Genomic DNA, 288,358 nt, shown 5'->3' with positions numbered 1-288,358 from the left:
GTTTTCTAGTCATTACCTGCATGATCATGCATCACTCATAGGCTTATCTGCAGTGGTTTACTTAATACATTTACACAAACCTGGATACATTTAGAGAAAATATAAAATTTCCATATTTACCTGTCTTCAAATATATATTATGAGCAGATTTAAAACAGATAAAATTTATTAATCACATATATTTATTTTTATAATGCAATAAGAAAAGATATTTAGAAAATAAAGAATAAAGTAATTATGGTCTTCCATAGGACTGTCAGCAACATCTGTGTACTTGGATGAAATAAATTCTATAAAGTAAACTTCTATGAGATGGGCATTCAGTGCTTGCAAGATTAAAATTCTTTGTTAAGAATTTTCTTTTAAAAACTTCAATGATCCTATTTTATGTTAATTTATCAACTTTTTCTTTATTAACATATTTAGTATTATAAAACTGACTTGGTCTCTTATACAAAATCCTCTTTAAAATGTTTTTTTAAATTACATTTATACTTTTCAAAACTGAAAGCATAATAACTAAATGTAATTTGAAACCTCATCATGGTTGGAGAAAGACTGAAATATCTGAGCTAGATTAAAAACTAAGAATATCATGTCTTTACTGCCTACCATTCAGAAACCCTGGATCTCAATGGCACTATAATATCCAGAAAAAATTTACAGTAAAGTTGCCAAAATCATTTGAAAATTATAAAGTATTTTAAGATTTACTAGTGTACATATTCTATAATTAAAATGATTTAATATGCATAAGCATAGGACTTATAAAAATGCATAACTTCTACAAGCCTCTGTAATAACCCTTAAAAACTAGAATATGCATATACATTTAAATATCTGCTTTACTTAAAATTTTCTAATCTATATTACTGATGGGACTTTTTAGATTTTGAAATTCAGGCAGTCAAGGAAATTATTGTACATTGAGTGGTCAGTTTCCATCTATAGTCAACTCGTTATCTCATAGTATAAGATATTTTCAGAAGAAAATGTACAAACTATATACAATCAAGAAAAGATATTAGGTATGTAAATTATTAAACTGAAAAAGCAATCAGAAATTGTGAAGCTCTTAGCTTAACAAGAATCAAGAATTACAGCACTTTAGTACTGTTATAACTGCTGATAAATATGTTCTGCATGCCATAATCAAAAGAGATTTATCTTATTTTACAGAGTATTACTCTTTAAAAGCTATTCAGCTGTCACCTGGGGAGATGGGAAAAATCAACATTCCAGCTCTAATGTTAAGGCTTAAAACAGTCCATGAATGTAAAGCAAATCCAAACCCAGCTCTTGAAATGCAAACTTTATAGAAAGTCTTCTGAAGAGGTGGGGAAGAATGAGATACATCTCATCTATATCCTAATCAGGTTTTTCTATAAAAATTTAGCATCTTTTCCTCTCAAATTTCTGCTATGTAAAGCAGTCCATAAGTCTCTCATCACAAGCCTTTTATTACTTTTATTCCATTATTCACGGTCACGGTCCTCCCATTGTTCATCGATTTGCTCGAGCAGGCCCAGTAACGTCTCTATCATGAGACTTGTTACTGTGTTTGGCATATCGAATACATCATGGGTAGCTTGCCAGGCTCTGCCGTGAGGGCGAGATACCTTCCTTTCTCAGCCACTTCTTTCTTTTTTCCTTCATTTCATCACTTTCTGCTTCTACCACACCACTGTACATATCAGCAAAACAGGTATCATAGCTAATCTATAAAGGTCTTCCTTTAATGTTCATAGTATTATTTGCAGTCACAGATGGTTTGACTTCTGATTTTTTACTAACTGAAAATTAAGTGCTTTGGAAAATAATTTTGGAATGGTTGATCATGATTTTTTTCCATAGTTTTATCTGAGGAGATTTTTTTGTCAATTTCTAATAAATTAGTGTTATAATAATAAAAAACTGGTTAAAAATCACATCTGATATATGTATATATGCATATATATTTATCTTTACTTAGATAGTAGAAATACCTGTGTGACCTTTTATAGTATGATCATGTAATTCTTCTTTTTTTGTGGGGGGGGGCCGCGTCACACCTGGCGATGCACAGGGGTTACTCCTGGCTCTGCCCTCAGGAATTACTCCTAGTGTGCTTGGGGGACCATATGGGATGCTGGGAATCGAACACAGGTAGGCTGTGGGCAAGGCAAACACCCTACTCACTGTGCTATCACTCCAGCCCCGGATCATGTCATTCTTACCATGTTCAAATTCCATTCGTAGAGATTCATTCACATCAATACAAAATTATTTCAATTATTTTTTAAATGTTTTTTGTTTGTTTTTGTTTGGAGACCACACACAGTTGTGCTCAGGGCTTACTCCTGGCTTTGTGTTCAAGGATTACTCCTGACAGGCTCAGGGGACCATCTGGGGTGCCAGGGATTGAACCCACGTCTTCTGTATGCAAGACAAGTGTCCTATCCACTGTATTATCTCTTTGGCCCCTCTAGCCTATATTTTAATAATATTTATATGAAGATTTTAAAAAGTAGAGGAGTAAACATGGTCAAAGTGATGGTATTTTTCCATTAGTATACAAAGAACTGAAGTCACCTAACATTTAGTTTTTATAATCAACATTTCCACTAGTTTTTTTTTTTGTTTTTGGTTGTTTGATTATTTATTTGTTTGTTTTGGAGTCACATCCAGCTGTGCTCAGAGCTTACTCCTGGCTCTGTGCTCAGGGATCACTCCTGGCAGGGCTCAGGAAATCATATGTGATGCCAGGGATAGAACCCAGGTAAGCCACATACAAGGCAATTACCCTGCTGCTATTATCATTCCAGCCCCTCCAACACAGTTTTGATATTTAAAATATTCTAAAAAGGCGGTATAAACTTTACTTAGCTCAATTTAACAGCTGTATACAGGGTATCTCTTATACATATAAAAAAGTTAAAGATGATTTTCACTGTACTGCCCTTATCTTCAAGCTAACTTTTAACATAGGAGGACAATACCCCTTTGATATTAGTATCACTGTTATCACTGTATGACTGTCGTCCCATTGTTCATTGATTTGCTCAAGTGGGCCCCAGTAATGTCTCCATTCACCCCAGTCCTGAGATTTTTAGCAGTCTTTCCTTATTTGTCCTTCCCAATGCTGCCCTATTGGAGGCCCTTTCAGGGCCAGGGGAATGAAGCCCATTTCAGTTACTGTTTTTGCCAAATCGAATACGCCACAGGGAGCTCGCCAGACTCTGCCGTGCAGGACTACGTTAGTAGTGATTGTAGTATCATGGAATTAGATCTTCCCATGGAACAAAAATACATTAATAAAATAAATCAGAGCTTGTCCTACATGACTTGGATTTGGCTGGAGCAACAGTACAGTGGGTAGGGCGTTTGCTTTGCATGCGGTCGACCTGGGTTCAATTCTTCCATCTCTCTCTCTCGGAGAGCCCGGCAAGCTACTGAGAGTATCCCACCCACTCGGCAAAGTCTGGCAAGCTGCCGGTGGCATATTCAATATGCCAAAAACACTAACAACAGGTCTCACAATAAAGACATTACTGGTGCCCACCCGAGCAAATCGAACAACGGGAGGAACAGTGCTACAGTGCTACAGAAAGAGATATGTTGGACCTCGCCTTCTCATAGGATTCTTCCAAACACTATAGTTCCTTCGACAGGCGGTAGTGCAGACATACTAGAATCTCCAAAACAATCTCACTTGTTAACAGAAGTTTCCCTCAGTGTCACATGTTTCTTTAAAAGGTAAATTTTTCATGTCACGTAGATTCATTATTCAAAGATGCTTGCAGTTAGATAGTATCAGTCATTTTTGGAAAGCAATTCTAAAATAATCTCTTGCCCAAGCCAAGTCCATGGCCCAAATATATGTGGCATGAACCTTCAATCACTGCATAAAAGCCAAACATACATTTAACAAGGGAACGACATTATTACTCATGACTAGGTATAACATATTACCATATAAAATCAGGAAAGATAAAAATCTTATATTGCACAAAGTAAATACCCCATCTTACTCTTACTATTCCATTAAAAAGTTAAGAATCTGAAAATATCTCACAGATTTCTTAGGATGAAAACTTTATCTTAAGAGGGAAAGTGACATAATATTATGTCTTCCAGGAGATAAACAATCAAAAGATTAAGAAGATTTTCATCATCAAAATTTAGTTTTGATTAATGCTCTTTTTTTGATAAACTTGAATTTCACATTAATGATGGATTTATATAAAATATATGAAAATTTAATTATATATTAATTTAAAGACATTTTGCTTTTAATGCATGTGTTCTTTGACATTGTATTTATTTTAAGATTTTAGAATATATTTGAAAATCTGTTTTTGTTTACCTTGAAATTGGCGTTAATTCAAAACACTGTATCTTAGAATAAACAAAATTACTGGGAAAACTTTTTAATTATCAAGGATTGCAACACACTACTAAAGGAATAATTTTATCTTTTAATGAATAACTGAAAATACAAAGTGTTTTTGTTTGATAATGATACCAAATCACCTCCACTTTATTATAATTTCACATTTTTCTATTTAAAGAAAAATTTCTAAGCAGATTCAAAAATAGCCTTCTTGCTCAAATTTTAGAAGTAGTTAATCTGAGTATAAGATCTTCTTTAAATCATTAAAGAAGATTTTGATTTAGTTAACTTAAAAGGAAAAATCGTACAGAAGAACTTCACTACCTTTGTACATAATACGTTCTAAAGAATTACAAAGGTATTAAAGAAAAATTATTGACAAAGAAACATGAAAGATAGTTCTTAAATGCAATTACAGATGTGGTTTCTACTTTCAGTTGTTTAATTAAAAATGCAAATCATCAACACAATGTCCTGTGAGTATCAAATTACAAAGTAGCAGAATTGGGCTGGAGTCAGTAGAGAGAGTTGGGCGTTTGCCTTGCATGTGGCCAATGCAGCTTCAATCCCTCGCTTTCCATGTAGGTGGACCCAGCACAGCCAGAAGAGATACCTGAGCACAGAGCTAGGAGTAAGCCCTGAGCATAGTGCAATGTGGCCCAAAAACAACAACAAAGTTTTAAAAAGAAGCAGCAGAATTACTGAAAATCTCCTTAGTAAAACTTTTCCTTATCCCTCTTCTTCCTTAATCAGTAAGCTCTAGCTATCTTTATCATAGTAATTCCACTTTGATTGAGAGCATAAATTATAATTCAAATAATAAACAGAACAACTGAGAGGTGACTTTGAAGTGTTCTTTAAAATAGTAAAAGGACATCCCTACTTCCAGAGTCAATTTAGTTTGCAGCATTCTCCATTTCATTAGCCCTTGTCAAAAGGAGAATTATCTTCATTCCAAAATAAAATATCATTGCAAAGAAAAATTCCACAAACATGAGAATATTCATTTTCATATATCTAATTCAAATGTATATTTAGGCATTGTTTTATGCCTCAACTTTGAAGATGAATAGCCTGTGTTCTGTGTTAAATGAGCGATATTGATGTGAACATGCCAACACCAATTTTAACATAGGTGTAGATAGTCATCTTTAAAACAGTCTTAGAAACTGTTCTAGAAAGGCCAAATGCCATTTATCTTTTTTAAAATTATAGTAGATGAATAAAGCTAAATCACAATGATGGATAAACAACACAACTTCAAGATTTTACCTAACTTGAAATATTCTCTCCTGATGCTTATAACAAAATACATTTAGTCATTTATAGAATGAAATTATGTACTTGGAGAGAAATTGCTTCTGTTAAATTTTCATTTAAGTACATCTTCAACTCAGAGAAAAGCTTGCATATAATTAATTTTATTATCTCATTTTTCATACAAATATCTAACTTTTACTCTCTTCAGAATTTCTTCCGAATAATGTGATCAGTGATTGTACTGTTTTCTTTAACTGTACAAGCTTTATTGCTACATTATTTTTGTCTTCAAAATAAATTTGCGTAAAACTGTGGTCTTCAGATATTCTATAATAAAATCAATGTCACTATTTTCCCAAAAAATGTGTATCTGAATGAGATTTTTATCTGTGTGACTGATATGAGCATTGTTAAATATAATTTGTTTCAATATTCATTGGAATTTTATTTTGAAGCAATACCTTCAAAAGTATCTTTTAACCAATACTGAATTTCATGAACAGCTTCCTATGAAAGGCACTTTAAATGTTTCTGTAATGCTTAAAAAATAAGCTATAATGTGCACAAATGGTTGTTATCAAAATTTTAATTTTCTTTAATGTGTATTTCTTTCCCTGTCATATATGTAAATATATTCAAAAATTGTATTCAAATACTTATACTATGCAAAAATATCATTTTCCTTCTAATAGTTATGAATTTTGAAATAATTCTCAGTTTGGGGACACCTTCAAAAGAAAAGAAAATCAAAATGTAAAATGGAAGTTTATTTTTGGTAAGCACAATGCTAGAGCATTTCTAATACACATGAAAACTAGTTATACTTGGTTTTAAAGCATTGTATATTACTTTATTTCTGGTCTGTTATTAGTCACTTTGTTAACTTTTTCTTATATTGTGTCATTGAAAACTTGAATATAGAATATAAATGTCTTTGGACATTATTTTAAAACTATACTAATATTGTATACATTGCAAACTTTGGTAGTTTAATTTTTAATTTTAAAGGAAGAATTATTAATTAATAGTCTGTCTCCAAAACTGTTATACCTTCTCTAATTACCTTATATTTTTTGAAAAAAATCAGAGTAGACCATTACTTCAAAACATAAAATATGCCTCATTAATATTGAGGAAAAGACAAAAAAGGTAGCACAAAGAAATTTAACATTAAAACTATTGATCTCATTTATAAAAACTATTGACATGTGACATTACTTGCCAATAATAAAGGTAAGGTAAAGGTCCTCCCGTTGATCGTCGATTTGCTCGAGCGGACCCAGTAACGTCTCCATTGGAGACTTTGTTGTTACTGTGTCTGGCATATCGAATACTCTCGGTAGCTTGCCGGGCTCTCCAAGAGGGGCGGAGGAATCGAACTCGGGTCGGCCATGTTGGCCGCTTGTAAGGCGAACGCCCTACCGCTGTGCTATCGCTCCAGCCCACTTGCCAATAATGTGAAACTAAAATACATTTAAGAAATAAAGTCTAATAAAAATGAATACACTAATATTTGTTAAAATATATGACAAATAAAAATTTAACATATTAAAAATAGAAATTTATTTTTTAAATTGTATTAATAAATCAAGTGGTCATAATTATTAAGATGATCATACTTCTAGATCTTTTTATTTTTAAGACACATGTAACCAAAGGATTTACCAAAAATCATTGAATATTGAAGTTTTTAGAAATGTTTGAGCACTTTGTGTGAGCCAAGCCTATCGATGATGATTAGATTTTTCTTCTATTATTACACCTAAAACCACTATAAGATGTAGATAAAACAGTAGAAATAGAGTCAGTCCTTCAGCATAATTTTATGTAATAACATTCTGCAAACTTAAATATTTAAAAATATTGTGCCTACCTATTAATTTTAAAAATGTCATATGATTCTTAAATGCTTATAATGTTCCAAGGATATTGCCTTCTCTTTTCAATTGTATTTTGAAAATCACTTTATGTTTTATAGTTCCATTTAGCTTCATTAGCATATAACTTTTAAATTCTCAAAAAAGTTGAAGCCAGAAGCATAACATAGTGACAATAAATTATTTCTGAATTTACTTTTCTTTTATATAACGATGATCAGATATTCCATAAAGTTTGCTGCAAAAAACCAAACTCTTTATCTTTCTCGCGGATGGAAATGTAGAAATAAAATCCTCCACTGGACTTAATTTTTTCAGAACAATGGCCATATATATTTATAGTCATTTTTCACTGTTTAAAATTCTTAAAATTTTACCAAAAGAGATATTTAAAACTAAAATGAAAAAATCATTAAATTTTCACATAACTTCCTTATTTTTCAATAGTATAGAAAAATGATTAAGGAAACAAAGCATTACTTTTTCTCATTTTATAATATTGCTCACTTTATTACAACAGAGTTAACTATAGTTTAATATAAAGAACAACTAAGCAACTAAAGTCACTTTTTTACAGTATTGAACAGATACCATGAGAACACAATTAAAATTATAAGAAGTCACATCTGTTTGATGGTCCAAAATTATTTGAATCCCAAATATACTAAAATAAACATATGCATAAAATAGCTTATTGATTTATTTAAATACATTTATTCATGATTCATTTATTAAACTGTTTACTGAAACTATCATGTAATAATATTCAGTTCTAAGAACTTAGAATACAGGGTGACCAATACAAGCAAATGTCCCTGTCTCATAGAATTGACCTCTGAGTGTAAAGACACTCACATAGAGTGACATATGCTGTGCAAATGATTAGATTAATATTACATAGCATGACTGTGGTTTCTTTATATTAAGTGGTAAGGAAATCATCTCTGACAATATGACACTTCAACTGTTAGTGAAAAGCATTAAATCATAAGACGATCTAAGAAAAGAGTATTCCAAGCTGAAGGAACAGTTAGAGTTTTGAAATGTTTGGAGCTATAGAGAACTTTGCTCAGTACACAAATGGACCAGATCTTGGATGGGTTCAAGGAACACATATGAGGATACTAGAATAATCTAAGCAAAAAATGTGGCTTTTGTTAAAGTGGAAGTAGTGATAATTGAGAGCTGTTGATGGATTTGAGTTATGTTTCAAAAATTTTCAAATAAATTGTGAATAATAGGAAGAAAAATCAAAGAAACATTGTATATTTGGGAAATAACAGGCTGGGTCAGAGGCAGAGAAGAAGCATGTTTGAAATTTGGTTTTAGTCATTAAATGCCTGAGATGTCTAATAATTAATCAAATGGAGACATCAATATGAGACTTCTAAAGTGCAATAATGTGGGCTGGAGAGATCGTACAATGGGTTGGGGCTTGTCTTGCCTATGGCCTACCCATATTCAGTCCCCAGCACCCCATATGGTCCCCTGAGCATGACCAGAAATGACCCCTGATCTCGAGAGAGCAAGGAGTAAACCCTGAGAACAGCCAGGTGTGGCCCCAAACCAAAAATGAATAAATAAGAAATAAAGTGCAATAACAGATTCCAGAATGTCAACATTTGTAACTCAATGGTTTATATAGAATCATGTATCACTTAGTGACTGTCAAAACAGATAGCCTATTTTATGGTGGCCCCAGTGTGCAATTCCATAACCCTAAGCTATACCATATAGGTTTATGAATTATATTCTATGACTTTTACACCATGAAATTTTGAGACACATTTCTCAGAATGTATGCCCACCATTAAACAATACCTGACTGACAATATATGTTAAAGTCTTCATCATCTAGGAAAATGCTGTAAGATTGAGAAGTAGGGCTTTATTGAGGAGTCTGAGACATTTCAATACTTAGATATTAGGCAGAGAATTAGAAGTAACAGAATTAAAGGAGGAGTAAAATGAAATGAAATTGGTACACTCTTAAACATTTTTAAGAAATTAAGATGAGAACAAAGAAATAGTCTTAGACATAGCAACATGGAGGTTACTGATAACCTTAATAAAAGCAGTCTCAAAGTAGTGAAGTCAATGACTTACTAGTATGTTTTAAGACAATATTTTAGGGGAAAAACGTATTGTCAGTATCTGTAAATTACTACAAGGAACACAAGATAAATGGGCAGTAACTGGATGTATACTGGGTACTCAATAATTTTTGAGGGTGTATGTGTACCAGAGATAGGATCCTATAGCACTCTTGCATTCTGAGAATGATCTGGTAGAAGGGGGGAAAGTGATTATACAAGAGATAATAAGTAACAAAAATGCCTTGGGAAGTAGAAGGCTTAGGATTCATAGCATAAGTAGGAAGATGGTTTTTGATAGAAACGGGTGCAGAACTGCAGTGGAAGGGTAGGTGGTGTGTATATTACGCAGATAGGTAGGTAGATTTGTGATAGCAAGATAAGGATAGTGTTCTGGGAATAATTTTATTGTACGAAATAGAAACATAGGAAGTGGGAACAAAGAGAGAAGTGTCAGTATTTGCAAAGGAGAAGTGAATGTGTACGTGTGTTTGTATACATAGCACAGTCAATGGGTATTTATGTATATGTAATATACCTTAGGAAAAAGACTTTTTTGTGTAAAATATTATGAAGCCATTTTTACTAAATATTTTCGAGACCTCTTATTTGGAAGACTGGAACTGAACTCTGTACTTTCCAAAGACTCTGATGACAGAATACTCTTTTTTTTATATTTATAATGTAGAGATTAAGCGAGTACTTCCCAATGCCATAAGCACTTCCCACATTGTTATTTTTGTCTATTACAGTATACTAATCAGAAACTTCATGTATCTTTTCTGTTACAAAATATATGAGAATTAAAGATAGCTTAGTCCTGAAAAAAGTGTATTGTTTACTTAAGCTGTTGGGTTTTTTCCCAAGGAAGCTTTTGAGCTCCCACGTGAATTTTGAAAAAGGAGAGAGTCTACTCAGTCAAACAATACTTTTATTGTTTTGTTTTCATATGAAAACTATCAGTACCAGCTGTCATTTAGTTGAAACAACATGGGCAATATTGTTGGTTTGTTCACTGTTTTCCCAACTTAATAGGAAAGATATATGCTTATCTTTTGTAAGTTTTTAATTATAGTTGGAGTTTTATTTACAAGTGGGTATATGTAATTCAATGTGTCGAGATTTCTAGACATATATTCATTATTTGGATTTGATGTAAAATTAGCTTTTGAATAATGATATATAATTTTCTCCTTTTGCTACTTAAGCATAGCCAAAATGCAAAGATATTTGTGTACATATAAATATTTGATTAAACACAGAATACTTAAATGGTCAAGTTAAATTTTAAGTGGTTGATGACAGTTACAGTGGATTCAAAATAAAAGAAGTTATTCAAAACTTTGCAACACATATCCTGGATAGGTTTATTAGTTTAAGTCTTAACTGCTGCATTTAGACAAGATACCTAAATAATGATCCTAGAATGAGATATTTAATCCATTATAGAGCGATATTTAACTAAAGAAAACTTGAGCTGAGAACATTTTTCCTTCCTCTAAGTATGAATGATTTTCAAATGTATGTTTACAGCCTGTCATAAGGTTATATGTCATTAAGTACTTTTATTAATAGATTCAATATCATGTCCATATATTCTTGCAATGTGGGAAAATATCCGTGACAATAAGGAATTGCTATACTGTCTTCTCAACCCACACTTCGATACTGCATCATTATTTAGAGCTTCACTATAAGCCTTCCACTCAGGTTCACAGTCTATGTTCTACTTTTGGCTTAACAATATGCAGTAAATACATTAAAGGATGTTGACAATTGAACTGTAGTCCTACTCACTCTAACAGGGCAGTTGTCCAGACTTACTCAAAGGTCTTGAAGATGGTATTGTTTTCATCTTAGAAAAATCTACTGTAATATTATGAAGTTCCATGTAAACTTTAATGTGCTGGCATGCTTACAAATTAATAGTGTTATAGAATGCTCGGCTCTCAGTGAGGGATTGTTTGTGGTGAATTGCATTACACATGTCATCTATTTGCTGAAAGAATATGGTGTTTAGCAAAACTACCTGCTGAGCAACATAATAAGATTTTTGTACAAAGTACAAATTACTAATTACTGTATTTTATTTTTCTATGATTTCCTAAGAGGTATTATCAGGGTCTTACAGATGGGGTAAGCCTGTTTATTAAAATATCTATTAGCAAATAAAAGTTACAGTTCTGGTGGTTGAACGTGTGACTCTTTTGTATGGTTGCAGAGTTGTTCTTTAGATGTTCATTTGATATGTTATCTGGACACAAAATCACAACTGTAATTTTTGATAATGACAAATAATCTTCAACATATAAGATCACATAAATCTTTATGATTGGTACACGTTATAGTGATTTTATATTGGCAAATACCAGAATGGAAATAAATTGTTCTTTGTAGAGATAATATACAAAAATATGGTAATTTTTATATTCTTTTAAAAGTTGCTTAGAAGATAATGCATTCAAAATATGAGTCAGGAACTAGGGAGATATCCCACAGGGATGGGATCCATAACTAACACACAGAGGCACTGGGTTTAACCTGCAACACTGAATGGTTCCCTGAGGATCCCCAGGGACAAGGGTCTGCACTATGGCTCCAGTGCTGTGGATAACCCTTGACCTCTCAGCACTGCTTGGGAAATCCCCCCAAATATACTAAATTAATCAGGATAGAATTTTATTTGCCATATCTATTATTCTACAACTATCACTTTCAAAGCCAAAATAAAATTAAAACTAGTAAGTACCTACACATGGAAAGTATCATGCTAAGCGAAATGAGTCAGAAAGAGAGGGATATAATAGAAAGATTGCATTCATCTGGGGAACATAAAGTAACAAAATAGGAGACTAACATCCAAGAGTGGCTGGGATTAGTACCAGGAGGTTTGCTCCATGGCTTGGAGGCCAGACACACATGCTAGGGGAAAAGGGAGCTCAGATAGAGAAGGGAGCACCAAATAAAGGATGTTGGGAGGATCCTCCCAGGATGGGAGAAGCATGCTGAAAGTAGACTACAGACCAAACATGATTGCCACTCAATGCCTCTTTTGCAAACCACAACACCCAAAAGGAGAGAGAGAACCAAAGGGAATGGGGGGAATGGGGGGTGGGAGGGATACTGGGATCCGTGGTGGTGGGAAATGGGCACTGGTGGAAAGATGGGTATTTGATCATTGTATAATTGAAACCCAAGCACAGAAATTTGTAATTCTACAACTGTACCTCATGCTGTCTCACTAATAAAAATTTTTTTAAAAAATAAATAAAAAATAAACAAATAAAAGTCCTGGAAAGGAAAAAAAAAACTAGTAAGTACCTGAAATTTTGTTCATTTAAATGTTATCTGAAGTAGTTTTCAGAAAATCATATTCTACTCATAAAGCCTCTTAAAATCTTACTAAGGACCAGAAAATAGTACAGCAAGTAGGGCATTTTCCTTGCCTGTGGGCAAACCAGATTTCGTCTCTGGTATCATATATGATTCTCTAAGGCCCTCCAGGAGTGATCACTGAGCACCACTGGAATTGGCCCCAAAACAAAATCAAAACCAAAACAATCTTAATAAAATGAAGATAGCCAAAGTAATTTAATTCAAGTAGAACATTTTGTTTTGTTTTTGTTGGCCACACCCAGTAGTGTTCAGGGCTTACTTCTGGCTCTGAACTTAGGGATCACTCCTGATGGGTTCAGGGGACTATATGGGGTGCCAGGGATTGAATTTAGGTACATTCTGTTGAAGGCAAGTACCTTATCCAATGTACCATCTCTCTGGTCCCAAGAGGAACACTTTTTTTTTTCTTTTTTGGGTTGCACCCAGCGATGCACAGGGTTTAGTCCTGGTACTCATCACATCAATGACATTAAAATAATTAGTAATCTTTTTGTATAATAAGTATGCATGGGAGGGTGCACAGAGATAATATAGGAGGCAAGACTTGCCTTGCATGCAGCCACTACACTGGGGCCGTTTAAATCCCAGCACTACAGAGTTCCCTGAGTATCACCAGGAGTGATCTGTGAGCATGGTGCCAGAAATAGCCCCTGAACACCACTGGGTGTGAGCTCCTCCAACAAAAAAGTAACCCTCCTCCTCAAATTATGTATTTGTCTAAATTTACTGAAAAATTATTCAACCTGTCCATTATATTTTCAGTTTTCACCAAACATGTGCTAGGCACAAATTAAAAACCAAAGAGGCAGAAGAACACATACTCATTAAAAGGTTCTGAAAAGCAGTATTTTGGAGAATTAAAAAAAAAAAGTCAAATTCTGCCAGAGAGATAACACAAGAGATAAGGCACTTGCCTTGCCTGGGGCTGTGGTTCAAATGCCTACACCACATATGATCCCCTGATCGGCTAGGGCTCACTTCTGACTGCTGCTGGGTATAATCTCCAAAACAAGGTAAAGGTAAAGGCCCTCCCGTTGATCGTCGATTTGCTCGAGCGGGCCCAGTAACGTCTCCATTGGAGACTTTGTTGTTACTGTGTCTGGCATATCGAATACTCTCGGTAGCTTGCCGGGTTCTCCGAGAGGGGCGGAGGAATCGAACTCGGGTCGGCCATGTTGGCCATGTGTAAGGCAAACACCCTTCCCGCTGTGCTATTGCTCCAGCCCCAAAACAAGAAAGAAGTCAAATCTGTCAATGAGCAAAGCAACTTCTGTTGTCCTGGAAAAAGCACAACAACTGAATAGAAGGGTTTTATTAATGATTAAATAATTTAATTTGATGTCCACCAGCACAGACTGACCAATAGCTCCCAAAAGAAGGAGCAGGGTTTTTTTTTTTCTTTTTTCCCTCCAGCTGAGGAAAAGTGATATAACAGCTTCAAAGTAGGTTTTTCAAGGATCTTGTGTGTAGTTGAGGAACATAAAAAGATACATTGCAGGTAGAGAAAAATGACAGGAAAATATCATTACTATGGCAATAGCACAGCAGGTAAGGCATTTGCCTTGCACGCAGCCGACCTGGCCAACCCAGGTTCGATTCCTCTGCCCCTCTCAGAGAGCCCGGCAAGCTACTGAGAGTATCTCGCACACACAGCAAAGCCTGGCAAGCTACCTGTGATGTACTCGAAATGCCAAAAACAGTAACAAGTGTCACAATGGAGACGTTACTGGTGCCCGCTCAAGCAAATCAATGAACAACGGGAGGACAGTGACAGTGACAGTGACAGTAATGAAAGTAAAGGATGCTAGAGTGAAAATGTGTTCTGCTGCCCAGTTGTTTACCAGCCAGCCAGGGACCTGGGGTCCTTATCAGTATAATATTGTTCTTAAGGTTCTGCTTTTAGCCCCGTCAGAGCGGACATAATGTTTCTAGGGAGCTTCTCTCAGGTAGAGGTGGATACATATCCAAACTACAAGCCTCAGGCCAGTCCTTTTTTTTTCTTTTTTAACTTTCCTTAACACTCCCATCTTTATCAAAATGAGTTACAGTGCAGACAGAGACGAATAATCCACACCTCTGTAAATGCATTGAGTCGCAAATTAAAGAACCACCACATTTAGGGACTGGATTGATTTCATTAATATATGGCTGGAGCGATAGCCCAGAGGGTAGTGCATTTGCCTTGCACACGGCAGACCTGGCCAACCCAGGTTCGATTCCTCCGTCCCTCTCAGAGAGCCCAGCAAGAGTATCTCGCCTGCACAGCAAAGCCTGGCAAGGTGCCTGTGACACATTCAATATGCCAAACACAGTAACAACAAAGCCTCCAATGGAGACATTACTGGGCCCGCCTGAGCAAATCAATGAACAATGGGAGGACAGTGCTACATAGTGCTAAACATTTTATGAATAAATGAAGACAAAGGATTATTTACCAAGCACCACCTGTGCGGCAAACATATTTATTTATCAACCATCACCAGCTCCCCCCATGCTCAACCACTTGAAAAGAGCGTTTTGGAAGATGAGAAGCAGAAGCCCTAAGAAAGGTGCAATGATTTCTGGTCAAATGAAGAAAAGTATTTTTTCACACTCCATTTTGAGGACATTGATTGTCTGTTCTTTTGGCTATACAACAATGGAGATTTGGCTTGGGTTTCATTGCCTTTTCGCCTTCAAACAATTTAACAGCCTATAACCACATTTTTTTCATTGAAAACCCCCACAGTAATTCAACATAGAAAGTATCCTGCAATAATATACATGCAATCCTTCCAGCCATCATATAGTATATAATTCCTTCTGGTCTCTTTTTTTCTCCAATCTTCCTAATCCATTTAATATTCAAGTAGTAGGATGGTAAAAGGTAGTTAGGAAGTGTAAAAAAAAATCATACTCATGGGTAAGAAGCAAACAAGCAAATTCTCTCTAAGGAAAGTTTTAAGTTGCGATAGCCACAGGGGTGAGGAGGATGATTCTACAAGATATTGGAATCACTGGTAATATACAGAGAGGCTCACGTGTCTAAATAATCTCAGTCCCTGAATCACTTATGACTGTCACTATTGAAAGCCTGTTGAGTCCATGGGGCTAAAAAGACAGTGCAGCGGTTAAGGTGCTTGCCTTAGTGCTTTGGATTCCCACCAGGAAAGCTGAGCTCAGCAGTGTGAAGGGAGGGAGGGAGGAAGGGAGGGAGGGAGGGAGGGAGGGAGGAAGAAAGGAAGGAAGAGGAGGGGGAAAAGGGAGGACAGAGGCAGAGAAAAGGGAATGAGGGAGGAATGGAGGGAGGGAAAAAGGAAGGGAGGGAAGAAAGGAAGGAGGGAGGGAAAAGGGAGTGACAGAGGGAAGGAAAAAGGAAGAGAGGGAGGGAAAAGGGAGGACAGAGGGAGAGAAAAAGCAAGGGAGGGAGGGAGGGAAGTGAGGAAGGGAGGGGAAAAGGAGGGAAGGAGGGGAAAAGGAAGGGAGTGGGGAGGGACAGAGGGAGAGAAAAAGGAGGGAGAGAGGAAGGAATGGAGGGAAGGAAGGAAGGAAGGAAGGAAGGAAGGAAGGAAGGAAGGAAGGAAGGAAGGAAGAGAAAGGGGGGGAGAAAGAGAGTGGGAGGGAGAAAGAGAGAGAGGGAGAAAGGAAGGGGTAATTTCAGAAGGTGGCTTATTCTAAACCATCAGGCCTCTTCTGACCCCGTGCCGACTTGATCTGGGCACCGTAATCCCGGATAATTTCTACGGGGAAATCCCTCCCGATAGAGAACGCTGAGAAGTCAAGTGCAGGCACAAGACCTTTACTTTAAAAAAAAAAAAAAAGCGTCCTGCTTCTCACAAACGCCTGTCTCCCCTGCCCGCCTGGGCGAACAGTTTCCCACGGCCAGCGCCCAGCGGCGAGGCCGGGCACCCACCGGGAACCCCTCGCAGCGCTGAGCGAGCCACGGCCGCTCGGCCGGCGCCAGTGACGCGACGGAAGCGCCTCCCAGGAGGCGCGGAGGGCGCCGTGGGGCGGGCCAGGCCGCGCGTGCGCCGTGAGCACGCACACACCCTCGGGGGCGTGGCTCCCGCCCCGGAAGCGCCCGCCGTTGCCTAGGGGACGCCGCCGCGCCCGCGCGCCTGCCCAGCCCCCAGCGCGCCCCCAGCCGCCCGCTGGTCCCGGCCGCTCTGCTGCTCCTCGGGGTCTGGCATCGCTCTCGGCGCTGGGAGCAGGGCCGCGGCTTCCCCGCGCTTCCAGCTTCGGCGAGTGCGTCCGCTTCTGCCCCTCACCCGCTCCTGGGCCGCCAGATTGACCACGAAGACCAGGTATCCTACCCGCCCCGCCCCCCTTCCCCCATCCCCAACTTCTGTTCTCTTGCAGCCCTCCTTCCTGCTTTGTAGAATTGCTTTTTTTGCAATATTTTTCCTCTATCTCGGGATGCGCGCCTTAGTTGTTTCGGTGGGAGGAGGGAGGTTAGGATAAGTGGGGCTTACATGGTATTAGGTACCCGAGAAAACTCAGCCAACTGTTTTTAGGCAAACCGTTCTGTGGCCTTTGTTCGGGGTCTGCTGCTGTTTGGGGGCTTTCTTTTTGATGGGTGTGTGGGACCAAGTCAGTGCTGGTTGGAGGGCTCGCTGGGGATGGGAGATGTGTGCGGAAAGTAGATGAAGGACCGAGCGTGATGGCATCTCAGTATCTGTATTGCAAACCATGATGCCCAAAAGTAAGGAGGGAGTAAGAAGGAAAGTGCCTGCCACAAGAGGCAGGAGTTGGCATGTGGTAGGGGTGGAGGGGTGGATGCTGCAGGGGGCATTGGTGGTGGAAAATGCGCACTGACGGAGGGAAGGATGTTGGATCATTGTATGACTGAAACTCAGTCGTGAAAGCTTTGTAACTATCTCACGGTGATCCATTAAAAATTAAAAATGAAAAAAAAATCAGTGTGTTGGGAAATAAAATTGAAAGCACATAATCAAAAATTGAAAACGGAATGAAAATGTTAATACCCCAGTAGAGATGTGCAAAGATTCACACTGCAATCACTTTTGAAGTCCACAAAATGTGGTTCATGGTGTTTTCTTCCTCCAGGTTGCTCTCGAAGCAGCCAAGAGTAACATCCTAATTCTTCTGGACTTCTCTGGCAGCATGTTGACTCTTCCCTTCGGATGTGTTTTCTGAGATAACAGCCCGAAAAGATTTGATTGGCTGGTGTTCACAGAGAGGTGGACAGTTAAAAAAAAAGAACCTCCAAAGGTAGATTGAAACCAGATTGTGAAAAACTTTTAAAAGCTGTTCATGCAAGGATGGGCTTTAACCTGAAAACCAGTAGTTCTGTACAGCAAATATATGTCAAAAATACTTTATCTTTTTTTAAGTAGAGGAGTCTTCTTCTCATCTTCAGAAATATTAATGCAACCGCTGATCTAATGTGCTGACTGGATTAATAATTTTCATTGCCGGTGCAGGAAGTTACAGAAGACCTCAATTCTATCTGCCACTGGGCACACAAGTATAAACAAATGAATGTCCTAAAGTGTTACTTTTTTACTTTATTTTTAATTAGTGAAAAGTAAACTTAAAAGAACATCATTGCTAAGAAATGAAAGCTGTGTAGGCAATTTGATAATTGTTTACGAAGCAATTGAATGAAATAAATATAAGTTAAACATTTAGGACTGATTTCTCTTTTAAATTATTTGTCCCAAATATTTCATTTATACTCATTAACTGATAATCCATATAAGAATAGAATCACACAAGACAAATATTCAAATATCAGATGCTTTTGACAGCTCATGCTTTGTAGTTGATGTCCAGAGTGAGATGTGAGTAGTTATTATGATTTTTTAATCAGTTCAAAATAGCATGGAAATGGAAAGAAACAAAAGTTTTTCGTTCAGTGTATGTAGTAAATAAAAAATCAGCACAGTGAATAGTAATGTTTGTTTTGAATTAAAATGCCTATGTCAGTTGGCTAAATTATAAAAGTTTGTACCGATACCAAGCCCTCAGCTTCAAGAATCTTAGATGGAAACGAGGAAAACTCAATGAAATGTGATTCACGTTTAGAGAACTTTGAATATGTTGCTTTGAAGGGGAATGGAAAATGATTGGAACAGAGGTGGGTTGTGATTCCTGTTGATGCGTCTCTTTGGCAATCAGAGTCTGTGAGAGGTGATATCTCTTCTCCCGCCACCAAGTAATATTGTTGGGATTGATCTACATAGAGTTCTTTTGGAAAGTGACATGTGGAGATTAGAATTCCAGATTTCTTAGTATTTTAGAAGAATATGATTAGCCATAAAGTTACCTCATAGTCAGTGTATGTTAGCAGTTTTAGTTGACTTCAGAATTCTTTTGTGTTCCGATTGCCGATAATAGTTTCCTAAGTTTGTATTAGATTCCTTTTTCAAGAAAGAAAGTGAGAGAGAATTAATTAGTAGATAAATGAACACCTCATGGACAAGTTAGTAAAGTTGTACAGTACTCAAGAAAATAAAATTAAAACCTGAGATCATAGTTAACTAAAGTTACTTTAAAGTAATACAAAACAGGATGCTTCAGGAAAATTACATTTTAAGGAAACACTTAATTCTGTGTATATGCATCTAATGTATAATCTTCATCCCAAATGAATTTGTGGTGATTTAAAAATGTATATGTAAGAATAAAGGGAAAATAATGGAAAAATATATCAAGATTCTTTGTTTCCTTTGTTAGAAATCCCAAATTAAACTGGATATGATCAAGCAAACAGATATTGAATTTGTGTTTCATATTACTGCAAAATATAGCAGCTGACTTTAGCAAAATGTTTAATCAATGACTGAAATGATATAACCAAAATTTCATTTTTTTTTCTATTTTCCCTCCTAAACTTTATAAATTTCAGCATCATGCCCTACCTAAAAACTGCATTGCCCATATAATGTTTCAGATTTTTAAGGGGAGAAAAATGCATTCTATATCAGGTATTTTCAAGTATTACAAAAGAAGGAAAGACTTAATATTATACCGAGTTTTACCATATATTCTCCTTAAATATTTTAAACTCTAAGAAATCGTGTTTATTTTGAGGGCGTTATTTTCACATTGCGAGGGATTACTAGCTGTCAGTCACTTAAGGCTCCTTTCTGGTAAATCAGCTTATGTGGTGTTTACTAAGAGCAAAGTTATATTGACATGATTTCATAATACTGTGTGTCTATTTTTGAAATACATATGCTCATATTTTCCAACTTTGAGATTCCTATATCTTTTTATCTAACTTTTAGCTCATTTGTGAATATTTGAATTGCATTATGGGATTGCTAGACAGACTTTCAGGCTTGCTTGGTCTGAAGAAGAAGGAAGTTCATGTTTTGTGCCTTGGACTGGACAATAGTGGCAAAACAACAATCATTAACAAACTTAAGCCTTCAAATGTAAGTATCTTTGTTAGATGTTTCATGTATTTTCAGAAAATATGTAAAGTTATCATGCTGTTTAAAAGTCGTATGATCATGTCTGAAAGCTTATTAGTTTTTTAGAAGAATTAAGTATCAGTAAGCTATAATTTTCAGTGTTCTTTATGCATATAGATAAATATTTTTAAGCTGAAATAATATTCTCAGGTGTCTTTTTTTTTTAAAAGATCCTTCACATATTTCTAAAAGATCTTCATGAATATACTAGGGTTTGTGTTAGGGTTTTTTTGGGGGGACATAGTGTTGCCTTCTTTTTGTTTCCTCCTTTACAGGAGTGAAAGGTGAATCCTGAAAGCTATAATTAGTTTTCTCAAAGAGTGTGGTGCATCTCAGTAATAGTGAGTAATTTATGTGGTAAATATATGAACACTTAAAAAACTGAAAAACAGATGCCAGAGAGATAGCACAGTGGGCAGAGCCTTTGCCTCGAATGCAGCCAACCCAGAATCTATCCCTGGCACCCCATATGGTCCCCTGAGCCTGCCAAAAGTGAACCTTACTGCAGAGCCAGAAGTAAGCCCTGAGCATCACCACATGTGTTCCAAAAACCAAACCAAAACAATAACGACAATAATAACCAAAAAAAAAAACCCCTAAACTCTATATCAAACTAGCACGTTCGAAACATGATACAAATTTAGATTGAATATCTAAAGAAAATGTACATAATTATGGACAGAATAATATAGATATGCCTTTTCCTGTCATGTAAGTAAGTTCAGAAGAGGTATTCCAGTGCTGCATGGGCATGAGAAACACGTTCTGTCTTCCGGCTCTGCCATCATTAGTGCCTGGGTTTTGTCCTCAAGATCTCCACAGGGCCATGCTGGTTAATTATCACACCTATGTTCTGTTTCACAGGAAGGAGAAAAGATCAGGGCCAAAGCCGTCTTACTGATAAGTCCTCTATAAAGAACTTAGCCACCAGCCTCATCTAATGACACTTAGACCTCACTGGCTATCCCTATCTGTAAATAATATGGCTGACTTTTTCTTTCAAGGAAGGGCATAAAATAATTTGCTGCTTACAAAAATAAGAGGGAATCCTATATATATATATGACAGGAAGAATAGACACTGGTTTAGATGAATTTTAGAATTGTGATGTGAAGTACATTTTATTTATCACTGTATCACTGTCATCCTGTTGTTCATCGATTTCCTCAAGCAGGCACCAGTAACATCGCCTTGGTCCTAGCCCTAAGATTTTAGAAAGTGCCACATTTGAGGCTCTTTGAGGGTCAGGAGAATGAGACCCATCATTGTTACTGGTTTTTGGCATACTGAACATGCCACGGGGAGTTTGCCAGACTCTGCCGTGCGGGCAGGATACTTTTGGTAGCCTTCCAGGTTCTCCAGACTAAGAACTAGATAATAAGAGCTGGGTTTTATAGTCTGAGTCTCTGGGTTTTGGCCGTTGATGGGATTACACGGCGCGGGGTGGGGGGGGGGGGGAGCAGTTGGTAGGCGTAACGCCTACATACTGGAAAATGGAGGATCTGGGTGGAGGAGGCCCAGTCCCGATCCGAGCAGGCCTGGAGATCTAAGCCCCAGGTCCCGCACACCTGGGTTCCTCTGGCGGTTCCTTCATGTGTGAGGCTCGTCCGAACGTGTGGAGAGTAGTCTTAAGCGTGGCTGTGGCTGGAACTGGAGGTCTTCAGCTGCTGGGCTCTCCTTGGGGCGGGGAGGAAACTCAACCTACCCTTCTCCAAGGGGACCTGGTGAGGACAGCCAGGCGTGGGGGCAGGAGACATTTTATTTAAGTAAAAAAAAAATAAAGTAGGGCAGTAGCAATAATACAGCAGGTAGACACTTGCCTTGCAGGCAGATGAGTCAGGTTCAATACCCAGCATCCCATATGGTTGCGGGCAAGCACCAGTAACTCCCACCAAGCATCACCGGTTGTGGGCCCCAAAATAAAAACAGAACCAAAAAAGTAGTCAGAAATATTGTAGAAATCAGTGACAGAGATCACACAAGGTAGTATACAAATTGTTGGAAATGGTTCTCCTAAACATGGGAACTAAAGGTGAACTTTACTGTGCCTAAATTGTGCTTCACTTTGGGCTGATTGAAAACCACTACTGCTCCACTTCAGTTTGCAACAGGCTCAGTTTCACTGCTGTTCAGTTAGAGATTGCCCTTCCTTATTTTCTGTCATTATTCTCTTCTAGATGGATGAGTTTCCAATATAAAAATAATTACATTGCCGGTGTATTTTTAGGTGGGAATTAGTTTGAGGCAGCTGGCATAAGAAGCTGAAAGTGGATTTGAGAGGTAATTTAAGTGTTTTATGGGGCTTCTCAGGTGAATTGGGAATAGACTGAGATACACAAGCTGAAATCAGGCAGAGATAAAAAAATCATAGTAACAGCTTTATGGAAAAGGTTGGTATTGGAGGGCATGACTTAGAGTAGTGGCCAGAGAGGATACTAAAGCTTTTGAGAAATCTCCCTGGTGGAAGGAGAGCTCAAAGGGCCGGGCACATACTGTGTAGGCACAAGGATCCCTTTTTCGCCCCCAGCATCAAATGGTCCCCAGAGCACTGCCAAGAATGAATCTCTGAGCACTGCCAGGTGTTGACCACAAGACCAAAGAGTAGGGAAAGGATTTATCCACACTAATTTCCATCTTCTTGGGGAAAGATCCTGCTCTTCTAGGTTTACTGAATGGCTAGGAACAAACAAGCCCCCTCTCCTCCATTCTCTCCTTTTCCCTCTCTCTATTTTCTCCCTTTCCTCTTTCCTGATCCCTCTCCCCTCACCTGCTTATTACATTCACTCTCAATTCTGAAAGAGATCCATTCTACAGACAAAGTGAAAAAGTCATTTTCTTCCCATGGAGAGGAATGCTTTGCAGAGTGGAGGTAAAGAAACTAGAAGTGTCATTATTATGAACGTTTATATGGAAACATGAGAAAAGAGATTATTTTCTCATTAAGGAGAAGCAATAAGAACAGCTTGAAAAAACAATGTTCAATGTAGTTTATCTCCTCGTTTAAGTGATCATAAAAAAATGTCTTTATCAGTCCCAAGAGGATGGCGGAGTATCCGCCCTACTTGGCAAAGGACTAGTATTGAATTAAGAGAAAAAAAAGGATATGTTTTAAAAGTAGAACCATACCCTAGTGTACCTCAACCTATAATCAGTTCAGTAGATCGACTACCAGGTCAACTGGCTGATAAGAAAAACTCATACTAGTGGCCAGCTGCCTTCTCCAGGGAAAGCTATCAGCAACAAGTAAGAAAGATTATGAAGGTGTATCTTTAGATAATCCCTTTTCAAAGGTGATTTTTTTTTTGGTAATAATTGTCTCAAATAAGTGCAAAAGATTTGGGCCAGAACCACTCTTAGTAGCCCCCAGAGGGACCAGTCCAGTCAATTCTTACCATACTCAAATTGGCAAACATAACATTCAAAGAGCAAAATAGAAATTATAGTTAAAATCTCTTCTGTTATCTCCAACAAACACCATGTACTTCTGTCCCAAGATATGGGCACTACTACATAGCTACAGTCTTCTTAGATATGGATGGGAATAGATTTCTTCCCTATACAGTATTGGTCTTTTAAAAGACTCTAGCTCTCTCTTTTTCTTTTAACTTAGTCCTATAAAATAATTAAAAAGCAATTTAGGCAGGTACAGAAAGTCTTAAAACTACTGATTAAGTGATATAAATAATCTTTAACACTTCATGAACAAGTTTCTACTCAGAGAATTGTGAAATGGGACAGCAAGCAAGAAGTTTATTTTGGATAAAATATAATGAATCACTATCACTATCACTATCCTCCTGTTGTTCATTGATTTGCTTGAGCGGGCCCAGTAACATCTCCATTGTGACAGTTGTTACTGTGTTTGGCATATCACATACTTCACGGGTAGCTTGCCAGGCTTTGCTGTGAGGGCGGGATACTCTCGGTAGCTTGCTAGGCTCTCTGAGAGGGGCGGAGGAATCGAACCCGGCTCAGCTGGGCTGGCTGCGCGCAAGGCAAATGCCCTACCCGCAGTGCTGTCACTCCATAAGGAGTTGAAAAAAGATGCCTGATTAGCGGGGCCTCATGGTTAGCCTTTGGGGTGAGAAGAACATGTGTTGGCTTGGCCTTTGGGAATTAGCTGACTGATGTACTGCCTTTCTGGTCACTTATAAAAATGGATCATTTATAAGGACACAGTTATCTAAAGGTTCGGTTTACTAATGTGGCAGCCTAGATGAGAGAGACTCAATCTGAGGACTAGAAAGTATTTTTGACATTAGCTATGATTTTTTTCATAATTATCTGTCATTTCTAGGGATTTAGGGGAAGAATGGAAGTATTTTCATCATCTTGAAATATTCTAATATCTTCATCAGTCAACCTACTGACCCTAATTAGACAACACCAAACTAGTCAGGGAAAGCCTGTCGGGTGGGGGATGGGGAACCGTCAACACAGCCAGTAACTCTGGCTTTTTTTGTGTATTGCTTTCCAATCTTCTTGTTTCTCTGTTAACTTTAGTGAATTAGGAACCACAAGCTAATACAAGGCTGTTTGAAGTGACTTTCCTAATTCTTGAAGCTATTTCCTGAGCCCTTATCTTTAGATCACTGTTTTTCAGCTGGGTGCCCAAAATATTCCAAAGGCCCACTAGTGAAAACCACATAAAGGGGATCACGACCTGAGATGATAGGAGGCAAACTGATAAGACAGGGTAGCAGCAGTACGAAGCAGGTCAGAAGGGGCCCCTGGTTAGAAAAAGGTCGAGAAGCTTTGCTCTAGATGTCCAGCCTGTCTCAAAGCACTTGCTCTTAGATTCTGAGAGCAGAATAAATTGCTTAATTTTCCCCTTACATTTGGAGATAAGAGCCTGGAGACTGCTTGAAATGGAGCATCTTAAGCTCCCCAAACCTGTCAGATATTCATACTTTCTGCCTCCCCACCTTTAAAACCAGTAAGTCTCGGGGCTGGAGCAATAGCACAGAGCGTATGGCACTTGCCTTGCACGCGACCAACCTGGGTTTGATTCGCAGCATCCCATATGGTCCCCTGAGCACCACCAGGAGTAATTCTTGAGTGGAGAGCCAGGAGTAACCTCTGTGCATTGCCAGATGTGACCCAAAAAGCAAAAAAAACCCAATAAGTCTTTTAGAAACATATTTAGCAATTAGAGTCTGTATTCATAATTCAATTATTATTTCCACGATTTTTAATTATTTTTGTAATTCTGTTACTATTAATCACATTATGAAAAATTACAGTGTTCTAGCAGGAAAGGTCTTGTAAAAAATGTTGCCGATTTTATTTAATCGTAATCATATTTTTTGTAAATAATCAGTTTCTTAATGAATAGATACTTCCTAGTCCAAAACTGGTTTTTAATTCTAAATTCTCTTCATGTTTCTGTGGTGTTAATATACTGTGGTGATTGATATTTTTGATTGAGGGAAGTGTTTAATTTGATCACTCCTTTCATTGATTTATTCTTAGTTCTCATTTCCTTTGAGAGGCACTTTATAAACTCCTTTCATTTAATTCCTATTTCCCATCATTCATGTTCTCATTCTTTCACGTTATCCAATTTTTATCATCTTGACCTTTGAAACAATCTGAAATTATCCTTCTTATTTAGTAAATAATTGCATAGTCAGTTTTTCCATAAATTTAAATTTTATTGAAGTACAACTGTTGTATTATTCATTTCAGTATTCACCTAGAATAATAAATCAATAAATGAAAATAGTTAAATACATTTTTGATGAATGAACTGATAGGCAATTTATTTTCTTTTTGGGGTGGGGAGTTATGATTAATTATACTAAGGATATCATTTTTTAACTGACTTATTGAAACTAACCGAAAGAATGTCTCAGAAATCTCATTCTGTTCAATTTTGTATTGATCCATCTTCAGGCTGTTTTAGCCTATTTCAATTAGATAACAATTTCCACTCTATTCTCTATGTAGTTTAGGGAATGAGCAGATATGTTTGTTTCTGGATTGAGAAGAGGAAAATTTATGTTCCGCCTACATTTCTGCGTCATATATTTTGTTTGATTTTGATTCATTTGTGTAGTTTCTTTTTCCTAATTATTTTAGATTATAGCTTGAGAATTGAGGGGAAATAAAGTTGATTAATTATTTCCTATTAAGTGAAATAGCAAGTTTGTAATAGGGAGCTTTGCTTTGGAAAAGAAGAGTTTGTGGAGAAGCTAGTGATTGTGGGGAAGCTAAGTAAATGTTTTAGTTATAATTCAGTGAAAAAAGCCAACTATTTAAAAAAAATTTTTCTTTAGTCACCATGAAATTACAAAGTTATTGATGAGTGGATTTCAGGCATAAGATGTTTCAACATGGATCTCTTTGCCAGTGTCCACTTCCCTCCCCTCTGGCCCCTCTCCACCCACATTTGCCTTCCACCCACCAGTCAGCTACTACTGAGAGGCCAAAAGCCAACTATCTTAAGTATATTTTTGGTGATTTTTTAAAAAATTTTAGCTTCCATACTCTTTATTGATATGACTTTAATGCCATCAAATGATTTTTGCACACTTAATACATGAAAACCCTACAAATGAAAACAGTGATAGACTTTGCAACACAAAATTGGGAATTTAGAATTTACATATTCTAAAATGTATGGTACAGGGAAATAACCCAGAGATATGAGGGAAGAATTTGGCAGAAAATAAATGCTGTCTAGAAAATGAAAAGAACAGTTTTTTTGTTTCATTTTGTTTTTGCTTTGGCGGGGAAGGGGTGGGGGGTGTCACACCTGGCATTGCTCAGTGGTTACTCCTGGCTCTGTACTCAGGACTTACTCCAGCAGTGCTCAAGGGACCATATGAGATGCTGGTTAATGAACCCGGTCAGCCAAGTCCTGGGCAAGGGCCCTACCCACTGTACTATCTCTGCTGCTCCTTTTTTGTTTTGTTTTGGGGCCACCTGTGGCAGTGCTCTGGGATTACTCTTGACTCTGAACTCAGGGATCACTCCTGACGAGGCTCAGGCAACCATATGGGGTACCAAGGATTGAACCTGTGCAAGGCAAGTGCCCTGTATGCTCTGCTATTTCTCTGACCTCAAGAACAATTTTTTCTTGAATGCTAAATTCATAATAAAATTGAAGCTAGATTGAAAAAGAAGAAGGAGAAAGAAAATTGGAAAGAGGAAGCCAAGGGCAGCTATGGAGTGTGTGGGGTTGCACCTTCCATTATTAGCACATTACTATTAAGGTTCTCAAGCTCCAGTGACTTCTCAGGGTCTCTGCCCATTTGACCATAAAATTCCTAGCAGCAGACTGTCAGTGAGCTTAATGAATGGTGTAAATAATTTCAGCACTTTTATTTTTATGTAAAAACAAGATGAACTGACAGGGGATTTTTTTTTAATATATGTGTTTTTTGTAATATGAAAAAAACTGGGGATAAGGAACAAATCAATAAGCATACTTATTATAATCAATTTATAAGCACACATTATAAACAAATTATAAGCATACTTATAATATTAACAAACATTTGTTGAGCATTCTACAATGGACCAGACATTTGATGGAGTATTTGTATCCATTAATGCATTTAATTCTTATAACTTCATGAGGTAAAGTTAATACTACATCTCACTGTTCAGAAAGCTATGGCCTAGAGAAGTGATGAGGAATTTAAACCATTAGAAACTGTTTAGGAATAGTTACAGTAACTCACAGAGGAAATAGAAGGCTTTTGAGCTAAGTGAGATAAACTAACAAAGCTTAAGAATGGTTATATAAAAATGTAAAAGAATCAAGAATAACTCTTGGGTGCCTGATCAAAAAAAAATCAGTGGTTTTCTTACCCAAAGGGAGGAATGGTCTTAACATAAAGTGCTAGAGGCACCTGTGAGTGTCTGTTTAAAGCATTTTAATTTTAATTTGGGGCTTGTCAACAGGTCTTCTTTTATACTCTTGGCCTCTTGAAGTCTCTTTGTCACACAGAATTCCACACCATGGCCTTTAAGATGCCACTTCTCTTTTTTATATACAAGATTTCCCCCACACACCCTTAAATACACTACAGACACACATACCGTCTACTTTCCCTTTGTACCCTGGGGTTCCTTCTTACCTTGGGGTCATTGTACTGGTTAATTCTTGAATAGAATATTCTTTATCAACATCTTATAGTTTTTTTTCAATTCACCCCTGAATTATCTGTCAGCCTCTGAAAAGATTTCATGTTTCTTACTAGCCGTTTTCCATCCTTCTGCCTCCTGACCCCAGTCACCTTTCATTTTGCTTATCACTACCTGAAATTGTATTAATTTGTTCCTTGTTTATTCTTTACCTCTTCTATGTTCTAAATTTGTGAGCACAGGGAACATGCATACTCACATCTAGACATTTAAATTAGTGCCTAGCACATGTAAACTCAGTAAATATATAAAAGACTAGAAAATCCTATATGTGAACTTACGGTGACTTATCAAACTACCTTAAGTTCATGATACCTTGAGCAAGCCCCAAAATGGGAACCAAGGCATACGTATCACGTATATCTATAACCACTAAATCTTAACGATGTGAATTCAATGAGATGCCTTAAAGTTTCATAAAGGATTTGGATTATTATTTTATTGTATTTTATTTTATTGTTATTGTTATTTTATTGAATGCTATTATCTCTCTACTGTCAGATTTTACAGTAGGAAAATTTAGGTACTCTTTTCTTTTAACCTGAGGAAATACTCATGTTTGGTAATGGCAAATTTTTATACTTTGTCTTTTCTCCTAAAGGCTCAATCTCAGGATATAGTTCCAACAATAGGATTCAGCATAGAAAAATTCAAATCTTCCAGGTAATTTAATATATTTGTTACTAAGAATTTGTGATTGAAAAATGATTGTATTAGGTCTATTTATTCACTACTCCTATTCTTAAAAAAAAAATTTTTTTTCAGAGGGCCCTGGGCATTAAAATATTTGTAAAACTACTACTGCTGGATTATTTTTCAGATTTTAGAGCTGAGACAAACTGATAATCTCACTAAAAAGCATCGTTTTATATGCTATTTATTACAAAAGTAAATTACATTCAATCCATTTATTTCATGATGCAAATTTATAAAATTTTTGAAAAAAGGGCTTGTTTCTTATTATATATTCAAGGGTAGTTTCTCTTAACAATTTTAAAATTTAGTAAAAATTTAATTTAGTAGCTTATAACATAATCATGTCTTTTGTAGTTTGTCTTTTACAGTGTTTGACATGTCAGGACAAGGAAGATACAGAAATCTCTGGGAACATTATTATAAGTAAGTATGCTTGTGAATGTTGTATAACTAGATGGTTATATCAGTTATATTTTGCAGCAGCTCCGAAGCTTAACTAAGGGGGCCAGCGGTTACTCTTGGCAGTTACTGGCCAACTATATTGGCCAACTATATTAGCAATTCAATATGACAGCCTGAAAATGCAGTTCTGGTGCCAGGGGCCAATAGGACCACACCCTGTGTTCTCAAAGTCTTCAAGGCTATATCCGGTGGTGCTCAAAAAGCCATGCGGTGCTGGGGATCAAAGCCGGGTTAGGTGTGTGCAAGACATGCACTCGAACCTTTACACTCTCTCCCCAGTTCAGTGATTATTCTATAATATCAGATATGGATGCAAATTACTTGCATTTGTTTGCACTTTAATTTGTCATATAGGTAAGGCATATTTCCTATTTTTTAAAAAATGGACAGTAATGATTCACGCTATTATTCAAATGTTCCAGATCCTTCATGTTCCCTCTCTTTTTAATATCCTGTTCTATCCTGCTACTTTGCAGTTTTAGATTATATACTCATACTTTATGAATTAGCACAAAAGTCACCCATTCTCCATAGCGTCATTGTTCTGTCCCTTGTGGTCTTAGTACTTCATTAACACCTCTATAATAGTAGTTATTGCCATCTTAAAGTCATGTGGTTAGAGGTGAAAACACTGTGAAACCCTATTATAAACAACTTTGTAAATCATGGTATCTAAATAAAAATGAAAGGGACCACAGTGATAGTAAAGCGGGTAGGGTGCCTTGCACGCAGCTGCTGACCTGGTTTCAATCTTCCGCATCCCATATGGTCCCCCAAGCACCACCAGGAGTAATGCCTGATTGCAGAGCCAGAAGCAACCCCTGAGCATTGCCAGGTGTCACCTGAAAAGACCAAAAAGTAAAATAAATTAAAATTAAATTATAAAGAAAGTCATATAGTTCCTTCTTTTGGGGCCACACCCGGCAGTAAACTATTGTTCCTGTCCTTATAAAATTTTTTTAAAAGTAGTTTTCTAGTATCTGTTAAAATGGAAAGAGTTCATGCCCATGTTCATTTTAATTTTTCAAAAAGTGTCCTATGACTAAAACTAGTAGACAAAGATCACTTAATCACTTAATCCCCATTATTCATCGATTTACTCGAGCGGGTGCCAGTAACGTCTCCATTCATCCCGGTTGCGTGCTAGCGTAGCCCAATGGTATCTGTTCGTTCTAGGAACATGCAGAGTCTCAAACCGATCATTCAGGGTCTTGACGAAGAAGTCTGACCATCTTGTAGGTGGGCGTCCACGTGATCTTTTGATGTCCCGTGGAATCCAATCAGTAATGGCTCTAGTTCAGCGGTTGTCTGTAAACCTTATTACGTGTCCAGCCCATTTGATTTTTGATGTCTTGGCAAATGAGACAGTGTCTCTGATTCTTGAGCGTTGACGAAGATCAGAACTCCAGATTCTATCTCTCATTTGAGTGAATCGTGATGTTCCAAGCATAGCTCTTTCGATTCCTCTTTGAGAGACCTGAATAGCGTTCTCATAGACAAAGATATGTACAAAATATTTTGAACATCGTATACAATGATATATCGCATTTTTATTATATAACAATATTCTTCATATCAATATGTGCTTGGTATAGAGAGAGAAAACAAAATTATGGCAAGTATAATTCACACCATTCATAAAAAAATTCTGGAATGGCATAGTTATAAGGGAAGTTTACTCTTATCGTTTATTTGGTTTGGTAATCCTTATCATGTTTCATTCTGTAGAGCTCTTAAATGTCATAGTAAGATGTTGGGGCTGAGAGATGTAGAGTGTAGAGTGCCAGTCTGGGCTAAGTCCCTGGCACCACACTGTTCAGAGAGCGAGCGGTGGCTATAGGCCTGGAGGTTCCCATGCACTGCCGGTCACCCCTGTGTTCTCCAGCACCACATACCCAAACAACACCATCCCTTGGACTCTGGCATTGAAACCCCTCCCTGGTTAGCCAAGGATCACAGGGAGTGACCTGCAGGCCCAATCAGCACCACTTGGAAGGCCCCCTAAATTTAAAAATGTAAAATAAATGATACATGAAAATATTTTTAAATTATTTCTCATAAATACCACTAACAATTAATTGCCATTGTTGTTATGTCTCTTTAAAAACATACAATTTACTCTTCATAAAGGAGAAAAGGGTCTTCTACATTATGAATCAAATATAATTTTTTTTTTTCTGTTTTGGGTCACATCCGGCAATACACAGGGGTTATTCCTAGCTCATGCACTCAAGAATTACTCCTGATGGTGCTCAGGGGACCATATAGGATGCTGGGAATCGAACTCAGTTCTGCTACATGCAAGGCAGACGCCCTACCCACTGTGCTATCGCTCCAGCCCCCATATATAATTTTTTTATCTTGCCCTTTCAGCTGATCTTCTATGTAAAGGTCACTGTCACTGTCCTCCCATTGTTCACTGATTTGCTCGAGCGGGCCCAGTAATGTCTCCATTGGAGACTTTGTTGTTACTGTGTTTGGCATATTTAATACATCACGGGTAGCTTGCCAGGCTCTGCAGTGCGGGCGAGATACTCTTGGTAGCTTGCTGGGCTCTCCAAGATGGGTAGAGGAATCGAACTCGGGTCGGCCATGTTGGCTGCATGCAAGGCAAACGCCCTACCACTGTGCTATCACTCCAGCCCATGTAAAGTAAATGAGGAAAAATTTACAAAGCATATAACAATAGCATCTGCCTATTATTTTTATAACTGTAATGAAATTTGTTTAATCATTTCTATGTCTTTGTAAATAAGGTCTAGTCTCAGTCTTTGAAGGTTATAAACAGTCCTTCAGATAATGTCTTGCCACATTATAAATTGTCAGATTTCATGTTTTTTTAAAGTAAATTCCAGAAATGAAATTACTGGCTCCAAGGTGATGGTACTTTTTTAAAGACCTTGGTAGATACTTCCAGTAATACCAGTTTCTTTATTGTCTAGTAATGTATGAGTGTGATGACCAACATTGTTTTGGGGGGGGGTCTCTTGAGTGGTGCTCAGGAGGCCCAGGGAACCCCCCCCCCACACACCCTGCACCCAGCCCATGCACTACTCTGCTAATTGAGCAGGTGGTTCAGTGTGAGGATCTAAGGATGTGATGCTAATTGGGCACAGTGCCAGGGATGCCCTGCCATCCCAGCTTTGCAGGGGGGCTTCCAGGCCACACCTAGTGGTACTCAGAGGTCTCCAAGACTAAAACCAGAGATAGCGGGGAGACTTCATGGTGGTTTGACCAAGCATCAGCCCCGACTCCTGCATGTGCCAGTCAATGGCCTCCTCTCTGTACTGTCTCTCACGCCCTATATTCAGTATTTTATGTTAGGAAAATGATACTATAATGTTGTTTTATTCTTCTACTCAGGTGGTTATTGATAGTGAATGTCAACATCTTAGTTTATGCCTTGGATCAGTGGTTCACCAAAAGAAAGTGCAGATATCCAGTAAATATGTGAAAACAGTGAACTTCACTAGTTATTAATGAAATACAAAGTAAAATAATATGCTCTTTGAATGTTAAAATTCAAGAAAAATGGTAATAACTATATTAAGAAAGGAATGGGGGAAGTGCTGGTAGAAATCTATGAATATTGAAGAGCAACATGACAGTGGGAGACAGGGCAGTAGTACAGTGGGAAGGGTGTTTACCATACCAGGTTCAATTCCTGGCATCCCATATTGTCCCCTGAGCACTGCCAGGAGTAGTTATGGAATATAGTATCAGGAGTAACCCCTGAGCATCGCCGATGTGGCCCAGAAACCAAAAAATAAAGGGAAAAAAACAGTATGAGAATTTATGTAAAATTTTAAAATTGTTTATGTTGTGTAGAAACTTGATTCCTAAGAGAAATTTTGTTTTGTTTAGTTTGGGGGCCTCACCCAGCAGCGCTCAGGGCTTACTCCTGGCTTTGCTCTCAGGAATTTCCTGGCAATGCTCAGGGGACCGTATGGTATGCTAGCAGTTGAGCCGGCAAGCACCCTCCCTGCTATACTATCTCTCCAACCCTGAGAGAATTCTTTTTCAGTTGGTCAGGGTTTGCACACCCAATGCCTCACACACGCAAGACATATAAGAACACATCTTAAAGGGTCAAGGAGATCACTCGAGTAGGTAGCTCAAACATGGGTAGGCCCAGAAGTCATTCCGTAGCCCCACATGTCCCCCAACATCTAAGAGCACTTCTAAAAGTGTCAAGAAAATGATTCGAGGTGTGGTAGTTCACGGCAAGTAGTGAGGAGGCCCAAAATGTATCCCCCAGCTCCACATTCCCCTCCAGTGTCCTGGAGTGTGCCCACCCCTAAAATTACTGTGAAGTGTGACCCAGGTGGCCACCGTACTCCTCACTCGAGTGCAAACTGTCAGGCTCGTAGTGGCCCCAGGACACTGAGGACTGCTGAAGAGGCCCCTATTTAAAACTTTTTTTTTTCTTTTTGGGTCACATCCAGCGATGCACAGGGGTTACTCCTGGCTCTTCACTCAGGAATTACTCCTGGCAGTGCTCGGGGGACCATATGGGATGCTGGGAATCAAACCCGGGTTGACTGTGTGCAAGGCAAACGCCCTACCTCCTGTGCTATCGCTTCAGCCCTTAAGTGCCAAGAAATATTTAAAGTGTAGTTAGAAGGTTGTTTATCCCCATTTCATAATAATGAAAACTAGAAATAATCTAATAGTCTCCCAACAGTAGAATTTCAACACAATAGCTGATGACACTTCCAAGGAATGGAATACTTTATAGACATTCAAGGAAAGGTACCGAGAGAATCAGGCATGTTGAAGTGCTTCTGTGAGCTTATAGTGAGTCTTTAAGCCAGCTTTAAAAAAATCAAACAGAGCAAAATTAAAGTCATTTGCAAGTTTATTTCAGGAAACTTTGTGGAATGGATTTACGTATGCTTTTGTGTCTACTCTGTGCTTTTCTCGCTTATGGTATGTTAGCAAATATTTGAAAAATGCTAGTATAGACCTATGATATTTCATTTAAAATTGTTTTAAACTGTCCTATAAACAAAATATGTTAGAAGAGCAGAATATAAACAGCGAGATTCTATTTACACACAGATGTAATATTCATATGTTGATGAGCACGAAGGTGTCAAAATTGATTCTTTAGAAAATAATGGCAGTGATTTCATCTGTATGTGGGTATTGGCATAATAAAATTACAAAATTATTTTAGCATTTACCCAAATTTCAAAAAATTAACGTACATGAGCTATCACTAGTGACTAGTATATTAATCACTCGTATAAACCTGTAAGAAACAGCACCAAAACCTGCAATAATAAATGGATATAGGGCATAAGTAAATAATACTCTTAGTTAGGAGATATATGTTGACAGTAAAAATGGACATATGTAAAGTTTATCTTTTAATTTTCTTATATAGAGAAGGACAAGCCATTATCTTCGTCATTGATAGTAGTGATAGATTAAGAATGGTTGTGGCCAAAGAAGAACTTGATACTCTTCTGAATCACCCAGGTATGTGCGTGATCTTTCATTCCATGGCATGAATCATCGAACCTTTGTTGTTTTTTGGGGTTTTTTTTTTGTTTGTTAGTTTTTTTGCTCTTTTAACAAAAAGTGTTGTTCCCACTATATAGCTAGCTTTTATTTAATTTTTTTATTTTAAACTACTAATTATGAAAAATGTATAAAATTACAAATATGTAGTTTTCTTTTACCTTCAATGTTTTAACATTTTTAACTCCTCTCACCTTTATTTGCCCCCAGAATACTTGGTTTAAACATACAGTTGAGATTAAACATACAGTTTACAAATACATTCATATAATTATTCTCCTTGTCAAAAAAACAGAACTTTTCATTGCCCCAGAAAGATTTCTGCTTTGTCTAATAACAGTGTTTCTCCAAGTGGGTGAAATTGCACCATTCTAGAGGGGAGTTGCCTCTCGTGCAATTAGGGGGCACTTTTCTGATTGTTCACATAAAGAAGATGGTTTTCAGGACGGGGTGCCAAGGGATTTTTTATTTTCTGATAAGGGGAAAATAGGCCAAGTAAGTTTGGGAACTTCTGAGATGCCAACTTTCTCATGTTCAGAGTATGTGTTGTAAACATCAAATAGTTGTGCTTGCTTTATTATACATCCTGATGTTCTCAGCTCCAGGATAAATTCTAGTTATACTAAATTTTTAAATAGAAATATTACACCAGTGATTTTCAACTGCTAGTCTATGAGCTGGTGTTTGCATTTTGGCAGACCAAAATGATTGAAAACCACTGGGGCTTATTAACTGCTGGGACTGGTTCAGTCCACAGATGAAAAGAGCTTGAAAACCACTGATTATTATCAGAGCAATAGCAAAACTCACTGGGAATTAAAAAACAATCATGGAGGGGGGGCAGAATAAAACCTTTCTAACTCTTAACAGCAACAACAACAAATTTTAAAAGAAATGATTGACAAATGCAGCTGCCTAAAAGTTTTGTGGTTGGAAATAAACCCAGAGCAGGCAAGCAGGAGAAAGTACTTATAGTCCACATCTCAACTACAGGACTTACCTCCTCCTTAATATGTTCCTGCAATTCAGTAAGAAAATTGAAATTGAACAGGAGGCTGGACTAGAACTCAAGAAAGCTATGTGGGGCCTGGTGCTCCCCCACCAGCATCTCAAGAAATCCGAAGCCCTGGAGACCCCTGAGCACCTCCAAGGTGTGGCTCTCAAGGCCTCCAGCACCACTAAACTAAGCCCCCCCAGGACTAGTCTAAGTATTATCAGGCCAGAATCCCCAGCTGCATATCAAAAGAAGTGGCCCCAGACCCCTGAATGCAGTTGGGTGTAAAATCCCTATTTAAAAATGAACTACTTGGTAGGAAAATGGGGAGTGGAAATGACGCAGTAGTTTATTTTAAAAAGGAAATGAAAATGCCTTTTGAGTTCATGAAGTTTGACCTTCCTTTTTTACCTATCACCTAACGCACAGGTTCCCAAGTTTATTTTCAGTCTACCCTGGAAACCTTCCATCTGTGAAAACAGAAAACGAACCCCCAGGCACCTGGAACTACCCCCCACCCCTCTGGATAGTTCCTGCAGGGGGGAGAGACCATTTCGCCCACTTTGGGGAAAGATTAAAAACCGAGCATGTAGGAAAGATAAAACATAATATAATGCTCTTTTGGCAAGGGCAGGGGTAGGAAAAAAAATCATTCGTGCACACTGTTATTGAAGTGTGAAAATTGATCCAGTTTTTCAGGAAAGGCAGTTTGGCAATCACTTTCTATGAGAATAGCAATTTCCATATCTGTTGACCCAGCAAATCTACTTCTCAGGTTTCTATGTACTGACCATGTATAAAATGTCTTATATGCAAGCTGTTTATTTATTACAGCATGCCCAACAGCACATATATCTTAGCTAGTATTTGTTAAATTATGGTGTTCACTGTTAAAGTACTACTCCACAGCTGTTAAAATAAATGATGAAACCACTCATAATTATGGTGTAGGACTCTTTTTGAAACATGAAATACAAGTGAAAACCAATAGTTGTGTATGGAATAAATAATGTGTTGTTGTTGTTCATTGTTGTTTGTTTGCTTGCTTGGCCACACATGTCGCAATATTCAGGGCTTCTGATGGGGCTTGAGAGACCCTATGCGGTCCAGTGATTAGACCCACAACTGCTGGATGCAAGGCAAGAGCTTTGCCTGCTGTACTATTACTCTGTGCTGTGTATTTGTTGTTTTTGAAACATTGTGAAAAATTTTCTTTAAATATGACATAGAGGGGTTGGAGTGATAGCATAGCGGGTAGGACGTTTGTCTTGCACGTGGCCAACCCAGGTTTGATTCCCAACATCGCATATGATCCCCTGAGCACCACCAGGAGTAATTCCTGAATACAGAGCCAGGAGTAACCCCTGAGCATCGCTGGGTATAATCCAAGAAGGAAAAAAAATGACATAGATACTATACATTGGCAAATGCTGAAAGGAAGGTGGTAAAGAGATCATTTTACTGTATACCATTTGTGTTTTCTGAATTTTGAACTATTCAAATGTATTTACAGATTCAAAACTGAAAAATTTTCCAAAATTGTCACAAGGCAGAAATAGCTTGTTAAACTGTCTAGCTTTATCATAGACAATACTGGGACTAAAACCTAAAGGCAAGACCCAGTTAATCTTCCTTGTACATTAGTTAGCAGTTTATCTCCTTTCTATTGATAGTACAAAGAAGACAGAAAATATTCGACCATTTCATTGCTTCTGCTCAGAAATTTCTTAATGAGACCCCTGCCAGTTTTCATTTTAAACAGAATAGTTATGGTTAGAAATAATTTTTAAAAACTCTCTTCTTGACAGCATATCCTTAAATATAGAGGAATGTGTAATAATAAAAAGATTAGAAAATAATTGTGGTGGATTTCAATTTTAAATAGGGGAAGTATACCCTAAAATCTTGAAGAGTGATGGTAGTTTTTATTTTCTTTTTCAGATATTAAGCACCGCCGAATACCAATCTTATTCTTTGCAAACAAAATGGATCTCAGAGATGCAATGACATCCGTAAAAGTGTCTCAGTTGCTTTGTTTAGAGAACATCAAGGATAAACCATGGCATATTTGGTAAAGCTTTCATTATATTTGAAAACAAATCTTCGAACTTTAGGGGTTTTTATTATTATAAGCTCATTTTGTAATCTAATATCCTATATTACATGATAACATGTAAACCAAAAGCTTCTTGTTCTATAGAATTGTGACATTGCAGTATTCATAGATCTCTTAAAACCTTTCTAAATCTTTTTGGTATGGGGAAAAATGTAAATGAATCTTTAAGAAAATAACTTTGAGATTACGGAGATGGCTTCGAGGCCTGGAGGACAGCCTGACATTCATGAGGCCCCAAATTCAACTTCTGGATACCACAGAGCGTTCCTGAGCACTTGAGGGGTTAGCCCTGGTTCTACTCTCATCCTGCTCTTCCTCTTCTGCCCTCCAGCCCCCCAAAACAACAAAAAATAGGTAGCAACTACTCAGTTTTAATTATGTCATATCAGATCTTCTGCCCACAATCCTTCCTTCAGGAGAAAGGCCTCTCCTGATAACTCTAGAAAATATTACTTTACCTCATGGCCAGTCTCTCCTCTCCCTCTTACTTTGCTTTATTTTTCTGTTGCCATGTAGATTCCTTTACTGTTTTTTATAGTCTGTCTTCCTTACACTAGAGCATTTGTATTGTGAGAGCTGGGTTTGGTTTTGTTACTCTGCAAACGTCTGGAATAGTAAAAATACCTGATACTTAAATGGTACACAATATTTACTTAGATGAGTACAGAGAAACGAAAATATTAATCTACTTGTACATGTTAATATGGTTGAACCCTTAACTAATTTGGGATTATTAAACATTATTTGGAAAAGGTGCTTACTAATATATTTAATTCAGTGTGTGTTTATGCCAAATAATTTCAACAGAGATGATCAGAAGTCTTATGTTACATATTATTATAAGTTCCTTTCTATCTTCCCACTGTCATTGCTATAAGATGCTTCTAGTTTTCCTTTATGAAGAAGGTAAAGGAAGTCTCTGGTGATCCAGGGAGCTCCTCAGGGCCTGCTCTGCGTGTAAAGACCTAGCACCACATGTGTTCCACAGGTACCAGGAATCCACCTGGGCAGAGCTGGCTATGACTTCTCCCCTTCCAAAAGAAAGTGGGTGGGATGCTGTTGTCCATTTTTACTGTTTTTATTTTTAATATATGTAGGGAATTTACCAAATATCTCTGTAAGACTTTACCATAAATTTGACTTCTCTTTGTTTCAAACCGAGTATATCTAAGTTATAATTCATGTTTTATTTCTTCCTTTTATTAATTTTATGACAGATTTTTAAAGCATGTTACCAGTTTTTTTTTAAAAAAAAAAACCCACATTTGTTCTTTCTAGTTTGACAAAAGCTGATGCTTAGCATTACAAAGATTTAAAAATAAATGTATCTAGGGGTCAGAGTAATAGTACAGTAGGCAACATACTTGCCTTGCATATGACCTGGTTGGATCATCCCTGATACCCCATATGGTTCCCCATACACACCTACACACGTACACCCAGAGTGATCTCTGAGCACAGAGCCAGAAGTAAGCCCTGAGCACTGCCAAAAATCAACTAATAAGAATAAAATATCTTTCTTGCCTAACTACAAGTAAATTTACTGAGCAATAAAGAAAAGATTTTAGAGAAGTATAGTCATGAAAATCAAAGAAAAATTTAATGGTTCCTTTTAACCATTGTACTAAGCATAACAGTCTTCTGATTTTCAAAGTCTTATTGCTATATTTTTTCCTGTATGTTCTCTGATTAGACCTTTAATGAAATATATCAGTATGTATATATGTGTATAGATAAGTAAATAGCATGACTATTATGTATATATGTACCTCCCCCACTATCTTGTGAGAGAGATAGATAGACATATGTGTCAGCAGGGAGGATGAAGAAAAATGAAGACCAGAGAGACAACACAGCAAACAAGAGTGCAGGCATTGCATGCAGGACACCCTGGTTCAGACACCTGGCACCCCCCTGGTCCCCTCAGCACTATTAAGAGCAACCCCTGAGCACAGAGCTGCAGATAGTCCCTAAGTACTGTGGATGTGGAAATGAAGGGAATAAGGGAAAGGAAGGAAAGGGAAGGAAAGGGAAGGGAAGGGAGAAATGGTTTACTTAATTGTAAAATAAAATTGTTGTTAATGATAGAGAAGCCAGGCAGTGAAAGAACTTTTGGACAAAAGTCTGTCTGGTATGGACCAGAGGAGATAGTAGAGGGGTTCATTTCCTGGTCTTGCACGCTGCAGCCTCTACTTTAGAACCCAGCATCACTTGCCCACCCAGCTGCTCCTCCAGCACTACTAGGAACAACCACGGAGCACAGTGTGTCAGGGTGTTCCAGGCTACTGAAGCAGGGATATCTAGGGGAAAATTGTAAGCGATGAGGCCCCTGAGGAATAACCAGGGATTCTTCACACAGGGCCTTGTAGGCTCTGTGTGAAGAATTTGGTCTAGAGGCCACGCACACTTGCTGCTGTTCCATGCTTCCTCCTTACTCTTGGCCATTCTTAGGGATCATAGACGATGCTTGGGGTCAGCTGTGTGCCTTATCTCCTATATGCTCTCTCCAGTCCCTGGTAAAAACTGACTTCTATTGTAGGTACAGGTCCGATCATTTACTTGAGAGGAAAGATATAATTCAAACATCTGTGAATTGGGGCTGGAGCGATAGCACAGCGGGTAGGACATTTACCTTGCACACAGCTGACCCAGGTTCCATTCCCAGCATTCCATATGGTCCCCCAAGTACCGCCAGGAGTGACTCCTGAGTGCAGAGCCAGGAGTAACCCCTGAGCATCACTGGGTGTGATCCAAAAAAACCAAAAAAAAAAAAAATCTGTGAATTATCGGGAAAAAGATGCAAGGTTTTTATAGGAAAATTTTCCTCTTTTAATAGGATAATTCTTCTCAAAGGGGGGAAAATTTCATCATTCTATTACATAAGACAGATGATAAAATCAGTATCGTGATTTTTTTTTTTTTTGGCAGGAGTGGGGATATCTCTCAGACAGTGCTTAGGGGTCTGAGGGCCCACTCCTGGTGATTGGTGATACTTAGCCAACCTTGCTGGCAGTTCTGTGCTGGGCCTGGGTATCAGGGACATCCAGGGCCACTGGAGCACTCACTGGAGGTCTCTCGGGCAAAATTTGGCGTTTCTATTTTGCTATGAATAATCATGATTTTCTTCAAATAATTGTATATCTCTTGATCTTTGTTTCTGTCTTTAGAGGCATTATAATTTGTATTCTTAGTCTAATGAAAAATTCCTTAGAAGTAATGTGTTTTGATTAGTCGTATTAACTCTTTTGGGTGATTTAGTATACTCAGTACTTGGGGAGTTCAGTTTGGGAACGCAGCAGTATTCAGAGACTGGCTCTGTATTCAGGAGGGACTCTGACTGTGCTCTGAGAACCACATGCAATGCCAGGTATCAAATTAGGGTTGGCTGAATGCAAGATAAATGTCCTGTCTCTTGTATTATCTCTAAGGTCCTGGCTTAGTACATTTTCCAATCATGCCTCTGCATAATAGAAAAAGAACCCAGACCTTTCAGAAAATATAATAATTTATATTTATAGCCATTTGACTGGCAATAACTAGGTAACATTTTATGGGAAACTCAGTCTGCATCTTTGAAAAAAAGATGGAAAGATGGTTCAAACATGCAGAGTCCTCACTATTGTATTATTTTAATTATTTTAATCCTAGTCAATTATAAAATAATGCCTGATATTTTAATTTACTTTTCTAAGACTGGAAAGATAATAATATAGCCTGGTTTAACTGTTTATGTGTATACATCTATATTTTTTTCCTGTATGTTCTCTGATAAGACCTTTAATGAAATATATCAATATGTATATATTATATGTGCATATATATGTGTATATATGTAATATATATATATATACTTAATTCTCACAGTTATTGTATGAAGTCAGTGGTAATATTCCCCCTGAAGATAGGTTCCTGGCATTGATAAGTAGAAAACTATGATTGAAATCTACTGGAATGTTTTTATTCTGACATTTTATCAAGGTTATAGTGATATGCATACCCCTGTAGATATCTACTTCCTTTATAAAGTTGCATTATCCTCTGGCTAACATAAAATCTAAGTCATGCATTCCTAGTAAATGCTATTGAGTTATTAAGAGTTGGACAGAATAGGTTAGACTAGTAAACTTTTCTACCACTCCACAAATTATTCAGTATATATATTTTCTTAATGTCAGGCTAAATGACATTTCTTAAAAATATTTATTGCTATACTTTTCCAAATATCTTTTAAAATTATCAGTAATTTTGCCATGTCTTCTGAGCTCTCAAACTTTGATTTCCTATTCACTTTCAGTGCTTGACCAGTGTCACTCAGAAGTATTTTGCTAGAATATATTAAATTGCCTTATGGCAATGTTAATGATTAGCCCTTATAATAATATGATCTAATGAAACTATTTCTTATGGTTTATATTTCAGTGCCAGTGATGCCTTAAAAGGAGAAGGATTGCAAGAAGGTGTAGACTGGCTTCAAGGTACATCACAAAATACTGTGCATCTTCAGCCGTAATTTCCTTTCCACTCATATTTTTGTTTTCTTTTTACATTTTTATTTTTATTATATCACTGCCTTTTTCCTTTTGTTTGCATTTATTTCTGCTCACAGAAAAAACAATACAGTAAGTACCTATGTTTATTTCTGTTATGTTTTTCTAAAGGATTTCTTTGCATCATAGACAACTTTAGAAGGTATTTTTAATTTATGGCCACAGACTTCTTTCAAATCTAGAAACAGAAGCACGGTTGTCATTTGTGACACATTTTATACCTTATTAACAAAAAGAAATGGGATTTTTTTGCATCTCTTGTGCCATACCCAGGTGTGCTCAGGAATTTCTCCTGGCTCTGTGCTTAGGGATCACTTCTGGCCACTTGGAGACCACCTGGAGTGCCTGGGATTGAACCCAGGTTAGCCACATGTAAGGCAGATGCCCTACTTGCTGTACTGTTATTCCATCCCTGGGGGGAAAATGTTTTAATGACACATAATCTCTAAAGAATCTTTATTTCATATATTGCTTCAATTTTTTTTTTGGACCCCTCTCAGGGTACCCCAGACCACAGGATGGTCAGGATCCTTTGGGCACATATAACAGCACCGGAAATTAAACTCAGGGACTCATGTTTGCCCAGAGTACTTCCTAAACCATTGATCCGTCTTCTGGCCCATTTCTCCTTGAAGACCCCTAATAATAGAGCTGTTGGGCTAGACTCAGCTCTTGTACTCAGTACCAGGCAAGTGTTTTTAAGCCCTAGATTCCAATACTTGGGGGTTATGACTGTCACATACTGAATATGAGGAAAACTTTGACAACAATAAATGGTTCCTGAATTCATAGTGATCAAAAATTAAATCAAGACCAATTCCATAATAAATCTAACATGTCTCTGACTACGCTGGCCCATGTTGCACTTCTTGGACTAAAAGGGATTGTGATGGCTAGAGAGATAGTACAATGGGCAAGGCACAAGGTACTTGCCTTGCATGTAGCTGACCCAGATTTGATCTCCAGCAACCCATATGGTCTCTGCAGCCCACTTGGAGAGATCCCTGAGTGCAGAGCCAGAAATAAGCCCTGAGTACTGCAGATGTGACCCAAAAACAAAAAATAAAAGGGACTGGAAGTAGAAAGTGTTTTAGAAGCCCTTAAGCCACTGAGCCATCTTTGCTGGCCCCTGTGTTCCCCGTTCTTACATACTGTTTATACAGCTTTTAATACTCATCTAGTATTATAAATTCTGCTATTCTGTTGATGTTTATATTTGCAGTTCTATTTGTTATTCACTTAAGAGCTATCATAAGTTGATACTGTACTGCTGTAATAGGAGATAAAATGTACCATTTACCCCAAGCCAATTCCTGAGCACAGAGCCAGGAATAAGTAAATCTTAAGCACTGCCAAGTGTGCTTTCCCTCCCATACCCACCCCACAAAAAAAAAAAAAAGCACATACAGTAATCCAAAAGAGCAATAGATGTGATTGAAACTGAGTTCCCTAGGCCTTTCTAATTAGATAGAACATCCTGAGTGTCAGGCTAAAATATTTCTAGTTGTGAGTAGAAAGTTAAGGTTCAATTCATTAGGAATCTACCAGCCCTGAACAAAGAACAGTAGCATATTTAAATTCTAGTCATAATTATGTGGCCATAAATTGTAGTTTCTTCCACACTTAACCTTGTAATGCCAGTTATGTCTGACCTTTTTTCCCTCTTATGCATGCTGGCAATAATACAAGGGATAGCATTTGTTGTGGTGGATCTAACAGTAGCCTACTTGCCTGTAGATAAGGAGATAAACTATTACTCTGATTGAAAGTACCGAACATAAATGTGGTTCAACATTCTTATGATTTATTGGTGAAATATGGCTTTGTAGTTAACAGATACATTCTATTCTTTTTCTGTTTTGTATTTATATAGCTAGGATGGCATTTATCATTAAACCTCAAATAACATTTTAGACATCTTTTACAATTTCAGTTAAGTAAAATATAGTTGTAAAATTCTACTAAAAAAGTTTTTTAGCACTAGTATAATTTTCCTGTGAAGCTAACGTGATACTTTATCTCGGTTTTTTTTTTCCCTACCATTAACTTGAAAAGATTAAATTAGTCTAAAAGAACTGGAGTCTTCTTGTTTATCATGCTAGGTAATTTCATAATTCTACAAGAAAAATGAGTTCTAAGTTCAGAAATTTTTCATAATTAGAGTTACAATTTTTAAAACTGGCTAAGTTAGCAATTTTAGATAGATGGATACTTCCATACATACATCTCCTTTATGCTTAATGTTATCTGTTTTGCAAAATGGGTTTTAATCTTTCTAAATCTAGAGTCAGTTAAAATCATTAGAGTGTAAACTACTCACTACTGTGAACAGAGGTTTAGAATGTGGTGAAAAATTGGCCAAAATTACGGGACAAATTCCCACATAAAACAACTTACATGAAAACATTTTAGAAGTGTATATTTTCCACTCTGGCTTATTTTTTATAAGTGCTTACCATTTCTGTCTGTGAAGGTAAAATGGGTGGAACCTCTAGTTAATAATAAAGTAGTTCAAAGCACAGTACTTGCAGAAAATAGTTGGTTGATAGTCATCTGGACTTGAAATTTATAGTTCTTGCCCCCTTTTATTTTTTTAACCTCTTGTAACAATGATGCCACTAGGTGTCAGTAATGACTCAACATCATAGTGATACTTGCCAACTTAATTGTCTACCTAAATTTTTCTCAAACTTTATCTTTGCATCTTACTTTTCAAGTTGTTCTTACTTATTTACTTTGTTACAAATACATCAGTACATTTATAGTTCCATATTATTTCTTTTAACCTTTAGAAAAATTCTCTGCAAGATGAGTAGTAATATCTAGTATCCCCATTTTATTTTAATAGCATGGAATAGTCGTAAAAAGCTCTAGGACTTTTAGGACTTTTAAGTCTCTGTTAACATAAACAGATTTAATTCATTACTAATTAAACAATTCATCTTATACTGTGAAGATAATTTTTCTCATTTTAAAAATTTTGTAATGTTCAAAATCATACTGATATGAAATTAAATATAAGTATAGAGCACAGGAAAGTACTTAATGCTGAGTTGACCTCCTTATCTAAGTGCTCTTATAACAGAGAAAGAAATAAAACTATACATAGCTTTAAAAGTGGGTCTTTTTGTTTTCAGATGGGTTAATGTTCCCTATATAGTTTACAATTTGAAGATTCTGATTGGATTTCTAGATGTCAAGACCTAATTGTATAATAGGTAACAGTAAATATAGGAGATCAGTCTATACATATAACTCTTATTAAGCAAAAGATTTTATGTAAATTTAGCTGTGGAAGATTTTCTGTGCTTATATCTGTTTATTTTGCTTCCAGGATCATGAAATTACTAACATGTTAAAGAAGGACTCTGAATTATTTTGACCTGATTTAATCCTTTGAAATTTCAAGTTGAAAATTTAGAATTAAAAATAACTGGTACATTTTTATACTTTTGTGTGATGATTCCATTTTCTTTAAGAAGGATTGTCACTAATTACCTATGTATTATGGGCTGGAGTGATAGCACAACGGGTAGTGCGTTTGCCTTGCACTCAGCCAACCGAGGTTCAATTCTTCCATCCCTCTTGGAGAGCCCGGCAAGCTACCAAGAATATCCCGCCCGCACAGCAGAGACTGGCAAGCTCCCCGTGGCGTATTCAATATGCTAAAAACAGTAACAACAAGTCTCACAATGTCTGAGATGTTACTGGTACCCGCTTGAGCAAATCAGTGAACAGTGGGAGCACAGTGCTACAGTGCAGTGCTACCGGTGTATTATAGTCTCAAAAAAATGAAGAGACTATGAAGAAACTATAGAAAAGTTATTGCCAAGGCATAAATTGTTTTCTTGTTTTAAAGCTTTCAAAAGCAGTATTTATAAAATAAAATTTCTTATGGAACTAATGGAATGTTTATCTCATCTGCACACACAAAAAAGTTAATGAGACTTCAGGTTTTAATGTGTGAGTTATATAAACTATACATATATATATATGTTCCAATGAAAAATTTGGGGGTTGGGAATGTAGCTTGGTCGTAGAGCACATGCTTTGCATATATGATGTTCTGGGTTTGGTTCCTTATACCACAAGGAAAAAATAGTAGTTATGCAAGATTATTAAACACAGTTACTTCTGCTCATCAAACCTCATTAACAACAAAGGAACTTTTACAATAAAGACTTTAACCTGCAAAGGCAAAAAGAATGGGAGTGAAAATATGGAAATCAAATTTTGGAAGTTGGCTGTATGATGAATGTTGGATGATTTAACAGAACGAAGAAAGCTGGAATTCAGTCTAGTGCCAGGAAAAACTAGAAAGTATCATAATTACAGATTCCTTCCATACAATTTCCTCTATAGTTGGTGAAGATTGAAAATAAGGATGAAGTAGGGCTAAAAAGAGAATGTAGTTATTCCAAAAATGAACTGAATTGTGATGAAGATTGCCAAAATACAGCTGTGTGTGATAGTATTAAACTGAAAATGAGGAGTAACTGGACGTTTTCTAGTGAATATTATGACCCTTTTTTCTTTTTCTATATCTCTCAGAAAACAGTGCCAGTAATTGGGCAAGAGATAGGAAGGTTCATCTTAGAGAAATCAGACCATTCTAGGAGAAAAGACATAAATGGGGTTAACTATAAATCTCCATAGGAAATGGCCTTCTGAGAAGAACTACAATGAAGACCAGATTTGATCAGCCTCATGGACATCTTGAATATCCATTCAGCTTTAGAATATTCACTCAGATAAATACATAGATGGCAAAGGAGCACTAGGTTTTTGAGGACCAAAACATTATGAACATAAAACAGTTTTAAAAAGTATGTTGAATGAAATAGAAACTATTTAGGGAGATCCTAGAATGATAATGAAAGATCCCTTATGGAAAGAAAACTAAGCAAGCATAGGAACTTTGAAAGATTCTATTGGGAAGCATTCAAGAAACTGAAATTGATACACTGTATAATGAGCTTTGTTTATACATGTGGAAGTTGCAGGAATGAATTAGAATTAAGTATATTTTTTTAAAAAATTAAGTAGATGAGGTAGATTTGTGGGTGAGGAGCCATCATTAACTCAAGGACTAACAAAATGTGGAAAGGAAAAGTAAACAGCGAATAACACATGTCTTGGCATATTGATAATGGCATTACTGTGTTAGGAGATTGGGAAAACTATAAAAATTTATGAAGGTTTCTGTGTGAGAAATCAGGCTTAACAATTACATTAAAGGAACTAATAGTTAAAGACATAATAATAAAAAGTATTATTTAGACATAAACAATCCCTAAGTGGGAAGACCTAGTTGCTATAAGGAAAAGAGGAGCTGAAATAAGAGTCTGATAATTTTAGTACAGACATTATAGGATAAATAACTCTGTGTTCAGATAAAAATTAAACAGAAACTTAAATTATAGTCTGAAATTGTGATGTTAAAAAAAAAAGACATGCAACGGATCCTATTAACGTCTTACAGATTTGTCTTGGATTCTCTGTCACTGTCCTCCTGTTGTTCATCGATTTGCTCGAGCAGTCCCAGTAACATCTCCATTGTAACAATTGTTACTGTGTTTGGCATATTGAATACCTCACAGGTAGCTTGCCATGCTTTGCCATGCAGGCGAGATACTCTGGGTAGCTTGCCGGGCTCTCTGAGAGGGGCGGAGGAATCGAACTCGGGTCGGCCATGTTGGCTGCGTGCAAGGCAAATGCCCTACCCGCTGTGCTATGACTCCAGCCCTGTCTTGGGTTACTTTAGAAAATAGATTTTTGCCCTATAGAGACTGATAACTTTTTGTTTGTTTCTTTTTATTATTAGATCAGATCCAGGCTGTGAAGACATGAAAAGATAGTGCTTGGAAACGTCAACAATTTTCACTTCAAGGAGTATATTTGAAGAAAACTAAATATATTTATATTTTTTAAAAGAATTTGTGCATCTAAGAATACTTTATAATCTTCTGTTCGCATTTATGTATTCTGAAGTTTTTTTTTAAGAACATAGAATTTCCCATTTGCTAATCTGACCATTTATTATATAAAAACTAAATTTGTCTTCTGAAGACCGCCAGACTTATCAACTTCTTGATGAAAATCAATATTTGATTGTAATTGTAATATTTAAAAGTCAGAGTTATAAAGGATCTCATTATATCATAATAATTTATCATATATTTTATACATTTTATTTTTTAAATTGCCTTTAAACATTTAGTATCTAAGACTGTACAGGATAATTATGCTTATAAAAAGGAACTTTCAATATTTATAAAGGACTGTGGATAAATAATATATATTAAATTTTCACATATGTGACCATCAATAAAATATTAAATGTACCAGTGTGATTTGTTTATGTCAAAAAGAATAATGCCATTTAAATCAAATATTCATCATCTTACTGTTAAGTACTTGAAAATTATCTGAGGTCAAGTTAGGCTGAATGTATTTACTCAGTGAATGTGTCACTGTCACTGTCCTCCCATTCATCAATTTGCTCGAGCAGGCCCAGTAACATTGTGAGACTTATTGTTGCTGTCTTTAGCGTATCAGATACGTCACGGGTAGCTTGCCAGGCTTTGCCGTGCGGGCGAGAATCTCCCAGTAGCTTGCCAGGCTCTCCAAGAGGGGCAGAGGAATTGAACCTGGGTCGGCCGGCTCAGCTGCGTGCAAGGCAAACACCCTACCCTCTGCACTATTGAAATACATTTAAACCAACAATTTATCCTAAACATTATGACACAAAGTAAATAAGATATATTCCTTATCCTCAGAGAAGTTAAATTTTTCTAATGAGGGAGCATGTGAGAACCTTTCGTTCCTATTTGATATTCATTAGCTGAGTGAAAATACATCTTTAGATTAAGGGGTGTAAGATGTGATGCTTTAATAACTTATTGTACTTCTTGATTCTTCAGAATTCCAGTTTATAATAATACTGTTAAAATGTGTTCCATCAAAATTGTTTTTTTCTAATCATATATACACTGTTACATAAATGTTCTTTAGAAATTTAGATATCTTGGAGTCCACCTTATGCAAATAGTGCTATTTTTCATAAAAGACTACTTATAATTGAGAACTATAATAGAAACATGATGCCAATCTTAAAATATATTGTATATAAGGAATTTATATTATATTACAGTTTCAAACATAAATCTGAAAATAATAACAGGAGATAAGTAGGGTACATTGTAATAAATTCAATAGTGGCATATTTCCCAGAGATTTAGCTCAATTTGAATTAGTTTTAAAACTAGAGTAAAACATCTGTAAACCAGTTTCTTATCTTCCAGAAATCCTTCCAGTTGTTAAGTGGTTTGATTGAATGTTATAAAAAAATATATTCCAGTGTCCAGTGTTTTAGCCAGCTTGCCAGTTTATCATTAATTCTTCTTATGCAGACAGAGTAAGAATCAGAATCAATCTAGGATTTCCTCAAATATGCAAAAGACCAGTGGTAAAAGTACTAAGTGTGACTATATGATTTAACAAAAAAACGTGTGTTGTAACTATTCTAGGAAGGTGAAGAAAGAAATGTTTAAGATAATTATTAATCCTCATTTTCCGGACCAGAGAAATAGTATAATGGGTAAGGTGCTTGCCTCACATGCAGTCAAAGTTCAGTGTCACCTCTGCATATGGTTCCTCCAGCCTCACTTGGAGAGGCTCCCTGAGCACAGAGCCAGGAGTAAATGCTGAACACAGCCAGATTTGGTCCAAGAACAAGCAAAATAATCTAACATAAAAGTAGCAAGTATTCTTGCTTGCTTTTCTTTTCACTTTTTTTTTTCTTTTTGGTCTTGGAGACACATCTTGTTGTTCTCAGGTCTTAGTCCTGGCTCTGCACTTAGGGATCACTCTTGGTAGATCTAAGGGGACCATATGGCCTGCCAGGTATCAAACCTGGGATGAACGTGTGCAGGTCAAGTGCTTTACCCACTGTGCCCTCTCTTCAACCCCTCAATAATCATTTCTTTCACTAGATGGTCATTTTCCTGAGCAAGACATCACACGTATGAAATTTTGTCTCATTTAATCTTCATAGTAATGCTTTGCAGTACGTTCAAATATTTATGCTTTTTATGGAGAAGGAAACAGGTTTAAAAAATTATTTTGTGAAATTCACAGATGTAGTAAATGGACATACTGGGAACCAGAACAGTTTACTTAAAATAGATAAATCAGAGAATATAATATTACAGGTACTAGAAATATGGAGATTTTATGCCATAAGAGAAGCTATAAAGGAACTGACAATTATCACTGGGTAGAGAGAAACATGGAAGGCTCAGAGATGAGGAACTAGTATTTTCTATTTTTGACTTGTTTTAGGGCTTTTAGTACTATCTTGATTTTAAACAATATAAATCACTCGAGGAAGGTAATTTTTAAAATTATGTTAATATTAAATTAGTATTCCACAAACTACAGTAATATATGTCTAATCAAATATTGAGAAGGAAGAGAAATACTGACTTTCCCCCTTTATTTTCATAATCTCCAAGTGCAATTTACAGGCTATGCATATTCCTACTCTTCATTGTCTTAAAGATTTGTGAGAAACCCTAACATGAAACCTTGTAACTATCTCATGGTGATTCAGTAAAATTAAAGAAAAAAAAAGATTTGTGAGAATAAATTGGACCATAGTTGTCTTAGTATGCATATCATTTAGTAATAGGTTTTTTTAAAATTTGGTTAGAAATATGATAGTCTAGTAACAGTAAGGACTGGAGTGGTAGCACAGCGATAGGGCATTTGCCTTGCGCACAACCAGCCCGGCCAAGCCAGGTTTGATTCCTCTCGAAGAGCCTGGCAAGCTACTGAGAATATCTCACCTGCACGGCAAAGCCTGGCAAGCTACCTGTGATATATTCAATATGCCAAACACAGTAACAAGTCTCACGATGGAGATGTTACTGGGCCCGCTCCAGCAAATCGATGAACAGGAGGACAGTGCTACAGTGCTACAGTAACAGTAATAATAATCCTTTGTATAGCTTTTGCTATGTACTAGGTACTTTCAAAGCACTTCATCTATATTAATTTATTTAATCCTAATAACAGTTCTATCAGGTATAAGCTATTATTATCTTCGTTATGTAGAACAGTGGTCAGCATAGTGCATTTTGTTTACTTATGGCCTTAAGTACTAATAATTTAACATTTTTAAAGGGTTATGAGATTGAAATAATCAACAATGAGGGAGCAACATATAAGCCACAGACCACATAGTCAAAAATTATTTTTACCCATCTGGCACTTTATTAATCACTCTACTGTTACAGATGATATCATAGATGATCTTGTTCAGAGGGTGAAAGTAAAGCAAGAAAAGTAATTTGCCTAAGGTCATATTACAAACAAGTGAAGAGCCCTGGATTTTGAGATTAGACAATCTGGCTCCTAAATCTGCTCTCTTAACCTCTACAAGGCTTCTCAAAAAAGCTAAAGATTATCCAAAAATGGGATAAAACATTGATATTTCTTAGATAATTATTTTAAAAATAAAGAAATGCAAGTGACTAAAAAGTGAAACTCTTTATTGCCCAGTAAATTTAATGCCATGGTCTTCCTTGTCTTTAAGTGAGCGGCAACAGCTGAGGCAGATTCTGAAACATCAGCAATGTGATATTTTAAAGGAAAATCTAACAGAACGGTTTTCCCAGGCATTTGGCTTGGACTTCAGATTTTCCAATGATTTTTTTAAACAGTTTTTTTAAGGGCTGATGATAATCTTGATATATATGTGGTAAGACATATTCACTTTGTGGATATGCATTTTAGTGACTACAAATAAAAGTGGTATATACGAACAGTGGAATCCTACACAGTTATAAGAAATAATGAAATCATGCAATTTGCTGCAACATTGATGGAACTGGAAGATACCATGTTAAGTAAGCAGAAAAACAAGGATAAGCAGGATCATATCATTTATATGTGGTATTGAGAGTAACTGTATGAGGAAATGCAGTGGTTTAAAGGGGGATGCCTGGATCACCCTTAGTTCCAAAACAACAGAGGACGTGGATCAAGGTACATTAGTGGTGTTAAGAAATGATAGATCTACCACACTCCAGTCACCATCATGCTCACAGCTGGACTCCACAGGCTCTGGAGAAGCCTCATCAAGGAATGAATCTGTAGAAAAACTCACGTATGTGGGTTTTGTGACTAAAATCTCCAGTCACGTGAAGTTGGGGGTGGGCTACCTTCCCCCATCTCCCTGTTCTTCCAGGAACCTGGCAGTCACGCCTATGAACTTCCTCTAGCACTATATATAAGCTCACTAACTGGCCATCATTCAGAGACTCATCTCGAAGGAGATCAACAAGCTGCAGAGATGCCTCCAGACCCCACACCAGACTGAGTCTTATATCCAGAGCACCCTGGAGTGAGGCGGGTGAGCCCACCACTTCCCCAAACAACCCCAGCAATGGAAAGCCTCTACACTCCAATATCCACCATGCTCAAGGCAGGAGGATTTCACAGGCTCAGGACTTGCCTCATCCAGGAATCAATCTTTTGAAAAACTCAGGTAATCAGGTGTTGTGACCACAATCTTCAGTATCTCACTGAGTCGGGGATGGGCTACCTTCCCCTATTTCCCTGTTCTTCCAGAAGCCTGATGGTCACACCCATGAACTACCTCTGGTGCTATATAAGCTCATTAACTGGTCATGATCCAGAGGCTCATAAGTAAATCTTAAAAGAGATCAACAAGCTGTAGAGATGCTTCTGGACCCCAAAGTTACCATCCAGTTAGAAATTTAATTCCAGCTTTATCACCCCATTCAAAATTTTAGAATTCCTGGAGTGTGTGGCCATATTTGCAAACGCATGACATCTCAAACTCTACACCACCACTCATACACCAGGAGTAGCACACCATACTGGATGGGATGTAAAGTGGAAGACAACCGTTCTCGATTAAGAAAATCTTAACACACAAGACTTAATCTGTAACAGCATATTAGTAATCTCTTATCAAGGGCTTAGTGGCTTCAGGGTGAAATACAACAATCTTCAAACTCTTCTAAGGAAATCTTCTTTGTTCGCTTTTAGCAAACTATTCATAACAATATAAAATAAATTAAGACTTGCTATTGTGGCAAGCTTGTGTGGTGGTTGGTAAAATTGGAAATAATAGTGGTGGGAAGGTGTAATGGTGGTGAAATTGGTATTGGAGTATTGAACTTAATAAACCATCATGAACAACTTTACAAAAATAAAATTAAAAATTAAAAAACAGAAATGATCGATAGGGCTAAATATCCAAACCACAGAGTCAATAACATTGAAATCATGAGAACCAAACTTGAATAACCAAATTTAAGGTGCTTATCAAGACGGCAGGTTGCAGATGGTGGGGTAGGAGAGGGAACCTGGGAACACTGGTGGAGAGATCAGTGGTGGAACATTGTATGTCTAAAATCTAGGAATAACCTTATAAATCATGATGCTTTAATAAAATTGAGGGGGAAAAATCTACACCAAAAAATAGTTTCTTAACTACAAATATTTAACAGTTTGACCTTAATGTTTTAATCTTTACCATTTGACTAGAAGGATAGATCTAGCTTAGAAATCAATTTTATTCTCTCAAAAAAGCGTGTATATTTTTAAATGTGATAAATATTTAAAATTTGTTCATTTAAATATTCTTTTGGAAAAGCTTAATATGATAAACATGTTGAGCTCAATATAATATATGTTAGATATATATATGTATTTGGTGTATGTAGAGAGAGAGAGAGAGAGAGAGAGAGACAGACAGACAGACAGATAGACAGACATATAGACATAACTGTCTGTGCTCAGGACTTCCTCCTTCCTTTGTGGCTAGGGATCCCTCTAGGCAGTGCTCAAGGATCACATGTGGTGCCAGGAAACAAATGGAGTTCAACCATGTGCAAGATAAGAACCTTAACCTCTGTATTCTCTCTCTCTGGCCCAAAAACTAATGGTAAATTTTTGGAATATTGAGGTGTGGTATTAATACCAAATTATAGTAAAACATCACTAAAATTCATGCTTTCTCCAACAAAATGTAATTATTGATGTTAGAATTAAAGTTAATTTACATTCAAGCTCAATCTTAGATTTAGTGGACTGTATGTGTGTATCAAGTGCACCTTTCTCACGATTTCAGTGATCATAGATTCTCCCTAATATACCCACAGGTCTTTGATAAATTAATAGATCTATCTGAGAAGAATACAGATGTGGATATATATACATCTGTCATGGATATGACCAAGTTTTAGTAGCTTTTTTGTTTTGTTTTGGGGGCACACTCAAGTCTTACTCCTGGCTCTGCTCTCAGAGAGTGATCCTGGCAGTGCTCAGGAGACCATATGAGGTGCCAGGGATCAAACCCAGGTTGGCAGCATGCAAGGTCTTACCCACTGTGCTCACCCAGTGTCTTAGTAGCTTTTGTTTATAGTTTGGGTTTATTTGCTTTTGTAATTTAAATGTGATAAATATATCAACTCTTAGCATTTCTGGAAACTTTTTTATAACATTTTTCTTTTTTTTATATGATAGATTGTGTCTCAAATACTGTTCACTAATTTAGTGAATTTATGATCACTTGATCACTTGACTTCCCGTTAATCATTAGTTTGCTCGAGCGGGCACCAGTAACGTCTCCATTTGTCCCTGTCGCGTGCTAATGTAGGCCAATGGTGACTGTTCGCTCTAGGAACACGAAGAGCCTCAAATCGATCCTTCATGAGTTTATAGTGAGTTTATAGAGTTACAAAATATCACTTACCATGTTCCACATTGTAAACTCTACATTCTGTGAATAATTTTAGTCCATTTACTGGTAGAAGAGCATATATTAAGAAAGAGGTAATGTTTTTTTCCCGCCAATTAGTGTGCTTTTCAGATAAGTCTAACCTATGCAGCATTCATCACCAAACTTGCATATGCAGGGAAGAAATGGTTATCAAATTAATCTGACTAAATGGGCCAGCAAGTAGCTCAAAGGGCTAGAGGATTGTTTGGTGTGTGAGGCCTGGATGTAAATCCTAACACCACCCCCTGAGCATACCACAACAGGAGTAGTTTCTAAACACTACTGGTGTTACCCTAAAACCAAAAAAATAAGTAAATAGAAAATTAGGAAAATCCTAAGGCTTCCATTTTCATACTAAATGGGTAGTTGCTTCTTTCAATGAATGAACTGAGTAGTATTCAAGCAGCAACTATGTTTAGGAAGCCTACAATTATATTCCCTTTTAATAGAACAGCAGAATTACTAGCACTGCAAAGATGACCTTCCTTAGATTTAAAGAATATATAGTACTGTATATTTAACTTAATTATTTTTAAGTATCTACCTCAGATACCTTGCCTTCCAGAAGCAAACTGATAAAGAACACATACATTCTAAGCTAAACTTAATAACAATAAAAATCTATAATGCCAAGAGTTTCTTATTCTAAGGAAAACTTGAGAGTATTTTGACTTGTGGAGTAATTTTTTTTTATGTAGGAGTACTGCTATTTATTCAGCCACTGATTAGCTGATTGAATTGGGCGTGAACTCCACCTTATTTTTTTTTCATAATTTTATTTATTTATTTTTCTTCTTATATTTATTGAATCACTGTGGGAAAAGTTACTAAGCTTTCAGGTTTAAGTCTCGGTCATACAATGATCAAACACCTTTCCCTTCACCAGTACTCATTTTTCACCACCAAGAACCCCAATATACCCCCCTCCCACCCCTCCTAATGCCTGTGAGGCAGATGATTTCTACTTAACTCTTCTCTACATTGATTACATTCATTATTTCGACAAAAGATGCACCATTATTGTTTAGAATTTTCCCCCCAACAATCAGAATTGCTGAAAAGGCATTATGAAATACTTTGTTTTCTATAGCTGGTTATGAGAATCATATAATGTCGTGCGGCCATGATAGCAGCCACACGATTTTGGATTTCTGCAAAGAGCCAGATAATTACAAGATTGGTTTCTGTCATAGAAAGATTGCATTCATCTGGGGGATATAAAGTAACAAAATATGAGATTAATACCCAAGAATAGCTGAGATCAGCACCAGGAGGATTACTCCATAATTTAGAGGCCAGCCAGGTATCCTAGAGGAAAGGGCAGTTCAGATAGAGAAGGGAGCACCAAATAAAGTATGTTTGGAGGATCCTCCCAGGAGGGGAGATGCATGTCGAAAGTAGACTATGGACTGAACATGTTTGCCACTCAATGCCTCTTTTGCAGACCACAACACCCAAAAGGAAAGAGAGAACACAGGGGATTGCCCTGCCACAGAGACAGGGGGGATGGGGGGATGGGGGTGGGAGGGATATTATCCATGGTGGTGGAAAATGGGCACTGGTGGAGGGATGGGTATCTGATCATTGTATAATTGAAACCAAAGCACAAAAAATTGTAAATCTACAACTTTAAAAAAAATAAAATAAAATAAAGGGGAAAAAAAAAAAGATTGGTTTCTGTGTGTCTGGTGTTATAGCTGTGCCAGAGAGCCGCTCGTGGTAGGCAACTTGTGACCTCAGTAGGGCGTGAAGGATGAGCCGGTACCACCCCCTTCCCATGAGACTGCAGTTGCCCCGTCACCGCCGGCTCATACCTGGCTTTCCAATAAGCTCTGAGGCGGCAGCCACCTTGTATGCGGTACAGATGCATTTCTGCCAAAAGCCGCTGGGCTTCGAGATTTGTTTCTGAGTCTATGGGGTCATGGCCATTAATCAGCTTGATCAGGAGCCAGAGAGGCCATTTGTAGGCGGCAACTCAGGGTCTCGTTGGGATGGGGAGAAAAGGACCAGCTCCACCCCCATCTGGTGAGGCCCATGTGTCTCGTCACTGCAGACCCAAACCTGACTGTCCAGTAGCCTCTGGAGGATGGTGGTCACCAGGCCGCCAGGGGAAACAGGTCAAGGCATGAAACCTATTCCTACCTGGAGTGGCCCAGCGCCAGTAACCTATTGCAGGAACAGGACGCATTTCTGCCAAAAGCCTTTGGGTTCTAGATTCGTTTCTGAGTCTCTGGCATCATGGCCATTAAGCAGTTCAATCAGGAACCAGAGAGGCCATGCCTCCAATTAAAAATATGGAATGCTTCACGAATTTGCATGTCATCCTTGTGCAGGGGCCGTGCTCATCTTCTCTGTATCATTTCAATTTTAGTATATGTGCTGCCAAAGCAAGCACCTTGTGGAGTATTTTTAACCTCTTGTTTGTCCCATTTAAAATTGTTGTACGAAAAGTCTAAATTTTTATATAAATAGTCTTTTAATCAGCTGCAATCAGAGAAAACTAAGTGAAATTTTAAAGGGTAAGCTGTTTATTAAAACAACAACAACAACAACAACATAAAACAGAACTCGAGCCAGGCAGCTCACTCAAAGAAAGGTTTGGACTGATGACTGCATGCGTGAGACCAAGTGCTCAATCCCTGTTCCTGCACCTCCCTCCACAACCAACCCACCTATCCAAGCATGGGATCACCCAGACTATACAGTCAGGTGAGGTATCACTAGAAATGGCCACTGGGCACACCTCAAATTATTCTTTGTTCTTCCTGCAAATAGTATGTCGTGGGAGAGGCCTTCTTTGACTTGGAAAATAGTAACTTCCATAAAATCATGACTTCGTATTGCCTCAAAGTCTGTGCATCCCTAATTGATACATAGTTCTGTAGTAGTATGTTTATTCCAGTAAGTAGAGCACAGCAATCCACAAAGCTTCTCAACATTATCTTCTGGGTCTACATTTAAAAGCTCGCTGAGAACTGAACTACAGGATGTACTGGCCCAACTCCAAGACTGGCCACTGGGGGGCGCGCACATGAGCTATATCTGAATAAAGTATAAAGGTTTCTTTGGTTTGTTTTTCAAAGTCTAGCATTGAAAGTAGAGGAGTTCCATTGGCCAGTAGGAACTTTAGTCCTTTACCCAGCCACATTGAATGCCTACTTAAACAAACGAACTAAAAGTCTCCACAGACATTAAATAAGAATCAGACTCCTCTTGGAGCCAAGAGATAGCATAGGAGAAAAGACACTTGCCTTGCACAGAACTGATTGAGGTTTGAATTCTGACTCTTGCCTGCTGTCGTCTGGACACTGCTGGGAGTGAGCACAGAGCCAAGGGTGGTCCAGAACACAGAAAAGGAAAATGAATGAGACTCCTGTAACATAATATTCAGAATGTTCAAGATCCTATCCAAAGCTATGAAATGCACAAAAGCTAGGAAAAGAGGATAAAAAAGCAGCTGTTGCCAATTCCATTGACAAGCCACTGGAGTTCTCAAGGATTTTACAATGGCTGTTATAAAGAAACACGCTTGAAGCAAATGGGGAGATAGAAAGTAGTTGAAAAGAATTAGAATATATATGAGGAAAACAAACTAGAACAAACAGTACAAAATAATAAATAAAATATTTTAATACATAAACTATATGATTAATAGATGGTTTTAATAAAAAAACAATGACAAAGGATGAGTTGGTGAACTTAAAGATTAATAGAAAAAATACCATCTGAATAATAGAAAAAATAAGTTTGAATTTAAAATAATTAACTGAGGAGCTAGAAAGTAGAGCATGTAGAGCAGATAGCTTGCCAACCTAGGTTCAATCCCTGTTACCCTATGTGGTCCCCTGATCTCTATCAAAAGTAAGCGCTGAGCACAGAGTCAGGGGTAAGCCAAGGAACTGTCAAGTGTGGTCCAAAATATGGGGAGAAAACATTAACAGAACCTTAAGGATCATGGAGCAAAAACTTGATGTTCATGTTCCAGGAGAAAAAAAAAGTATTTACAGAAATAACACAAAGCTTCCCAAATTTGGCCAAGGGAATTGCCTATAGTCTTAAGAAACACAACGTGAAGGCAATCAGAGAAAATGTACATTACTGCTAGGAAAACAGTGATTCAAAGCACTGCCTACTTATTTTTCATTAGGAATCAGCCCAGAAAAAAACTATACTATCTTTTAAAAATATATCATTTTTAAACTATATCATCTTTTAAAAAGCAAACAATCAATTGAGAATAATATATCCTGGGAAAAAAAAACAGGCAACAATGAGAACTGATCTACAGAACTGAACGTATCACTGCAGGAAGACAAGTGGGTGGGGATGGCATTGGGGAACACCAACCATGGTGGAAAGAAGACTCTCTAGAGGAGGTGATGCTGGGATGCCATATGCATAGTCTTATCTAACAAAATTGTAAATTACGTTGCCTCGAAGGAAAGTTTAAACTAAACTATTTTTTCACTTGGGAACCATACCTAGTGATACTCAGGGGTTACCCTTTGCTCTGTGCTCAGAAATCACCTCTATCAGGGCTCGGGGGACCATACAGGATACCTAGGATTGAACCCATGCAAGGCAAATGCCTTATTTGCTGTACTCTTGCTCTGACCCCTATTTTCAGAGAAAATGGAAATGTTAAGTGAAGGTTAATGTAATTCTGTTTATATAAAGAAATTACTCCTCAACTTTTTACCTATTCCTTCAACTCTTATTCCTTAAAGATGTCAGGATTCTAATCCTAAAGTACTTAGGCTATACTAACTTTTATGTTGCTTTAAAGAATAAGTTTAGACTGACTTTTGCATCTAGTGTGGTAGAATGAGCAATCCTTGTGCAGACAACAACTGTAAAGTCTGGACAAAAGAAACAAAAACTCTGAGGTTTTTGTAAAATTTTTAAGACTGAAGTCCCTTCTTTCTTTTGTTTTTGTTTTTTGGGTTACAGTGATGCATGGGGGTTACTCCTGGCAGTGTTCGAGGGACCATATGGGATGCTGGGAATTGAACCCGGGTCGGCTGCATGCAAGGCAAACTCCCTACACACTGTGCTGTCACTCCAGCCCCAAGACTGAAGTCTCTTGAGAAAGAATTAAAGTAAACATATTTCAGAGGGGAGTTAGAAGGCAACACTGGCATGGGATGAATTTCCCATTTTGAGGCTTCACACTGAGAACAGATCACAATGAATGGCACAGGGGGGCAAAACCCCTAAAGCAAAGCTGCCTGGTTTTGGGCCTGAATGAAAAAAGGGTATGGGACAATGAAAAGCGCTACAGAGAAGAGGAAAGCATGGGTAAGGAGGACATTCAGAGAATGGGGCTCTCAGGCTGTAAATGTAAACTTACCCGTCTCTGACTGAGCCTCAAACTATGAATAAACAAGGCAGACTCAAAACAGCCTCCCGTTAAGGATGAAAATTGAGTGGGATTTGACCTGATGTCTGGAGTGAGCAGTGCCAGGTCTACAATTTTTATCAACAAATTTAGGATACCATAAATAAAAACAATGGCAATATTCCTTGAATTAAAAAGTAGAATCATAGTCTCCACCATCTAATGCTTAACTATCTAAGAGGCGATCCAAAAATACTTGTTTGAAGAATCAGAAAACTATGACTCATTTTCAAAGAAGAAAAAGTGGAGGTCAAAAAAAGGATGAATCAAAAGAAATGATCATAAAAGGACTTGATTGCAACTCTGATAGGTCAAGGAAGTCAAAGAAAGTAAGGCAATAATAAATGAAAATAGAAAAAGAAACTAAATTCAAGAACTTATAATTACAGTAAAGGTAAAGGTAAAGGCCCGTTGATCATCGATTTGCTTGAGCGGGCCCAGTAACATCTCCATTGGAGACTTTGTTGTTACTGTGTTTGGCATATCGAATACGTCACGGGGAGCTTGCCAGGCTCTGCCGTGCAGGCGAGATACTCTCGGTAGCTTGCCAGGCTCTCTGAGAGGGGCGGAGGAATCGAACTCGGGTCGGCCATGTTGGCTGCATGCAAGGCAAACGCCCTACCCCTGTCTGGCATTAAAAATTACTGTTTAGTGCTGGAGACATAGTACAGGGTTAAGGTGCTTGCCTTACATCCTGTGGGCCCAGATTTGTGCTTCCTGCACTGCATACAGTCACCTCAGCACAGCCACATGTCGCTCCTGAGCATAGTTGGTTGTAACCCAAAAACAGAAGAAGATGAGGAGGAGGGAGAGGAGGAGGAGGAGGAAGAGGAGGAGGAGGAGGAGGAGGAGGAGGAAGAAAATATAACCACTGTGTAGGTTTAATAGTAAAATAAAAATTGCAGATGAACTAATAAACTGGAAAACTAATCAATAGAAATGTAATAGAAATTTCTTCATCTGAAGACATATTAATAAAACAACCATCTCGTGACTCTATGGGATAATGTCAAAGTTTTTTCACAGATGTAACCAAAAGTTTCACCGACAGGTGCAGAATAAATTCTTGAATAAACAGGGATCAGAGAGATAGTACAGGGGGTAGGTACTTAGCTTGCGCACAGATGTCGCCAGTTTAATACCAATATCACATATTATTCCTCATACACCTTCAGTAATGATTCTGAGCAGAGTGAGGAGTAAGCCCTGAAACACCTGGGTATGGCTTCAAATGAAAGAGGAAAAAGTATATTCATACATTAATATTAACAAGTTAATATGAATATATTAATATTGATCTGTTAATATTAATGTATTAATATATTTAATGTGTAATATATGTATATTTGTGTATATTAAATTTGATGGTTGGGCGAGAGCGATAGCACAGCGGTAGGGCGTTTTTCTTGCACGCAGCCAACATGGCCGACCCGAGTTCGATTCCTCCACCCCTCTCGGAGAGCCCCGGCAAGCTACGGAGAGTATTCACCCGCCCACACGGCAGAGCCTGGCAAGCTCCCCGTGACGTATTCCATATGCCAAACACAGTAACAACTGAAGTCTCACACTGGAGACGTTACTGGGCCCGCTCAAGAAAATCAACGAACAACGGGAGGACAGTGATTGGACAGTGAAATTTGATGGTTACACCTGGCTGTTCTCAGGGTTTCCTCCTGGTTTTGCTCTCAGGAATCACTACTGGCCAGCTTGAGGGACCATATGTGACACCATCTGGACCACATGCAAGGCTTGTACCTTACCAGCTGTACTATCTCTTCGGCCCACAGCTTATAAAAGCACAGAAAATCCCAAATAATTATACCAAAACAAACAATTAAGAAAAATGTCAAGTATATGTGATACTGTAATTTATAATAGACGTGTGGTCATTCAGCTGGTATATAGCTTGGCCTTTATCCCCAGTTCCTGACACACAGCTCCCCAAACATCTGGAATTTTCAAGGTGTTATGAGTCAAAAGTTGCCTCTTTCTTATTCACCAAATAAAGGGTGTTGGGAGGATCCTCCCAGGATGGGAGAAGCATGCTGAAAGTAGACTATAGACCAAACATGATTGCCCCTCAATGCCTCTCTTGCAAACCACAGGACCCAAAAGGAGACAGAGAGAGAACAAAAGGGAATGCCCTGCCACAGAGGCAGGGTGGGATGGGGGGAATGGGGGGATGGAGTGATGCTGGACCCGTGGTGGTGGAGGATGAGCGCTGGTGGAGGGATGAGTACTTGATCATTGTATAACTGAAACCCAAGCACAAAAATTTGTAAGTCTATAACTGTACCTCATGGTGTTTCACTAATAAAAAAAAACACATTAAAAATAAATAATAAATTTGTTATTTAAAAAAAGGTGCCTCTTGTTATGTTAATGAAATTATGAAATTAACTTATGTGAAACACCTGGATATGGATACTGGGTGCTTAGAAAACCCAACAGATACCAAGGGTAAAACTTCCAGTTCCACCCAGAGGCTTTCAGTGAGGGGATGAAGAGAGGATGAAGAAGGTATGATGGAGCAACTGTCAATGTCCATTAATCATGGATAAGTACTGAAGCCTCCATAGAGACGAAAAAGCAGAGGTTCAGAGAGCTACTAGGTAGGTGAAAGATGTTATAATTTGGGGGAAATGAAACATTTGGAGAGGGCCTGGAAGCTCTGTGCCTTCCCTCATATGATGTGCTATGCATTTCTTCCACCTGGCTGTCCTAAATTTTAACCTTTGTAATAAATCAGTCATGTTGGAGCCAAGAGATCCCCAGCACCATATACAGTCCCTGAGGCACCACCACGTATGACACGAGCATATCCCCACCACCAACAAAATAATTCCTGTACAAATGGATTTCCTGAGTTCTGTGTGCACATATATCTAGCACATTGAGCTGCAAGAGAGATGCTGGGACATCTCTGATGATTTATAGTCAGAAGCAAGGAATAACCTAGGCTTGCAGGCAGCATGAGGCGGGACTATCATGATATCGTTACATGTGACATCTGATTCCATACTGAATTACTTCGCCATGGGCCATGATGAGAGAATAGGCTAAATTTGTTTGATCTGAGGGTAAGAAGGTAGGAGAGAACAATATAATTTCTTGATACTAAAGGCTATATTCTGGTTACTTAGGACTTCAGGAAAATAGTTATATTTGTAAGAGAATTTAGTATACATAAAACATCAAACTCTTTAGGGATAATTAGATGCTTTGACTATATGTTTTCAGATGCTTCAAGGAATAAGAAGTCCTTTGTGAGCCAGAGAAATAGCTGAAAGGGCTAAGCCTAGACCTTAGATATGGGAAGGCCAGGTTTGATCCCGTCCTCCAGATGGTCTCCTGAGAATCCGGGAGAGTTCCCTAAGTACAAAGTCACAAGTAGCTCCAAAACAGAACAACAACAAAAAATTCTTTGTGCTATTCTTGAAATTTTCCAATTAGGGTGAAAATTTCAAAACAAAAGTCATCTTCAGATAAAAATAATTTTAGGGCTGGTAGACAGTTCAGATGATAGGAAGGTGGCCAGGGTTTGAACCCTGAACACTGTATGGTCTTGAGCACTGAAAAGGAACATCCACTAGGCATAGAGCCAGGTATGACAATACCCCACCCTGTTCCGAAATGTAATATAGAGCAAATGGCAGAACCAGAATAAGCAATGTTGGATAATTTATTTTCAAGGAATTGTATTGGTAAAAAAACAACAGACTGAGTACATTAATAATTGAACGCAGGCAAACCCAAGCACAAAAAAATTGTAAATCTACAACTGTACCTCATGGTGTTTCACTAATAAAAAAAAATTTTTTTTAAAAAGAGAAAAAAAATAATTGAGCGCAGGGTGACAAATGTAATTAGGTTTATTGTAAGTCACATGATTCTTTAAATAAGTAGGCATATTAGAAAATACACATTGCTGCCAATTTTTAAGCAAAACGAACCGATTATAGATCATAAAGACAAACCAGGTGACTTTCTGTATTTCACAGTAATAATAATATCAAAATGACAGCGTTTAGAGTGATTCAAGGTAGTATCTGGAAAAAAAAAAGGCAGCCTTTATAGCAATGCCATGCAGCAAACTGTTAAAGCCTTGCATACACTTGATTTTAGTCCTAAATTAGATATTTGGTCAATAGTAAAACTTTCAGCCAGATTTACTGGTCTAACCTGTCTCCCTTAGTAATTGGCAGTTATAAACTCAGACTATGTAGGTCACATAAGGATCAGTGCAACAGTCTCCCTACCTGCATAGTTCTCATGCCTTATTGCCATTTACCTTTTAATTATGCAATTATTTTGACAATTATTTTAAAGGATGTAGAGAAGAGTTCACTTAAAGGTTGTTTCATATCAACATGCCAGAATCTTTAAATATCCTTGTATGACACAGCACTTGATGATTCACAATATAGTAGCACCTACTTACTGAAATACTTCCGCTTCAAATTGAAGAAACAGATACCAACTATATGTCTATTCTTGGCCCGGTGCTATGTGTCCTCCTATTAGGTCTTGATATTGCTTTATTACTGGTGTTATAATCTGTTGCAACAGGTGTTTTAGCTTGCTTGAATTTTAAGACTGATCCATGTTTCTAGAACTATAATTTGTAAAGTCTATGACCAACTCGTGTGCAGACTGCCTGAGTTATATAGTTAGACACTTTCTTCCTTTCCCCATGTACAGATTCTCCACTGTTAATACTTATCCACACACTCCTGTGATTTGTAAGATGTCTTAGTGCTGTTTCCTTCTCTGAGACAAAATTCCTTGAGGACAGAACAGTTTTTATTCCAATCACTGAAAATGATAACTGGAAGTATTCAATAGTGCTTATTGAATAGGTGGAAATCTACACAATATAGATAGGATATATTTTTGGTTCTATGATTTATTATATTCTTCCCACAAACTTTCCCTAATCATTTTTGAAGTTGTTAAAACTAAAGGAACAGATATTCAGACAATGAAACTTGAGATTCTATCTAGATCTTTATTTTAGAAATTTCTATATTACTGTTTTGATTTTTTATGACATGTAGGCTAATTAACAGAGTTTTGAGTTAATATGTGAAACAAATGTTAAAACTATCTTGTGAAAAAATTTTAAAACTATCTTTGTGATAGCTTCACTGGGAAATAATTTTACCGATAGCTAGTTGCTAAATTCTATTTAAACTTGTATTTTTTCTAAACTTAAATATGTTTTAAAAACCTAGTATTATATATACAAAATAGCCTTCAGTGGTGGGAAGAACTGGAATGAAAATGGAAGACTTAAAAAGAATAAGATAGGGGCTGGAGCAATAGCACAGCGGGTAGGGCGTTTGCCTTGCACGTAGCCAAACTGGGTTCGATTCCCAGCATCCCATATGGTCCTCTGAGCACTGCCAGGAGTAATTCCTGAGTGTAGGGCCAGGAGTAACCCCTGTGCATCGCTGGGTGTGACCCAAAAAGCAAAAAAAAAAAAAAAAAGAAGATAATTTTCATTAGCCTTAGGTGACATGTGATTGGTACTTTATTTATAGAAACCTATTCTATACTTTGGTATGGTCACCATTTGATAAGGTTCATAGTTGGTCAGGTAAAGTGGAGTTCCTTTTGAAACAGATGGTAATGCATCCTCATATTTTAATTACATAAAATTAATATAAACTAAGTTTATGAAAACAATGGTTTCATTTATTATCTTCTATAGTTGATAACATATTATCTGACTATGTTTTGGGTAGTCATACTTATGTGAGAAGTATACTGCATGGCTCCTAAAAGCCCTTATTTGGGAAGTTGAAAAGTAAACAAATAGAGAATGAATGAAATATAAGAATTGTAGGTAATCGTATCTTTTGTTCTCTGGTTTGTTTTGTTTGGAGCCCAAATGCAGCAGTACTCAGGACTTGCTATGGGCTCTGCACTCAGGGATCACTCCTCACAGTGTTCAGGGGACCATGTGAGGTGCCAGAGATCAAATCCAGGATGGCCTAGTATAAGGCAGGCACCCTGTCCACTGAACTCTCTCCAGCCTCTGTTCATATTTTTCTCTAATCCTAGGCTCCCTCTTCTGCTTCATTCATATTTCCATCTATTGGTAATTTATAAAAACAATTACTTTCACTTTATAGTGTTCTTTAAAACGTGGCAATGTTGGGGCTGGAGTGATAGCACAGCGGTAGGGCATTTGCCTTGCACACGGCCAACCCGGGTTCAATTCCCAGCATCCCATATGGTCTCCTGAGCACTGCCAGGAGTGATTCCTGAGTGCAAAGCCAGGAGTAACCCCTGAGCATCGCCAGATGTGACCCGAAAAGCCAAAAAAAAAGTGGCAATGTTGCTTTAGATTCATTTCTTTTTAAGACTTAATTTTCTTTCATGATCTTTTTAAATCAGCTTGTCATATACAAAATAATTCTCTTGAAATATTTATTTATATCCCATTAAGGTGATTAGTTAGGAGCTAAGAGACACTCTCTTCTATTCATTTAAAAAAAAAAAGGTTGGGACTGGAGCAATAGTATATTTACCTTGCATGCGGCTGACCTGAGTTCAATCCCTGGCATTCCATATTGTCCCCCAAGCACCACCAGGAGTAATTCCTGAGTGTAGAGCTAGAAGCAACCCCTGAGCATCACTGGGTGTGACCCAAAAAGCAAAAAAAAAAATCTTGTTACAGTAGGAAGTAAACTATAGCCATGAAAATAGACCCCAATGCATGAGTCTGCATATAGAAGTGAGTTGGCTAAAGGAATATTGGTACTCTGGTGATAAGTGTGGTGCCAGGGTATTAAAATTCCTATGACAGTAATTTTAACACTCTTGCAAATCCTTATGCCTATATTTAAAATATGACTGTTAATATAAGGTTAATATTTGAGTAGTAACTTACTGAAGGTTTGTGAGAAGTTCATTTTGCTTGTTGTCTTTGGCTGGAGCGATAGCACAGCGGTAGGGCGTTTGCCTTGCGTGCAGCCGGCCCAGCAGAGCCGGGTTTGATTCCTTTGCCCCTCTCAGAGAGCTGGCAAGCTACGGAGAGTATTTCCCCTGCACAGCAAAGCCTGGCAAGCTCCCCATCACATATTCAATATGCCAAACACAGTAACAAGTCTCATGATGGAGATGTTACTGGGCCCGCTCGAGCAAATGGATGAACAATGGGAGGACCGTGACCATTGTCTTTGGCTATGTAAAGTGCTTCTGAAGCATTTAGTCAACACGGATGATAAAAGTGTTGCACTGGAATTACTATATTCAGTTAACAAAGTACTTTATATAAATTAATAATAATAAGGTATTATTATTATTAAAAAAATAACAAAATGTGTCCACATAAAATAATACTTTACTGCATATTTTGTATTGGAAATATAAAAAGAAAGATAAAACCCCTTAACATCTTTTGGGACACTCAGTCTCATTCATGAAACACTGTAGCAGAGGTCATTTCTAGAGGGTATAGAAAGGGTAGATTTATCAATAGCACCAATACCTATCTTCTTGTCTTCTGTTACTACTGAAAACTTGAGGGGCTGGAGCAATAGCACAGTGGGTAGGGTGTTTGTCTTGCACGTGGCTGACCCAGGTTCAATTCCCAGCATCCTATATGGTCCCCCGAGCACCGCCAGGAGTAATTCCTGAGTTCATGAGCCAGTAGTAACCCCTGTGTATTGCTGAATGTAACCCAAAAAGAAAAAGAAAAAAAAAAAGAAAACTTGACTGGGGAAATGAAAGAAGTATTTCAGTTGGTAGACTAGACCAATGAAAATATTTGATGTAGGATGCTTTTGTTCATTATTTGAAAAATCAAAAACTTGATTTCCCAAAAAGATGAATTTGTATCAATATTGTTAAATGGAAAATGGGATCATTGAGAAAATTATATGCCACATTTCTAAAACATCAAAATTATACCATCCATAGCTTTATAAACTATATAGTTTTGTCCCTATCTTTAGTAATATTTCAAAATAAAAGTATCTTGGAAGTTTTATGTTGTATTACATATGGACCATGTAAAACATTTGTAGATAAGTATGTCAAATTGGTATTTATAGGGGTATTCAGTCCTTAATCATCCCAAATTAAAGGGAAGTGCATAGGCTTTTATTCTACCCCATACAAAGAAAACCATGTAAGAGAAATGATATTAATCTCAATTTTAGATTAGGTAAAAGATCCATGTGAAAACTGGCTCATATGACCTGACAGCAAGCATCATTTCCAGCTGCTTTCTCTCTCTAATCAAAGCACGTGCTCACAACAGCAGCTGCCTTCACACCTTGATTTTAAACTGTCTGTTTCTAACAACTCAAACCAGGAACACATATGAGTTAGAGAACTCGGGCTTCTGGGACATGTATGTTCTAACTCTAAAACATCAAAATAAAGAAAAAAAGGAATTCAAAACTAATTCCCTCTTCATAGGCAAAAACCGAGTCTTTGTCTATGTTTTTGTCTATGAAGCTCTAATTGCTTTTCCATTTAACATTACCATAGAAAAATTTAGAAATTTCCATGAAATTATTATTTATAGAACAGAGCTATTAAAAATTATAAAACATCAATGCATAATACAGTATATAGCTTATTTATTCAGATGAACTATTTTTGGAAAACAATATAAGATATGAACTTGATATGAATTTCTCATGTAGCAGTAAATTTGTTCTGAATCATCATATGTGTCATGCTTATGAGCTACATAATAGGAGTTAACACCCTAAAGAGGAGGACTTTATATTTTTGATGGCATTTTCCTCAAAGGCACATCAAACTAAATTCAAACTCTTGGCATGAATATAACTGTTTTGGGAGCCACGGTATATCTAAGTTTGTCAAGTATATTCTTCTACTATATATGCTTTTAAAAAGATAATGGTTTGTTCCTGTACTTGTACAACCACCAAGTTATGGGCAGAATCCAAATGCCCAACTATGTATGAATGGATCAAGAAGTCATGGTATTTGAACACAGTGGAATATCACGCAGCTCTATGAAAGAACAAATCATGCAATTTGCAGCAACAGGGGTGGAACTAGAGGTTATCATGTTGAGTGAAGTCAGTCAGGAAGATAGGGGAAGGATGCAGAATAATGTCTTTTGCATGTGGGACTTAAATATACAAAGCAAAGCAGTGAAAAAGGGCCAAAGACAACACATAGAGAATACTGATCCACACAGTTGACTTGTGGGACGATCCTGAAAGGGAGGGGAATTGAGGATGAGGGAGATGAACAAGGGTGGTGATGGACATAGTGTTGGAATTATGTGCAAGTGAAACCATTATTAGCAGTACAGTAAATCACAGAATCTCAGTGAAAAACAGTGGTTTGGGTTTACTCCAATTCTGAAATCTGCATTTGAGCCCAAGATACCAATGTACTGTATCCGTCTCCCTTTCTCTCTTTCTCATATTTCCTAAGTGGAATTATTTTTTCAAAAAACACAGTGATGGGCTGGAAAGATAGCACAGTACTTAAGGTTGGCCTTGGCACCACTTATGGCCCTTTGAGCCCCACCAGGAGTGATGCCTGAGCTCAGAGCAAGGTGTAAACCCTAACCACTGTAGTATCTGACCCAAAAAATGAAAATAAAAATAAAAAACAAAACCAAGAAAACAAAGAACCAATGGTTTTGTGAGGACAAGTTTTGCAGTTTGTTTGGGAAGTAAATATTTAATTGTTTAGTTTTATTAAAGAATTCATTTTTTATTGTTTAAAAAAAAGTAAAAGATCTCTAAGTCAGGGTAACAACAGAATTTAAATATTAAGAGATGTATGTTTGAGAGATCTGAAATGTCCACATGTTCTGCACAGAAAAGCAATACAATAAAAATTTCGTGCATCCCATAGAAGTCTGAATAACCAATTACTTAAAAATTTCACCATCTGCTCTCATTGAAGCTGCAAGACTGAAGCATTTTCCAGCGTTACAACCATGATAATTAAAATGTAACAGAATGAGAAATGCTAACATCCTTTCCACCCTTTTTTAATTGCTGTGGTGGTTTTTAATGAAAACTTGAGCCATACAAACAAAAAGAGGGGAGGATATTCACCCCCACCCCCACCTCATCTTCTAATTGAGCTCTTAGATCCGTAATAGGTTTTTGCTGCCCTGGGCAGCATGACATCGCCTCATTTGGCCACTCACAGCGATTATTCTAGGAGACAGCTAGTGAAGTGCCCCAATCCATCTGCTTCCTTTTCATGGACTGGTGCCTTCCTGGATGTTGACAGCTGTCTTAATAGTCCTCACCACCTGCTACATAGTAAATACTGTGCCGTAAGATACACAAAAGTTTATCCCTCTTGGTGAAGTGTTCAGAACAAAAAGCTTAGCGTTTCTAAACTTCCCTTGCATCCTTGTCTGAAGGCATCAAGGATCTGTACTTTTCAGGACTATTGTGCTTTGGGAGTGGTAAACCAGTCACTGTGTGATAAACTTAAGAGTTTTCTTATATATCAAATACTATTGAATATCAGTCTTTCGGTCAAAGTAGCAGCATCACAGGTCACAGAAGAGTGTTTAAAGACAATTGTCACTTTTAGAGTGCCTTTGCTGAACTTCATAAATATAAATATTTATATGAGCAAAGGAAGCTTTCCCCTTTTGTTTTCTCTTTGTTCAACTGTTACCACTAAAATTACTTCTTGAGGAAAAAGACCTGCTTAGATTTATCATTATGTTTCCAAAAATATGAATGTGTCTGACACAAAGTCTGTAGAGACAGATTTGGGGCTAAAGAATTTTATAATATGGGGGAATCTTTAAATAAAAATTTTTAAAAGAATAAAAATTATATACATGAATTAAAATCATGCAGATATCCATTTTCAAAGATTGTTCAATATTATAAAAATCGAAAATTAACTATTCTTTGTACATATATGTATATTGTTTTCAATTAGTTGTGTGTTGTAAGTCCAAAATACTTTTTAAATAAAACTCTAATTAGTATCTCCAATAGTTTTTATATAATAATAACTTTCTAATATAATTATATATATTTTTAAATCATGGTAAGCATTCTATCTTTAATTTTGTTGAGTGCATTTATTATAATAGAAGGACTAAGTAAAAATGTGGCACCCATTATACACTTGTTTATGGTACTGCTATAGATATGTGGTGTCCTACAAGTAAAGGTCTCAAATTCTATTTCACATTATTTTCAAAAGTTTTATGCACTTATAGTTATACAAATTGTATAAACTGCATTATTAGGTATATTACTGTTATGAGAGTATTAACCCAATTAGAAGTGGTGTGTGTGTGTGTATGTGTGTATGCGTATGCCACACCTGGTGGTGCCAATGGGCTCTGAGCTTAGAGGCTGCTCCTGGCTGTGCTCAGGGTTGAACTTGGGCCTCTTGTGTGCAAAACATGTTCTCCAATTCATTGAACAATCTTTCAACTCTAGGAGTGATTCTTCCTTTTGCAATGTCTTCTGATACCTGGAAGAGTTTTCTACAAGTCATCTTTTTTATTAGTGCTAGAAAGCTTAAGGTAAGTTTGTGTCTGGAGAGATCTCTTTTCTTGCATCTTGAGTGCAATATTTGGTGAGTAGCATTATGGACAAATTGGAATTCAAGTTATAACTATACTTTGGACAGGCTAATAGCCACATGAATACACTCCATCAAATCTAGATTAAATGTATTTTTATATGAAATTCCCCAGGAGAACCTAAAATTCCTCTAATAACTTAAATGTCAAATGACTACAGGAGAAATGGGATGACACAAAAATTCAAGTGGAAAAAGAATGTGGTGTTAATTAACTGCAGTTAAAATACTGATTTTTGTAAACTTTATAAATAAAGGACTAAGGTTGGGGATGTGACTTAGCACTTAAGACGCATGTCTCGCATGTGTGAGGCTCTAGTTCAGTTTCCTGTACCACAAAACCCAAAAACATCCCCTATGATCACATTGCTGAGTTCACAGTGGAAGAGATTATACCAGTGAAGTGCCCTGAAGCATAAGCTTTATGGTAAATATGCTTCTGCTGTAGCTGCTTAATGTCTGTAGAATAAATGAATAGATGGTGGAGGGAATAGATGAAGACAATCATGCTGAATATCTCTAAGATCCTTACAACTCGAAAACCAGACATTTTTACACACTTCCTAATGCAGTTGTAGAACTTAGTACTATTAGAAATTTGTTATGAATTCTGAATATCAGAGTGTAAGACATCTAGAAAACTGATAAGTGTTGGTAAAGTAAATAAATGAAAATTCAGAGGGTATTTTTCAGTGATTCAATTTTTATAGGCAAAGTTTGTCTTGTGGGATGAAGGATACCTTTTGTATTTAAAATTTATTTGCTCAACCACAGGGCAGGGGCTTGAGTTAGATGATTATTATTCGCTTCATAAAGTAGTTGCTTTTGGAAAATAAATATATCATGTGTCTGTCTTGGCCCATCTGATCAATTTACATTACACCTTTTTAAGTTCATGAAGAGGAGGGATTAAAGCTGACTGGACATTAACTTTACACTATTCTGATTGCCACTACGAACTCTGTAGGACTTTTTAACTTTAAAGATTTTACACTGCATAATTCTGATGCCTTATTACTGAGGTGAGAGGCTATTAAAAATGTGAGGACTATTACAATATTCTTCTGAGAGCTATTTCTTTTAGAGAAATTTTTATTTTGGGAGATATACTATTAGTTAAAACAATACTTCGGTAGTAGATCTTGCTGGCTCCTACCTGCTTTCACGCCTGTAAAACATCCTGAACTATCTACCTTTGCATCAGTATTAAAGATCGGGTCTACTTTGGTTCCAGTTGAAGTATGGAATGTATCTTGTAGTCATTTGACATCCCTTTGGGAAGATAACTATTCTCCAGGACTTCAAGCTGGAGGGAATACTTCATATTCTCTTTGCTTACATACCTAGACTTTCTGGTAAGGAGGTCTTTAAAAAAGATATTTTCCTAAAGCAGTAAGATTAGAATTGGGAATTTATCTTATTCTGATATATTTATTCTGGTTTTTTGCTGTTTCCTCCAACTCACAGAGGAGAAAAGATTAGCAAAAGACAAGTGTTAGCCAATCTTGAGGAATAGTTTAAGAGGAATCCATTTGGAAGAAATTTATCTAACTTGGACAGATTAAACAAAGTCAACAAGAAGTAGGGGAAATGGCCTGGACTCTCCTGGGATTAGTAAAGGTTGGGTGTTTCTGGAGCTAGAGATGACAGGGAGGATGAAAGCCACCATTTGGTGCTGGAATGACAGCCAGTGTACCTATCAGCAACCTTCTTTGCCTTCAGGACCTGTAACCAGAGGAATGATGGCAGTATCCCTTTCTTCCCCTTGGCCAACTCAAAATAGTCCATCTTGGATATTTAATTTCATCTCACTTACCTATATAAGATTTTAAAATAAATAAGCATGCCTTATTCTTTCTTTAATTTCTTTGCCCTCTGAGGGATGATTTGGCTTTATCACACACTGACAAACCTAAACACCTGGGCTCAACAGGCTATATATGTTTTCTGTACTTACCAATCGGAGAGCCTGGCAAGCTACCGAGAGTATCTCGCCCGCAGGGCAAAGCCTGGCAAGCTCCCCCGTGACGTAGTCAATATGCCAAACACAGTAACAACAAGTCTCACGATGGAGACGTTACTGGGCCCGCTCGAGCAAATCGATGAATAACGGGAGGACCATGACCGTGACCGTACTTACCAATAGGTTATAAAAACTTAGAAAGGCAATGACAATGTACGAGTGAATTAAGTCAGACAAAAAAGGACACATATTGCATAATACTACTTATATAATAAATCTAAATCAGTCAGACGCCGGAGAGATAGTAAAGTGGTTAAGGTGACTGCCTTGCAACCAGTCAATCCCTGATACCATATGTCTACTCCAGAGCACTGCCAGGAGTGATCACTGCACACAGAGCTGGAGTAAACCCATATTCAGGTGCGGTCCAAACACTAGGGAAAAAAAAGTCAAATACATAGAAGCAGAAAGTAGAATAATGTTTGCCAGGTGGGAGGGGAAAACTGGGAGGTATTAGTCAAAGGGTTTAAGGTTTCAATTACATAAGATGTAGTTATGTACAACATAGTGCCAATACAGTTAACAATACAGCATTGTATACTTTTCAAGAGGGCATATCTCATGTTCTGTTTTAATAATAATAATAATAATGACAGAAAGGATCTGTTTTGGAGGTGATGGATAGATATGTGGCATACATTATGGCAATGGCTTATGAATATATATGGTCTATCTGTGTATGTCCAGACATTTGTATGTCAATTTCTGTAAACCAAGAGAATCCACACTTTCTTTAGACATTTTAAAACAAATCCTAAGAATTTTTTTGTTTCCAAATTTCAGCAATACTATGTAATGACTATCTCAAGCACTTACAAGTTTGAATCATACTTGTTTGTGCTGTTTTTTGCAAGAAGGTTCCCATAATAGTTTTTCACATGGAGAGTAAGATATTTAAAATGCTTTGGGGTTAGGAAAAATTACTCCACAGTTAAGCCAGTCAAGCAAGAAAGGTAGTTGACAGACCTAGAGAGGCATCCATGGCCCCACTTCTGAGACTACCCTGAATAATCCAGGTGGAAACTGGTTCTACAGTAGTTACTGCTTAGTTTTAAAAGGCTGCAAAGCGCACCCGGTCCTGCAGTTGACCCAAGTGTTCTCACAAACCTTCCTTGATAAAGGTCTTTCAAAAATCTGAAGACTATTTCAGTACACTGGACTGTGGGAGAGGAAACAAATCAGCAAGAGAAGGTAAAAACTTTGAGCACGAAGTTCCAATAGGCGGCAGCTTGAACTTGTTTGGCGGGAAGCCCGGAGTCAGGAGTCTGGAAGCTGAGCGTCCCCACCTCCGGGTCTCAGGCCCCCAACGTCCTGCTGGGACCCCAGCCAGCCCCGGCGGCGGGGCTGTGGCTGTGGGCGGGGCTTCGGCTTATGACCCCGCCCCTGGGCGTGCCCTTTGGGGCGGGGGGCGGAGCCCGCACAGCTGGCAAGAAGCCGCGCGCGGGGAGCGACGGGGCGGTGGCAGTGGGCGGGGCTTCAGCGTATGGCTCCGCCTCTGGGCGTGCCCTCGGAGGCGGGGGGCGGAGCCCTTGCAGCGGGCGAGCAGCCGCGCGCCGGGAGCGCGTCCCGCCCGCCAGCCAGCGCGTCTGCCGCCCGGGATGGACTGAGTCGCGGCGGCGGCCCGCGTCGAGTCGGTCGTGGCCCGGCACCGGGTGCCGTTGCGCGGGGCCGGGCTCCGGGTAGCAGGACTCGTTCCCCCAGACACTTGTCCGGCTGGCAGCCGCGCTCCGGGGAGATGTCCGGGGGCCGGAGGAGGGGCGGCGCCCCTTGGCACAGCTTCTCCCGGTTCTTCTCAGCCCGCAGTCCTTCTCGGGACAAGGAAGAGGAAGAGGAGGAGAGGCCGGGGGCCGTCCCGCCGCCCGCTCCGACCCGGGCAGCCGCCAGGTGGGCGCCGCCGCCGGGGATTCGGCGGGGTCTCTGCGCGCGGACTCGCGGACCCGCGGGCAGGGGCGGGGAGGGGAGGGGGGTTGTCCTGGGCCGTCGGCGGCTCCCGAGGGTCGCTCTGCCTGTCACCCGCCGCTTTCTGTTCCCCTTCCTCCCTTGCTCAGATTTCCTCCGTGCCGCCCCGCTCCCCTTGCCTGGCTTTCAGAAGTCGGGGTGAAGTTGGTGACGCGGGGCGCCCGTCCAGCCCGAGCTCTCCTTCCTGCCTCCCCCGTCCGGTGTGGGATTCGCTGCCGGCCACTGCGCGACTCCCCAAGATCGGGGGGGGGCACGAGCGAGTCACCCCCTCCCCGCCGCCCCGCTCCCAGTCCCCCAACCCCGGCGGCGTCCGGCTAAGAGGGGCGCGATCTGAACCCCCTCCGGGGTGGCCAGGGCAGCTGGTGAGAGCCTCGTCACCCGTCCACTGGGCTTTGGTCCGCGGCTTGAAACTTTCTCAAAAAAGAGCCTGGGACAAGCTTGTGCGTGATTCTGCGCTTCCCAAGTTTATCCCAATTACAAAGTAAACTCCTGCGTTGTGTTTACCTGTGTGCCAGGACATTGAAATGCCCTTCTCCCCCCAACCCCCCGGCCAGCTCTCTCCTGGGAAACGTGACCAGTCCAGATTCCAGAAGCCAGCACTTCTGAGTTCGGTCGGTTTCAGTGCGGAAACCTGCGCCTCGGCTGTCACCTTTTCCTCCTTCCACCACTTTGCTGCCGGGCTCGAGAAGCCTCCCCCGCCCCCATGTGTCATTAAAAAAAAAGGCCCTCCCAGAGCCTTGTCAGCCTTCCTGAAGGAGGAAGAGGGGTTAAAAGAGTTCCAGTTTGCTATTAAAAGTTAGGATGAGCAAAGAGGTTTGCACTGCCTCCTCCAAATTGCCCTGGAAGAGTGTAACTCATGTGTCTGGAAGGACGCAGGAAACGATCTTTCATGCCGGATTTTAAAGATTTCTTGGAGAGGTTTGAAAGAAAATGGATAGTAAGCTAAGAACTGTTAACTGCCACAGAGCAGAGCTGGTGCCATTACTGTCCACATTTGGTGCCTTGATTCTGGTCAGTTTATATGTTCCTTGGTTTCCCTTCTTGGGAAATATTTCCAGTTTGATCGGCTGTTGATAAAGTGCTCCACCCTTCCAAGAAATACCTGCTGTCACTTGGTAGACTTCTCCTGGAAAGTTTCACCTATTACTGCCCCGGCTGTTAAATGGAGAATTTACAATTCCAAGTTGCACAGTAGTTAAAAATAGTTTTGAAGTCTGACAGGGCTCAACCATAATGTCAGATCTGCTGGTGTGGGCAGACAGCCTGTTTGTTCCAGCCATCACTGGACCGACACTACTGACAATCTTGGATAACGCGGCAGGCAGTTTTTAGACAAAACCCCAAGTAGACTCAGCTGGGGAAGGTTCAGTGTTGAAAGGAGTAGGCAGGCCACTCCAGGTTCTTCTCAGAAGTACCTTAAAGCCCTGGTGCCTTTCCGCCCTCATCTGGCTGCTAGCCCCCTTTCTGTTCTCTATTCTGTGTGGAGGTGACCCCTGTAGCAATTAGTCTCTTGTTGGCTGCCTCTCTTCTGTTTTTATCTCCAGTAAGCGCAGATTCTGGCTTGTTGAGGATAAAAATTTTAATTGTGCTTCTATGAACACTAATTTTGTGCTCATCTCTTATAGAATTTGCCAGATGTTAAGGGGATCACAGATAACCTGTGGGCGTTTTTGTGGTTTTAAATGATCTTAAGTCTTTCTTTTCAAGGATGTAAACATACACAAAGCCTTTATTGAAAGTTTAATGCAACAAATGGAGCCCCTTAGAGTTACTGAATGTCCTGGTAACACAACACCCTGGTGTTAAGAAGAATGAAAACAGAATTGCAGCTTGTCACAGAGGTCTTATTTGAAAATGAAGGGTATTCTGGTGGCTGTAAAAAAACTTGTAATATTTTAAACATTTTATTTCATTTTAATCACTGTGGAAAATGGTTAGTCTCAAGCCAGGCTTACCATTTGTGTTGGTCTTTTTCCCTTTTTGTATTAGTGATTTTACCCTCTGGAGTGGTGATTTTAGATGCAGAGGCTAGACTCATTGTACACTAGGCTCCAGTGCTTGGTGTGGTGGGTAGTCGCTGGGAAGGTGACTAAGCAAAAGGAGTCCTTTCAGGGAACTGGAAGAAGCTGAGAAGACAACTTGCAGACATCAGTACTAGCACCTGTGTCTTGTATCTTGCTCTTAATAATTTATCAGGTGCTTTTAGCATTACCACACTAACAGCTCCGCAAACCTGTATCAGTATTCCCATTTCACTGCAGAAAGAAACTTGACTGAAGTTGCATAGGCACTTTTCAGTCACTGAACAAGCGGAAGCTACTAAGCTACCGCTGCAACTTGGAGGCCCCATAACACACGTAAAGGATTGATGTCCACATTGTGGTTTCTCTTGTATACTCAGAGTGAAATGCAGGTGCCTTCAGCTGATTGAGTCCCAGGTGCAGCATCACAGATGCCCCCTACAACTGCTCCAGGAGTCATCCCTGAGCACTGCCTCGTGTGACCCAATCCCCTTCCCCAACTTGCCTTTCTAGTTTTCATTTCTGCACTTGTATTTTTGACTTATATAAATATATGCCTCTCGGAGATCCCGGCAAACTACCGAGAGTATCCTGCCCACACGGGCAGAGCCTGACAAGCTCCCCGTGGCGTATTGGATATGTCAAATATAGTAATAACAACAGGTCTCATTCCTCTGATCCTGAAAGAGCCTCCAATCATTGGGAAAAGACGAGTAAGAAGAAGTTGCTAAAATCTCAGTGCTGGGAGGAATAGAGATGTTACTGGCACCCGCTTGAGTAATTCTACGATCAATGGGATGACAGTGACAGTGACAGTACTGACTTGATGCATTTTATTATGTAATTTATTTATATAAGTACAGACACAATATTGGACATAAATTCTTTATGAACACACTCCCTTGATAATACCTGAAGGCCAGAATTAACGACCAGTGAAAGTACAGCTTTATCCTGACATTTTTTGGGTTCTGCAAAATGCATATTGACAAACTAGTACAAATAGGATTTTATTTTATTTATTTATTTTTTACTTTTTGGGTCACACCCGGCGATGCTCAGGTGTTACTCCTGGCTCATGCACTCAGGAATTGCTCCTGGTGGTGCTCAGGGGACCATATGGGGTGCTGGGAATTGAACCTGTGTCCGTCATGTTGGCTGCATGCAAGGCAAACGGCCTACCCACTGTGCTATCACTCCAGCCCCCAAGTAGGATTTTTAAAGGTTACTGGTTATATGCTCTGTAACCATGCCATGATTTAGGTTTTCCAGTATTTCTGTATTTGAGCCAAATAGGGGATTGCTGGAAAAGGGCCTTTTTCCTTTTTCCTGTGTGTGTTGAGTTTGCTGCTGTTCTCAGTAACTCTGAGCGATTAAAGGAGGCCTGTTACCATCGAGGCTGTGTATATGAGGGTTCTGGTGTGGGCTCTTGAACCCCTTGTCAGTATTGGGTCAGTATTCCAGTTCTGGGAAGTATTTGTATTTATTTCATATTATATGGTAAATAAAGGTTTCACTAGGTGTCTTTATAGGAAAGTTGAGAACTGGATTCTGGATCACAGTTTGAAATCATTGCTTCATTATTAAACTCAGCTAATGAGCCCCCAATTAATGGATTCATTAGAAGTCATAGGGAAGAGATCAGAGGATTTTCAGGGTTGGTATGTTTTTGACTGAACATCTAGGACATTGAGCGGGGGGGTGTCTCAAGAAATAGAAAATTTAATCAGGAAGGGGCCAGAGAGCTAGTACAAGGGGTAGGGTGATTGCCTTGCACATGACAAACCCAGATTTGATCCCTCGCACCTCATATGGTCCTCCGAGAGTGGCCCCCAAACAAACAAAAAAGAAAAGGTAACCAGGAAGATGGAGCTTTCTAGGTGAGCAGAGTCTGTAATGGGTTATTTTCTGTTGTATATTAGTAAGTGAAAGAGACAGTCAGAAATCAGCCATATGGAAATCTCTAGACAGTGGCTTGCTATTTAAAATTTAGAGAGTTTTGCAAATAAAAAAAACCAGCCCCCTAAAAACCCATTAAGCAGACACAACTTGTGGCCTTTGGAGGACACCCACTTTTTCATTTTCTCTTTGGTTGGGGGGCACATATGGTAGTCAGCTCAGGTTTTACTTCTGGCACTGTGCTCAGGAATCACTCCTGACAGCTGTGTGTGTGTCTGTGGAGGGGGGAGAGGCAGATGGAAGGGGGATGGGTGGGAGGGACCATATGGGATGCTGGGGATTGAAATTGGGTGTCTTACTTGCTATACTATTGCTCCAATCCCTTTATTAAGTGAAAGGTTTGCTTTCACCTTTCCCCCCCTATATTTTATATATATATATATATATATGTATGAACTGTTAATACAATTTGTAGCAAGCTTCCTACCTGGGCCAGTCCTCCGAGGTTGGAAGCTGGCTACAAGTGGTAGAGGGGGAGAGGCAGTTAGGATAGAGAAGTCCGCTATGACAGTGATAGCTGGAAATAATCACTCTGCAAGAACTGAGTGCTGAAAGTAGGTGAAGGGATGAACTTGAGGAACGCTGGGGTGGTGGTGGTGGTGGTGGTGGGAAGGGACATGGATGGTGGGAAGTGTACACTTGTGAATGGAAGGGTTTTGGAACATTGTATGACTGAAGCCCAATGGCAAACAACTTTGTAACTGTATCTCATGGTAGTACTGTAGTACGTCCTCTTGTTGTTCATCTAGCTCCAGCAGGCACCAGTAATGTCTCCATTGTGAGACTTGTTGTTACTGTTTTTGGCCTATCAAATATGCCACAGGGAGCTTGCCAGGCTCTGCCATGTGGGCAGGTTACTCTCTGTAGCTTGCTGGCTCTCTGAGAGGGACGGGCGAATCAAATCCTGGTCGAAGGCCACCTGGAACAAAGGAAGGGCGCGCATTTGCTGCCTGAGCCCATGTGCTGCTTGCGCCCACGTGGCCGAGCACATGTGGTTCCTGAGCACATGTGTCGCCCGCATCTCCCCTCTTGAGATGTGTACTTTCATGCTTTCATGTCTAACTTTACTCTCTCACTCCCTCTCCCTTCCTCCATACCTAAAAATCCTCCAAATAAAATCTATTTACTTCAAAAAAAAAAAAAATCCTGGTCGGCCATATGCAAGGCAAACGCCCTACCCTTTGTGCTATAGCTCCAGCCCATCTCATGGTAATTAAGTTAATAAAATAAAATGAATTTGTAGGGCTTGCCTTCAAACAAAATAAGTAAAATGAATTTGAGCTAACATTTGGAACACAGGAGGGGCTCACAAAGATGAGGTCAGACGTTATATCAGAAACTGGTTGCACTTCCTCCTGGGCAGGGTATTTGCCATATCTAATTTAAATAATTCCATTTGCTGTTGGTTGCCCAGATGACCAGAGGTTGAGCACTTTAGTTGTATTGTTTGTGCATAGTTGATTTGGTGTCCTGGAGATTGCAAATCCTAATGTGTCAACTGGGATCCAGGTGGTGAATGGCGCAGTGCTGTATTGGAACTGGAGGTGTCATACCTGCAAGGTAGGAGTCGGGGAATTTATCCCAGAGCCTGCCTTTCAGTTAATTGAAATCTCACCTTCAGCCTGGCAGCTTGGTGCACGTATCACTGTGCAGACAGTTGGGGAACCTGAGGGTGAGGGGCGTGCTAAATGGTAGAAACTGTTGATATCTTGGGTGGAATTCTTGATTGAACTGGGGGATCCTGTCCTTTGCCAAGATGTTTGGCATTTGTGACCCCACTTACTAACCTCCTAATTGCCAGTCCTCCAATCACCGAGATAACCCAAACACTACCACTTTGGTGGGAGGAAGGGTGGTACCATTCCCAATGGAGGACGGTTTACCCTGAATGGGAAGGGTAAGTTTTAGAGGTAGGATTAGAATACAGACCTTTATATTTTAGGACAAAGACCTTTTTTTCTGCTTTTGCTCAACAAGAGTATCTGGATTGTGCTCTTTCAGAACTTTGTGGGGGAAGGTGTTGGGCCATAAGAATTGGTGCTCTGCATTTACTCCTGGCTTTTTACTTGGGGATCACTCCTGGTTGGGGGGGTACTCAGGGGACCACATGTGGTGCTGGGGATTGAACTTGAGTCAGTTGTGTGCAAGGCAAGCCCCTTACCTGATGCTCTACTCTCTTTCTGGCCACCAGAACTTTTAGGTATGTGTGTCAGTTGATCTTTCCTTATTATGTTCCAGAATGGTGACAATGTGACCACTTTAGAGAAATTTTTTGTGGCTTTCACTTTGAGTAGCCAATATAGTGTTTGATATTGATAGGTTAGACAGATCATTAAACTCAGGGACATTCCGCTATACCCAACTAAGGTGAAGAGTTAATTGATGGAACATTTACTGGTATTCACTCCAGGTAAGAGTAGCAAATGCCTGACTACCAGTTCTCATAATAAATGTGTACCTTTCACCCAGCAAATGGACTGTTAGTAACATGCAGAATTGCAAAGTTCTATAGAGTGGTTCTTGATACAAAGTTTAGAGATTTCACTCAATCAGCATGACTGGGAGAGTTAAAATGATCGAGCTGGATACTGGTGCTTACTGAGTAAGGTTACCTAAAAATTAAGCTAATGAAGGTAATCTGAAAAATAACAACAGTTACCCTGAAAACTGCCGGCCCTCAAGTTTTAAGTGCTAACCCTATTAGTTACGTGAGGAAAAGGAAAATCTGAATTTTCATTTTGTCTCTTCTTACAGTGATTTGAAAAGAGTGTAAAAAAATAATTGGTACCTATTTCAGTTGATTAGGAGTGATTTTGAAAGACTTTACGAGTAGCTCATACCTGCAGTAATAAAGATGGAGTGGGCTGTTTCAGGAGTCTTTGGGTGTAGAGCGGAATGTTTTGTGAGATTTGCAAGCTCCAGATTAGTGGAATTTATAATTGATAGTTGAATAGAACTATAGAATCCTGAATGGCATTGAAATTATACTTTATGCTCATTTTCAAGTGATACTACTGTTTTATTTAGACAGTATTTCTTTATTTTTTTAATTTTTAAAAAAGTTGTAGGCACAATGGTTTACAAAGCTCTTTACAAGAATTCATGCATAAGACATTCCAGTGCCACACCCGCCACCAGAGTCTCCATTTTCCTCCAGCATTGTCCCAGTGTCCCTCCCCTGGGGACCCCAGGGGAGGGAGTGTCCGGCTGAAGTTTCCTTTGAAGAATCTACTTCAAGCTGAGAGGAATTCTGTGGTAACTAGCTTAGTTGTACATTCTTTGGGGGTCACTTCTGGTGATGCTAGTTGGCCAACTGGGCCAGGTGGGTTAATGCTAGGGACCCAAGAATGCAAGGCTGCTTGGACCCGGTTTTGCTGAGGCCCACCTTGGTCATGGGCAGTGTTTCTAGGGTTACATCCGCTGTGCTGCAAGGAGCGGGCAGTGTGCCTGTGTTGAAACTCGGCCTCGCGCACCTGACCTCTGAGCTAGTTTATTGGCCCCAGTTGTACATTCTTAAGCATCTTAGAATTGTTAGTGTACCTCAAATTGCCCTCAATAAATTATGTAACTAGAACTTCTAGCATTTTTTGAAACAGTGGTAACTTTTGAGGTTCTATTTTAAAATCTCAGTTAAAACTATGCAACAATATATATAAGTAAAAGGATAAGAGCAAATTTTCTAAAGAAAAAGACAGTTAATAGTTCCTCAAGATAAAATATTTTACTTCTTGATCAAATTTCTTGCAAAATACGCTGAACTTCAAATGTGCTAGAATTGCTAACACAACTGTGATAGTGAGATAACTGACAGAAGGCAGTGGAGTTTCTCAAATAATAGAGTATGTGCTCCCATGTGTGAGGCCCTGGGTTCAGTCCCTATTCCCACAGAGTTTCTTGGGCGCCCCAGTTGTGGTATCCACAACAATAATTTAAAATATAAATTTAACTCTGGAAGTAAATTATGGAAATTTTAACTCAGAAAAATAATCTAGACTGTTTACTAAAAAGGGAGTGTCAGCATAAATTATCTATTACGTGTGTTTTGATTCTATTAATTTTATAACTCTGAGTAATTGTTATCTGTCAAGTATGGTATTTAGCCATGGGGATACAAAGGTGAACAGAGAGCCAACACTGCCCCCAAAGAGTTTGAGTACTAATGGAGGAGATACATATGTCAATTTCTATTCCCAAAAAGAGCCATTTTAATCTGAACCTGTTTTATTGTGTGTGTGATGCCTTCGGTTCAGAACACATTTACTCTTCCTGAGAGTTAGATATAGTACGGGGACTTTAATGGGCTCTCAGGATATATTTTCTCTGAACATGGTTTGATAAAAATCCTGTGCCAAGCCAGAATAACGAGGGGCTGGAATAGAATGTGAGCCAGCAAGGTGCACAGGTGTGCCATCCTACCATGTCTTACTCTTCTTGCTCCCACTTGATTCTTCTGATTCTGCAAGTCCTAGATGGAGATTGAAAAAACAAAAACCCTACATCTTTTCAGGAATCAGTGTTCTAAATGGAGATTCAGAATGGCTTTGTTAATAGAGAAACAAGTTGAATTTTTGTGACCAGAAATAACCTCTTTTTAATACTTACTTGACAACCATGAATGACTAAGTAGTGCTCCAACTTAAGCAGGCCTACCCCACCCTATTTAATGGAAAATATCCCCACACAGTTGGAAAGACTGTTTTGGTCAAGTATTTTTGTTGACTTTTTTGTCCGGTTGATTAGCGATGACAGAAGTTACCCAGAAAGACTAATCAGCCCCAAGCCCTGTGCATGAAACTTTCTGCTCTTAACTGAGACTAATTCTACTTTCATTTTACTTCATGGAGTAAACTTAGAAAGATCCAACAATAGCTGGACAAAAGTCTCACAGCAGTATGTGGCAGAGGCTCAATTTTCCTTCTTAAATTCAAAGCTCACAACATTATGTTACAGTTTCCTCTGCTTAATTTGGGCTGACCCTAAAAGGAGGCTGGCCTCAGAAAATAGTGTTGAATGGAAATCAAAGACAATGGCATGCAGTTGGATGTCTGCCAGATGGCTTGGGTTGATGCTTTGTAAAATAAAGGATTTATACTCATTAGAGTTTGGAGCAGAAAGAATAAGTGTACATATGTATTTGTGCAAATTATAAATTCATACTTAGCCACCTGGAAAAGGGATTTTCTTAAAAAGAGGTACAGATCGAAACAGGATATACTATATTCCACCTATTTGATAAGAAATACTGGAGTTTGATTGTAGGGAAACGGGTACTCATTCCACTGGCCAGTTGATAGCCACTGTGAGGGGAAATTTGATGAGTTTTATCAGTATTATCAATCTTTGTACTCTATTCAACAATCCTCTTTAATAATTCCATTAGATATATACACTTTGTAAATTGGCCAAAATTTGCTTATGCTAATTTAGTCATTGCAAGTGCTGTTTTTATCAACAAAAGAAAAAAAAGAGGGGCTGGCATGGTAGGGCATTTGCCTTGCATACCACTGACCCAGATTTGATCCCCAGCATCCCATATGGTCCTGGAAGCACCGGTGAGAATAATTCCTATGTGCTGAGCCAGGATTGACCCCTGAGCATCACTGTGTGTGACCCCCCGCAACCAAATACAAAAGAGAGACCTCTCCCATCAAATAGTGTATTAGTTTATCCCATATGCACAATGGAATGCTTCTTGGATATAAGAAAAAAATCACTGTTTACTGCTATGTGGATGGACCTGGAGAGTGTCATACTGAATGAAGTTCAGTATAGCGGGAGGGAGAGGGACAGATGCAGGATTATCGCCCTCATCTGTTGTAACAACAAATGCCCAAAGGCAACCGAAACAGAACTGTTCTCTAGAAGGAAGCATGTCCCTGGGGTGAAAAGTGGGCACACAGGGACAGTGGCGGAGTGAAGCAGACTGGTGCAGGGTGTGGTGCTGGAATGTTTCATGCACAAAACCCTGCCAGTCTCAATATTATAAATCACAATCTCTAAAATAAAATTTAAAAGAAGAGGGAGAAGATGTATAGCTCATACAGAGCTATCAAAAGAATGAGAGAAAAAAAATAATACACTGATAAGGAAATACCTCCAGCTACATTAAGTTAAAATAAAGATGCAGATCACTGTGTGTATTAAGTGCCTATTTGTAAAGGTAAAAAAGGTAAAGGCCCTCCCGTTGATCGTCGATTTGCTCGAGCGGGCCCAGTAACGTCTCCATTGGAGACTTTGTTGTTACTGTGTTTGGCATATCGAATACTCTCGGTAGCTTGCCGGGTGCCTATTTGTATATAAAGAAAAAGGGGTGAGCGTGAAAGAAGTCTGTTACTAGTATGCAGCAAGGTGGGAGGAGTGGATAAAGGGATAAGGAACTAGGATGAGAGTTTTTATTTTATGCTTTTTTGTCCCTAAAAATTACCCTGTGTTGTTGGGAGGATCCTCCCAGGATGGGAGAAGCATGCTGAAAGTAGACTATAGACCAAACATGATTGCCACTCAGTGTTTCTTTTGCAAACCACAACACCCAAAAGGAGAGAGAGAACAGAGGGGAATGCCCTGCCACAGAGGCAGGGTGAGATGAGGGAATGGGGGGTGGGAGGGATACTGGATGCGTGGTGGTGGGAAATGGGCACTGGTGGAGGGATGGGTGTTTGATCATTGTATAATTGAAACCCAAGCACAAAAATGTGTAAGTCTGCAACTGTACCTCATGATGTCTCACTATTAAAAAATTAAAAAAAAAGTTTTTAATGAAAAAATATAGTGGAATAATGTATTGTGTAATTATATCCTGAGTTTGCATTAATAAAGTATCAGACTTGTAAGTTTTACAAAAAAAATTACCCTGTGTATGGAGAGAGCCTTTGCTTTTCATGCACCCTGATCCGGGTTCAATCCCCAGCATCCCATATGATCCCCCTGAGCACCCTAGGAAAGGCAACGCCCTGGACATCACTAGGGGGGCCCCCTCTAAATAAAAAAAAATTATGTGAGAATGGAGAGATAGCTCAGCTATCTGGAGTGTGCTTTGCATACAGGAGACCTAAATATGAGCCCTATCTCTGCACGGTCCCCCAAGCACTGCCGGGAACAACCTCTGGAGCTAGGAGTAACTTACGAACATTACTGGGTGTGGCCTAAAAAGCAAAAAACACACCATGGAATACTATGCAGCTGTTAGAAAGATGAATTCATGAAATTTGCTTTTAAGTGGATAGACATGGAGAGTAACATGCAAAATGAAATGAGTCAGAAAGAGAGGGGCAGACCTAGAATGACTGCACTCATTTGTGGAATATCAAATAACATAGTATGAAATTAACCCCCCAAGGACAGTAGATACAAGGGCCAGGAGGATTGCTCCATGGTAGGAAGCCTACCTTATGAGCTGGGCGAGAAGGCAGCTGGGGTAGAGAAGGGACCACTAAGTTAATGAGGGTTGGAGGGATCGCTCAGGATGGTATATGTGTGCTGAAAGTAGACAAAGGACCAAACATGATGGCCTCTTAGTATCTGTACTGCAAACCATGATGCCCTAAAGTAGAGAGGGTGAGAGAGAAATTTTCACTCTAGAGGAAGGGAATGGGGTGTGGTGGGGGTGGCGGGAGGGATACTGGGGACATTGGTGGTGGAAAATGTGCACTGGTGGAGGGATGGGTGTTTGATCATTGTATGACTGAAATTCAGTCATTAAAGCTTTGTAACTGTATCTTACGGTTATTCAATTTTAAAAAAAGGAAAAAATCCTATGAGTTATTGATTTTAGAAAAAAGACTTAAGATCTGGTAAGAACTGTTTATTAAAAAAATAGAATGTATGATTCTTAAAAAAGAAAAAAAATAGAATGTATGATTCTTAAGTTGACAGAAATTATCCAGAGATTGAACTGCATGGAATCAGAGAGAGTACAGTCGTTAAGGCACATACTTTGCTTGTGGCTGACTCCCAATCAGCCCCTAGCACTGCACATGCCCCCCCGAACAGCACCAGGAATGACCCCTGAACCAGGAGTAAGCCCATTACACCACAGGTTGTGGCCCAGCCTCCAACACTCCTACAAAGAGAATCAACTGCATTAACTTGCTCAACTGAGACAAGTTAGATTATGGCTGTAAATATAAATATTTATAACGCAGAGCAATTTGATATTTTTAGAGGAATTTTTATTCTTCTTTTATGAGCTGGTGTGGGATTTTGGTTCCCTCCAAACTGCGTTTCAATTTTATTTTTAAAATTTATCATTTGCACAGGGGATGTGGTGTTAGTGGTGCTTGGGGGCTCCTTCCAGCTCTGCGATTGAGAGATACTCCTGCTGGTTTTGGGGGGGACTGTTTGGTGCTGGGAATGGAGCCAGGTTCACTCACACGCACGGCAGGCACTTCCGCTCCTCTGCTCTCCAGCCTCAGAATTTGGTATTTTGATATTTTGATACTTCATATGGGCTGGAGCAATAGCACAGCTGGTAGGGCGTTTGCCTTGCTTGCGGCCAACCTGGGTTCGATTCCTCCGTCCCTCTTGGAGAGCCTGGCGAGCTACTGAGAGTATCCTGCCCGCAAGGCAGAGCCTGGCAAGCTACCAGTGACATATTCCATATGCCCAAAACAGTAGCAAGTCTCACAATGGCTACGTTACTGGTGCCTGCTTGAGCAAATCGATGAACAACTGGAGGACAGTGACAGTGCTACAGTGATATTTCATATAGATATGAATGATGCTCCTTTAATCTATAATGTAAAATAGGGTGGGATTAGTGGTTAAGGATCACCTGTCATCCCCTTGCAGTACCATTTTTTTCTTTTTGGGTCACACCCGGCAATGCACAGGGGTTTCTCCTGGCTCTGCACTTTCAGTAGCTTTGTGACACAGAGCAGTCGTTCTGCCTCTGAGTTTCCTGTAGAAAGCCAGAGTGGAGGGCCTCTAACTTCTGGCATGAGCCTGCTTACCAAACTGCTGAGGGATAACAGGTACGTTCAATAGAAAGAGCCAGGGAAATAGATGAGTAGGAAGACTTGCTTCACTAGAAGAATCTCATAAAAAAAAGAGTTGTTTGGTTTCCTTATAGGATCCTAACATTTTGGTCCTCTAACTATAAAACTTGACCCTTGTTAAATTCAAGTCCGTCTAATACAATTCCTGCCGGACTCTCAGCTGGACTCTGTGACTACAGCAGCAAGCCAGAGGCGTTGTGGTCTTGGGCGCAGTTACGCAGTTCAGTGGGCAAGGCAAGTGTAGTGCAGACCTTTGCCCACTCATTCTTTTTCTCCTTCCCCCTTGGTATTGGTCGCGATGTAATAATGCTTGTTCTTATACACACCTGGGTGTTCTGCTGGCACATGTTAGTTGGGAGGCTTGCTTGCATATGTTCTTGCTTAGTTGGGGAGTTTACACACATTCTGGTTGTGCTTGTTGGGTGTCACTATGTGGTCCCACCCATGTGCTCTAGGGGTGTCATACTACCGGCCAGAGGGCATGGGCTTTATTTGTGTGATTTCTCATACTTGGTTTCAGTGTTTGCTCACAGCTGGATGTGTGTCAGAGGCTACCCTGGTGAAGCATTGGGAATCCAAACTCCAGGGCGGCTGGGAACAGCTTTGGGAATATGGGTCCGCCCACCTGCCATCCTTCCTGCCTTCTTGCCTTCCTTCCTTGTGTGTGGGGCCAAGCCCAGTCAGTGGTGCTAAGGGATCACTCCTGGCACTGCTCAGGGGACTAAATGCAGAACCTGGATTGAACTAGGGTCAGCTATGTGTTAGGCAAGCGCCTTACCCCCGATTAACTCTCTGGCCCTGTTTTACTTTCTTAATTAATTAAAATTGTTCCATATCTGATTATAGTATATGAGGATTTGGCTCTTTAACTTTGCTCTGCATTTTCCTTTATTCACCCTTCCTAAAATATTGTTATGATTTTGAGATTTATTTAGATTTTATTTAAAGAAGAGTATTTAGATTTTTTTTGAAATACTGTATCCCCGCTCCCCCAAGTATAGCATGTATTTTGAGAAATTTCATTATTATTATTTTTTAATTTTATGCATTATTTTTATTTGGGCCTCCCAAGCCCTGGGAGCCATTCCCAGTATTGCTCAGCTCCCCAGACCTGGCGGGTTAGGTACTAGGGCCTGAGGATGTGCCACTGCAGGGGGTTCCCAAGGCCACACACAGCAGTGTTGTGTGGGGTGACCAAATTGAGGTTCTGCGCCCCTGACCACTGAACTGTCTCTTAGCCCCCCGAGAAAATAGGGCTTTCAGAGGCTCTTTATGATGGGTGGCAGTGCCAGAAATGACAGGAAAATACTATTTGGGTACTCTCAAATAGGACTTTTGTGGAATTTCTATATCCGATGGATATCCGATGTTTCTTTGTATAAAACCATGAGTATTACTCTGATGATAGATATTAAATATGTATGTATTTTCGTGTTTAATGACAATAAGGAAGTGTTTTGAATTGTGCATTTGATGATTGAGAACAGGCTCCATGCGATCTGAAACTCAAGCCTTTTGTTTTCTTGGTTGTTAAAACATCAGGGGGCATGCTACCTGACTGGGGGACTGCAGTGTGCTTTATTAGTCCAAGTTGAAAAGGCATACTGTAATAATTTTGATTGTTCATTCTTCTAGGTAGGCAGATAAGGATCTTATTTGGCAATGCTGTGTATTATAATACAAAGACATTGCCATTATGTAATCGTTGTATTATTAGCATTCCATTATTGTCTATTCTAAAGTCATTGTGTACATTTAAAAAGTCAACTTCAATGGGTTTTTGTCACTTAAGTAGTGATGTATGTTTTGTGAAACATGAAATTTTAATAAAAGACCCCCCCCAAAGAAAGAAAGCATGACTCATAACTCAGACCCACTCACACAAGGCCTGTTCTAGATCATTTTCTATATGCCTGGTTCCATGTCTGTGCATTTTTACAAAAAAAGGTTCTTTTCAGGATCTTGAAACTTGAACATTTTTTTTTTTTCACAATGGTGCGTTGGCATTTTTCTACCATAGCATATGTATGGTTATACAAAGGATACAAATCATTTATGTTTCTTTCCTTTCCTGTTCCTCTGTTGATGTTGCCTTGAGTGGGGCCACTGGCATGCTTGGGGGCTGGGGGTTTGTGCTGCTCAGACTTGACTTCTGGTGTTTTCTGGGCTTGCAGCACTTGCAGCAAACACTTGCACACTCTGGTGCTTGGGGCAGGTGCTTCTCTTTCCTTCGGTGCTTGCACCCACTGTGGGGTGGCCAGAAGTCACCTGTGGGAGTTCATGCAGTGACACTGGACATTGAATTCACAACCTAGTGCTGGCAAGACAGGTGCTTCATCCACGGATTCATTTCCCTGCCTGTAAAATTTTGGGGGTCTCCTGAGCTGTGCTTAGGGCATCCAGGACCACTCTTTGATGTTCAGTGACCCATCCTGAACAGTTTGATACTGGGGTCTGGCACTGTGGCGCCTTACAGGGTCAGTGGTGCTGGAGGCAACCAGATCACTCTGGCAGTGTTCAGTAGGCTTCCAGGGCTATACATGCAGGTATTTGGGGGTGCTGGGGATCAAACTCAGGTCCTTATTATGTATGCAAGTGATGTGTGCCTGACTCCTGAACTATCTTCCTGGCTACTCCCAAATAATTTTTTTTTCTTTTTGGGTTAGACCCGGCAGTGCACAGGGGTTATTCATGCCTCTGCAATCAGGAATTACTCCTGGTGGTATTCGGAGGACCATATGGGATTCTGGGAATTGAACCCAGGTCAGCCACGTGCAAGGCAAATACCCTACCTGCTGTGCTATTGCTCCAGGCCCCCCTTCCCAAATAATTTTATATTTACTGTTTAAAAAAATCTTTGATCACTTTCCATATTCAGATTTGAACAGCTAGTATGTCTCTCCTTATAATGGGAGAAGGAAGAGTGAAGAAAATAAATTACTATCTGGTTTACTTTTCTTTATTTGTTTTTGGGTTTATGAGCTGAACCTGGTGGTGCTTGGGCTTATTGCTGAGCTCTGCACTCTGGTATCACTCCAGGTGGGCTCAGGGGACCTTAGAGGGGGCTGGGGATCAAACTTTGGTCAACCACTTGCAAGTTAAGTGCCCTGCCTGCCATACTGTCATTCCGTTCCATTCCTCATTTTATTATTTTAGCATTTAAAAATTTTTTTTGTTTGTTTTTGGGCCATACTCAGTGGTGCTCAGGGTTTACTCCTGGCTCTGCACTCAGGGCTCACTCCTGGTCAGCTCTGGGGACTCTGTAAGATGCTGAGGATCAAACACAGGTTGGCCCATGCAAGGCATGCACCCTACCTGGTGTATTATTTTTCTGGTCTGAGTCCATCATTTTAGAAGGCAGCTAGAATATTGTTTTAAGTTTACATCACAGCAGAAAGTTCTACATCAAAGCAGAAAGTTCTGGATGCTGATTCTTGTGAGGTGGGTCACAAGTGTGGAGACCCAAGTATGAGGCAGAGGCGTTCAGGAGCATGGAACAGTTACTTATGTGACATATAGGTAGCAGGGGTACATACAAGACACACCAAGACTTCCTGTAATTGAACTGTAATTATGTGTCTGGGGGTCATGAGATGGGAACAGGAACAAATCAGCTTTAAGGAAGAGGAACAAGGGAGGGCTGGCACTATTGGAAAGGCTTGCAGAGGACTTAAGTTTGCAGAGAAATGAGCTTCATGACCATGTCTGTTACCTTTCCTTTCTTCTAGTTTTTCCCCAGAGTTCTAAAATTTAAATGCCAGATGTTTGAGATGAAGTACATGCTGTTTGACTACCTTAAAATTGCAGCTTTTATTTACCTTCTAATTTGAAGCCTAGAAATAGTGCCATAACCACCTGTTTTATATTCTGTTAATGGTCATTAAAAAATACAAGTACTACTCTACTGTTGGAAGTGGCTATTTATAAATGGCCAGTTTTCCAAATGGTTATTTGTAAATCATTGGTGTGGAGCTTTGCCTTTGTTCCCATAGAAGTTGGTCTGGAGTTGCTGGGTGGGGCTTTAGTCCAGCTCACAAAAGTTAGTTTAATCCATCCATAATGTGCCGTCAGTACAGTTGGACTGGAGAGCTTTGGACTTTGTAATAGAAAACTGTTTCAAAGGAAAAACTTTTAGGTAGCATAGTTGTACATCTACATGTATGAGCTAGTCATTCTAGTCATCCTTAGTGGATATTCTCTAAGGCATAGAATCAAGATGTTTTGGGAGAGTATAAGTGATAAAGTTCATTCTATGTTTAAGGACCTAGCTGAAGGCTTAAAAGGTGGAAACTAAGGGAACAAGCAATTGGCCTCAGTAACTTTGAAACAGGGGACAGTAAAAGTATCTTTGTTATCATGCTTTGGGATTGTTTTGATTTTGAGTTAGTGCTTTTTTCTTAGCCTTTATTTTCCTATACGTACAAACCCTCAAGGTTATTGCACTTATTTCTTTTCCCACTCATCTTCTTTTTTTAAATTTTTTTTTATTTTTGGTTCACACTCAGAGATGCACAGGAGTTACTCCTGACTCTGCACTCAGGAATTACTCCTGGCAGTGCTCAGGGGACCGTATGGGATGCTGGGAATGGAGCCTGAGTCGGCTGTGTGCAAGGCAGACACCCTACCTGCTGTGCTGTCGTTCCAGCCCCCAAACTCATCTTAATCTTGGAAGATTCTAGAATCTCAGAGGAGGTCTTATTTTTTTTTCTCTTTGCACATTTGAAAAATCAAAGTTGCATTTTGACTGAAGGCTTTCCCCCCTAAAGTGCTATCCCTGAAACAGACCTATGCCAATTAAGCTTCTATAAAGCATTCGAAACTACCAGTGACAGAGGGAAAGAGATCAGTGGGTAGGTAAGATAATATGTTCCATATTATCTCTTTATTTACTCCTGTAAGGCAGAGTCACAGTTAAGGGACTGGCATGTGACTTAATCATGCTACAGAATAGACCCAGTTGTCACTGTTAAGGTTTTGATCACTGGGACAGGTGAGCTGTAAAGATGAAGATTGTGCCAAGAAAGGAGTGTACAATGTATAAGTGGAAAGAGAGGGAGGTGCCCCTTATTAGATCATGCTTCTGTAAACAGCACTTCGGGGTGGGGATGGGGTAGCAGGGGTGAGAACAAGAGAGAATTTTTCATTGATTCTTTCACTCTTCACAGTGATATTGCTGCTTTCTCTGCCAGAAACCACAGCCTTGTCCAGTGGAAGTGAAAATTTCAGTGGGAAGATAACTTCCGGCAGCCGGTTGGACTCTCGGAAGGCTGGTGCCCCGTGGGTCATGGTCTGGGCACTGTTTCCATGTAGGGACATTCCCGGTTCAGGGACTACTCCCAGTTCAGGGAATGCCATCGCCACCCAAATTTTCTGCTTTCTGAAAATGGCAAGAAAGCAGTCTCCCACCGTCATTGAGAAGTGTGCAGATCCAGGAAGAAGCTGTATCCCGTTGTTTTAACATTTTTTATTTCTTGTGGGGTAGGACCCGGGGCTCCCAGGAGTCTAGGGTCTACTTCTGGTGATAGTCAGGTGACATGAGCAGGGGCCCGAGGATGTGGGATTGCTTGGATCCTCTGGTACTCACAGTAATGCTCAGGATTCCACATGGTACAGAAATATGCTCCAACCCTTGTACTGTCTCCCCAGCCCCATGATGCAGTGTTCATGATGCAGCCAGAGCGCTGGTGTTTGTGAGGAAAGGCAGGGTTAGGAGGCGGTCAGTGGCAGCCTGGGCCATGTGGAGGAGGCGTGAAGGGCGTTTCTCTCCCTCTCTGCCTCCACCACCTCTGAGTATCGTCCTGCCCCTGCCTGTCTGTCTTCTGACCCGTTCTGATGTTGCATTCTTAACCACATGAGGAACTGGCCCAGGAGGAGGCCCTGCAGCCCTCCTTGGGCTTGAATTTGTGGTATGCACTGAGAGGGATTTTTTTTTTCCTTGATAGTTCCACTTGAGAATTTGTGATGTAGCACATGCTCAGTAGGACAACATCTCTCTTTCTGGTCAGGAGTGCAGGATTTGTGCTGGCAATGGTAGTGCTGTCTACGAGTGAAATATTAGATAACCAGCCTTCAGATTGCTTGGAAATTTTAATACCTTTAAATAATGTTAGGTGGTGACCACCTTTCTGGCCAGATTATTATTTTTTTCCCCCCTCTCAGACTCTCAGGTACTGGTTTCAACTCAGCTGCTTATCAGAATTGAGGTTAGAGGACTGCCTACCTTAGAACACCCTGGTGAAGAGGGGATTGTTGAAAAGATCCACTCCTAGGTTCCTCTTCCCTCAGAATCTCTGACTTTTGGCACAGAAATCTGCTTTGCGAACATACTTGACCAGTGAGTGAGATACAGTTCCTTGGGGATTTGGCATCGGCTTTGTCTGTTGTGCTCACTAGAGCAGTGTTTGGCACCTAGAAAGTGCACTGGTTAGTGAGTTCTTGCATCCACTTTCCTGTTATCGTCTGTTTTTGTAACAATTTCATAAAAGTGGGAGTGTAAAATATCTTAAGTGACAGTCAAGAGGCTTTCCTATTTAGGCACACAAAATTGTAGAATGCGGATGGGCCCCAGTGTTTCATGCTCAGAGGTTTGTTTCATTCTGGCATAAAGTGTATGCTTAATATCAGTGTTTTGGGTTCCCCGATGCTTCAGAAGTAGGGATAGAAGTTCTGGGTTATTTTGATATTCATATTTTCCTGGTCTGACTTGAAAGCTTAATTTGTAAAGTTCTGTTAGCTTAAGAATGATGAGGCTTTTTAGAAATGCTATGTTGTCTTCGTGTTCACTGCATGCAAGCAAGCGCTGGTGTTTGTGGTTGTCTGTGTGAGTAGGAGTGTGTCCCTCACCACCTCCTGCCCTGTGTTTCGAAAGTGTCCTGGCTGAAATACTGCTGGGCCCCAAAGGGGTAAAATTATGAGAGAACAATAGGTGTATGGATTGTTGTCTGTAATAGGATCTGAATTTGAATATGTTTTTCTTGTCCCTTGTTTTAAAGTTTTAAAGTATCACTAAGCCTTTTTGAGCCTTTTCGGGTGTGTGTGTGTGTGTGTGTGTGTGTGTGTGTGTGTGTGTGTGTAAGCAGATACCTATTTTGAATATGCTGATCTACTCTTTTCTCTGTGTGTGTGTGTGTTTATCTTTTAAAACCAACTGAAAATAATCTTTTTTTCTGTTAAGTAATTTTCTTCCCCTGATACCTACTCTCCTTTTTTTTATATCTTTAAGATGATTTAGAATGAGAGTAGTTGGAATACCCTTTCAAAGAGACATAAATACCCCCTCATGAAAGAAAAAAAATACACAAATGTTTGTTTACATTGTTTCCAGTGGAACTCTTTTCTAATTCAGGCAAGCAAGTACAAAGGAAGAAACTTGAGTAACACCACTGATAAGGATTCTTCATTTGATCTATCAGTAATGGAGATGTGCTGAAGGATTTTTTTGAGCAAGGAACTGTATGATCAGATTGTCAATTATTGATCAGATTGTCTATCACTTGGACAGGAAAACTGAATTGAAGCAGAGCACTTCTGAAGGTGCCACAGTCCAAATGAGAGTCTCCAGGAAGTCAGAAAATAGCGGGGAAAGTTTTTTTTGAAGTATTGATTTTTCTTTTCACAAATAAACCAAAATTTGGAAATGTGTTGCTTACTTTAAAACTCACTTCTTTTTGAAGTTTCAGATTAGCAATGAAATTTAGACATATGATATACACTTCAGAAAGTCATATGAGAGGTGTTAAATATTATTTCTTTTGATGGTCTCAGCTTTTGGTTCTTCAGTTTTCTTACCCCAGCTTTTCTAATATTTTGTGTGTGTTTGTAGTATGGAAATTTTTACAGCAACTCAAAAATACTAAATTCTGTTTAAACCCGTCCATCTACAGGTGCATTTTCTGCAGAACTGAAATGCAGGAGGTTTCTTTTTTTTTTTTAAAAATCATTTTCAATTGCAATCTATTGTAAACACTTGTAAACACTCTAAAGAAGAATTTCAGGAATCTTAAAGCAAGAACTCAGAAGTTAAAGTTAAATGCTTATTGCTTGTTTGAGTTTTTAGGAAGGTCATTCAAAACAGATTATTTTGAGATTACAAATAAAATACTCAGTATCACTGTATCACTGTCATCTGTTGTTCCTTGATTTACTCCAGCGGGCTCCAGTAACATCTCTATTCCTCCCAGCCTGAGATTTTAGCAGCCTCTCCGTACTCGTCTTTCCCAATGATTGGAGGCTCTTTCAGGGTCAGGGGAATGAGACCTGTTATCGTTACTGTTACTGTTTTTGGCATATCGAATATGCCACAGGGAGCTTGCCAGGCTCTGCGCATGCAGACGGGATACTCTTGGAGGCTTGCCAGGCTCTCCGAGAGGTGTGTATATATATATATACATATATATATGTATATATATATATACACACACATATATATGTAGCTGGAGTGATAGCACAGCAGGTAGGGCATTTGCCTTGCATGCATCCAACTCGGCTGATCCGGGTTCAATTCCTCCACCTCTCTCAGAGAGCCGGGCAAGCTACTGAGAGTATTCCGCCCACACGGCAAAGCCTGGCAAGCTCCCCATGATGTATTCAGTATGCCAAACACAGTAACAACAAGTCTCACAATGGAGACGTTACTGGGCCCGCTCGAGCAAATTGATGAACAACGGGAAGACAGTGCTCTCTCTCTCTCTCTCTCTCTCTCTCTCTATATATATATATATATATATATATATATTTCTCTGATTTTGTTGCCTACTGTCTGAACCCCATCAAATATGGTGTGGTAATTATGGGAAATGGGTAGGAAGTGTCTTATGATGTGTCATACAGTTGCAAAGTGGCCATGTGGTCCGGAAAGTGGCGTGGAGTGTGGAGGTGGTTGGGTAGTGGAGGTCGGCTGCTGGGGCTGGGTCCCTTGGGGCGTGGAGGGCTCTCACCCACCCCACTTTGGGATGCCCCGAGTGAAAACAGCCTGGCCTGGAGTTCGTGTGGAGTCTGCTTCTCCCCCTGACTCCTTGGTAATCAGCTAGTGGGAGACCCTCGACTCTGATCCTTCACTTTCTCCTATCCCGGAACCCGGCAAGTCCTCACCTTCCATGAATGTATCTCCATCCATGTTGGCCATGCTGGTGCCCAGATTGGCAATGCCTGCTGGGAGCTCTACTGCCTGAAACACGGCATCCAGCCCGATGGCCAGATGCCCAGTGACAAGACCATTGGGAGAGGAGACGACTCCACTCACTATTCCCCCAAATTCATGTTAATGCTGCTGTTTTAATACATATTTTGTTGCTTTTTTCCTTTTTATTTCAATCATATAGGCCAATATTAGTTGATACCAAAAGGAAAAAACTGAATTATGAACAAATACTGACAGATAAAAATAAAGTAGGGGGAGAAGTATAACCTACTCAGTTTAAAGATAGCAACTATTTGAGACATTTTTGTTGATATGATAAAGACTGCCATTCTGAATTGTTCAAAATTATTTCTTACTTTTGGTTTTATTTTAGTGCAATTTCTACATGTCAAAAATCTTTTACACTTATTTATTCCATTTGCATATTTGATTTTCCTATTGACATTAAAAGGCATGACAGCCTTTTGTTGGTTCATTTATTTCTGCATAGATGATAAGAAGGTCAGGGACTGGGGCATGTAGCTCAATGGTAGAGTGCTTGCCTTACATGTGTGAGACCCTAGGTATGATCTCTGGTCCCACAAAGAACGAGGAATAATGAAGGAATGGGAGGGAAGGGAAGGGAGAAGGAAGAGAGGAAAGAGCAGGAAACAGAGACCATTGTATTTCCCAGAGTTTTGGTGTCTTCTCACTTTTCTGTCTTCTGTTCCTTATATTGGCTCTCCATATTGTCTGCAGGGCCAGTGTTTAGAATGTTTAAGTGGTATAAAGCCATATTCACTTTCTCATGCTCTCTGCTTTGGGTGGCCTTTAGCTAAGCTGTTGGCAGCTCCTTCCTCCTTTCTGATCCAGGAATGTGTTTCCATCAGCCTACTTTGTCTTGTCTCCTGCTTAAAGGTAATACTGCTAGGGGCCAGAGCGACAACACAGAGGGTGGGACATTTGCTTTGCATGCAGCCAACCTGGGTTCAGTCACACCCTGTATGGTCCTATGGACACCACCAGGAGTGATCCTGACTGTAGAGCCAGAAGTATACCCTGAGCACCACTGGGTGTGGGGAAAAAAAAAAAACAACTCCTAAAAATCAAAATAATGCTGCTAGTAGGGCCAAGGCCAAATTCTGTATTGAGTCTTGGCTGTAACTGACCTCTGTTCTCATCACTTGTTTCTTTCGTGTTTTATTTACTTGTGTTGGGGCCCACCTGGCTGTGTTTAGTTCTTACTCTTGTTCCTGTGCTCAGGGATCTCTCCTGGCACTACCCAGGTGCTGGGGAGTCAGGGGTGGAGTGTGTGCAGGGCAGACATCTAACAAGCTCTGCTATCTCTTCAGCCTCATCGGGTCTTTCATCCTTTGTCTTGTAGGGTACACTCTGCCTGCCACCAGTTGCTGTGCTCCATTCATTTTAAAAAGAAAAGAAAACACAGTGTCCCACAAATGATTGTGTTGTCTACTAACTCTGATTCAGTGGGCAGTTTCCTGAGCAGGCATCATCACTGTTGTTTCCTGTCTGCTCCATAGTATTTTGCTCATTTAGTAGTGAAATTTGAATTGTTTTAAGGTTTGTGTATCAGTCCCCCATACGGGACAAGGTTTAGGAAGATACATTCTTGTACCGTGAAAGAAAAACACAGTCCGAACATAGAGCAGACAGCCATTATAATCTTCAGATTTAAGTGCTTCTCTCCCCCCCCCCTTTTTTTTTATCTTTTGGCCACACTGTGATATTCATGAGTTATTCATGGCTCTGTTCTAAGGAATTACTCCTGGCAGTGCTTGGGAGACTAGATGGCATGCCGGAAATTGAGCCCAGGTCAGTCATGTGCAAGGTTATGTGCTGTGCTATTGTTCTGGCCCCTGGAATTTTGCAGTTTGTCTAGATTATGAAAGTATGAAAGATTATGAAAAGATGTATAGATTTTGAGGGAAATAATGGCATGTAAACATAAAGATGTTTATATTGAAAATGTGTATGTGCTTCATGGGGTTATTAGTTTATTACATGTAGACGTTCTAGACAAGGTGTTCCACACAGGCCAATTAGAAATGACTCTGAAAAATTGAGTTGTAAAGATGCCATCTAGACACATTTGGACTAGATAAACCTGCATCTATGTGAATATTCCAAGAATTTTCTAGGTGATCTTATATGTTTATAAGAATTTACTGCATACACTGGAATAAAGAAGGGATCACTAAGTCAATGATGGTTGGATAAATCATTTGTTATGGGAGATGTGTGCTGAAAGTAGATAAAGGACCAGACATGATAGCCTCTCAGTATCTGTATTGCAGAACATAATGCCCCAAAGTAGAGAGAGAGTATGGAAACTGTCTGCCATGGAGGCAGGGGGAGGATTGGAAAGGGGGGTATACTAGGGACATTGGTGGTGGAGAATGTGTGCTGGTCAAGGGATGGGTGTTTGATCATTGTATGATTGAAACGTAAACATGAAAGCTTGTAACTGTATCGCACAGTGATTCAATAATAAAATATATATAAATAATTTATTACATACTTCTATGCAATATATACAAACACTACTCAGCATAGACAGTAAAAAACAACAAAACCATGGTCAGGCTGTGGAGATTATTAATGAAAATAAAATCAGTGTTAAGTCATTTCTGTTTGTCAGGACTCATAACTTCTGAGAATATGACAACTGTACACTGACATTCCTTTGTTAGGCTGCTTCATTACTGTGATGCTGGTGCTTAAGAAAAAGGATAAGATAATATTCTGCATAGTGGGCTCACAATCTCTGAGACCTGGATGAGTATTTTTTGCTTTTCGAGTTGTAGCAATTCAGATCAACAGTCTTTGAGCACTGAAGACCGAGGCACTTAAAATTTTTGAATAGACATAGAAACCATTTATTAATAATTCTAATTTCAAATTTTATTTTTTATTTTTCAGTGTTGAAAGTGAGCCTGTGAATACCAATCAGAAAAAGGAAAATTTACTTTCATCAGAAGTGGTAAAGGTATTCTTTTAAATTAATATTATTACATGTCAGTACTGTGTTTTTCTTAATTTATGCTCAGTCTCCCCCTTTTTGGGGGAGAGGTCACACTGGGTGATGCTTAGAGGTTGCTCCTAGATCTGCACTCAAGAATTACTCTTGGCAGTGCAGGGGTGGACCATATGGGATGCCAAGGATTGAACTCAGGCCAGCAAGGCAAATGCCCTACCCACTGTGCTATCACTCTGGCTTCTCATTCTCCCCCTTTTAAATGTGATCATTTCATTTCGTGGAATGGGGCAAAGAGCCATGTATCATCACTTTTTTGTGGAAGTCCAGCTCAGCTGTTTTGAACAGTCGCATCTTGGGGTGGGTGAGGAAAGGAAAGCAGTGAGGAGCTAGATTAGAGTGTGATGTCTTGGTCTAGCTTCACTATTAATGTTAACTAGTTGTGGCCTTTGGCTGAGGCATTTAACCTGCCTACCTTTCCTACCTGTCAATGAGACAATATGACTTTTATGGTTCTTTTTGACCCTTGGAAGTTCTTTGATTGTTGTCACGTTTTCTCAAATGCTTCTAATTAATAGTATTTTGGTGATTTTATTTTATTTCATCTGGGGGCCACTTCTGGTGGTTCTTTGGGGCTTCTCCTGGTGGTACTTGGGAGACCATGTATTGCTAAGGATCGAATTTAGGTCTGCTGCATGCAAAGTATATGTTTTAGTTTTTGCATCATTTTCCTGGCCCATTAATAGTGGTTTGGAGGTTATAAGTTAAACAACTTAATTCTTTTGTGTCATCACCATGTGGGAGAAATGTTTGGAGTCAGATCATATATGAACTGACTTTCTTTGTTTCTACAGGATAAGTGTGGAAAATTGGGCAAATTATATACCGCCAGACAAGTGTCCTGAAGTGTGGTTAAAAATCTCTTGATCTTGTAACATTTATTGTCTCCAAAGCACCACCAGGAGTAGCCCCAAAGGAGTTGCCTCTAGCTTCAATGTCATGGAGAGTTCTGCCAATATTTTTCTTGTGTCTAATGGATGCCAGTTTGATATCAAGGTCTTTAATTCATTTTTATTGTTCCATATGAATTTAAGGCACATATGATCTATATCTTTGAAAAATACTATGGGTATCCTTATAGGAACTGTATTGAATCTATATAATGCTACCATTTTGATAGTGTTAATTCTCTGAATCCATGAGCAGTGGATGTGTCTACATTTCCTTAATGTCTATTATTTCTTTAAGATGTGTTTTGTAGTTCTGTTTATATAATTTGATTCCTAGGTACTTGATTTTCTGAGGCATAATTGTGAATGTGATTGATTTTAATCCCTTCTATTTTATTATTTGTTGTTACTGTGTGGGCCCAGTAACGTCTCCATTGGAGACTTTGTTGTTACTGTGTTTGGCATATCGAATACGTCACGGGGAGCTTGCCAGGCTCTGCCGTGCGGGCGAGATACTCTCGGGCTGGAGCGATAGCACAGCAGGTAGGGCATCTGCCTTGCACGCAGCCAACATGGCCGACCCGAGTTCGATTCCTCTGCCCCTCTCGGAGAGCCCGGCAAGCTACCGAGAGTATTCGATATGCCAGACACAGTAACAACAAAGTCTCCAATGGAGACGTTACTGGGCCCACTCGAGCAAATCGATGATCAACAGGAGGGCCTTTACTTTTTACTTACTTTATTATTTATGTATTAGAATGTTATGGACTTTTGGTTGGTAATTCTATAGCTTGCTGCTTTACTGTACACATCTATTGTGTCTGGGAGCTTTTTTGTAGAGTCCATAGGATTTTCTAAGTATAATATGTCACCCACAAATAGTAAAATCTTGACTTCTTCTTTTCCTATCTGGATATTCTTGATATATTCTTCCTAATTTCTATGACAAGTACTTCTAGTACTGTATTGAATAGAAGTGGTAAGAGTACTACTCCTTTCTTATGCCTCATCTTAGAGGAAAGGTTTCTAGATTTGCTCTGTTGCATATAATGTTTACTGTGGGCTTGTGGTAAATGGCTTTGACTGTCTTGAGGAGAGTTCTTTTAATTCCCATTTTGAGAGTTTTTATAATGAATGGGTGCTGGATCTTCTGAAAGATCCAGCTTTTTCTGCATCCATTGATATCATAAATTTTGTTTCTATTTGTAATGATATGATATTATACATTGATTGACTTGCACATGTTAAAACATCCTTGCATCCCAGAATGACTCCCACTTCGTCATGTTTTATGATCTTTTTGATGAATTGATAGATTCAGCTTGCTAGTATTTTGTTGAGGGTCTTCGCATCTGTGAACTTTTCTTTTAACACCACTTTTGCTGTATCCCACAGGTTCTGGTAACATGTTTCCTCATTCTCATTTGTTTCCAGGAATCTTTTGATACCTTTCCTGATTGATTTCCTCTCTGACCCACTGATTGTTCAGTAATGAGCTCTTTAGTTTCCAGGTGGTTGAGTTTATTTCTCAATTTCTGTTTGTGGTTAATCTCTATTTTCAGTGTTTCATGATCTGAGAAGAAAGTTTATAAGGTTTCCAACCTCTTTGTGGAGGTATGTTTTGTGGCCTAGCATGTGGTCCATCATGTAAAATGTTGTGTGCATTGGAGAAGAATGTATATTCAACTTTTTAGAAACTAAAATCCCTGTATATATTTAATAAGCCCTCTCTTCCACTTCTTCCTTCAAAATTCTTTATTTTCTTGCTGAGTTTTAGTCTTTTTGACCTATCAAATGGTGTCAGAGCGGCATTGAAGTCTCCAACTACTATTGTGTTATCAATGACTTTCTTCAAGTCTACTAGCTGTTTTAACTATTTTCCTAGTCTCTCATTGGTGCATATATGTGTAGGAGGTTGAGTTATTTCAGATACATATCCCTTGGTCATTAAGAAATTACCCTCTCTTTTAACTTTTAAAGTCCTGAAGTCAGTGTTGTCTGATACTAGTTTGGCTGCCCTGGTCATTTTGTGGGCATTGTTTGTTTGAAATACTGTCTTCCAACCTTTGACTTTGAGTCTGTGTTTGCCCTTACTGTCTAGATGTATTTCTTGTAGGTAGCACAAAGTTGGATTCTTTGGATAATCCATTCTGCCACTCTGTGTCTCTTAATTGGTATACTTAGGCCATTGACATTGAGTGGGATTATTTTCATTATTTTCATGGAGTTTTGTATTATCTTTCTGTAGAAGTTTGGTGCACTCATGAGATTTAGCTTGTCTTACACTAACCTTTAGTTCTTATAAAGATAGTTTTGAGTTTATGATGTTGTTTATTTTTGAAGTTGTACTTTGCTTCTTCAGATCTGGCTGGGTACGGTACTCTTGGTGAGGTTTTCATTTCATTGAGGTTTTCTTTAGCTATATAACACCCTTGTCTTTGGACCTGAAGGGTCTCATGTGGTAAATATGCTATGAATTTTACAGATGCTCCTTTGTATGTAATTCCCTTCTTTGATCTTGCTGCTTCCAGTACTCTGTGATGTTTTGTCATCTTGATTAGGATGTGTCTTGGAGTATTATGTGGTTCGCTTTCAGCTGGTACCCTTTGGGCCTCCTGGATTTAGGTCAGTGCACTCTTCAGCTCTGGGAACTTCTCAGCAGTGATGTTTTTGAGTATTGTTTCTTCACTGGTGTTGTCTTCCTGGTCCCTCTGGGACCCCAGTAATTCTCATATTGTTCTTGAATTCATTCCACAGTTCTCTTGCCTGCCGTTCATTTATTTTGAGTCCCTTTTCTATTTTCTGCTGTTGTCTGGAGGTTTTCTTTTATTTATTTTTTTTTATTTTTGGGTCACACCTGGCAATGCACAGGGGTTACTCCTGGTTCATGCACTCAGGAATTACCCTTGGCGGTGCCTGGGGGACCATATGGGATGCTGGGAATCGAACCTGGGTTGGCCGCATGCAAGGCAAACTCCGCTGTGCTATTGCTCCAGCCCCAGTCTAGAGGTTTTCTGCATCTCATCTTGGAGCTCAGATTTTGTCCTCAGCCACTGTGACTGCTTCTGAGGCCTTCCACCGAGTTTTCCATATCACCCACCAAATTCTTTAATTCTGTCATTTCTGCCATGCTTTTTTCACTTCTGCTCTCATATCCTATTGTGTTTGATGAGCAGTCCATTCCACTGTTTCTTTGAGCTCATTAAACATCCTCCACATTTCTATTTTAAAATCAAATCTCTATCTGACAGTATCTATCTGGATAGTACTTGAATATTCAGGGCTGCTCTCTTTGTTCACTAAGCATGGTGGGGTTTGCATTGCTTCCCCATTGTGCCTTTTGCACAGTTGGGGTGAGTCTCTGTACTTAACTGCTTGTAACCCTCCACCACCAGGAAGTTCTCTGGGTGCCCAGCTGTTTTTGGTGCTCTCTCTGTTCCCTATTGAAGCTAGTCAGTGGAATTCAATATAATTTGTTATTGTATTCTTGGGTTTCTTGCCCTGGTCCAGGGGACGTTGTGTGCTGTCTGGGGTTCTTGGAGTTCACCTCTTCTGCCATAGTGTGGTGGTTGAGTCTGTGGCCTTGGGCTTGCCTCCTCTGTGTCCCCAGTGTCCAGTCAGCTATCCCTTAAACACTGATTCTTAGTGCTTTCTTTTTTTATTTTTTTATTTTTTATTGAATCACCATGAGAACAGTTACAATGCTTTCAGGTTTAAGTCTTGGTTATACAATGATCAAACACCCATCCCTTCACCAGTGCACATTTTTCACCACCAAGAACCCCAGTATACCCCCCATCCCACCCCTCCACCTGTATGTGTGGCAGATGATTTCCACTTTACTCTCTCTCTACTTTGATTATATTCAATTTTTCAACAGGAGACCCACCATTATTATTTGGAATTTCCCAACAGTCAGATGTGCTGAAAAGGCATCATTAGATAATTTGTTTTCTATTGCTGATAATGAAGAGCATATGGTTTTGGATTTCTGATAGTTTAGTAGTTAAGTCTGGAGGTATTTCTGCCAGAAGCTCTTGGCTTCTGAGATTGGTTTGTGTGCCTTTGGGATCATGGTCATTCAGGAGCCAGAGGAGCCATTCGTGGACAGCAACTTGGGCTCTTTTAGGGGCAGCGAGAAGGGCCAGTTCCACCCCCCATCCCATGAGACCTGGCACATCTTGTCACTGCAGGCTCGTACTTCTCTGTCCAATAGGCTCTGAAAGATGGTGGTCACTCTGCTGCCACTGAGGCGAAAAGGCAGAAGGGACAATGCCCTTTCCCACCCTGAGTGGCACGGGGCCAATGCTTAATTCACAGTCCAGAAGCATTTCTGCCAGAAGCTGCAGGGTTCTGAGATTGGTTTGTGTGCCTCTGGGATGAGGAGCCAGAGGAACCATTCATGGGCGGCAACTTGGGGTCTCCCTTAATGATTTCTAGTGTGACTCCAGTGCTCTTTCATTTTCTTTATCTCCTTCAGACACGAGAAGCCTGGTTTTGTGTCTGGCCCTCATGTTGTATAGATTCGAAAAGTAGTTGCCAAATTCCTGAAACCAGTTTCATATGCCAAACACAGTAACAACAAAGTCTCCAATGGAGGCATTACTGGGCCCACTCCAGCAAATCGATGAACAACGAGAGGACAGTGACAGTGACAGTATCTTCTTGTTTACTGTTTGATGGCCATTTCTTAGTTCTTACTCTTTATCCAGTTGTAATTCTTGATTTTCCAGTACTTCCTCCTTTCTAAAATTTGCCTTCTTTTGAAAGTCCTTGCTCCTGAAATACTGTACATTTTTGTTTCAGTTCCTGCCTCTGGCCTTTTATCCCCCTTCTTTCCTTATGTTGATTTTTTTTTCTGATCAAATTTCTTTTCATGTAGAAATTTTTCAAAATCCTCAGCCTTCTTCATTTACTGTCTTCTGAAGTAATATCTTTCAACCTAACACTCCATCTTTCTCATCACTATCCCTCCCCTTCATGAGCTACAGACTTGAGTGTCAGTGTTCAGAATTTCTAGGTAGATGTCTTTTTGATACCTCACATTTAGCCTGCATCAAAGGTTCACTATCTTAAGAGATGTTCTCTTTCTATATATATTTGGTTGGGAGGTGGAGGTGGTGGGAGGTAGGTGCTTGAGATGGGGAAAGAACCTTGGGCTCAGAACCCAGAGATTTTCAGGCAAATTCTCTATTTTCAGTCTCCTGTCTCACACTGTCCTAAGTACTTAGTGCTTTCAAATCCTGAGATTGATAAACTCTTCCATGATGAGATTTGCCCTTGCAAACACTTGAGGTAGCTGCAGTTATTATGTCTTCATTTGCCTTTGCTGTGTAAATCTTTTCTGAAACCCTATCTCTGAGTTACATCTCTTTCTGTCTTTGTGTTTATAACTTAGGAACCTCTCTCAAATCATTTTAGAGTGTTTTACATGAGAACAAAAATCAATATATGTGATTAATCTGGCATTAATAAGAATTTCTATCTCTGTATTGAAGAAAGTCTCAGAGATTGTCACTGGATCACAGAAAATAGTAAAAGAAGACAATAGAATTCATATTTTATTCTATATCATGTTCTATATTTTCACTAAACTTTATACATAAATTTACCAGAAAGAAATCCTTTGAAAAATTGAGAGTGGCAATGTCTGTTTTCAGAAATGTCACGAGCAGGTCATGTACCCATAGAAGATAGACTCTTGAACTAAGACCTAAGTGCATTGATTATTAAGCTTGTTCTCAGTTGCTTGACATCTGTTTTTATATAAAGAATGCACAGCCCATTTTAGAATTGTTGGTCAGGATTTGCTATACAACTTTGATGAAGGTTTTTGCATCTTCAAAAGGCAGTGTTTATTATAGGTGATTGCATTCTTATGAATAAAGAAGGGGGTGATCAACTAGTATCAGTTGCTTCATATAATGGTATTTATAATTTGTAGCACTTATATATTTTTTCATTTTTAAGTTTTATTTATTGAATCACTGTGAAAACAGTCACAAAGTCTTTCAGTTTAAATCTCGGTTGGTCATACAGTGATCAAACACCAGTCCCTTCACCAGTGCACATCCCTTCACCAGTGCACATTTTCCACCACCAAGAACCCCAGTATGCCCCCCACCCACTGCCTGTGTGGCAGATTTCCGCTTTACTTTCTCTCTCTCTCTCTCTCTCTCTCTCTCTCTCTCTCCCTCCCTCCCTCCCTCCCTGTTGATCACATTCAATATTATGACAAAAGACCCAACATTATTATTTGGAATTTTCTCCAACATTCAGACCTGCCAAAAAGACATCATTAGATAATTTGTTTTCTGTTGCTGATTATGAAGAGCCTATAATGTCATGTGGCCGCAATAGTGGCCACACGATTTTGGATTTCTGATAATTTAGTAGTAAGCCTAGAGGAATTACTGCTAAAAGCCCTTGGGTTCTGAGATTGGTTTGTGTGCCTCTGGGATGACTGTCGTTCAGGAGCCAGAGGAGGTGTTTGTCAGTGGAAACCCAGGGCATTGGCAGGGCTAGTGCCACTCCCCCACCCCATCCTACAATGCCCCATGTGCCTCATCAATGTCATCTCATACCTGGCTGTCCATTAGGCTCTAAAAGCTGGAGGCCACTATGCCGCTGCTGCAAGGGGAGGCAGGCGGAGGGACTAACACCCTTCCCCTCCCAGGGCGGCATAGCACCGTAGTTAAATGCACAGTCCAGATGCATTTCAGTTGGGCATTATATTTTGCTCATGTTTTCCCACCATTATTTAAGCCTGCCTTCCAGGGACAGACATATAGCACTTATTTTTAATTATAGCACTGTAGCACTGTCCTCCCATTGTCCATCGATTTGCCCGAGTGGGCACCAGTAACGTCTCACAACAAATTGTAAGACTTGTTACTGTTTTTCGCATATAGAATATGTCACAGGGAGCTTTCCGGGCTTTGCTGTGTGGGCAAGATATTCTCGGTAGCTTGCCTGGCTCTCCAAGAGGGGCGGAGAAATCTAACCTGGGTCGGCCTCGTGCAAGGCAAATGCCCTACCCGCTGTGCTATCACTTCAGCCCATTTTTAATTGTATTTTAAGTAAATTAGTTACTAAGAGTACCATCTCCCTTCCTGCCTCTATACTCATTGTTTAATTGTGATTTTATAGTGGAAGAATTGTAGCCCAAAAATATTTCACTGAAGAATAGTCACTAACTGGCCTTTATGTTAATTTCTATATTGAGAGCTTAGTACAGTTTGTATAGTAGGATGGATTTTAAATTCATTTGAATTGTTATGCCTAAATGTGTTAACGAATTTCTTGGCTAATAGAAAATTTATCATTAACCTGTTGTTTAATTGTTTTATATTTTTAATAAATTGTGACTTTGGGGGGCTGGAGTGATAGCACAGCAGGTAGGGCGTTTGCCTTACCCACAGCCAACATGGCTGACCCAGTTCGATTCCTACACCCCTCTCAGAGAGCCCAGCAAGCTACCAAGAGTATCTCGCCCGCACAGCAAAGCCTGGCAAGCTCCCCATACGTATTCGATATGCCAAAACACAGTAACAAGTGTCACAATGGAGACGTTACTGGGCCCGCTCGAGCAAATCGATGAACAATGGAAGGACCGTGACTGTGACCGTGACTTTGGGCTATAGATGGCACCCAGCAATAGAATGTGTACTTTGCATAAATTCTTGGCCCCATCCCATGTTTGCAAAAATTATGGCCTCAATAAATACTTGATAACCACTTTTCCTCAACAGCTTAGAAGTAAATAGCAGTATGTCATCAATTGGAAATAGGTATTTTAAAAATCACTTTATTTTATTTTATTTATTTATTTTTTTATGTTTCTATTTTATATATATTTTTAAAGGTTTAAAGCACTATATTTTCTCCACATTGATATAAACCTGAACATATATAATACGGGGGGAAAAATACATGGTTTTTTTCATTCTTTAAAACTCCCTTTCAATGGAAGTTTAATCAATATGTTGCATTATAGAAGCTTCAGCTTTTAGCATGATTGTTTAATGATTACATATATTGCCAAAAGACCACCACAAAAAAGTATTTTATCCATTGACATCCAGTTGTTAAATTTTGTCTTCTGATGAAGACTTAAGATTTACTCTTAGCAACTTACATATATACAATAGGATAACTATTAAGTGTAATAACCACGTTATACATTACATACCCACGGCTTATGACTGGAAGCATGTACATTTGACACCCTTCATTTTGTTACCCCCTGGTCCCCATCTGTGGCCATCACCAATCTGCTTTCTGTATGTGTGAACTCTGTCTCAATTTTTTAGTTGAGTACAGAACCCTTAAGTTTCATCCATTTTATCTCTAATGACAAGATGTTCTTTCATTGCCTGAATAATTTTTGATGGTTTATATATTTTCTTTATTCATTTGTCCATTGACAGTGAAATTGTTTCTATAACTTGGCTATTGCAAACAGTGCTGTAGTGAACTAGAAATACCTTATAGACTATAATAGGGGCTGGAGAGAGAGTCCAACAGGTCAGGTGCTTAGATTGCACATGGTTGACCCAGATTTGATCCTTGTCATCCCATATGGTCCCCTGAGCCCACTAGGAGCAATTTCTAAGTGCAGAGCCAGGAGTAAGCCCTAAGCACTGCTGGGTGTGGGCCAAAAACAAAAAGAATACAATACCTAGTAATAGGATGAAGATCAAAATCCTGAAAACTATAATTTTAGTTAAAGTTTTTAAGTAACTTCTGCACTTTTGATAGTGACTGTGCACCATTAATTCTCATCAACGGTATACAAGTGTTTCCTTTTCTCATATTCTTGCCAACACCTGTTATTTCTTGTCGTTTTGGTAGTAGAAATTTAAACAGGTATGAGGTGATACATCTTTGTGATTTTGATTTGCATAATTCTGTGATGTTGAGCACTTTTCCATGCTCTTGTTAAGTGCCTTGAGAGAACGTCAATGCTTTCTGCGCACTTTTTTCCCAATTTATTTATTTTTGGGTTTTTGGACCACTTGGCAATCCTCAGGTGCTTCTCCCAGTCCTGTGCTCAGGGGACATATGCTGTCAGGTATTGAAGCTGTCTCTCCTGCATGCAAAGAATGTTCTTGGTATACTGACCAATCTCTCTGGCCCCATCTTCACATTTTTTATCTTCTTTTTCCTGTTGAGTTTTCTGTAATGTGTATTTTTTGGATATTAATCTCTTATAAAATACTTAACTTCCAAGTATTTTCTCCCATCCAGTCAGTTGTCTTTTCATTTTGTTGCTGTTTCTTTTGCTGTGGAAAAGCCTTTTATTTTAATGAAGTCAACTTATTCATTTCTCCGTTGTTATCTTTTGTTTTTTGTGTTAAATTTTTTTAAAAAATGCTGCCAAGTTAGAAACTTTACTGCTTATGTTTTCTTTAAGGGAGTTCATGGCTTTTGGGCCTCACATTCAAGTCTTTAGTCCATGTTTAATTTCTTTTTGTATATGGTGCAGGCTAGTTGTCGTCAATTCCTGCTTTTACATGCAGTTATTCAGTTTTCCCAAACCTTTTATTGAAAGCTTTACTTTTCCCATTTTTCTGCTTTTCTATTCACCCTATTTGTATTGTTTTATTTTTGGACTCCCCAGTCTGTTATATTGATTTTTTGTGCCTATTTATATGACAGTATCATACTGTTTTGATCATTAGAGGTTTGTATATAAATCTTCATCCTATTACTAGGTATCATTTTTTTCATGCAATTATTAATAGGATTTTATGCATTACTTTTAGAGAAACACAACATATATTTGAATATTGGTTTTGAATCTTACAACTTTCCTGAATTTATTATTCTGTATATTTTGGGTGGAATATTTAGAGTTTATATAATATGGTTATTTGTAATTTGTGACAGTTTTACTGTTCCTCTCTGATTTGAATGTCTTATTTCTTTTGGTTATGTTTCCTAATTTTTCTGATTAGGACATCTATTACTGTATTGAATTAAGCTGGAAAGAGTGATACACTTCTAGTTCCTAAGAGCTAGACTTAGAAATGTCTAGCTTTTGGGATGGAGTCAGACCTCTGAAACCATGTGGTTGGGTCCCAGGTACATGTTGGTACAGATATATATGCTTCTTCTCAGTTGCCTACAACCTGTTTGCCTAGATTGTATGCCCCACAAGTGATCCTGAAAATCGCCAAATAGTCCTTGTCAGATACAAGGTTTCTCATCCTTGCTTTAGAGGAAGAGCTTTTAACTTTTTTACCTTTGAGAATAGAAAGAGCTATGCTTGGAATATCACGTTTCACTCAAATGAGAGAAAAAATCCAGAGTTCCGACATCCGTCGACGATCAAGAATCAGGGACGCTGTCTCATTTGCCAAGGTATCAAAAATCAGATGGGCTGGTCACGTAATGAGATTTAAAGACGACCGCTAGACTAGAGCTGTTACTGACTGGATTCCACGGGATGTCAAAAGACCACGTGGCCGCCCACCTACCAGATGGTCAGACTTCTTCGTGAAGATCATGAACGATCGGTTTGAGGCTCTTCATGATCCCAGAGCGAACAGATGCTATTGGGCTACACTAGCACGCGACAGGGACAAATGGAGATGTTACTGGTGCCCGCTTGAGCAAATCGACGACTAACGGGAAGTTAAGTGAAGTGATAAGTGATAAGTGAGAATATTGTTGGCAGTGGAATTTTTTTTCCTTTTTGGGTCACACCAGTGATGCTCGGTGATTACTCTTGGCTTTGCACTCAGGAATTACTCCTGGGGGTGCTTAGGGGACCATATGGGATGCCGGGGATAGAACCTGGTCAGCCGCGTGCAAGGCAAACACGCTACCTGCTATACTATTACTCCAGCCCCTTGGCAGTGGATTTTTTTTTCCTTTTTGGGTCACACCTGGTGATACACAGGGGTTACTCCTGACTCTGCACTCAGGGATTACTCCTGGCAGTGCTCAGGGGACCACATGGGATGCTGGGAATCGAACTTAGGTCATCTGCGTGCAAGGCAAATGCCTTACCCATTGTGCTATCATTCCAGCCCCAGGCAGCGGATTTTTAAGATGATATATGGCCTACGTTGAGGTACATTTCTTCTATACCCAATTTATGGAGAGATTTTTTTTTAAATCATAGATATTGAGTTTTGTTAAATGCTTTTTCTGTATCTATGAGATAATCATACAATTTTTATTCTTAATTTTGCTCATTGGCTCACTTACAATAAAACCCCTTGTGAGGGCAGAGAAATAGTACAGTGAGTAGAGTAGTCACCTTGCATGCTGCTGACCTGGTCCAATCCCTGGCACCCTGAATATTCCCGGAGTGCTGCCAGGAGTGGGGACGGGTGAGCAGAGCATAAGGGATAATGGTAGTTCAATACTGGAAGGAAAGGGGACAGGAACAGAGATAATTGCAGAGGTGACAGTGGTGGCACTAACACTTTGGTGGTGGACCCAGTGAGTTAGACACAGGTTGAGATATGAAATCAAATACCCTTGAAATCCTGTAGTATGGTAAACCAGTGGGAACGCCACAAAACTGGCTTTAAAAAGAAACAAACAAAAAGCAAAGAGCTTCTCTGTTGCTGGGAATGAGTTTCGTAGACTTGTGATCAGCACTGTTCTCTCCCTCTGACAGCTCATGGAACTCCCACCAAACTGTTTTAAAGTTCCAAGACATGATGGAAAAAACACATCCTTTGAAACCAGCTCTATCTGGGCTTAAATCCCAGATCTCCCATGTGGTAGTTTTATAAACTTGGACAACTTAAATCTCTCTGAATTTTGCTTTAATTCTTATGTCATAGAAGTGATTTAGAATTAACTGAGATTACTCAGGAAAAGTGTTACCTTTTTGCCATGTAAAGTCTCGCTAAAATTAGAAAGAAGTTTTGCTTGTGGATGTTGCAATGTCTTTTCATGGATGAATTGTGTAGATGTTATTAGAGACAGTGATTCTAAGACTTGAAATAAAGGCATACATGAATGTACATATACTAAAGTATAAGCAAGGGGAAATTATCACACTCTGATGGCATCTGTAAAGACTGAGTACTGTTATGGAGATTGGAATGGGGCATTATACTCAGTGTGACTATACTGTCCAGATGAACAAGTGAACTGCCAGAATTTAATGCTAGTGGTATGTCTAGTGCCTGGTAGTCCTTTGAAATTGTAAATCGTGTTTTTTGATTCGCAATGGTTCAAGCTTATCATAGACCTGAATAGCTCTACTCATGTTGTGATGGAGTATCTTAGGAAAACTGAGTGTGAAAGGTGACTACACGCAGATTTTTTTTTTGTGTGGGCGCATTAACCACCACAAATTAATTTCTTCAGATATTGACATGAGAGGGAGCTCCAGAGATCTCTCAAAATTTATAATTCTTGTGCTGCATAACAGGAGAAAGAGCTTTTCATCTGGTCATGTTGTGTTTTTCCTCCCCTGTTCATCTCACATACCTGTTCTTCTTGACTTGATTTCTGCCTACCTGTTAATTGGTGACAGAGCGCACATGCGTTTCTCTTGACCAAATTGTTCTTAGTTTCAGAGTGGTAGAATTAAGTCTCTGATTAGCCTTTCCTCTCAAATATCTCTGGGTATAAGAGTTAGCATACTTAGATTGAGCTCAGTGCATTTTATCTTTAATTTTTTTTAAGTCTTCTCCCTCCTTGACCCCTGGGAATGCTTTTGCTTTTATCATTCAGTCTTCGTCAGCCATTTCGCCAAGCTTCTCAAAAGTTTTTTCTTCCTGTTTGAACCTTCTGGCACTGGATAACTCTGACTACCCTGATTAGGTCAGTAATTTTTACTTACCATGTTTTATCTACCACTTCTGGTGGGTTTTTTTGAGCTATTTATCACCAAGGGCACTTATGTGGCCCACATCATATACCTATAACCTTTTGTCAACATTACATGGAAATGAAAAAAACTGAAAGCAACACCACACATAGAACCTTGTTTCCATTCTAGAGCATTGTTAAAAGAGGAAGTTTTTATCTTCTTGACTTATTTTTAATGGCAGATTACTTGTGACATCACAGAATGAATGTTGGGCTGTGCCTGATTTCAGGTTCAGAGGTGTGTGTGTATGTGTGTGTGTGTGTGTGTGTGTGTATGTGTGTGTGTGTGTATAGATATGTGTGGAGCTAGTCAAAGGGGCAGGTTGAGTAGGGGTGGAGGCTTTGAGTTTCTGGGAGCCATGTGTTGTAAAGGACCATGCTTGCGAAGCACAGTGAAGGAAGAGCCTGGTCAGAAGGTTGACCAAGCCCAAATGATCAGGACAGTAGAGTACTGTTTCCCACAGGGGGCCAATATTACCCTTACCCCAGTGGGTGTGTGTGTGGGTGGGTGGGTGGGTAGGGTGGCACTGGAGTGATCCACAGGGTGATAGGCACTCAAGTGCTTGGGAGGGTGTTATCTGTGTTTGCTTAAAGATTCCAGAAGAGTCGTGTGTACACACATGCACAAACACACACACACACACGCACACTTTGAATGGGACAGGAGACCTGATAACTTTGGGAACCCCTGCTGTAGAGGAAGATTCACTTGTGCCTTTCCTGTCTTCTACTCAGAGACTCTGACAACAATCTCTCCCTCCATGACCTTCTTGACTTGGCTCACTGTGACAGTCACTGTTTGGGATGCCCCAGCCACCTGCTATAGATTACTCTGATAAACTAATGTCCCTTAGGATCTGCAGTTGAGTTGTTAAATCAGCCACTTGTAGTCTTTATGAAAATAGGAACTTGGGTACGTTTCCTTCACCATTGCCTCGAAGCAGATGGAATAGTGTGTGGCTGTTCACTGTTGAGTGAATGAATGCTTTACAGTTTATTTTGACCCACATTGCTACTTAGTACTCCTGGTGTATTGTACATTTCCTAGAAACACCCTTCCAAGCCCTTTGTTTGGGAATGGCGTACCTACTCCACCTATTTGTTTCTTTATTAGCTTATCATCTCTCCCCCTCAGTTCACTGAGGTCAGAGCCCTTGGTGGACTTTGCTCACTGTCCTCACTTACAGAATGGCTCGAGTTTCAGCACTGCCTTACTTAGAAGAAAAAAAAATATTACTGCTTTCCAAGACTTTCCGTTTATTAGAGACATTAGAGACCAAGCAGGTGCTTCTCTTTATCACTTTCGGTTTTTCTCTGTCATCCTCATATGGAGATCATGCAGCTTCCCAACAGGTGGAAAGCTGATCTACAAGAAACTATCATTTTTTTCTGTCCTGCATCTTAAGTCATCTTACAACTTTTCTTTTTTCTAGTTTAAAAAAAACAGAGAAAGAGAAAGAAACATACAGAGAGAGAGAGAGAGAGAGATGGAAAGCACAAAAAAATAACAATGAATTTGATACTGGCAAATGTAAAGAATAAAAATAAGGCACATAAGAGAGGCGTTTTCTTCATGGAGAAGCTTACTATTTTAAACAGAATGACTGGGGACTTGTTCAGTGGAGAGATGACTTTTAAAGGAAGATGTGAAGGAGGTGAGGGGGAGTAAGTTACATGGCTGCCTGAGGGAAGAACATCCTAAGAGCGAGGAGAGGTGCAGTTCCTGAGGTAGGAGTGTGCCTTTCTGTTGGAAGATCAGTGATACAGATAAAAGGTAAAGGTAAAGGTAAAGGCCCTCCCGTTGATCGTCGATTTGCTCGAGCGGGCCCAGTAACGTCTCCATTGGAGACTTTGTTGTTACTGTGTCTGGCATATCGAATACTCTCGGTAGCTTGCCGGGCTCTCCGAGAGGGGCGGAGGAATCGAACTCGGGTCGGCCATGTTGGCCGCTTGTAAGGCGAACGCCCTACCCGCTAGTGATACAGATAATCCTCACCTTTCTTGACTTTGCAGTGATATTTGGCTATTTTCTTTTGTTGATTTTGGAAGTATTCTTTGTCCTTTATCCTTCGGCACCAGTATTCTGCAGGGGGTGCCTCGTCTAGTTTTGACATTCTACATCTGATTTTGTTGGGGGAACGGGGTGTCCAGGTCTACTCTTGCTCAGTGCTTATGGGGTTGCCCTCAGGAGACCTTGTGGTATGGACAGTGGGGAGGGGGAAGAATCAGATAGAACTTTCCACGTGCAAAGGCCACACTGCAGCCCTTTCAGCTATCTCTTGGAACCATCTATTTTATTGGCTATTTCTCTTCTCTCCTTCTTTACTGTTTCACCATGCCTCTTTCCTGTGTGTGTGAGGTATTGCCATATAGCATCCTTAGACTATACTCCTGTTCATTTGTTATTTCATCCTGTATACCACCAGGGGAACAAAAATTCAAGATGTTTCACAATTTGTACGGTAACTCCCCCACCTCCAGTCCCAGAGAAGGTGCTAACATCACCGTCCCATCTATTTTCATGACTTACTTGTTTTATGGGGCTCAGGGGGCCACACTCAGCTGTGCTCAGGGCTCACTCCTGAATTTTGTGCTTAGGGATCACTTTATGGTGATGGTCAAGGGGCCATTTGTGCTGCCAAGGATTGGACCAGAGCCAGCTGCATGCAAGGCTAGCACTTTACCAGCTATACTCTCTCTCTCTCTCTCTCTCTCTGGGTCCTCCCTTAGTTACTTTTGACTTTATTATTCAGGTTGTTAGCCCAGTTTAGAAAATGTAATCATCTCTAGCAGTGTTCTTTTGACACTTGTGGATTGGCATCTATTCTTCAAACTTACATATGGGCCAGCCGTCATGACCACCACGGGAGCCTGGCGGTTTTCAGCCCTCCGACACCAGCAGGGTGTCAACTGGTGGTTGAAGAACATTGGTCTGTAACTCATCCTTCACTGTGAGTTGGTAATCTCACCAACCTGAATTTCTGTCCTCTGTGTCACAGTCTTCTTTGGCTACACCCGTCATACTAAACATTTCACACTTTTGTCTTTGTACATATTATAACTGTGTCTAGAATGCTCTTCCTGCCCCATGCTCACATCTTCTCTGGAGAGGAGTCTCCCCACCCAAAGTCAGTTGTGTTCTCTCTCGTCAGCCTCACACACTCATGAAAGGATAAGTAGTGTCAAGTAAGCTCCTTGAAACCAAAGCCAGGTCTTATTAATCAGAATGCCTGATGTTTTTCTCTGTAAGGGATACATAGCAAAGAGAATGAATGGAGTTGAAAATTTTTAACATACATATACCTTCATCAGTGTTCTCGCCTGCCTGCCTCCCTGCCTCCCTGCCTCCCTCCCTCCCTCTCTCTCTCCCTCCCTCCCTCTTTCCTGTCTTCCTTCCTTCCTTCCTTCCTTCCTTCCTTCCTTCCTTCCTTCCTCCCTCCCCCCCCTCCCCTCCCCTCCCCTTCCTTCCTTTTCTTTTTTGATTTTTGGGTCACAGCAAGTGATGCACATTGGTTACTCCTGGCTCGTGCACTCAGGAATTACTCCTGGTGGTGCTCAAGGGACCATATGGGATGCTGGGAATTGAACCCAGGTTGACCGCATGCAAGGCAAATGCCGTACCCGTTGTGCTATCGCTCCAGCTCCCTTCCTTTTTTTTTTTTTTAATCACACTGGGAAGTGCTCAGGGGTAACTCCTGGCCCTACATTCAGGAATCACTCCTGATGGTGGTAGGGGATTAAATGGGATGCTGGGGATTGAACCCAGGTCTGTTGCATGTAAGGCAAGCTGGACTATCACTCTTGCCCCTCATCAGTGTTCTTTTCATATTTATATGCAGAATGCCAACCTCTCAGAGTGTAGCTGGAACCAATGTTGTGTTAGTGTGGGCTGGAGTCCCAAGTGCTATCTATTCACTTGTTGGAACAATGGCATGGTAGCATTGGCAGGCGGCACAAGCCCTCACTTATTGCAGACTGACCTTCATTGTGGTCTAGGTTGCAGGCAAAGAGCAGCTGTTTTGGATCAAACAAGAAATTTTAATTATATGAATACAGCACTTACTGTGTTTACTTTGAATAGTAGTGTTCTTTTTCTGTGAGTTTTTGTTTCTATCTAAATTAATTACTTTTTTCCCCCTATTGAGGGTATTTAAATTGTGATTGGAATTCCTTATGACATTGTTAGGGAAAAATTAAGCAATTTAGACATTTTAAAGAACATTCAGTAAACTTAATATTTAGGGATTTTGGAATGCAAAGAAGTTGAAAAAGACGATTAGTTTTGTTTTGGGGCCGCACCGGTTCTGCTCTGGGGCTACTACCAGTTCTGTGCTTGGGGGTAGGCACTACTCAGGAGGTCCCATGGTATCAGGGAATGAACCAAGTTTCCTTATGCGAAGCATGTCCTTATCAGCCCTTTAAAATATCTCTCCAGCCCAAGAGACATTGTTTTAAAAAATTGTATATAATTTAAAATATTTAGTGTGAAGACCTTTTTTTTTAGCAAAATATAGTTCCTTGTTTAGAAAATAGTACTTTTTACTTTAAAAGGATTTGTTAAATATCATGACTCAGGCAAATAAATAAATATTATTTTTGATTGAAAAGATGTCTTGAGATTTTATTGATGGTTAAAACTGTAATTATCTTGTTTTCTTCATTTTCTTTTTGTGTGTTTTTGCCTGCTTCCTTGTTTGCATTTGGGCCACACCCTGTGGTGCTCAGGGCATACTCCTGGTTCTGCATGCAGGGACCATTCCTGGCGGTGCTCATGGGACTGTGCGTGGGCATTGCTGGGGATTAAACCCTGACTACGTGCAAGGCAAGTGCTCTACCCACTGTACTATCTCTCCAGTCCCTCTTAATTTTTTTCATTTAAAAAAATTGCCCTAAATTTAGGAGTTGTGTGTCTTTAAAACATTTAAGAATTATTTATGATCATCTTGACAATTAGCCTGTTACTCACTTTTTCAAGTAGATAATTTGGGCTGAGCATTCTTCTAACAATAGAAAAAAATTTTCTGTTATGTTCCTTTACAGTATGTGATCACTGTGACTCTGGTAGAAATATTGTGGCAGGAAGTTCCAAAATATTAAGTGAAGTTGTTTAAGGAATATATATATATGTATATGGAATATATATGTACATATTTACATTTTTATTTGAAAATGAAGTCTTTGCTTCTGTGACCTTTTGATGATCACACTTCTGTTGACAAGCTTGTCAGAAAAAATACTATGCTGTGAATAGTCACATAAGGAAAGCCGTATCTGGGCAAGAGGTGGCGAGTGCTTCATCCTGTCAAAGAAGTCAAGTGGGTCTGGGAACACTGGTGGTGGTCATGGAGGAAGTTTTGTGAGAATGACCACCTTGGTAAGGGGATGCTTCAGTGGTCAGGTTGGCTGTGTTGATAACTACAGTGGTCAGAATATGATGGCAGTGAGGATGGCTCAGTTATGATGAGAGCAATTTTGGAGGTGGTAACAGTACAGTTATTCTGGCAATTTGATAATCAGCCTTAAAAATTAGAACCCAGGAAAAGGAGGAAATTTAAAGGGAGAAGCTGGTGGTGGATGCCGGGACTTTGCTAAACCATGAAACCTCTATGGCTGTAGTGGTTCCAGCAGCAACAATTGCTCTGGCCGGAACAGACTGCTTTAATTAATTGCTGGGATATAGGGCTTCAAGGAGAAGAGAACCAGAGAAATTTCTGGGAAAGTACACATTGCAACAGATTTTCCAACTCACTTGAGCTCGGGGGATGGGGGTTGGCCGATCCTAGTTGTTACAAAGAAGAAAGCAGCTTTAGAAAATACTCATGTGCATAGGCAGAAAACTTGACTGTATTCATGACTAATCGTATATCAGGTTATTTTAGTTTCTGTTCCGTGGAAAGTAAAGCATTCCAACAAAAAAAAGGGGCAAGAGTGGTTTTTGGTTTTGCAGAATCAGGTATTCAAATCAGATCTCCGAAGCTTTAGTGTAGAGGTTTTTTGCCCCTATAGCATTGGTTACTCAATGTAGTAGGCTAGTCGAGCGGCCGAACAAATATCACTTTAAAAGAAATGTCACCTAGCTTATATTCTGCCAAACTGTGAGGCTCCTTCTGCAGTTTAGAAGAGGAGAGGGCACAGTTTATCAGTAAGTAGATGGTTGGGTGGTCGAGGTGGAACCCAGGGGACTGAGTTGCAGTTGAAAGCAGCGAAAGATGAAACTCTGAGTGACCCTGGCTCAGAGGTACCCAAATTTATATGGCCCCTTTTCACCAAAAAAAAAAAAAATCTTTCAGCGACTCATTAGAAATCTACATTTTCCCTTTTAAATTTTATTTTAGTCACCATGGCATTCTAAAGTTACTAGTGTTTCAACACCAGTCCCTTCCCCAATGCTCCCCCTCCCCATTTGCCTCCCACCCAGTGTGGTTGATAGCCAGTACTGTTGCGATGGGGTTTCATATACTTCACCACCTCTCAGCAACGTTACCTCCTCCCATGCATACTTACCTCCATCATGGATGTCATTCCCCTCCCTGTCCTTAATCCCCTGGCCCCCTCATGTTTCCTACTGAAGACCAGTTCTCATGTTCTTTGTTTCCATTGCTTTTGGGTATTCATTATTCTGCCATTCCATTTTTTTTAATATTCTACATATGAGAGAGATCATTCTCTGTCAGTGTCTCTCCCTCTAGTGTATCAAGTTCACTCAGCATGATATACTATTTGTCCCTCCATGTAACAGCAAACTGTGGGACTTTATCTTTTCTTATGGCTGAATAGTATTCCATTTGAGTATATGTACCATAGTATTTTTTATCAAGTCACCTATTCTTGGATATGGGTTGTTTCTAGATTTTGGCTATTGTGAATAGTGATATAAGGAACATAGGGGTACAGATGTCCTTTTTCCATTTTGTTTTTGGGCCCTTGGGCTATATTCTAAGAAGGGGCATTGCTGGGTCAAATGGAAGCTCAATTCCTAGATGCTTTAGAAATGCCCATACCGTTTTTCAGATGGCTGGACCAATTGATATTCCTGCCTGCAGCAAGAGAAAGTTCCTTTTTCTCCACATTCATGCTAGCACTGGTTGTTCTTGTTCTTTTTGATGTGTGCTAGTCTCTGTGGTATGATAGCATATGTCATCGTTGTTTTGATTTGCACTTACCTGATGATTCGTGATATAGAGCAATTTTTTCAACGTGCTTTTTGACTATTTGTACTTCTTTGGGGAAGTTTCTGTTCATCTCTTCTCCACATTTTTTAATGGGGTTGGATTTTCTTTCTTGTAAACTTGTACCAGTGCTTTATATCTTTGATACTCTATCAGATGAATGTTGGGTTAAAAATTTGTTCATTCTGTGGGCTCTCTTTGTATCCTGGTCATCAGTTTCTGCATCACTTGAGGTGCAGAAACTTCTTAGTTTTATGTAGTCCCATTTGTTTATCTTTGCTTCCATTTGCTTGGCCAGTGGTATTTCCTCCTTGAAGATATCTTTAGCTTCAATGTCAAAGAGTTTTGCCTACATTTTCCTCTATGTATCTTATGTATTCAGGACTGATATTAAGGTCTCTAATCCATTTTGATTTGACTTTTGTCCATGAGGTCTGAGTTGTTTTTTCTATCTAATCTGTTTTCTCAACACTACTTTTTTAAGAGTCTTCCTTACTCCACTTCATATTTTTTGCTCCTTTATAGAGGATTAACTGATCATGTACTTTAGGGTCTGTCTCAGGATATTAAACTGTATTTCATTAATCTTGAATATTTGTCTTATTCCAGTGCCATTCAGTTTTATTACTATCACTTTGTAGTACAGTTTGAAGTTGGGGAAAGTGTTGCCTCCCATTGTCTTTTCCCAGCAATTATTTTAGATATGGGGTAGGGTGTTATATTTTTCTATATGAACTTAGGAGTGTTTGCTCTATTTCTTTGAAAAATGTCAGGTTATTCTTTTAAGGACTGCATTAAATCTGTACAGTACTTTAGGCAGTATTGCCATTTTTATTTTGGTTTTCGAGTCACACTCAGTGATGCTCAGGGGTTACTCCTGGCTCTGCACTCAAGGATCACTCCTGGCAGTGGTGGGGGGACCACATGGGATGCTGAGGATTGAACTTAGGTCAGCCACTTGCAGGGCAAGTGCCTTACCTACTGTACTATTGCTCCAGCCCCTATTGCCATTTTGATGATATTAATCCTCTTAGTCCATGCAGAGGATATGTTTACATTTCATTATGTCCTCTCTCATTTCTTGAAGTAGTGTTTTGTAGTCTTTTACCTTTTTAGTTAAGCTGATTACAAGGTACTTGATTTTCTGAGGCACAATTGTGAATGAAAAAAAAATTTCTTTTAAATATCACTCTCTTCTCTTTCATTATTTGCATGTAGGAAATCCATAGACTTGACCATCAGTTGCTTTTTTTTTAAGTCATACTTGGCAATGCACAGGGGTTATTCCTGACTCTGCACTCAGGAATTACTCCTGGGGGTGCTCAGGGGACCATATGGGATGCTGGGAATTGAACCTGGGTCGGCTCCAGCCCCGACCATCAGTTTTGTAGCCTGCCATTTTACTATACAAACCTGTGTTTCCAGGAACTTTTCTTATAGAGTCTCTAAGATTTTCTAAATATCGACTCATGTTATCCACAAGTAGTGTGAACATGACTTCTTCCTTTCCTATCTAGATGCCCCGTGGAAATTTAACTTAATTTTAAAGCAAACAAACAATAAGTATACCCAGTTGCACCCCAGGTGACTTCTCTTTATGCTTCCCTAGTCACAGTGCCCTGCGGGAGGTAGGGTAGAGTGGGTGTGATTGTGTCATCCACTTTGCGAAGCACTGCTCATAACTGATGATACTCAAAATGTAGAGACTGTCAAGTTACATTAAGTCCCTGACACAGAAAAATAGCATTTGTGTTTACTCAAAAATGCCTTCTGATCTTACCTAAAATGTGGAACAAACATAAAATATTGTTTGCTTGAAGTTATTTTTCTTTTTTAGTTTGTTTTTGGGCCACATCTTGGCTATACTCCTGGCATATTCCTGACTCTGTGTTCTGGTATCACTCCTCCCAGTGTTCAGGGACCAAGTGGGATGCCAGGGATTGAGCCCGGGTGGGCCACTTGGCAAGATAAATGCCCTCTCTCTCGCCTTGAAGTTAATTTTCTAGGCTAATAAGTTCTAAACATTTCCTCAGTTTCTTATGCTGAATTTTCATGGTGGTCAGTAGAACATTCCTTTAAGCTGTTTTGAATTTGGATTAAAGCAGGGAACAACGTGAACAAATGTCATAATTATGATAGTCTTGCCTTCTTGAAGAATAGCTTATTACAAAACCATGGCCTGTGAACCTCCAGTGCCCTGCGGTGCTTTTACCTTGGTACCTTGGTGTCCTGTTCTTTTTCTGACTCATAGTTGAGCTTTTATAAGGACTCATGAGCATAACATCTGACAGATACTGTCAGATTTACATTCCTTTTACAAGTAAGTGAACCAGCATATTTGGATGGCAAGGCAAGTTGGCACTGTTGCCTAAAGCTAATGAAGTTCTTTGGAAGAGTATGAGGGTTGATGCTCACGTGCTCTTTGATACGGCACTTCAGCCTTTGTTCACACAAAGCACACAACTATGAATTTGCTTTACCAGCCACTTAATTATGAGCAGGTAAAATGCCTCTCTGTAAAGTGTTGACACTCAAGAATTCCCAGCGCTGTCTACCATGCCCGTAAATTCACACATTAGGACTTCCTATGATACTGTGAAGGGTTCATTATGAGTTTTACCTCTGAATTGGGCTGAAGAGATAGCACAGCAGGTAGGGCATTTGCCTTGCACACAGCCAACATGGCCGACCCGGGTTTGATTCCTCCACCACTCTTGGAGAGTCCGGCAAGCTACCCAGAGTATCTCACCTGCACGGCCAAGCCTGGCAAGGTACCCATGACATGTTCGATATGCCAAAAACAGTAACAAAATGTCTCACAATTTGTTGTGAGACATTACTGGTGCCCGCTCATGCAAATTGATGAATGGGAGGACAGTACTATAGTGCTATCTCTGAATTGATGAGTCTTGGTACTGTGCTCTCTCCTCTCTCTCCTTTCTCCTGTCTCTCTCTCTCTCTCTCTCTCTCTCTCTCTGGAACTTCACAGGTGAACAGTTCCAAAATGATGTCTGTATAGGTGCAGTTCATCTAATGTACCAAATGTTTTAAGATTATTTTCCGTTAGATCTTAGTTATGACGACTTTATATTGTCAGTCAGTCACTGTCACTGTCCTCCCATTGTTCATCGATTTGCTCGAGCGGGCCCAGTAACGTATCTGTTCTTTTCTTCTCTCACATTCTATTTACTTCTTGTGGTACCTAATCTCCAGTCATTAAATTCCTTAGATGCTGAAACCTCACTGAGACAGAGCTGGGCTAGGAGTTGATCTGAGGCAGATGAGGAGAATGGAGAAAGGCGGGGAGACTAGCAGGGAGGGATGGGAGATGCACAAGCTTCACAGAACATTTTAGGCCTCTCTAGGAAGCATTCCCTGTGTCACTGCTTCCCATCTCACCTCTATCCAGTCTGGACTATTTACTCCTACTGTGTGTTCTCATCTGAGCCTTGTGACTCTACAGTTTGGCTGCAGTAGTGCTGACTCTGCCCTTCGTGATGCGGGAACCTGCGCAGGGGCACAGAAACCTTTAGCCTTGGCTACTAAATTTTTGGTTTTAGCATCTTTAGCTGCTGGTGAAACTTGTATAAATAGTAGGCTATCACTCAACCCACTTTTTAAATGACCCTTATTATTCTTTGTTTTTAAAGAGCCCCCAAAGTGAGGATGGAAGGAACCAGGCTGAGAAGCTAATCACACAGGAAGAGTCCAAAAAGCCAAATGACCTTTCCAGTTCCTCTGCGGATACCAAAACAGGAGAAAGTGAGCGGCAGCCAAAAGAAAGCTTTTTCCAGTTTCTTGGTAACTTATTCAATATTTCAGGAAAGTCATCCCCTGGTGAAGCCAGGCAGTCTTCTTTTAAAGATGATCCTGACAAAAGTGAGAAAGATCTACGAAATCCCAGTGATTGTCCAGAGGAAGGGACCGAAAGGAAGAGCGAGATTTTCAGCATCTCCTTGGAAACTCAGGCACTTCCAACAGAAAGGGAGTCCAACTCAGCTGAACTCTCAGATACCTTTTCTTTGGATACAACACAGGACAGTGAACAGGACATCTGTGATTTGCTAGAGTAAGTTAAAAATTAGCAAAAATATTTCCATTTTTAGATTAGTCTGTTAATTGGGGGACTAGAAAAGGACTCTTGTAATGTTCCTGCTGGTTGGTAAAAAGTCGCATGGTTTTGCCAACATTTCTGACCTTTTGAGCTATTCGGTGTGTGGTAGAAAGTGTTATAAGACTTATCTCTAATTTAAGACAAAGATGGTAGTGTTGTCTATTGTCTGAATTCTTTCTGTATTAGGCAGGTAGTTTTATAGCAGCGTTTTCGGAAGAAAATTGATTCAAAAGGGTATATTCATACTCTTACTGTTTGTGGGGAATTCAATTAATGGTTACAAAAAGAATGGAATTTAATTTGTAAAACTAACCTTTTAAACCCTTTACATTTCTTCAAGAGCAGAAATCTTTTACTTAACCACCTCTTTTTCCTCTGTTTTTAATTAGTATAAACTACTTGTTTTCCATTGACTCATCAGCTAGAAGGAATATTATCTAGTGCCCCAACATGTTTATAATAATGTTTGTAGTAGACATCTATGTAGCAAAAATGCCTTCCTTCATAACTGATAAGAATTCTTTAAATTTTAAATTGAATTCTGGATTATTTTTAAGAGGTCATCAATAATATGATAGTCAGATACAGATTATAATTTAGAAGTTTGTAGTTCTTTGTAGTTTCAAATTGTCTTCCCCTATGTGCTTTCAAGGCAAGTTTTCCTCAAGGCAAGTTTCTGGTATAGGCACAGATTCATCTTACAGTTGTGAGAACTGAGACCCATATAATGAGGGTTTGCTGGTGAAGGCCTTATGAAAAGTTAAGGTGCACTAATATAGCTACAGCTACTGAAACAGTGCCATCTGTAGTGTTGGCTAGACCTTCAACTGACATAGGATTGAGAGTCTAAAAATGAAACCTATATTTGTGATCTGAAACCCTGTGTGTGATCGTATTTTATATTCTAATAGAATGGAAGAGTTAGGGAGATTGGATAACAATTTTGAAACAATAAGACTTGATACTTATCTAATTTTTTATTAAATTTTAGAGCAGAAAGTGATTTAAACTAAAATAACTGAAGTATATTTTTCTTTTGCTTAGAAACAATTTTCCAAGCATGATGGCAACAGGAGGTATGAGGAAAGAGAATGAGAAAACGAATTACCATTTTACCATTACTAAGCAATGAGAAATTAAATTGTCAGATGAGAAAGTTATGTGCAGAAATGTCAAAAAATCCTTTTAATCAAGTTAGCACACGAAGGCAAAATGGGAAAATAATTGGTGAATAAATTATTTTTAAAAAGACGCATAAACTTAACAGATAAGTAGGAAAATGGTTTATAATCACCAACAGTCAGGAAAATGAAAACTAAAATAACTTATTGAAAAGTGATGAAAAATTATAATATCCTATGATATCAGAGTTGGTAGGGCTGGTGATTGATCTTAGGAGTGGAAAGTGTTATTTGATCTTAGGTCAGTAGGCCTTAAAATATTGAAATAGCTTGTGTTTTATTTCTAAAGATATGCGTTTTCTTGAAACATTATTACTGTTAATTTGCGGGAAATCCCAAGCCATGCTTTGGTGGTCTGGGAACTGTCATAGCCAACCAGAGCATCAGGGCCACATTCAGGTATTCAGCAGGGCACCTGTAGTGTGAGGATTCAACCAGGGTTTGGTTGCACACAAAGCATGAACCTTAAGCCCTATACTATCTCCCTGGCTCCTGGAACATTCATAGGAAAATAGGATTAGAAACAAATCTATAACAGCAGAGCAATGGTTAAATTCTGTAACATCTGTAATACAAGATTGTCTAAAACTGTGCTATTCAAAGTGTCAGAGATGTGGAGAGTGTTTGTCTTACACGTGTGATCATTGGGGTTTGATTCTTGGCTCTGAAGTTACCTGAGAATCAGGCTGGGAGTAGCTCCCAAGCACCTTTGGATATGATCCCAAAACCAAAAACAAATAAACAGCTTTGTAATCCTTTTTATATGTAGTTGATTATGGATATTTTGTTTTTAATATTCATAGAGCCTTTAAGAAAACCTTTTGATAAATTTTTGTTGTTGGGCCATGTGGTACTCATGTATTTCTGGCTCTGTGTGCCTGGATCATTTCTGGCAGGGCTTAGGAGATCACATATGGTGCCTGGGATAGAATTGGGGTCAGCAGCATGCAAGGTGAGAGCCTTTCCTTCCCTACTATCTCGCTGGTCCTTAGATAATATTTCTTAGATTGCTTTTGGTACAACTATAGTGGTAGCTACTTGTTGAATTGAAACTTTGAAAAGCTTCTATGATTGAAAAAAAGCTTCTATGAGTATATTTTTAATACATTCAAAACCCTTATGAGAAACTTCTTTAAGTTTTCTTCTGATATTAAATCAACATTTCTACGTTTCTTTTTAATAGAGAAGAATTGAATACTCCTAGTTTAGAAGAGAAAATACCCTAAGTGTGTAATTTGAAGATAAACCAAACCATGATATAAAAGCCCTATCATTGTTTCTTAAGATTGTATTAGATACTTTTTCTCTCAGGCTATTTTTTTTTAAGCCACAGAATAGAATGTGCTTTGAAGAATGATGTATCTTCAGTTGACCTTTGTCTTATCAGGTATTTGATTTACCCCATATAGAGTACACCATGTGAGTATTTGGAGGTTTGAAATAAGCTTTTACATGATAGGTAGCTATGTTGTGGGTATATATATATATATATATATATATATATATATATATGTATGTATATATATAACAGCTTTAGATTTTGAGTAGTGTATGACTTTTTAAAAGTATTTGAATTTTCTAGGCATTTTACTTCTTTATTACTACTTTGTTTGCAACACATACCTTTGGCTACAAACAGATAAGTTCTAGATCCTTTGTACACTTGTTTAAAGCATAAAATTAATACTACCTTTTTTTCTATTCAGCTTATGAGGTGTAAATGTTTCACTTTAACTTTTTATCTTTGGTTTAGTTTTAAAGCTCTGTGTTTCCATTTTCTTGGTTTTGGGGCCACATCTGGTGATGTTCAGGGTTACTCCTGGTGGTGCTCGGGGACCATATGGGATGCCAAGGATCAAACCTTGGTTAGCAACATGCGAGGCAAATGTCCTCTCCACTGTACTATCACTCTAATCCTGTGCTCACATTTTCTTTACTAAGAAAACCTTAAAGGACAGTAGGACCGTTTTATGTTATTATTACTTTTAAACTACAGTGACTCAACTGCATTGTTAAAGAATCATGTAGAAAATTGACTGTATTGGTGTGACTAATCTTTTAAAAAGTAGGAGGGTTGCTCATCAGTCCTGAAAACACTAATTATACTACATGAAGCTCTGTTTGAAACTTTGATGTTCAGTGCTTTGAACATGATTTATGTAGTTGTTTAGTGTAAAGAAAGCATATATTAGTTTTAAGCATTTAACATTTCTACCCAAGGTGCTGGAGATTATCTAGTTAGAAACTTAAACTTGTTTAAATAAATCAATTTGTTTTCATTGATTGTATGTAGATAGCCCTAAAACAGTGTATTCACCCCAAGGACTCAAAAACTATCAGAAAGCATTATTTACAGTGAGATGAAATTTACTGGATTTTCCTTTGTGGTCTATTTTATTACAAGTTCTTTAAGATCAAAAGTTGCATTGATGGATTGATGTAGGATAAAGTGACTTGACGTCTCTTTAGGAAAATCTCTTCAGGGAGATTATGGTAAACTTAGAGGATCTACATTTACTATACTTTAATACAACTATGATTTGATCCTCATCTCTTATGTCCTATTTCTGTAAACAAGGTATACATTTTTTGTGTATTTAATTTCTTCAAAATTACTTTGGTGATCTTTTTTGGGGAAAGCATTGTGGTCTATATATTTAAGGTTTAAACATAAAACGTTAAAGTTTTACTAGTAAAATTAACCAAGCAAAAAACTTTTTATCATGTATTCAGACTTTTGGATCTGCATATACCCTGAAAGTTAATTTTTGAAAGGCTCTTGTATTCTTCAAATAATTTATTTTAATGGGATTTCAACATTTAGCACTAACTGGTATGTAGATACGCAATTTTCATCTCTTGCATGTTTTCATAGCTGAGTTGCCTTTTGTTTCATTAGTCTTTGATTTAGCCTACATTTTATGCAACAGATAAAACTACTTTTGCAAGGCAAAGCTTTTCTCTGTACATCTCTTTTTGCTGCTCTGTTAGTGAAAATAAATGACTCTAACTAAGGCAACTTTTTAACTGTAGAAGTTTGGTAAGATTTTTAAAGACCAGCAAGTATATAGATTTAATTAAATCACTGCAACTGAAGTTCAAGAAATATTCAAGGGGAACAGCTAATGGGGATTATATATATATCAGTGGATGTTTACTTCAGTTATCATTTAGATAAACATAGTATTAATGTTATATCTGTAAAATTTTACATAAAATATATGATTTTAGGTATTAGAATACTGATAACTGAATTTTCAAGTTATTCACAGGAAGTGACTATATCATTACATGTTTTATTCGAAAAATTATGCTTACACACATATGTACATGTTTATAGCCAGATTGAGATATAACAAATTCAGAATTTAAGACCCTTCAAGCCAGGGGTATGTCTCAAGTGATAAGAATACATGCGTAGCATGTGTGGGGTCCTGAGTTGAATCCTTGGCACCATATAACCTTCAGATTGCCACTGAGAGCAACTCTTATAACTTGAGCACTGAACCATGAGTCCTTTACCAGTGGGCCAAACACTGCTGGGTATGATTCCTATAAAAATAAAATTGAAGCATTGGACAGATAGTACAGCAAATCAAGTGCTTGTTTTGTGGCCTATCCAGGTTTAATCCCAAGCACCACATAAGGTCCCCTACTCACGCCAGAAATGATCCCTGAGCAATGCCATTGTGGCTTAAAAATCTAAATAGAACAGAAAGAAACAGCACTGTCCTCCTGTTGTTCATTGAGTTGCTCAAGCGGACCCAGTAACGTCTCCATTGTGAGACTTGTTGTTACTCTGTTTGGCATACGAATACATTGAAAAAAAATATTTTGGAGCTGTAGAAATAGTACAGAGAGTAAGGAACTTGCAGCTATCCAGAGTTTAGTCCCCGTCACTGCATAAGGTCTCCCTTGCACATCAGATCCCTGTGCACAGAAGCATGAGTAAGCCCTGAACATGGCCCCAAACCAAAATTTAAAAAGTAAATAAAATAATATTGGACGGAAATATAATTTGAAATACATTGCGAAACAGTTTGCCTTTTTAAAGAATTAATTAAGTTTGAAGTAAATCACTTATCTTTTTTACTTAATCGTTTACAGAAGTTATTCAGTATATACCACTTGGCAAATATTATCTGGGACTGCTAAGACATGGTGCCTTCCTATCAGGCTAGTAGGGAGAATTATTGAATAGACCTTTATAGTTCCGTATGGCAGATATTATGCCTAGTATCCTTTGTATCCACAAAGCAGAAATTAGCCGTCGAATTTACTGGTGCAGGGGTAAATTTTTACATGAGAGAGAATTTGTGTACTAAGTCTTGGAGGACTTTAGAGTTTCTCTCTGAGGCTGCAATTAAAGGGGAGAATGGTATATGTGTAAAGAGCTACAAGGCACCTTGACTTGGTGAGAACTCCCAAATGTAGATTGCCCAAACGAAGTTTAATGCTGAGAACCTTGGGAATTTTATTCCAGGGTTGAATATTTACCTCTGTCACTGTCACTATCCTCCTGTTGTTCATTGGTTTGCTCGAGCAGGCCCAGCAACATTGTGAGACTTGTTACTGTATTTGGCATATCGAATACGTCACAGGTAGCTTGCCAGGCTTTGCCTTGCAGGCGAGATACTCTCAGTAGCTTGCCAGGCTCTCCGAGAGGAGCAGAGGAATTGAACTTGGCTCGGCCATGTTGGCTGCATGCAAGGCAAACACCCTACCTGCTGTGCTATCGCTCCAGCCCATTTACCTCTGTAGAATCCCTTTTTGATTTCTTCAGTTACTCATGTAGTTTCACATTGTGCTAAATGGATATTTAAGAACATAATACAGTAGATTATTTGAGGCATTTGCCTCTATTGAGTTAGCAAGTATATATTGAGTGTTTTCTGAGAACCAGACATCTTTCCTAAGTCCCCACCTATGTGTTAAAAGCTGCTGTTGAAATTTGCATCTACAAATATAAGGAGGCTCACTACAGTGCTCTGATGTGGTAGAGAAATCAGCAATGTGTCTGTATTTTTATGATTCCAGTATGAGCCATAAAGGCAGTGTAATTTCCAGCCAAGCCCTCCTCTGAGATTAGAACTACAACTGAGTCTAGGTTCAGTTCTCCCCCTGTTCTCTTTACTAAACAACAGTTGGAGACACGTTCATAATCAGGTAAGAGGGAACCCACAGTTCTGAGTATCTCAGATGTCTATGCTATCCTGATTCTAATGTGTAGCATGTCAAACCTTTATTATTATTATTATATTATTACTTTAAATAAAGGTAGTTTTAAAACATTCCAAGGTCTCCTCCCAACTTAGTACATATTAAGAGTGTCTGAGAAATTTCTGGAATTTCCTTCAGCAGAATTTCTGGAATTCTATTCAGCGTTACTAATTACATTTTCTGGTCTTCTATGTGCTGCTTCTTTTTTTACAGACAAGTGGATGGCAAATTTGAGAAACCTTCAGTAACGTATGCAACGTATCATGGCCCCAGGCACGTTAGAAAATATATGAAACAACAGACTGTGTTGGAACCTGTGAATCCCTTGGGCAGAGATGATGAAAGCTCTGACTCTAATACAAGTACACATACTGGTCCTGGAAGTGAGGCTGAGAGTGGAATGATTCCATTGTTGTCATCGGCCAACAAAGATGTGTCTATGAAAGAACATTTGTTAGGAGGCCCATTAGATGATTCTGGTTGTTGCAAAATAAATCGCAACACAAAGAGCCATCTGACAGACAATCCAGAGCTGCCAAATACTGCTGCTGCTAAGGATATTTTAACTAAAAATGATCCTGGAGAACCTGAAAGGAGCAAATCACACCTTTATTCTTTGACTCACTCCAACTCTGCTGTTGGAGAATCTGACTCACAGTCCTATTTAAGTTGTGTACCTGTTTCAGAGACTAAAAGCGGTCTGGTCTGTTCGCCATTGTGTCCCGGAAGTAACAATAGCATAGATGCTTATAGTTCAGACTTTCAGAAGGTAGCAACTACCACAGAAACTACGGTAATAGAAAATAGTTTTGTGGTGAGTGATGAGACATTAGTACAAAGACAAGAGCCTATTGAGCTGGAGAACCCTGCTATTTCAGATTTCTCTTGTAATAAATCTGATGGAAGTTACACTACCAAACAGGAAACCGCTGATTTGCCAGCTCCAAATAAATCAGTTAGGCATGAAGAGCTCCAGGTGCCACAGAGTAAATGTTCTGACAAGCAAACAGTAGATAACTCATCAAAGCAGGCTGCCAGTCACACCAGCACCATTGCTCTTCAGAGACATGTTGTGACAGACACATTACTTGTAAATGAAGGAAATAGGCTGTCTGCCCAAGACTCACAAAAAAATTTGGGGATCAGAGAAATTGGGCAAGAAACTGAAACCATTTCAGTTGGTGAACCCACAAATCTTGTAAAGGTGCCAGAAGATGAAATGGAGCCATTATCCAAAGACCATTTGCTTGCAACAGAAGCCAAAGAGCTTCATTCCAAGTCACGTAGTGAGATGGAGATACCTCAATGTATTAGAATAAATCAGAAGGACCCTGATGGTGTAAAATACATTAGTGACTCAGCACCCAAAGGTTGCTTAGAAAATAAAACAGCACCTGAAATGAATTTTGAACTTGATAGAAATCCTACTTATTTACCTCTTGCTGACTCTGAGGATGCTAAGCAAGCCAAAGTGTTACCTGATGCTAAAACATCTCTTACTCTTGGGGGTAAAAACTCAGATCTCAATGCTTCATCTCCTACCTTTATCTCTGGAATTGACATGCTGAGCAATGTGGGTAATTCTGTTTCAAAGCAGGAGGGGTCTTCTGAACTCACTGAAAGTGGGAATGTCAACATTGTGGTCATTACCGGTCAGCCCACTGAGTGTCAAGATGTGTCAAGACGCCACAAAGATGAGGTGAGTTATGTTGAGGATGAAGACTCGAAGAGTCCTTCTGCTTGCCTTCACCAGGATCATTCATCTGCAATACTTGGATCTAAAGAAGTCCTTCCTCATCGGGAAAAATGCCAGGTTCCACTGGATCCTGAAGACAGTAACTCCTTAACTAAAGATTTGGAATTTGAGTTTAAAGATCAGTCTGAGGACAGCAGTTCCATCTTAGCTCAAGACTGTAGTCAAGCAAATTTAAAGAAGCAAGCTGTAGAGAAATCTGATTCTCTTTCTGTGGAAATGAAAAATGATAACATTGCTAACATTTCATCAGAAGTTGAAATTGATTGTCAGAATAGTGTGCCTGCTGAATCATCCTCTGCAAGAAGAAAAGCTAAAACACATTCTAAGATCTCTGTTTCTCAATTAGAGCCCAGAGACATTTTTCAGGATCAAATTTTTTCTACAGTAGACATTGTAAATATGCAAGCAACGTCTGTTTTATCAGAATTCACTTCCCCAGAGGTTGAAAAGGACAAAAATCTTCAAATGATGGATCCTAAGGAGATTAAAGAGAAGTATTCAGATATTGGCCCTAAACAGGATTGCCCGTTTCAGGTTTCTTCTGCTTCCAAATGTCAAAGTGTACAGGAAATAGAAGTAGAAGCCTCGGATCATACTCCTATTTTTCTCAAAAGTACCATATCTGAGATATTACCTCTTGTTCATGATGAACAAGTCACCAAGCAGATGACGCAGGATTATGAAACCAACGCATGTGCTAATTGTCAATCATCAGATATTTGTGGGACAAGACGGATTTCTGGTTTTTCAGAAACAGCAGAACTCAACTTAGATAATAGTTCACCAGAGTTCCAAGAAACTGACAGCCCAAAGGTTAATTCCTCTTTTCTAGTTTCTGATACCAGTTTGGGAAAAACTGCTTCTGCATCAGAGGATTCAAGTTTTTGTAATACCCCTTCTTTGCTAGCATCAGGAAAGAAAACCTTATTTCGGAGGGAGAACGAAAACACTCATTTCCTAAGTGGTAGCAATGATAGCCTGTCTTCTGTTAGTAACTCAGAAGAAGTTAGTTCACTTAATTCACCAGATAATTTTGAATCTGGACAAATTACCGTCAGTGTCTCACATGCAGGCACCTCCTTAACCAGTCTTCCAAAACCTAATAACACTTGCTTGGAATTTGACTCGTCTGTCCCAACAGGGGCTAAAATGACCCCATTTCAGGACTGTTTGGAGAATCATCCTGAGAAGGTATCTCATGATTTCCCAACTGCTGCCCATTTTGGCAGCCCCACAGGAGCAGAGAATGATGGAGCAGTTACTGAGACCCCAGTGTCAGTTAACAGCTCATGCCAGCAGTGTTCTGAAGCATCTACTGAGCACCTAGAAACAGGGAGGACAGCAGGTGACCAAGTTTTGGGCGCCAAAAGTATTTTACATAAGAAGGCCAATACACTGACTGGTGGGATTTTCAGTTCTGTCAAGCAAGAACTGAAATCCAGACTAACAGTTGGTACCTGCCAAGAGAATTTAGCAGCAGGCAGCATAATGAATCCAGGTGCCATGAAGGAAGATGTCCCTGAGAAAATCCCATCAGAAACATTGCTGACAGGGACCCAGCCAACAGAGTACTTGGAAGAAGAGGGTCTGGAAATCATGCTAGAAGTCAAAGGGGAAGAAAAAACCAGTGTTTCACCTACAGTTGGTGAGAAGAATCTTACTGATTCTGATAGGATGAGTGTGTCTTGTTTGTTAGAAGTTCAAGCTAGAGAATTAGTCAGTGGTATTATTTCTTCTGCCCAAGAAAAATTGACAAGTGAAGCTGTTGAGGCTACCTTGGAGGCAGACCTTGAAGATAATACTTCAAAAATTCTGAAAAGTGATGGGATTAAGCCACATGATATAGTAAGGGACTTCCTGGTGTCAGAACAGGAAGTAAATCAAAGCAAATGTGAAATTAGTGAAAATAAGGTATTAAGAAGATTTTTCTCTGTAAGTAACTTAGCTAGAGACACAGAGCCAATTAAAGGAAGAGAAATTGTTCTGTATCAGAAATCCCCATTTTCTGCAAATGGAGCTGGACAGTGTGGTAGTAAACATTTGCAGGAATCAGATACTGTTTTACTAGCTGAGGACATGCTCCATAACAGATTTGATGATAAGGTAAAAACACCTGCGTTTGCCAATGAGGACTGTAAAAAGAAAATGGAAACAGAGTGTGAGGATATTCACCAAATGGGGGCAGAGGATGTAAGAGCACTTGTTTTAAATTTCCAGTTGCCTGCATTTGTGAACGACGACCTTCATGTGCCCGGGACATCCAAAAGCAGTTTTTCTGATAGTCTTGTATGTATAGCTGAAAAAAATGTGCTAGGACACAATAGTAAAAGTGCACCCCTTGTAATATCAGAAGTAGGGAAAGTACACAAAAAAGATACTGAAGTAAATTTAGGTAAAATTGAATTTATACCTTCAATGTTAGAAATGGGAAAAGAAAACAAAAAGGATGCTGAGTTGAACATTAAAAAATATGAAGCAGTCTCTCCTAGGTTAGAAATGGAAAGAACATATAAAAATGATGCTGAATTGAATATCACAAAAATGGAGTCAACAGATAATATTTTTAAAATGGGAGAAATCTATCAAACAGAAGCGGAGAGGTATATTGAAAAAACTCAGGGGTTACCTGTCATTTTAGGAATGGAAGACACTTGTATGATGAGGGATAGTGAAGGGAATATTGGCAAAGTGGATGTGATACCTGTTATGTCAGAAGTAAAAAAAGCCTTCCAAAAAGATGAAGAAATTACTGGAATGATTGAAATAGTACCAGTTTCATTAGAAATTGGAAATATTTATCAAAAGCATGCTGAAGGGGATGTTGGCAAGACTGTGGTGTCATCAGTTATGTCAGAAATGGAGAATATCTACCAAAAAGAGACTGAGGTTAGGATGTCCAAAATATCTGAAGTCATACCCTTTACATTAGAAATGGGAAATATTTACCAAAAGGATGCTGAAGGGGATACAGAGAAAATTGATGTGATTCCTGTTACATTGGATGTGGCAAATATCTACCAAAAATATGCTGAGGGAATCAGTGGACAGATGGAAGGACCTATGTTGGAAATGGAAAACACTTACCAAAAGGAATCTGAAGGGCTTATTCAGAAAACAGAAATGGTGCCGCCCTTTGTATTAGAAGGTAACAAAGCACACAATAAGGCAACATCTGCCTCTTTAGCAGAGGAAAAAACATGCCTTAGGGAGGCAGAAGAGATGGTGGGAGGAATAATGTCTGTGCCTTCAGGGACAGAAGTGGAAAGAACATACACTGAACAGTCTGATGAGATCGTTAGAAAACAAGAAGTGTGCCCTGAAGTGGTTACCTTAGAGAAAACATATGGACCAACACAAGAAATGCCTATTACACAAGCAGAGGGCATGCCTTCCCTATTTGAAAAAGAAAACACATCTCAAAAATATGCTGATGGGATGGTTGGAGAAATAAAGGATGAAGAGTCTACTGCAGTTAAGGAAGGTTTGATAGCATGTGAGAGTAGACTGGCTTCATATTTCAGGGGATATGAATCACCTTCAGTAGGTAAGGATTATGAAGGCTGCCCAGCCCGGCCAGCTTTTCGACGTGAAAATACCAGGAGGGGGAGATTGGAAAGAATGTCCTCTATGGCAGTGGATGATGATGTAAGATTTCTAGATTGTGGCAGTGAGAAAGAAGAATCAAGCTTAGCCTTTATTTCTCAAGATGAACAAGAAAACTCTTCCTTTACTATATTGTATGATGAACCTCTTCAAGAGGAAGATATGTATCCTGCTGCTGAAGTAAGAACACAGTCGCATATGTTTCCTAGTACATCCACCAACAGCAAGCATGTTCTTGCATGTGAACGGTCTGAAAGTAGGACTGATCTTGTACATCATTTTGAAAGAGATACTAAATTATATGAGGTGCTAGATAGTGATAATTCAGAAATGTTCTTAACAGTGGAGGCTAAAAGGTACAAAATTTATCCCTTATCTTTGTCCCCCATTTATGAGGATGATAGTTCTCAGGAGGACATTCTCTCCAGTGAGGTCTCACCTGGTCATCATGGCTCTACGAAGTCAAGAGAAAGTGCAACCCAGCCCTCTTCTGTCTTGTCACTTCTCCAGTCAGTATCAGAGCGTCTAAAAATGAATTTTGATGAAGATGTCCAACAGGAGGTGGAGGAAAATGAGGAGGAAGAGGATAGGGATGAAGAGCAAGAAGAATCAATGCACATAGGGAGTCTGAGGGCTGGAAGAAAAGAACCCATTTCTTTCAAGCAACCAAATTCTTCCATCATATTTTACCCCGAAGATGACCAGGAAAAGACTGACATTTCTAAGAATAAACATGTCGTGTCCAGCGAACCTACTACCTCCAACTTACAAATTGGTCTGTGTCCGGAAAAGTCCTCATTTCCACAAAAATCTGACCTTACTTCTAAACTTCATTCTTCTTTAAAGAGTGTTTATCATCAGTATTTGCAAGCTTCTAAAATCCATTCTTCTGAAAAAGGAGCCAAGTATAGTGGGAATTTTCAAGAACCGGTCTCAAAATATTTCCATGCTCAAGACAGCTCAGAAAGATTAAGCTTGTACACAGAGGTATGTTTCTTTGATTATATTGTAACTATGATGTGATTTGGGCCAGGGAATCATCTAATAATTTATTAAGAAATCAGTGTTTTGAAATTAGGCAAAGATTATAAGACTATCAGAGATTATCCTGTTCTTTGTTTGAACTATATAATAACTCATCGTGTTTTAGTTGTATTCTTACATTGTGAAAAATTTAAAGTTTCTAAGACTTAAAATGGAAACAACTCATACAGTGTTTTTTTCTTTTTATAACCAGAAAGTATTTTGAAATCAGGATTGATTTTCTTTAACAATTTCTTATACATGACTAATGCAGAATCTTCATTGATGTAGGACTTTTCTGTCATTCCTAAGATTATGGAGCTTTCTTTAATAATCTTAAATCAGGTAGTTATTTGGTTTTTAAAAAATTATTATTTGCTTTTGTTTTCAGTCCACAGTCAATTGTGTTCAGGGCTTACTCCTTGGCTCTGCACTCGGGGATCACTCCTGGTGGGCTCAGGGAACTCTAGGGGTGCCAGGGATTGACCCCGGATTGGTTGTATGCAAGGCAAGCACCCTACCCACTTCACTATCACTCTGATTCCTGTCTTTTTTGTTTCATTTTTTTTACCTTAATACTTGCCTACTAACTATAGCTTGCAAGGCAAAGCCATTTGAAAGAAATGTTGGAATTTAAGAAATATTTCCTGAATGGTTCCACTGCCTGCCGAAGCAGCTGGGATCTTTCCACTCTGTAAAAACAAGTTCCCATATGTCTGTGACTTCATATGCTCTGATTACATACCCTGTGATTCTTGTCATCATTTATTTATCTCAAAATTTTTCTCAAGAAAAATTTTGGGAAATTTTTTTCTCCACTTCCCCCAACCCAGAAGGTCACATTTAGAAAACAAACAAACAATTTTATTATGTAAGGTCTTCTCAATACCATTTCATCAAAAATTTCTGTCAACCTCACTGTTCTATCACCTCACCACCTTGCTGGAACCATTTCCCTTATGTTTTCTTTGACTTATGGGTTAAATTTTGTCTCCCACTCAGAAGAACCAAATGTGATTATTTCTTTCTCCTTCTAAGTAAATGATTCTCAAGGGCAGAGACAATACATTATATTTCCTTATATTTACCTTTGAATTCCCTGTAGTACCTAGAGAAGCAGTTTGAACACAGTGGTCATTAAGTGTATAGGTATGTGATAAATTGGATTTATGACTAAGAAAAACTATTGTTCCATTGATGTTTCTGAAGACTTACTCCTTTCACTTGTATTATTTTAGAATGTTGACAAACAAACTCTGAAGTGTAACCCAAGACCTGGAAAGGTAAGCAAACATTACTTAGGTAGATAAAGATAAAATAGCAAACATGAGGTTACATTACTTGGAAAACTTGAACACTTTTTTTAAATTTATATTTTATTTTATTTTTGTTAATTATAAAAGAATTATTTTGCTCAATTATTTAGCATCTATAGTAATACAACATTTTTTAAAACAATTTTTATTAGTGAAACAACATTTTTAACCATAGGATATTTTACTTCTGTATTCTAGGACATTGGGTTAGAGCAATAGCACAATGGGTAGGCCATTTGCCTTGTGCACGCGTTGAACTGGATTTGATTTTTCTGCCCCTCTTGGAGAGCCTGGCAAGCTACCTACTGAGAGTATCTCGCCCGCACAGCAAAGCCTGGCAAGCTACCCGTGATGTATTCCATATTCCAAAAACAGTAACAACAAGTCTCACAATGGAGACATTACTGGTGCCCGCTTGAGCAAATTGATGAGCAATGGGAGGACAGTGGTACAGTGTATTCTAGGATATTGGTGAAAGAAATATTTATTAGTCATTGTGTTTGCTTCTATGTTGCAGATAATTATCTATGATGTCCATGGAAGTAAATATAAGCAAGAGATCTATTGCAATATTCCTGATGCTACATCATGGGTCTTTCCAAATGGGATACTGATTAAAGTTGTAAGGGGTTGGTAAGTAATCACTAAAATTCTCTAATTTCCCCTGCCCCCACCGCCCAGTTTTTCCTTTCTGTTTTTGCTTTTTATATTTTCCGTTTGTCACATTTTCTTTATTCACTTTTGACAGTTTAAAACATTTTAGTGTTTTAATGGGTACTCAGTCATACGACTGAAATGTAAGCACGAAAGTACCTCATGGTGATACATTAAAAAAATTAAAAAATAAATAAATACCTTATGTGGACCAATGATAAAAAAATATTTTAATGTTTTACAACTTAATTTTTCTCTTTATTTTCTGTAGAAGAAAACATAGATGGGCTTTAGTGCTTAAAGCAACCAGTTAGTGGCAAGACGTAATTTATAAAGCATATGCAGTCAATACCAATCTATAACTGCATCATTGGCAGGATAGATTTGGCAAGTGGAGTTGAAGGCTTCAATTGTGAATGAGGCATAATTTTGGAGACTCGTTTAAATGTGTGGGCTGCTAAGGAATGTGAAGGCCACATAGTTAAAGGCATTTGTATAGCTGACATGCTAAAAAGTAAAGGATTCTTTGTATGGTCTAAAAATGAGAGAAAACCCTCATTTGTTACTCTGTGTTGCATGAATATGTTGGAGTCAAAATTTCTTTGTCATTGTGTATAGGTTACCCACTGGTCAGGATTCATGTTACAAATAGTATGATGTAGTATGTCTCCCTTTAATAAAATGGGACTTATGTTCTGTTTTGCAGTATCTAATAATTACAATAGAAGAATACTTTTGAACTATTTTCAGTATATATAATTTGTGTACACAAATATAAAGTGTATTATACATAATACAGGTATAGGTTGTGGTGTTATATTTAAGATTCTCAAGTTGTATACGTTTCTATCCTTAGGTGTATTTAATGCGCATTTATCCTCAGTTCAGAATAGTATTATGTTAAAAGTAAAAATTAAAAATAGTTCAGTCTCAACAATGTATATATGCTTAGCCTATTACTAAGTAGCATTTGAATTATATGACTTAACTTTTAGAAATTTAATTATAACTGATCATTGGTTTTTATTTGTTCAGTTGGATTTTATATGAGAAACCATATTTCCAAGGCCAAAAATGTGTGCTAGAAGAAGGGGAAAAAGTTTTAAATCATGACTGGATCCTTCACAGCAGAAAGCATCCACAAAAAAACTTTGTTTTGGGTTCTATCAAGCGTGTCTTAAAGGTAACTGAATTGTTACTTTCTTTTTGTATTTCTAGTTGTTTGTTATATAATGAAATTGGATTGTGTGGTCTAGCAATGTTTAAAATTTGTTGCTAATTATTTATGCTAATTTTATTAATTTGTGATGAAATTGGGAATATTCTTTTGACCATATACATACAAAATACTGAGCAACAGACAATAATTTAGAATGTTATCTATAATATAGCCCACGAAATGGTACATGATACCAAGCCTCCTTTTAACAGTAGTAGGAGTATACATCCATACACACACACACACACACACACACACACACACACACACACAATTTTTCTAAGTTATTACTCCTTAGTATAGCTCCACATGTGTGTGTGGTGTGTGTGGTTTGTGTGTGTGTGTGTATGTGTTTAGAAATATTGAATACAAAGATGAGCAAGGTCTTCCAGTATAAAAAAAAAAACGTTCTGAGGAAAATACTATGGTAGTTTAGAGCCTCACTTTGTAAACCTCAGTGGTAACCGAATATGAGGATCTTGAAAACTTTGGCAACTGTAAAAGATTGCTGAGCATGCAGCAACCAAAAGCTAATTCAAAGTCCCCATATAATGACTTTGAGGTGTTTCTGCCAGCACTCACCTACATTTCTCAGGTGAAAAGGGGAGTGGAAGAAGTTAACAAGCGCCCCCCCCCCTTAGCGCCTAACTTCTAAGCAGTGGATTGTAACTGCATATTTTTTAAAAACTGTACCTTAAAAAATCTTTTGAAGTAAATTTCATAATTGTTAGTATAGTTGTGATTTGCTTATCTTTTTTATATACCTTTATGCCCAGGGTCATGTAAAAATTTCTTGGGCAAAGAGGGTCACGAACAGAAAAAGGCAATTAGTGGAAGAAATCCTCATTCAGAGGAGGGATGTTGAGGACATAATTTTCTGTGTAGTCTTCAGATTTCCTTCAGAGGCAAAATAGTATGGTTTAATGGAAATGCTCATGACATTTGTGGATATATATTTTTTCAAGGTACAGAGATTTCATTTAGATGCCTAAAATGTATAAATTGAGGGTGGACCCTATTATGACCATTTTACTTGATGTTCCTGAACTTGAAAATTTCACATAGCATTCAGGAAAATTAAAGATTGCAGATAGAAAAAACTCATTATCCTAAAGGGGTATCTGCATATACTGTGTGAATTAATACTTTACACAGAGCTATGAACCTCTGTCTGACATATTTATCTGCATCAGTATACACTACTCTGATACGGAGGACTAGAAATACAAGTGAGACAGGATTAGTTCAGGTAAGTTCGACTACTGTGGAGAGATAGCTGAGTCGTTTGTGTATGACCTTTTGGTGTGAGACATGCTGAGGAGAGACAGTGAAGAGTCACCTCATCTGGAGGAGGTGGTACCCTTTTGGAGCTTTGAGGATAAACTGGATTCAAGAAGAATTGGAGACGTGAGGGGGCTACTGTGAGAGATCACTGCTGTCAGTAACAAAGGTGAATGTTGGCCATTTTATGGTATTGTAGAGACAGTAGCTACAACATAGCAAGGCATAGCAACTAATATTTTCATTGAAAAATTAAACCACAAGCAATTAAGCTCAGCATACAGCATTCAAGTGCTCATTTATTTAGCTAATTTGCTAGAAATTGCTTTTATTCGTAGGCGGGATCTTCCAAGATTTAGTTGGTTCTTTGCCCACTTTGTAAATATTCAGCATAAAGCCAGGCCAAGTGGGGAAAAGTGAATGAAGATACTGCCTTCAGCAGCTCCTGCACCCTCTCAAAGTCAAAGAAAAAACTTCACTATGCCAAGCGTATAAATGAGTATTTTCACATCTGCCATTTGCGTGGAATATGTTGCAAGAATGAATAGTTACGCATTTTTCCTCCTATTGTTTGTTCTTGGAGTCTTAAAAAAGTTGTAGTGTCAATCCCCATATGTCTTGAGTAACTTTTGGTGAGGAAGGAAAATAGAGCTATTGAACTTTGAGAGTGGAGAAGGCATTAGCATATAGCATTGGTATCAGTGTTTTACAAAGATGGGGCCCCACACTGCTTCCTTTCCCCAACCTTGTCAAACTTCTGCCTCTTGATAGTTGTATTTTCATGGTGATGGTTGCCATTCCAAATTCACCTCTTCTATTCCTGTGCCAATTCTGTCTTGCTTTGTCATCTTAGTTTTAATTGCTCTAATAAGAGGAGTCAAAACTTTGAAGTTTTCTGAAGATAAGACTTTCACAGAGTCTCCTCTTTGCCACAGAAGATAGGATCATTTAACAGCAATGTAGATGCTGCTCAAAGGTCATCTTTGTCCTCTGGGGCTATCATTGTGGACTGGAATAAGTGCAGTTTAAACTCACACCATTAGAAAATGCTTTCTTTCCTCAAAGAAATAGAACTGCATTGTTACTGTAGCACTGTCCTCCCATTGTTCATCGATTTGCTCCAGCGGGCACCAGTAATGTCTCACAACAAATTGTGAGACTTGTTGTTGCTGTGTTTGGCATATTGAATACCTCACGGGGAGCTTACCAGGCTTTGCCATGTGGGCAAGATACTCTCGGTAGTTTGCCTGGCTCTCCGAGAGGGGTGGAGGAATCGAACTCAGGTCAGCCATGTTGGCCATTTGCAAGGCAAATGCCTTAGCCACTGTGCTATCGCTCCAGCCCAAATAAAGAAATGAATAATAAGAATCACTATTTTACTATGCAGTTAGTATTTTTAAAGGGAATGACATTTTTCTTACAGTTTGTGCTCTTATGAACCCAGAAGAGAGAGATTGCTACATAAAGTGGAACAAATAGATTTTTCTTACTGTTTTTGTTTTGTCTTGTTCTGGAACCAGACCTGATAGTGTTCAGGGCTTTCTACTGACTCTGTGCTCAGGAATTGCTACTGGTGAAGATCTGGGTACTATATGTGGTACCCACAGTACTATCTCTCTGGCTTGCTACTGTTTCTTTGTTTTTTTTCACAAAAAAATTATAATTTCTTTATAATTTCTATTCTTTTTTGTCTCATATAGCTTTATTTTCATTCCTACTAATTGCTTTAAAGTTTAAGCTTGTAAATTTCACCAAGATACATTTGTAAAATATACCATGACTAGAAAATTTTTCTGGGGTTGGGGACTGAACTCGGGGCCTCACACAGGTGAGGCAAACGCTCTGGCACCTAGAAAATTTTAGAAGGAAGTCTGATCAAATTTTCTCTAAATAAACTATGGTTGCTAGGTAATTATAAATGCCCTTCAAGAGCTAGTGTTTGATGGGTTTCTATCTGTGAAGTATTATCCAGTACTTGAAAGAGATGGTGTTTTTTTCTGGGAGTAGTCAACATGTAGAAGCTGGAAATTATCAGTAAAATCTTTTCATTTTACTGGAGAAAAAAATTGGACTTTCAGTGAAGATAGTTGAGAACGTAAATATTGTCTTTTTTGTTTGTTTTACATTATTTAGTCAGCGGTTTGCTTTTACAGTTATGCTATATCCTTCTATGTGGTAGTAGACTTAAATACTTTTTAGCTTTTTCCCTTTTAAAGTACACCACCCAAACATTGTTTGTATGACACAATGCAGAGGAAACTTGTTTGTGTTTGAGACACTAAGTTATGTATTCTTTTATGGCACCTCCTATCCCTGGGGGGACATTAATATGGCAGTATTTTAAATAATGTAGCTAGAACTTCACTATCCAAACAAACAAGAGAGACTTAAGGATTGAATAGTTGCTCTTTTGAGCATTTATAGCCGTTTTTAAAATAAAACTTAAGAAGGAAACATACTTTCTTACTTTAGAGGATGTTTTGTTATGCTTTATTGCATTTTATTAGTACTTTCTGAAAATAAAATGACAATTTTATTGGTTTTCATATTAAGAATGGTTAATAGTGACTAACAAGAGCTCAATTTGGAGAAAAGTTTAAAAATCCAAAAGCTGATGCTAGGGTGATGAGCTTGCTTGCAGCTGGCCCAGGTTCGCTGGTACCACATAAGTTCTCCCAAACCCTGCCAGGAGTGATCCCTGAGGATAGAACCAGGAGTAAGCCCTGAGCACTACCTGGTGTGGGCAAGCCCCTGCCCTCAACTCAGAAAATTGCAGTTTTAAAATTGCAGATATGATTGTAATAAAAATACATATTTTAGGCAAATAATCGCACTTACAGCCATTTCATTCCTGTATTTCATCAATGCATAACACGTTGAGTTTTTTCGTGCTCTGGATGAGAATCATGCCACTGGATCTTGAATCTTGAGTTCTTTGACTCAGCTCTTATGACCACTGAGATTGGTTGTGTGTACATACAGAAACACATCTGTAATTTCAGAGAAAGGAAGAAAGGTCCTAGTTTTGGTTCTCTAAGTTGAGTAAGTTGAGGTTTTTATGAGTTTGAGTTCAACAATTTAAAGATTGTAAAAAAATAAGGACACAGAAAATGATTTCTTTTGGTATGGTGGGAAAACACATTTAAGACACACAGGTTTATCAGGGAGTTTATATCATGGACACTCATGTGACAAAGGGGTTGTGGGGAGCTAGTTTGTTGCCGCATGTTTGAAAGGCAAATGAAGAACAAGCTTGATGTGCTTGAGTCTTGAGTCAAGAAGTGTGATGGGGAAAGTTGTATTCTCACGAGCCCAGTTGTAAAGAGTAGTTGGTACTTAACTGGTAATATAGCACATAATTAAAGCTCAAATACCTTAATTTATAAAATGAGATAAATTTTCTAATTTATCTTACAAAAGATAAAAAGTCTTTTATGCTTTTTATCTATTTCCAAAGGATTTTGCCAAAGGTAATAGATAAAAGACATAAAAGAAATATACATGAATTTGGGTTTCTCATCTCATGGCATCTGTGGTATATAGAGAAACAAGACAAGGAAATGGAAGGTTTGAAATGATGGCAGATCCTTAACCTTGGATTCAAAACTGAGAGTGCCAAGTAAGTGTGTAGTAGATGCAGGGGACATTGAGGTGCATTGAAGGCATCTTACATATAGATATTGTCTTGGATACTTTGGTGGTGGGTTGTGGAAGGGGAATGTAACTCTGTCATAAGAACCATAAATATTAACCCTGTTGTAAACCTATGACACAAACTATAATCATCAAATAAAAAAAAAACAACACAAATTTGCCAAGGGGTTGGGGTGATAGCTGGGAGAAGATTGTAAGACATTGGTGGAGGAACGCTGAAGTTGATGATAGGTCTGGAGTTGGACCATTGTATGCCTGAAACACTGTTATTAACAGTACTGCAAATTATAGTGCCTATCTTTTTAAAAAAGAGAAAGAAAAACATACAGGAATAAAACTTTAGAGAAAAGTTTGACGGGATGTGTGACAGAATCAATGTAAAAGAGGGTAGGGTTGAATTTTATATGGTGCCTTTCTTCATGAATGTATACTAAGGCAAATAAACAGAATCTCACAAGTAGGAAAACAGATTTCCTTTTCTCTTTCCTTAATTCCTGTTTTTTTTTGTCAGCGTGAATTAGTTAATACACTGAAGGGTTGTGCCTCTCTTTTCTTTATTTTGAAATGTCCCCCATGAGATCAACTTTCGTTTAACTTCCTTCCTCCCTATGACTTTGTTATGCTGCTAAGAAAGAAGGCTCACAGACTTTTGGCACTAGACTAGTTTAATAATCTGAACATTGGCTTACTGGAACAAGACTTTAAAAAACAAAACAGAATTAGGGTCATATTTTATAGTAATATTAGTATAGCAACATTAATAATTTGTTAACCATTGATTATATGTAAATATTACTAGAAATATCAAATATTATCAGTGCGACTCCTTACCACTTTAAATTTAAAATGAAATTTGAAGTTTATTTTTAAAAAATGCTTAAGAAGAAACAATATTTCCTTTGTTGCTTTGTGAAAAAAATCAACTAAACAATGATAATTATTATAACCACATGTGCAGGATGTTGTGAATACTAAACTGTGTATCTCTAGATGATTTCAGTGTTCTTTCATTTTTTTTCCAGGATTGTAGCATTCCTGAGATAGAGCTTTGCCCACAGTCTGACCCAACAAGTTGTCCTATCTACATACAGCGAGCAGTTCCCAATTTGGAGGAACTAAATATTCCTAAGACAATGTTACTCACTGTGAAGTCGGGAGTGTATGTATCAGTTTCTCATTATTACAGTGATTGATGACCACTAACAGTTTTTGTTTTCATATTTCAGCAGGTGGCATTCATAACTTCATTTATATTTCTAAATGTCCCAAACCTATAGTAGGATCAAAACAGATTGATCCTACTATTGGTACCAATTAAAACTTTAATAAATAACCCACAGGATATATAATTTACAGATATAGATCTCGACAGATGACTTTTCATAAATTTTTGATATTGATAAATTTAAAAAATGACCCTGACCTAAAATTCTGGAGATCAAATCATTGCTAGATGCCTAAGTAGAAATAGTTGGTGAAAAGATGTCAGGAACATGTCTTTTTGTTTGTACTGTACTTCTGCCAAGCAACTAGAACACAGGCATATTATAAATGAGGAAATTAGATGGTTTTTAATATGACTGTCAGTCAAACCCATGGCAAGCATTATCCTCAGTGGGGAAAAACTAAGGGCCTTTCCTCTAAGATCAGGGACAAGACAAGGATATCCACTATCACCATTTCTGTTTAACATAGTGCTGGAAGTACTTGCAATAGCGATTAGGCAAGAAAAAGACATTAAAGGCATCCAGATAGGAAAGGAAGAAATCAAGCCCTCACTATTCACAGATGGTATGATACTGTATCTCCAGAATCCTAAATCCTCTACCAAGAAACTCCTAGAAACAATAGTTTTGTACAATAAAGTAGCAGGCTATAAAATCAGTGCCCAAAAATCCATGGCCTTCCTATACACAAATAATGAGAGAGAGGAAAGTGACATGAAAAATATAATCCTGTTCACAATTGTGCCCCAGAAAATCAAATACCTCGGAATCAGCCTAACTAAAGAGGTAAAGGACCTCTACAATGAAAACTACAAAACGCTACTCCATAAAATAAAAGAGGACACAAGGAAATGGAAACATATCCCCTGCTCATGAATAGGAAGAATCAACATCGTCAAAATGGCAATACTCCCAAAAGCATTATACAGATTCACCATGATCCCTATGAGGATACCCATGAAATTCTTCAAAGAAGTAGATGAAGCACTCCTGAAATTCATATGGAACAAACAATGCCCATGAATAGCTAAAGCAATTCTTGGGAAAAAGACTTGGGGAGGCATTACCCTCCCCAACCCCAAACTCTACTACAAAGAGGTAATAATTAAAACAGCATGGTACTGGAATAAAGGCAGGGCCACAGACCCATGAAACAGGGTGAAATATCCGTACACACAACCCCAAATGTATGAACATCTAATCTTTGATAAGGAAGCAAGAAAGTGGAACAAGGAAAGCCTCTTCAACAAATGGTGCTGGCATAACTGGACAATACATGCAAAAAATGGGCTTAAACCTCGACCTAACACCATGCACAAAAGTCAGATCAAAATGGATTAAAGATCTCAACATCAGGCCAAAATCCATACGGTACATTGAAGACAAGGTCGGCAAAACCCTCCACGATATTGAAGCTAACAGTATCTTCAAAGATGACACTCCACTGACCAACCAAGTGGAAACAGAGATAAACAAATGGGACTATCTTAAATTAAGAAGCTTCTGCCCCTCAAAAGATACAGTTACCAGAATACAAAGACAATCTACAGAATGGGAAAGGAAATTTACCCAATACTCATCTGATAAAGGGTTGACATCAAGGATATACAAAGCACTGATTGCACTCTACAAGAAGAAAACATCTAACCCCATAAAAAATGGGGTGATGAATGGAAACTTTCCCAAAGAAGAAATCTGAATGGTTAAAAGGCACATGAGAAAATGCTCTACATCCCTAATCATCAGGGAGATGCAGATCAAAACAACAATGAGCTATCATCTCACACCACAGAGACTGGCCCACATCCAAAAGAACAAAAGCAACCGGTGCTGGTGTGGATGTAGAGAGAAAGGGACTCTCCTTCATTACTGGTGGGAATGCCGACTGGTTCAGCCCTTTTGGAAAACAGTATGGACGATTCTCAAAAAAATAGAAATTGAGCTCCCACTTGAATCAGCAATACCACTCCTGGGAATATATCCTGGAAAGGCAAAAATGTACAGTTGAATTGACATCTGCACTTCTATGTTCATTGCTGCACTATTCATAGTAGCCAAAATCTGGAAAAAACCTGAGTGCCCGAGATCAGATGACTGGTTAAAGAAACTTTGGTACATCTACACAATGGAGTACTATGCAGCTGTTAGAAAAGATGAACTCATGAAATTTACATACAAGTGCTACTACATGGAAAGTATCATGCTAAGCGAAATGAATCAGAGAGAGGGACAGATGTATAAAGATTGCATTCATCTGGGGAACATTAAGTAACAAAATGGGAGACTAACACCCAAGAATAGCTGAGATAAGTACCAGGAGGTTCACTCCATGGCTTGGAGGCCAGCCGCACATGCTGGGGGAGAAGGCAGCTCAGATAGACAGGGGAGCACCAAGTAAAGGGTGTTGGGAGGATCCTCCCAGGATGAGAGATGCTTGCTGAAAGTAGACTATAGACCAAACATGCTTGCCACTCAATGCCTCTTTTGCAAACCACAGCACCCAAAAGGAGAGAAAGAACAAGAGGGAATGCCCTGCCACAGACGTAGGGTAGGGTGGGGAGGTGGGGGGTGGGAGGGATACTGGGAGCATTGAAGGTGGAGAATGGGCACTGGTGGAGGGATGGGTACTCAATCATTGTATAACTGAAACCTAAGCACAAAAATTTGTAAGTCTACAACTGTACCTCATGGCGTTTCACTAATAAAAATTTAAAAAAAAAATGCCACAAAAAATGGCTGTCAGCTAGTAAGCATGGATTTGGTACCACGCCTTTCTGGTTTAGCAGTTATTGTTAGGACTATGGGTCTAAATTATGACTTAATGTAGTAAGTTATGACTTGAACCACAAAATCTCTGAATCCTGGTTCACCATGGATTGATCTCTTTTATTTGTTATTGTTATCTTTTTAAATGATGGTTTAGGTAGAATTTTGGAGTCCCTCAAGAATATCTTTTCTTCATCATTCAAATCATAGGTTATACAGTTCTTTAACAGATGCAGTAGTTGACCATCTATGAGAATTCTGTGACTATCAGATTAGGTGGAAACTGGGTGTGTCTTTTGTGAATCTTATTTCAAATACTATACCCGAGGCAGTCAATAGAACTGATATTCATTCTCAAAATGTAGGTCATGATGAGAAGTTTCTGGTGAAATCTCCACCTCTGACTGCTTCAGTTTTCAAAAGAAAAGGAAAACGTAATAATTTTGCTTTTCAGTACTACTTGAATATACCTTTTAATGTCACACCTTATAGTATTGGAAAATTTAAATAGGGTAATGTTTAGTGCTTCAAAAATATGGTAGAATGTATTTGAACGTAAGAACTTAATAACTTGCTAACTCATGTGGTAATCTGGAAATGTCACCTTAAATATATTTTACTAGTTTAGGGTAATTCTGTGGAGGAGGTTTTCTGTTTTTTTTTTCTTTTTTGTGCTCAGTTTTACTTTAACTTAGAGAGTTCTAGCAAAATTGAATGAAATATTTTGATTATACTTAACCTTCCTTTAATTTCTTATTTAGTTGGCTTGCCTACCCAGATATTAATTTTAAGGGGCGAGCTACAGTTCTGGAGGAAGACCATGGTACCTATGAGATTTCTACTACCGAAATGAAATCAGTGCATCCACTTCAGTTGGTAAGCAGTTTAAAACCAAATTTTTCCTAAAAGCCCAAGAATTTAAAATTAAATTGCTATCATGATTAACTTATGCACGTCAGACTTTAAAAAATGAATATATGTACTACTAAGCAGTACATTATTTGTGAAATATTGTTTCTTTATATTGTATCTATACATGAGAGCATTTTAATATTTTCTAGAAAACATGTCTGAATTTCTACTTTGTGTTGTTTATCACAAATATTGTGATAAAATATCACAAGTATCCTTATAAATATTGTGCTGTGAAAATTTTGAATATTTCATAATGTTCTGGATTTTCTGTTGCTTATTAGAGAAAGAAATCTAGAAAACTGTACTCTTCCAGAGATAAATTATAAGTTCAGCATTATAATAAATGGCTAATTCTGTCCATGGACATTTAAAAAATAGTAGTTATACCTGTAGTATTTACTTTTGTTGCATTTGATAAAAGGCAAATTATTCAACTAATTGTTAGCTGCATGAAAAACATTTTTAATTGTTGTGTGCCATTAGAAGATGAAAACCAGGAAAACTAATGAATTTTAAGAAATAGGACATTGTAAGGCCAGAGGAATAGTACAGTAGATAGAACATTTGCCTTTCATGTGGCTGGCCTGGGTTCAATCTCTGGCATCTCATATGTTCCCCTGAGCCCTGCAAGGAATAATTTCTGAGACCAGAGCCAAGACTAAGTCCTGAGCTCTGCTGGGTGCAAACCTCTCCATAACCCCCCAAAAAGAGATACCACAATGTAAAGTAGCATTAAAAACAAGGAAATGATAGACTTTGTGGTGTTTTGGGAAAAGGTTATCTTTGACATCACAGCGACATTAATAAAAGGTATTGATAGAAGTTGAAAGAGAAAGTGTTCTGCTCTAGGAAGCCCAAACAATAAACACTTTTGGGAAAAATTTAGAGAGCATATTTACTATTAGGTGGTTTAAAAATCTGCTTGGCCAAGTGACAGTCTTCTAATTTTCGTTTTATTTTTAAATAATTATATATGAAAAAGAACTTATATCCAAGATATATAATAAGCTCATGAAACAGTAACAAGAAAACAAAGCCATCAGAAATTGACAAGAGCTGAGTATATTATTTTAATTCATTAGCAACTCCATTCTTTTTGGATGTTGCAGAGTGCAAAGCTCTTAAATGGTGAGCTAGACTTATGGGCTAAAATTCAATGTCTTTTCTTGTCATAGTTAAAATCAGCAAGGTACTTTTTTTTAACATTTCTTGTTTATATGTACAAACACACATACACACATATAATGCATATGACTTGATTTGGCTACTTGTAAACTTTACTACATACATTTAGTTATAGGAGGGTCACTCCCTGTGCTCAGGGGGACCAAGGCCTTGTGTAGTCTGTGGTACAGAGCTGATGGTTCTATGCTTGGGAACCTGTGCTTCTGAGGATGACCAGGCTTTTCCTGGCAATCCTGTTGTAGGGGGAGGCAGCCAGTGCCAGGGGTTGAACTCGAGACTTTGCATATCTGAGGCATGCTCTCTTACCACTTGAGCTATCTTCCCTCCCATTATTTAAAGTTCTAAATTTGCTGCAACTTATATTTAACTGGTATATGATCCTCACTGATTACATCTTTATATTTCACTTTAGATTGTTTTAAATGTTTTCTAATAAAATCTCTTGTTATCTTAAGGGTGGACTGAAAGTGGAAATGCCTATGAATTTAAAGGTAAATATAAACCAAACTTTTGTGGTTAACTAAAAAAGTTAATAATCTTTAACTTTTGAACTAGTGAAAAACAAAAATTTACATGCTTATAGTACCAAAATAATGATATTGGGGAAGGGGAATTGATTGTATGAAATGGTTCCTGAGGGCCCAAATTATGAATGGGTGTGAGGTTAATGTTCAAATATAGAGGTTTATACTGAAGGCTCAGTGAAACTCAGTAACCACCTACAGATAGGTTAGAAATATGGTAGGTTTAAATCTTTTCTGAGTGAGGAGGAGGGTCTTGAAAGGGACAGGGTTTAAGATTGAAGCTTCAAGCGGATATATCTAGCAGTCACTTGGAAAATGATATTCAGGAAGGCAATCGGGGATCATTACACAGAGACATGCATAGCTTCTTTCACTTGGATGTCAGGTTGTTTGTATGTATCTGAAGGGAATTGTCGAGGCAGTGAAACTAGGATGATAATAGTACTGGTATTAAGTACACTTTGAAAGAAAATGAAATTTTTAAATATATAAGAAAGAGGGGCTGGAGCAATAGCACAGCGGGTAGGACGTTTGCCATGCACGCAGCCGACCCAGGTTCGATTCCTCTGCCCCTCTTGGAGAGCACAGCAAGCTACCGAGAGTATCCTGCCTGCAGGACAGAGCCTGGCAAGCTCCCCGTGGCATATTCAATAGGCCAAAAACAATGACAACGAGTGTCACAATGGAGACGTTACTGGTGCCTGCTTGAGCAAATTGGTGAACAACGGGAGGACATTGCTACAGTGCTACAGGAAGAGAGGAGGAAAACCGGTACTGTGATTAGAGATGCAAATGGACCTTTGTTTTATTAGCCCCCAAATTCCAAAATAAATCACAAGTCCTTGAACCTCCCCTTTTCTGGGCTTCAGAATTTATGGAATTGGTCTTCTCTCAGTTACATAGGTGGAATATTTATTCTTAGAAAATACAAGTTTACTGTGGTGAAAAGTGCTTATTTCCTTATCAGCCAAAGGAAGTTTTAGTTTTAAAAATTTTTACTGAAATACCATGCTTTTTTTGGGGGGGGGGGGTCACACCAGGCAATGCTCAGGGGTTATTCCCGGCTTTGTACTCAGAAATTACTCCTGGTGGTACTCGGGGGGACCATATGGAATGCTGGGAATTGAACCCTGGTTGGCTGCGTGCAAGGCAAAAATGCCCTACTCGCTGTGCTATTGCTCTAGCCCCTGAAATACCATGGTTTAAAAAAAAATAGTTTTAATGTTTATGCTTTTGGTGTACAAAGTTTCTGCACCCATTTCTCCCATTCATTCCAGAGTGCCCAGAAGCCTCGGCCACTGTCCTCAGACCACTTTTAGTCACGTTGTTCCCTACTCCCTGCCTACCCATCCTCTGCTTAATGACTTTAGTCCTGTTGAAAGAGTCCAAGAGCTTCTTTTTTTCTTTGAATACTGTCATTCCCATACTTGATTTTATATAGACCACATGTGAGAGAGATTATTCAGCATATGTCCTTCCTCTGATTAATTTTGCTCACCCTGTCACCCTGTAGGTCTACTCGATTTATAGAAAAAGGCTAGATGCCATTATTTCTTATAATCAAGATGTATTTCATTGTGTATACATACCACAGTGTTATCTGGGTTATTCTCAGATCTTGGCTACTGTTTATAGTGCTGCAGCAGACATAGGTGTTCATGTATCTTTTTGAATTAACATTTTTCTTTTCTTGGGATAGATGCCAAGGAGTGGAATCACTGGATCATATGTAGTTCTATTTTTAATTTTTTGAGAAGTCTCCATATAGTTCCCCACCAGCAGTTCCGGTAGAATTTTTTTAAGTTTAGTATAAGAGTGTATGTACTACACTTGGGCTTATGTTGATATCATTCATATATGAAAATTTAAAGTACCTGGATCATACACATGTGGATATTATTTTGGTCTGCATGTTGTCAGAATTTTTCAGAGACTCGCCAAGTGCTTCCTAACATATACTCCAGGTTTCAAATCCATGACCTAATAGATGCACAATTAACTGTAATACTCCAAGCATTATCTCTGATTTCTCCTTGTTTGCCAAATCAGGATTTCAGATGTGACAGGCTGCATCTTCCTTGCAGATTGACTAGCTATCGAACTGAATGATTGGGATAGCTATAGACAGTGTCTAAGTTGTTAGATGTTAGTTTATGACTCGCTCATTAAGAATCATTCTTATTCTCTCCATGTTCAGCACCTATAGCATGTATTAAGCCCAAATAAAATTTAATCACTTCAAATACAGTATCCTGTGAAATGATAATATACATTATATTACATATAATGTATATTATAATTTATCATTATAATATACATTATATTATATATAATGTATATTATAATTTATCAGGCTTGCATATTTTCCTCAGACATTATTAGTTTTTAGAAATAAGGAGCAATTGCACAGAGGGTAAGGCATTTGCCTTGTACACAACCAATACGGGTTCCATTCCTCTGCTCCTCTCGGAGAGCCCAGCAAGCTACCGAGAGTATCTTGTCCTCATGGCAAAGCCTGGCAAACTACCCGTGACATATTGAATATGCCAAAAACAGCAACAAGAAGTCTCAAAATGGTGCCTGCTCGAGCAATTCGATGAACAACGGGAGTACAGTGCAACAGTGCTATAGAAATAAGGAAACTATGGGTTTCTGATTCAGTATGTTTAAGTATGGGGTCGTATATGCCAGTATCAGAGTTACTGGTTGCACGGTCACGGTCACAGTCCTCCCGTTGTTCATCGATTTGCTCAAGTGGGCCCAGTAACGTTTCCATCATGAGACTTGTTGTTACTGTGTTTGGCATATCAAATACGTCACGGGGAGCTTGCCAGGCTCCGCCGTGAGGGCGAGATACTCTCGGTAGCTTGCCAGGCTCTCCAAGAGGGGCGGAGGAATTGAACTTGGGTGGGCCATGTTGGCCGCTTGTAAGGCAAACGCCCTATGGCTGTGCTATCGCTCCAGCACACAATTATTTATTTGCATTTCAAAATAAGCATAGACATAGATATTTTCATTGTTGGAATTTCTACATACTAAGGACAACTTATCCTTGGGAAATAACAAGTATTAAAATGGTAGAGGAGAAATATGCCAATCCAAATTTGAAGGAAATGAAATACTAAAATGTTTTCTTGGGACTGGAGAGAGAGAGAGAGAGAGAGAGAGAGAGAGAGAGAGAGTACTGCAGATAGGGTGCTTGCATTGCATGTTGTGGACCTGGGTTGAACCCTCAGCACCCAATATGGTCCCCTGAGCTCCACCAGGAGTGATCCTTGAGCACAAAGCCAGGAGTAAGCACTGAGCACTGCCTAGTGTGGCCTAAAATAAAAACAGAAAAAAAAAAGTTTTCTACTGTAATGACTCTTCCTCCTATATGAATCACAGTCACAATAAAAAAAGTCATTATTTTTCAATCATTATTTTAGGGAGTTGTATCAAGGACGTGCTTATCTATTTCTTCTCAGTGACTAGGTATCATCATAGATGCAGCTAGTATTATAAGAAATCACATGGACTTTTTCAAATAATATTGGAATCCCTAGACTCTCAAGAATTTTTACTTGTTATCTAGGAAATTCAACAAGTATGAGCAGGTCTGTATTAGGTTCTAAATATGCTAGATTGTTTATTCAAGTCCCAGTTATAAGAGACTTTAGTTAACCTGTGAAGTGCTCCTATTATTTGGGTAACTAGGCAATGTAATCTTGCTTTAGTATATTAATGTTAAATAATAATGAAATAAGATAGTTGCTTTTAGCTTGTTAAGTCATATTTATTGTATCACTGTGTAATTATTAATGAAAAAGTGGGAGGTGGTCCCTATTCATGTTGTTTTCTTACAAGTAAACCAGTACATTTATGATCTAAAATAAAGAGCCTGTTTATTTCATATTTTCCAGATTATCATTTATGAAAAACCTCACTTCCATGGACAAGCAAGAGAATTTAATGAACACATAGATTCTATCCCTAATTTTTTAAAAGATGATGTGGACTTTGTTGGAATTGGATCAATTCGTGTCATTGGTGGAGTGTGAGTTATATTTTAAGTATTTGATTTAGTAGTGTGTGTATATATATATATGTATACATATATATATATATATACATAAGGCCAACACACACAAAGTTAAGCAGAGCAAAAACAACTTGCCTTCATCTAAAAATATCCATCTTTTTGTTTATGAGAAACAAATAAGAAAATTTTATTTCAAAGACTTTGAATTTTTTTTCTTTTGTTTTTCTTTTTGGGTCACATCCTGCAATGCACAGGGGTTACTCCTGGCTCATGCACTCAGGAATTACCCCTGGCGGTGCCCGGGGGACCATATGGGATGCTGGGAATCGAACCGGGGTCGGCCGCATGCAAAGCAAATGCCCTACCCGCTGTGCTATCACTCCAGCCCAGACTTTGAATTCTTATGAGAGATTTTGAAATAGATTAAATGTAGAAATAATTTTTAAAACTTCAAGTCTCATTCTAAATATGGTATAGAAGATGAGAATTGCAAGGTAAAATTATTATTTTTCACAGATTACAGACTTGAACGAGTTTGACGGCTTTTCTCCAGACTTCTGTTGACTTCGTTGACTTTCTGTGCTCAGGGTACTGCACAGTGACTTAGTCTAAAATCAATGAAGGACTCAAGGGAATACATTTAGCGGTTTCTGGCAGCAAATCAAGTGATGGCCATTGCAGCCAAAATGGAAATAGAAAATACTATGCAATATGCTAGATGTTTAATTCACATACATATTTGATCTGATTTATTGGTAATAATTTATTTCCTTATCCTTGAATTTAAAAAATGTTTAGGAACTTGAAGACCAAACATCATTTGGATAAACACATTTTGTGTTGTCATCTTTTCTGTTGTTCTCTAAGAACATCCATGCTTATTGTAAATCATGCTATAAAATATTTTTGCCTTTTCTTCCATTTGGGATCTGAAAGTCTTTCCCATTAACTAGATTGTATTTTGCATTATTTTCCTAAGGTATTTTGCAACTGTTTTATGAATGTCAAGAAAATATTTTGACTTGCATACAGTATACAAGCACTCACTTTTTTTGACAGCTGTGTGTGTGGGGGGGGTAGTGGAATGATTCCTTTTCAAGATGAACAACTCACAACATTATTTTTTACCATTTTCACCATTTCTCAATTCAGTTGGCTATTTAACTTTAGGTAGTATAGCACCTTCTTCATCTCTGATCTCTGTCCCATCTTTTTGTTGTTGTTATTTTGGGTTTTGTGTTTGGGGCCACACCTGGTAGTGCTCAGGGGTTACTCCTGCCTTTGCACTCAGGAATCACTCTTTGTGAGCTTGGAGAACCATATGGGATGCTGGGAATTGAACCCAGGTCAGCCACGTGCAAGGCAAGTGCCTCACCCGCTGTACTGTCTCTCCGACAAATCTCTATCCCATCTTGTGAAATCTGGTGACAGTATTGTTTTGAGGAATGGGGGTGGGGAGTTGGTCTTCTGGACAGTTCTCAAGAGACTAGCAGCCACTCTGAGAATATTCTGACTAAAAGAGAGAGCCTGATGGTTCTGTGCTCAGGCTAAGGGTGATGTACTGCTGCTCCATGTGTGATGCTGGGGGCCACTGAATCACCTCTGCAGTGCTTGGAAGCTACCCCCAACCAGTGCTCAAAGGAGCCAGATAGTGCCAGGGACCAAAATCAGGGCCACTTGAGCTATCTTCCTATGCCCATCATCTATTTTTATTAAATAACTCCAGATGACATGTAATTTGAATCTTAAACAGTCTGTTAAGAGATTTTTAATAGAACTGAAATCTTAAAAGATTTTTGAATTCTCATTACTTAACAGTTTGCTAATTTGTCCTTTAAGAGTAAAGCCTTCTATACCATTTCGCCTTTGACCCACTTGTATATATTCAAAACATGCTTTCAGTTGTCACATTTATATTGAAAAAATCTTAGAATTTGAAATTTTTATGTGAAATTAATTTTATGTACTATTTTAACAAATAGATTTGTTTTTACAACAAAACAGTAAGATGAAATGTATATTTTAATTCCTGTGCTCTCTCTTCCCCTGCAATGCACATGATTGCATGTAGAAAGTGAGGAGGGATTCGTGATTGCTGAGCTCCTACTCTTTTGTGTTTTATATAAAATAATTTTTGGAATTATGTTTTTATACCTTCTTAACATTTGTAAAAGAAAGAACTCAGCTCTACCAACATTTATTTGGTTAAGCTGCAGAATTTAGAAGTCCTTAATACAGTGGCTTATAATAGTCATACATGGAATCTGTCCCACTGGATTGTTCAGTCTGTAACTATACAGTATATCTTAAGTCATATTCAAGTGGGTTAACATGTATTATGAAACATCAATGCTTTAGATAGTATGAAGTTCTCCATGAAAATGTAAAAATTCATTTGTGTTCATCATTGTGTCCTGTACTGACAGTTTTAGGTTAGAAGTTACGAACGAGACTTACGTCCCTGGAAAGTACTGTGTCATAGTGCTTCCTGTTTCCATTACCACCACTGACACAATGTCGAGAGCAACATTTCCCACCCATAAAATACATAATATTTGTATATTTGTGGCCAGGGCTAATACCCACTAAGTCACACCCCCCACTTCCTCTTTGTTAAATCCTTTCATTCTGTCTTCTTGATCTAAAGTTAGTGAGAATTTTCTTTATTTTTCATGCATAGTAATTAAATAGAGTCACCATTGTGTATTTCTAGAAGGGCTGTCAGCAAAGTAAACAGTATGTTTCAGGACCAGGAGATGGCTCAGTGAGCTCAAGGCCTAACTTCAGTCTCCAGTACTACATCACCAGCAGTGACCCCCAAAGCACTGAACACACCAGCCCTCTGCCTCTCCTCCAAAAAGGGGAAGAGTCTCTGAATCTCAATCTGTCCTTGTAGCTTTTACCATTGACTGATTGTACTTTTCATTAGATTTCACTTTGACAATATAGTCTACAATGTTGTGATGAGGTATCAGGTTATATCAGGAACGTTTATTGAAATAAGTTTAGTGAACATTTAATTATTGCAACTCTGTTGCGATGTAGCAGTTAACCCTCGATTGGAAAAAAGGCTCACAGTATGAAATAATTTATCCATAAACTTGCATCATTTTCCTGACTTTGTCAATGTTAACAAAACCAATGTGTTGCTTTTTCAGATACGGTGATAAGCAGTTGAGTGCTTTATCATGATTTTCTCTATTCATTCCTTGACCTATAATTTGATGAATGTCTCAATCAGTTGTCTTCTCTCTATTTCTAGATGGGTTGCCTATGAAAAAGAACATTTTAAAGGCCAGCAGTTCCTGCTTGAAGAAGGAGATTTTGAAGACAGTAGTGCCTGTAGGGCATTAAGTGGCCCCATCTTGTCTTTTCGGTACTTACAAGCTGTGAGTTGGCTTCCTTATTCTTAAATTTTCTGTTTTGTTTTTTGTCTTTTGTTTTTCCATGAAAATACACTGACTTGATGTCTGATGGAATATGAGGTTATACATGATTAGTAATGCCTGGAAACATTAAGCTAAATTGCCTATGTTTAGATGACTTATTTTTCTTAACTGCTGTGATTATGAAATAGTATTTACCTTTACTATTTATCCATTGATTTGATTCTATCATATTTTAGCCTCTTTTTTGTAGATGTATTGTGCCGGGTATTAGAGAGTAATGAGAAACTCATCACTGCACTGATTGGGAATATAGAAGTGAAATAAAATTTTTCGACTGTATGGCATAGTTGAATTAATCACAGAGTACACAGGGCACCCTGACAAAGGTCATTTACTCCCACTTGAACTTAGAGAAGATGACACTCCGAGCTGAAATTTCAAGTCTAACATTTAATTGGGTGAGAAATTGCTGTACAACAGAGTCACGGTCACGGTCACGGTCCTCCCGTTGTTCATCGATTTGCTCGAGTGGGCCCAGTAACGTCTCCATCATGAGACTTGTTACTGTGTTTGGCATATCGAGTATGAGTACGTCACGGGTAGCTTGCCAGGCTCTGCCGTGCGGGCGAGATACTCTCAGTAGCTTGCCGGGCTCTCCGAGAGGGGTGGAGGAATCGAACTCGGGTCAGCCATGTTGGCTGCGTGCAAGGCAAACGCCCTACCGCTGTGCTATAAAAGGCACATTTTGTTTTAGCAAGGGACTAACATAAAAGAAGACAAGGATGCTGCCACTAGTTTTCCATAGGAGATAATTTCACTTCCAGGGAGATGTTTTAATTTACCATGATTTGGGGTAGGAGGATCCTACTGACCTGTAGTCACCAGAGGTCAAGGATACCATTACACACCTCTAGATCCACAGGACATCCTGTCTCCGAAGCAAAAAATGATCAATCCCCAGATGTTAATAAGGTTGAGATTTAAAAAACCTTATTTAAGTAAAGCTAGGGAGAAATTCAGGATAATAACTACAGAGCCAGATAACGATGGCCCTGATATACCATATTGAAGAGTTGGGATTTTACTTTTTCTTGACTGGACCATGACCCACTAATTGATTTTCGTTTTAGTTAGGATTATTTGTGCTTCAGAAAGACATTTATGGTTACTGTAAAGAAAAATTTCCCATGCTGATGGAAATAAGCCTGGAAGCAAGAGTTCCAGAATGTTACAGGAAGACATTGCAGGGTTATTTCCAGAAGCTGTAAAAAGCAGTGAGGTAGATGTTCTGTAGGATATCAGCGTTTTATCAAATCTTGACCAATTTTGCAGACTTTTTTTTTTTTTGCTATTTTTGGGCCACTCCCAGTGATGCACAGGGTTTACTCCTGGCTCTGTACTCAGGAATTATTCCTGGCGGTGCTCAGGGAACCATACAGGATGCTGGGAATTGAACCCGGGTCGGCTGCGTGCAAGGTAAACGCCCTACCCGCTGTGCTATTGCTCCAGCCCCCCAGTTTTGCAGACTTTGTAATATGTTGAGAGAGCCTTGTTCTTATTATGATTCAGAATTCTTATTATGTAATAATTATGATTCTTATTATGTAATAATTTTTCAAAGTAATATTTACCCATGAAAACTATAAACTACCTGCCATGTTGTTACAAAGTATTTTTGAAGAAAGTGATAGGTAATGAATTAAGTGATAATGCGATTATTGGATCCACCTAGTCTTTCGATGAACACAGGTATAGTGTGTTCTGAGTGCTTATCTCCTTTTCTATCCTTCGGGGTCCTCAGCAGCACTGTTGTGAATTCTTGCTAGTTTGGCAGGAAGAACCATGGAGGAAGAAGTAGTGCAAGGAATATATGCAAGGCCACAAGTTTTCTCTACTCCTATTTTGATTACTTTAAAAGACAAATAGACAAAAACAAAATTAGATGGTGCCCTCATCTTTGTTTTTTGACATTATCACCACATGAATTGAGGAAATTCAGATCATGATTCTTCTACACGGCATTAAATTATTTTAAAAACTTTTTTTCACATAACATGAGACTGACAGCTAAGGATAGTAGATACACGGGATAGATAGACTGCTCCATAGCTGGAAGCCTGCCTCATGAGCAAAGGGGAGAAGGCAGCTGGAATAGGGAAGGGATCGCTAAGAAAAAATGGCTGGAGCAATTAGTCGGGATGGGAAATGTGTGCAGAAAGTGGATAAAGGACCAAACATGATAACCTCTCAGGGTCTGTATTGCAAACCATAATGTCCAAAAGTAGAGAGAGATTATAGGGAATCATGTCTGCCGTGGAGGTAGAGGGAGGGTGGGAAAGGGGGTGTATTCCGGGGATATTGGTGGTGCGGAATGTGCACTGGTAGAGGGATAGGTGTTTGATCATTGTGTGATTGTAACCCAAACACAAAAGCTTGTAACTATCTTAGAGTGATTCAATAAAATTTTTTAAAAAAACTCTGTTTTTCAAAGAAGAGCTGAATGGAAGCATTGTTGATCATAGAGACATTTAACAGTGAATGTGATCACATCTTCCACAATTGACTGTCTAAACAAGAAAATTCATTCACACAAAAATCAAAATACAGATCAGTAGTTGAAATTTCCTAATACTAGAAAGTGTGAAAATATATAAGTACTGTAACTATATAGCTAAACGGTCATGAAATATTTGGTAGAAAGTCTGTAATAACATACACGGGGGAAAAAATGGCACTATTGAAAACTTAATTTTATCATTGCATACAAATATTTTGGGCACTTAGAAAACTTTTTAAAAATTAAAACAAATAGAAATGTCTTTAAAGAGAATCTTTTAGTTTCTCAAACTTAAAATTTTTTAAATTAAAATGTACATTGTTAGCTCATATTTAAAGGTGTGGAATCTTTACGATAATCCTAACATTTGTATAGGAACTTATGAATGGCCGTACACGCATGCTTGCACTTCATCTTCCTGGAGATGATGCAGTACAAACTCTTACTGTTCCCATCAGACATGGAATCTGAGATGTAAGAGATTAGGTATTATGTCTATAATTTTAGGATAAGTGTCTTTAACTCTAAGACCCATGTATGTTATCCACTTTTCCTCTGTTGCAGAATAGTTGGCTATAAAGGTTCTGTAGCAGTGGAAAACTTATTCAGCCAAATGCATATTAACATTTCATTTGTAACTATAAACTATATGGTCTTTTTGAAGACCATATGTGTATAGTAAATATTTCCATAATTTTCAGACCACTTGTAATTTAGATTTATGTTCAATGCAGTTTCACATTAAATATGCTTTTAAAATATACATATGTTTAGACAGATTTGATTTTTATATATTTCCATGTTATGAAAAATTTAAAAATCATTAAGTTGTATTTGGAAATATTTTATATTTTCCGGATATAGCATATGGGGTGGAGTTTAATTTTAAAAAAAAAACATTTTTGCTGAGATACCAGGATTAATAGTACTGTTAATTATACTTTTTACACATGCATCGTTCCAACGCCATAGGCATCAACAGAGCACCCACTTCCCTCCACCAGTATCCCAGGGTCTCCTCCTTGGTCATCAGAACTAGAGATTTGATAGACAAAAATCTCTAGTTCTGATGACTTTGGCCATTTGTTGTTCCCCTATTAAATTTTTAAACTACTTTCTCGAGTTAAGATTTTCAAGTAAAAGCTGTACGTATGAAATATGCAAGGTCAGCGACTTTGAAGATGAGTATGGACCTGTGAAATAGTCACCCCCATCAAGGCCATAGGCCTCTCCATCATCTCCTAGTTCCTACTGCTTCGTCTGTTCACACCAGCGTGTCATTCTATCATCAGAACCTTGAATGTAAGATATACTTTCCTAGAAAAATTTAAGTTTACATTCTTACATACAGAATTATTAGCTGTGGGATTTGAAAACCCTTGTAGTGGTCACATGTCAGTTAAACAGGTAAACTGGTATGTGGCCTCTCTTTCCCATCTAAGCTCTCTGATATCTCTGTGCTACCTCTAACCTGGTTAGAATGAAGTATTTGGTTTCAAATCTTAAAAATTGGGGCTGGAGCAGTAGTACAGTGGGTAGGGTGTTTGTTTGCCTTGCACAAGGCGGGCCCGGGTTCAATCCCCGGCATCCCATATTGTCCCCCAAGCACCGTCAGGAGTAATTCCTGAGTGCAAAGTAGGAATAACCCCTGAGCAATTCTGGGTGTGACTCAAAAAGCAAAAATAAAATAAAGTCTTAAAAATGGAAAAAAATAGAAAATCAACTGTAAGGACAGATAGAAAAGCTGCCTAGTACAGTGCAGTTTTGTAATGTCCTGGCTCTGCTCCCTGGAACACTGTAGATCTGCTAAGGTCAGATTCCGGACATGTTACTTTGGGGAGATGTGATCTGTGTCAGGGGGTGCCTTGGAGAGGACAAGCAGAAATGTGTTCCAGTGCCAAATGAATCAGACAGATCTATTGACTTGGAGTTGCTTATTTTGTCCTAGGGAAAAGTAGGAGTAGAGCAGTGTTTAGACTCTAGGGATTAATTTAGGAATTTCTTATTCCTTGACTTCCTCAGTAAAATTCTCTTAATTTGCTTGTTTTTCCTCAGTTTAAGTACACTAGCTTAATTTTTGGATTTGCTTGTTATGATTTTCAGCCTTTGAGCCTTTTTTCCCATCTCCGAAGCCATGTGTTATGCAGCAGAGACGCTGAACTCTTCTAAAGTGATAGATTTCTCTGATCTCTAGTATCCCGCCTTATGTTGCTCACTGGGGATTATTAGTGCAAGGACCCCAGAGCCCAACTGACTGAGGGATTTTGTAGAATTTAAAAATTATTTGCTGGGTCTAGGGAGATCACTTCAGCATTAGAGCACATACTTCGAATGAGCAAGGCTCTGAGTTGGCTTCCCAGAACCACCAAGGAGAGACCTGGGGGTCCCTGAGCCCCAAAAGACCTGAACCCCAAACTGCCAGGCCTGAGCACCAATCTATTGGTTCTGCGCCACTAGCCCAGAATTGCTGAGAGGCCCCCGCCTTACCCTGGTCCCTAGGGGTTGCTTCTATATTAAAAAAAAAAAAATCAAATTACTGTTCCTTAGCTCCTTAAGACTTATCTTTGGGTTTGTAGGAGCTACGCATTATGGGTTTTTTTTTTTTAAAAAAACAGTAAGGAGTGTTATATGAGACTATATTTAACTATCTAGAATTTTCAACAGATTGAAATGTTCTAAAAATATTCAAATATGAGTTCATTCCATTATTCATTCTTCTCCAGTCAGAACTTTGTTTAAATTTTTTGTGATGAAATTTTAAGCCTTTAAAGTATGGAGAGCAATGATCTAGTGAGCTCCTTGGGCTCACCTGGAACTTGACTTTGGATGTCTGATGTGATCCCCTCCTGATGAAGGCATTTTTAAGTTTGGAGCTTTTGGTTTTTCCCGCAAAGTTGACATAATGCTTTGATACGTAACCTCTTGAGATTTCACCCAGGAGAGTGGAGGTGGCTTACCGTGAGTGCCCTGCCCAGCAGGGATACCATATTGATGGCAGCAGGTCAGCAGATCAGATCAGGTATATTTGAGAGACTTGAAAATAAAGTGCAAAGCAGGTCAAGATTCAGAGAGTACTTCAGAGAGGGGGAGAAAAGGAAGACAAAGTCTGTACGGCACACACACTGTGAACAGAAATTGAAGCTGAAGAGGAGACCGTGTGACTTGGAGAACCCCATGACCTTTCACCAAGGTAGTTGATGGAAATGTTAATATAGCAAAGACACATACCCAAGTCATGTCACCAGACTTATCCTTGGCAATATTCCTTATGCCACTCAGCCCGGGCCGCATCATTGCCAGATTGCCTGTGTTGTCCAACCTGCTTCTCAGCTCCCCCTGCTCACTGTTCCTACCTCTGCACAACTGCACACTGTAGTTTGTCCAAATCATTGGTCGGGTAAAGCATCATACCATAAGTTATTATTTTTTTTTTTTTTTGCATCACACCAGCGAGGCACAGGGGTTACTCCTGGCTCTGCACTCAGGAAATACTCCTGGCGGTGCTCAGGGGACCATATGGGATGCTGGGAATCGAACCCGGGTTGGCCACATGCAAGGCAAACACCCTACCCGCTGTACTATCACTCCAGCCCCCCAACATAAGTTATTTCTTAATGAACACAAATGCAGCTCTGATGCATGTAGTTATGTTGTTCTTCGTCTCATTTTACACTGACACAACACAGTGGCCTATACTCCATCTCAGCTGATCCCTGCTTCCTCTATTCCTACAACCATAACAGCGAGTAGGGAAGAGGGAGAAACAGAGGCAGAAATCACGGAAGCAGAGAATCAAGTGCTCTCGAGCAGTATTTCTCAGCCTTCTTCTGATCTGGTTCCCTCCTGGGGCCCTGCAGCTCTCCTGGTTAGCCCACCCGTCCTCATGCTGCGCTCCCCTCCCCCCATTAAGCAATGTTTACCTGTGGCCTTGGAATGTCCTGGGGCCCACCGGGAATTCATGCAGCCGAGAAGCACCATTCAAGAGCCACCAGAGTGAGGACCCAAAGATGTAGTGCAGAGGGTAGGGTGCTTGCCTTCCGTGCTCCTGGCCCTGCTTCAGTTTCCACGTACGGTCCCCAAAGCATGACAAGGAGTAATCCCTTGAGCACCACTGTCATGGCATTAACTCCCCTCTCTCTACTCCTACTCTGGGAGTCACCAGAGTTGAGTGAGGAGAGGTCTTCATACCCAGAGCTACTGGAGAACCTTCTCTTTATGGTGGTGTCTGACTTGGTTGGTGGCTGTATGTCGTGGTTCCTGACCAAGACCCAGACTGGGCCCCCCATCAGCTATCATCATCTCACTGTATCCTTACACCTGCCTTGAAGTAATTGCATACTTTGAGAAATAGAATTTTGAGCCCTGGAAGTTCATGTCATTAGTGGAACCAAGGTTGTTGACATGGTTCCCAAGTTATTAGCATATTTAAACTGGTCGAGTGGTTCTTGGAAAAATAGTTCCTACTAGCTTTAAATGTAAGCACATTATTTGAGAATCTGTTTCTCATAAAATAACTGGTGTTTTGGTTTTCTTTGGACCTGGCTCTGTACTCCTAGTGATACTGAGAGGACCAGGTGTTCCTGGGGGGTTGAACTCAGGCCTTGCATGCAAAGTGTGCACTTAGACTGTTAGGCAATTTTCAGACTCAAAAGTCACTGTTTCTAAGAACTTGTTGAAGGCATTAAGAACCTTACAATTAGATGTGTGCGTGTGTGCGCATACACACACACATTTATATTTCTATAACTTAAAGGTTTAGGAGAGCTCAAAAGAGATAATGTACATGTGTTTTGAAAATAGAAGTTAAATGAGGGGATGTGAGGTGGATGAAGTGGTGAAGTCACCAACTTCCGTTTTTAAGGTAGTAATGAAGTCGGCAGGTTGCAGGGGAAGAGTAAAAACTACAATTATGGGTTGAGATTATGTTATAATAAAATATGTTGATAGAAAGTAATCATCGTTTATCCTAAAATTTCAAATAAAAGTGACTTAGTTGTCAGGGATTTTAAAAATCCCTGAAAATTAATCAATAAAGTGCAAGAGAATTTTTAAAAGATTTATTTCCACCTTGTTTTGATTTCTCACAATACTGTTTTTCCTGTTCTTATGGAATAAATTTATCTCCCAGAAATTATATGTTAGATTATTTTTTATAATACATTAAAAAGGAAAGAGAAATCATATTACTAAGACTTAGAGAGGTTGGTAATATTTCCCATAGGTCTAAGACTTGATTAATGAACACTGAAGTGTAGTATAATAGAGAGGAAGAGATTTTTGCTTTTAATGTATTCTTTGTCTTCTAATTAAAAATGTCCTGAAATTTTAATATGTAAGGTAAAATTTCTCTGTATTATAGTAACTTTTGAATTAATTTTCCTCTTTATGAAGAGTTTTCTTTTAAAAGAAAACAGTTTTGTAATCTTACCAGCCTGAAATTTTTCTCCCTTAGATTTACATCTGACAGTGACTAAGAACTGAAGTTAGGTGATAGATGTGGACTCAAAATCAATCTCTATTTTTTAGTAGTTGTATTATTTTGGGCAAATTACTTCATTTCCTTAGCTGTAAAATGAGAATGATACTTATATAATTTCATGGGATGGTTCTTTTGGAAGTATTATAGACAAAGCTATCCGGTGTTAGATGTAGAATGAGTTTTTAATTGTTAACTTGTCAAACACTCTTCTTAATTTTATTTATTCCATTTGTGTTAGTAGCAAAAGTTTCATTTTTATGCATCTTTTACATACTTACATTGCTTGTAGCTTTTTACGATATGTAATCAGATAAATATTTTATCATAATTTTTGGAAACTTAATATTTTAATGAGAATTTCAGACTCATAATAAATAATTTCAGTCTTAAATAGATTTTTTAAAATTTCTTAAATAGCTGCACATTTTAAATTTACATAAAGGGAAGTCAGGCAATTTACTGCTACATAGATAGATCTAGAGAGCATCAGGCTGAGTGAACTTAGAGAGAGGGACAGATACAGAATGATCATATATCTCGTATGTCAGATACAAGAAGTATAGTAGGGAAATGACATAGGTCCAGAGAAAACAGAAAAGAAGAGCATGAGAACTGGTCATCACTAGGAAGATTTCCATTGGTGTGGGGCTTGAGGGATGGATCAAGGAAGGAAACACAAAGACTGGGGGAGCGATCCCTGAACAGTCCCTGGAGGGAGTCCTGAGCACCCCGGGAATGGCCTTAAAACCAACAGAAAGAGACAATGGTGGAGGGAAAACTGAGGGATAGGTGGGAAACTGGGAACATTCATGGAAGGATTGGTGCTGGAACATTGTGTACCTGAAACTTAATCATGAATAACTTTGTAACTCAGTCATTCATGGTAATTAAATAAAAAATAAATTTTAAAATTAATAAATTTACATCAACATTGTACCGTGACAAAATTGCATTTATATATTCATCTAAATTTTAAAACTGGAAACTGTATCTAATAGTTTTCAGCTCTACTTCCTCTACTTTTACTATTGAAATTAGACATTTGCACATTTGTTTCTAATACTATTTTTCATGAATTGTATCTTTTGCTGATCTTTTGCTGATTTGAAGAAAATCTTAAGCTTTTCTAAGTATTTTGTTTTAAATACGTTTTCTGGTCATAAATGTCTTTACTTTCTGTCCTTTTGATATTTTAGTTATTTTTGTCAAGAAATTTAATCTACTTTTCTTACATTTCAGCTTATAAAATCCCATCCCATATTGCCCATACCACATCGTATATTTACTTTTTATTTATTTATTTATTTATTTTTCTTTTTCGGTCACACCCGGCGATGCACAGAGGTTACTCCTGGCTCTGCACTCAGGAGTTACTCCTGGCGGTGCTCAGGAGACCATATGGGATGCTGGGAATCAAACCTGGGTTGGCCGCGTGCAAGGCAAATGCCCTACCCACTGTGCTATTGCTCCAGCCCCCTATATTTACTTTTTTTTAATCACAAAGTTACAAAGATATGTATACTAAAATTTCAGGCATATATGGTTCTAACACCAGTTCCTTCACCAGAGCCTGCTACCTTCCACCAATGTCCACAGTGGCCATCCTGCCCCCTGGTCTACTTCAATGGCAGGTGCCACTGTCCTAGTATTCCCTTCCCTGACTTATCCCCCTGTCTCACTACCTGAGTCAGTGGTTTCCTGCTGACGACCAGTTCTCCTGCTCTTTGTGCTTCCTTTCTATTGACTTTGGACATTAGATAGGAACACATGAAACTTTAGTTTCATTTATAATTGGTGCTTATGTGATACCCTATAAGTCTCAACAGTTTATTAACTATTGACCAATTTCCATATATATATATGAAAATAATACGTTTTTCTGGCTAAAGTAATTTCACACTTATTTTTTTCTCTAATTCTGAGTAGCAGCTGTTCACATTCTTTCTAGCACCATTAAAAAATTCTTTCTAGAGCTATCGTTTTTTTTTTTGTTTGTTTGTTCTTAATTTTTTATTAGTGAATTACCGTGGGGCTGGAGCGATAGCACAGCGGTAGGGCGTTTGCCTTGCACGCAGCCAACATGGCCAACTCAAGTTCGATTCCTCCACCCCTCTCGGAGAGCCTGGCAAGCTACTGAGAGTATTTCGCCCGCATGGCAGAGCCTGGCAAGCTACCCGTGACGTACTCAATATGCCAAACACAGTAACAACAAGTCTCATGACGGAGACGTTACTGGGCCCGCTCAAGCAAATCGATGAACAACGGGAGAACCGTGATACCGTGAATTACCGTGAGGTACAGTTACAGATTTACAAACTTTCGTGCTTACATTTCAGTCATACAGTGATCAAGTACCCATTCCTCCACCAGTGCCCATTTTCCACCACCAATAGTCCCAGCATCCTTTCCACCACCCCTCCACCCCACCCCGCCTCTGTGGCAGGGCGTTCCCTTTTGCTCTCTCTCTCTCTCTCTCTCTCTCTCTCTCTCTCTCTCTCTCTCTCTCTCTCTCTCTCTCTCTCTCTCTCTCCTTTTGGGTGTTGTGGTTTGCAATTGAGGTATTAAGTGGCCATCATGTTCGGTCTATAGTCTACTTTCAGCCTGCATCTCCCATCCTGAGCGGACCCTCCTAGCACCTTTTACTTGGTGGTCCCTTTTCTATCTAAGCTGCCTTTTCCCCCAGCATGTGAGACTGCAGAGCCATCATTTTTTGCATAAAATTTATTCTACAAGTATGTGAAAGTTATGCTGTGATTTGGTGAGCCATTAAACAAAATGCATTCCTAAACTTGCTTCTTTTTAGAATTTTATAGAATCTTCTATCACGCTGTTTGAATCTTGCCTAGAAAGTGGGAAGTTTATTGACATTACAAATCAGGAAATTTCTGACCTCGAAGATATTGGCTTTGGCGGTGAAACAAGATCCATTCATGTTAAAAGTGGAGTGTAAGTTGTTTCCCTCTCTTGAGAACCTTGGGAAATTCTTTGCAGTTAAAAATTGCTGGTTGTTCTGTTTTGCATCACGTCTGTTTTTCTTTTCTTTGGGCTAGATGGGTCGCCTACCAGCAGAAGTTCTTCTGTGGAGAACAATACATTTTAGAGAAGGGGAAATACAAATGCTATTTTGACTGGGGAGGATCAAATAATATAATCATGTCAATTCGACCTATCCAGCTGGTGAGTTAAGAATGAACATGAGCATTGCCAATGCAATATAATGGCATGTGCCTGAATGTCTGGCACAGACTTTTTAAAAGTGAATTTTTGAATTGTACAAATGTATAGAGACATGGCAACAGTAGATGCATTTCTGTGGACTCTGTAGAGAGTTCTGGGTATTATGAGCACTTTGATCAGAGGGTTCTGTGATTTGGCCAGTTTGATCATGCAGCAGCATAGTGTTGCCTGTGATATGTCAGACACCCTACTGATCAGTGGAGATAGTAAGTGGGTATGGCTATAGGTAAAGGGCTTCTAGCAGAGATAGACATATGGGCAGTTATACAAGGATTAATAAGAAAATGAAGTATGGAACAGTGCTGGGGCAGCATTCTAAACCTGAAGTTGAGGCTCTTGCCACAGAAATGGATGCATACATAGAGAGATATCCTTATGGATGAAAGTGAAGTTACCATCCAGGGTGTGATGCAAAAAAAGTATATTTTAGTAAGAAGAAATAGTCTCCTGCATGCAGAATCACAGTGTTTTGAAAATGCGTAGACTGTATGGAATATAAGAAACACCCAAAAACAGTAAGGGTGCTTGCGAGGTAGTGGTAAAAGGAGGAAAGGTGGGAAATTCGTAAGATTAGTCCAATGGATATGACCACATGCTTCTTCAGTTCCAATATTACTTAAATTTGCAGTTAATAGGAATGTTATTATAACAAAATTTAATATGTTTAAGGATTTTAAAAACCAGTTTAAAAAAATCAAATGAATTGGGGCAGAGAGATAGTACAGGGGTAGGGCACTTGCCTTGCACTTGAACCTGATCTGGGTTTGAGCCCCAACATCCCATATGGTTCCCCTGATCAATGCCAGAAGCATTTCTGAGTGCAGAGTCAGGAGTAACCCTTCAGCATCACCGGTTGTAGCCAAAAGCAAAGAAATAGAAAAGAAAAGAAAGAAAAAAGAAATAAAATGAATTGGTCAGATAGTTTCATTTTATGTTTTTCAGAGGTATTTTCAAAACTTTTAAAAAATTCAACTAAAGTGATATAATTTCCATTTTTTATGTGTTTTTATATATTTTTCAGGAACCACTTGGAATAAATGAACCACCACATTTGGTATGTATAAAGATAATATTAATTTGTAGTTATTCAATTGTTTACTAAAACACCTTTGGACTCTTACTCTCAGATCTTTTTGCTTTAGATTACTTATGATGGCAGGGCAGTTTAATATACTTGGTATCTGCTAAAGAGAAGGAAGAGTGCCAATATAATCAGTATTATATTGATTATATTGACCTGAATTTGTCACAGTGCCATTTGTTTTCTCTTAATAGAACTTTTGCACTTTGGTACCATTTTAAACCACTGCCTCTCAGCTCTTTGACACCACCAGTCTGTTCTTCAGTGTCATGTTCCTTAGCATGGTGGATTATGCTGTCTTTGAAAGAGTAAACTTAACATGAGAAATGACCGTCTTTGTGTGCCTATACAGTAAATGTGGGCTGGAGCCATAGCACAGTGGTAGGGCGTTTGCCTTGCGCGCAGCAAACTTGGCTGACCTGAGTTCGATTCCTCCACCCCTCTTGGGGAGCTCGGCAAGTTACCGAGAGTATCTCGCCCACACGGCAAAGCCTGGCAAGCTACCAGTGATGTATTGATATGCCAAACACAGTAACAACAAGTCTCACAACAGAGACATTACTGGGCCCGCTTGTGCAAATCGATGAACAATGGAAGGACAGTGACAGTGACAGTAAATGTATTTCTGATACCAAAGTGAACATTTTTTAAAAAGCAATAATGATATTGCAACCCTAGTTCTTTATTTCTAATGTGATAATGGTCTGAAGAATTCAATTATGTGCTGGAATCTAGCATTTGTTTATTAATCATTTAGGGCTAGATATTGTGCTTCTTTTGTGCTTTTGATAACACAGTAACGTCAGGGTCAATCCCATTAATAAGAAAACAGATTTAGAATTTGAGTCATTTCACAAAGTTTAAATTAGCAAAATGGATATTTTCCGGTAGACTGGCCCCATTTAACAAAATCACGTTTTGATTTTCACATCAAAGAAAAACATGATATGAGCAAAGACAATCATAAAAGTGAAAAAGATAAAAGACACTGTTTTATCCGTCTCATTTTAAATAACAGATCTGGAATTTTTTTCTCTCAACAAGTGAAACAGTGATTTTAAGCATTTGACACTCGATAGCTTTACATAATTTCGAATCTTTTTTTCTCTGGGTGTGTATGTGTTTTACATTCATGTCAGTGTTTGAATATTTCAAATGGGCTTACTGTGACCATGCTTCTGTTTACAATGCTTTCAGGTTTAATTCTGTTCTGATTAGCTCAGGCCTGTTTGGAACATTTCCTTTGTGTCTATAATTGAGTTGTTGTATTTGGAGATACTTCCTGCCAGATCTTTGTTTTGAATCTTTGAAAACTCCCAACTATGGATTTTTAAAGATCTTTTTACACAAATTGACATGAGTAAATAGTTACCCAAGGATAAATCCAAGCCACACGTTTTTCTGGGTTTTAAACGCCAATAAAAGTCCATATTCTTTGAAGCTCTGTTTACTCTTTGTCCCTGTTGTCTTCTATGGCTTCCTTGTTTGGGGCACGTTTCTTGGAAGACTTTCCTTTTGTTTTTGTTTTGAGGCCACATCCATTTGTCCCCAGTGACTGCTCCTGGCTCTGGACTAGGCTCGGGTCAGGTTAGGTGGCCCAGCAGGCCAGGTGTCTCACCAGGATCCTCCTGCTCCAGTCCCTCCAGCTATTCCCCCGCCGGGAGGACATTCTCTGTGGTATTTGCAGCCCTAGTTGGAGAGAAATGAAGCAGCACAAAAAACCCAATGCAGTTGTCCCCGTTTCATTTTTCTGGATATGGTTCAGCTCTTGCCTTATTGAATAAGCATTTTTGAAAGCTATGTGATAATTGGATTATTTGGTTACTTGGAAACAGGGCCTCCTTAACGTGCCCATTATCAAAGCTCTTATTATTTCTATTGAACCACATTTTGAGAATGTTTTGCTTGCTCTTATTCACATGAAAACAGTGCGTCTTGGCCTACTCTAGTTCCATTCAGTAATGAAAAAGTCTGTTATGCTTCACAATTTAGTTACTGTGTTCAGATGTGGTAGTTATTTTCCCTGTCTAAAGATGAAAAAATTTACATGTAAGTGTTCAAGTCGGCATGTATATTTTTTAAAATACTAGTGGCTTTTTGTACATGTTCTAGCTTTTCTTTGGCTGCTTATGGTGGCTTTATTAAAAGGAACTTTAAGAAACCTAAGAAAAGCTAGAACATGTACATGTATTAAAATTAATATACAAGATGAAAATTCTTCTAATGTTGCTGATGGACAGAAAAATTGTGATGAACTATATCTTCTTTAGAAACACATCACCACTTTTTATTGAGAAGATAATTTTTACTCCTATTCTTTTTAATATTTTATTCCCATCACTAACTCTTAATTGCCTTCTCAGTATATACAGGATTCATTTGAGCTCTTCATAAAAAGCAGTTGGCAATTTTTGTTATATTTGTTCTCTCTCTCTCTCTCTCTCTCTCTCTCTCTCTCTGTGTGTGTGTGTGTGTGTGTGTGTGTGTGTGTGTGTGTGTGTTTCAAATATCAGAAATCTTAGCTTAAATCTTTCCTTGGGGGTCTTGGGAGGAGAGCCATACCCTGCAATGCTCAGGGTTTACTCCTGGCTCTGAATTCAGGAATCATTCCTGGTGATGCTCGGGGGATTTATGGGGTGCTTGGGGATCAAACCAGGTCAGCCATATACAAGGCAAGCGCCTTAGTCCTATAGTCTCTCTCTGACCCTTTTAAATCTTATAAAAGTTGATTAGTTGGCAGGGAGTTGTAGTTTAGTAGCATTCTCTACAAATTTTAGTTTTCTTCTTTGGCCCAACTACCGATCTTCCTTTTCTAAAATCTTTCCAATTTGCAAGTACAATTAGAAATTTGTATCATTTAAATATTGAGTCCGTATTTCATCTTCCTTATTACTATAGTTGAACAAAAGCAACTGACTGAGTATCTTCTTGCACTGGATAATTTGACTCGTTGAATTTTAAAGTGATCACAGAAGTTTTAATAATTGTAATCACTATTATGAAAAGGGTACTAGGAAAAGAAGATCTTTTGTCAAGTGTCAGTAAAATTTAAGAGTAAAAGGAAATTTTTTTTTGTGCTTCTATAACCAGATCATTTTATGAAATTCAAAGACCAGATGCACTCAAGAAGTGGTAATTAAATAAAGCTTTTATATAAATAAAGCTTTCTTTGACCAATAAAGGAAGTAAAGTGATATGAGAAGTCTATAATACTGCAGCGTGTGACAGTGTGAAAGAGGGTGAAAGCAAGACTTCTTTGTTTATCAGCATGTTTATGTGAGAGAGAAAAACAGAAAAGGAAAAGATTGGACACAGTTTTTCTTTGGAATAAATAAAATCACATTAAATTTATTTTCATATGGTGAAATAAATTGAGCATACCTTCTGCAGTTGGTCAGTAATTAAGCTTTGGGGTTTTGTTTTTTATGTTAGACTTACGACCATAAATAAAAAGTATTAGTAAAAAAGGGTTTATGCAAAATCTTTATCATAAAGTGGTGATCATTTCTGCCTCAAAGGTAATTCTAAAGAACTAATATATGTGAATGACACTTTCCAAAATAGTGGTATGCTGTGAGCTTTTCTTGACTCATTTATATATTTTTAACTTCTATATAATTGTGGGTGGGCGCTGGTAAGGTTTAAGCCATGTCCAGATAACAGGAAGGGAAATTAGTGCATTGCGTTTCAAAGGGTGCATTTTGAAATAAACTATCTTTTGTTCATCTTCAGATGCTTTACCTAGGTTCTAAGCAGATCAGCTGAGTTGTTTTATACATTTCTTTTCCATCAGTCTGGAAAGGACACTAAAATACTTACCACCCAGTTTTTCCCAGGATTTAATTTTACCACCAACAGAAACCATAATTAAAACCATTAATAAGCTCAGAGTTTGTTTCTGCCTTGGTCCTTTCTCAGAATATTGAGAATTGTTCTATTTGAGGCATTTGGAAGGAAGTCAAAATGAAGAGTTATCTTACTGGGTTAGGCCAAATTTGGGGTGAATCATATACTACATCTCATTTTTAGAGTGAAAATAGATTTCAGCAGTCAGTTTGGTTTTTTAGTTTGTGCAAATAATATTTTAATTCATACTCATTGGAAGATTGTGTGTATGAACTTTAATGTATAGGAAGTGTAGGAAGACTAAAATAAAAGCTGAAGGCTACTCTATATACTATCTGGAATTTGCTTTACCTAGATTGTCATTTGTTCAAAATTGGACATTTCATAATGAAAATTGCAGGATAAATTTTTAAGCTCAACAATATAAAATGACAGACTGGAAATACAGGTAGTGAACAATTTGGCCACAGTCCCGTGACTTTTCTGATTTGTATTCTGTATTAAGATATTTGCTTGTTGCAGCATGCGGCCACATTCATGACCACGTGACATCTCATATGTTAGTAATACAACGACTTACTGGCTCCAGGGTGAAATACAACAATCTTCACATACTTTCCTCTAAGGAAACTTTTTTGGATCATTTTTTAGTGTGTTATTCATAACAAGCAGTACAAAATAAATTATTTAGGTTCTGCTTTGGGAGCAGGGTTTGGGGGTCAGGGTGGATATATTTGAAATATGTTGGTGGGCAGGTATAATGGTGGTGGGATTGGTGTTGGAATATTAAATGTAACAAATTATTGTGAACAACTTTATAAAATAAAATTTAAAAAATACATAAAGACATTTGCTTGTTGACGAGTCATAGATTTGAAAACTAAATGTGATTTGCTTTTAGCATTATGTGTTTAAACCTTTTGTTTCAAACCAGTCTGAAAAAAATACCACCCAGAATATATGCTCTTATCTGGAAATTTAAGTGACCGCTTGCATAGACATACAGAATTGTTCTTATACAGAACTAGTGTTTCAGAGATCAGTCTAACTTTGTTTTCTTTTCTCTTGCTATCCTTTGTGTCAGTCACAAGATGATGACAGAAGCTTGCCAGATGACACCCTTGTAAGGCAGGGAGTTTCTTAGTGTTTTAATGCCCCAGATACAACCTGGTTTCACAAAAGGAAATTCCTGTTGTGCAAGCCAGTTTCAGGGTGAATTGGCTGTCTCACCTGTCTAGTTTTGGATGACCTTTTACATCCAGGTCATCAGAACCCAAAATGCTAAGAAAAAAATTCTCAAAACTCAGAGTCCATCCATCTCTAGAAAGGTGATGAAGATGAAAGCAGCAAACATTAGCTAGTCAGAGAGACCTTATTTCCTATGACAGGTTAGTAGGAGAAAGGGATGGTTTGTTTGCATGTGTGCTTCGCTGCAGTGCAAGCCTGACAGGGCAGGCAGGGCCTGTGGGCCATGCGATTCTAGGTTCCAATATGATTTACGTGGCTCACTCATTTTTCTTACCTTTTGTAAATCCCAAACCATGAAGATTATTATATCTCTGGTTCTAAAAGGAATTAAGAGTTAAGATTACATATGTTTTTCTTGGCAAAAAATGACTGAAGTGCAAATGTAGTCATATAAAACTCTTAGCTGTACATTGCATTTTTTTTAACCAGTTAACTGAAGCCTGTGAGTGAAAGACATTCTCGGGTATCTTTCTTTTAATAAGTCTTCCATTAATCCAGTCATTATTTTCTCCACCATCTATACAGTGTTCTCACAGGCACACTTATGCTCATTTGTGGCCATGTGCTCATGCTTTCTCTTTACTTTTTTTCTTTTACTAACAGTGGACCAGAAGAGATACAGTACATTGTGTAAGGAACTTACTTTGCACACTTCCCATCTGGGTTCAGTCCCCCAGCACTCTGATTCCCTGAGCCTTTCAGGAGTGATCCCTGAGTTCAGAGTCAGGAATAAGCCCTGTGCAGAGTCAGTAGAGACTTTGCAAAAACACAAAACAGAAAACAGTTGGATCAGAAAGACCTGGGAAGAAAAAAAGACATGCCAGCTATATTAACCCAAACTGTTTACATACTTTGCACTTTATTGCTTTTTATTTTACACATAGTATCAACACTGATATAGTTAATAATTGTTTGATATGATAGATAAGGACTAATTATCACTGGAAGGGGGACTTTGATTTGCTCACAGAGGTCACTGTATCAGCACCTCTGTGTCCAGAGTATGATGCCAGAGATGGATGAAAATAGATAAGTGGTGACATTCCTGGAAACACATGTGGGAAAAAAATTGTGTAGTTTAAGGATAATGTCATCCTTGGATTCATTAATATCAGATAAATCATAAATATTAATTTTTCATAAATATTAATATTTTTCTGAATATTTTAAAATGATGACATGAAAGTAAAGATTTTCAAGATGTAAAATGATTATTTTCTGTTTAATTGTTGTCTTGTTCTTACAGCTCAAAGCATTCAGCGAACCAGGTTTTCAAGGTGAATGTATAGATTTTACAAAAGAAATTTCTGATTTGACTTCATTTGTGCCATATTCCTTTAAAGTTCTTCGAGGTTGGTAAGTATGTTTAGTATTATTTACTGTTCTCAATGGAATTTCTTTTAAAGAGATTTGACTTGTTTTAGTTTTTCACGTGTAGCAACATTTTTTTTTTTTAAATAATCGGTCAGCTGCTAATTTGCCCATTATAACTTTGCCCAGTTTATGCACCATTGGTAGTATACAGAGAAAGAGAATGCTGATTAGTTAAGTTTGGTAGCTTTTTGGTGATCATTTTTCTGTTAGATTATTTTCTAAGTATTTTAATGTTTGTATGTATTTTATGCTTATGTATAATATAAGGATGCTATTAAAATACTCAAGTTTTGTCTTGCTACTGAGACATATTACTCCTAAATTAAAAACAAAATTAGTATCCCCTATGACACTCTCCACATCTCACAAATAAGGGTCTCTGATTTAGAGTTAGGATTTTCCACAGTGAATACAACATGTCACCGAGAATTGTGCATTGCTTGAAAACTTTTATTCTTCCAAATAAACAACCTAGATATTTCTTTTAAAATTTAAAAATGTTTTAATCAACGAACTGATTTACAAAGTTATTAATAAGTTGAGTTTTAGGCACATAATATTTCAACACCAGTCCCACCATCAGTGTCAATTTCCCTCCACCCATATTCCGTTTCCACCTCCAACCCTCGCCCCATCTCTGCCTGTTAACTTGACAGGCACATTATAAAATTCTACTGAAAACCCAGATATTTCTATCTTATGAGATCTTTCTCACATGTCTATACAAGTAGGTAATTCTAAAAGCTAGAATATAATCTGTGTAGTAACATTCTTCCTGTGGTAAAATGTTACATTAAAAAAAAAACATTTACTATGTTAACCATTCTATGTGTATAGTTCAGTAGCATCTCTGTGTATCAATTGCCAACCTAGCAACTCATCATAATCTCTATTCTTGCTTCAGAGTTTGATTTCTTCTTGTTGTGAGCCAGTAGAGTATGTAAGAACTCTTATTTTCCACTTAAGCAACTTCAGTTTTGAAGTAGAGCCCTTTTATGACGTCTTCTCAATTTTCATGTTTATAATAAACTAGTCAATCAAATCCTAATCCAGCACTTTTTCACCTGAATGTCAGGCCCAGATTCTCCTTTTCCAGGATTGTTGTAGTTAAATTTTATTTTTTAGTTAACTTTTATTTTCTTACAACGTAACATAGGTAATATGGTAACAATAGTAGTAATGTTGGTGATATTTGTTAAATGATTGTACCCAAGGGCGAGAGCCATAGTACAGTGGCTAGGGTGTTTGCCTTGTATACAACCAATCTGGGTGTGACCCCTGATGACCCCCTATGGTTCTCAAGTCTGCCAGGAGTGATCCCTGGAGTGCAGAGGCAGCAGTAAACCCTCAGCATTTCCGGGTGACCTCAGACCAAACTAAAGCTATTGCACTCACCACCACCAAACTACCCAAGACTCTCCACTCAAGTTCTTTTACAGGATTTATCATTATTTTGTTTTATTCCCTCCATCTATTCTTCAGTCTACCCTGATGCCAGTTCCCCAGCTCCCCCTCTTATGATGTATAGTCAGCTATGAATTGCCTTCCTTCCTTTGTGCCAGATGACAGTAAATATTTTCTATAAAGGATAGAGTTACAGATAGTATTGGCCTTGTGTGCTTCACATATTCTCTCACAGCTATTCAGCATTGACATTGTTGCCAAAAGCAACTGTAGGCAATTCATAAGTGGTATGGCTATGTTCCAAAGAAACACTATTATGTATAATACTATGAACCACCGAATATTCTTTTATTCTTTTTATTTAAAAAATTAATTTACACATGCAGTAACTAGCTTAGCTCATTAGCTGTATTTAAAAAAAAAAGGTGTTGGGGTGAGTTTGACAACCATTGCTCTGGGTGAAAGGCTGTAGGTTTCAGATAAATATATTTGGGTGCTATAAATAAATGTTAGTTTTTTTCATCATTACCTTAGTTTACTCGAGCGGGCACCAGTAACATCTCCATTGTGATGAACAATGGGAGGACAGTGCTACAGTGCTACCTTAGGTTAGGGCATTTTTTTTAGAATTTTGAAATGTTTCTTACCTACCCTTTAAACAGAATGAGATTTGAAAACTTAGAGGAATTAGCATTAACATTAGCATTATCATTGTTAGCAGGTATTGCCTAGGTGGCAAATGTGTTCCCAAGAATACATTCCAAATGAGTATTTACCTCTTAGATTGATCATTTACATAATTTTCCTATCCTGCAGCTGCGTGACTTTGTAATCCCTGCCTAGTACTAATCTGAATATATCTTTAAGGTATATTCCACCCATTCCATCTGTTAACTTTTATTATTAACCTCAGTTCAGGTTTTTTTCTCTCTGATTGCCTATTGCTTTTACTACTTTTCATTTTATTTTGATGTCAAAGTAACATGTCTTATGTGTTAGTGTTTATTAGAGTACACAGTAGACTAAAAGCAAGCTCATTATTCAATCAGGATCAGAACACAGATTTTTCTCATTTATAGCTTTTTTTGCTTGTTTTTCCTCAATACAGCTGCTAATCTAATTATGAATAATAACAATTTGTATGTGTGTGTGTGTGTTTTACTTTATAGTTGTGTGAAAGCCCTACATATTCATTGCAAACTGGTAGTTCAAATTTTGAAATTTGATCTTTTCCTGGGCAAGCAATATATGTGATATCTTTCTCAACATATGTGATATCTGGGCAGTGGAGTAATCCTTGTCAGCTACATGATCATGAGGAAAACAACCAAATAATCTACAAACTGATTTTCACTTTTAATACAGGATTCAGAAAAGTACATGAGGTAGTCATCACTATTATAAAATAGGCCTTGAGTCATATGATTGCCCTCTCCCCACTCCCACAGACACTAGGCAAATATGAGAGGGTTTTTTTGTTGCTGTTGTTTTTAGTCACCTTGAAATTACAAAGTTATTAACGATTGGCTTGTACCCTCCATGCCTACCCCCCAGCCCGTTCAAGTGTGCCTGTTCTCCTGTTTTTTGTTGCGTTTAGTTACTCGTTATTTCAATACCTCATAGTTTTCCTTATACCCTGCATATTAGAGAGACCATTCCTGTCAGTGTCTCTCTCTCTCTCTGACTAATGTCAGCATGATACTCCACAGGGCCCTCCAAGTAGCAGCAACTTCCATGATTTGATCTTTTCTTCTGGCTGAATAATTCTTCATTGTGTATAATGTGCCATAGCTTCTTTATCAAGCCACTATTTTTGGGCACTGTTTTTTTTTGTTTTTTTTTTGTTTCCCCAGATTTGGGGTATTGTGGTAGTGCTCTTAAGACACAGGCGTGCAGATGTGTTTTTGATTTTGAGCCCTTGGAGCATATTCTAAGAAGTGGAGTTGCTGGTTCAAATGAAAGCTCAATTTGTATATGTTTTAGGAATGTCCATATCGTTTTCCAGAATGGCTGGACCGGTTAGCAATTTCGCCAGAAGTGAATGAGAGTGCCTTTCTCCCCGCACGCATGCCAGCATTGGTCTTTCTGTTTTTTTTTTATGTATGCCAGTCTATGTGGTTTGAGATGACATCTCATTGTTGTTTTGATTTGCATCTTCCTGATGAATAGTAATACACAGCATTTTTTCGTGTGCCTTTTATTCATTTGTGTTTCTTTTTTCAGGAAATTTCTGTTTATCTCTTCTCCCCATTTTTTGATGGGGAGCAAATGGAAAGGTTTTGATCATTTTTAAGGTTGGCTATTCTAATGATGCCACATGGTTAGCTGTCTTCAGTGTATTTTTCTTTTAGATTTATTTTTTGCTTATTTATGATGGACTTATTGGGACAAAAATCCCATTGTGTTTCAAGGAGTATCTGTACCCAAGTTTTGTACTAAAGGCACTGGGAAAAAATGAAATATAATAGAAATCTTATTTTACATTTTTCCCCTATCTTTGCTATTTGGGAGAACCTTGTGCAAATCATATGACTTTTCAGATCTTTAAAAGTAAAGGTATTTCTCCATCATAAAATTATTGAGCACACAAAAGTATATTTGTAAAGTGCCTAGCTGTTGTCTGTGACATGGTCCATGTTCAATCAGTGAAACTGGGAGCTGTTTTTATAAACTGGTGCCAAGTATTTTCTGCTCATCAGCACCCTGACTCACTTACCCCACTCAGACCCTGGATTTTACAGTATAAAGATGAACCTGCATAGCCATGTTGCAGTTAGACTGAATGTCTCACTGCTTGTTTTTCAAGCTGGCTCCTGTATTATCAAGAGGACATATCTAATAATCAGTGTGTGTTAGAAGAAGGCCTCTATGCTGACCTTACTTCCTGTGGCTGCCCAACATCTAGAATCAGATCCCTCAAACCCATTGACTATGTAAGTACACTGCTGAATTCAAATTACCAAGACTTTTTCTTGTCCGGTGTAATGATCATGAATGATACTGAAATAAAAGAAGGGGGATTAAATTTTAATAATTTATTGGTAGATTATAAAATTGAGATCCATTCATATGATTCAAACAAAAGTTTTCTTTTTTTTCTTTTTCTTTTTTTGCCACACCTGGCAGTGCTCAGGGCATACTCCTGGCTCTGTGCTCAGAGAGCAATCCTTGCAAGCTTAGGGGACCATATGGGATGCCGGGGATTGAACCCAGGTAGGCTGTATTCAATACAAATGCCCTACCTGCTCTTTTTCTTTTTTTAATGAGCATGAATAAAATACCAGGAACTGGATTAATATTAGGCCTGAACTTGCATAATAGTTTGCCATTTTGAAAGTTTTCGACCAAGTTACTCAGCTTCATCACCTATTAAAACATAAGTGCTTCTGATAGCTAAAGCAGTAATGAGAGGGGAGGGCACTTGCCTTGCATGCAGCCAGCCTAGGTTTGATCCCTGGCATCTCATATGGTCCCCTGTGCCTGCCTAGAGTGATCCCTGAATGATGAGCCAAGAGTTAAGTATGCCCTGAGCACTGCTATTTTTGGGCACTGTTTTTTTTGGTTTTTTTTGTTTCCCCAGATTTGTGTATGTACCTCACCCCCCCCAACCCCCAAATAAGTGCTTCCTAAGTTCACTTGTGTATTAGATGATACTGTCAAATACACAGCACCTGGTGAGCACTCAATAAGTATTTCCTATCATTGTATAATTGAAACCCAAGACTTTGTAAAATTTGTAAGTCTACAACTGGACTTCATGGTGTCTCACTAATAAAAATTTAAAAACGAAATAAATAAATAAATAAAGCTTTTGAAAGGATTGTAAAAAAATAAAAATAAAAATAAATAAATGTTGCCTATTAATGCCACATCTGTAATGATTATTATACTGATTAATAAAATAAACCTTATTATTTTACTACTCAGTTAGATAGATCACATGAAGTTCGCACTGAGATTTACTATCTTGCTTGAGGCATGGACCATCCTGTATATTGATTTTATTTAACCTTACTTGAGGGGAGCTAGAGCTTTCCTGCTTATAGTGTAAGATAGATATTTTCTAGAATAAGAGGTTTTGCCCTTTCATCGAATTTTCTTTGAATTCTGAATGTGAGAAAAGGAGGATCTCTACACTGGACCATCAATTCTGTGTTCCTTGTTAGGAAATTCTGAATAATTAGGAACGGCCCAGGATATCTCAAAGGGGTAGGTATGACTCCGACCCTTCAGTCAGAGCTGTCTTCAGGGATGCCAGCCCAAACTCAGGATCTTTGATCCTAATCTGAGTACTGTAGTCTTATTTCACAAGACATTCCTGGCTAGAGTATTATTGGTATCAAGCTAAAAATAGTCTTGGCTGAGAAATAAGAATAGAAATATAGCCCTTGGTCTCTTTTGGTCACCCCCTTGGAAAGAGTAAGTGACTCCTGTTGCCTCCTGTCTATTGAAAGAAGACTGGGTTTTTTGTTAACTTTTTTTAATGTGATATGCCCTCTGTCTCCAAGATAAAACACTGGAAAAGGCATTTGAAAGTTGTCAGCATTTACTTGGAAAGTAAATCAGAGTATCATCTTAAATGATTTTTGTGAGACCAGAGAGATAGTATAGAGGGTTGGGTGCTTGCCCTGTATATGCTAACCTGGGTTATATACCTAGCACCCCATAGGGCCATCTGAGCTTTGCCAAGAGTTTTACCTGAGCAGAGAAACAGAAGTAACCCCTTGTGAGCACTGCCAGGTGTGGCCCAAACCACCCCTCTCAAAAGGGAGGACTTTGTAGGATTCTGAATTCTTTGAACGGTAACAACAAAATTTCTAGAAAGAATATGATCAATAAGTAATTATTGCTAGATTTTGAAGTTACTATTCTTTTGCATCTGTATGGTGAAAGTAATAAGAATGGAAATTAAGAGAGAGAAAAATCTATGTTTTTTTTTATATTTTTGTAGACATTGTTATCTGTAGTTTTAGTCCTGTTACATCCACAAAATGAAGGTAGTTACCTCTTGGGGAGGTACTTGAGAGATGTAATAGCGTTTTCATTTCAAAAATTGATTAGAGCATATTTAGTTTAGTAAGTATAGAAGGCTTAGTTTTGAAAGGGCTGCTTAACATGCAGTTTTTCAGAAGTAGATTTGATGTTGAAATGGAAGGTTTATAAGGTGAGTGCAGACATCTTAACAGACCAGCAGAGGGCCATTAATATGTCTCAACAGGTAGCATTTCCTTGGCAAAATCAATCATGCTTCAGCCTGATAGTTCCAGTTGTTCAGATCTAGGAGATAGGTGTACAGAATGACAACCTGGGAATTTGTCTAGGTGGGATTCTAGTGAAAGCAATATTGGAGAATTTTATCATCCTGCCTCACTGGAAGAGTGAATTAGTCATCAGCAAATTACTTGTTGAACCTAAGAATTGGGTAAGACAAGGCAGGTGTCTTGACATTAGCTTAGCTTGGTGACCTTCCCAGGAGAGAGACTTCCTGATCCCCTGGCCTCGGCTGCTAATATTTCCAGCACTGTCCTCCCATTGTTCATCGATTTGCTCGAGCGGGCCCAGTAATGTCTCCATTGTGAGACTCGTTGTTACTGTGTTTGGCATATTGAATACGTCATGGGGAGCTTGCCAGGCTTTGCCGTGTGAGCGAGATACTCTTGGTAGCTTGCCGGGATCTCTGAGAGGGGCGGAGGAATCGAACTCCGGTTAGCCATGTTGGCTGCGTGCAAGGCAAACGCCCTACCCACTGTGCTATCACTCCAGCCCAATATTTCCAGATTCTGTTCTTTTTCCCTCTGTAAAAGGCTATATGATTTACTACACTCCACCTTTCTTCCTCTTCTGATTTCTTTTGCATTACCTTTCCCCCCTGCTGGATCCTTTGATATAACCTGACCGTTTGTACAGATTTAATACCACTGCCTATGCCAAAGTCAAGTACGATTCTGGAATCACTCTAGGAAATGTTTCTGTCAGGTTTGAATTGACTTCACATATATTCTTTGATTTTTATTAGTTAAAAACCCATAGAATTTTGTGAGTGTTATATATAGTCGGCATCCGTAGGTATGTTGTGACTTAGTGTTCAAGTGTCGCAGGTGTAATGTTGAGGAGTCTTTACACTTTGCCTTCATAAAACATCAGCATGCTTTGCAAATGACTATTTTCTCAATCTGATTTCTCTTTGTTCAGGTGTATATTAAGTTTCAGAGGCCTGTGTTTGCATAATTTGCAGTTATTTGACACTGACTTAAACTGGGAGCATAGTTTATATCTCTGCTTCTCATTAATGTACCCTTGAGTAAAGCATTTATTTGGATTCCCTCCATTTATTAACTCCTCAATAAATAACTTTTGACAGGTATCTTCACATATCTGACAGCCTTCAGTTTTGTTGCAAATATGTATCTTTGACATATATCTAATTGAAAATTTAAAAGAGTGTTTCTATTTTTAGGATGCGCATGATTTAAAGGAATAAAATGTGCATTAGTTTTCAAAAAAGTTATGCCATGTGAGTTCCTGAAACAGAAGTTAAAAAGCAGAGGTGAACAGAAAACCTAAGTAAAAGGTTTTAGGCATCAGCCTCGGAGTGTTTGAGGTTACCTGCTTTTGTCATGTTTCCAGTGAGAGCAGAAGTCTACTCACTGCCTTTTTAGTCTCTCCCTGGTGATGGTTTGGCTTGGAAGTTCAGCCTCCTTTGAAGTTATAATCCAATCCTAGCACTTATAAGGAGCCAAATTAAAAGAAACATTAGAACATGAGGCTGTAGAAAAACTTCAAATGAAATCATGATGTGATGACATAAGGGATATTCAGAGGTAAAATAAGAATTGGCAAGACAATGTGATTTATTCTGTACACGAATACTGAATAAGGGGCACAATTATAAATAGAAGACTGTAAATTCTGGCATGGACGGAGAGGAAGCACTGAGTTTATTAAGCATAGATGAGTTTGCTTGCTATTAAATTTTTCAGCTGAACTTGTACATATTTAATAGTATTAACAGTTGTGTATATTTTGAAAATGAAGGCCAACAAAAATCTACAGCAAACATTTAACTTCCTGGTGAAACATTTTAAGGTTTTCTTTTTAAAATCAGGCACAAAGAACCTGGGAGATAGCACAGCAGATAAGATGCTGCCTTGCACGTGTCTGATGGACTTCAGCCTGGTACCACGTATAGACCCCTGAGCCCTGCCAGGAGTGAGCCCTCACACAGAGGCAGAGCCCAGATGGGTGGAGCCTATAATTAAATATAAAAAATAAAATAAAATCAGGCAGAAGACCAAGATCTCTACTATCACCACTTTTTTTTTCTATATTATTTAGGGATCCTGGTCACTTTAAGATAGAGCCTCCTTTAAAAAAGGGTAAAGGTAGTCAGGCTCATTGAGAATAAAATTATTAGTTGATAAGAATTTTTTAGATTTATGAATATAATTATTAGCTAATATAACAAGCCAACAAGTCCTCTATGGGAAAAATAATTTAATTGTTGAAGAACAATAAAAGATTGAGTGAGGACCATAATGATACTACAGTGGGTAGGGCATTTGCCTTACATGCAGCTGGCCTGGGTTCAATTCCCAGCATCCCTTATGGTCCCCAGAGCACACCCAGGAGTAATTCTTGAGTGCAGAGCCAGGAGTAACCCCTGATCATTGCCCCGGGTATGACCCAAAAAGCAAAAAAAACTTTGAGTGAGACAACCTTTTACACATGAAGTGTCAATAATGTAAATATATGTTCTCCTCCAAATTAATTCAGTTTTAAGCAGAATGCTTACAGTTTTACTTTTTTTCCCCTGGCATCCTCAGATGGAAGACTTGGCAGGTTTCTCCTGAAGCTAACTAAGAAATGGTTTGGGTCTGTTCTAGCCATGATTTTTGTTTGTATTTGTTTGGGGTCCACACTCAGCTGTGCTCAGGGCTTACTCTTGGCTGGCCAAAGGGACCATATGGTGTGCCAAGGATCTAACCCTGGTTGGACATATGCAAGACAAGTGCCTTACCCACTCTGCTCTCTCCCCAGCCCCTGGCCAAGATAATTTTAAAAAACACGAGGCAGCACCACCTGTCCTTCCAATTATATATTGTTTTATACAGTAAGGAGTATTGAGATAGTGGATATTCATGCAATGAGAGACAAATAGAACAGTGGATTAGGGTAGTGTAGAAGCTGATCTACATAGATCATGGAATTTGAAAGTGACAGATAAAATATTAAAGTGGGTCTGTTATAAACCATTAAAAGTGATTGCTAGAGTTATTGGCTCCTAATATGGAAAATGTTAGACTCTTATTTATCCCAAACAATAAACAAAAGTTCCAAGGACTAATGGACTAATGGCAGTCTAAATAAGAAAGAATAAAAACTTTAAAACTTAGAAAAGGAGGCACTAGAGAAATAGTACAGAGGTAAAGGGTCACACCTTGCATGTGGGCTGACCCTGGTTCAGTGTGTGGCACCAAATAGCTCCCTGAGCATCACTGGGTTAAGGTCTGGAGTGCCGGAGCACTACTCTGAGTGGCCCAGGTAATTCCTAGCACCGCAGTATCCAAACAGCACTGCATTCTCATCCGAGCACCAACTGGGAGACTCCCCCCTTAAAACTTACAGAAATGTTTAGAAGAAAAAGATATAGGAAACTACACTAATCATATTGAAGTTGGATGAACTTAAGCCCAAAATGTCCAAGTCAGGAAGGAAGAGTAAAAGGGAAGTATATTCATTTCCTGTAGCTGCTGTAACAAATTTAGTGATATAAAGCAGTAAATTGTATCTGCCAGTTCTGGAAATCAAAGGTTTACAGTGGATCTTGTTGGGGTAAAGCTAGGGTGTTGGCAGGAATGTCTTCTGTGAGATGCTTCTTGAACTTTCCCAGGTTTATTGATTCATGACGTCTTCTTACCATCAAAGTGAAGTATCCTCTATCCAACCTCTATCCCTGAGCCTCTTGTCTTTCTTTTATCAAGACCCTCTGCTTAGTAGGGCTGGCTGTATAATCCAGAATAGCATCCCCTGTCCAGATTTATCATTCCCCGTCACCTCTGCAATCTCTCCCTCTCCCAGTCCCTCACCCTTTCCCTTTCTTACTTCCTCTTTCTCCCTCCTCTCTCACCCCTCTCTCTTCTCTCTGTTGAATCACCATGTCACCTTGAGATACACAATTACAAAGCTTTCATGATTGAGTTTTAGTCATACAATGTTATAACACTCATCTCTCCACCAGGGTACATGTGCCATCATCTATATCACCAGTATCCCTCTTGCCCTCAGCCCCCCCTCCTCAGCCTGTCCCTATGGCTGGCACTCCTCCTCCTCCTGTCTCTCTTCCCTTCCTCCTCCAACCCCCTCATCCCCTTCTTCCTCCCCCCCCTCCTCTCTTTCCCTGTCTTCCTCTCTCCCTCTCTCTCTCCCCACTTCCCACCTCTTTCTGGACATTATCATTTGCAATACAGATACTGAGAGACCATCATGTTTGGTCATTTTCCCACTTTAAGCACAGATCTCCAATCCAGAGCAATCCCTTCCAACTATTATTGTCATTATGGTCCCTCTCTCTTGCCAGATGTCCTACTCACAGACTCCAGGGATGTTACTACCACAGCAAGCCATGACTTTGGAGAATATATTTGCAGCTCTTATAACTTGCAAAGGATTCGTGTCTGGAATGTAAAAAGGGCTTTCAAAAGTCAGTTGTGAAAAAAAGAAAAACCCATTTCTAAGTTGCCAGAGTATTATAAGTAGTTCCTAAGAGAAAATTGCCTTAAGGACATACAAAGGATTTTAAATGGCTAGTAATCATACAGATGCAAATTGCAACAATTAAGCAACATTCTTTTTAGATATAAATATTTGAAAACCTGGCAACACTAAGGTTTGATTTAGTGGCAGAGAAATAAAATTATTAATATATACCTAGTAAAAAGAGTATCAGTCAAGATGGGAAAAATATGGATGTTTGTGGTAACTTTGATAGATGAAGCAAATTACAGCCATTCATACAAGGAAATGCACTACAGTAGTTCCAGGGAATGAAGATGAGCTTTTTTACTAACGGATGGCGCAGTACCATTAGTAAAAAATAGAATATGAACTGGAAAGATGCATGATAACCTCAGCATACAGTGATTATTTCTAGAAAGGGGATAGATTAAAATTTAGGTATACTGGTTATGTTCTATTTATTAAATTCCACAGCAACATAGTAAAATTAAAATGTATGACTTTGGGAGTTGGGTATGTAAATTTAAAGTCTTTTAAAATGAGGACTGGAGCAATAGTGCAGCGGGTAGGAGGTATGCCTTGCACGCAGCTTACCCAGGTTCGATTCCCAGCATCCCATATAGTCCCCGAGCACCGCCACCAGGAGTAATTCCTGAGTGCAGAGCCAGGAGTAACCCATGTGCATCACTGGGTGTGACCCAGAAAGTTAGCTCTATGTGAAAACTGATTTTCAAAGCCAAATAAAAGACTTTCTGGGGAGATTGATAGTTCCCTGAAGAGCATGGCTTGAATCTGCTCGCTCATCACTTCCTGTTAGCCGAGTGACCCAGGGCTTGCTTGTCTCTGACGACTGTGAGCCATACTGCTCTCACTTCATAAAATGTGAGGATCCAGAGACACTTCAGCCACAAGACACACTTAATGTCACAACAGTTCATTGATGGTAAGTAATATTTATTGTACATCATCAGTCCTAATAAACTGAAAGTATTTTTATAATTTTGGTTTTTGAGAAGTCCAAAGCTAGAAGATTCTCAATTGGAATCTTGCTGGAGATTCATGTATCTTTTGTTAAATTTGTATCATTTTCCAGGATGGAACTATTTCTCTAGAGTAAAATTGTATTTGAAGTACACATTATACTTAATTACTTTGTGTCTAGTCTAATATTCCTTTCTTGCCCATATTTCATGTGAAGGGTGAGTGAAGATTGAGATGAGTTTATATTATCAGTCTGTGCAGGGCACTAGTCTCAGCGACTGCTAGATATGTTAGAATAAAAGTATGTTATATTTAGGATGTGACCAATTAACATAACTCTGAGGTACTGTTAACAACTTTTTTCTTACAATGACTTGAAATCCAAAATCTATATAAAGCCACAGTGCAGTTCTTTGCACTTTTTTAAAAAAATGTCAGATATCAGTAATTACATACATCTAAGCATTTCACTTTTTTATATTGAAAATGTATTGATTTAAATGTGCTTTCCTTAGAGTACTTGTACTGGGTTTTCAGAGCTTCAAATTCAGGTAGTGGGCATCTTTATTAAGCCAATGGGATAGGTAATGATAGGGATCCTAGATACCATCAAGGGATCAATTGAGAAAATGAAATCAGGTATCAGATAATAGCACATTTACCACTTACAAGTAGTCTCCATTATAAAAGTGCAGGTAATTAGAACACTGTAGGGACCATAGTGCCTAGGAATGTAACCGCTGAGACCATACTGTCTGCATTCAGATGCCAGCTCTTCCACATCCTGTGGCTTGTGACCGTTTCCTTGGATTTGTAAACCATGGAGAGTAATAGCATCTTAGGATCTTAAGTCAAAGGAAAGTTGAAATGAATGGGTCAAGTTCTGTTATTCATAATCCAAATATATTTAGGGATTTGCAATTTTTCACATGTTACATACTAATATATCTCATATATGATATATGAAAAAACACCCTCGGAAGAGTTCTGTGCAATACCCCATTATTATATCCATTTGCTTTTATTCAGTAAAATATATTTGCAGCCACACAAATGGACTAATATAATAAATAGTCAGGTTTTGTTGTCAAATAAGAAGGAAAATTTAGAACACTTGGGATTTCCGGACTTTAGATAAGGTTGGGGCCTTATACACATTTCTAGCTAGCTGTACACACACATACATATTACATATGAAGTGCCCTGCGTGTTCCTACTCTTGGTATCAATTAAATATTTTAGTTGATGGGATAAGGAGCCATGATGATTTTTTTTCCCATGCCAAAAGTTCACTTAGATACCACTTAAGGTGGTATTATGCAATTTATTTGCAAATTGTGGCATTTTTTTTTCTTAACCACATCTACCTCTTAGAAACTTTATCCTTTTCAAATGGACTTGACCCTGGGGGATCCTGTTATTTAAGAAAATCCTTTGCACTCAAGGGGTGGCTGACTTCTAAGAGAATATAGACTGAAGCCAAAAACTTTATAGGGCTCAAATTCCAATTAAATTATGGTGGCTTCTGTTATCCTTGAAAAGCTCAGATTGCCTTATCATCAGGTTTGAAAACTCTTAATCACTTTTTACCTCTTCCTACATTCCTGTTTGGAAATGTATTCGAATAGTGGTTTTGCTTTGTTTGAGGGCCACACCGGAGGGTACTCAGGGCTCACTCTTGGCTCTGCACTCAGGTATCACTCCTAGCAATTTCTGAGGGGAAGATATCGGGTACCAGTGATTGAACTAGGTCAGTTGCATGCAAGGAAAGCACCCTACTTGCTGTACTATAGTCACTCTGTAGCACTTTTTATTTCTGATTATTGACCTACTCCCCGCCAGTCTGCTCACATTAGCAACATGCTCAGTTTCCACTTCATATTCCATAAAAGTCCTTTTTCATTCTTATACTCTTTGTATATTGGGTCTCTTTGACTATTCTTTTTTTTTAGTCCGAATGGTCATTTTTATTGAATTGTTTGACTTTTTTTTTCTCCAGGTTTGATGCCATCCATGTAAGATTCTCTGACCCGTGCTGTTTTTCTTTTTTTTTTTTCTTTTGACTAGATTTTATTTTTGTTTGTTTTTATTTTTTATTTATTTATTTATTTATTTATTTTTTATTAGTGAAACACCACGAGGTACAGTTATAGACTTACAGATTTGTGTGCTTGGGTTTCAGTTATACAATGATCAAGTACCCATCCCTCCACCAGTGCCCTGACTATTCTTACTGATAAACTTAGTAAAAATATCATTTATTGTCTATACCTTTCTTCTGAGTCTCTGTATCATCTAAAGCAGTATTTGTGACCCTATCAATCAATTTTTCATTGTTTCCTTAAGGTAAATTTCTTAGATATGGAATTGCTAGAGCCTCTATAATATAGAAGTGAATTCCATGGAGCTGAAAAACAATGGTAGCCATTGAGACATTTGGAAACATTCTCCAGAAGAACGAGGAAAAATGTACATAGGTGCTGTTTTTCTTTAATAATATTTAGCATTCATATTACCACCTGATAACTCCCCACTGTGTGTTTAAAGTTCTATTATCTCACTATTAAATGTAATTAATGTAGGTGTCTGTTTCTCTTACCACAGTGAGCTTTTTCCTGGGAAATATTCCTGGAGATGTATTGTGAGCCCTCTTGAGGCTCCTTGCCTATGTGCTTACTGAGTAATAACTCAACAAGTAAAGCGATCAGCTAAAAAGCTTTCATCAAAGCTTAAGGGTGAAGATGTTGGAACAAGTCCCAACAAGGGATTATCTATGGATTTTGGTTGTCCATATTCATTTTGTCCCCAGTGGTAGTGGATAATTTAGAGTCCATTATTGGTGATATTCTGACCTACTGCTTTGGACTCCTGAACTTTCCTCTCTAAACTGTTGGGATGCATCCAGGCTTTATTTTTCAGATAGCCACGGAATATCTGATCTTCCCCTCTTCACTGCATTCGGTGATTTTTACTTTCTTCTCTGGATTAGGGATACTCGATTCCAGCATTTCCCAAAATGGACACTGAACTAAGAGGCATTGAGGGACAACTTTGGGTTATTCTTTCCCCTTTATAATGTTTCCTTTTGGGGCTCTCCTCCCCTCACTCATTTATTCAGCCATCTCCAAGGGCCCATCTTTGCTTCCGCCTCCATTTGTATATTAGTGCAGATCCTTCCATTCCCAATTTCTTATTATGGGCTCAAGTTACTGCCCATATTCTGAGGCTTTCCAAGCTTATCTCTACACTCTATTTCTCTCTGAACTTTAGACCAAATGGTCGAGTATTTAGTTAAAATGCACACCTCTGTTGAATATTCTGCCTCTGTCTCAGCCATTCATAGAGGCAGATGCCTGTCATATGTGTTGAAAGAGAACATGCCTGGCATATGTGAGACCCTGAGCTCAGTTCCCCTTACACCTCATTATTTCTATCCACCCCAGCAGCCCTCTGAGTGTCGCTGGTGGCCTCCAGACAGCCCTGAATCCCGGCACTGGTACTGCCCATCTGCTGGAGAGCATTGCTGCAGGGAGCACAGTGCCAGTGCCTGATATTTTATTTTAATTATTTTTGGGGGGCTGTAGCGATAGCTCAGCGGGTAAGGCATTTGCCTTGCACACGGCCAACGTGGGTTTGATTCCTCAGTCCCTCTGGGAGAGCCTGGAAAGCTACCGAGAGTATCTTGCCTGCACGGCAGAGCCTGGCAGGCTCCCTGTAGAGTATTCAATATGCCAAAAACAGTAACAGCAAATCTCACAATGGAAACGTTACTGGTGCCTACTCGAGCAAATCGATGAACAACGTGAGGACAGTGCTACAGTGCTATTTTTTTTTAATTTTTAATTTTTAAGTGAATTACTGTGAGGTACAGTTACAGACTTATAAACTTTCATGCTTACGTTTCAGTCATACAATGATCGAGTACCCATCCCTCCACCAGTGCCCAATCTCCACCACCAATGATCCCAGTATCCCTCCCACCACCCCCACCCCACCCTACCTCTATGGCAGGGCATTGCAAACCACAATACCCAAAAGGAGAGAGACTGAGGTCCCTATTTTAAAAAGGAAAGAAAATATCCTGTTCTCAATGGAGGTTTTCAACGTGGGGTCTCCCCTCCCCAGGTTTCTGCATATATGACAGCTGATGCCTCCACGCTCTCCCATATATCTACAGGTCTCTTGTGACAGTAGTTGATGGTTTACTGATGTAGGATCATCCACAGTCCTTGTTGCTAGCACCATGCTTTTTATGTATAGATTCTTGGGCCCAGTCTCCTGTCAGAGCCTTCAAGGACTCTCTGTAGGGAATAAAGTGTTCAGTCAGTGTGGAAAAAGAGAAGGAGGCAACTCAACACAGTGTAGCAAGCTGTGGGAATGCTTGATAGTGTCTCCTATTGGAGCCCAGTGAAATAATTCTGTTAGCCATTTAATGCCTGTAATAATAGGCATTTCTGCCCCTCTTCCTTTGCAGAGTGATACCTGTTTCAGTCATTCACTACCTGCACCATCTTTCCTTTCTTTTATTCTCTTTTGCCCTGTAGAAATCTGTTACGTGCTTTCAGATTCAACTGACACACTACAGCTGTCATGAAGCTTCTGTGAATTCTGTTTCCTTCTCTGAAAATAAGCTAGGCTTCTGCTGAATACTTATTTTTTTTTTATTTTTATTAGTGAAACACCATGAGGTACGGTTGTAGATTTACAAATTTTTGTGCTTGGGTTTCAATTATACAATGATCAAACACCCATCCCTCCACCAGTGCCCATTATAGGGCTTACCATATTTTTTTTGTTTGTTTGGGGAGGAAGACACAAAGGGTGAGGCTTAGGGCTGACTCCTGGCCCTAAATTACTTCTGGTTGTGCTCAGGTAACATGTGGGATGCTGGGGAGCAAACCCAGGTTGGCCATGTGCAAGGCAAATGCCCTACGCCCTGTACTATTGCCCTCCCCAGGGTATGCCATTTTACGCTCTGGATTACATGACCATATCTGTGTAATTCTCATTTAGCCCCCATTATGAGGACAGTTCTTTATTTTGATTTCTCGTTCCCCCACAAAGTTTTCTAGCTTGTTAATGAAAGAAAAAAGTGATTGAATCAGTTTGTGTCAGACATGGGATTCTGGGGATTACTTACTTTTTTTCTGCCATTGGACTAATTATGCCAGTAATATAGTTACCACTTATTATATCTAATCTTTATAAAATCTTATTTTTACACTTGTATTGATAAATTTTACATTATGGCATCGTAAATTTAAGGTGCAGTGGAATTCCAGTACCTTTATTTATACATTGTTGCCACTGAAGCAACATTTATCTTATCATGATAGTATATTTGATACACTATACATTTGTGGGTTTGACTCATTTATTCTGAATTTGTACCCTTTAACACATTCATTATGTTCTTCACCCTGCACTTGTTCCCTGTACCCTGGTTACCACCATTTTGCTAGTTTATTTTGTTTGCAAGGTCAGATTTTTTTGGGGGAGCAGGATGACACCCAGCGGTGCTCACTCTGGTGCTGGCTCACTATCACTATTGGCTGCATACAAGGCCAGAGACTTCTTTAGGCACTGCTCTATCACTGTCCCACCCTCACCACTTCCACCCCTGGGTTGAACTTTTTTTGATTCCACATAAATGAGTGCTACCAAGCAGTATGTCTCTCTTTTTTTTTTTACTTACCTCACTTAGGCTAGTGTGTTCAACATCCATCCATGTTGCCACAAATGGAAAATTATCATTTCTCATGGCTGAAAATACTCTACTATTATATATATATATACCATATCTATTTTATCCATTCACTATCCATTCATTTGCTGAGGCACATTTGAGAGTTTCCATATCTTAACTATTTGAATAATGTTATAACCAGTGATGTACTGATGTTTTAAATAGCAATACAGAAATAATGATTTAATTATGTAGAAATCAGCCTATCCCTATGTTTCTCATTTTTCATGCTTCTCTTGTTAGTAAATTTAAAATGCCTTCTTATCCCTTCTAGGGATGTTTTGTTTTGTTTTGTCTGGGAGGGGGAGGATACTTGGTGATGCTCAGGGGTTACTACTGGTGGGCTCAGAGGACCATATGGGATGCCCAGGATTGGACTATGGGTTGGCCACGTGTAAGGTAAATTCCTCACCCACTGTACTATTGCTCCAGCCCCCCTCCCAAGAATGTTTTAAAAGACCCCAGGGGACATACAGTTTTGTATTCTCTGTGACTGTCCCAGTGGTCTCTAAGCACATACTATACTTCCATTTGCACAGTGGTCAGCTAAAAGCATTGGCTGGGCCAAAAAGTGAACTATTATAGCACATCCATACCTTTGATATTTGTCATTGATATCAAGTGTCTATTTTTATTATGAGATTTAAGATTGCTTTTTCCAGTGAATTCATTTAAAATTTACCAAATTAGCATAAAGTTGATTAGTGGAATATAGTTTTGTCAGAGGAGTTTGGACTATAGCACCTCTGAAACTTAGAGCTGTTACACTCTGTGCATTTCCAGAGTACCCTGATCTCTGACTGGATGTGACTAGGCAATTACTAACCTGTGTGCTGATGCTTCTCTCCTTTTGGAATGCTGACAGGTTTTTGAGGAGCCCTCTATCAGTCTTTTTGCTCTGGAACATTGTGAGGGAAGAGAATTACATCTAGAAGATGCTGTGAATTCTGTTTTGAACAAGGATCTGCACTTCTACACCCAGTCTGTGTGGGTGAAAAGTGGACTGTAAGTATGGGAGAAGGAGTTGGCCTTCTCACAGTGAGGATTTAGTCACTGATTGGGACCAAGTTGCACATCTCTAAAAAATTTTTCTTTTATGTTTTGGTTTAATGGTGCTTTTTTTGCTCCGCTCTTCATATGATGTTACTAATTTTTGCTAAAATAAATGATGACTGTGGACTACTTTCAGTGCAGTGGGAGAAGAGCCTTTTTGGGGAGAAGGGCTGATGTGTTCATAACGTGCGTCAGAGTAGGTCAAGCAAATGACCATAACCAGTGGGATCCTCTTTCAGAAGACTCCGAAATAGATCGGCAACTTTGATTAGAAGAGCTTATTGACTGTTTAAGACTTATGGCCATAAAACTAGTAGTGATTTTTGTTGTGTGTTGATATTTAAAATTTTGCTTTATCTAGACCTGTTTTGCTCCATGGAATTTATTTTGTGCTGGGAATCCTGGTTGACCTCCCCTGCCTATCAGCATTGCTTGTTCATTCATACCATCTGGATGGATCCAGGTTGTTGGGGATCTGCCCTTCTACAGTCTAGAAAGGCTTATTGAAGAAATTAAAAACTGATACATAAATTAGCCAAGGACTTGTATTTTTATTTAAACCAAAATGTTGGGAGCCTGAGCAATAGTACAGTGTGTAGGGTATTTGCCTTGCACAATGCCTACCCGTGTTCAATCCCCAGTATCCCGTATGGCCCCATGAGCACTGCCAGAACTAATTCTTGAGTGCAGAGTCGGGAGTAAGCCTTGAGCTTCGCCAGGTGTGGCCTCCTTCCCAAAACAATTTAGCCAAGGACTTGTATTTTTATTTAAGCCAAAATGCTGGGGGCCAGAGTAGTAGTAGAGCAGGTAGAGCGTTTGCCTTTATACACAGCCAACCAGGGTTCAAACCCTGGATCCCCCGAGCACTGACAGTAGTAATTCCTAAGCACAGAGCCAGGAGAAAACCCTGAGCACTGCCAGGTGTAGGCCCCTGCCAAAAATAATGTTCCATATCTACAGCCAAGGGACCTTGAAATTGAAACTCTAATGCTTCCTGGAAAATGCACTATTCAGAGGCCAGAGCATTAGTACAGTGGTATGGCACTTGCCTTGCATTTGGCTGACCTGGGTTCGATGATTCCTGAGTGCAGAACTAGGAGTAACCCCCCAGGCATTGCCAGGTGTGGTCCAACCCCTCCCTCTCCAAAATTCACCTTACAGTCACTTCTGAAGAGCAGTGTATAAGACTGCACCCTCTCATGCCCCATCAGTGTTTTGCTACTTAAAACCCACTAAAGAACACAAAGCTGTCAGTGATTCATACAATGATGACTTATTTCTTAAAACTTTTAATTGTGTGATATTCTGCTTATTTGAATTTCTGGGAATAAAAGAGAATGTCAAGAATATAAAGTTACAGGGCCAGAAAGATAGTACAGCAGGTAAGGCCTTGCATGTTGCTGACCTGGGTTCAATCCTGGTCATCCCATATGGTCCCTCCATCCCTGCAAGGTGTAATTCCTGAGTGCAGAGCTGGGATAACACTGATCACTGCCAGGTATGACCCCAAAACAAAACCGATTTTTTTTTTTTTGCTTTTTGGGTCATACCTGATGATGCTCAGGAGTTACTCCTGGCTTTGCACTCAGGAATCACTCCTGGCAGTGCTCAGGGGACCATATGGGATGCTGGGAATCAAACCCAGGTTGACTGCGTGCAAGGAAAACGCCCTATCAGCTGTGCTATCACTCCAGCCCCACAAAACCAAAATTTAAAAAAATTCATTTATTCGGAAATTAAGCCAGCTATTTTATAATAAATGACCTTTTTATTATTCATGGGTATAGAGTTTAAATTTTCTTCTGAAAGTTATTTCATAGTTTGAGGTTTATTAAATATAAATTGATTTATTTTCTCAAAACAAAATAACTCCCAATTATATTTTAGTGTATTATTTATCACTCAACTCGATTTGAACTGAGTTCTCCATTTCTGTTAACAGAGAACTTTCTATCGCATTTAAAAAATGTATCTTTACATTCCTTCATGGAACTGATATTTACTGAGTTGCCTATGAAAAATTTTGTCACATTTCACTCTTGTAAAAAACTAGTGCCATTTTATCCTGACAAGTCTTATTCTTTCTCGTTGTCTTATTATCCACCTACTCTCACTATTCTGGATTCTTTGTAATAGAATCGGTCCACAGAGTAAGGCGTGGTGGGCTGTCTTTGGGTTTCCTAGGCTACAGATGGCATAGAAAATACCTTTCAGTGCCTAGTCAGCTACCCTCAGTGACAAGTTTTCTTTTATTTTTAATTCCTCTATTATCTTCTAGCTGTGACCTGTGATGGTAATGGGGATTAATTTTAATGTATCATTCCACAGTGTTTCAACTCTGGAATTCAGTTCAGTTAATAGTGTGAGATATAGCTTATTAAAATCTTGCATGGGCTATTTTATAAGTGAAGTGTCCCTGTCTATTTGAATAATCTCCAAGGCTGATGAGGTGGTAAAACTCTCCATGGTCTTGCTGTTCCGACTCTACGACCAGTCGGAAGGATTAGTTTTCTCTGGGCAGGCCATTCATATCGTTTCCTTATTGACAGTTTGGCCAAGTCTGACTTCGGTTGCAGAGAACAGGGACCTTGTTTTAACCAAGTCAGACAGCCACCTCATCTTCCACATATCCTTCCTGAAAGCATTCTTTCTAGTGACTTTGAGTCTGGCTGTGGATTTTAGGTTCCCTGGTGATCCCAGCTTATTCTCCACAGCTGGTGCACTTTGATAACCACTGAATGCAGGGCTTGGCAGAGCATTCTGTAAGGGCCTAGATGGGCTTTTCAACTTGTTAGTTGTGGAAAGTGGTGTGCCTCTGGAGAGGCTGAAAGGAACATGACTGTTTTTAAGAGGATAAAAGTGGGGAATGTGTGTGATGGGGGGTGTGGTGTGTGTGTGTGTATGTTACAATCTGTGTTTGAATGCTAAAGGATTATGAAAAAGACATTTGGTATTCTCACAGAACAGAAATTTTGTGCCGGAATATACCTTGTTTTGAAAGTAGAAAACCAGAATCTAAATTGGAAATTTAATCTGCGCTTCAGTTCAGTGGGGTCTTCACTACTCATCCTTGTTGGGGTTCTTGTTGTTGTTTGTTTACTTTTTGTTAGAAAGCAAAATTATATTTTTTTGGTTACATATTCTCAAATGTTGAGGGTTTTTGTTTTTTTTTTTTTTGCTTTTTGGGTCACACCCGGCGATGCTCAGGGGGGTGTACTGGCCCTTGTACTCAGGAATTACTCCTGGCGGTGCTCGAGGGACCATATGGGATGCTGAGAATTGAACCCGGGTCAGCCGCATGCAAGGCAAATGCCCTACCCGCTGTGCTATTACTCCAGCCCCTCAAATGTTGAGGTTGTAAAGAACACACTATGATAGAACAGCAAGCAGTTTTGAGAGGATACTGTTTTCATTTGAAGCATCCCGCCTGCCCTCGTCTTTCCTGTTCTTTTTATAGGTGGATAGCTTATGAAGGATCCAACTTCTTGGGGAAACAAATCCTACTTGAATCGAATGAAATCCCAAACTGGAAAGCATTCAGTGGATGGAAAACAATTGGTTCCCTCCGCCCAATTAAGCAGGTAAGGAGAAAAGCACCAGAAACTCCAAACTAGAGCAAACTTTCAGGAGATTTACAGAAGCCACAGCATCAAAAATACTGGCCATTTTATAGGTTCGCCTGCCTTTCATGCTACTGGAGGATCAAATTAGGATAGGCAAACTGGGATATTTTCTTAATCCAGTTCACAAGTGTGCATCTAAGATCACATACCGGATTTTAGCTTTGAGTCTTACGGAACTTGAGACTTGACACGGGGAAAAGGAAAAGTTTTCATGAGCACTGTAGGAAGCAGTGGAAACACGCCAGAGCTCTGTGAAGCTGCACTAGTTTCACTTTTTAAAATATTTGGACTTTTGCCCTCATTGCATAATACTCAGGGAGTTTAATTAAAATACTATTTATTGCACACCTACTGCTTGTCACTCTTCTCTGTTCCCAGCTTCCCACGGCTCTCAGGATGCAATCTAACCTCCTCAGTGAGGCCCATGTGACCCGTGCTCTTCCTCACACACATGCCTGTGTCACATGCACCTGCCAGCAGAGTTCTTCCCCGCCAGGGCGCCCCACATCCTCTGCCCTCTGCCTCGGCACTTACTCCTCCACCCCTCACGGGGCCAGTCCCACTCCTCTCTCGAAATTCCACTTAGGTGTCAGATCGTCAGAGTTGCTGCTTTCACTCTCTTTCAGTCTAATTGTCACTGAAAGGACCTGGTTCATCATCTACAAGACACTGCATGTGGTTTGCCTGTAGTTAGGGTTGGACTGGGTGCTTTTCTCCTTCAACTTCAACCTCCATGAAAGATGTGGGGGAGGGGGAGTGAATGAGGGGTGGTGGGGGAGGGGATCACCATAGCTGCCAGATAAGCAATTTTTTGCTTAATGTTTTACCCTAATGTTTGTCACAATGTCTGGTACATTGTGGAAGCATAGGGACTATTTGTTTAGTGAAGGAATAGATGGATGTTTGACACTGATATGACATACGTTCATCTAAGTACTAGCAAAGGTTTCAGGCCCCGAGTTGAGTAGCAACTTGTCACTCTTCTAGTAGCAACTCGGGGCCTGAAACCTTTGCTAGTACTTAGATGAATGGGTGTCATACCAACTGTCATAGCAACTGTTCAGGTGGTAGCACCATGAACAGACCGGTATTTACAGGTGCTGAGGCTGACATTTAGATCTGGTCTTGCTGCCCTCTTCCTAGCACACATCTGTGCACACCTGTTCACCTAGAGCACTCATTTCCCCCAGGTTCCACTGCTTCACATCATAACTCTGCCCTTTCAAGCAGTAGGACTTAGAGTGAGTCACTTGTTTCTTGGCACCGTTGATTCCTCACTGATGAAACAGCCACCACACTGCCTCTTGGTATTATTGTGAGGATTAAATTAAAACTAGCACCTGACTAGTATTAATATGCCAGTACATTTTTCGAAAGTTTATTCGCTGTCCCTTGACAGAACTAAAATTGCACTTCTGAGGGATACTGAACATTAGTGGCTTTCCTGGCAAAGTGTGGAGGACAGGATTCCATAACCATCGTATCTTGCTTATTCTTCACTTCTGTCACACAGAATGATGGATAGTCCTCCTGAAAGGCCACAGGGAATAGTGCAGTAAAGGTGAAAATTTAGTTTAGCCTTTACCAGATCTATAATAATGCTTAATCCTTTGCTGTTGGAAACTTTAGAAACCAACTTGGATGCTGAGATTATTTTTCTCATTTTTGGCAAAATACTTTTGCTGAGAAAGGATAGGTCCTGAGATCCAGTACAGCTAGAATAGTTCAAATTTGACATCATTGTTTGATAATTAATTCTTGCATCATGATTTATAATTAGCTAAGTCCAATACTGGAGAAACATTTAATTTTATAATATTTTAATAAAGCCCCTTGTTTTTTTAAGCCAGAACTTTGAAATTGAGCAAAGGGATTCTGGGTTATTGGTAGAGAAATGGTTATAGATCTTTTGGTAAGGATATAAGTATGCTTTAGGTCATATTCTAGTTGAGAAATTCAAATATTTAAAATTGGACTCTCTTTGAAATTGGGAATCAGAAAGATACCAAAGCACTTAGAATGCATAGCAGTGCTGTTAAGTATAATTACAGAGGAGTCAGACTACCAGTGTGTAATAAGGATAATTAGTACTTCACTTGAATTAATTGATTTTAAAATTGATGTTGGTCCTAACATAATTGGAACTCTGATCTCCATGACAGCTGACTTATGTTTTCTTACAAGGTAAGGAAACTCATGAAGATCTGCTAAATTAATAGTATTTTCAAAATTAATAATCTCAATAGGAGACCAAGCAGAATTATAGAAATGTAAGAATATTACAGTCACATAATCGAAATGAATTAGTGATTTGATTTTTTTAAATGGATGGGGGGCACAGCTGGCAGTGCTTGGGGGCTAAGAGGCTACTCCACTTGAAATTCAGGGGGCCGTGCAGTGCTGGGGATTGAACCTGAACTTCCTGCATGCACAGCACATGTGCCATCTTTTTTTTTTTTTTTACTTTATTGAATCACCATGAGATAGTTACAAGCTTTCATGTGTGGGTTACAATCACAGAACGATCAAACACCCATCCCTCCACCAGGGCACATTCCCCACCACCAATATCCCCATCATCCCCTCCCCTCCCCCCCCCCCCCCCGCGCCCTGTTTCCCACCCTCCCTCTGCCTCCATGGCAGACACGTGCCATCTTTGTAAATTTTTTAAACTGAAGATAGCGTTACTCTCCTAATCTTGCTGACTGCCCAGGTGAGCACCCCGACCGAAACAGGTGCCCAGTGGGAGTTGTTCTTTCAGCCCATTTGATGCATTTTACCAGCTGAACTCCTTTCCACCTAACTCAGTGATGAAATAAAAATGTGTTCTTCTACATTCTTATTGAAGTACTTATGGCCTTACCATAACAGTAAGCTGCAAAAGTTGGATGGGCCTCCTGTTGATCTTAAGTTTTGAAATAGTATACTGTTCATTAGTGGTGTTCCTGGGATACCCTTGTTGCTTGTTGCCTTTACAAGCACTCACTGTTTTGAGAGGAAACTATTCCCTAATTAAATATTAGCACACCAATATTGGTCTTAAAAGCAAATCTGAGATTTAATATTTCACTTTAAAACCTCCTGCATAAATATTCCAGGCCCCTGGAACTAAGTCTTGTGTTAGTTTCTGAAAACCTACATCGCGATTAGGCATGTTTTTTCCCCTTGAAGTGTAAAGAACAACCACGTGTAGATATAAATAAAAAGATGACTACAGTTCCTAGGGTACTCAGGGCCCCGAGTCTGATGATGTTGCACAACACTCTTGGGATATTTCATAGCTAAAAACAGTTATTTGTTTTTATTGTACTTGTCTTTGCTACATTGTTAGTCACGCTATGCCTGGCTCTTAATGCTTCCCTGTCTGCCCTGGCAGAGAGGGAAAACATTTAATAACTGAGTTAAACTCAAGTCCCCATTCTTCACCACCCCGTGCCACTTGGGTTTTTCAGTGAATCAGTGAATGAAAGAAAATACTGCCTTTTACTCTTCCAAATGGGCATTTTCCCCAAAAAGCATAATAGAAATCGTATGGTTCAAGCTTTGAACTCAGGGTCTAAAGGCAGTGGTTTTTCAACTGCTAGTGCATGAACCAGGGCCTTGTTATTAAATAAAAAGGTTGAAAACTGCTCTGAGGAACTGTCAGCAAAAAATAGAACTGATATTTGTTTACTAAAGAAAATGACAAAAACAGATGAAAAGAAGTGTCACACCCTCACTTACTATCCAAGCTTTCGTTTGGAGGAGCTGATTTCCATTCAGAAGGTCTTTTTGCTAATTGGTTTGTTTCTCTTTATAGCCTGCAGTGTACATTCGAATAAAGAACCGAGCCCAGGATGAGTATCTGACAGTCACTGGGAATGTAGCTGACACGAGGGCAACATCTGTGTGCATTTCTCCCTACAGTGGGAAAAACACTCAGATCTGGCACTATTGTCGGGGACTCTTTAAATCCAAGGTAATTAACCGGCTCCACTGTCATGTTCTTTTTTTTTTTCTTTTGCAAACTAGAATCTTGATAAATTGGCTTGATAAATCTGTGCAACTTCCTAGAAGTGGTTCATTGCACGACTATATCTAGGAACTTACAGTTAAACACATATGTACACACACACACATACAATTAGAGCATTTAAGTGAATGGACAGAAGAGACTTAAGAACATTACCACTATGATTTATTGCATCACCAATACATTATCTACTTTTTTTTCTCATGCTTCAACAAAAATGAAAAGCATTAAGAAGTAATTACTGTCTTATACACAGTAGTACATCACCCCTTTTATAGGAGGAAACCGAGCTTGACCTAATACATTTACTCTAAAGGGACTTAATGTTTAATTCAATTCAGCAAACCTTTATTGAACATCTGTTGTCTGATGCCCAACTCCTTTAAAAATCAAAACAAGTTCTTCTATTTCAATGCTTATTTCTGCACCATCAGACTGAAGAAGTTTAAGCTCTTCTTAGATAAGACAATCACATTAAGTTCTTTGATTTGCTCAGACAGAACAAAAGGGACTCAATGTCTGATTTTAACAGACAGCATTACCAATTTCTTTTATTTATATTTTTTGTTCTTTTTTGGGTGTGTGTGTGTGTAGTTCTTGGGCCACACCCAGTGGTGCACAGGGCTTACTCCAGAGCTCTGTGCTCAGGGATCACTCCTGGTAGGCTGGAGGGACTATATGTGCTACCAGGATCAAATCCGGGTCAGCTGCATGCAAGTCAGACACCCTACCCTCTGGACTGTCTCTCTGACTCTAGCACTGCTAATTTCTTTTGTGACCCTTTCAGGCCAGTGACACATGCCTCGATGTGATTGGTGGCCGGGACACACCTGGAGCAAAGGTGGCTTTATGGACTGAACATGGGCAATCGAGGCAGAAATGGAGACTGAACAGGAACGGAACCATCAGTTCCTATCTCAGCGACCAGCTTGTCCTTGATGTTAAAGGTAAGCATCATGAGGCAATCCAGTGTTTCCTGCCCCAGGCTATTAGAAACGGTCAATTTTTAAGTAATTTTTAATTCTACTTGGGGGAAAAAGGTAAGGCAAATGAGTCAATCAGAAAACCAACAATATCTAAGGGTTCTTTTTACTAATAGCTATAGAATGTTTTATGTTGCGTGATCTTTGAGAATGATTCTACATCTGAAGTACTCACCATAAAGTAAATATGTTTTGTTTCTTAGAAATACCTCTAACTTGCTGAAATTGCTATTGTCATTCAAAGCCCTCAGTTCAAGTTAGGATAGGTCATCATTTACCCTTGTCTTTGCATTTAGGAAGGTCGGTGCCAACACTGTTCATGGCTTTTTCTTAAATTGGGTTAGTCATAGTCACTGTTGGTGTCAAAACAAAAACAGAACCTGACATTCAGCCAGAGCTCTTTGTTCTTGCTAATCTTTTTTTTCAGGCACACTGCTTACTTACGAAACCCTTTATTATACCCTTGTTTTTTCAATTTGAGTTATAATAAGGTCCACATTGAGGTGAATATAGTCAAGCCTGTTTAAACTCTTCTTTTCCATTTCATGCCATTTTGTAAATGACATATTAATCTTCCCAAACAATGGTCTAAATCAGAAGCTTGTGAAAACTGTGCAAAGTGTTAAGCACCTCTGGTGAACAAATTATCTTTCCCTTTGGAATTCTTACTTTAGGAGGAAATTACTACGATAAGACTCATGTCATTGTAAATCAGCCCCTGGAGGGAGAAGACACACAGAAATGGGACATTGAAATATTGTGAGAGAATCCACACATCCCTCGAAAGAGCAAAGGAAGACGGAACCTTTTGTCTCACGGGAAGGAAACTAATTGTCCTCATACTTCTGGATCATTGAGCAGAATTAATTTTTCTACAAGCTCCAAAACCATTGTTCTTAACCATGGAAAAGCTCAAAAAATTCTTGCCAACTACTTATTCAGTATTTCTCTGAAGAGCGTTACAGTACCCAGGTTCTAGTCCTGCTTCATCCCCAGGTTTTGGTGAGCAAGTTTCCTGATGCTGGTTTTTCTCTCTTATTTAAACACAAGTCCTTGATACGCTATTATCGGAGACAATGGTGACTCAAGTCACTCCACCAATCTGCTAGATGTGTAGGAAAGCAAAACACAGACGTTCTTTCGGTAGGTTGGCATACTTTTACAAAAAGATTTTTGTAAATTTTTTAGCACTATCCATAAACATTTAATAAGCCTTCCTACTAAGTGGATATGTCAGATAATCCTGAATGGTTCTCTGTCAAGACTTTTACTAATTCAGCATTGTAAGTATTCCTATTTAGGCCTTTTTCTTAAGAAAGCTGAGGTCAGTTACAAATAATGGACTATTTTCTGTGGCTCTTTGCTCAATCCTTTAAACTATGAAAGCACAAATAACTTATGACCATCCTTGCACTCTATTAAAAAGACACCGAGCCGCGGAAGTGCTGAGACCTCACCAAGAATTAGCCCTCCAGGCAGTGTATTCATTAATGTAGTCCCATTTTTTTTCTTTGAAGTAGAGGGAACTTTCAAATGTTCAAATTAAAACCAAGTCGCATTTAAACTTTGATAAACCATTTTACATTAAGTACAGATGTAAAAAACAATGGAGTTGATTTCCTTCTGAAATGACAGAAAACCCAGTTTTCACCCCCCCCTCGTAAATGGCTTTTATTTAAGCAAAATCAGGTAGGACAGATGTCATCTTGACAGCTTCAGGGAATCATTACCAGCTGCACTGCACAAGTTGAAAGCACGTTCCTTCCCTGAGTTGGTTTAAACAGAGACAACTTTTCCTTTCACCCCAACTTTTGCCCCAGAGCAGAAAATTGTCTGCTCTATTTTTATATAGAAAGATGAAGTTCTCCGAAGATAAAATGATCGCTCTGTATATGCACTTTAGAATGTAAAGTAACAGTGAATTGTTGAAATTCAAAAGACCCACTATTTTGAGTAATTTCAGAGCAATGTGGTCTTTCCGTGTAAATACTGGGGTTTGCCCTTCACTCTCAGGCTCTTCTATCAGACTCAAGCAGCATCTGTAAAAATCCTTTTGCCCATAGATGTGAGCACCTTTCTGTGGCAGTATTATTTTATGTTAGAGAGGTAACTTTATTGGGGGGGGGGGGGGCAGGGCATGTGTATACACAAAGATATGGATATGTATATTTTCATTGTAAAAAAAAAGTTAAAAATTTTTTTCTTGTTCATTGTTTGTTAAAAAATTTGTAGTTTTTCTCACAAAGCCAGGAAAGGACTTTTCAGGTTAAATGATACATTTGTTGCAGTTGTGCCTTTTTTACCACACTGGAGTAAATAAACGGTCAAACTTAGTTTTGTGACAGTGGGGATATCTAGTCCATATGACCATGACAACAATAGGTAGTGGAACATAAATCTTTATTTTCAAATGGATACATGAAATAGTTGAGCCTTGATTCAGCAAAAGCACTAGACTACTTGGATTAAACATTCTGACCAGAGAGATAATACTAAGTTTTCCTTTTCCTCATCCGTGGGAAGTTTTAAGTCTTTGACAGAAATAACTGAACAGTTCCAGATCTGCTTTAGTGCTTCCACATGTGATAAAGGAAAACGAAGCCCGTGAGCCTGGAAAAAAAAAAAAAAGACAGACTGTTTAGCACAGTCAAACAAGCCTGCACTTGGCCATTGTTATTTTTCCATAAACTTATACAATTATCAATGTTCTTCGCCTAATTTGAAGTAAGAAATTTACATAAACTAATTAGGTAACTTCTGAAAAGGAAGTGTCACTTCATGAACGACAATTTATTAGTGTGAAATATTTCACATTACATATCATTGCCTACAAGAGTAGGCCCCATCAGTTGTGTGAGATGGTTAAGTTCACACTCCAGACAGAAAAAAAGAATTATTAGTGACAAATCAGAGGTAACCGATTCTGTGATTCATTTTAAGATGGAACAAACCTCCGTTTCTTCATTTCCCATCATGTGTGTGTCTCTCCTGTTCTTTAAGGAATGATAAATATAAGCCATCTTCTCTCGCATTTCATCCTTTAAAACAAAGTATTAAGTCAACAACTAAATATTGAAGCTTTGACACTAGGTAGGGATTTACAAAAAAACAGGTCACCACCATGAAAATGTTTAATGGCCTGGTGCGTATGTAAACTTTAATATTAAATATTTATAAAGAATCCTACTGGCAAAAGGGTCCACAGATTATTGCTTCTTTCCATAATATAATGCATTTTTTAAATGATAAAACATCATCCTTCAGAAACCTGATTTAATGAAAAAGGAAGTTTATGTATCAACTTAAGGCATTCAAGCGTCCTCATTTATTCATACCTGCACACAGGGATCTTTCTCGCAGTCAAAAAACAGGGGACATGACCAAGTAGAGGAAATGGGTAAGTGGCTGAAAGCAAGCCTGCAAGCAAGGATGGGATCAAACACTTGGTTCTGGAAGCTTCACTGTGTGGGACCCCAGGATCTGCAATCTCTAGCAAGAGATAAAAACTTTGGCAATTTATACCATGGGTAAATATTAACTCTTGGGGAAATGCCAGCTATGTGATCTATAAAAAATTTCTAATCCCTCTCCATCCTACACTGTGAATTTGAGTGTGTCTTCTTAAACCTTATGTCATACCTTCTCAAATCCTAGAGAAGATTGCTACCTTGGCCTGAAAGGAAAAGATATCCAGAATTTTTTTTTTTTTTATGAAGTACTATAGAAAAGTATGTCTGGCCCTAATGATTCTAATAATTTGACTGTGGAGACATCTGAATGTTCCCAATTCTCATACTCCTGCCCCATTATTCATGAAATACATATTGATATTGAAATACACATAACTGTCACTGTCCTCCTGTTGTTCATCGATTTTCTCGAGCAGGCCCAGTAACGTCTCCATCATGAGACTTGTTGTTACTGTATTTGGCATATCGAACACGTCACGGGTAGCTTGCCAGGCTTTGCCGTGTGGGCGAGATACTCTCGGTAGCTTGCCGGGCTCTCCGAGAGGGGCGGAGGTATCGAACTCAGGTTCGCCATGTTGGCTGCGTGCAAGGCAGACTCCCTACCCGCTGTGCTATCGCTCCAGTCCCCTGAAATACACATAATAATAAATACACTTATTATATTTCGATATAAAATCCCAAGAAAGCTGGTTACAATGAAAAGGTAAGCTTTTACAACCCTCCAAACAGGTCCCACAAGCAGTTCAATGCAATGAGGTGTGAGGATTACAGGCCATACCTGGTGATGTTCAAGGGACCTAATAGTGCCACAAACTGATCTTAGGTCAGTGTATGCTATACGTGTGCCATCACCGATGGAAATTTTAATTAAAAAATGGAGAATTGGGGCTGGAGGCAATAGCACAGCAGGTAGAGCATTTGCCTTGCACATGGCCGACCTGAGTTTGATTCCCAGCATTCCATATGGTTCCCCAAGCACCGCCAGGAGTAACCCCTGTGCATCGCCAGGTGTGACCCAAAAACCAAAACAAAACAACAATAAAAAAGTTGCTATCCAGATGAGATGAAGCCCAAGAATTAATCATTTCAAAAAGTTTTCCTATAGATTCTAAAATCAGTTAGCCAATTTGGAAAACTGCTGGGCTAGGTTGCAAAATTACTAACAGATTTCTTCATCTACATAGATTTCTTCTTCATATAGACTTTAAAAGCAGTGCCACTAAATCCACATATTAAAGAGATCTCTACAGTGCAAGAAGGGACGGTGGGGTAGGAACTGAGATGGGAAACACACACAAAGGGTCTATAGTTATCTCCAAAGGGCAGAGCGGTCTGAGAAGGATGGGAAGCAAAGAACAGACGTTCATCAGTAAATGAGAGGGAGGACTGTCAAAAGGCAGGAAAAACTGAAACAGTGAGATGTGGCATTATCTGATCTAAAGTCCTGACATTAAGCTGTGAGGCCAGATGGATTCCCAACGCAGAAGGGTAGGGGCCATTTCTGGGTGTGGCAATCCAAGCACTGTGAGGGAAACACCTGAGCAGGGAAGTAGTTTCCCCCTTCGGTACTCACCGAACGCTCCTGATCTGGCCCCACGGTGAGGATGGCGTGGTCTTGAAACCGCAGTCTCACTGTACTATCTAGCCTTGGCAACTGTCCACCTAAAAGGACCAGAGCACAACACCTTCAGGTGAGAAAACAAGCAAGCTCAGACTGTTGGCATGCTCCTGACAATGCAGGCCGGATGCCCTCTTCAGTTATTTGCTTTACCCAACGTTTGTGGTCACTTTCAGATAGGGATAACATCTTTAACATGAAGACACACGTAACCAGAGGAAGAAGCGGCACCATCATGGCACGACAGCCTTTATGCCACACAGCCACACTGCACTGCTGCTGCTTGCTTGACAGGTGGGCACCAGAACACACCGAGCTCACCTGGCTTCACCCCACCCAAGGCTCCATCCACAACCATGGCAGCTTCCCTCTCAAGCAAGCTTGGCGTGTAAGACAAAAACCACCTTCTAAGGTTTGCAGGAAAGGGAAAAAAAAAGACCACCACCCACTATTTCCATACTGGATTTAACTTACTGGAAAAAGCCACTGAAACAGAATTAACAGGGTTTCTGGTAGGAAAGAATCCTAAAGGATTGTAATTAATATTGACAATAATGGCTAAGGCAAGGATATACTGGCTAAGCTGTTCTGGGCCATAAGCTGATCCTTAGAAAACTAATCTGCTAAAGATTAAATCTGTGCTGGTAAAAAAATGCTATTTTAAATAGATGAAATCAGAAGTTCCTCTCAAGAGTATAATAAAAGCGTCGATGGAAGAAGTGTTGGGAATGACCTTACAGATGAGTCATTTCAGTAGTTCTTAAATAGTGACTGGGCTCTGGGTCGAGAGTGTATAAACTCGCTTTATACACTGCCGACCCTGTTTAAATCCCCAACAATGCTTACAGTTCCCTGGGCAACACCAGGGGTGACTCCTGAACACAGAGCTAGGAGAAAGCCCTCAGCACTGCTAGGTATGACTCCAAAATAAAAAGCTGTTATAAAAGTCAGCAAAAGAAAAGCCCACAAAAACTCTCACTCCACACTACAAGCAGCCCAAGAGCAGGCACTCGTAAACCGAGTCTTGGTTTGTTCTCCTGTTTAACTCATAAACAATTCAATAGAACACACTGAAATGAGGCCCCTTTGTTTCTGTGAGAAATGAAGACAAAAATAAAATCACTCTGTCTTATCAGAACTCAGGTCAAAAGAATGTTACTTGAAATTTTTTTTAAAAGATCAAATATCCCTTTATCTCAGTTAAGCCGAGTGACTGCCACTGCTTTGTTAATGATAAGTTTCGCCTCATTTGGGTCCTCTGACTTACTAGGTCGGATTTACAGGAGACCCAATCATGGAATCCCTCCTGCTTCCTGACTGTATCCAATCCACAGCAAACCCCCACTTGAGGCCTCCTGCAAAGCACCTAACTCAAAACTCAAATCTTGTAAACCACTCTACTTTTCTACTGAGATGCTATGTTGTGTGGTATTTCCACACTGCAGCAAGTCAATAATGCCAGTTATTGCAGGAACATGGTCTCGGTGGACTGTAGGAGCTGACAGCACCATCCATTCAGAAATGCATCACTCACAGCACAGCCTAAACCTGTCACATATTAGTCACCTGCGGCTTGGGGTAGGTGGGTGGTACATTGTTTTTTACAAACTCCTGCAGACGTTTACCCACCCGAGTTAATTCCAACAAAATTATTTTTTGTATAGTATTTTTATATTCAAGTTCTTTAAAATTCCTAATGAACAAAGTGCCTATAAAAACATTCCTACAACCCCCAACCACAGGGCTCTTCTTTTCCACCTTTCTAGAATTCAAGTGCTCTGCAGATGACTCAGACAGGCAGGATACTAATGGTTGTGTGAAGCATGTTTTAATCCAACTGAAAAAGACTAAAGCGAGATCTAAGTCCACATAAGATTCTAAATTGCTTTGCAATTTCCATCTGCTTAATGAGAAACCAACTCAGGAAAGCCTCAAAACTGGCCATATCGCATAGCCCCTGACCACGTAGAAGACGACAACAAGAAGAAGACAGCCTCACCTGGAGTTGAAAGTTCCGCTCCATCTCCTATGTAGAAAGGTGGGAGTCGGTTCATAATGAAATCCTTCTTCATGTCTGCTGAAAGCAGTTCTTGGGTGCCCTCCAGCCGATCAGCAAGAGTCCTCAGTAAGTCACTCAGTCTTTTCGTTTCAGCAGTTGTAGTTTCTGCCTGCTACAAACACAGTCATCAATCCTGTCCCAGACGGCAGCAGAACTTGCAGCTCACACCCCAGTTTCCCCAGAATAAACTGAACAGCAACAGCCAAGTGAAAATGCTGATCTGTTGCTCCCCATGCCCAGAGAATGGGTGAGAATGCGGGGTAAGGGACTGCCTTGCTCAGACGCTAGCTACATCCCCAGCACATTTCTCTGAGCACTGCTGGGAGTGAGACTGGAACCACCACCACACAGCCTCCCAAACTCTTCCCAAATAAAAACCGTCTGAAGCACGCACTAATACTGTGCAGTGGTAGCCCGGGTGGCCCCTGAGCTCCACACTGTCAGCTTGTATGGCCAGGCTGAAAATATGGTGTGGTCCTGGCCCCGCCTTTTGGAAACTAAGTCCCCTTGTGCCTAGGTGATTGTTCCAACAGTGAGAGCAACCTTTATTCAACTCAGCCTGAATTCACTCATCTTCCCCGGATGTCCAAGTACTTCTAACTGCTTTGAAGGTAAGAAGAGAATGGCCGGTAAAGTCAGGGAAACATCAGTGCCATTCTCTACTGTTGGGTCTCCACTAACTAGTAACTGTGTGTGTGCCATGCAGCCGGGAACATATATGAAGCCAATGTATCCTGAGTGCTGGCTTCTGCCACTACAGAGTACAGAGGTGTTCTCTGGCTCACCATGGCACTCCTGCTGCAAGCCGCCAGAGTCTCGGGGGGCAGCACAAAACTCAGTTCATGGAGCAGAAGGGTCCCTGGGGGGGAGGGGGGTGTCCCTGTCTCCGGAAGCCCAGCTGTAGCCACCTCCACTAGCCTCCCGGCTTTCCTCCTCCTACCAGGAGAAGCTGCCGTGGTACCCCAGCCCGCAGCTCCACGTCTTCCTTTGCAGTTTCAAACACGATCCCCGAAATGGTGTCCAAAAGAAAATCTCCCCATGAACTGAAACATAAACCGAGAAAGCAAGCCCTGAATACAGAGGAAAGGTACACAAAATCCTGATGACAGTCAGACCAAACCTATTACCTGCATTCCAATTCTGCCTGGGCATTGGGGCTTCAATTAATTTGCCATTATTCAGCATAAAAACATCCTCTAATCGCAGTGTTTCCGTCCCTTCCCATTCCCAGATCCTCATGTGGTAGGAGGCTAGACTTTATTCATGGTTTCTCAAGTATAAAGATACCCAAGTACTATTAAAAAAAAAAAAAGTATGGTGCTTGACCAAACAATTTTCAAATGTTTTTAGTTCTACTAACAAGTGGAACTAAAGTCAGAGCTTTGTGGAAATTTTAACAATCTTTAAACCTAAAAAAAAAAAAATTGATGTGCAAAAAATACAAAAGCGATCAAAGGAAAAAAGACTAATTACCTGAACAGTTAAACATAAATCTCTTTTTTGACTTACAATAAATAATTGTGGGGCAGGGAGCATAACCACATCTCATATCCAACATCAGTTCCAAGGCAACCAATTTTGCAACCTATTAAACTTGAGCAATGGTTTTACTGCATGGGGTAGATTCAGTGGCCTAAAATAAAAACTTGGGCTGAGCATCAGTGTTATTCTGGGGCTCTCAGAACTGGCTCACTCCTAAACGGTGCCAGTGTGAAGAGACACCTTATGGAGATGCTCTCAAAACTTTTCAAATTTTCCTGATGCACCCATGGATCTCAGATTGCAAGCCACTGCTATGGGAAACCCGCAGTATGCCAACAACTTCTCAGTGACCAAAATGAACATTTTTATGCTTCCTGCCTAGAAGAGCGGCAAAGGAAGACAAAAGCCAAAGGACACTGTCCCCAAGACAATGACAACTTACCTGGCAGCCTCCTCGTGTTACGATTCAAGGAGACAAGTCAGCCTCACACCTTTGACTGAACTTGAGCCTGGAGGACACAGGCTACTCTTTCAACCATATCTAAGAAGCCTGCCTGGAAGTCAGAAAACCCAGATTATGAGGAATTTGCTCAGAGCTCTGTGCTCTGTTAAGTGTCAGAATGGATCCTGGAGATCTATAACACTTGGGAGTATTATGTCTTGGGGGGAGTGGGTTCACTTTGGTAAAATAGCCAAAACAACTTGCTGCTGGACCCCCAAGGATGTCCCAACTGTTGTAATGAGTGCGAGGGGTTAGAAAGAGGCCCTGGATCCTCACCAGTCTGTGGACCTTCAGGGGCAGCTGCAGGCCCAGGGCACACACACACACACACACACACACACACACACACACACACACACCTGTAGGGACCAATGTTCCCTGTGCCACAAGCACCCCATTCTAGCATCCCAATAGTGAACAGGTGAGAGTTGGCCCGACATGTGTCATAAAGCTCGCCCACAGCCCTGCCCCTGCCATCTCCCGGACGCTCACTCGTTGGATCAGTAAATAGTCAGCAGGGATTTAAACAGAAGCAAAAGTTCAATGAAAGAAGGAAGTGCAGAGAAGTAACTGAATGAAGATGGCTTAAGAGGAGCCAATGTTGGGTCCCTGGAGAGAAATCATAGCCTTGCACATGGCCAACCCTGGCTGGATTCTCACTCAGATCAACACTGCATACTGTTACCCAAGCACCACCAGGAGTGACCCCCAAGCAGAGAACCAGGGGTAGGCCAGAGCACCACTGGGTGTGGCCCCAAAACCAAAACCAACCAAAATACAAAAAAAAATTAAAAAAAAATAACCAAACAGGTGACTTTCACATGGAAAAGAACAGGAGAGGAAGCAGACTATGAACTAACTTTGAAGGTCTGAGGTACAAAAAGCCCCTTGGGACAACAATGTCCTCCTCTATGTGGACTCCTAATCACCCTCTCCACTTATGCAAGTCTTACTCAGCTTGGGTGTCAGATCATTTCGGAAGCCTTCCAGGAAGCTGAAGCCCCACTTAGCTAAGTGCATTCCTCCATGCTCAGGGCCCACTGCAAACCATGACAAGACAGACTGCACAGCTCAGGAACAATTTCCTTACCAGCCTCCCCTCTCCCACTGACATGAATCATGATGCTCCCTCAAACTTTCAGCATGTGCGCCTCCAGGTCACGCTATCCCAAAACTGCCTTTTCTACTTCTAAACTCATCAACAATACACAGTGGTAATCCAATGGTCAGGAGAGAGTACAGCAGTGAGGACACTTGCCTGGCATGCACTCGGCCCTGGTTCAGTGCCCACACCATGTGGTAGCCTGGACAAGGCCAATGCAGCCCAGGTATCCTGACACTGCAGGGTCCACGCTGCATCACATCCTCCAGACCTTGCAGTGGACTGCTGGCCTGGCTGGCTGAGAATCAGCAGAAGGGGGCCCGGGACTCCTGAGCACCACTTGGAATCCCCCTCCAATGCACGCACACGCGCGCACACACACACACACACACACACACACACACACACCGGGCCTCCTGAGCACCACTTGGAATCCCCCTCCAACACAGACACACACACACACACACACACACACACAGACACACACACACAGGTCTCCTGAGCACCACCTGGAATTCCCCTCCACCACACACACACACACACACACACACACAGGTCTCCTGAGCACCACCTGGAATTCCCCTCCACCACACACACACACACACACACACACACACAAATACACACCCTCAAAGAAATGAAGATGTTTCAATAAACACACACACACACATTCCGGGCCTCCTGAGCACCACTTGCAATCCTCCAACACACACACACACACACACACACACACACACACACACACACTGGGCCTCCTGAGCACCACTTGGAATCCCCCTCCAACACAGACACAGACACAGACACACACACACACACACACACCGGGCCTCCTGAGCACCACTTGGAATCCCCCTCCAACACAGACACACACACACACACACACACACACACACACACACACAGGTCTCCTGAGCACCACCTGGAATTCCCCTCCACCACACACACACACACACACACACACACACACACACACAAATACACACCCTCAAAGAAATGAAGATGTTTCAATAAACACACACACACACACACACACACATACACACAGTTTCTGTTTCAACAGAGTTACAAAGTTTCTGTCCAGAAGAATTTTGGAGATGCAGCAGTATGCACTGGAGTGTGGTGCAATAAATGTCACTGAGATGATTTCAGAACGGTTAAAAGAGGACTCAGGGGATTGCTGAAAGTGCTGGAGCACACGCTTTGCACGCAATGAGTCCTGGGTTTGATCCCAGACACCACCTGGTCCTCAAGTACCGCCAGGTGAGGCCCAGAAATCCAAAGAAAAGAAATAAAGATTGAAATGGTCCACTTTGTGCTCTATCTAAAAAAAAAAAATTATAAAAAGAGAAATTGAAAGTCCAATTTGGCATCACTGACGCACAGATACCCCCGCAGTGACTGTTCTTACTCAACTCTATTTGGGCAACTCCCAGTGTCCTCTGGTCAGACGAAGGACAATTCTTAAGAGCAGCGCAGTCAGGACAATCCCTAATGGCACTACTAAAGGAACAGAAAGCCAGCAAGGGAGCCTGAAGTCCCACACTAGATGAACAGGATAGGAATCCCTCCAATAGGGGGCGGTCGGTGGCCATGCCTTCTCACCAGGCAGCCGCACAGGGCTGGCAGACAGGAGGCAGAGTGCTTACTTGTTCTGATAGGTGCTGATGGTCAGGTGAGTGGAGTGGGCCAGCCCTGGAGGTGTGTCCGCCTGATGAATGGTCCCTCTGGGAAAGTACAGCAAGTCACCTGGCTAAAGAAGTCAAAGGAAGGGGAAAGGGAGTTAGTGTCTTCTCACTGTGTCAGGGAGACAGTTGTAGGTTCTGGGTTTCCTTCTTCTAGAAAGTGCCTCTCTTGGGGCTGGAGGTATAGCACATGGGTAGGGCGTTTGCCTTGCACGCGGCTGACCCAGGTTCGATTCCCAGCATCCCATATGGTCCCCTGAACACCGCCAGGAATAATTCCTGAGTGCATGAGCCAAGAATAACCCCTGTGCATTGCAGGGGGTGACCCAAACAGCAAAAAAATAAAAGAAAGAAAGTGTTTCTGGGTGATCCCAGGGGCTGCATGCCTGCTGGGCTCCTGGGACATCCAGCTCATCTATTTCCATGGCCTGTCAGGAGAACCCCAGTCCTGGAGAGGGTTTCCATGCCTGATGTTCCTTTGTTCACTGAGAGCAGCTCTCACCCCAGTCAGAGTGGTCTAGCTCACGACAGTCTCGCGGGTAATCTTCACCCCAAGAGGCTGCATCTGGCAGACACATCATGCAAAGTGCCAATGGAGCTGGGAGAAGGTCAGTGCTGAAGCTGCAGCCTCACACCACACACTCCCAACGCCAAGTGACTCTGCGCTCCTGGCTCAGTGTCATGCCATCATCTGACACAGGACTCCATCTGAAACAATTCCGTGATTAAAAACCCACGGGCCTACCACTTTACAACTTGAGAAATTCTGGGCTGCATAGTGCTTTCTGGATCCACCTCTTAATGAATTGACAGATGCAATCACTGCGCATTGCTTCATTTCCTGCGTCCACACACGTCACTACGATGACTGTGGCCTTCATATGGCCAGCACCTCAGACCTAGCAGAGATCATGGGTGCCTTAGTCTCTGGTCTAATAATAATCAACCGGGAGCCTAAATTAGTGAGCTTCTCCAAGTGCTGGGGTTGGCAAACTTTCTATAAAAAGCCAGCTAGTTACTATTTATGGTCTCTAAGGCAACTAGACAACTTTCCCAGTGGAATGTGAACGCAGTCCTCGACAGTACACAAGGGAAAGGTGTGACTGCTCCAATAAACCTCATTTACAAAACAGGCAAGGCAATGGGCCAGAGTTTTTTGGTCTGTGCAGTCTGCTGACTATTGACCAAGAGCAGACAATGACCAGGGGCTCCTTTACTGCTTTTTTTAAAAAAAATTCTTCCTATGCATTTTATTTGTTTACAATTCCTCAGATATAAGCATCCTTATAAAAAGGGAGACTGTTTTCCTCAGTTCCTGGCAGAGAGGCAAAGATTTTAAAATCAAGAAAGGGAAACAAGACACTGAATAAGAATTGGGAGTTAATTAAAACTTCAAAACCCAAGAAAATCAATAACTATATGTAAGTATATCTGGTTGGTAACATCTTTGAACGGGTTCCAATAAACTATGACAGTGTTACTAAAAAAAACAAAAACAATTTTTAGAAAAAAAAGTTTAATTAGAAAATGATCTTGGGGTTGGAGTGATAGCACAGCGGGTAGAACGTTTGCCTTGCACGCAGCAAACTCAGGTTCAATTCCCAGCATCCCATATGGTCCCCTGAGCACCGCCTGGAGTAACTCCTGAGTGCATGAACCAGAAGTAACCCCTGTGCATCACCGGGTGTGACCCAAAAAGCAAATAAAAAAGAAAGAAAAGAAAATGATTCTTAATCTTCTAATATTGAACTCCCTGAGCTGTGGCCAACTGACTCTGACCCAATCCAGGCTAAGAGCCCGACTTCCTCTGCGTTCAGACACCAGCCACCCAGCACAGGGCTAAGCCGCCGGGGCTCTGCAGGAGGACTTGGACCTTTCACAGTTCAAGCCCTGGCGAAGACAATGTGCAGGGGAGAGCAGGAGACTGCAGACAGGGTCTGCTGCATTTTTGTCCTGCTTGAGAACAAGTATGGGTCCTGGAATTTTACCAACAACAAAACAAAGTGGGTCCGCAGCTGAGCTCTGCGCATGCACTTGCAGCCCAGCCCTACCCGCAGTCACAGACACCCAGGGGCTGCCCACCGCAAACCTGCCACTTTTCGCAGCAGAGAAGCAGGAGGCTACAGAATGTGTGGGATTGACTGCGGCTTATCCGGACCACCGGGAAGCTGGAAAGTCAGTGTCATTCTTCCTGCGAAGAAACCACACCCTTCGCCCATCCCTGAGGCCCCCGCAGCAGCAGCCCCATACCTTCAGGGTGACCTCGAGCACCGGCTGCCCAATCCTGTCTTCAGCCTCCACGCAGTACTCCCGGGCTAGCGGCACAGTGGGCCGGTACAGTCGCCAGCGCTTCTCACCCTCCAGCTGCAGCACGAAGACCTGCCAAGAAGCGACAGAACCCAAGTGCTGGGCAACTTCCGCACCATGCTTGTGGAATAGGAGACACTCCAGGGCTTACAGAGAAATGCAGGTTTCAGGTCAATCCATTTTACTCTGCACTCAATTAAAAAGCTGATACCATTGGATTTCACTATTCAAATCAGGTCACTATGCACCCCGATGTTGGAAAGGCATTCATCCTTGTCAATTTCAGGAAGCTGTGCTGAGTTGTTTTTGTTTTAATATCCCACAGTGTATCTTCTAATATCCCATTTCTTCATATCTTCTATCCAACAGCTGCAAGTCCACAATCTCTCATGGAAAAGCCAAGCTTCAGATATTATGCAATGCCTAAAATCCTGAATGTCATCCTTGGCAGTGAGAAAAACTTGTAGTTTTTTTTTCTTTTTTATTCTTCATTCAAAGAAAATTTAACGTATTTTAATCTACACTTGAAAACAAACAATACTGACATCAGATGGCTCTCGACCAGAAAGAAACATGCTATGTGCTAATGATTCTATATTAGAATTCACACTTTGCCTTAGTACAAAAATAATACTAAAGTCAGAAAGTTAACTTTGGGGGCAGTCACGTGACAGTGAAATCAACACTTGTCAAGGTGCCAGAGTGTAGTGGAATCATGATCTTCATTCAAAAATGGAAAAACAAAATATATTTCTGGCAGCAATCGAGGACAAAATGAAAGCAGCTGGAAGAATGACTTGGGGTCTCCCCTAAAGGCTCTGCACAGTAACATAAAAGGAAAAGCGAAATAAAATTTTGATAGTGAAGCCCAATAAATGCCTATTTCACAGATATTTATTCTTCGTTAAAGAGGTGGGAAGCAATCTTTCCCTTGCAGGTGGAGGGAAAAAAGAAATCAGTTTGGCTCCACACCCAGGTGAGGTCAAGCTCTTCAGAGACCTCACAGGGAAGAACAGAGATCAGGCGCAGGGGCTGACCTGAAGCAAGTTAACTCCACAAACCAGGCTCCCCAGAGTGCCTTGGCCCTAGAGTTGAACCATTCTCCTCTCTCTTACCTCCACATCATCATAATGGGGCGGCAGGCCCTGAGAACCCCCAGGGGTGATGTACACATTCGAGCCAACCAAGGAGCCAAAGTAGCATTCCAGCCTCTCCTGGATCCTCCAGAGTTCATCCTAAGAAAATAAAATGAAATAGAGGAGAAGGTCTATTAGAAACCAGAGGGAAAACAATTCATTCTTCATTGTGCAGATCTTTATGACTCAGTTAGCACAGGCCAGAGTGGAAAACCAGTGAGAGAGACAACACTGATGAACTCGGGGACCCTTCATTTTCGAGCAGAACATTACAGGGGCTGGAGCAATAGTCCAGCGGGTAGGGCGTTTGCCTTGCACGTGACCAACCTAGGTTCAATCTCCAGCATCCCATATGGACCCCTGAGTATTGCCAGGAGTAATTCCTGAGTGCAGAGCCAGGAGTTACACCTGAGCATCACTGAGTGTGACCCAAAAAGAAAGAAAAAAAAAAAAGAGCAGAACATTACAGAAGCGACATGAGTGGCTAAAGCAGGTGAGGAGGGCAATCACTGAAAGAAACGTTCAGAACGAGATCCTATTACTATTTACAAAGCTCACTCAGGCTGCAAAGAATGGGTTCTAGAAAAAGTAAGAGAGTGATAGAGAGAAGGGAGAGGAAGGGATGGGGAAGAGAGGAGAGAAGAAGATGGAGAGCGAGCAACGGTTACAGTTTAAAAGGATCTAAATGGTGGGCTTCTAATTCAGAGAGTGGGAGAAACTTGCTGCAGAACAAGCTTTCAAGAGAAAATGACCAGGTCTGCATCAGCAGTGCCAAGTCTGAGCGGTTCAGAGGCCCCGGTAGAGATGTTTCTCAGCTTACTTCCAACTTGCTTTTTCTCATGTCTGGCAAGGAGCTTAAGAGATTTTTCTTTGGGAACTACCTTGAGGGAAACTGATATGTAAAGCCACAGGAAGAGAGTAACATAACCATGGGGTTGCAGAAACTATGCAAGACCTGGGAGTGGGGCTGGAGCAACACCATGGAGGGTTCGGTGTTTGCCTTGCATGCAACCAACCCGGGTTCGATTCCCAGCATCCCATATGGTCTCTGAGCACCACCAGAAGTAATTCCTGAGTGCATGAGTCAGGAGGAACCCCTGTGCACTGCCAAGTGTGACCAAATAAATAAATAAATAAATAAATAAATAAATAAATAAGACTTGAGAGAGGTGGGGATACCACCACAGCAGCCTCTACTGACGAGACCCACAGATTTCCCTGGAAGGGACATAGAAACAGGTGAGGAACCCCGGAAAGGAGAAGGCCCCTGGACCATACTGGCCCAGCTCTCGGGATCCCCACGGGCTGCACAGCGGACCATGAGTTGACAGATGAATCTCAGATCTGGACCCCAAGGTGGCAGGAGAGCAAAGGCCACACAAACCACATTCCACCAGCACCTCCACAGCAACTGTGGGTGTCTGTGGCACCTACATGGCCAACAGTAACAACAACAACAAAAAAGAGCAAAGTCATAGGACCACCTGCTGGAAATGTTAAGACCAATAGCTAAAATCCTGAGTTGTTGGTCTAGACTTTACCCAAAAAAAAAAAAAGAAGATGATGATGAAGAGGAAGATAAGGAGGAGAAGGAGGAGGAGGAGGAGGAAAAATAGAAGAGGAGAAGGAGAAAGAAAGGGTGGGAGGAAGGGAAGGAAAAAAAGAGGGAGGGAGGGAGGAAGAAGGAAGGAAGGATTCAAAAGGTGGTAGGTGGTAGATGCGGCCAGAGAGATATAACACAGGGGTTAAGAGGCTTGCCTTGCACACAGTGACCTTGGTTCAATCTGCCCCCTCAAATATAAAGGTTGTTTTGCATATAAAAACCTGCCAGCAGTGAAAACTCTATCCTGCAAAACAATATTTGTATTTAAAGGCAATAAATGCTTTATAAATGCTTTCACTAACAAACAAAAGCCAGATAAATTTACCTGCACAAGAACCTTACAAAAACTGTTCGGGAAGGTTTTTTAAAATCTAAATTGAAAAAAAAAAAAAGCTAAGAAAAGAAACAAGCAAGGAATCACAGAACTAAAGATTAAATGGTAGTAGCAAGCTCTCTTACATCAATAATATGTATTGTAAATGCACTAACCTCACCAATTAAAAGGCACAGAATTGCTGTAAGGATGAGGAAAATAAAACTGAAACATCTGAAGCCAATAGGGGACTAACTTAAGTTACAAAGACAGAATTAAAGTGAAGGGGTGGGAGCCCCTGTGACGAATTGCCATGCTAATAACTGAGACATCAGGTAGGGGTTTTACCCTGCATTGGATGTTGTTGATATAAATTCTTTCTTACATGCATCTGAGGAGCACTAACTAAAGAAATCTAAGGAGAAAATAAATGCTTTTCTAATTTCTACCCTTTATTCAGATGCCCATTCTTGTCACCCAATCATTGATAGGATCACCCTTGAAGCCAACACCCCAATGCTTAATCTCTGTTTAAAAAAAAATGTAAGGGGCCGGAGTGATAGTACAGCAGGTAGGGCATTTGCCTTGCACGTGTCCGACCCGGGTTCAATTCCTGGTAACCCATAAGGTCCCCTGAGCACCACCAGGAGTGACTCCTGAGTGCAGAGCCAGGAGGAACCCCTGAGCATCGCTGGATGTAACTCCCCGCCCCGCAAAAAAAAAAAGCAAAAAAAAAAAAAAAAGTAAATCCATTTTAAAAAGTAAATAAATACAAGAAAGTGCAGGGGTGGGAAACAGTACTCCAAGTCAGTGGAAAATTCCCAAAGTACAAACTGTTATACCCAAATTAGACAAAACAGACTTCAACTTTAGCAAAGAAATAGTAACAAGAAAACAAGGTGTTATATAATGATAAAGGAATGGCCAGGAAAACCCAACATGCACTGAACATCAGAGTACTAATGTGTACAATGCAATGTACAATGCACCTGTACAATTAACAAAGGGACAAAACAACAGCCAAGACCTTCACCATTTTGTCATTTTGTTTTGTTTGGTGCTAGGGAATGAACCCAGGGTCTCACACATGTGCACACAAGGTGTGCTCTTCACCTCAGAGCCACATCTCCGGAGTTCCTTCTAACACTTTTCTTACAGCAAAGTAAAGACAAAGTAAAGACAAGGAAAATAGTAACCTTAAGTTATACGCTAGAATAAACAGACATAGATATATTTCTCAAGCATTTCTCCTCCAAACAACCAAGTACATATTCTTCTCAAGAGCACCTAAAAACTTTTCAAGGGCAGACCATGTACTGGGACACAGACACAAAAAAATATCATTTACAAAGACTAAAATCATGACAAGCATCTTTTCAGATCACAATGATATCAAACTAAAAAGAACCAACTGAAGAAATGAGTTACCAGAACCTTTGAAGTAACAGGAAGAAATATAAGAAAAGTTTATAGCAATACTCAGGATACAAGAAGACTCGAAATAAAAATTTAAATAATCTACCCTTACACCTAAAGGGAAAACAGAAAAAATGAAGTCAAATGTCAATAGAACGAATCACCTCCCATGCCAAGTTTGTTCATTCACCAGCCATGATCCAGAGACACATATATAAATCTCAGAAGAGAACCAACAAGTTGCAGAGATTTTTCCGGATTTTTCCCACACAAGGCTGAGTCACCCCAAGGATCTAGGTGGGGGGCGAGGGGTGGGTGAGCCCAGCACCCACCCGAACGGAGTTCAAGCAGTAGAAAACTTCCACTCTCCACTATCACTGCCATGCTCCTAGCCAGACTCCTAATGCTCACGACGAGACTCACACAGAAATTAATCCACTGAATAACTCAGGTAAGCGGATTTCATGACTGAAATCTCCAGGCTTTCAGGGAGTCTGGGATGGGCCACCTCCCGCCATCTCCCTGTAGTTCCAGAAGCACTGGCAGTCACACACATGTTCCAAAGCTGCAACCCCATTAAAAATTTAACTCCAACAGTATCACCACATTAAAAAACTCTGGGATTTCTGAAGTGACATCTCAAGCTCTACAATACTGATAAGCCAGGAGTAGCACACCAGATTGGATGAGATGTAATGTAGAAGGCAACCAATCTCAGTGAAGAAAATATAAACACAAGGACTCAGTGGTTCCATGGTAAGTAAGATACAGCAATCTCCACTAACTTTTCTAAGGAAACATATTTTGATCACTCTGTTAGAAAATTATTGATAACAAGCAGGAAAAAATAAATTATTGAGGGCCTTCGATGAAGGCAGGCTTAAGGGATAAGGTAAGGTAAAGGTAAAGGCCCTCCCATTGATCGTTGATTTGCTCGAGCGGGCCCAGTAACGTCTCCATCAGAGACTTTGTTGTTACTGTGTCTGGCATATCGAATACTCTCGGTAGCTTGCCGGGCTCTCCGAGAGGGGCGGAGGAATCGAACTGGGGTCGGCCATGTTGGCCGCTTGTAAGGCGAACGCCCTACCCGCTGTGCTATTGGAGACAATGGTGGAGGGAAGGTGTAATGAGGGTGGGATTGGTGTTGCAATAGTGAATGCCTGTAACAAATCATTATGAACAATTTGGTAAATCACAGTGTTTATACAAGGTGTAAAGGGAAAATAAAAATTAAAATTAAGAAAATAAGTAAAGGCCCTAGTAAAGTAAAGGCCCTCCTGGTGATCATCGATTTGCTCCAGTGGGCCCAGTAACGTCTCCATTGGAGACTTTGTTGTTACTGTGTTTGGCATATCGAATACGTCACGGGGAGCTTGCCAGGCTCTGCCATGCGGGCGAAATACTCTCGGTAGCTTGCTGGGCTCTCCGAGAGGGGCGGAGGAATCAAACTCGGGTTGGCCATGTTGGCTGCGTGCAAGGCAAACGCCCTACTGCTGTGCTATCGCTCCAGCCCCAGGATAGCTAGCGCTCTGGCACGACCACCTATGCAGTTTTATCCGGTAAAGCGAAGAAAATAATAAACTAAAATAAAATGCAAAAAAAGTCAATAGAAATAAGCATTAAAAATTAGTACAGAAGAAAAGAGAGATTTAAAAGACCATTCAAAAGCTTAATGATGGACACAAATAACTGGCTTCCTGAAAAAATACACAAAACAGGCCATCCTTCAGTCAGATTCACATGTAGAAGAGAAAAATTCATATAGAATCTAAAATAACTGTGAAGTTACACCAGATGCTACAGACACCAAAGGACGAAAAGAAAATATTATAAACATAGAGCACAAATTGGAAAATCTAGAATAAATAAACCAGTTCTTAGAAACATACAATTTTCTAAAACTGTACCAGGAAGAAACAGAACACCTAAGCAGATCAATCACAACATACCGACACTGCAATCAAAAGCCTCCCTCAACAAAAAAAGCCCAGACAGCTTCACTAACTGAATGCTACCAAACTTAAAAAAAAACAAACAAAAACACCATCTCCCCAAAATGTTCCCCAAAACTGAAAAGCAGGAACACTCATAAATAACATTTTAAGAAGTCAGCATTATCAAGATTCCAAAACCAAACAGGATCACAGCAACAGAAAACCACAGCCAAGATCTCTAACAAACAAAAATGTAAATATCCTCAACAAAATATTAGCAAACTGAATCCAACCGCACATTAAAAGAATTACAGGGAAATTGAAGAAATGGCAAAAAGGGTTGGTTCCAACTCCAGCACATCATGGTCCGCAAGCACCACTAGAACTGACACCCCTACCCCCTACACCACGCCAAGTTGATTTGCCCCCACCCCAAAATAAACAGTCATATATTATGATTATGTGATTTATTCCAGGACTGCAAGGATGGCTTAACATATGCAAATAATTAAAAATTATTCAAAAAAGGAAAAAGCCATTATGATCATCTCAAGAGACAAAATTAGTTGGGAGTTGGAGAGATAGTACAGCAGACCCAGTGCTTGCTTTGCACAAAGCCCACCTGGGTTTGATCCCCATCACCACATATGGTCATCTAAGCCCCATCAGGAGTGATTCCTGAGTGCAGAGCTGGGAGTAACCCCTAAGCCCCATCAGGTGTGATCCCAAAACAAAGCAAAAAAAAAGAGAGATAGAAATAGCTTTAACAGGATTTAAAATTCATGACACAACACTAAAAAAACAGCTACAGAAGGAATAAAACACAACACAATAAAGGTCATTTGTGAAAACCCAGCTAATATTTTAATTAAGCTAACCTGAAAGCTTTTCCTCTGAAATCAGAAAATGTTCAATCTCAGTCAAGTTATTTACAAATAGTATGAGAAGCCAAAAAGACAAAAAATAAATATGAACGTTATCTAAATTGGAAAAAAAAAAAGTAAAACTATCACTATTTGTAAATGACATGGTAATAGTCATAGAAAACTCTTAAAGATTCCAGGAAAAAGGACTATTAGAAAAAATTAACACAATAAAGTAGCTGGGTAGCAATGTCTTCCCATTGTTTATCGATTTTCTCGAGCAGGCCCAGTAATGTCTTCATTGTGAGACTTGTTGTTACTGTGTTTAGCATATCGAATAAGTCACAGGGGGCTTGCCAAGCTTTGCCATGCGGTAGCTTGCCAGGCTCTCCGAGAGGGGCAGAAGAATCGAACCTGGGTTGGCTGCATGCAAGGCCTCCCTACCCACTATGCTATCACTCGAGCTCAAAGTAGCAGGGTACAAAATTAATATACAAAAATTGTTGCATTTTTATATATAAATAATTAACTAGCAAAAAGAGAAACCAGGAAAACAATCCCATTTACAAACACAATAGAAAGAATTAAAAAACTTGTAATAAAGTGAGCCAAGGAATAGAAAGACCTGTACACAAAAAGTACAAATTGTTAAACTGTTTTTTTATTTATTTATTTTTGCTTTTTGGGTAACACCCAGCAATGCTCAGGAGTTACTCCTGGTTCTGCACTCAAGAATTCCCTCTGGCGGTGCTTAGGGGACCATATGGGATGCCAAGGATTGAACCCAGGTCGGCCTCGTGCACGGCAAATGCCCTACCCACTGAACTATCGCTCTGGCCCTAAACTGTGTTTTAGACAGAAAGAAATGAAAGGTATTTGGTGCTTAAGGATTGGAAGAATTAAATAATAATAACAACAACAATAATAAAAATAAACCTATTTTTAAAGGATTCAAAGAATTAACTTTTTAAAAAGAGCTACATTACCTAAAACAATGCAGACTCAATGTAACCCCTATCAGAACCCGAATGGTATGCATCACAGAATTATAACAATAAAAACAAAGCGAGTGAAATTTCTAGAACTACCTCAAAAAAGCAAAAAGGGAGAAAAATCCAAGTGGAGGCATCACACTTTCTGATTGAAACTATACTCCCAGGGATAGTATTTAATAACACGCACGGATCAACAGAACAGAATTGAGAACTGTGAAATAACCTACAGGTATATAAACAACTAATTTATAACAAAGGAGCTAAGTGCATATAGCTATAACATAGCAAGTAAAGTATTTTCAATACATGGTGTTGGGAAATCTTTACAAATCTGTAAGGAAAAAAGAATGAAATTAGACCACTACATCTAACACAATGTACATCTAACACAAGTTTTTGGACAAACTTGCAGGCTATCAAATGTAGCCTGCCCACAGGGCAGAGTCTGGCAAACTCCCCGTGGCGTACCAAATATGCCAAATACCAGTAACAATGATGGGTCTCATTCTCCTAAAGAGCCGTGAATATAATCTCAGGGCTAGGATGAAAGAGATGTTACTGGGGCCTGCTCGAGGCAATCGACGATTAACAGGATGATGAAATGAAATGAAAAAATCTAACACAATTATTAAAATGAGTTTGACTCAAACGTTAAGACCTGCATCTATAAAACACATAGGTGATTAAGAACTAAAAGAAAACAAAAAAAGTCTTTAAGAACAAATTAACAGTTCCCAGAGGGGAAGGGGAGAAGAGTGATGGTAAACTAGGTAACAGGAGTCAGGTGCATGGAAAACAAAGGAATTAGAAATTTTAGTGCTGAAAACTTAATACAGTAGCATATCATGTTGAATTATAAGAATGTATGTCTTGTACCTTATGTTACAAATCAACAATAGCTTACACACAAAAAAGGTAACAGAAGCAGAAGCAATAGTATAAGAGTGGAATACTCATTAAACAGCTCATTAGGGAAAAGTCATACTGAGTAGCCTGGAGGAACCATATATTCCTGTGAGAGAATGAACTCGACTTTTCCAAAGCAGCTGAGGAATGAGGAGGCAGAGAGAGGCCACAGAAACTTCCTCTGTGTACAGCGCAGTTTCTTAGTGCTTCACATGTAATTATATAACCCTCCAACAACCCTCCTTCCTATGCCAAGTGCTACAGTATTACATCTAGAGAGGAGGAAACTGAGGTACAAGAACACACAGCTAATAAATGATGGCAGCAGGATTCAAATCTAGGCCGCCAGGGCCCAGAGATCTTACTTTGAGCTGGACCTCTGTAAAGCCTAAGAAGTTGTCTTTAACAAAGGCAAGTCACAGAGCAGAAGAGCCAGGTCAGCAATCACAGGGGCCACTGACATGCACATGGAACCCCAGAGATGGCCAAGCTGATTCAGTCATGGACCATCAGAGGAATTTCCAGAACGGGGATAAAATTTATCTAAACATGCCCTTGGCTGCTCTGGGCCACTTGTCAGGCAAAGATGTCAAGCCTCTATGGAAGCATATTAACTCATCCTGCCTGCAGCGTTACAGAACAGAACACAACAAAAATAAAAACCAACTACATTTTACAAAGGAGCACAAAGGAGGCAAATTATTTCTCATGTATCATGCAAAATTTACACACACACAAAACCTGATTTTTTACAAATGAGCCCAGAGGAGGCAATTATTTCTCAAATGTCAATCAATTTTAAAATAAATTTAAAAACAACCAGTCTCCCAAATTACATAGTGAAGCTTGCTGCACTTATGACAGTCTCCCAAGGGCAGGACAAGAATCCTTCACTGAGGTAGAGGCAAGCAGTAGAGGGAGAGAACCCTCAATGATCGCGTTGAGCCTACCTTACCTTCCATTATAGTGGGAAGACTAGGCAAACAGAAAGAACATCGAGACATAAACCACAAAGCGAGGCAAAAACCAGCCTACTACAGGATACGCTTTTGAATGCAGTAGCACAGGGGTCAGTTAGAGTTCGGCACACAGGTAGTTTTCCTTGCACACAGCTGATGTGGGATCAATCCCCAGCACTCCATATGATCCCCCAAATCCCCACCTGGAGTGACACCTGAGCACAAATCCAGGGGTCAGCCTCGAGCACTTTCAAAACAAACAAAAAAAAGAACAACTTTTTTTTTTTTTTAGAATGGTAGTGTTACATTACTAAACGTTGCACACTCCTAATCGAATAAGTTGTGTGGCTTGTATAGATCTATTCTCAGTTATTGAAAACTCTCAAAACAGGTTAGACAAAGTTGATATCATAGCCTCGGCTAACTTGGGATGCATTTAAAGACCAAACAGGTGGGACCCCTTTTGAAACTTGTGGAAGGCTAATCCTCATTAACAAACAAATAAATTTCTCTCTTAACCTAACCTGTGACCAAATGCTAGTGCTGCAGCAGATATGAAGATTCTGTCAGGGGACAACCCGTTACCTTAAATCTCTGAGGTTGGTGAAACTGAATCGTCGCCCTTTTCTGATCAAAATCTTTTCTCAGCTGGAGAAAGTGCACTTTGCCGTCTTTATTCAAAACCTTCTTCTTCCCGCCAACACACCGGCAGACGTTGATGTCTCTTCCATAGTACAGGCCCCGACCGCAGAGACTCTTCAGGTCCGACAACCTGAACAGAGACTGGTAATATGTGGCCACTGTAGGGTCATCTCTCTGAATGAGAAGGGGTTTCTGCTCCCAAAATTCCTTGAAGAAGGTCTTCGTGGTGATGGGTGAGATTAAACTTTCAAAGAGAACAGTGGGGCTCTCAAAGTTTAGTGTAGAAGGCGCCTGAGCGGCCTCTAACTTCCCTTGCTTACAGGGAACAGGCCCCTCTTCCTCCCCGTTCCTGGCAGGCTTCGCTTTCTTTGGCATAACTCTTGTCTTCAAGCCAAAGCAGTAAGAAACATGAGCCTGAAAAAAAAAAAAAAAAGAATAAAACCCACATGGTAAGGTTTACAGTACCAGGGCTAGTATGTCGTGTGCACACAACCAGCCTGAACTGCCTTCACCAGAACTCTGTGTAAACTAATGCTCTTTCCACCAAGATGTCATACGGCTTTAAGCCAACAACATCCTTTCTTCCATGATTCAGCTCCAAGCAGCAGATAACCCCATCCGTCAAAAATTTGAAAGTGTGCATTTCTTGTTTTTTTTTCTGTTGTTGTTGTTGTTTTCTTTTGGGGTCACACCCTGCAATGCACAGGGGTTACTCATGGCCCATGCACTCAGGAATTACTCTGGGGACCATATGGGATGCTGGGAATCGAACCCGGGGTCAGCCGCGTGCAAGGCAAATGCCCTACCTGCTGTGCTGTTGCACTCCAGCCCCGAAAGTGTACTTTTCTTAAATACAAGTACCAAGTGGAGGAATTCGGTTTGCATGATGTAAAGTTAGCCCAAATCAAGTAATTCAACAACCTCAGCAGTAGTCAGTTTTTAGACAGCTGTCTGTACATCGGTAGTCAAAAAACAATAATTTGGCTTTAATCAGCAACAGGTCCCAAATCTAATTAGGTAGATGTCCTCTGAATCAAAAGATTGTGGAAAACTACCAACCCCTGCCCACTGCCTGGTGCAGCTCACTACGCTGTTGAGGAAGATCTGACAGGGGCCAGTAATGTCACCTGCTGGATGGAGCCAAATGCTGCAGACTTCCGAGCCTTCCTGTAATGAAACCCCTCTTCCAAATCTCAGCCTATTCCTGACAACTGCCCCTGTATCAGGCTCCTGCAAAAGATCAAAACAGGAAGGGCTTACAAAGGCATAATACAAACTAAGATGGAACTTAGCACCAGCATCATTAACATCTCATAGCACATCTCCAACATAAAAGCACAAACATCTGTCTGGCACAGTCAAATCTCCCTCCAAACTATGCCCAGTGACAACCTTTATCACACTTATAACTCAGATGGCCTTCATCTGGGGTTCGGGAGTGGTCAGTCAAATAACAATCTCCTAAAACTGTAATAGTCTACAGAAAGTCCATTTCAAACCTGGGAAAGCATGAGAGAACTGCTTTACCCTTTACATTCTTATTAAGAGTCCCTGATGCTCCCACCGAAGCCGCCCACCTCCACCTGATTCAGAGACCCGTTACAAGTGGTAAGGCTGTCTATTTTGCTGGGTGGTCAGAACTGCAAAATTACTCTTTTCTTCTTTCTCCTTTGCTAGTGTAACTAAGATGCACAGCAACTACAGTGCTGACTGAAAAGGGAAAATAAAAAAAAATTGGCTTAGAAAGCACATTCCCAGAACAAATGTGCTACATATTGTAACAACTAATTTCTGTAGCATGCAACCTGAATGTAAGCCGAACAAATTGGAAATGTGTACCTTTCTCAGGATGCCTCATTTTAGCTTCTAAATTTTGTGCTCTGGATAGTTCAAAAGATTAAGTGCTTTTGTTAAAGAAACAGAGGTCCCTGGTAGAAAACTAACAATCTGATAGGAGAATCTTACACTGGAGAGAGGTAAAAGTCTAAGTTAGAAACAGACCTTAGTGTCTGGGGATAGATCTGGGGAAAAAAAGAATAAAACCCACATGGTAAGGTTTGCAGTACCAGGGCTAGTGTGTCTTGCACACACCACCAGCCTGAATTTAAAAGATAAATGCTTTCTTTCCCTTTTGAGTTAAACAGAATAGTTTGGTTTTTCAACTAAAGAATCAAGGCAGGGCTGGAGCGACAGCACAGTCAGTAGGGCATTTGCCTTGCATGTGGCCAGCCTGGGTTCGATTCCCAGCATCCTATATGGTCCCCCGAGCACCGCCAGGAGTAATTCTTGAGTGCAGAGCCAGGAGTAACCCTGTGCATTGCCAGGTGTGACCCAAAAAGTAAAAAAAAAAAAAAAAAAAAAGAATCAAGGCTAAGACTGAAGTAAAGTGGTAGGGTGTCTGGGTATTTGTTCCCAGTTCACTTGCCCATCACCTCATCATATAGTCCCCCAAGGCGGCGCACCAGGAAAAAGTGTGAGCACCCGCTGCCCGGTGTGTCCCCCAAATGAAACAAACATACAAAAAGATTAAGGCTTCAGTGAGTCATACTGATAGTACTCAGAGCCCAGAAGAGAGGCAGAAACAAACACAAGGAGAGATGCGCACAGATTCTGGAAAAGTCTCTGCTTGCAGTGCTTAGTTCCCTGCTTTCTTCGATAAAGGTCAGTTATGGGCTGATGGCTGGGAAGGTAAATTTTGGAAGAATTCCCACCACCACTGACTGATAAGAGTAACTTACTGTGTCTGAACTACAAAGTATGTGTACCAAACAACAGGTTTCTTCCTGGGAATTTTGATATGTGCCAGGCAGGCAGTTGCCTGGGTGGCCAGACATCAGTAAAATGCTGGGCACTGAGTGTCTAATAAGCTTCCCTGGTCGGCAACATTTCACACACTGTCACAAAACTAGTTGCTGGAGCAATTAAGCACTTGGTCTCCTTCCACCGCAATAAATCAGCTGGGAATCTAATAAATAACTGAGCCTGGACATGATCTAGGAGGACTCCTGGACAAGCTGCTGACTCTGAATTTTTAAAAATTAATTACTGGATGGGCTGGATAGGACCGGGGGGAGGGGGGGAGGCTTGGTTTCATCCCTGACACCAGGTACGGTCTCCCAAACAACACAAGGAGTGATCCCTGAGCACAGACCTAGGAGCACTGCTGTGTGCGCCCTAAAATTGAAATACAAACAAACTGAATGTTAGACTGACTCCAAAGGTATTATTTATGATACCTAACAATGTAAATTTTCATATTCTGTCACCCATCTCCTGCCCCTTACGACCACTTATTTTTAGTGCTTGGATCTTTTTGCTTTGAGGAATATATATAACAGTTCTCAGGGAACTGGCTCTGCGCTCAGATATCACTCCTGACACAGGTCATGAACCATATGGGGTGCCCAGGATGGAACCTGGGTAGGTTACATGCAAAGCAAGATCCCTACCCATGTACTATGACCCTACATCACCACTTTCAAATTTTAGGAATATGAGTAGCAGCAACACGGAAGTAAAAGGTTTGTTTTCTTGAAACACAACATACTAATACAGCATGAACACATTCACCACATATCATGGTAAAACACTGGATGTAACGTATGTAAAAAACAAAAAAAAATAAAACCACTGAAAGCATTTTTTCCCATATACAATCACTAACAAAATAACACCACTATTGCCTAACAAATGCTTTTGTTAGAATACAAATTTCACTTGTTATACTGCCAAATGGGCTGGAGCAATAGCACAGCGGGCAGGGCGTTTGCCTTACCCGGGGCCGACCCGAGTTCGATTCCTCCGCTCCTCTCGGAGAGCCTGGCAAGCTACCAAGAGTATCTCGCCCACAAGGCAAAGCCTGGCAAGCTACCCGTGACGTATTCAATATGCCAAACACAGTAACAACAAGTCTCACGATGGAGACGTTACTGGGCCCGCTCGAACAAACTGATGAACAACGGGAGGACAGTGCTACTATACTGCCATAAGTGACAGCACGTGCTTCTCTGTATTCACACTAAAATTACTGACAGCTTAGCACTGTCTGTAGCACTGTCCTCCCATTGTTCATCGATTTGTTCGAGCGGGCCCAGTATCGAATACATCACAGTATCGCAGGTAGACTGCCAGGCTTTGCCGTGCGGGCGATCTGAGATACTCTCGGTAGCTTGCCGGGCTCTCCGAGAGAGGCGGAGGAACTCAGGTCGGCCAAGTTGGCCTCATGCAAGGCAAACGCCCTACCGCTGTGCTATCGCTACTGAACTGATTAACTTACAGCTTAGTTAAGTGAAATCTAGGTTAGTGGTTACTGGGCTAATAAACAATTTTTCTGATTTTTTACAACCCTGATGTAAAATCTCCATTGGGTAGGAGTGGGGGTACCAATCCCCCAAACAGGGCTGGGGGTGGGGACTAAAGCAGGGCCATTCCCAGTCAACTCTGCCCAGATGTCTCAATGCTAGTAGCAAGTCATGAGGTACAGCTGGGCCCAGCAGTGCTGGGGATATCAGGGCCACCGACCCCCACCTGTGGGCTAGGGGCAAGGCACACAGGGAATTCAGCTCTCTTTGCATGAAAGGCACACACCTCTCCATCTCTCGGCCTTCTTCTGGCTCCAAATGATCTTTGTTTTGTTTTGTTGGGGTCCACACACAAGGTGTTTTTTATTGGGGTGGGGGAGGAGGGCCACACCTGGTGGACCTGGTTCTTTTCTCAGGATTGAGTTCTTGGGTGCTGTGAGGTTCTCAGCTGTCTGCCTGGCCTACAACCATTCTTTTCAACAACTTTTAGGGATGGAGAGATGAAGAGATGATAATATTCCTCATTAAACAGACAAAAATGACAAGCTGAAGGGCCAGGGTGAAAGTCCAAAGCATAAGCCCCAGGCAGGAGGTCCGGGTACATCACCGGCACTGAGCATCACTGGGAAGTGACCCTGATGACCACACAGGGAGAGAAGTCCCTTACTGGAGGTTATGGCCCAACGTGCCCCACGTGCCCCCCTCCAAAATATGCAAGACACATCACAATTTTAAAATAGTAAAACAAAAAAGCTTATCTTAAAATCCAAGACATACTGAACAAGAGAATGTTAAAAAATAAATAAATAAAATAAAATATAAGCATTGGGTTGGAGCGGTTATGGCATTAGCCGGGCATGCAGCAGCGCTGGGTTTGATCCCTGGCCCCACATATGGTCACCTGAGTTCCGCCAAGAGTAAGCCCCGGGCACTGCCAGCGTGACCCCCCCCAAAAAAAAAATTAGGAAAGAAAAATAAATTTAGGGGCTGGAGCCATAGCACAGCGTGTAGAGCGTTAGCCTTGCACGCGGCCAACGCGGGTTAGATTCCCAGCATCCCATATGGTCCCTCGAGCACCGCCAGGAGTGATGCTGACTGCAGAGCCAGGAGTAACCCTTGAACATCATCGGGTGTGACCCAAAAAAGCAAAAAAAATAATAATAAAATAAATTTTAAAATTCAGTCGTGCAGGTGGAAAAAGTTGGGTACAACAGGGGCCGGGTCACCTATAGTACTACGGGTAGGTCACCTCCTGCCTTGCAGGCCTGAAGGTGCGATCCCGGTCACCGCTTCCGGTCAGGAATAAGCCCTGGGCGGGCACCGCTGAGGGGAGGTGCCCCACCCTTCAAACCATACCCGGTAAAAGCAGCATCTGGACAAATCAGGTTCTCCCACTTAAAGAGGTGCCTAGTGCAATCAACGACCGGCGCCGATGACAGGGCTGGAATGTCAGCTCTCTGCTCCACGGGGCACAGCAACAATCTGGTCCTGGTAACCAGACTAGAAAGCTTTCTGGCCACAAGAACGCGGTCGCAGGGTAGCCTGGAATCTGCAAGTCAGGGTGGCACGAGGGTGGTGGCCGCTCGGGTCCCGCACCCGTGCAGCCTGACCCAGCTCTGGCCGGGCCCAGCCCCGGGGAAGTAGGTCCACGTGGTGGTGGCGGCTCTAGGCCAGCAGGAGCTTCCGGACAAACCTCCAAACTTTCCTCCCCTTCCTGCTCTCGGTCCAGGCGGCGATTTCCACCGCGCGCGTTTCTCTCCCTCTCCCCAGCGCTCGGCCAGGGCCGCCACGTCCCAGCTGGGCGCGTCTCGGGGTCCGAGAGTGCGTGGCGCGCGTCCCCGGCTTCAGTTTCATCCCGGGGTGGCGGGGAGGGAGGGGACTGACTTGCCGGACCCGGCCCTATGTTCCCGGCAGATGCGCTGGGTCCCTGCTAGCCTGGGCTCGGGACAGCGGCCCACATCCCTTCCCCTTCCCCACCGCGTCCTCCAGCCACTCACCCGGCTCGGCCTGTTGCGCGCGGCCGCGGGCCGACTGGGCGGGGGCGGTGGCTGGGGGCGGGGCGGCGTGCGCACGCTCGGGGCTGCGCGCTCCTGTGCCCGCGCCCGCCGGGGCCGGCCCGAGCGCTCCTGGCGCACAGGCCCTGATTGCTGTTAGGAGTGTGTGCTTCTCACGTGCCTTTGTTTGACATCCACATTACCTGGGGAAGCAGAGTGAAGAACAGGGTTTGGGGAAGTCTCCCGGTTGCACCCTCCTCCTTTTGCGATATTACAGCGCTCGCCTTGCTCGCGGTCCAAGCAAGATCTATTTCTCCGCTCCTCTGTACCCGCTATGGTCCCTAGAGCTTCACCAGGAGTGATCCCTGAGTGCTGAGCTTGGGGGTGAGCACTGAGCCTCTCCGGGTGTGCCCTCTTACCCTCCCCGCAAAAAAAAAAAAAAAAGTCTGAAAAACTTGAAGGTCTGGAGAGTGGGCGCTAACTAACTCTGAGTTTAGAGAGTCAGAGGTGCTTTTCCCTTAAGTAACCTTTTATGCTATAATGCCTTGCAAATTATATCATGTAGACCAGGGACAGAACTGATGTCCTGGATTTAAAAGTTGCCAGGAATTTTTTGTGGGTCATAAAAACAAAAAGAACAAAAACAACTGTTTGTAATTTCAGCCCAAGGTTTTTTTGTTTGTTTGTTTGTTTGTTGTTGTTTTTTTTTTACTGATTCACTATCAGAGTATCAGGGTGCGGGGCTTCTAAAGCTTGCACCTGGTCTCACATTTGGTTTTGTTCTGTGTCCTTCTTTGCTCTATAGACCAAAGAGCTCCCAAAGGAACTTATAGATTAAAATTTTGATTGAGACCACTGCGCCACTGCGTATTTCTGATGTTGGGTGTCTAACACCTATCCAAAACTATTTCTTTTTGTTGCTTGTTTGTTTGGGGGCCATAGCTGGCGTTGCTCGGGGGTTACTCCTGGCTCTGCACTCAGAAATCTCTCCTGGGTGTGCTTGGGGAACCGTATAGAACGCTGGGGATTGAACCCTGGTCTGCAGGAGGGAAAGGGCGTCTGTCTCTTCCGCCACCCCCCTCCCCCCAGCAGCATGGTGGCTGCCGCCTTAAAGCTTATTGGAAAGCCAGGTATGAGCCGGTGGTAACAGGGCAACTGCAGCCTCATGGGAAGGGGGGGGCGGTACCTGCTCATCCTTCACGCCCAACTAAGGCCACGAGTTGCCCCCCACAAGCAGCTCTCTGGCACGGCCATGGCACCAGACACACAGAGACCAATCTCGTAATTATCTGGCTCTTGGCAGAAATCCCTCCAGACTTAATTAGTAAAATATTAGAAATCAAAAATCGCATAGCCGCAATCGCAGCCGCGCAACATCATATGTTTTTCATAACCAGCCATAGAAAACAAATTATTTTACAATGACTTTTCAGCAGTACTGATGGTTGGGGGGAAATTCCAAACAATAATGGTGCATCTTTTTTTGAAATAATGAATGTAATCAGAGTAAAGAGAGAGAGTTAAGTAGAAATCATCTGCCTAACAGGCATTGGGAGGGGTGGGAGGGGCATATATTGAGGTTCTTGGTGGTGAAAAATAATTACTGGTGAAGAGAAGGGTGTTTGATCATTGTATGACTGAGACTTAAACTTGAAAGCTTTGTAACTTTTCTCATGGTGATTCAAGAAATAAATTTAAAAAATTAATTAATGAAGTACATACAAAATGATTCCATTTGAAAAATATATGTTATGCACAGAAAAATGAACTATACATTAACATACTAATTTTGAGAAAATTACTTTTTTTGTCAATTGGTATATTTAATTTTTATAATGAGATCATAATTCATTTGTAATCAGAATAAAAGCAATATCATTCATTTATAATACATATTTTAAGAGTTTTTTTCCCAATGCAGGTCCTGTAAAACAGTCCATTTCTATATTTAGAGAGAGCTGACTGCCTTTACCTTAATCTTAGAAAATAGCTTATTTTCTCAAGTTCTCAAATTCTATCCAAGTTTATCCCTCAGTGAACAATCACATACAGTCTGTTCTGAATTGTGACAGCAAATAAAGTGAAAATTAAAATGAGGTAAATATTATATGCTGTCTGTCACTCACACATTACCCAGGTAACTGTGATTTTCATTTTTCTTGAAATAAGAAATGACTCAGAAATCTTGGTGCTCCCTAATAGAAATGAAATAGAGACAGCTCTGCCCTCAATATATTCATGACTTAAAAGTGTTTAAAATTTCAGTGGCTCATTTTCAATGCTCCAATAATTCCCTTGAGCACTATCATATTTTAGACATTTATTACTGAAAAATGCAATACCTGCCTTTCTAGACAGTAGCAGAAGTTACATTGGCTTGGTCAATTGTGTACTACTACTGTTCTTCAGGAAGTATACATGGTGTGATATAGACCCATTCTTCTTCAGTGATGTGCCTGACAAAATTGTGAAATGAGCATCTCTAGGAACATATTGGACATCCTAAATACAAAAGCTCAAAGTAGAAGAAAAATAACATCTGAAGAACTAGAATAGGAGGAAGGGAACACTATATATTTGTTCTGCTCATTTTAATTTAATTTTATTTTTTGGAGAGTGGGGTGGGGATGGATACCACATTTGGCTATATTTGAGGCTATATTTGGCTATATTTGGCTATATTTGGCTCTGTGCTCAGAGATCACTCCTGGAAGGTAACAGGGGACCATATGTGTTGCTGAGGATCAAACCCAGATCACCCACATTCATGCAAAACAAGTGCCTTACCTGTTGTGCTAACTCTTCAGTCCCCTGTTTGTTTTACAACTTGCCCTTTTTATTTATTTATTTATTTGTTTGTTTTGGAGGGCCAGATATGCAATGGAACTGAAAAATATTTTTAAATAAGTTATGCAAGCCACCTGAGACGTATTCCATATGCCAAACACAGTAACAAGAAGTCTCATAATAGAGACGTTACTGGGCCCGCTTGAGCAAATCGATGAACAATGGGAAGACAGTGCCACAGTGCTATATCAGCTCAATTTGGACCCTTTCCTGGAAAAATATAATCTTTGGAAAGTTTTGAAAGAACTGGAAAAGTTGTATTGAGAAAATAGAATTAGTTTGCTTAACAGGAAATCAGAGTAGAGAGTTTGCCTTCGAGTCTTTCACATGTTAGAAAAACTTTTAGAGATCTAAGTCATTCATAGCAGAATACCAGAACAAGCGGGGAGTTAATAGTCTCTTTACAGTAGCATAAAATACTTTAGGTCTTTTTGTTTCACTTTATGGTGAAATAAACAGCAGTACAGAGGAAGTGATGTACCATTTCACTTTCCTTAGTTCATTCTCAGAAAACAAAATAGGAAGGGATACATTTTATAGTTCCTATCAAAGGCTTATCTCTCAATAAAATGTTTTCCACGAAATACTCTTTACTAAAGCATGCAGGCTGCCTATCTTCAGAATGAATGCAGGCAGGTCATTGGAGATTTATTCTACTTACCATTTATTTAATACTCACTTGATCTGGTTTAGTCAGTTCAGCCAAAGCTACTATTATTACGAAATACATAAAATTCATTTAATTTCCCATTCAATTCCATGTCTGGAAGCAAGTTTAATTATTTATGAAGTAGGATGTTCATTTCCTGGTTTTATATCCCCCTTCCATAATGCATCGTGGAGCATAGAGCTTTATTTTAACGTTCATTTGTTCACTGTTTTTATTATACCTCCAAGTTTACTCTTTCTGTTAGAAGTATGCTTTAACTAAAGGCTGACTTGTCATACATTTAAAATTTTCAAAGTTTCTATTGAAGTAATATTTATTTACTAGTCTATATATGTATGTATTTTAGGATTATAATTTCATAGCACTGCACTACAGCACTGTCCTCCCGTTGTTCATCCATTTGTTAGAGCGGGCCCAGTAACACTGTGAGTTGTGTTGTTACTGTGTTTGGCATATCGGATACATCATGAGTAGTTTGCCAGGCTTTGCTGTGCGGGCAAGATACTCTCGGTAGCTTGCTGGGCTCTCGGAGAGAAGCGGAGGAACTGGAACCAAACTCAAGTTGGCCGGGTTGGCCGCATGCAAGGCAAACACCCTACCCACTGTGCTATTGCTCCAGTCCATAATTTCATACTTATGCAAAATATGTTACTATACTACACTCATCACTAAATTACCGTCCCCCAGTCCCTTGAGCCTTTTCAGCACACTCTCCACTTTACCTTGGTTACCTCAGACTAAGGATTTGCTTTGGTTTGGTTTTATCTGGTTCCTTGCTTTTCTTCTCTCTCTCTAACAGTGTGTAAATGGGACCATTCAGTACTTGTCTTTCTCCTTCTGACATTTATTTTAGCAGGACCCACTCTAGTTTTATTTATGTTGTTGCAAAAGGCAAGACTTCATTGTTCCTTCTGGCTAATCATATGGGATGTCATACAATTAGTGCATATTTTGTGGGATTTTTTATTCAGTACATAAGACTTAATAAAGTGGGCCAAAGAGGTAGTTGAATGGGTAGGGTGCTTGCCTTGCATGAGACTAATTCTCGGTACTGCTGGTATTGATCCCTGAGTGCTGAGTCAGGAGTGAACATTGACCACCTCTGAGTGTGCACCCCTTCCCCTAAAAAATCTGTCTAGTCAACAAACATTTGTAGAATAAAGTATTCAATTAATGAAATTCTTTGACAAAGTATAATTGTTATATCTCAATAACAAAATTTTAGAGATTACTATTAAAAATTAATTTGTTAATTTAACATTAAGATGGGAATACTGTATAGTCCCATTTTTTTTGGTCCCCCTTGAATGAACACGTAATATAGTACACTTGAGGGTGAAAAAACCATAAGATGATTAGAAATGAGAAAGAGGCCCTTCATGGGAATTTCAGTCTGTTGGTGCTAAGCCAGGACATTAGGATGAGCCTCTGGACACTGCCCTGCAAGCAGGAAGCAGAATCTAGGTCCCACTTCTCACTAAGTGGGCAAGCTAAAAACTTGTGAGTCTGATGACCTGGAGAAGTACGGCATGCTCTCATATGCCCGCCTAGTCATACATTATCTCGGCAGTACAAGGCAGCAGTTTCCCCCTCTCTTACACATCCTTAATCTGGATTGACCTTCAAGTATTAGTATGAGCCTTCTCTTTGCCCTATGTGTAACCAACCACAAGAACGTGAGGGACTTAATCTGTAAAGCCACATTTCCAGTTTTCCTATCTTTCTCTGACGTTTTAAATCATAACAACATAGCTTTGACAAGACAATAAATATACCCTGATGTTCCTTTGACGAATGTTTTTCCTGTAACTGTCTGTACTCTCGTTAGTGAGTCTTTCTCTGTGATGAAGTAATTAGGATGTGACTGAAAAAAATAGAATAAAAGGAGGCCTCTGACAGTTGCTCTTTGCCTCGAGCCAGAACGAGCCTGGACAAGCCTTGGCCCTCGGTGCTCTGTACATTGGTCTTGCGTGTTCTATCTCTTTGCCTCTGACCGAAAGAATGTTCATGCAACATCAGTCATGTTCAAAGTTTCTCCTTGATGAAGATTCTTTTCCTTAGGATTCAACTCAGGTAATCTGGAACTTAACAGAAACTAAGAAACAAACTTTTCTTGAATTATTAGTACAGTACATCTTTTCTCTTTAGCTAAATACAGAACACTTACACTTGAAAAGCAAGAAAACCTCAGATTATATGGTTAAAAATTCTTCTCCATGAACCTGGAGAGATAGGAGAGAAGGTAGGATTTTTGCCTTGCATGCGGGCAAAAATCACACCAGGGTTTGATCTCTCAAATCCCATCTGGTCTCCCAAGCCCACCAGGAGTAATTCCTGATCTCAGAGTCAGGAGTAAGCCCAAAGAAATGTTGGGTGTGAATCAGGAAAGGAGAGAGAGAGAGAAGGAAGGGAGGGAGGGAGGGAGGGAGGGAGGGAGGGAGGGAAGGAAGAAAGAAAGAAAGAAAGAAAGAAAGAAAGAAAGAAAGAAAGAAAGAAAGAAAGAAAGAAAGAAAGGATGTGGGAGGGAGTGAGGAAGGAAGGAAGGAAGGAAGGAAGGAAGGAAGGAAGGAAGGAAGGAAGGAAGGAAGGCAGGCAGGCAGGCAGGCAGGCAGGCAGGCAGGAAGGAAGGAAGGAAGGAAGGAAGGAAGGAAGAAATGATGTGGGAGGGAGTGAGGAAGGAAGGAAGGGAGGAAGGAAGGAAGGAAGGAAGGAAGGAAGGAAGGAAGGAAGGAAGGAAGGTGATTTATAGCAACTGAGTTTTCATAATGCACATACCTACAACTCTTATTTATTGAGTAATATTCTCATATGATCTTAAAGTCTTTCCTCTATGTCAGCAGTCAATTTTCAAATCTTTAGGCCAGAAGAGATCACTGGTCAGTTCATTCTAGCAGGTACTGAGTTATAGAAAACTGTTGTTCATTCTTTTTTAGCATACTGTGACTCCAAACAAGTTTTATACGTTCTGGGTTATGTTTCATACATAGATACCTCAGTAAAACAAATGAAATATAATATACACAAAGAGAAATAAAATCCTTGAATAGGTATCAATGACATGGTGGTTCTCTAGAATGATTCTACCAACATGTCCTCCTAGGGATTTTCTTCTTTAAATCTGGTGGAAGTCTGTACTGGGCTTGCCTGTGGATCTTCCTCAAATAGAGATCTCTCCAGAGTGCAGAGAAAAGAGAATATCATCAATATCATATTCATGATGGTAACAACCATTAAAGGCCATGTCTTGAAAACTGCATTGATATGGAATATTTCAGAAAAATTTTTTAAAAACCTGTACTAGTTAAGACTATGCTTTTATAAATAGAAACTGCAGTAAAATTATCTAAACAATTGGTTTTAATAGCTGTCAATAAATGCTAAAAATGTTTTGTCCATTTTAAAGACTAGAATGCTGGTTTGGCTTCTGGTAGCTTACTAAAAGTTATTTTAATAGATGGAAAAGAATATCTTAGAGATTCATTTTTAAAAGGAATTTAGTGAGGCTTGTAACAATTTCCATAGAGATATTTGAGTATTATATAAACAAATGCTACAAAATTATAAAGTCAGTGTTTTGTAATTTAGTCCTTGCCTGATAGACTACTATACTCTCTGCATCTTTCCCCAAAAGGCAACGTATTTCAGATTTCCCCCTTTGTTACTAAATACCATGAATTATTTGCAATAACTTTGTGGATTCAAATTGAATATGATTTGTCAGGAAAGCAATATAAGTCAATTGAGTTTGTTTAGTATAGTTTTTTCCTCAGGATGGTCATTGAGTGTTTTTCACCCTAAACTAAAAATGACATCATCTGGATGGCATAGGGAATGATTTTAGCTATTGTTTTAAAATGGAAATTGTCAAACACTTCACATGATGCTAACATAGTTTAGTTAGCCATTTTAATTTGGCTTACATTTTAGAAGAACCAAATTATCAGTGCTTGCTAGTGCCAGTGCCGGATTGAATCTAAACTACTATTTTTCTCTAGGATTTTACTTGGAGGATAATAGTGATTCTCACTGGTATAGGGCTGTGTAGGAAACAGCTGTTACTAATTGCTCTTCTGAGTGAAGAAAATCATTTCTTGATCTATAGGGAAGTTTCAAAAATGAACAAATATGAACAGCCTACTACTAGATAAAATGATTGAGAACTCTGACAAATTCAGCCAAAACATGTCCTCGGTTCATAACAATGTAGAAAATTGATTTTACTTAAATGACAGAGACTATTTTGCAGTCAGTAAACTAACAAGAGATCCAAATTCAATTTGTATTTTCTCTTTTTGCTTTGATTATAGTTTTCCATTATATTATGAAAATTGTAAAGTAAACATAAAATGTGATCAAGACTAATTTGAAAATTATAAAATAAACATGAAATGAAATCAAGACTAATCTCAGATAACTAGTAAAGACAACAATATGCTTGACTGCTCTGTGGATAGAATAACTATATACACCCTCAAATGCTTTCTTTTAGCAACACAGTACATTTTTGAGTCATTCTACCAGACACCATTTTACCTTTACAAAAATGCCATTAACATGTTAAAAAAAGACAATACTTTCTCTGAAGAGCAAGATTCCATTTTGCTTTTTTCCATTATGATAATTTAGAACTACTTATATAACTCATTAGATCTCTCAGCATAAAGTTTACCAGAAGGATAGCAACTTTTGCAGGTTTAAAGGTGGGTCTTTCTAATAAAAATGGTCTTAGAATTGGTCTTCAAAATTTTCCTCCAGCCCACAAATAAGCTAGCACATATTATTTCTCAACTATTAATCTATTTTGCAAGGAGTCTTGGAAATAGGAAGCCATTTGAATAAACAGATAAGAAATAAAATCGATTTCTTTCTCCAAGGGGAAAGATAGACACTAGAAAAATGTTTTCCATTGTATTTGATGTCTTCCCAACTCTCTGTATTTGGGAGATGTGGATGTGATGTGTGCACCATGGTAACAATAGTGGTAGCAGAAAGAGATCTTTTTATGACTTGATGATTTTTTAAAGTTGTACTCCATAGCCTAACATTCTTGGTTTTATCATCCTTAACCATTTCATCCTTGGGTGTTGGGAGAAGAGTTGGCATGTACCACAAAGTTGTGCATATGGTTTAGTCTTTTCTGGGGTATTCTTCACTTTGGCATCTGCCTTGGTATTGAGGCTTATTCTCTGAAGTGAAGTAAAAAGAGGCATTCCTTATCAAGAGAGTCATACATGTCAACTGTGTAATCACAAAATAAATGCGGCACTCTCTCACCATGTGCGTTCGGTGGTCAGGCCGCCTTCCCACCCCAGATGGCTGAGGGTGATGGATTGCCTCGAGCATGCCCCAGTAATGTCTCCTTCGTCCTAGCCCTGAGATTTTTTAAAAAGTGCCATATTACAGGCTCTTTCAGGGTTAGGAGAATGAGACCCATCATTGTTACTGGTATTTGGCATATTGGGTACACCACAAGGAGTATGCCAGACTCTGACATGTGGGCAGGTTACATTTGGTAGCCTGCCATTTTGTCCAAAGTAAGAATGAGATAATAAGATGTCGCGTGGCCACAAATGCTGGGTTTTATAGTCTCTGGGTTTTAGCCATTGATGGGATTACACGGCGCCAGGGGTCCAGTTGGTGGGTATGACCCCTGCCTACTGAAATGTGGAGGATCTGGGTGGAGGATGCTCAGCCCCGATCCAAGCAGGCTTGGAGATCTCAGCCCCGGAACCCTCATGCCTTTGTTCCTCTGCCAGTACCTTCATGCGTGTGGAGAGTGGTCTCAGCATGGTGGTGGCTGGTTCTGGAGGTCTTCAGCTGCTGGAGCCCTGGTCGGGGTGGGGAGGGAAACTCAACCCACTCCCCTCCAAGGGGCCCCAGCAAGGACAGCCAGGCGCGGGGGCAGGAGACTCTGCATTGGGTGATGGATGAAAGGAGAAAATGGGACCAGGCTGGTTGGTGATCAATTGCCATTTATTCCAACCTAGTCTTCCTCTGCCTTCTTCCAGTCTCACTCACTGTCCATGTTCCTCCTCCTCCAGCCCATTCCCACAGCCTTAGTTATAGAGAACAGTCACCAAGGTTTGGGGATAGCAATTACACATAGGTGAGGTAGCACAATCAACATATGAAAGCCCTTCCTTCTGGGGAAGCTTTTGTAAAACAAAGATCTCATCCTGGTAGGAGGTCCCCTCAAAGGCAGAATTTCATCTAAGGCCAAATTTCTCCTTTCCTTAGTCCATAACCATTTCAACAATCACCTTAAATTTACTTCTTAATAACCTTTATAATCAATCTTTGTATGGACACAGTAAGAGATATATTAAGCTTAAAGGATGGCTCTCTTGGAAATATCTCACTATAGACCCCAGACTGTAGTCCTCAGGCCAGATTAATCCTTCCTAACCCTGCTTCCTAACTCTAGCAGGGTCCTTGTCCAGTCACTCACATCACAGAATTATGCTCTTAGCTTTCTATAAGTTTTATGGCCCTTGACCTGTCCCATTTCAAAGCTTACCACTTGCCCTGGGTTCATCCAGTCCCTTTGTTGGGACCCTGCTTCTGGGGTGCTGGTAACTAAAGGCAGCTGAGGCTTAAATCGAGTAAATATGACAGATGCCGAGGAATAAATATTATTCAGGGTCAATGAATTTCCAACTTATAAAAGCATAACATTAACTGTCTTCCTGTGTCTATACAAAAGGGATATTGCTCTATAATAAATTATGAGAAGGTAAGTGAAGAGAAGAGCAATATTTCATTTAGAGATCTCTGGAGAATTTTACTTTACAAGTCACAGGTTCTGGTTAGAGGAAATGAATGATTAATGGAGAAACCAGAGCACAAAGGAGAAGTTAAAGATAAATACAGAGTAATGGGAGTGCCTTGGGAGCATTGCAACCCAATAAACCTAAGCTTCCTGCGGCAAGGGAGATAGGACAAACCAATATTATCCTACATTCAGTGACCAAGAAGGAGAAGAATGTGAAATTCAGTGAAATATTTGTGAGCCCTCCTGATCACAGAACAAGGTCACTTCTGTTAAACTGTTACGTCAGTCACAAAAGTGGCATCATCATATCCATTTGTCTGACTCCCACTTACCTCTCTATCTCTTCCTAAAACTAGATTTCCAGATTTCCAATTCTGGTATAGAGGAAAGAAGTATCATTGACTAGATCCCAAATGCACAAACACATCCTTGACCTGCCCCCTATTTGGGAATCCTTATAGGAAGATACACCATCAGTTAACAAACAAAGATTGAGGTTCACAAAAAGTGGTGGGGTTAGTTTTGCATCATGTCTGATTCGAAAGCTTGTCCTTTTTCATAAGGTCCCACAACTCTACAAATGACAGTAGGATTTTTTTTTTTTTAGATAATTGCACCTTTATTTAAAAAAAACTTTTTAAAAATAATTTTTGTTTGGGGGCCATATCTGATAGTACTCAGGGCTTACTCCTGGCTCAGCAGTTAAGGATCACTCCTAGAATCCACCCAGCAGGGCCTCCCTCCTACTATCCCTTGACCATTGCAACTTTGAACATTGTTTAGAATGGTGGTTGCCAGGGAACAGGGGAGGGGTGGAGTATTTAGATATTCAGTTTAAGGTGAGGTTTCAGTTTAAGGATTACAAGTTTCAGTTTTACAAGGAGATAAAGTTTTGAAGTATAAAGTTTTGAAGAACAAGGTGAACATACGTTTAACTATCAAACTGTACACTTAAGATGAAAAGTTCTGAATATGTATTTTATCATAAAAACAGAAAAAGTAAGTTTTAAAATATTAATGCTTCTTAATGCAAAGGAAAATGTTTGATGTTACAATCAAAAGGAGAGAAAAATTTCATGAGCAGGAGGGAGTGAAAAGGAATGTAGGTAATTTGAAGTCAAAAGACTAGTGGTAGAGGTTGCCCTAAATTTCTTCAATGTCTTTCTTTGTTTAATGACTTAATGACAATGGTGGAGGGTTTTGGGCATCTTGGTGGGGGTGGAGGTGGCACAGTCATATTTTGCAAAAGATATATTTTATACACCAACAGCATGAGCATCAACAACCATTACAAACCATGTTGCCTCAATACTAATAAAATTAAATTAATAAAAATGTTTAAAAAGCACAAAAATTCTTCTTCTCATCATGCATTTGTCTCTGCTATCTTCATTTCACACATGATCTAAATCAGAGATCCCCCAAATTATTTGAATGACTGCCACCGCTTCAGAAAATAAAGCCACTCAGTATCCCTGGGAAATCTGCCTCCTTTAAGCTAATACACAGGGGGCACCACCAAGAGCACACAAAGGCTGATACTGCCCCCTTGGACAGTTCCAGCACTCTCCAGTGGGAACAGCATTACCTACTCTGAGTAGGGATACTGAGTGGCTTTATTTCATGACATGGGCAATGGATCGATATCATCTGGAGACTATTAGAAATATAGACACTCAGATTCATTGAATGAAAAACTGAATAAATTCTGAAGATGTATAGATACCCATTGCCACATATTAGTTCTAAAATTTCCTGGTTTTCTCACACCAAGGTGGCAATCACTGTAGGTATATAATATGTCAGGGGCACACACTCACATGTTATCAATGAAAGACATCGAAGCATCTGCAATAAAATAAAATTAAAAAAAAAAACAGTTCCTCCAGAGCTTTGACTCAAAGGATCTAAAAGAATGAAGATAATATTACAGGAGATCTGAATAGCAATTGTAGTTCAGTTGGCCATGAATCCTTTGGCAAATCACTTTAATTCTCTAAAACTTGGCATCTTCATTTTAAAAATAGAGGTATAATTTCTGCCAGGCCAACTTTAAAGAGCTGTGTAGAAGAGGGTTGGTGTAGGAGAAACTTTAAAAGCACTATAAAAAATATGTGAAATGCTCTCTCTGGAAGTATAGAAATATTGAATACTTTGTGGTGTGTATAAATGCTCATATAAGAATTTAAGCCAATGTGAATATATCTAGAATTACGTGTATGTGTGTGATGTGTGTATATATATATGTATGTATGTATATTTAGCCTTTCTGTATCTATATCTGTATTTGAAGTATAAACTAATAAACAAATGAATTCTTTTGACAATTTTTTGAATATAATGGCCTATGTCAGTTCATACTACAGAGAGCCAATACTCTTAGTCATTTCAGAAATAAAGTAGGTAGAAGGAACTCTTTCCCTGTTTATTAAACGATGTCATAAGAAAATTCTGCATTTCACTGCATGATCTGCAGATTTTATGCCAATTTTTCTTTTCTTTTTTGAAAAATGTGAGGTGTTAACATTATGTGAAGCTTTAAAATAATTGTGGCACTGTCCTCCTGTTGTTCATCGATTTGCTCGAGCGGGCCCAGTAATGTCTCTGTTGTGAGACTTGTTGTTACTGTGTTTGGCATATTGAATATGTCATGGGTAGCTTGCCAGGCTTTGCCGTGCGGACAAAATACTCTCAGTAGCTTGCCGGGCTCTCTGAGGATGAGCCTGGGATGGAGGAATTGAACCCGGCTCAGCCGTGCAGGCCGCATGCAAGGCAAATGCCCTACCGCTATTAATTACAAACTGGGTACAATAATTACACAGAGTCCAGAGGTACTTGTTTCAGTTTATGGAAAGGAGAAGAATATTTCTATTCTACTATTCTCCTTAGAGTCAAGAAGTAAACTATAAATCCTAGCTGTTGGTGGACAGAAACAGATTCATTCATTTTTTTTTGAGTGTTTATGGGGTGGGGGTGAGTGGGAGTATACTGGGGACTGGTCCATACTCACTGGTGCTCAGGGCTTACTCCTGGCTCTGTACTCATGGATCACTCCTAGTGGGCTGGGGAGACCATCTGGGGTGTCAGGGTTTGAACCCATTTTGGCCACGTGCAAGGCAAATGCTCTATGTGTTGTGCTATTGCTCCAGCCCCAACAGACTCATCTGAGATTAGCACAGCCTTTACAACCAGGGAAACCCAGAAGCAAATCATGTTTCCTCTTGTGCTGTGCAGCCTTGACCAAGTTACACCCATCTGCTTCTAATTTACCTGTGTAAAATGAAGTACCAACCTCTCAGCACTACTCTGCAAAATAAATGACATAATATTTTTATGTGGTTAGCATGATGATTTATATAAGAAGTTACTCATTAGATTCTATGCATTATTGTTATAGTAATCATTATCAACTAGCAAAACAATGTGGTTTATACAACAACTCCTCCTCTAGGCTAGAGTTAGTGGAGAGGAGCATATTGAGACAAGTTCTTCATATCAAAAATCTCCTGACAAAGGTGAATGAGGATACTGATGTAGAAATCATCCAGCATCAAACAGAGGACTACATTTTAATATTAAAACTTCACACCCGGTTAACTTGCATCTTGTCAAGGCATATGAACTTAATACAAGGAGAGAATTCTAAATAAGAAGCTCTTTCCAAATAGAATCTGCCAATCAAAAGCAAGATAGTACCTTCTCTGTTCTTTTGAATTGTTTCCACTTTTCCAGTGTAGTGAGGTAGTTCACAGTTGCATACTCAATGGCTGACAGGAACACAAAGATGCAGTTGACCCATAGGTGCCCATCAATACTTTGATGTACCATACCGGATGCGTGGAGGCTCTTGTATCAGTGATGATCGTGGACATGGTCAGCCCTGTAGTGATTCCTACAATTTAAGAGTAGATATCAACTCATTGATAACTCCTTCTGTTCCAGAATCTGGTACTAGATTGCATCAGGGACTGCATTTCCAAGACAGTATCTAGTGAGCAGAGCTGAAGAGAAGCACCTGTTTGGTAATTAACATCTTGAGCCTAAACAAGAAGCTCTCATTAAATTTCTCTTTGCACCTCAACAATCTGTAAAAGAGATTCCAAAACCAAATTTACTAATCTTCCCCAGAATTTCTCAACTTGTACTTCAAAGAGTTTGTCTTCATTTAAGTATTTGATTGATCAAAGGCTCTTTCTCTTTAAGTATTCTTCAGTAGCTTGAAAGATGGCTATTCTTCATATCTTTTACATAGAATATTTACTGCCATCATTATTGCTCTTTGTGCTTTATTGCTAAAATGTAGCTTACCTCATATTCAAAATGTGGCGTGCTAATGAAATCTCAGTACAGTGTACCCATTTCTGAGCAACTAAAATGTCAATTATTTTTTCTCTCTCTCCCTTTTCCTTTATTCTTTTATCTTCCAGTTCCTTTCTAATGCCTTCCTCCATCCCTTCTCTTTTCTTCCTTCCTCTTCTTTTTCCTCTGACATGGGAATCAGAGATAATGAAATCAGAGTTCTGGGGGACAATGAGGGAAAAATTTTCTCTCTTATTTCCTAAATAAAACACTATATGGAGGAGGGCTGTTTTTTTGTCCACATGAATTTCTCAGAAGGATACTGAAAGAGTTCTCTGCCTGGAGAGAAGGTACAGGATTGTAAATATTTGAAATGTACACTAACTGACATGATTTTATGTTTTAACTTTCCACCAGGGAGGTGCAAATGGAATCCTTAATGATTTTTATAAGCTGAGAGGACATTTTAATGTCAACATCAGAGTCCCAACAGCAGGAAGAGCTCTGTGATTTACTCCTGAATGGACAGACACAGCATGAGGACTGCTTTTACCAACACACCCTCCCTGAATCCAATAATTCCGTAGGGTTCTTCTCTGAAGGCGGCCCTTTAACAAAGACAGTGACAACTCCACAGAGCCATTCAACCTCAAATGGTTTTTCCTTTTGTATGATCAAAACTAACACAAGTCAATAATTTGACAGTCACTATTGTATGGTCCTAAATGTCCTCTTCACACACTGCACTTCTGAAAAAAGGACACTAACTTCTATTTCAGCTTTTACTATTAAGGGCAAGCCTCTGTCTGACTGAGCTGCAGTTCCCCACCATAATGATAATATTAAGAATCTGCATCTCTGGATGTTTTCTGCCTTCCTGGTGATAGGCAAATGGAGCTATGAAAAATGATTAATGTTACAGGTTTATGAACAGATAAAGGTAACACAATTTAAAAAGCCTACTAGGCTTTATTTGCCTATTAAAAACCTAGGTCAATATTATCACCACCTATTGCAGGAAAGAAATATGAGCTGGGAGTAGCCAACTAATTAGCCCAGATTTTGTCAGGAGCAGAGTTGAAACCATTCTCTCTGAACCCTTGCCTTTTCCATGCAATTCTGATACATCTCGTTCCATTTTCAGCTTTTTAAAAAATGTTTTTGGGGAGACATACCCAGCAGTACTCAGGGGCCATCTTCGCTCTGTGCTTGGGAATCACACCTTGTGGTGCATGGGAGACCATATATTTGTCAGGATTTGACTCATTTCCAAGCTTGCAAGACAAGTGCTTACCCTCTGATCTATCTCTTCAGCCTTGAATCTCACTCTAGACTTGTAAGGAAGATTTCCTTTCTTAAAAATAATTCATTTATTTTATTTAAGCACAATTATTTACACAGCTATACATAGTTGAGATTTAGATACATGACGTTCCAGCACCAATTCCATCACCAGTGTCAGTTTCCTGCCCCTGGTGTTCCTAGGTTCCTCCCCCACCTTTTCCTCCCCCTCCTGCCAAGGTGGCAGACACTGTTTTTGTTTTTGGTTTTTGTTTATGGGACACACATGGCCATGCTCTGGGCTTATTCCTGCCTCTGCACTCAGGGACCATCACAACCTGGAGGGCTTGGAAGACAAGATGGGTTGCTAGGGATCAAACTCAGGTTGGCCACATGTAAGGCAAACACCCTACCCATTCTACTATCACTCTGGCCCCTGATAGGCACAGTTTTGGGTTCTGCTGCTATAGTTTGGATCTCTTGCTTTCAGTGTTGTTGACTCTGCGGTTTGGATATTTAACTAATGTGCTCCTCTACACCATCAATTTACCCAACTCTCCTTGACCTCCTCCCCCTGTTATTTTCCATCTGTCTCTCCTTACCCTCTTGATTCCTTTCCTTCTCTGTCCTTCTCCTCTTATACTCTTGGCCAAGGGTGATACAGGCACCCCCTTTTTATTTATTTTATTTTATATTTTTGGTTGTTGGGACTCACCCAGCAGTACTCAGGGATTATTCCTGGTTCTGAGCTCAGAAATTACTCTGGCAGTGCTTGGGGACCATAAGAGATGCTGGGTAGCGAACCTGGGTTGGATGTGTGTAAGGAAAATACCCAATCTGCTGTATGATTGCTCCAGTCCCCAGGCATGCTAAAACAGTGTGCTTCCTCCTCATCTGGTTAGACTGTATACCATATACAAGTGAAATTATTTGTGTTTGTCTTTCTGGTTTACTTTATTTAACATGGTATCTTCTAGTTCCATCCATGTTGCAGCTTGTTGCATGATTTGTTAATTTCCTTTTTCTTTCACAATCATAAACTATCCTCTGCATAGAGAGCACTTCTGAACAGACATCATAAAACTGAATATTAAATTGTGTCATCTGATTAGACAACTTAAGCTACAAGAGCATACACCGTGTATACAGGATATTCTCAAGTTCACTCCTCCCACCATGGACCCAGATAGCACTGGATGTCACCTGATATGACACCCCTAGGCACCATTAGGCTCATGACAGGGAGTGGCCCCAAGGAATACAACACTATTGGGGGTGTTTTGTTTATTAATAAAACAAACAAAACTAAAACTGCTAACCTTGGAAGAGATGCAAGTCAAACCACTAAAACTCAAGGAGACACAGGTCTTCAGGCTGAGAACTCTGGCACCCAAAAAAGTACAGCAGAAATAACGGGACTTCACGCCAGGCTGTGGGGTGGGTGAGAGCCCTCCCCAACCCAAGGGACCCAGACCTGGCAGCCGACCTCCACTGCCCAACCACTGCCACATTCCAGGCTGCTTTCCAGACTCTCAGGCTGAGCCTCATGCAAAAATGAAGTCCCACAGGACCCAGATAATGCAGATCTTTGTGACCTTGAACTCTGTACTCAATGGGACCCAGAACAGAGATCCTCTGCCTGCTTCCTCCAGTCTTCAGTGACTCAGGGATCACACCCATAAGCCACACCCTGTTGGCACCAGATAATCTCATTGGCCACCCTCCAGAACTCACAGATTCTCCTCCCAGATGGGAGTATAAAAGGAGGCTCCAAGAACCATGCCACCAGACTCTGCACCAGGCTGTGGAGTGGGTGAGAGCCCTCCCTACCCCAAGGAATGCAGCCTTGGCAGCCAACCTCTACTGCCCAACCACTGCCACATTCCAGGCTGCTTTCCCAGCTGCGTGGCCGCAAAGCGGCTGCACAACACATTATAAGACTCTTGAAGAGCCCAGCAAGCTAACCGAGAGTATCCACCCTGCATAGGCTGAGCCTGGCAAGGTCCCAGTGGCATATTCGATATGCCAAATACAGTAACGACAATAGGATTCATTCCCCTAAACCTGAAAGAGCCTCTGATTGTTGGGAAAAGACGAGTAAAAAGAGGATGCTAAAATTTCAGGGCTGGGAGGAATAGAGTCATTACTGGTGTCTGCTCAAGTAATTCGGCGATCAATGAGATGACAGTGATACAGAAATGACATCTGCACCTATATGTTTATTGCAGCACTGTTCACAATAGCCAATAGAAACAACCCCGAGTGCCCAAGAACAGATGACTGGTTAAATAAACTTTGGTACATCTACACAGTGAAATACTATGCAACTGTTAGGAGACATGAAGTCATGAAATTTGCTTATAAGTAGATAGACATGGAGAATATCATGCTAAGTGAAATGAGTCAGAAAGAGGAGGACAGACATAGAAGGACTGAACTCATTTGTGGAATATAAAATAACATAATATGAGACTGACACCCAAAGACAGTAGACACAAGGGCCAGGAAGATTGCTTTAGAGTTGGAAGCCTGCCTCATGACCCAGGGGAGAAGGCAGCTGGAATAGAGAAGGGATCACTAAGACAATGATGGCTGGAGGGATCGATCGGGATGGGAGATGTATGCTGAAAGTAGACAAAGGACCAAACATGATAACCTCTCAGTATCTGTGTTGAAAACCATAATGCCCAAAAGTAGAGAGAGAATGTGGTGGAAATTGTCTGCCATAGAGGCAGGGGGAGTTGGGAAAGGAGGGATATACTGGGGAGATTTGTGGTGGGGAATATGCACTGGTGGAGGGATGGGTGTTGACCATTGTATGATTGTAACTCAAACATGAAAGCTTCTAACTGTATCTCATGGTGATTCAATAAAAAAAAAAGAAAGAAAACTCAGGCACTCCTGGGGAGGTGGCAAGGACAGACAGTGTTCAAGTCATGCAAAAGAGCCCACCACAGAGACAGGGTGGGATGGAGGGATGGGGGGTGGGAGGGATACTGGGACCCATGGTGGTGGAAAATGGGTACTGGTGGAGGGATGGGTGCTTGATCATTGTACAATTGAAACCCAAGCACAAAAATTTGTAAATCTTCAACTGTACCTCATGGTGTTTCACTAAGAAAAATGTAAAAAAAAAAAGTAAATGATGGAGAATGGGCATTGGTGGAGGGATGGGTACTGGATCATTGTATAACTGAAACCCAAGCACAAAAATTTGTAAGTCTACAACTGTACCTCATGGTGTTTTACTAATAAAATTTTTTTAAAAAAGAACCCATTTTCACGGCTTCATGACTAGTCTCTACAAACACCTTAGCCGATAAAAATTCCAGGTATGCTGGTTTTGGGGCTGAGAGAAGGCAGCTTCCTTCCACCCCTCATACTGCTGGAAGCCTCCATAGCCACACCCACATCTTACAGACGCTATGTAAGCAAAGATCTAGCTTCACAACTTTGCCAGTAAAAGTAAGTAAAGGCCCTCCCGTTGATCATCGATTTGCTCGAGCGGGCCCAGTAACGTCTCCATTGGAGACTTTGTTGTTACTGTGTTTGGCATATCGAATACTCTTGGTAGCTTGCTGGGCTCTCCGAGAGGGGCGGAGGAATCGAACTCGGGTCAGCCATGTTGGCCGCTTGTAAGGCGAACGCCCTACCTGCTGTGCTATCGCTCCAGCCCCAAATAAGGCCCTCCCGTTGATCATCGATTTGCTCGAGCAGGCCCAGTAACGTCTCCATTGGAGACTTTGTTGTTACTGTGTCTGGCATATTGAATACTCTCGGTAGCTTGCCGGGCTCTCCGAGAGGGGCGGAGGAATTGAACTCGGGTCGGCCATGTTGGCTGCTTGTAAGGCGAACGCCCTACCCGATTCTCAGAAAAGATGCAAGCTAGCCAAGCTGCCCAAACTCATCGACCTAGTTCTACAGAACTCCTGGACTGTATAGCCATGGACCCATAAAATTTCACTGTACCAACTGCCTGGTAGGAGCACACAAAATTGCATGAGAAAGTAGCACAGAAGCCAACTAAGCTCAATAAACAAAAGCAACGACACAGAAGGCTAACTAGCCACAAACAGCTCAGTAAACTCCCAGACAATGACTTTAATGACCTCATTGTGAGATATAACAATTTTCACAAATTTTCTTTTACAAAAGTAATTTTTTATAATTCCACTAGACATTTAGATGTAGCAATTAAAATATAAAATAAATTATCTTGTGTCTGCTAAGGATGATTCAATAAAAAAAATAACAAAGCTTGCGGGTGGGTGGATAGGAAACTGGAGCCAGTGGCAGAGGGAAGGTCACATTGGTAGTGGCATTGGTGTTGCAATGTTGAACGCCCAAAACAACTATATTCGAACAGTTTTGTAAGCCACGGTGATTAAATAGAGTAAAATAATAATTAAAAACTAAAAACTTTACAACAGGAAGCATGAAGGTATTTTGTGATTTTCAACTCATAAAAAACCTTGCCCCCTTCAACATTTCACTAGTAAAACAAAATATTACTGAGCTATTATTTCTATCTAGTTGCTTACCTCATTAGTTTACACATTTGAACATGTTGTTTTTTTAAGACACAGAAGCTGTAACATGAATAAAACCAAGCCTCCTCCACCCCCAAATCCCCCCCCCACCACCACCACACACACCAAAAAATACCCCAGGTAGTAACAGGAGAGTTTGGTACACAAAATTCGCGTTGAGAATGAACACACAGCTTTTATATGCCTGATAGGCCTCAGCATGGATTTTAAATGGGTGATTATTAGGTCAATAAGGGGAAGTAATATTATGTATATTTGTCAGGGAGCACTAAGCAATCAGTTATTTTCTTTAAAAGCGTGCTTAGGTCAACTAATTTACTATGACTTTATTTATTTTGAAAGGAGAATTCTATATATTCTCTGTTTAAAGTAAGCAATAAAGTAATAGAGAATGAAGAGGAGGAGTTGTTCAGTAAGGGAGCAAGAGATAAAAAAAATACATAAATTCCAAAGGCAATAGAATCTGAAGCAAGAATATTATAGCTACATTAAACACACTTACAAGTAGGCCCTTAAACTGCATTAACTTGACAAATTACATTACTTCCAAACTCATTAAAGTGAACATCTCACTTGAAAAATTTAAAGGAGTTTTAAATTATATGAGGTGACCATTGAGTCAAAGGAAGCTTCTTCTATATTGGGATCAGAAAACTAGCTTCCCGTCTACCAAAATTGACATGCATAATTGGAAAGTGATATGAGACAATATTTAGTCCAGTCTATAGACTCAAGGACAGACAGACAGACAGACAGACAGACAGACAGACAGACAGACACACACACACACACACACACACACACACACACACGACAGTCCTAAAAATTCTTCAATTTAGGGGAAGTGATTCCTTTATGTTCTCTGTTGACAATTTTCTTTCTGTTTTGAATTTTGGGTGAATGGAGAGGATTCCCTGTGTGATGGCTATAGTCAGTAGTGCATCCCTCAAAGAATTATTGAATTCACTTGGCCTTTCTATAGTTGTGTTGTGGGTGACCCCATTAAAAGGACAGTCATTACAATTATCTTTAATGGAGCAAAAACATTTCCCTGTAAGTCAAGGCAGAAAGAAAATAAGTGACACAAAGGAAGGAAGATAGGATGAATACCCCAATACTGCTTTGTAGCTGGAAACAAGCAGCCATTATCTCACAAAAATGGTGCCAGAGTCCTGCCCACCAGTTCTGGTAATCTCGGTAATGGTTAAATAAATTGCTCCTGAGTTTTCGTTTTTCCAAATAAATGGTATATCCTGTATTAGGAGGTGTTTTCTTTTAGAAGACACTTCGTGCCTAAGAGCTTTGGTTGCTGTTCTCTGCCTCATATTTCCTGGTAAATGACCCTATTAACTCAATATGTTTAGGTATAACAAAACCCATGAGAAGGGGCCCTGTGACATTAATGGAGGCAAGAAAAGAGACAACTAGAAGAGGAGAAAGCAGACAAGTTCTCTTTCTTTGAGATACAGAATAAGAAGTAAGACCTTTGTCTGGCATGTGCCTGAACCCGGTTAGATCTTCAGCACAGTAAATGGTCTCCCAAGTACCTCTAGTAGTGATAACTGAGCACAGAGCTAGGAGTAATTTCTGACCACAGCTGGGTGTGCATCCCCCCACAAGACAAACCAAAATAAAACCCACCATGGACTAAGCATCAGCCTAGGCAATTGACTTGGATGCTTTCATTTTAGTCTTACGTTTAAAAGGCAGTATAGTGATCTCATTTTACTAATGAAGGTGAGATTGGGCATTTGATCTACACTTGGTTATGAATCTAAAAAAACTGCTAAATATTGTCAAATGTTTCATGAAAAAAAAACTGAAGGAGAGAACTGAGAGAAGGTAAGTGAGACATGTAGTCATAGGGGCCTTTCAGGCAGCAAAACATTCATTAAGAAGGAGTAAAAGGACAGCTACATTTAAAAAATGAAATCTGCTGCTTTGTATTTTATTTTACATGCTTTTGTTAACCTTGAGGGATCAAGTGAGATTAGCACTGTAGCACTGTCCTCCCGTTGTTGATCAATTTTCTCGAGTGGGTACCAGTAACGTCTCCATTGTGAGATTTGTTGTTACTGTTTTTGGCATATCAAATACGCCATGGGGAGCTTGCCAGGCTCTGCCGGGCAGGATACTCTAGGTAGCTTGCCGGGCTCTCTGAGAAGGACAGAGGAATCAAACCCGGGTCGGACCCATGCAAGGCAAATGCCCTACCCCCTGTGCTATTCAGAGAATTACTAGGTGTGAACCAATAGACCCAGGTGAAGTAAGAACTAAGGACAAAGAATGTCTCTGTCCCAAAGATCTTGGCCACGTGCTAGACTTTAGGAAGGATTGTGTGTGCTGGACTTTGTGTAGCTGAGGGACCGTTGGTTTAAGAAACATATTTGACTCACCCTGGGCTGTTGTCCTGACGTCATCCCATGTTTGGCACCAGGAATCTTACACTGTTAGGGGGTGGGACCCCCCACCCTTCAGTGTCATAACCCCTTTATTTGCAGCTCACGGGAGGACAATGGTAACCTCTGCTAATGCACAGCACAAGCACACGACACCCCGCCAGCACCTCTTCCTTGGTAGGAGATGAAATTATTGGTAGGGGATGAAATTATTACCCTACAGGCATCACCTGTCTGCATTGGATCAGCTCAGTTCGGAGAGTTTATTGGCCAAGAGGCCATCAGAAAAATGAAGCATGCTGGTGTCTTCTCTCGCCTTACTAATGTATTAAATTAGGACTGAAGTTCAATCAATAATAGCCATATCATATTGACTTCAGCTAAAGAGCAGTCTGGAAAACAACCCCTGCCATGATGACAGGCCGGCATCTGCGAGCTTCTGCCCAAGTCCCCCTACCAGGTCAGTACTGGACGTGATGGGCTTGAACCCCAACTCGCAAGTCCTTGTCTTCTCCGAGGTTCTCTGATTTCCTGGCTTTGTTGCTGTTTGAGGGCCCACATCTGTACACACTAGGGGGAGACTCCCAACCCTCTGGGTGACTCACCATGCTCAGGGGATCAGGTGGTGCAGGCGAAGCATCAGTCTATCGAATATTTCTCAGCCAGTGGGTTTGTTTTCACTGATGCATCTGTTTACAAATTCCTTTTACCCCATGGGCTGGAGCAATAGCACAGCGGGTAGGGCGTTTGCCTTACACATGACCGACCCGGGTTCAATTCCCCTGCCCCTCTTGGAGAGTCCAGCGAGCTACTGAGAGTATCCCGCCCACACAGCAGAGCCTGGCAAGCCCCCTGTGGCATATTCGATATGCCAAAAATAGTAACAACAAGTCTCACAATGGAGACGTTACTGGCGCCCGCTCGAACAAATCAGTGAACAACAGGAGGACAGTTCCACAGTGCTACCCCATGGTCTCATCGTGTCTCTATCTCAGATTCCTCAAATTGCCCGAAAGTTGAGCACAGCTTCGTAACCCACTCCGGCCCAGGCAGTCAAGTGAGGTTATAGAAGTAAAATATTTCAAAAACAACTTAAACGCACCCTAGTGTTCTCCATTCACCATGCAATCAGACTTTTGTTGGTCATTTTCAAAATATAAGTGCTAAGCAGTAAGTTTTAGGAATCTGATTGAAAATAAGTTTCAAACTGAGTGCTTTTTGCATTCTGTCTCGAGGGTTATGTGACTCCATCTCTTGTTTAGGCCTACATGGCCCCTCTCCCATACTGAGGCCAGGGCACAGATGTTGCTCTGATGTGTAGTAATAGCACCGGTAACTTAACTACTCATTCAGATGGCATTTTTGCCCTTCAAGCTATTCAAGTCTTAAATGCTTGTAGATTGAAGCTCTTAATGGGGGAAAGAGGTGAACAAATTATTAATATTAATGATAATTTGTATTTCAAATGATCTTTTGAAATATGCATATAATTTGTAAACATTAACTTAGAAACTATCCTTTCTGGAATAAATGGTGTTAATTATAGTGACTATAAACCACTTATAATAATCTTTTCTGTAAATAGAGCATGAGTAAAAGAACAAAAACATTTAAAGTGGGGAAACTCTGCTGTAAAGCTGTCAAGAAAACATATGAAGTAAGTGTTTGGTTTCTTCTTATTAAGTATCCTACTATCTAAGTTTTAGCTTGGCATCTTCAGCTTTGTAAAGCAAGACTCAATGGGTTCTGAATTGGTTGCCAAATGAGGTCGGATTGCTTGCCAAAAAGGTGTCACAGTAGCATAAGCCGTCATAAGCTCAGTATAACATTATAAAATTCTAGAAATAGAATATAAAATATGACTATAATATAAGCATCAAGTAATAAAACATGGTAGATATTTTATCATTGAGCAAAATTATCAAAGGTGACAAAACTTTTCCACCTGAAACCTCTTAACAAAGTAGTTGAGTCTGATTAGGACATTAAGAGTAAGTCCCAATTTGAATTTAACACATTTCCAAATTCAAGCATTCCTCCTATCCTAAGAAGTAAGTAACTTACTAAGACACTGATAGTATAATAAGAATTATTTTGAAGGTCTTTTCTTCTGCCATGTAAAGGCTGCTGTGCAAAGCAAAATAACTTCAGCAAGGAATGGGGAGTTTTCCTCAAAGGGATAAGATAAGTTTACAAAATAAGACTGTTTATGTTTCATAACTTTATCCACTTATTATAAATTAGCTGCTGTCCAGCAAGTATAGCCTTCATATCCAATGTCAGGGTTCCAAGGAAGAGGTCAATTACAATGTACCCTTGCAGTTGTCAACATAAGAACTTTAACCAGAGTTATACTGCACATCTAATTATGCCTTCTAAATCACCACTCTTTTCCTATCATCCTTTTAAAAAATTTTTCTCTTCCTCAACCTTGCTCCCACATTAACATTTCAAAGGTGCTGAATTACCTGGAGAAATTCTTGTTGGAACAGCTCTTTGGTCAATCCAAAATGAAACCTATGAGAGGATTACCATCAACATAGCTGGGAAATAGCTTTGCAGTGTGAAGAAGAAAATATGCCTACTTAGCACAAAGTTGATGTAAAGTCTGTTGTACCAACCGATGAAAAAAAGCAAAGGTTTTCATAAGAATGGGCTTCTCACAGGAATGCCACACTCACTGACGCAACTGCTTCTTGAGACTTTAGACTCTCAGCAGACGTGGCACTTAACACACTCACCCTTATTTACCCTGACATCACATCAAGGGTTGTTGAACTAACTGAACTGCAGTTTGCTCAAAATTCCCCATTTAAATTTCATGGTTGTAGGTTAGAGTTACATGGTAATTATATCTGTGTGATGGCCTTTAAAAGACCTTCTCCCAAAATACATTGTTTGCAACTGCAAATAGGCAAGCCTTCAGTGTATCAGTAATAACTGCATGCAGCAGCCAACAAACCATTTGATAGCTGTGAAAAAGCAAATCCAGTGGAAAATTTTTTCTGTTCATAAATTCATTTAAAATTTTTAAAAAATTTTTGTCGGTTTTCTAAAATTGAACCACCATGAGATATACATTTAAAAAGCTGTTCATGATTGGGTTTCAGTCATATACCCATCCTTCTACTAGTGTAGATTTCCCACCATTTCCCATCACCAATGTCTCCAGTTTCTCTCCCCCTACTCCCCATCCCTAGCCTGTCTCTATGGCAGGGCAGGCACTTTCCTCTCCTCTATCTCTCTCTGTCTCTCTCTCTCTTTCTCTGTCTGTCTGTCTCTCTCCTTTAGAACATTATGGTTTGCAATACAGATACTGAGAGGTTATCATGTTTGTTCTTTTATCCTCTTTCAGCACGCAATTCTTATCCAGAGTGACCATTTCCAACTATTTTTGTTATAGTCGTCCCTTCTCTATCCCAAATGCCTTCTCTTCCAGCAGTTAACACAGGCTTCTAAGTGTGGACCAATCCTCCTGGTCCTTGTTTCTACTGTCCTTCAGTATTAGTCTCATACTATTTTTTTTTTAATATCCTACAAATGAGTGCAATCATTCTGTGTCTGACCCTCTCCTTCTGACTCATTTCATTCAGCAAGGCAAGCACCTTGCCCTCTGGAAGAGCTTCCTTTACCAATCAAGGAAGAAAAACCGTGAAGCCCTGATCTTGAATAATGTAATAAAGTATGGCTTTGCTTTGATACTTGACTGCTTGTAGCTCTCAAGATCCACTTCCCCTTCTGCTCTGTCATTGTTCTGAGTCACTGTCCCGCGGTGACCTGGTGGTCCCCTGCCTTTCCTTCAGGGGAAGTTCTTCCAAGGATAGAATCTCAACCGGGGCTCCAGAACTCTAGATTCCTACTAAGAGATCCACGCAAGGGTAGATTTCTATATAAGGGAGTATTGCTTTCTCCTTTCCTCTGCTAGTAATCCATTTAAACAATAATATTAAATTTAGTTTTTAATATTTCTAGTCATTTTTTTTATGAACATAGTAAGAGACATATTAAGCTTAAAGGGTGACTCTTCCTGGGGACATCTCACTATAAATCTGAGAATACAGTCCAGGTTGGTCTTTTCTAACTCCAGCAGGATCCTTATTCAGTTACTTCTTTTGGGTCATATCAGAGTTCGTTCCATGACAGCAATCTTAAGTTATTATACTTCTTATGTCATTTAGCCTTCTCGAAGCCAGGGTAGCTTATGGATCGCCTTGGGTCCATCCAAGTTCCACAGTGATCCCCTTTTGTGGTGTTAGGAACTAAGGACAACAGAGGCTTAAGTTAAGTAAATATGGTAGATGCCTAGGAGTAAACATTATTTGCAGTAAATTAACTCCTATGTTACAAAAGCACAACAACTGTCTTCCTGTGTCTATACAAAATTGACATTGCTCTAAAATAAACTATGCGCAGGACATAAAGGAAAGAGAAAAGCAATATTTCACTTAAATATTCAAAATCCAGAGCCCTCAGAAGATTTGATTTTACAAGTTGCACTGTCTGACTTGGGGATATTTGTGATCAACAGATAGGGGAAGAAGAGCACAAAAGAGAGAGTAAAGATAGACACCGAGGATTGGGAGTGCCCAGTGTGCCTCAGGAGCACTGTGGTGGATGTAACTCAACAAACCTAAGTTCTCTGCGGGAGGAGCAAGGACAACCCAATGTTAAACCTAAAATGCTTGGAGCTATAATCCAACACTGCTCTACAAGCAGGTAAGTTAATAAGAATAAGAAACTTGCCTGCTTGTCTTTTGGCACTCATGGGAATTTGAAAGCATGCAAGAGGTGCCTTGTGCAAGGAGAGCCCTCTCCCTAATCCCACACTTTAAATCAAAACACCAGGCCAATCACCCTTCTCTCTTCTCTCAAGCCAGTTTTCTTGATTCTATTACTTTCGAATTACATTCATTTGGTTTCATTGCAGAGCACACAAACAGAGCAAAATGCTGTAAACATAATATGTGTGTGAAAAAAAACCATTAACACACACACACACACTCAGACACGAAACCCTGCAACTTCTTGTTACTCAGTTCTCACGTGTGAAATACACATTGGCAAGAGTTCTTGCCCTCCCCTGCCTCTGTGGCAGGGTTTCTTAATAGCAGCAGCTTCCCCAGTGTTCTGCAGTCCCAGTTCTGGGCCTCTATGGGACAAGGGCCTCTGGCATCCTGGCAGCCTGGCGACTGGAGAGTCTCTCTTCTCAGCAATCCAGTGTCATGAGCTGGACTAGCAAGAAAACATTGCTGGAATGAATCTAGGGCAGTTCAATCTTGCAATCATTGAGGATCAAGTAGGTGAAAATAACCAAAGACCTCTTTTTTCCCTTTTTTGGTCAGTTTTATAGTCCCTCTTCAGCTCCCACACTCCCGAGGTGGAGAGAGCTCCTTCCCAGTCTGCAGGCCTGAGCTCTGGCTTGGGTATGTGCTTCAGGCAGATAAAAAGGGTAGCTGCCTTCTTCAGAGTGATGCAAGGCCCACACTGCTCAAACCCTTTTGAGAGCTGCTTGGGAGCCTGACCTTTCTCTCTGGAAAAATCTCCTTACACAAGTAGCAAAACGCCCTTTCTACCCTTTCGCTCTGGGTGTGTCACATTCGTTTTGACATTGGATCTGAATTTGGGGTTGAACAGTTCACCTGCTTCTATTAGGCTGCCACTCAGTAGCAAGTAGGGAATTAATGCAAGAGAGGAAAAGCTTGAAGAACCGGCATCCAGGAGAAGGGAATGGAGGTCAGAAATTGTGGAGTCAGTCCTAAGACAAGAAACTGTTATACTTGAAGACTCTCTGCTTCAATAGTTTTTGATGCTATGAAAGTTTGAAAGGATTAAGATGACATAGATGAAAATAATGATGGTATGTATGAACTAATATTTAGTGGATGAATATTATTGTAAGTTATTTCAGTGTATTCAATCATTTTTGGGGGGGGTAAATTTTTTTTTATTAGTGAAACACCATGAGGTACAGTTGTTGACTTACAAATTTTTGTGTTTGGGAGTCAGTTATACAATGATCGAGTACCATTCCTCCACCAGTGCCCATTCTCCACCACCAATGATCCCAGTATCCCTCCCACCCCCAATCCCCCCCCATCCTCCCCTGCCTCTGTGGCAGGGCATTATCTTTTGTTCTCTCTCTCCTTTTGGGTGCTGTGGTTTGCAAAAGAGGCATTGAGTGGCAATCATGTTCAGTCTATAGTCTACTTTCAGCATGCATCTCCCATCCTGGGAGGATCCTCCCAACACCCTTTATTTGATGCTCCCTTCTCTATCTGAGCTGCCTTTCCCCCTAGCATGTGCAGCTGGCCTCCAGGCCATGGAGTAAACCTCCTGGTACTTATCTCAGCTATTCTTGGAAGTTAGTCTCCTATTTTGTTACTTCATGTTCCACAGATGAATGGAAACTTTCTATTGTCTGTCCCTCTCTCTCTGACTCATTTCACGTAGCATGATACTTTCCATGTAGTACCACTTGTATGTAAATATCATGACTTCATCTTTTCTAACAGCTAAAAACATTTATCCTCACAATGTTAATGTTAAAAGCCAGAGAGCATTATAAAACCAACATACATATGAGGAAACAAAGGTTTAGAAATATTAAGCATGTCACATTTCTAACAAAGTAGTAGAAACAGAATATAAGCTCGGGCTGACTTCTACAAGAAATGATGTGGTTTTTTTTGTGTGTTTTTATTTTTTTCCCCATGCATGGCTGATTTGGGAGTACTGGTTATGGTGGAAGTTAAAACAATAAGAATCAAGAAAATATATTTAAATGTATTTTTATGAAGCTGATAAAATGAAAGAAAAATAGAGGAAAATTCGCTTTGAGAATTACGAGTAGAAAAAAATCACTTTAGTCACATGATTTTGCTACTTGAACTTGCCCCAGTTCATTTCTTGTTTATTTTTCTAGAAACCATATGCAAAACTTAAACCTCTTACCAAGACTGAACGAGTTGGTTTTCACTTTTTCAAAAAGACTTTTAATCTTATAACCAACCACCAGGAAGAGTCAGCAGTTACTGTCTTCTCAGAATCTTAGTCACTTTATAAAACTCCACCTTCAAGCTTCATTCCATGTTTTGGGTTGAGTGGTCCCAATCTGCCAACTGTTACTGTGAGCACAATAAACTTTTACTAGTGATTTATCTTGATTATCTAAATTTCTGACAAGACTGTTCTATCTAAACATAGTACTAATATGAGAAAAAACACTGAGTTTGCTTTACAATAGCCAGAATCTGGAAAAAACCTGAGTGCCCGAGAACAGATGACTGGTTAAAGAAACTTTGGTACATTTACACAATGGAGTACTATGTAGCTGTTAGGAAAGATGAAGTTATGAAATTTACATACAAGTGGTACTACATGGAAAGTATCATGTTAAGCGAAATGAGTCAGAAAGAACGGGATAGACACAGAAAGATTGCATTCATCTGGGGAACATAAAGCAACAAAACGGGAGACTAACACCCAGGAATGGCTGAGATTAGTACCAGGAATTTTGCTCCATGACTTGAAGGCCAGCCACATGTGCTAGGTGAAAAGGAAGCTCAGATAGAGAAGAGAGCACCAAATAAAGGTTGTTGTGAAGACCCTCCAAGGGTGGGAGACACATGCTAAAATTAGTCTATAGACCAAACATGATTGCCACTCAATGCCTCTCTTGCAAAAGACAGTACTCAAAAGAAGAGAGAGAGAACAAGGGGGAATGCCCTGCCACAGCGGCAGGGTGGGATGGGGGCTGGGGGGTGGGAGGGATGCTAGGACCCGTAGTGGGGGAGGATGGGCACTGGTGGAGGGATGGGTACTTGATCATTGTATAACTGAAACCCAAGCACAAAAATTTATAAGTCTATAACTGTACCTCATGGTGTTTCACTAATAAAAAAAGATAAAAAATAATAAAAATATTAAAAAAATAAATAAGAAACATCAAGTCCTGTTTAAAAAAAACACTGAGTTTGGTTCACAGGAGATCAAATTAAATAATTTATAGTTGTTCACCTTTTTGAAACCTAAGAAACAGTTGAATGAATCTTGGTATATTACTAATTTAATAATTGGCTACAATTTAGGGATGATCCTACTCTTATACTTAAAATATAATCTTGGAGTCCCTTTTGATCCTATCAAAATACATTCACTCAACACTTAATCACTTAACTTCCCGTTAGTCGTCGATTTGCTCGAGCGGGAGCCAGTAACGTCTCCATTTGTCCCTGTCGCGTGCTAGTGTAGCCCAATGGCATCTGTTCGCTCTGGGAACATGAAGAGCCTCAAACCGATTGTTCATGATCTTGATGAATCTGGTAGGTGGGCGGCCACGCAGTCTTTTGACATCCCGTGGAATCCAGTCAGTAACAGCTCTAGTCCAGTGGTCGTCTTTAAATCTCATTACGTGACCAGCCCATCTGATTTTTGACACCTTGGCAAATGAGACAGCATCCTTGATTCTTGATCGTCGACGGATGTCGGAACTCCAGATTCTTTCTCTCATTTGAGTGAAACGTGATATTCCAAGCATAGCTCTTTCTATTCTTCTTTGGGAGACCTGAATGGCGTTCTCGTCTTGTTTGCGTAGGGCCCAGGTCTCTGAGGCATATGTTAATGCAGGAAGAACAGTGGAATCAAAGAGATGTGCCCGGAGCCGGAGGTTCTTCGTCCTCTTAGCTATTTCTTCGACGTTCTTGAAGGCATTCCAAGCCGCTCTCTTCCTCCTGCGCAGCTCGGGTGCCAGGTCATTTGTCATGTTGACTTCTCAACCTAGGTACACATAGCTGTTGCATTCGGAGATGGTCGTTCCATTGAGAGCGAATGGGGCGTCAGGAACGAGGCTGTTTCTCATAAACATTGTCTTCGTAAGATTCAGCTGTAGTCCGACCTTTCCACACTCATGGTCAAAGTCAGCCAGCATTTGTGCCGCTTGCTGATGTTTGGTGTTATTAAAACAATGTCATCCTATGGACTGAACATGTTTGCCACTCAATGCCTCTTTTGCAGACCACAACACCCAAAAGGAGAGAGAGAACACAGGGGATTGCCCTGCCACAGAGGCAGGGGGGGGATGGGGTGTTGGGGGTGGGGGGGATATTATCCATGGTGGTGGAAAATGGACACTGGTGGAGGGATGGGTATCTGATCATTGTATAATCGAAATCCAAGCACAAAAAATTGTAAATCTACAACTGTACCTCATGGTGTTTCACTAATAAAAAAAAAATGTCATCAGCAAAGTGGAGGTGGTGTAGCTGCCGACCAACTATCTTCACTCCCATTCCTTCCCATTCCAGTCGTTGCATGATGTTCTCGAGGGTGGCACTGAAGAGTTTTGGTGAAATGGTATCACCCTGCCGCACCCCTCTCTTGACATCAACGATCACTTCTTTGTAGAATGGTGAGATCCTGGTAGTGAATCCGCAATACAGCTCACCGAGGATCCTGATGTATTGGGCTTGAATGCCCTGATTGGCTAGGGCTTCAATGACCGCTTCTGTCTCAACAGAATCAAAGGCCTTCTTTAAATCAATGAACGTTAAACAGAGCGGCATCTTGAACTCCCGAGAAACCTCAATGAGCTTGGTTATTGTGTGGATATGGTCGATGGTGCTGAATCCTTTGCGGAACCCGGCTTGCTCCCATGGTTGTCCTTCATCTAGTGTTCTGCCAATCCTATTTAGGATGACTCGAGTGAACAACTTGTAGATGACAGACAATAGGCAGATCGGGCGATAGTTGCCAATGTCATGGATGTCTCCCTTCTTGAACAGTAGTACGGTGCTGCTGGTTTTCCATTGGGACGGAACCTTGCATTCAGACAGGTAGCGAGTGAAGAGCCGAGCCAGTGTATTGATGAGTACTGACGGCAGGTTCTTCAGGTGTTCAGGTCTGACCTTGTCTGGGCCGGGTGCTGTTTGTTTCTTTACCGACGAAATGGCGTGTCGGATTTCGGAAGGGAGAACGTTGGGAACGACATATCCATCCTGTGGAATTTGGTATGTCGGCAAGTGGACATGGCTATCGAAGAGATTTGAGTAGAAGTCATGGATAATCTTCTCCATTGCCGTTCTGGAGGATGTGATGGATCCATCAGGACGTCGGAGGGCAGTCATCTTGGTCTTGTAGTTGGCGAAGGACAGGCGGGCGTAATGAATACTTTTCCCAGCTTCTGCCACATATACCAGTACTTCTGTTCTTCTCTCTTTGAGGTCTTCCTTGATCACATCTCTGCACTGCTTTGCGAGCTCGCTTGCGGTTGCCTGAGGCATGCGCCAAACCAGCTGGCAAATTAGCTCAAGAGTTTTCAAAGACAGGCGTTTTTTTTGTGGCTATCTCTCTCTTGGCGTTCCTCGCACATTCCTGGAGGTGCTGAACCAGCGACACATCATAAGACACTAAATACCCATCAAAATACATTATAACAAATAAAAGATATTGAAATATTGAAACAAAATAGAAAATTGGGAGCTGGAGAGATACTACAGAGGGCAGAGCATTTGTCTTGCACACAGCTGATGCAGTTTCCACCTCCAGCACCCTTTTTGGTCACCTGAGCCTACCAGAAGTGATCCTCGAGTGTAGGGACAGGAGTAAGTCCTGAGCACTGCCAGGTGTGAATCCTCTGAAAAATAGAAAATATCCCAAAAGTCCCTTTCTTAAAGGTGAGGTACATTAATATTTCTAGACTTAAAAAATAATATGCCCATTTCTTTTTGTAGCTTGGATTTTACGCTTTATTATGTATAGTCCTGAGCGATAGCACAGCGGTAGGGCTTTTGCCTTGTGCGCAGCCAGCCTGGCCGAGCCGGGTTTGATTTCTCCGCCGCTCTCGGAGAGCTGGCAAGCTACCGAAAGTATCTCACCCGCAGGGCTATTCAAAATGCCAAACAAAGTAAGGACAAGTCTCAAAATTGGGGATGTTACTGGGTCCACTCGAGCAAATCGATGAACAATGGGAGAACAGTATGTATAGCCCTGTTTCATGCATATTTGAGACTAACTTTTCGCTGAGATACCAGAAGACTATTTCTTAAAATTGCAATCATACTTGAAAATCAGGAATTTTTATCACATTTTTAAACACACAAAAGTATCTTTCTGAGCAGTAAGTTTTTAATGCAAGTATTCTGTTTAGCTTTAGACAGATTTTAAAATATGAGCAGGAGAAGATGAAAATAAACTAGAGTTGAGTCTGTTCTCTAGAACTCAAAAAAAGTCTAAGAAGCACAAATAAAGGATAGTAGTGCCAATAGAATGGCCAGTTCATGAAGTTAACTGGAAAGGAGAATTATTACCTTCTTTTAAAAGCAAAGCTCGATAGATACTAATAGATACTATGCTTCAAAATATAAAGACATCATTATTACTATTATCTTAGATCTTGTATGTATGCTCTGTAAGGAATTGCACCAAATTTCTGTATTTTATGCAACACATTTGAATAGCATCAAAATTGCAAAGTTTTATTCATAATCTCTCATGTACCAAAGTCATTTTACCTTAACAATGAAAATGAGGAAAAAAAATACAGGTTAAGGCACTTACCTCGCTTGTGCCAACGTTGGTTCAATCCCTGTAACTTCATATAGTCCACTGAGCATTGCCAACAATAATTCCTGAGAAAAGAATCAGGAGTAATCTGTGAGTATACTCAAATGTGACCCAAACCAATCCTCCCCAAAAATCCAATAAAAATTTAAATATCTATAAATTATACTTTAATATGTACCATTGTTCATTGCATGCATTCCTTTGCCTAATTGAATTTAGGACTAAGAGCATGAAAAATCCTGATTAAAACATATCTATATTCACTTATATAGAGCAAAACAGAAAAGAAGATGGAAGAGCAGAAAATCCATTCAAATAACTAAATACTTTATGAGGATGATTACAGAGGCTTTTTCTTTCAGTTTTTCTGAATCCTTTGCAAATTATCATGTATTCATTTATTTATCATTCAGCTACTGAGCATCAACTAAGTGCCAGGATATGGCAATGATTAAAATAAATAGATTTGTTGTTATAGAATCAGAAAAGGCAGTAAACTTTATTGCAATTAATAGCATCATCTACTTAATCCTAACCAAAGTAGAACAAATAAATGAAGTGAAATAGAGCATTTCTTCTGGGTCTAAATAGCTATAAAACTGTTGCTAAAGTCTTTTAGTACTTTATGATGCTAATTTTGGCTCATCGCTTAATGATTAGACTACAGAGAATTACTTGGCAACTTCTCTCCAGGTCCTAAGGGCTGAGTGAAACACCGTTGGGCAGAAATGTCACCACTATCAAAGCACTGCAAAGAGAAGGATTCTAGCTCCAACAATTCTGAAACTCGGAGGCTGTTGTTGGCTAAGAATAATTATTTCACCTGAGCATAATTTCATAATTTCAAAAATCTAAAATGCTATTTTAAGTACACTCTGCCTGATCTGATTCCAAATGCTAACAACCAGGGAAGACAAGATTCTTTTGACTTTAATCAACAGGGATCACATATTTTTGCTTGTTTGTTTGTTTGGGGGTCACACCCAGCATGCTCAGGATTTGCTCCTGGCTCTGGGCTCAGGAATCTGTCCTGGCGGGCTCATGAGACCATATGAGATGCCAGGGATCCAACCCAGGTCCACTATAGGCCAGGCAAATTCCTTACCCTCTGTACTATTTCTCCTGCCCTTCAAATACGTTTTTAAAAAGTGTCTTGGTGATAATGAGACAGTGTAGAAGTTAAGGTCCATATGCATTGCGTGAATGACCTAGTTTGATTCCCAGAATCACACATCAGGAAAACCAATAGAAATGATCCCTGAGCACAGAGCCAAACGTAAGCCCTGAATACAGCTGGTTATAACCACAACACTCTCTACACCCCGGCCCCAAACTTTCAGTGAATTTTCTACCTGAGTTCTGATAAATATTTTGGAGGGAGGAGTGGTTAGGATCACGCTCCAGTGCTCAGCAGGGGCTATTTCTGGGTCTAAGTTCAGGAGTGACCCCTAGTGGTGCTCAAGTGACCACATGGGGTGCTGGAGATTCAAACCAGGGTCCTGGCTGATGCAATCACATGCAAGTGCCTTACCTCCTGTACTATCTTTCTGCCTCCTTTTTTTTTTTTTTTTTTTTTTTGGTGAAACACTATGAGATACAGTTACAAACTTACAAATTTTTGTGCTTGGGTTTCAGTTATACAATGATTAAGTACCCATCCCTCCACCAGTGCCCATTTTCCACCACCGCAGGTCCCAGTATCCCTCCCACACCCCGTGCCCCCCCATCCCATCCTGCTTCTGTGGCAGGGCTTTCCCTTTTGTCCTCTCTCTCTCCTTTTGAGTGCTGTGGTTTGCAAGAGAGGCATTGAGTGGCAATCATGTTTGGCCTATAGCTTACATTCACCATGCTTCTCCCATCCTGGGAGGATTCTCCCAACACCCTTTCTTTGGTGCTCCCTTCTCTATTTGAGCTCCCTTTTCCCCTAGCACGTGTGGCTGGCCTCCAAGTCATGGAGCAAAATTCCTGATACTAATCTCGGCCACTCTTGGGTGTTAGTCTCCTCTTTTGTTACTTTATGTTCCCCAGATGAATGCAATCTTTCTGTGTCTATCCCGCTCTTTCTGACTCATTTCGCTTAACATGATACTTTCCATGTAGTACCACTTGTATGTAAATTTCATGACTTCATCTTTTCTAGCATCTAAAATCATCTATCCTGAGTATTGGTATAGTGTGGTCGACTTGACTTGTTTCCAGGCGCAAGTAAAAACTCTTAACATAGCTGCTTCCCCTGTGCACTGGGAGATGCCTTGGCACTACCTCGCACTCACAGGCCTCACTCTGGGTCTACACTCCTTTAGTTTGAATCTCTCTGGGTGAAATTCCAAAACCAACTCATTCAACAAGCTTTTTTCAAAATAAAAAAAAAATCATAGAAGCTTTCTCATGATTTGAGAAGGAGAATCTCTGTACAAAACAACTATTGGGATTCATAGCATTTTGGATATATTATAGAAAATTACTGTCAGAAATTAAACTGTCATTTCAACAATAGATGATGAGATAAAGTGACTGACACCGAATGGGCCCTACTGTCCTTTGACAGGACTTTGAATAGAGGGTCTATGACTCAAGCTGAGTTTTTTTGAGGAAGCCCAGAACACTTTATAGAAGATTGTGATTCATACTGGGGACATGACTTCAAGAACTTTCCAAACTTGGAATCCTGTTTTAGTCTACACTAATAACATTAATAAGAGCATAACTTTGGCAGGGATCTGTTCCTTTTTAAGCACTGGGGAAATTGTAGAATATGTAATTGTTAATATGCCTTTTCTCCTGAATCTTATTTGAGAGATAATTTTTCATCACTATTTATAAAAAAAACAAACAAACAACTTATGGAATATACATGGCATTTCTGTCAAGATATCGCAATGCTTGTTTTTTGTTTGTTTGGTTTGGTTTCGGGGACCATACCCAGTTGTGCTCAGGGATGGAAAAATGTTTGATATTTGGGACTAAATACATGCTCGGGATTGAACACAGGTCACTTGTGTGCAAAGCAAGTACCTTGCTCTCTGTACTAATTATCCAGCCCCCAAAGTTTCTCACTGTAAAAGTTTTATTGGGGTTGAGCCACACCCAGCAGCTCTCAGGGGCTGTTCTTTGTTCTGCACTCAGGAATGTTCCCTGAAAGTGCTCAAGGGGCAACATGTAATGCCGGACTTTGAACTAACTAGAGGTCAATGGGATGCAAGAAAAGTGCCTTAATCTCTATAACACCTCACTGGCTCCTGAATGCTTGGTAAAAGGTAAAGGCCCTCCCGTTGATCGTCGATTTGCTCGAGCGGGCCCAGTAACGTCTCCATTGGAGACTTTGTTGTTACTGTGTCTGGCATATCGAATACTCTCGGTAGCTTGCCGGGCTCTCCGAGAGGGGCGGAGGAATCGAACTCGGGTCGGCCATGTTGGCTGCGTGCAAGGCAGACGCCCTACCCGCTATGCTATCGCTCCAGCCCTATCAGTTCTTATCAGAACTTATTTCCTGAATGCTTATTGTGTTTTAATTCATTTATGTGCAAGTATATGATGTTGTGTTCAGAGTATGTGTACTCACTCTCTCAAGAAGCCAGACTTACAGCTTGCCAGTTCAAGACAACATCTTTTCATATTAAGAGGAAACCTGCTGAAATCCATCATAAAGTACATGGCTAAAATTGTTATCCTGTCCTCTCTGGAGAGAAAGATGGCGGCCACATGGGAGCCTTGTGGAGAGCAGGTCTGAGCCGGGGGTGGGGCGCGACTGATACCTCATGGGACGGAGGGCGTTCCGGCCCGTCCTTCACGCCCTACCGAGGTCACCAGTTGCCCCCCACGAGTGGCTCTCCGGCACGGCCACGGCCCCAGAAGCACAGAAACCAATCTCTTAATTATCTGACTCTCAGTAGAAATACTTCCAGGATTAATAAATAAAATAGCAGAAATCCAAAACCGCGGTCAGATAGCAGCCGTGTGACATCATTTAATTCTTGAACCCAGCTGTAGAAAGCAAATCATTTCACAATGCCTTTTCAGCATATCTGATTTGGGAGGGGGTAAAGTCTAAATAATAATGGTGCAACTTTTATCGAAACAATGAAACTAGTCAAAGTAGACAGAGTGTTAACTAGAATTCATCTGCCTCACAGACATTGGGGGGGGGGGTTTATTGGGGTTCTTCGTGGTGAAAAATAAGTATTGGTAAAGGGAAATGTGATTGATATTTGCATGACCGAGACCTAAACCTGAAAGCTTTGTAACTTTTCCCACAGCGATTCAATAAATAAATAAATTAAAAAAAATAAAATTGTTATCCTATAAAGAACTGCAGAGGAAAAAATGCAGATCATTTAACCATGTGGCCATATAAGAATGTAACATGGAAGACCTCTATTGTTTGCCTATTTTGTGAACCTTTCAAGAATAATGTAAGACAAATGTTACCATAGTCTACCAAATAGCATATAGGGAAGCAAACCAGGAAGGTAGGTGATGTCTAAAGACTGAGAGTTAATGTGTAAATTCCTGTTTTAATAATTGCCTCTAATCTCACCATTTCCTGGCCCTGATATCTTCAGTAAAAACCACTTTTTCACATGAGAAGACTTTGAAATAGACTTTACAATTGTCTGCTGTGTGTGAAGATTCAAATTTAAATAGCTCCTAGTAATAAGAAAAAGGGATGGTGTTTAAAAAACAAAAACACAAGGGAAAAGATTTCTTTGACAAAATTTTTTACCTGACAAAATTCTTCTTCCAGGAATGAGAGAAAAAGCCCAAAGTATTTTCAGTTATAGGTTTATGTGCACAATACATAATTCAGATGCTATTAAGAAAAAAGGCTTGCATGCCAATGAGGCCTGTTTTTTCAAATGTTATATCCTCCTAGATTTTCCTGGCTTCAGGCATAGGCTGTTGTACTCTGATCCTGTCTCAAAGTGAAAACATTGGTACTCAGAATAGCAGATCAGAGGCTCATAAAAGGCCCCTGAGCAAGTCTGTAAGAAACAAAGGCAGCAACAGCTGCTCCTATCCATGGTGCTCTCAAGTTAATCAGAGAAGTGGAAACATTTTATTTTCCATCAGCGGAACTCTACCATCAATCTTGATGCCACAAAATGCCAAACCAGAGATTGTCTGAATGGCTCTGTGTTATTAAACATACTGTGATATACTCCTAATACTTGAAGACTGGAAGAGGCCTCTGTTGTCTTGGAACCTACTTCCTTCCTAGACTTCTTGAATGAATTAATATACAAGGAAATTAAGTGAGTAGTGTTAAAAAATTCTTTGTGGGCCAAAGCAATAGTGGTTAGAGCTTTCATCTTGCATGTGGCCAAACAAGGATCAATTCTCAGCATCCTATATGGTTCCCTGAGACATTTCATTTCATTTCATCATCCTGTTATTTGTCGATTGCCTCGAGCAGGCCCCAGTAACGTCTCTTTCATCCTAGCCCTGAGATTATATTCAAGGCTCTTTAGGAGAATGAGACCCATCATTGTTACTGGTATTTGGCATATTTGGTACGCCACGGGGAGTTTGCCAGACTCTGCCCTGTGGGCAGGCTACATTCGATAGCCTGCAAGTTTGTCCAAAGTAGGAATGAGACAATAAGATGTCATAAAAAAAGTTCTGATAAGATGTCGCGCGGCCGCAAATGAGGGGTAATGCGGCCGCGCGGTTCCGGGATCTGGATTTTATAGTCTCTGAGTCTTGGCCGCTGATGGGATTACACGGCGCCAGGGGGCCAGGTGGTGGGTGTGACCCCCGCCTACTAGAATTAGGAGGATCTGGATGGAAGATGCTTGACTCCAATCCGAGTAGGCTTGGAGGTCTCGGCCCCGGAACCCGCGTGGCTTTGTCCCTCTGCCAGTACCTTCATGTGTGCGGAGAGTGGTCTCAGCATGGTGGTGGCTGGTCCTGGAGGTCTTTGGCTGCCAGAGCCCCGGTCGGGGCGGGGAGGAAAGCTCAACCCGCTCCCCTCCAAGGGGTCCTGGCGAGGAACACCCAGGCGCAGGGGCAGAAGACTGCCCCCTGAGACATGCTAGGGGTAATTCCTGAGAGTAAACAGTATTTGTAATATTTTTTAAAAAATGGTAAGGGGAAAACCTAACTTCTATTATTTTTTTAAATAGAGAAGACGATCAAATATAGGAAGGCAGATGGGAAATTTATTGACAAGGAGTACAGGATGGCTGGAGGGATTCTTAGAGGAAATAAGTTGGGGGATTCTGGGTTTAGTAGACCTAGCAGGATCCTTGCTGAATGTATGTTAGGGTGGTAAGTTATCACTTGGACAGAATTGAGGGGTGGCGGTGGTGGTGGTGGTTAGGAAGTTCATTACATAAAGGGGATCATATACTGAGGACTGAAATTCTGGATAAAATGATTTACCAAAGACAAGGACAAAAGCTCCAGAGTGAAGCTAAATGATAGAACATTCAAAGGAGCCTGAGAGAGACTGGTCAAGAAGAGAACAGCTGTCAGTTAACATGTCAGAGCTAAGCTTGACCTGGCTCTGAGCTTGGGCTGGCCCAAATTCTAGTTGAAATAACTGTGCAGACAATGATATTGAGTCTTTCTGGGTTTAGGGATCCCCAAGACTACCTTAAAGTTCAACAATCCCCAAGGAAAACTCAAAGATCTCATTAAAAGTTATACCAATAGCTGCAGTTTTGTGAAATGAATGGCTACAGATTAAAATCTACAATGAAAAAGGTGCATAAGACAGAGTTCAAGAGAAAACTGTTACACATCGTTTACTGAATTTCATAGGTCAGGTGAACTGTGTGAAGTGGATGGAGCTTAATTCTTCCAGCAAGGCTGTGTGTCAACAAGTGTGCAGTAGGTCCCAGTCAGGGAGCTGTTAGAGTCTTAGGGGGCAAAAAATATTGCCTGTGGGTTGACTTTTATACGACTGACTTTAGTCTTGGCCCCTTCAGAGATCAGCAGAGTTCAGGCTGATCTATGTGTCCCAAGTCCCCCACCATAAATCACGTTCTCTGTCTAGACTTTCTGATGTGAGCCCAAACCCTTATCAGGCAGGATATTCCAGAGGCTTAGAGGATATCCCAGCAGCCAGGCAAGGGCCAAATCTTTCCCTGGAATGTGCGAGGTAAAGACAACCTATTGAGTTATTTCTTAGTTATTTCTTTAGTGGACATTTCCTCATCAGCATAATTAATTTAACACACTGATTTCTTCACCAGATGTTACATTCTGCTTCTGTTTCCTTGTGAGGCCTGATGCCACTATTAATTACAGTCCTATGTTACTCTCAACTCAAAAGTCATATTAAAATAATACTTTCCTTTAAATGCATTTGAAAAAATGACAGCCTTTATGAAATGTCTGGCAATGGCTCTTTTGGGCCAGAGAAAGGTATTATTACGAACAAAATGGATCTATTAGTTTCCTATTTTCCCTGTAACAAATTATCAAAAATTTGGTGGTTTAAACAACAGGATTTTTTTCTCTCATAATGGAAGCTGAGAGTATGAAATTATGTCACTGGAACAAAATCAAGGCATCAGAAAGGTCCTTATCCAGCGAGAGCAACTCTGGGTGTAAATCCATTTTTTGCCTTCCATGGTTTCTTGGCGTTTCAAGCAGTCCTTGCTGATGGATAGATCATTCTAGTATCTATTTCTATGGTCAGATGCCTTCTACTCTCTGCTGTCTACTCTTCTCTGCATTTTTCTTTCTCTTCTTAAAATTGTTTTTTAACTGAATAACAGTGAGATACTTTATAACTTATAAAGTTGTTCCTGATTGGGTTTTAGTCATATAATGCTTCAGCATCGGTCCCTTCATCAGTGTACATTTCCCACCACGAATATCCCCAGTTTCCCTCCCATGCCACCCCCCATTTCTGTATTTTTCTTATAATTACACTTAAGATTGCATTGTGGTCCCAACCAGATAATCCAGGATAATTTTCTTATCTTGCGCTCCTTAATTTAATCACACCTGCAAAGATCCTTTTTCCCTGCCATATTGGTAAACTTCACAGGTTTTAAGGATTAAATCTTGGAGAAAAAAAATTTAAAACTTACTATAATATCTTTCTGGGTGTTTTAAGACATGAAAAAAGTTGGATTGCTGAGATTTATCAAACATTTTTAGAATTACCTGTGATAAACAACACAGTGTGCACAGGACTCATTAGGCTGAAAGAGCATATGGCACATTAAATATGGAAACCTGTCACAGAAAAGTGCCAGAACAAGTGCCCTGAAAATATGAATGAAAAAGGAAGTGAATAATTTTCTGAGAACTTATAACTGTACCTTCGCATCAAAAAATATGGAGACAGTTAAGAAAACAATTTTTAGTTAATTCAAGATTCGAAAACTGCGTGGTGAAGATACCAGAGTGGGGTGAAGTTGGTAAGGAGGGGAAAAAAAAAGTCTTTTGTACTTAAAAAAGTGTGTGTTGGGCCAACCTTTAAAGATTTCTTTAATTGAGCTCTCCTCTATTTGTCCAGACTTATTTCCTGTGATTCATCAACAGATGCACAGACTAGATAAAGCTAGCCTAGGAAACCATTCTTAGAAATATGCAAGTTAGAATCAGGAAAAATCACATCTTTTTGTGTCTCAATCTCTGGCATCACCAGACAAACAACAATATATATTATAAGTTTATTTTGAAGTAAAATCCACCAAGTTTTGGATAGACCACTGTGGTTCAAGGAAGCCGAAAGCGGTAGACAGCCCTCCTCACCTCAGATGGAAGAGGATGTTTCCATTTGGGTCTACACATAGCATGGTGTTCTCTGCAGTTGTATTATGAATGAAAGATTTTTTTGGAGTGGACTAAAAAGATATCAGGCACCCAAATCTTTTTGATCAATCTATAGCAAAGGTCATGCTTTTGTTTGCTGTGCTGTTAGGAAAGGAGAGCCTCTCATCCTTCCAGTAATGCATTAGATAAAAGTTGTCAAATGCTAGACAGAGAGAAAAAGAGACCAGTCAATACTGGTGGGATTGTGGTTCAAGATGACCAACATTCAATGCTGTTAGTCCTGGTGGTGTGATTGCCCTTGGTGCTAATGACCTGAAAAACATTTACGTTATCATCAGTTAGATTTAGGATGATGTTTGTGAGTTTCAGTCTAGAGCTTTGTATCACTGTATCACTGTCATCCTGTTGTTCATCAATTTTCTCGAGAGGTCGCCAATAACGTCTCCATTCATTCCAGTCCTGAGATTTTAGCAGCCTCTCCTTATTTGTCCTTCCCAACACTGCCATATTAAAGGCTCTTTCAAGGTCAGGGGAATGAAGCCCTTACTGTTTTCGGCATATCGAATACACCACGGGTAGCTTGCCAGGCTCTAGCATGCGGGTGGGATACGCTCATTGTTTGCTGGGCTCTCTGAGAGAGAAGAACTGCATAAAAAAACTCTTCTGGGAGCTTTGTTTTATAGTCTCTGGATCTTGGCCGTTGATGAGATTACATGGTGCCAGGGGCAGTTTGCGGGTGCGACTGCCAAGCTACCGGAAAACTGGGAATCTGGGTCGAGCAGACCCATATCTGATCTGAGCAGGCTTGGAGATCTCAGCCACGGGTTCCGCATACCTGGGTTCCCCTGCTGGTTCCTTCATATGTGAGGCTTGTCCGAGCATGTGGAGTGGCCTAGAGCATGGCTGTGGCTGGGTTCTGGAGGTTTTCTGCTGTCAGGGTTCTGCTTGGGGTGATGAGGGAGACTCAACCTGCCCCCCTCTGAGGTGCCCTGGTGAAGACAGCCTGGTGCGGGGGCAGGAGATTCTGCCTACCTCTAGAGCTTTACCTACCTCAAATCCATGAATTTTGAAAATTTCTGGGAGTTACAGAATGTTTTTTGTAGAAATAGGAAATAATTGGAAAGCAGATCTACCTCAAAAGAATAGTATTATAAACAAATATTCACTTTTGCATTCACGAATTTGGTTTAAATTTTATTGAAGAAATCCCCTCTCACAGTTGAGTGTAAACCACTATGTCACAATAACCCAACCACATTAGAATTTAGTAGTGGAAAGCAAGTTGTCAGAGGTCCTGGGACAGAGTTAAGGACCTCTCTCAGATTAGAGACAGAAAGGATAGGACACAGACTGTAATTCTCAAGTTCTAGTGTGAAAAACACTGTCCGGGGAATTTATTAAAACATATTTTCCCCAGAAGCTAGTTCTTACATAATCTGATTCTGGGTGATTTGGGAATTTAATGTGTATCCAAGTTGTAAGGAGATAAAGATAAAGGTGAGAAACCTGTGTTAGTGCTTTAATAGCTGAGAAACAGTTTGGAAGAGGGGTGGGCATTGATAGAGGCAAGTGGTCACTGATGAAGGAATTGATGTTGAAATATCGTGTGCCTGAAACCCAATCATAAATAACTTTGTAATTCATGTTGACTAGCTTGAAGTTCGGTTAAGAATTTGAGCTTTGTTTGATTCTCTGTGGTTACATTTAATATTTTGTTTAAATAGAAAATTTCTGAGTTTTGCCTAAGTCACTGGGTGTGGGCAATGACAGCTTGTTTAACCTTTCAGTTTATTCTTACAATCATTTATTCCCCAACACACAAATATTTTCTTGAATATGCACACATCATAGATTGTTTATTATAAAACCAAAGAAAGAGTCTCAAAATACAAATATTTCTCCAACTAATTTCAAAGAAGTTTGTTATTTTTTACACTGGGCACAGAGTACATTGTATTATTACCTGGAGTTAATCTGGGAGTATCAGCATGTGTAATTTTGGATGAGGCTGACCGCGAGTGAATAGAATGATTCATCTGTTACTTGGACACTGTAGAGGGACACTCTAGAGGGATGGATTGCTTTAATAAGCACAGATTTTGAATTTGATGCTCACTCTGATCCTAAGGTTACTAGACAAACAGTGAAGCTATGAAGTTAACGGGGAACCTGGTACATGTCAGTGAAGCTTCAGTGTATAAAAAGCCAGCACTATGGTCAGAGGTATTCTTAACAACTTAACAGGAAAAGGGATGTAACATAAAGGGAAGGAAAGTGTAATCAGGGTAGAATAAGGAAGGGTGGGAAGGTGAAATATAAGAGACTAGAGAAGAAGCCAATACCGAGGAGTCACTGATAATTTGTTAGGAAGCATTTTTGAAATGGGTACAAAGAGGCTAAGCCAGTTTGAGCTGATGCCAAAGCTGACCTTATTTAGGGGAAAACAATGAAATTCTATTTTGGGAACTGCAGGATGGAAGCAGTGACAATTTAGATGCAGACTGGATCATTCAGGGGTGGTTGGAGATTATTCCACAAGAGAGGAAATGAGACCCGGCATTTCCAGTTCAACGGGCTTTAGCAAGCGCCTTTATTGTTTTTTCAGGGAAGACCCAAAGTGACCAGAAAGGTCCTTTTTGAGTCCTGAATGCTATCGGGCTATTTCCTTTCAGAAGTTAGGGGATTTAAGTGAGAGAAGTTTTGCTTATGGTTGAATTTTGGACTGAAATATTTAATAATGAAAAAGACAAGAAAGGCATTGGCTGACATTGTATTACAATGTCACAGTAATCATTTTTTTGTTTGTTTGATTTTTAGGCTGTACCTGGAAGTGCTGAGGGGTTTACTCCTGGCTCTGTACTCAGGAATTATTCCTGGTGGTGCTCAGGGGGTTATATGGGATTCCAGGGATCAAACCTGAATTGACTGCATGCAAGGGAAATGTTCTACCCACTGTCCTATCACTCTGGCCCCACAAGTAATAAAAGATTTTTGTGTAAAGTTTCCTGGAATTTTTATGTTCTATAAAGTTTCATTCATGGGGGCTGGAGTGATAGTACAGCGGGGAGGGTGTTTGTCTTGCATGTGGCTCACAAAGTTTGATCTCTGACATCCCATATGGTCCTTTGAGCACCACAAGGAGTAATTCTTGACTGCAGAGCCAGGAGTAACCCTGGAATATTACTGGGTGTAACCAAAAAATAAAAAATTTAAAAAAAGAGAGAAAGAAAGGAAAAAAATTATTCACTTAGAACTTGGATGGAAATGACTTGTTGGAAGAATGCTGAAAATAAAGATATCAGTATATATATTAAGATGGTATTTGATCTTACATTTTAATTTATAATTTCAAGGTACTGTTTCCTTAAGAAAGTCTTACTTGTTCTCATTATTTCTCTTTCATATATTTTTGTCATTGTGTTATTTGTGTAGTACAAGATAATATGTAGAAGCTGAATTTCCAACTTAGTTTCATGAAAAATACTGTATATAAGACTTTAAGTACTGTGTTTTTATAGAAGTGAGTTGAAAATTTAATGTATTGTTATATCTAAAATATTTATTCCATAAGAATCATTAAAAATTTCAGAAGGACAAACATGTAAAATATTCTAATAGGGGTGATGAAGTGCTTAGGTCAATGTACAGTACAAATGTAAAATTCTAATGAGTTGTACACTAAAATGACTAGATTGGAAAACATAAAACTAAGTACCTGGTGGATAAAAAGGTTTGAGATAGAAAATAATGTAAGGCAGTGCCAGAAATCAAACCCAGGACCACACACACACACACACACACACACACACATACAAGGCCAGTACTGCACTGCTCAGCCACGCCTCCATCCCTCTGGCTTTATATTTAATCCCATTCCCACAGTCAAGATTCCATATTTTAAGTAGTAAATGAAGGAAAACACATTTTAATTTACAGATTTCAACTCAAATGACTACCAGAATCAGGTGGGTACCATTAATGAATAAAGCACGATGGAACTTTTTATTTTTATTTTATTTATTTATTTTTTGGTCACACTTGATGGTGCTCAGGGGTTACTCCTGGCTCTGAACCCAGGAATTACTCATCCTGGCGGTGTTTAGGGACCATATGGGATGCCGAGGATTGCACCTGAGTAGGCCACATTCAAGGCAAATGCCCTACCTGTTGTACTGTCACTTGCCAGCCCCTCAGCAAGATGAATTTTAATGAAAAAGTCAGGTATGCATCATAAGAAAAATGGAGGACAGAGATGCCACAATAATAAAAATATTTGTGACTTGTTGGGTTTTGGGGAAAATCCTTGCGGAAACAAAACTAAAATTTGGATTGAGAAATAGTATAAGGATTAAGGTGTTTGCCTCACATGTGGAAGATCCCAATTAGATATCAGGCACCCCATAAGAGCCCTTGCTCACGACCAAAAATTATCACTGAACACAGAGCCAGGAGTAAGCCCTGCTTAGAGCTGTATATGACCCCCAAACAACAAATAAAAACAAAACTTAAACTCAAATCCAAATTAAAACTAAGTGAAAACAAATTCAAAAGCTACAACTTACCTAAATGGGCATCTGTTAGGGTCTTTGTCATTGATAGCTGGAAATAGTATTATCATTGTAGGAAACAAAAAAAATTCTGCTGCAGGAGATGATGGAAAAACAGAACAATTGAAATGAATAAAATTAAATGCAAGTACTGGTGCAAATGGAAGTATTGAAGAACAAGAAAATGAACATAAAAATATGAAACTGCAAAATGTTCTCTTTTTTATTTCCATATCTAGCATATAGAAAGATACAGTAAAATAGGCTAAGTGATTCTCTGAAACTATATCAGCAATTAGCAGTGTTAGTAAAAGGTAAAGGTAAAGGCCCTCCCGTTGATCGTCGATTTGCTCGAGCGGGCCCAGTAACGTCTCCATTGGAGACTTTGTTGTTACTGTGTCTGGCATATCGAATACTCTCGGTAGCTTGCCGGGCTCTCCGAGAGGGGCGGAGGAATCGAACTCGGGTCGGCCATGTTGGCCGCTTGTAAGGCGAATGCCCTACCCGCTGTGCTAAAGCAGTGTTAGTAGGAAAAGAAATATATCTGAGGACAAATTGCGGTGGGCTAGTGCTTTAATCTAGTCATGGTATTTACAAATTTCTTAAAAGATAAACAACTCTGGTAATAGTAGAGACATATTATTTTAAGTGGAGGCGATTTCTGAGGGCAGAGCCAGGAGAGAACCCTGAGCCCTGCAGGATGTGGCCCCCCAAACAAAAATAAATGTGGGAGTAAATAAAGTGGAACAAACTAAAAATAAAGTGTAGGTTGGAGCCATACTACAGTGGTTAGGGTGCTTGCTTGCACATGGCCAACTCAGGTTTGATGCCCAGTGCTGCATATGGTCCCCTAAACCTGTCAGGAGTGATCCCTGAGTGCAGTCAAGAATAAGCCCTAAGCACTGCCAGGTGTGGCTCAAAAACAAAGAGAAGAGAACAAAAACAAGGAAAGTGGTAAAACCATGTTATGGGGAGAGAATAATGAAACCCCGAGAAGATAAAACAAAGATTCAAATTGCAAAGAAGACAGAAAAAGGAAAGTTAAGGTTGAAGATCCTAAGAACCAATCACTTAAAGTTTTTTTTTTTTTGGCTAGTTCACAATAACCTAAACAAATGCAGATATTTTATGTGAAATAAAATAGCCTCTTCAAAATTGCTGAGACTATAATGGGATGGAGACAATTTCTTCAAGTTTTAGTATCATGAGTTAAAAATATAATTTATTTTCTTGCTCTGCCGAGACCACGAGTTGCCCCCCCCCACGAGCGGCTCT

At 39.7% G+C, this 288,358-nt stretch overlaps 4 protein-coding genes and 2 non-coding genes across 7 annotated transcripts; 3 read left to right on the top strand and 3 right to left on the bottom strand.

The window, feature by feature from the left end:
• Positions 1-18,202: 18,202 nt before the first annotated feature.
• ARL6 (ADP ribosylation factor like GTPase 6) lies at positions 18,203-49,258 on the top strand. Its single transcript, XM_056138669.1, has 8 exons — positions 18,203-18,209; positions 20,231-20,380; positions 29,175-29,236; positions 29,624-29,692; positions 35,121-35,215; positions 38,193-38,322; positions 42,787-42,842; positions 48,739-49,258. Exons 2-8 carry the CDS (start codon positions 20,258-20,260, stop codon positions 48,762-48,764), a joined length of 561 nt encoding a protein of 186 aa, XP_055994644.1. The 5' UTR covers positions 18,203-18,209; positions 20,231-20,257; the 3' UTR covers positions 48,765-49,258.
• An 8,761-nt stretch (positions 49,259-58,019) lies between these two features.
• LOC130045854 (U6 spliceosomal RNA) lies at positions 58,020-58,126 on the bottom strand. Its single transcript, XR_008795623.1, has one exon. It is a non-coding gene; the product is annotated as a U6 spliceosomal RNA (small nuclear RNA).
• Positions 58,127-76,326: 18,200 nt separating this feature from the next.
• Positions 76,327-210,618, top strand: CRYBG3 (crystallin beta-gamma domain containing 3). Its single transcript, XM_056138592.1, has 22 exons — positions 76,327-76,613; positions 101,720-101,786; positions 126,387-126,805; positions 133,465-139,597; positions 140,872-140,916; positions 141,467-141,582; positions 142,639-142,786; positions 148,780-148,916; positions 152,511-152,625; positions 154,305-154,340; positions 158,276-158,409; positions 161,657-161,783; positions 172,623-172,765; positions 172,870-172,996; positions 174,078-174,110; positions 180,478-180,587; positions 184,816-184,942; positions 199,337-199,476; positions 202,982-203,105; positions 206,947-207,105; positions 207,947-208,106; positions 208,817-210,618. The coding sequence occupies exons 1-22, from the start codon at positions 76,465-76,467 to the stop codon at positions 208,903-208,905; spliced, it is 8,838 nt and encodes a 2,945-aa protein (XP_055994567.1). The 5' UTR covers positions 76,327-76,464; the 3' UTR covers positions 208,906-210,618.
• Positions 210,496-234,324, bottom strand: RIOX2 (ribosomal oxygenase 2). 2 transcript variants are annotated; one of them, XM_056138593.1, is made up of 10 exons: positions 234,259-234,324; positions 233,075-233,545; positions 223,480-223,599; positions 222,308-222,436; positions 220,022-220,125; positions 216,230-216,332; positions 215,230-215,401; positions 213,186-213,274; positions 211,094-211,180; positions 210,496-210,752 (listed from the first exon to the last, which is right to left on the bottom strand). In XM_056138593.1, exons 2-10 carry the CDS (start codon positions 233,504-233,506, stop codon positions 210,594-210,596), a joined length of 1,395 nt encoding a protein of 464 aa, XP_055994568.1. In that variant the 5' UTR covers positions 233,507-233,545; positions 234,259-234,324; the 3' UTR covers positions 210,496-210,593. The 2 variants fall into 2 exon arrangements, with proteins under 2 accessions (XP_055994568.1, XP_055994570.1); XM_056138595.1 differs by having other exon boundaries at positions 215,230-215,398.
• LOC130045871 (small nucleolar RNA U6-53/MBII-28) lies at positions 225,712-225,816 on the top strand. Its single transcript, XR_008795636.1, has one exon. It is a non-coding gene; the product is annotated as a small nucleolar RNA U6-53/MBII-28 (small nucleolar RNA).
• Positions 234,325-245,920: 11,596 nt separating the features above from the next.
• On the bottom strand, positions 245,921-264,872 carry GABRR3 (gamma-aminobutyric acid type A receptor subunit rho3; the record flags this gene model as incomplete). The annotated part of the gene is given in 4 exon segments (XM_056138553.1): positions 245,921-246,235; positions 253,412-253,530; positions 253,533-253,607; positions 264,713-264,872. Coding segments are annotated over 4 exon segments (669 nt in total), but the record flags the coding sequence as incomplete, so codon positions are not given.
• Positions 264,873-288,358: the final 23,486 nt, after the last annotated feature.

Source organism: Sorex fumeus, unplaced genomic scaffold, assembly GCF_029834395.1.
Source record: "Sorex fumeus unplaced genomic scaffold, SorFum_2.1 ptg000129l, whole genome shotgun sequence".
NCBI lineage: Eukaryota > Metazoa > Chordata > Mammalia > Eulipotyphla > Soricidae > Sorex > Sorex fumeus.
Note: the sequence above shows the minus strand (reverse complement) of the source record. Positions and strands in the feature narration are given on the sequence as shown.

What these genes read in the sequence shown, in the direction of transcription:
- ARL6 (XM_056138669.1), top strand. Translation starts at nt 20,258, where the DNA reads ATGGGATTGCTAGACAGACTTTCAGGCTTGCTTGGTCTGAAGAAGAAG. An exon ending in GAAAAATTCAAATCTTCCAG is followed by an intron (nt 29,237 to 29,623) that starts GTAATTTAATAT and finishes TGTCTTTTGTAG; the next exon opens with TTTGTCTTTTACAGTGTTTG. An exon ending in TACTCTTCTGAATCACCCAG is followed by an intron (nt 35,216 to 38,192) that starts GTATGTGCGTGA and finishes TTTCTTTTTCAG; the next exon opens with ATATTAAGCACCGCCGAATA.
- CRYBG3 (XM_056138592.1), top strand. Translation starts at nt 76,465, where the DNA reads ATGTCCGGGGGCCGGAGGAGGGGCGGCGCCCCTTGGCACAGCTTCTCC. An exon ending in TTTCATCAGAAGTGGTAAAG is followed by an intron (nt 101,787 to 126,386) that starts GTATTCTTTTAA and finishes TTGTTTTTAAAG; the next exon opens with AGCCCCCAAAGTGAGGATGG. An exon ending in AAATGCCTATGAATTTAAAG is followed by an intron (nt 154,341 to 158,275) that starts GTAAATATAAAC and finishes CATATTTTCCAG; the next exon opens with ATTATCATTTATGAAAAACC.
- RIOX2 (XM_056138593.1), bottom strand. Translation starts at nt 233,506, where the DNA reads ATGCCAAAGAAAGCGAAGCCTGCCAGGAACGGGGAGGAAGAGGGGCCT. An exon ending in AGCGGAACTTTCAACTCCAG is followed by an intron (nt 213,275 to 215,229) that starts GTGAGGCTGTCT and finishes TGGTCCTTTTAG; the next exon opens with GTGGACAGTTGCCAAGGCTA. An exon ending in GGCCAGATCAGGAGCGTTCG is followed by an intron (nt 211,181 to 213,185) that starts GTGAGTACCGAA and finishes TTTGTTTTAAAG; the next exon opens with GATGAAATGCGAGAGAAGAT.